This window comes from Thamnophis elegans, chromosome 1, assembly GCF_009769535.1.
Source record: "Thamnophis elegans isolate rThaEle1 chromosome 1, rThaEle1.pri, whole genome shotgun sequence".
NCBI classification, from domain to species: domain Eukaryota; kingdom Metazoa; phylum Chordata; class Lepidosauria; order Squamata; family Colubridae; genus Thamnophis; species Thamnophis elegans.
The window spans coordinates 80,465,065-80,753,422 of NC_045541.1; the positions used below are offsets into that span (position 1 = coordinate 80,465,065).

Consider the following 288,358-nt stretch of genomic DNA (forward strand, 5'->3'; position numbering starts at 1 on the left):
CCAGAAATTGGAATTCTCTGGATTTGGATGATACCCCCTCTGAAACTCCAGCTTTGACATATGGGTTATGACCCACATTTGACCTTGACCTGGGAAGCCGAACCCAATCCAACCTCTGGCCCGGACATATTAAAAAATAGTTCCATCTGAATAACTGTTCCATTTAATCCAACTTGTACTTCTGAAACAGTGGTGGGTTGTGGCTCCTGCTGCAACAGGAGCTGGGCATGCACCATGGGTACACACGCTGTGCACGCATGCGCATCCACCATCTGCAAAGCTCCAGCTGATCGGTGGAGCGTCGCACAGGCACCGTACACTGCACGCACGTGCACAGATAGCCGTTTCCTTCAAATACGGGTAAGAAACGAGGGCGGGCGAGCAGGCCCTCCAAAGCACCGTTCCAGTACAGTAGCTGCTGCTTCCAGCAGGCACCAGTACACGCGTACCAGGGTGTACTGCCTGCAACCCACCACTGTTCTGGAACCTACACCTCACACATGTTTTATTTGAATTAAGACCCACTACTGCTCACTTCAGTGACATACCCAGGTTGTTTTCATTCCAATAATATAAAGCTAGTTAACAAGTGTCCTCTTCTGAAATGCTATAGTTTTCACTTCCACAATAAAAGTCAAATTATCCTCATCAGCACTTAACTCCTATAATGACCAACCTGGACAAGATTAAAAAAAAACATGTTTTATGGAGAATTAGATGCCTTACTAACAGGCTGATCAAGCAATTTTAATGCAAGAGTAGAGTGCGACTCTGCAGCCAGGCCAGGAGTTGTTGGAAGACATGGATGGGAAAGTGTAACAGTAACAGCCTACTCTTACTTTAACCCGTGTGGAGAACACTTCCTTCTCATCACCAACACAACTTTCTGCCTGCCTATCTGTAATAAGACTTCCTGTATGCACCTTTGCTCTAAGCATCTTATGGACTATGTCACTAGCAGGAGAAAAGACATGTAGGATGTCAAAGTGACCAAGACCAAGTGTGGTGTTGACTGTTGGACAGATCACAGGCTCATATAATCCCCAAAAGGAAATTCTGCATTACATCCAAGAGGCAACTACAATATAGCAAGGCCAAAGAAAGAATCGGTGTGGCAGCCTGAAACACAGTAGCATAACTTCAGTACTGGCTGATGACTGTGGCTTGAATGCTTGCTCAGAGCCAGAGATGCAAATCAGTATGGATAAATTCTCCACAGCTTGTGACAACTTACTATAAACATACAAAGACTGAAGTCATCACAAAGAACATTAACTACAGCCAATGGACCAATTTAATTACCTTGGCAGTGCCCTCTCCTGAGCTTGTAACGATTGTTGTAGAAGTTAACTGTAGAGTAGCAAAGACAATCAGTAGATTGTCCTGCATTGTGTGGGAACATCAGGGAATCAGCTCAGTGACAAAGCTGAAAACCTACAAGCTCTTGTACTTACTGTTCTTCTCTGAATTCTTCCACATGACTTGACTTTGCCATTAGATGGCAAGTGAAAGTACCAGATGCTGAAGTTTTATCTAGAGTGGATATCCAAGCAGCTCTTTTAGAATGGGACTCTGCTAGAAGTCACTCTCATGAAGAGCAGAAGAAACATTTCAAAGACTCAAGAAAGGTCTCCATATCTATATCAAGTCACTTGATATAGACATGACCAACTGGGAAATTCTGGCACAAAACTGCCCAACTGAAATGGCTTCATCTACAAGGGCTGTCAAGCTTATGAAGCAAGGCGCACTGATAAAACACAACATAAGCTTGAGCTGCATAAGACCAGAGCCACTAGCACAACAATTGCAGTGCCTACACATGTCTAACATGAGTGAGAACATTTTATGCCCGAATTGGCCTGATCAGTCATCCTTTGATACACCATATCTAGTCCTTACCTGATTTTAAAAAACACATGGTGTCAAGGTCTTCATCGACAACAATGGACGAACAACAACAATAACATGGAATTAAAAAAGAACTACGCCTCTACTTTTCCCCCGAAGGACAGGGAGGCTCAAGAAAATGACAATACATAAAAACCTTTCTTTATCCTATAATCCCCTTTCTGTTGGCTAAAGGCATTTTCTCTGCAATTTTTTTTTCTCCCTGTCAGTTATAATAAGACAGTAAAAGTAACAGCAGTATTAATGAGTTGTTGCTGTTTGCTTTCAGCAAAGGCTGTGTTGTAAGACAACTTCCTGAGCAGGATAGTAGTAATTTTACTGGCACCGCTCAAAGCTGTCTCCTCCTCCATCCTTTAGGTCTGAACATTGTCCACTCTCTGTAATGACTGGGTTCACACTTTCCATTGAATATACTGTAATTTGTTTGGTTGATTGAGCTTTAGTCAAGTGTATTATGACTGATGGAGTCATGTTTCGGGTGAATCCACTTTAACAAAATTCTATACTGAAGTTTAATTTTAAATCGGTTAAACCACGACTTAGTATGACTGAAACTAGTCCATAAATTGTATGGGGTGCAAATAACAACCACTTGAAGAACAGGCATACCAGAGGTTGTATTCAGCCAGTTCTCTCCGGTTCGGTTGAACCGGTAGCGGTGGCTACAGGCTCTGCCCATTTGTCCAGCCGTAATGTGCAAGGACTGTGCACGCACAGGTGATGTGCATGTGCAGATGTGCCGCATGCAAAAGAAGTGTGCATGCACGTGTGCTCACATTTGCAAAACGGTAAGCAAGGTAAGTGAATCCCACTGCTGAGGCATACCATTAATCCATACATTCTTAGATAAATTTCACTTGAAGAGGGATGTCACAGGCCTGACTCTTGCTAATATGGGTATAAGGTTAGTTCTGATTTCCAAAGCTTCCAAACTATATGCTGATGAGAGAGAAGCCCCATTGTCTCTTTCTGTCTTGTAGATATTTTTCTTTTTTATTGTATATTTGACCCATGGAATAATGAATTAGAGCTTTTCCCATTCCTATCAGCAAAACTGATCAATGTCTGTCTTCTGTTTTATAGTAAAGATACTTTACAAGTATTTTAAAAAAAAGCTTTTTGGACAGATGAACCAGTGAACCAAATAAATGTTTTCATTCAGGACACAAGACATGTAGATTGGATTCACACACATTGCACACTAACAAAACAACCCAGTATTACAATTTGAATACAGGTTCAGCACAGTATATTTTTTTTTAAAAAAGCATTCCCTACTCTTCACATAATACACCACTGTATTATTTTTTATAAACCTGAACCATCTGTATTTAAATTAAAGTGAAGCTCAGCTACTTAGGAAGATTCACTAATACCTTACTGAGTATCCTTAAGCCCATGGGACATTTCCACAACTATTCTAATTTACAAACAACTTAGATTAGTAAAATGTTGGTGGCTAGAAAGGGGAGCATTGATTTATTTTTTTTGAAAAAGCAAAAATCTATGCTATTCTCATTCTGCAACACATGACTCAGAATTTTGTTTCCAAACAGATGCATTTGCAGGATCAAAGACTTTCACCAAAACAACAAAGTCAGCATCATACTGATATGATACAAACTCCACCCCTTTCATACATTACAATGTCACAAACCATAGAGTATAGCTTTATCATAATGATACTGTTAGTTTCCTCCTACCCTGGGGTGGGACACCTGCATTTCCAAACAAAAATTTATCTGTTAAAATGATTTAGCAAACTCTCTTTTCCCACCAGGATTTCTTTTCTTTCCTTAAGAGAAATTTTATAAATGGAGAAGAAATTTTGAAATACTCAAAAGGAGCCCAAAAGAAAATACTTGTCACACTGGGAATCCAGGGACATCTTTGAAATAGTTCTAAATAACCTAAGAACATACATGGAATGGATATTGATCGGTCCTTTATGCTTTCCTCTTTAATAATGAAGAAAATTCTGACATCCGTGATTAACCAATTTTAATAGAACTTAACCTGAGCATACCACAGCAGCAAAATAGCATCTTACACAACTTGAAGTGATCGCACCAGTCTTTATTGCCACCCAAAACCACAAGTATTATTTTGGCTGTTCCCTGTGGTTTAGTTCAAAATGAGGAAAGATTATCTCATTCAGTTACAAACTGGATTCCGTTGTACCAAATGTTGATCACACAAATTACTCCAAATTATTTTTGGTTAACCCAATGGCTTTGTTATTTAATTTTTAATCCCTTTATTTTTCTATAAATAACTCAAGGGGATGAACCTATCTAGTACTGTACTCTTTCTTATTTTCCCACAACAAAAACCCTGTGAGGTGAGTTGGGCTGAGAGAGTGTAAGGCAATGCATAATGGCCTGTTTTGCCTATTCTAAGCCATAAATCATGATTCACAAAGTGCAGGAACCTAATCCACATGTAACCCTTAAACCCAAACCAAACAAATTATGATTTAGTGTAATATCACTACTAGTAGTTTAAAGGATGTGTTGAGAAATGAAAAATCCATTCCACTGATAACATGAGGGTAGATCTTTAAATCTTAGATGGTGAAAAAGCTGTCATTTTCAAAAGTTTTATTTTGTCGCTTCTGTATGTGAATACTTTGCCTTCTCAGCACTGAAAACAATATAAACAGTCTAGTTACCCATTCAGCAATTATATTAGTAACTGAAATGTAGAAAGTATTTCTCTATGGCCTTACCTTTCTCAAAAACCTTGAAAACAGAAGATGACATTTATGGAAACATAGGCTATTATAAATAGATTTTATTTATAAAGTTGATTTACATAAAATAAGATACTCTTTAAAAACTGCATATATGCAAGTCAATAAATCTAGCAAGTGCATACAAAAATACCTTCAATACATTAAAAATAAAACTTCAGTTTGTTTTTTAGATAAATGAACCTTCACACCAGACCCAAAATAAACAAGCAAACAACATCCTCAAGACATTTAACAAATCTATGCTTCCTTAGTACAAAAGGTTAAGAAATTTGTCTAGGTTGGGTAAGTTCTCAAACTTTCTAGCTGATAGGGTTAATAAGCAATTTTCTATAAATCTTTCCTCCTGCATTAAGAAAACTTGCACAAAAATAAGTCTTCATATTTGTTCCCATAGGCAGCTCGAGTTACACAAATAAAGTCTACTTCTGACGTTTTAATAGTACCCTTCCCACTCAGAATAAGGAAGCATCAAGTTTTAATTATTTCATCCCTGCCCTTATAAAAAGTTGACAGACATTACGTTGGAAGCCCAACAGATCTCCAGCTGCCACTAGATTCAGAGAAGCTTTTTCATTGGTTGTTCAAGAGTCAGAGGGGGGGTACCATAAACTGCTGTACAACAGCAGATAAAAACTATGGCCCCCTAGAATATATTTACATAATTGCACTTTTTTTAAAAAGAATCAAAACCACCATTCTTCTGTTTCATAAACAAACACCCAGAGAAGGTATTTAGAAAAATCCGACTGTCCAACATCCTTTGCAATGAGGCTTGAAGAGAGTTAGGTGCATGTTAAAATAGGATGATCCTGGTGCTCTTCTGCTGCATCGGAGCCTGGGACAATGAGGTACTGAGGTTCTACACAGTGTTGCTTTCAGTATTGCTATAAAAGAAAACAGAAAAGCCATTAGGAGCATGTGACTGACAGAAAAGATCCAAAGAGCTTCCCAAGGCTTCCTCCCTGATCCCAAAGCCAGCCTAATATGGGGGGGGGGGGGGGGCATTGTACCAAACTCTGCTACGAAGAAGTGTATTGTCTTGCATGCCTACACATTCCATATACTGTTTTGTCCATATGTTATAACAATATCTACTACCACCACCCAATTTCTATAGGGAGGACTCTAAATCTTCCTCCTCCTGCTTTCTTTCAGAAGAGGGGGATGGGTGGTTGATAGAAAGGGGAAACATACCAGCATTTTGATGAAAATTTCCATTTGGGGAAGTTGCAACCAAATGAACAAAATTCCAAAGAAATTCATGGGCCTCCATTGCTTAATTCCTTACTCTACGTTCTATGCAAGGGTTGGTTTGTAAATATTAAGTGCTGATTCTTATCCATGTTGTTTTTTCCAATCAGGAAACATCAGTGCACAAAAAAAAACCCCTTTGCAACTGGAAATTCAGAATGCAAAACTATTTCAACACTGTGCAATATCTTACTTGAGATCACTATGAACTAAACGTATGCCATCGGTTAGGTACGTCAAAGCCACTAACGCACTGTGGCCTCCCCTTCCACCCTCAGAAACAGAAGAGCACTCCTCCAAGGTAACAAAACCACTAGCTTCCCTGTTCTCAAAGCCCGCTGACCCAGTAACCTTTTTTTGCATTCGAAAGGACTTTCGGTTTTGCAAAGTTGGGACAAGAGGTGCTAGCAGGAGAGACAAGTCACTGCAGCCTTCAAGGGGCATGTTAGCAACTCTTGTCTGGGACTAGCCGGGTGCTATCCCTAAATCTTCGCCCAGCGGAATTCTCACCAGCTTTTGTGGTTTTCAATCGGCGACGCTCCCTTTCAATTGCATCTGCCTGGTGGGTGGGGAGCCAGTGTAGCGCGCAACCATCCCCAAAACCCACCCCAAAGGAGGATTAAGATCACCTTGGCTATCATTTTTTTAAAATCAATCCGAATGCCTTAAGTGCGACTGTGGAATCCGCCGCTCTGCCCCCTCCCCCCGCCACAAAAAACGTTTTGCAGTGGGATATGTAAAAAAAATTGTAATGCTGGGAAGGTCAGAAAAAGCGCGCAATCCTAGAGCGCTTCATCAGAAATCAGCTGGCCGGCCTCTTACCGTTTCCAGCTCAGCAGCTCCCGAACCAACTGGTGAAATCGAGCAGCTCCTGTTCCTCTGGGCTGAGCGCCCCCTCGTAGCCACTCTCGTCCGACGAATAAGCCGAGTGCGGGGAACCCGGCACGGAACTGCCCTCGTGGCCGTCAAAAGAGGGCGAGGCGGAGGAATACGAGCTGCTGCCGCTGCCAGCGCAAGCAACCGAGGCAGCGTCACGGCTAGCCGGCAGGAGACCGTCCTGGAAGGCGGCGCTGACGGCGTCGTGCTCGTCCAACAATTGTTGCAAGGCTCGGATATATTCCACGGCGGAGCGGAGGGTCTCCACTTTGCTCATCTTCTTGGCGGCGGCGCCGTTGGGCACGTGCTGGCGCAAGGTCTGGAAGCCCAGGTTCACCAGTTTGACGCGGTTCCTCTCCCGCTCGTTGCGTCGAGCCACGGCCGCCGCGCCGCCGCCTTGCTGCGCTGTCAAACCCGGGAAGGCTAAGCGCCTCTTGCAGCGCAGCAGCTCCGGAGAGCTCGAGCGCCGCTTGGAGCCTTTGCAGCGCGTGGCTGCGTTGGACGGCTGAACCTGGCTGGGACATCCCGTGGCGGCACACCACGGTTGGGGCATCCCGGACGACGAAGAACCTGCGTTCTGTCCTGCTTGTACCTTGATCCCCAAAGAGCCGCCGCTGCTATTGTAACCGTGCAGCGAGTAACTTTTGCAAACTGCGTGGGCTGTGGGTTGCATGGTTGTTCCTAGAGCCCCGCTGTTCATCGTGGGGCATTTACCCCGGTGTTGGTCTTCGTGTAGATGCAGTTTGCGAAAAGCCCGAGTTTGTTGCCCAAAATCAATGGACTAAAAAAAAAAAAAGATTGAAAAATGGGCAATCCGCTTCTTAAGATGTCAAAAGTTGGGCGCGCAACCTGTGCAAGGACTCCTAGCTGCGCTTGGGAGGAACGCGGGTTCCTTTTTCCTTTCTTGCAGGCTTGCTCCTTGTGCTCTGTCAAGACGCCTCTGCTGCTCGGTCCTCGCTGCTCGGCCCCTTATCTACACGCGCTGCTGCTGCCGCCGCTTGCGAGCCCCTGGGAGCAGCACGCGACGCGCCGTGCGCCACACACACACAATCCCCGCCGCCCGCTTGGCTCTCCAGCCGCCTCCCACCCAATGGGAAGCGCGCTTGGCAACTTCGTACGCCCGGCGCGTGGCTCTGGCGGAGATTCCATAAACAATCCTTCTTCCTTGCGAGGAGCACGCGCTCCGGCTCATTTGCATCCCAATGCAACCTGGTCGGGGTCTGGGCGTGCTTCTTGCTTGCATTCTAGCACCTGAAAAGTTGTGCGCTGGGGAAGGAAGCAATCTCTTGCTCTGTCCTAACCGTGGCTTTTTGCCACAAGAACTTTAAACATTATTCCCTATACTCTTAAATTAGGCTCTTCGGATTGCATTTTAAAGAGAGAATCATAGAATGATCCTGTCTGCGGATCCGGAAAGATGCCTTGTTTGAAAAAGACTGAGTCGTTTAACCCCGTTGTCCACCTTGAGTGATAGAAACCCAGGGCTCTCAATGCTTGTCAAGTAGGTGCCATTATTCAAGAGCTAAGATTACACACACTGTCCCTTTTCCAGACCTTCATATACTCAGTGCAATGGACTGGAGGACTCTGGATATATGAGGGGGGGGGCTCTTTTTGCAGCTGGGGGGGGGGGGTTCTTGTAGATGCCCAAATTGTTCAGATATAATTTGATATGCTCAGCTGAATGCACAAAAACTGTTAAGGACATCAGAGAGAACTACATACTCATAAACCCATAGCCTTGGAAAGGGAATTTAGGCCACCAAAGTCAACCTCCTGCTCAGTATGGAAATGTAAATTAAAGTATCTTTGATAGGTGAATACTTGTTGAGAGAGGCAGGTTATAATCCTGAGTTTTAGCACACTAGTCCTCTTCATGTCTGCAACAGTAACGTGCGGTGAAGTTTATGGCTGGTGAGGCAAGCGGACAAAAGCCGCCCTATGTCGGACATAGTGGCAGGGCGTTCAGACGGCCCGCCGCTGTGTCCAACATAGAGGCGTCCCGCATCTATGGTGGACACAGCACCGGGGCTTTCGGACAGCCGCCGCTGTGTCCGACATAGAGGTGTCCCGCATCCATGGCGGACACAGCGGTGGGGCGTCCGAAAGCCCCGGCGCTGTGTCCACCATAGATGCGGGATGCCTCTATGTTGGACACAGCGGCAGAGCTTTCGGAAGGGCTCTACCACACTGAGGGAGAACCATCTTTCTCCCCTCTCCTGCAAAACAGCATCAGAAGGAGAAAGGGGCAGATTATATTAATGAAGACAGCCCATACTTAAAGTGGTTCCCTTTAGACAGGAAACGGAAAATGATTATAAACATGCCTGCTGAATGGTCAGCCTCCTCGCTTTAACAGTTTTGGGTTTGCCAAATTCAACTTAGACACTTCCCAGCTGAGGGATTTCCTCCTGCCCAATAAATGCGTTTATTTATGGGAATGGTTCCAAAACATTAAAAAAAGTGCCAGCCCGCGCGCCAGCAGAGGCGGGTAAAACACACACACACAAACACAAATTACTTACAATTATACAATTACTTACAAATTACATTAATTTTGAATTCCTCCCCCTCCCTCCGACCCACATACCTTTTCCAGCTGTTTCACAGAGGATTTCAACTCTGCTCTTGTCTGCCATGATGAAAATGTAAAAATGTAAAATGAAAAAGGCAAGAGCTGCTGAGGTCAGGCTGGGTTAGCTGCTGCCAAAGTCTCCAATGGATGACTCTGCTTAACTGTTTAAAAAAAGCCTCTAAAAAATGTGCCCTCTACAGGAGGAGCGAGAGAACCACCTGCCTCATCTACATAAGGAATTTTTCGGCTTTTAATCCTTCCTTAACTCTGCTCAAGTGATCATAAAGATAGACTAAATGAGGCACATGGTTCTCCTCCTCCTCCTGTAGAGGGCACTTTTTTAGAGGCTTTTTTAAACAGTTAAGCACTATGTAGAGTCATCCACTGTGACTCTGGCAGCAACTACCTCAGCCTTTTTCCTTTTACATTTTTTTTTCTTTTCATGATGACAGTGGTGAGGCCCTGCCTCCCCTGACTGCAGGTCCCTGGTCTGCAAATATCTGACTCTCAAGAGTTCTCCAAATACACTTGAAATGGCTGAACTTGAAAACGAATATTCATAAGAAAAAGTTTCATACACACTCCAAGAAAGGTAAGGAGGTTAATAAAGGTAAAGGTTTCCCTCGCACATGTGTGCTAATCGTTTCCGACTCTAGGGGGCAGTGGTCACCTCCATTTCAAAGCCGAAGAGCTAGCGCTGTCCGAAGACATCTCTGTGGTCATTTGGCTGGCATGACTAAAAGCGGAAGGCGCATGAAACACTGTTACCTTCCCACCAAAGGTGATTCCTATTTTTCTACTTGCATTTTTACATGCTTTCAAACTGCTGGGTTGGCAGAAGGTGGGACAAGTAATGGGAGCTCACTCTGTTACGCAGCACTAGGGATTGGAACACTGAACTGCTGGCCGACAAGCTCAGTGTCTTAGCCACTGAGCCACTGCGTCTCTCAGGAGGTTATTGGGAAAAATAAAAAGTATTGGGACCGAAACTTGTGAACTTTCAAACTCAAGCAAATGAGGGAAGAAATTATCTGGGGACAACAAAATTATTTTGCACCTGCAACCACACCCATCTCTGCATCACAATATTGAGAGAATACATGCAGGTTCTCAATTGGACCACTTCATCTACCATCTAATCCGTTGGGACTGCAGATTTGCAACCTGAGATCCTTTCTGTAACATTATAAGAATTTGGAAAGCCCATATGCATGCAGGAAGAATGATCTGCCACTGAGATATAAAGCCACTGCAGCCTTTAGCATTTTCATCCTATACATAGATTAATTGCAAGTGAAGTAATTTTAAGAAACCCCTTTCTAAGTCTCAGCCCCTTCCTTTAGTTCAGCCCCAGCAATGATTTGGTGTTCTGTCTGAGGTGTGCTAATCAAGGGCTCCAGTTGGCGAATGCTTTTTTTTTTCTTTGTGCCAAAAAACCCGAAAAAACGAACCAGTCGCTTTCCTCCCAGTGGGCAGGTTGAGGAAATGGACAGAAATTTTCTATTATTTTTATTTCCCTCTTTTTGTGTAGCTTAGAACAGAGGAAAAGAAAAATAATTATTTCAGCATTGTCCTGTCATTTGGTTAGAGAGACAAAGAGGTAGACATCCTGTTAACTTCACAAGAAGGAAGGGAGGGAGGTCTATTTTCCCCATCTGCCAATGAAACTTTTTTTAAAAAAAAAAATTATATCCGCTTGGTCTGGAGGGGGAAATTGGCAGAAATCTTGTCAATTTCACACTTTTAAAAAAAATGTTAAAAAACCCCTTTTAGAACCGTTTTTGATTTTTAAAGTTTTAAACATTTTCCTTAAAATAAAAAGACAAGCATTGCATTGATCCACTTATGTAATGAAGAGGAAAATAAGCCCAGGTTAAGCAATTCAGACCTCTTAAGGGGGCAAATAGATCAGCAGCTCAGTACAAAATGATCAGAACAAGGTTAAAGGTCAATGTGACCTTTACAAGCTAATTCCATCACTTGGGACCAATGTATTTGATACAGTTGTAGGGAAAAAAACTATTATTTAAACAATATTTGTATTACATTGAGTTTTAGGATAGGTGAGTATAATTTAATGTCCTTCCCTTCTAAAAGTTTTTATATTGCCTTGTTCATTTATATTACATTGCCAACTCCTATTGGCACAAGTCCTCTTTTGAAACAGAAGATGGATATAAATTGAGTATATAATTTAATAATGCAATTGATACGCTTGTACTCTGCCATTGAAACAAACTAGGCTTGACTTCTCAGATTGCTCTAACATTTAATACCACTTTCAAGAAATCGTACTTTCTTGATTGGATCCATTGCAACTCGAAAGATACGTTGGCCATTGGTTTTTTGAGAAATGGTGGGGGAGAGAGACAGAGGAAGGAAGAGAAGAATTGTGACACATATTTTCTATATAACATAATTATAATATAGGTAGTCCTCGATTTACAACAGTTCATTTAGTGAATGTTTAAAGTTACAACAGCACTGGAAAAAGTGTCTCTTGACTATTTTTCACACGGCCATTGCAGCATTCCCCTGGTCATATGATCAAAATTCTGACATTTGGCAGCTGACTCACGTTTACGACAGTTGTAGGGGGTGGGGGTCATGTGATCGCCTTTTGCGACCATCTGACAAGCAAAGTCAATAGGCAAGTCAGATTCACTTAACAACCGTGTCATTAACTTAAAAACTGCAGGGATTACTTAACAAGTGTGGCAAGAAATATCATAATATGGTGCAAAAATGCATTTAACAGCCGTCTCACTTTAACATAATTTGGGAGTCAATTGTGGTTGCAAGGCAAGGGCTACTTATATAGAAAAAGAAACAAAAGGTGGATACCATGTTAAAAACACTGCTGACTGTATCAACAACCTTCTCAAATATATCCCACCCCTCTTCTCTTCTGTTTTAAATGAAAGATAGGCATGAAAAAGAGGAGTCGCCTGTTCTCTTGGGCTGGTTTTCTCTTTACAAGAGAAAACACAGTGGAACCTTGTCTACTTGTTCTTTGCAAACATTGTAAATTCTCAGTGTTACTTACTGCAATGGTCTAGATTTGTTTATACCATAACAAACCCTCCGTGCAACATTTATTTAATTGCATACTCAGCTCTTTCATCAACTTAGGGCCGAGTTACAGTTTTAAAGGAATAATCAAAAGAATGTTTAAATACCATTTGTTGCCAAAATAGACTGCTTTGTGTTGTAGAGTTTAAGTAAATGTTCGAGATCAGGCTAAAGGAAGAAAGGGGAAAAATACCTCCACAGTTTTGGTTATGGCTTCACTTGTTTAATCTGGATTGGAATTGATACTGTGCCAAACTCAATTTTCCAATCACCTGATTTCCCCCTCACCCACATAGAGACATAGGTTTTTCTATGTCATCCTTAAATGGTTTGACCATGTTGTTTTTAAAGGATTTTTACTTGATATTTTTGAATTTATTCCTGCAGGTTGAATGAGGGTACTGTACAGAGGTGGTATTCAGCAGGTTCTGACCAGTTCTGGAGAACCGGTAGCGGAAATTTTGAGTAGTTTGGAGAACCGGTAAATACCACCTCTGACTGGCCCCAACCCCATCTATTCTCTGCCTCCCGAGTCCCAGCTGATTGGCAGGGAATGGGGATTTTGCAGTAACCTTCCCCTGGAGTGGGGAAGAAATGGAGATTTTCCCCTGCCACGCCCACTAAGCCATGCCATGCCCATCAAGCCACGCCCACAGAACTGGTAGTAAAAAAAATTAACCCCACCACTGGTACTGTAGTTGTTACCATATTCTGGGCCTTTAAATCCCTTTTTATTCTGTATGGTTGCTCTCACTTCTTGATCTCAAAAATCCCACAGATGAAGCTCCCCTATCATCTTCCTTTGGGATGTAATTGATGTGGGAGAAGCCCAGGAAGCATTGTGGCCTTTATAGGTAGCCCTCAATTTACAACCACAATTGAGCTCTTTCTTTTTGTTGCTAAGTGACACATTTGTTAAGTGAATTTTGCCCCATTTTACAACATTTCTTGTCACTGTTGTTAAGTAAATCACTGCAGCTGTTAAGGTAGTAACCCGGTTGTTAAGTGCATCTGGCTTCCCCATTGATTTTGCTTGTCAAAAGGTCTCAAAAGGTGATCACATGACCCTGGGACACTGCAACCATTATAAATATGAGTCAGTTGTTGCAAAGTATCTGAATTTTGATCATATGACCATGGGGATGCTACAACAGTCATAAGTGTGAGCCTAAGTCGCTTTTTTCAAAGTTCTTGTAACTTTGAACTGTCACTAAATGAACATTTCCAGGTTGAGGACTACCTGTATAGACATGTATTAATCTAAATAAAAGTTTGCACGCCACCTACTTCAACCAACTCAAGGGTGGTTTACAGGAATACAGTTCTTAAAAATTAAAAACAATACCCCATTTTAAACATCACATTAAAAGTAGTTCTGTGACAGCAATAGCACTTAAACTTATATTCCGCTTTACAGTGCTTTACAGTCCACGCTGTAAGCGGTTTACAGTGTCAGCATATTGCCCCCAACAATCTGGGTCCTCATTTTACCCACCTCTGAAGGATGGAAGGCTGAGTCAAATTTGAGCCTGGTGAGATTTGAACTGCCAAATTGCAGGCAGCTGGCTGCCAGCAGAAGTAGCCTGCAGTACTGCACTCTAACCACTGCACCAGCACAGCTCATGATCAACCCAAATGCTCTGTGAAATAAACAGGTTTTAAAAACCTCATACTGTGTTAAGTTGTTGTAAGAAGCAGTTGTTCCAGAGTATTGGGGCAGCCCCAGATGAATATCCTTGGGTCCTGATCACTTAACTCCCATTGGCAGGACACCTTCAGCACCGCTTTCATTCAGAACAATCAAAGCTTGCCGAGAGAAATTATTGTGTCTGGCAAGTACCTGGCAGTTGAATCATGTATGGCTATATTGGTGATAGATAGCACTTTGATCCAGAAGCAAATTGATAACTAGGGTAACAACCAGAGTACCTGTGCAACATTTCCCATAGTTACTAGACAGCCTGCTACATCTTGGACTATGAGTAGCTGTCAGTCTCAAATTTGAAATAACCATGTAGTATTTTCTGATCAGGTACTCTTTTTCAACATCAGTTGGTATCATCAATGGAAGCAGTGGTGAAATTCAATTTTTTTTACTACTGGTTTCTCTGGGCGTAGCTTAGTGGTGGTGTGGCTTGGTGGATGTGGTTTGATGGGCGTGGCAGGGTAAGGATACTGCAAAATCTCAATTCCCACCCCATTCCAGGGGAAGGATACTGCAACATGTCCATTCCCACCCTATTCCAGGGGAAGAATACTGCAAAATGTCCATTCCCACCCCATTCCAGGGGAAGAATACTGCAAAATCTCCATTCCCACCCCATTCCAGGGAAAGGATACTGCAAAATCTCCATTCCCACCCCACTCTGGAGTAGCCAGAGGCGGTATTTGCTGGTTCTCCGAACTACTCAAAATTTCCACTACCAGTTTCTCCAGAACCTGCTGGATTTCACCCCTGAAATACCTATATAAACTGAAAGCATTATAGAGATGCTTGCTACAGAAAGGAAAGAAGGAAAGATTTTGTGGCCTTGAAGCTTTATTTATAAAGTGATGCTTTAAAATGCCGATGAGCCGATCAGTTATTTTTTAATAGAACTGCATAACTTTTGCTAAAGAATAGTAGAATACCAGAATAAAATAGTTTCTGATTTCTTTCTAAGTTCTTCAGCTGCCAACCAAAGAATTATAAATCTTAGATGCAGCTTTTCCTCTATTTTTTTTTTTACAACCCAGTGTTCAACTTCTATACAGCCTTTCAGCCGGTTTTGTAAAGGAAGGGAGGGGCAAAGAAGGAGAGGAAAAAATAAAAGAGAATAAAAGGGTAGAAATAGGGGCAGGTGCATTGAGAAAGAATTTAGGATGTGGACTCTTACTTGTTTCAGCTTCACTTCACCAATGACACCAACCCCCAAGTAGACTGCACCTTGGAGAATACCACCCTCTGCAAAATAATGGTTTATTTCACTTGAAACTCATTTATTTTTACTGCTAGGAGATGATAAATAATAGAGTTCTAAGAGCCAATAAAAGATATAAATAAATAGTCATTGTTTTGTTTGCATTAACAACAACTTTGTGCTGGCCTTCCTTTACAGATACAGGCTCTGTGCCACAGTGCCAGCCATAGTTGCACAATAGATTGACATTCACAAAATTCATCTTTAACCAATGCTAATTGACAAAAAAAAAAAACTGCTGCTACTAAATTTCTGCCTATCGTACTCTCATTGGTCAGTTCTGGAAGAAGAAAGGGAACCGGAGCAGAAGATTAGAATGTCATAGTCCCCACCTGAATTTATAAGCAATTAAATGTATTTTATTCCGTACAAATGTCACAGAAGAAAGTGTGACTGGCATGTGGCAAGAAGTGGCAGTCGTACATCTCACCCCTGTAGTTTCTTACAGAGGAGTCTTGTATCCTATGATACATTTCAAATTTTCCTTATTCTTCTTCGATATGATTCTACATATTAAGTTCAGACTCATAATTATATTCCCATATTATAGGCATTAAATTTTGTAAATTTACAAAATGTAACAGTATGCAAGGAACATTTCTATAGAATAGGGTACTAGTTTGGGAGTTTGTATATCCATAATATCATTAGACAGTGCAGAGTGAAAGTCCGTCCCTCCTCCCCCTCTCTCTCATTTCATTGATTGATTGATTGATTACTAAATGCCATTTTTTTCTCCAAGTTCAGGACAGCCCATATTATTTTCTTTCCTTCACTTCCATTTTGTCTTCAAAACATCACGTGAAATAATCTAACAGTGTTATGATTTGAACCCAAATCTAATGAATAAATGTTATATAAATAAAAAGTGAAATAAAAAGTGAAATGAAAAATGAACTCAACATATTTTTTTTAAAAAAGCAGATTCCATTATATTTCCATTTAAAATGTCTCTAAACTTTTGCTTGCTAAGCTCTCTTTTTAATTATTCATCAGCATTAAGTAGAAATGAATGCTGATAAGTCTGTCTTCGTTTATGTGAGTTCCAAATGCAAATTTGGGAGAGGGAAGGAGGTTATGGCTACTTCTGCACTCCTTACTTTGCAAGAGAAATGAATTGTTTTAATTAAAAATTTAAATTTATTATTACCATGCTGTGGAATAAGGAAACTATAAATCCCAACATGGACTGAGTAAGTCATTGGCAGAGATACATATGCAGAGGTAGAGAAGCACACTCATTTTTTTTAAAAATGAACTTAAATTCATTTCTTACATTTCTACTTCAAATCCATTTTGTTTACAAAATTCCTTCAGCAATTCTACCTTTGTAATGCTGATGATCTGTAAGTAAAACTAACCCCCTCCCCCCATCTCCAACAATCTGGAGAGAATAGAACAGGACCGGCAAAAAGATATGGCAAATCAGCATTTACTGATGATGTATGTTTTTATTTCTTAAGTTTAATTGCTTGAATTTTCTTTAGCGTCTATTTTTTTTCCCTACCAGATATATGTATATCAGTGGCTCAGTGGTTAAGACGTTGAGCTTGTCGATCAGAAAGGTCGGCAGTTTGGCGGTTCGAATCCCTAGAACTGTGTAACAGAGTGAAGCTTCCGTTACTTGTCCCAGCTTCTGCCAACCTAGAAGTTCGAAAGTATGTAAAAATGCAAGTAGAAAAATAGGAACCACCTTTGGTGGGAAGGCAACAGCTTTCTGTGCTCCTTCCGCATTTAGTCATGCCAGCCACATTACCACGGATAGGTCTTCGGATAGCACTGGCTCTTCACCTTTAAAACAGAGATGAGCACCACCCCCTAGAGTCGGGAATGACTAACAGATATGTGCGAAGGGAACCTTTACCTTTATATGTATATCTGTTGAAAAATTTTTAAAAAATAGAAGGAGGGAACTGAAGACTTTGGTGCGACATTTTCAAAAGATTTTTCAAGCCATTCTCCTTGGCATTCCATTCACTTCCTTCAAACTAGTTTGAAACTGTCTGGATACATTCTGAAAACCTTTATACTACCAACCTCACCTCTTAGCCTCCCTCCCTGCTTTGTGGGAGATGTGTCTGTATGTGTGCAGAGGGATACTTCTCTTAGCTTGCTCCCTTTTAAGCAAGCCACAGTCAAACTTTGCTCCCATTCATGGTGGAGTCCCATCATGAATGTTAATCCTGGCAACCTCTAACAGTCTTCCTCCCTCCCTCCCTCCCTCCCTCCCTCCACAACCCCTTCCGCTTTTTCCCTTCTTGCAGAAAGAGCCGGGCCTGGGTTTAAAAGTTTATTTTAGCGTTGATTGTGCGAAGCTGCTAATGCATGTTAATCAGCTTTCACAATGCATCCTTGTGAGGCACCAGAGAATGCAGGCTTGAGTTGTAGGGGCTTTTTGTCCTCAAGTAATTGTGATTGTGAAGGGGAGCTTAGGCTAATTAATTTAGTTAGTGTGTGTTCTGCGGAGGAAAAAGGAACTTGATGATTTATAGCGAATCACTTTTATTCTTTTTAGCAGGCAAACTCTAAAGCACATATAACCATATTATAGCCAGTAGGTGAAAGACTCAATGCCAAGGAGCCAGAGAAACACCCCCTGCAATGTTCTGCTCTGTTCGGAGACTGGTTTCTGCAGGAAAAGAGGAGGTTTTTTTTCAACCCTTGACTTCCTTCGCTGTCTACAATGAATGTCTGGCGTGAAATTATTTTTTCTTTTCGTTTCATCTCCATTTCAGAAGAATTCCCCAAAGATTCAAGCCCTTGGTAATGTTGCCACAAGAAATGCAAGCTGCCCTCAAATAGAAGAGGACATGTTCTCCAGAAAAAAAATCTTTACTCAGCTATCCGGTTTCCCCGAAAATAAAACCTCCCCAGATAATAAAGCCAATTGGGCTTTTGAGCGCATGTGCTAAAATAAGCCCTCCTGTGAAAATAAGCCCTCCCTGAAAATATTGCAACACAGCAGCAGCCATGAGGTGACCACGTTCACCGCCTCCTGCACCTCAATAATAATAATAAGGCCAAGTGCTTATTTTGGGGGTCAAAAGAAAATAAGACCCTGTCTTATTTTGGGGAAAACATGGTATGGTTTTCTTCAAAAGTTAAAAGCCAAGACTTTAATACAAAGGAGAGTATTGTATCAGGTATAACTTTGACAACAAGAAATAGAACATTTTTTGGCAGGAAAGAATTAAGAGATGTGGAGAGCTTTTTTTCTCCTCAGAAAGGCCTAAATCTTTATAGAAAGTGATTTTGATTTCTAGGTACAATGGAAAGCATAAATCTTATTGTATTCCTATTCTGACATAGAAAAATGATTTTCTATGAGATTGACCCCTACCTCAGGATGACCTACTTTAAAACTAAGTACTATAAATAGCCTTTTCTATAAAAGCCTTTTCTGAAAGACTATCTTAGGAACAGATCATCCTGGAAAAATCTAACTATAGTCACCAGGAGTCAAAAGTGAGTTGATGGCATATAATCAGTTAATTTCTAAAAACACTTTAAAATAGAATACGCACAATTTGTTTGTCAATAATTTGCTATCTAACCTTGCTACAGTAGTAAGAATCTTAGCAGTTCAGAGAAATTATAAGCAAAAATGAAAAGATCAATGGTAAGAACAAAAATATAAAACATTCTAAAATTCTAAAAATCAAAACATAATTTCTAACATCAAACTCGGTATCATACAACACATCATAAGTTTTCCAGACTATCTAATTTTTCAGGAGTTTTTTGAAAGCCGGAATAGTGGGGGGCAAAATTTATTTCTTAGGCGAATTAAGAGGATATTAGTCCCTTTTCCCTTCAGTTTTAACAGAATAATAAAGAAGAGAACTTTGATTGAATATATTAAAGTTGTTTGGTGTAACTTCACAGGGTTTTTTCCTCTTTTTTAAATTTAAAGTCACCTCACGTTGCTTAGACTGTTGTAAGGATATAGAGGTTTTGCTAGTTGGTTTGATGCAATAAAATATCAGGTAGCAAGTATTCCTGAAGAAGCATCTTGGAAACGTTTCAGTCAACTTTCAGCAAGACTTCAGATGTTGATCAGCTCAAGCTAAGCCTAGAAAGAGGGATAATGATTCTCCTGGTCCTGCTCAGATACTTTTGGCACTATTGGCCATGATATGTCTTTTAGATAATTTGCAAGGATTTGTGTATAGTGGGAGTTGCCATTTTATTGTAGTTAAAGACTTTTCCGAGTAGACGATTCTCCCAAGTGAATGGGAAAGAAGGACTCTTAGACTACCCCAGTCTAAGGTATCCATCCCACAGTCTCAACCCTCTCCTTATCTTATTTAACATCAATAAGAAGCTGACGGTATTTAATTATACAAGTCTTTCACTTAGACCAGTCAGGGGATACACTTGAATCCTTGACTTGGTATCTGGGGGTTGTAAAGATCTAGAAAAGAAGAAACAACCTGACCGTCATTTCCTGAGTCTTCACACTGTCATTACCGGGTCGATGTTCGGGGCTCAGGACCCCAGACAGTGCCCCAAGGCTTCGGGGAGCTGGGTTGAAGTTTTCAAAGGGATTCTAGTCAAGGTTCCAAATAGCATCCTCCATAAAATAAAAGTCTGAGGCTAGAATTTCCTCAACGTCCCAATTTATTAGATGTGCCATGTTGGCACATCTGGGAAAACCTGAATCTGAAAGCTTCCAGGTTTTTCCCATCCAGTTGAAAGTTCAAGATCCTGCCTCAACACCCACATGTCCATCACATGCTCCAATCAGCCACTGTCACGAAGGAAGATTCCTCCCATCCAGGTCAGTCCAGGTACAGGGACAAAGTGACCTTAACTCTCTGAGAAAGAATGTTATTTTGGCTGCACATCTCCCATTCTCCATACAATCCTCCTTCCCAGTTTCCCACAGTAAAATATGTTTGTATACGTGGCAGGCTTTAGGCCCACTGTAAACGATGGCTCCCAAGCCTGACACTGACATTCAACCTCAGCAAGATAGAATGATTGATAGTTCAGATGTCAACTGACTCTGCGACAATGTCAATTTTAGCCCTTGATGGTTTTGTTCTTCCCACACCCTTGTCCAAAAATGAACTGGTATACAATTTGGGGATTCTTGTGTGGTCACGGCTCTTACTCAAAAAGCAGGTTCTTCCCAGTCATAATAGGCATATCAGTTATGGCCATTGTTAGAAAAAGAGATGCTGGCAATGTTTGTGAAGGAGGAAAAATCCCTATTGAGCTACTTCAGGCAACAGCCTATTTGTTTCTAAACGTTTGGCTCCCCTTCCTTATAGCACAAAAGAAAAGAAGAGGATAAGGGAACACAGCCAGAAGGCAAGGTCTCTTGTAGGTTATGATAATACTTGATCATCTCACCCCAAGAAACCTCCCATTTCATGCCCCCAAGGTTTATTCTTAAAGTTCTGCAGCTGTGCCTTCTTTATTGTCTTAAGAAAGTTATTTACTCCAAGGTACTAGCGTCTCACCCAGCCTGATACAGGACCTGTGTTTAGCTGTAGGAGCATAATAGGGTCTGGAGCAGAGACCAAGAGAATGCTGGAGATTATCCTTCATTTTTTTCTAATAGAAGTCACAATTAGAGACTTTTAATTTAGATATCTTTTCAGGTTACATAATATCTTAGGAGTCTGGATTGATTGGCATCCCTCAAAGCAAAAGATGGCTCTTTGATTTGGGTTTAAATCAGAAGTAGGCAAAGCATGACCCATTGATACACAGAATGACCCATTCTTTTGACCTGAAAAACCATCAAGATTATGCTGCTGAAATTTTTTGGCAGAAGTGACAAAGGGTGATGGGGGAGGTGGGTGTAGAAGAAACAAAATAAACCGAGGCATGTTTGAATGTTAAAAATAACTGTTTAAAAAGCAAGTTTCTGCTATCTCTAGTGAGGTCACCAGGCTGTCGTCTTATTTTCTATATCCACCCGTCAGAAGCCTAAAGGAAAAAAGAATAATAAAGGAAAATACAGTGCCCTATTTTTTAAAAAAAAATCTTAAAGCATTAGCTTCGTCTTTTTTTCATTCATTCTCTTTTTCTTTCTCTCCATCTGGGTGGGCAATTGAATCTATAACGAAGAGAAAATATTTACATTGGGAGAGCATATTTAAAATGTAATCAAAAGACACATTTCTTGATAATATTTTTAAAATGTTCACATAGCATAGGATAGAATAGTGAATAGAGGAGTATTACATGGCCTAGACACAGTATAGGAGGGTTATCCGTCTCTGTCAGAATATTTTGGAACTTCTAAAACCCCTGCAGCATAATGTCATGGCAATCCCCTTTATTCATATATGTACCACAAACAAGACATGTTTCACAATTTACTATTTTTTACAGAGTTGAACTGAGTATCAAAGACCTTCTGCATCTATTCTAAAAAAAATATTTGCTTCTTTAAATCTGTGAGGACCTCTAGTGGAAATATTCTGAAGTTTCCCTTGTTTGATTACTGGAAGATAAAACAGAGAGATTCATCTATTTATATTCGCTCAGTAACAGTAATTTAGTAAAATTTAATATTAGTGTTAATACCTGGCTGGTTCATTAAGAAAATCTAAGAGGTTAAGGAGTAAAATTTTGTAATTGGTATCTTGGTGAGAAGGGGGCAAATTCATTTCGTACTGAGATTTGATTTTATAGATTTACATTCAAATATAATTGTTAAAGATAGGGAATGCAACAGTGTAAATTCTGAAACCAGTTTTTCATATTGGGGGCTGTGTTAAGGGTTCAGTCACTTTTCAGTTTATACCATGCAATGCACCTTCCTCCCTCCCTCCCTCCCTCTTTCCCTTCCCTCCAGTGGTGGGTTACAAATATTTTTACCACTGGTTTGAGCGCGCTCACACATGCATTACTTGTCTGAGCAGGTCAGCGGGGCCTCCTCCACCGCTACTACCAGTTCGGCGGAACCGGACCAAACCGGGAGCAACCCACCACTGCTTCCCTCCTTCCCTCCCTCACTAATTTCTTTCAAATAACTCTTTACTTCATTATCATAAGCTCTCAATACTGTCAATGTTTATGCCTAAATAGATATTAGAATCATTATTACTTCACCTTCTTTTACATAGCATTGGATTGGGATTGCCTATTGCTATTAACTTAAAGGAAATCTACCTATAATATCTGCCTGCCTGCCTGCCTGCCTGCCTGCCTGCCTGCCTACTTACTAGTATCTATCTACTTACCAATTATCTGTCTGTCTGTCTGTCTGTCTGTCTATATCTATCTATCTATCTATCTATCTATCTATCTATCTATCTATCTATCTATCTATCTCTATCTCTATCTCTATCTCTATCTCTATCTCTATCTCTATCTCTATCTATCTATCTATCTATCTATCTATCTATCTATCTATCTATCTATATCTATATCTATATCTATATCTATATCTATATCTATATCTATATCTATCTATCTATCTATCTATCTATCTATCTATATATATATATATATATATATATATATAGTGTCTCTCTCCTTCAAAGTGGCTTCTTTTACCTTCAACATGTGATTCCTTAAATTTTCCTCATTTCCAGGCATTATCATCATATTCATTGTTAATGTTTCTCCCACCACTTTTCATTCTAATTCCTGTCTCATTTGTTTTAATATTCTTTTGTAGGCTCAGGTGACCTAGGAAGGAGACCTAAATAGGCTTATTGTATTCAGGCACAATAAAGTAGCAGCAGTGATGTATTGGAATATCTGCAAGAAATACCACTTGCTTGCAAGCAAGAATTGGTGGGACCATAAAACAGACACGGTAATAGAATATGACGCTGAAGTGCTCCGGGACTTATGAATTCAAACAGATAAGCACCTGTCACTTCAGACTTAACTATTGTTGATAAGAAAGATGAAAAAGTCTGGATAGTGAACATGGCAGTAAGGCTGTGATCTCTGATAAATTAGACAAGCTCCTTCAGACTGCAAAAATGATCCCCCGCAACTATTGGATTCATGTCCTTCCTGGCTTGTTAATGCCACTTGGGAAATGACATGTGGTTGAGTCCAGTAGTGAGATCCTGCTGGTTTAACAACCGGTTTGGTGATCATATGTTGCGCATGCGTGTGTGCATGCACAGTTTTACCAAAACTTCCCTTACACATTACTTCTTGGTGAGTAACACAGCTGAGGTGCCACACTAATCAGCTGAGAGGATATAGGTAAGTAAAGCACAAGGGCGGGCGGGCCCACCTGATCATCAGAGTGAACCTGTTTGCTCTCAGTTGATTGTCAGAGCTACTGGTTCATCCTAACCAGTCCAAACAGGCTGAATCCCACCCCTGGTTGAGTCCAAACAGTAGTGTTGGATTCTTTGAGGAAGAAGATGGCTCTATCAGGCATAATGAGGAAGTGATGCATCCTTCTTTAACAAATCATCACTAGACCCAACAATTCTGGACAATTTCTTTCCCAGGGTCCAACTTTCCTTTTTTAGGGAAGGTTATTGAGAAGGTGGTCAGGTTATAGCTCTAAATAATTCTGTGGAATGGTTTATCTGGACCTATTTTAGTCAGTTTTCAGATCAGGGCACAGCACAGAGACAATACTGTGCTTATGATCACTTTATGATCTTTAATAGAGCTGAAATGGGAGTCATGCATCCATCCTGATTCTGCTTTATTTTCTCAACGAGATACCTTATCATCAATCATGGTTCTGGACGTTGGAAGGAACATGGTTGGAAGGAACACAAGAGTGCAATCTGATTCCCTTCCTAACAAGTTGTGGCAAGGCACAAGCCACACCACAGATGAAAGCAGTAATCAATTAACTTATTAGGGTTAAGCAGACAGCTTATTAGTACGTAACAGGCAGCAGCATGTGGGGCGCAAGTGGCTTCGGAGGTGAAAGTAGTAACCAATTAACTTATTAAGGTCAGAGCAAGGAACTTGTTAGCTTGTGGTTTGTGCTTGTTAAGCAAGCAGCACACCGTGGAAGAAGGGCCACTCAGGAAGAGATAGCTTGCTTAAGCAATCTCTCTCCCAGGATTAAGGAAAAGAATGGGTCAATCACAGGGCAGGGAGGGATTCCTTCTTGTATTGGTGATAGCTATGGCCAAGATTCATCTTGTGCATCAATCACGCTCATTCCAACATTTAAGAGGTTCTTCAGACAACCACTCATTCTCCAGGGACTTCACAGCAGAGGTGATATTCAGCCAGTTCTCTCCGATTCAGGCAAATCGGTAGCGGGGGCTATGGGAGGCTCTGCCCACCTGTCCCAGCGTAATGTGTGAGCACTGCGCATGTGCAGATGGCAGTGCGCATGCACAGACATGCCCGTTAGCAATAGCAGTTAGCAGTTAGACTTATATACCGCTTCACAGGGCTTTCAGCCCTCTCTAAGCGGTTTTACAGAGTCAGCATATCGCCCCCACAGTCTGGGTCCTCATTTCACCCACCTCGGAAGGATGGAAGGCTAAGTCAACCTTGAGCCGGTGAGATTAGAACCGCTGAACTGCAGATAACAGTTAGCTGAAGTGGCCTGCAGTACTGCACCTTAACCACTGCGCCACTTTGGCTCTATTTGTGAACTGGTAGGGAAAGTAAGTGAATCCCACTGCTGCCTCACAGATGGATTACTACAATATGTTGTATGTAGGACTGCCTTGAAGACTAAATATATTACATATATTATATATTAAGCAGTAAATACATGCTGATGTTGATACCACAGTAGTAAGTTGTTTTTATATTTTGCAGTCTCTGGGATACAACTGGCACTGAATTATCATTAATGAGATACATCTCAAGTAATTAAGTGTGTATAGATGCTTGTGGAAATGAATGATCTGGGGACTATATTGTGTTTTTGCAGTTTATCGAATGATGATGATGTCATAGAACTCACATTGTTTACCTATTGAATTAAATAGATACATCTCAAGTGAAGACAAACTTACTAAAGGATGCACATATGGCAGGGAGGAGTAGAGGTGGGATGCTGCTGGTTCAGACCAGTTCGGGCAAACCGGTAGTTCCAACCAGCAGATGGGCCCACCCCAAGCCTTGCCCCGGCGCTATCCTGTCCTGTATAACCATGTTTTTGCAGCCACCTGCATGCACGGAAGGCACACACTCACATTTTTGGTTCTGGGCAAACCAGTTGTTACATTATGTAACACCCACCTCTGGGGAAGAGGGTATTTGTACTTTATCTACCATGATGCTGATGCCACAACTCTCATGTGTGTCCCCTTCCCATCTGGCTGTTCATGTCACAAGCATGCATGCTCTGAATGGACCTTTCATGCAGATTAGTGACACAGCCATATTTTATATTTAAGCCCCACACCACACGTACACAAGTGTTGTTGTTGTTGTTGTTATATTATATTATTATTATTTCATTTATAATAGGTTCCTTTTCAGCTGTAGGTATATTTGCTGACTTACTGTGAGTTTATGCGACATCCCTGTCAGATTTCCCTCTCTGTTAATTTCTTTCCTGCCTTTTAACACTAGACCAGAAGAATTGTGGAAAAAAAGGACATGCTTAAACATTAAAAATAGGCTCTTTTCTTCACTTTTTAATTGTTGGTAAAATACAATTGCTGTCCATTTATCCTGTCCCTCTCCATACATCCTCACACCCTCAAAAATTGCAGTCTTTACTGGTGCTTCACCATCTCCAATTAATGTTCCCCTGGAGTCACCTCTCTCTCTCTCTCACACACACACACACAAACACACACACACAAACACACACACACAAACACACACACACACACACACGAACCAGTGCAATCCCCCATATGAGTGCAACTCTCCCCAGAGTACAAGTCCATCAGGCTCTCCCCGTGAAATTCCAGGTCCATTGATAAGTCCACATTCCAAACACAAATCACCAAGCCAAAATCCAGGTACAAGGTTCCAGAAAGCCAAATCTAAAATCCAAAAGAGCAGAGTCAATCCAGTTCCAGAGTCAAGCCATGGATTCATGAAAGCTGACCAAATACACACACAAAACAGCCAAGTTGTTTGCAGCGTCACTCTGCTCCAGGTACTGTGTTAAATAGTGGCTAGCCAGTGTAGCTCATCAGGATGAGCGAGGCCACCCCCCTTGCGTTCATATTTTTGCTGAGCCTGCCTCCTTTCTGCCTTCCATGCCTGTGGATCAAGTGAACAAGGCAATTCCTCCTCATCTGCATTGGCCAGCTACAGCTGTACATCTGTCTAAGCCTCTGGTGCTTCCAGTGGGGCCTTATGGGTCTCCAGCTGTAGCTGCCCATCTCATGTTCTTGCTTTAGCTGACCCTTCATCCGGTTGCCCCTTTGATTGCCCCTCCAGCGATCTCTGTGTTTGGCCCTGGCTCAGAGTCTTCAGCAGCTTTGTGGTGTTCCTCCTCATCTCCATCCGAAGTCCCTGGAGCTGGCTCTTCCTCCTCTTCTGAGCTGGCACCTGGGAAACTATCACATTATTCTGTGTAAACCACCTAGATAAAGAAGTGAGCAAGCCCCACATTTCTTGCATTGCAATAAAAAAGGCATCAGTACTGTATAGCAATAGCAATAGCAGTTAGACTTATATACCGCTTCATAGGGCTTTCAGCCCTCTCTAAGCGGTTTACAGAGTCAGCATATTGCCCCCACAGTCTGGGTCCTCATTTCACCCACCTCGGAAGGATGGAAGGCTGAGTCAACCTTGAGCTGGTGAGATTTGAACCGCCGAGCTGCAGATAGCAGTCAGCTGAAGTGGCCTGCAGTACTGCACTCTAACCACTGCACCACCTCGGCTCTCTGTATGTTTGGTGAAAGCTGCAAATGTCTCATGGACTTTTCTAAATACTTTTCAAATGACAAATATTTATTCACTAATTTATTCTTTTATTGCCCCCACACCTCACCACACTAATGAAAACTTACATAATGTGGGATGGAGAAAACTACTTAAAGCATCCACAGCATGATTAAAATGACTAATTTGAATAACAGTTATAAGCCACAGAAAAACTGCAAGCCTCTGGTCAAAAGAAATCGGATGTTGTTGAATACCAATAATCACTATAAACATTCTCAGTGGTGGGATTCAATTTTTTTTCACTACCGGTTCTGTGGGTGTGACATGGTGGGCATGGCTTGGTGGATATGGCAGGGAAGGACACTGTAAATTCTCCATTCTCATCCCACTCCAGGGGAAGGATAATGCAAAATCTCCATTTCCTCCCAATCAGCTGGGACTCGGGAGGCAGGGAATAGCAATAGCAATAGCAGTTAGACTTATATACCGCTTCATGGGGCTTTCAGCCCTCTCTAAGCGGTTTACAGAGTCAGCATATTGCCCCCAACAACAATTCGGGTCCTCATTTTACCCACCTCGGAAGGATGGAAGGCTGTGTCAACCCTGAGCTGGTGAGATTTGAACAGCCAAACTGCAGAACTGCAGTCAGCTGAAGTAGCCTGCAGTGCTGCATTTAACCATTGCGCCACCTCGGCTCTTACATGGGGGAATACATGGGGGCAGGGCCAATCAGAGGTGGTATTTACCGGTTTTCCAAGCTACTCAAAATTTCCACTATCAGTTCTCCAGAACTGGTCAGAACCTGCTGAATACCACCTCTGATTCAGCTCCATTAATCTCTGTGGGTGGATGTTAATATAGTAGAGAACCAGATAGACACTGCTTGATATAGCAGTATGAATATATGCTGTTCTTTACATAAATAACAGGCTAAACAGCCTTTTTAAAATATGCTTAGAGACCATGCCAATTAATCGTCCAGATAACTGTTATTCAACCAATGTCTCTAGAGCATTTATGCATTGATCAGATATCTATGCTACTAAAACTCTCCAAGTGTCTATTGTACCCTCAGATTAGCCCAAATGGTGCAAAATACTGCAATAATTTTTGAATCAAGGTATGCGCTAACTTAAAGAATGTGGAAAAATAATCCATTATTTCTGTGGAATTAAGGTTTCCACAATGTTTAAACCAGCTTCCCCTGTGATCTCGGACTTCTGATACAGGCAAAGCTGGCAGGAAATTGGAAGTTGCTCCTGCTTCCACTGTTGTTGTTGTTTTGTTTGTTTGTTTTGTTTTGCTCAACCATGGTAATTTTTTCCTCTGTTTAGGTAAGAAAATATTGACTTCTTATTGAAGTTTATTTGCCAACACAAATGTTTTTCTATCTATGATACATTCTTTTCTTAAATGATCGTGGGACTGACCAGCTTTGGGGTTTAAAAAAATATATGGTCAGCCTAAAATGTAATGTTCATTCTGGTCACATCAGACTGCACCACCTTCCTTTCAAAGAACGATCCAGCAGCTCAGGATCATCTAACTTACCTCTGGATATCCCAGTCGTTTTTATGGTGAAATGGACGATATGCACACAATAATTGGGGCTGGATGTGCCACTGGCAACTTTTTTTCTAGGCTGTCAAAATAAAACAGTCACATGAAAGTGAACCAAAATGAAACACACACGAAACCACAAATGCAGTTCGTCATTATGACTACATTTCCCAAGATGCAATGATGCAACTTTTTCTGGCAGTCTCTTTAGCAACTTCTCTAATAGTTAGTGATAAGAAATGGAAGGCATGGGAAAGAGATCCTGGGTCCGAGCTATGAAATGCCAGCTGCTGGTGACCAGCCTCTTCATTATGGTAATAAAATGGGAAACGTAGCCCTTGCAGGTTGTACCACGTTGACTGCTGAAATTTTAATAAGGGGGGTAATTTCATTATGAACATTATTAATGGTGCTGAATGTTTAAATAGTTTTAGGGAGTCTGAACTTAAACTGAAGGATTCTACAGTGCTGGAGGTCTTATCAGGACTGCACAGCACTACATTGTTTTAACCAGTGGCTTGTGGTTTCTCTTTGTCAGTTGTACTTGGAAATGTAGCCTTGAAAGTTAGAAAGATCTTAACATTGCAGTATTTGTGCAGAGGCAGATAAGTACATTCTCCTTTGCCCAGAAAGCATTATATTATTATTATTATTTGTGAGAAACATGAATTTAAAGGCTTTTAAAAATGGAAAGTGATGTAGCACCAGGTTTTAAAACGATTTTAAATCTTGGGAGATGCAGCTTTGGATGACTTTTACAATAACTTAAACAGGGGAAGCAAATGGTAGCTTCTGAAATTCCTCCCAAGCCCCTTTTCATCAACGGCCAAAGAAGGGATCTATTCTATGTAAAAAAAAGTAAGCTGTGTTATTTGTGTATGAGCATGTGCTCTTTCTTCCTGATCTAGAGGTGTGCGTGTAAATTGTGCATGTGACTTTGGGCACTCCACCTGTGTTGCACCCATTATGTTTTTGTTATTTTATTTTATTTGGTTTGTCAAGCATGTATGAAAAAACAAGTATGAATATGAATATAACTCATAAACATCTAAATATAAGCAGGTGTAAGTATATACATAAGAAATGAGTACAAATAAATGGGAACAGTAGGATAGGGACGATAGGCACGCTGGTACGCTTATGCATACCCCCTTACCCCCCCCCCCCTTAGGAATGGGGTGAGGTCAACAGTAGACAGTCTAAAGTTAAAGTTGTGGAGGTTTGAGGATGTAACAGCAGAGTCGGGTAGAGCATTCCAGCCATTGACCACTCTGTTGCTGAAGTCATATTTTCTGCAATCAAGTTTGGAGCGGTTTACTATGAGTTTGTATCTATTGTTTGCTTGTGCATTATTGTGGTTGAAGCTGAAGTAGTCGTTGACAGACAGAACATTGTAGCAGACAATTTTGTGTACTCAGCTTAGGTCAGATCGTAGGCCGTAGGTTGTCCAGGTCCAAATATTTCAATTCTAGTGGCCTAAGGTGTATGAGTTCTCTCTTGATCATGTGACCAGGAGGGAGGGAGCCTTAGAATGGAGCAATTGACAACTTTCTAAGCACTTCTTAAACCCTCCCCCATAAGGATTCATTGAGAGTATTTCTTCAGCAATATTTGTCTCTGCAGTCCTGCTTGGATCAAGCTTATGAGTCCAAGCTAAGCTTCAGCCGTCGTCTGTAATGCATGTGACAGTCTTGATGAGATCCCCAGCTTGGAGCCCATTACACTTATGGGCATCTCCTCCAACCTCCTGCTCAGTTTGCTGATGCATCAGACCCTTTTAAGGAACCCTTAATGTTTTTTTTTGGGAGGGGAAACATTGGATGCTAGCACATTGTGGAAGAAGCTCAAAGGCATTCTTAGAAAATGAGAATAAAAGGTGGCAAAGCCCAATGCTTTGTTTCCAAGGGTCTCTACATGCCAGAACTGAAAGGGACTGGCTTTTGTCCTGGAAATTTCCCCCTTGGAATAATTAGTCTTAGTAACTTCTTTCTCTAAAGATTTCATCTCCTTGTGGTAATCTTGCTTTTCTATATATTCCTTCCCATACTGTGAAGTGCAAAAAAAAAAAAGTTGGAAACTTCTGGATTCAGTCCTGGAAGCAGACTGGGAAGTTCTTTACAGCCCCATTAACCACCCCCCCCCTCAAATATTCCCCAAGGCAAGTTTCTCCCAGTCCACAATCCTGAATATCCCATGAAATAAAAGTAAGCACATTCCCTTCTCATCAGAATATTTCAGAAGCAACAGCAGTCCTGCAAGCCAAACTGAATTATCTATTTTATTGGAATCAAAAAATAGCAGCAGACTCTAAGCACCTGGAACCAATTCACACTTTATCAGTTCAGCTTTGGTACCAATGTGTTACAGGTAGCCCCTGTTAACAATCATTTATTTAGTAACCATTCAAACTTGGGACGATGCTGAACAAGTGATATGACTAATCCTTGGAGTTTGTCTGTTGCAGTGTCCCTAAGTCATATGTACATGATCCAAGTACTTGGCTTCCAGCCTGCAATTATGACATTCGAGCATCCTACAATCATGTGGGTGCCATTTACAACTTTTTTTGCTGGTCAAAAGTCAATGGGGGAGCCACAGGAGGTCACAAATGATGATCATGTGAGGTCCTGTTTAACAACCTGTCATGATTTGCTCAACCACTGCAATCAGGAGTAACAGAGTGCTAAGTAATGAGGCCGTGCATTATGATCATGTTACTTAGCAATGGCAGATCTGAACCCAATTGCCATGGTTAATTGAAGACTGGCTGTAGATTATTGAGCTGGGGCAAAGGACTGTTAACTTTCTGAATTGTGTGTTGATTCCCCCCCCCCCATCATGTTCTACTACTTTGTTAGGGAGAGAGATAAACTCTGCTCATCCTTATTATCTTTTAAGTGGAGAGTGGGAGTAGGGAAATACTTGTGAATGACAGTGAATAACTTTTTTTGCCAAGTTCCATTGTGACAGACTAAGAAAGAGGCAAGTAGCCAAACTCATATTCTGAATTAGCTATAAGTAAGGAAGCTGTATGTTGCTTGAGAATTGATAAGCCAATGCCGAACTGGCACTTTTTATATTTCCTGGATTTGGCTTGGCTTGGTTTGGTTTGGCTTGGCTTGGTTTGTTGTGTTGTTTTGTTTTTGACTAGGATCAATAGGGGAAGATTTGCTAAAATTCTCTAGAATTCTATAGCTCAGGACTACATACTTGCAAATGACCACTAGATGGCAGCAATGAACTTTCTGAATCTCTTTGGTGCTCTATAGTGGTTATCTGAAGTTCTGTACCTTTGATATGCTGATCCCAACTTAATCTTACTTGCCTCTTCCCACCAGCCTATATAGTAATAAAACCCAAACAGTTCTATCCATGTTTTTAATGACTTAATTAACTATGTCATGATAAATATTGACTTGAGACTGGCTTTTTCTAGTCCTCATTCCAACTTTGTAAACATGCTTCTTTTCTCTTCTTAGCTACTTGGAGTATCAGTTGGCGTACTGGCAATTATCACCCACAGTGGGAAACATTTCATTGTTATAAATTCTGCCTCTTCAGAGACGAACTCCTATTACAGAAATTTCCATACTATTGGTAAGTATTGGGAAATTCAAGATTCAGTCTCTAATACTCGAGTACAAAATTAAAAGTAATTTATTTCACTGATGAGATAGGAATTTTGTTCTATTTGGCATTTGTTTATTTTAAAGCTTGATCATGATCTAAATTTCTATGATTTACATTCCTTATATGGAAAAAATATATAATTTATTTCAACTTTTTATTAGGTTCTGTCTTCAATTGGTTGAATCCTATACTGATCAGCTAATAAATTTCTTGATTAATGAACATATGATAAATTTAATTGGTGGAGTTAAGATGTTAACTTTGACTGGGGAGCCCACATTCCAAATACTCCCTCAACTTCAAAACACAATTTGTTCCTCTGGGCTCACTATACTCTCTCAATCCAAACTTAGTTTATAGATAAGTTATTGTAGGATATAAAATTAAGTTGATCTTCTCAACTTAAAGCAAGATATGAATTCAGTAAATACATGTGGTAAGAATTCTTAAAATACATGACAGTTCTAATAAAAGATCATTTTCAAAATGGGATACTTGTATGTAACTGAATTTTAAAACGGGAGTTAAATAATTAAAATATCAATAGGCAATTGTAATGATTTAGCCAGAGCATAGAACTATGATGGCGAACCTATGGCAAACATGCCAGAGGTGGCATGCAATGCGCTCTCTGTGGGCACACAAGCTGTCACCCCAGTTCAGCTCCACTGCACATGCGTGCATGCCTCCCAGCAGCCAGGTACTCTTTGGATCTCTGCCGTGCATGCACAGGGGGTGGGCACATGCAGGGGGCACATGTACATGTGCAGGGGGCAGGCAGGGGGCGTGCATGCATGGGAGGTGGGAGCATGCGGGGATTGCATTTTGGGGGTTTGGGCACCACTGGCAAAGAAGTAGTGCAAGATCAGAAGACATTGAGAAACCTGGCCCACAGAATTGCCAAGAGTTAGGCAGGACTGAATGAATCATCATCATCTGTCTACAGAATCATATTGAGTCAGGAAGGCCCTCTTCCCCATCCAGTCCAACCTCCTAATTATAGTAACAAGGACACTAAGAAGCAGAAAATAAAACAAAATAGAATGTAGACCTGAGAACTCAATCACCCACCTGCAGAGAGAATGGAGAAAAGAGAGAATCCCAAAACCCCAAAATGAAGATCAGGTGTTCCATGTATCTTGGTGGATTTTCAGTTTTCAGGATTCTCCTCTGTTAAAGAATGGATTGCATAACACCAGTTTTCCACAACTTCACTAGAAAAATCAATCTAATTTTTTTTAATTAGTAGCCTTTTTTCTCACATCCTGGAACTTTATTGTGAGAGCCACTGAATGTCCTAGCTTGGAAAGAAAAGCAAGATTTATCCATGTAATACTATTTACTAGTAGAATTGAACTCGGTAGAAATTATCTTGGGAATTTATGTGTGAAACAAAGATACAAATGGTTGCAAATTAGCATTGGTGATTACAAAGATATTTAAACAAATATGAATTTGGCGGAACTTGGTTGATCTCAAAAACACAGATTTGCTTAGTCCCTCCGTGTTTCCCCGAAAATACAACCTGTCCTGAAACTAAGACCTTGCCATATTTTTCGTGTGGGCAAAAATAGAAAATAAACCCCCTGGACAACCTACCTTCCAGCCAGGCAGAGCACCTTTCACCGACCTAGCAGTATCCCAAAGGCGCCAAGCCGCGGGAGCCGAAGGGAAAGGCACTATGTTGCTTGCTCCCTTCGGGATACCGCTAAGTTGGGGAGTGGCGTTCTTCCTGGCCAGAGGAGGAAGTTGCCGGGCGGCTGCTCCCTTGCGAGCAGGCTTCCAAAGAGCCGGGCACAGCCTCAGAGGTGAAGCAGCCATGAGGTGACTCACAAGCAACTGCCCGGCAAACCCCCTCTCCAGCCGGGCAGAGCACCATTCACTGACCTAGGGGGTATCCCTAAGGTGCCAAGCCATGTGGCGCTCTGCCCGCTCCCCAGCTCCCTTGGTCACCTCATGGTTGCTTCACCCCTGAGGCTGTGCCCAGCTCTTCGGGAGCCCACTCGCAAGGGAGCAGCCGCCTGGCAACCCCATAACAATAAGCCCTCCCCTGGTAATAAGGCCCAAGCCATATTTTGTGGGTCAAAAGAAAATAACACCCTGTCTTAAACACGGTAGAATGGGAGACACTGGTATCAGAAAGTTCTAGGTCTGTAGATTAGGCTAGAAAGTAGAAGAAAAAGGCAGTGGCAAATCTCCCGCATTTCTGCAACTTAAAGTAGGACCCAGATCAGAGATATAGCTGTTACAAAGACATACTATCATCATTCAGTGTCAAGGCTACCAAATGCCACTTAAAAACCCATGAACTCAGAAAGGAAGAAGGCAATAATTTCATTCCCAAGTTTATGAAAGTCATTTACATCCTTTCACTACCAACAGTCAATCACCCCTTGGATATGTCTTCATTCTTGGCTAGCATAAAGATTCTAATCTGGCCAATCCATATCTCTGAGTGTTTTACCAAGTCCAGCTAAGCTACGAAATGTCAGGAGATCAATGATCTGTTACCAAGTACCAGTCAGAGGATCCTAACAACATTCTATCCAAGAAAAACAAAATCACGGGCATGTCCATATTGTTTTACTTTACTTACTCTGATGCTGCCTGATAGTTATCAGAAGGGACCTTACTATACTGAGTATTGTATACTTTTTCTGTATTACTATAGTTTCCTACATCGGGATGTGTCTGAGTATCATTCTGGCTATGGCTGCTCTGATGAGCATTGTTGCCACAATAAAAGAACTGGAAGGTCCTATGGCAGCTGTAAGTAGGCTCTGTTGTTGAATAATATAAACATCAATTAGATTTTTCTAAAAACTATTTTTGAAATATGCCTGTATTTAAGTGTGAATGACTTTCAAGCAAGATCCTAAGTGATTCCATCTTGGGATACTTTCTTGAAATTATTATAGATATCTCTATTTTAAATTTTTTGTATTTTTTAGAATTGTTGTATGTAAGCCGCCCGGAGTCCCTCGGGATTGGACGGCATACAAATTTATTAAATCTTGAATCTTGAAATATCAAGATATGTTGGAAAGTGCCTGTGTGGGATATCTTGTACAATCTATACTGCATAGAAAATAATATACTGTACATGAAAATATATGTTAAAACCAATGTCAACTGAAAGACATAACAAAATCAACACGAAAAGGATATTTTTCCCCTCAATCTAAATTACTTCAAACAAAATCTTATTTAATTTCGTATGTTATTATAAATTTACATACTGTGTACTAAAAATGGCTTCCTATTAGCTTATGTTTTGCTTACAATAATGTTTTCCAGTATGGGATAAACTTGAGATGATAAATTATATTTCTGAGACTTGCCTGAATGTAAAGATGGTTCTTCAATAACAATAGCACTTATATACTGCTTCATACTGCTGTGCAGCCCTCCCTAATCAGTTTACAGAGTCAGCATAGTGCCACTCCAAACAATCTGGGTCCTCATTTTATCAACCTCGGAATTTCAGAAGGATGGAAGGCTGAGTCGACCTTGAACCAATCAGAATCTAACTCCTGGAGTGAGCAGTGAGTTAGTCTGTAGTACTGCATTCTAATCACTGCACCACCACAGCTCATTCATTCAAGTTAAATGAATAATCTCCAATTCTCTTTCAGAATTGGTTTTAGAATTTGCTTGGATTTTCTGAAGCAAATTCTTCAGTTTCTCTAATCGTATCCACATACATATTATTATTATTGTTGTTGTTGTTGTTGTTATTATTTTGCATTACACTCTAAACCAGTGGTTCCCAAAGTGGATGCTACTTCCCCCTGGGGCGGATGACTTACGGGGGCGCTAAGAGGCAAGGAGGGTGGCAGGGGGGCGCTAAGAGGCAAGGGGACAGCAGGGGGTGCTAAGAGGCAAGGGAAGTGGCAGAGGAGTGCTTAAGGTGGCCCCTATGCAGGGCACAATTCTGCCTGGGGCTCTGTTGGCCACCAGTCAGCTGAGCATTTCTGGCAGGGGTGAAATTCAGTCTAACGTCCCAAAGACTGGAAGGATTTTTTGCTTGCTCACTCGCTCAGGAGGCATACAAGCATGTCAGGCCAGGGGGGGGGGGGCAAAAGGGAACAGAGAAAGAAGAGAAGAGCCTTTTGCCTGTATTTCTCCTCTGATACAACTCTGTGTGCTGTGCACCAAGAAGAGATGCGGGACTGAACGGGGCTGTCCTTGGGCCTGCATTTCAGGGATTGGGAATTGGTGCTGCATTATGCAGAGAGTCCGATATCACTGCACAAGAGCACTCACCTGCCCGCCTGCCTGTCGCGCTTTTATAAATGGCTTTATTTCTGACTCCCTTTCCGGGGGTGTGCTGCGAGCTGCCGCCGCGAGGATTGCACCTGTGCAACGGAGCCACCTCCCCCCCCCCATCCCTCTTGCACCCACTCCACACGGACATGCCACTCTTGCCTGCCTCTACCCCTTCCATCTTAGAAATGCAAGCCAGGTAAACATCAGCGGGGGGGGGAGAGAGAGAGGCTACCCTCCGTCTGCCTCCTCGCTCCATTCGTAGAGGTGGCCTTCAAAAGCAAAGAGTGGGAGGAAGGGCACGTGGGGTGGTTTCTCAAATTTCCTACGTAGCTGGCATTCTCTCTGCCATGAGCTGCAAAGTAATCTCATTGAAGGCTGAAATATAGGGGAGGTTGTGGAAAAGGGATAAGCATTTCCAACATATACTGTTTTTTAAAAAGTAAATAAAAAAGTGGTCTAATTACTGTCTAAAGTTGGATGTTGTCACATACAGGAAAAAGCAAAGCAAAACAAAATTATGATAGAACAACGTCCCATATTAGAAGAAAATGCTGTCTAAATGTTCCCAGTATGCCAAACAAGATGTTTTATAACCAAATGGAGTCAAAACTGCAATTTTTTTTTAATAAAGTGCCCTTCCTATCTTGATATTTATGCACAGTGAGACCTTTGTCACAGATAAACCTGGATAATAGCATCACTCTTATGTTGTGTGAGTATACATGAGCTGCAAGGCTTGCATTTTGCCATAGTATCATCTACAGCTCCATAAGTACTACTAGGGTTTTGACCAGCTGCTGGGCACCAATATATTGAGGAATGCGGAAAGACTGATCACGTGGAGCAGTCTAATGAGCATTTCTGAAATGGCAGATACCACAGAGCAAAGTCTTCTTCCTTATCTACCCCCACCCCACCCTGTTTTTTTTGGGGGGGGGGGAAGGCAGCAGTGTGTGTGTGAATGATCAGGCATGTACTGTATTACACAGAATTTACTGAACAGTGAAGTAGTTACTAAATTGTACTGAGTTTACTAAGATACTAGTTACTAAGGTTCTTGATAAATGACTATCAGACTTTGAAAACCTGGTATCACTGGATCATGTTCAACAATTTTGTTGAATTAACATTAACTAAAAATGTTTTTAAATTAGATTTTGAATAAATTTCCAAATAATTGTTACAGTTTTGAATTTTACTGTTACTATCTTCTTTCCGTCATGCAACCCACTCAGTCACATGACCCCCACCAGCCACACCCACCAAGAACCAGTAGTAAAAAAAATTGAATGCCACCACTGGGTGGGGGGCACTGAGGATCAGTTTGTAGCACCAAGTGGGTGGTGGACTGAAAAGGTTTGGGAACCACTGCTCTAAACTAACCATGCCCTTTATAAGTATAGCATTATCACAAGCAATGTGTCTTGATAGTTGTGTTATCAGTGACATTAGATAACACAAGAAATGTTTGCTATGCATTTTCACACAATGCTAACCTGATACCAGCTTTATATTCAGGATCAATTAGGCCATGCTACTGGCCCATGAATGGCCTTCTTGGACAGCACATAAATTTGAATCTCTGCACTATTATTTTAGTTCCCTATGAATAATTCACACAAGCATGTGCCACAGGCCAGAGACGATTTAATACATCTCAAGAATTTTTAGTATCTCTGTGGTCCCAAACATCTCATTCCCTGTTGTTACTAGTCTTATTGTCTAGACTTGCCATGACATTGATATATGGTTCTGGGCCACACCAAATTACAAGGTGAAACAATCCTTTTGAGAAGATGATCTATGTTGAGGGAAGATTTCCCCTCCATGTACTGCATTGGATTTGGTCACGGACTCAGAGGTATATAATAATGAAGGAATTCATGCTGATGTTGATTATTTTTGTTTTATTTTTTAGTATGTGTGTGTGTTAGAGAGTGAGGGGTGAGGGTTGCTTGTCCAAGTCATAACCATGCCACATCTAGTTAGCTTTGGCACATTTTTTTCCATATGCCATCAGCACAACTAAGTAAATGTACCCCAAACACGATTACTTTATTCTGTCCAAGTTAAAATCTCTGATTTTGCAAGTTGATATATATGCTTGCCTGCATCCCACCAGCTGGAAAGTATATGCAGTGTACAGTACTGACACATTCACACTTAGGTTGCTAGAAGTTAACCTTTTCTTAAATCTAGAGGAAACACATTGGCAAACTTCCTCTAGCAATTCATGTTGGAATCCTTAAGGTTTGAGAGAACACTTCCAGTTCCTCCTAATAGCTTCATTCTAAAAAGCATCTATTATGAATATGTTTAGGATAACCAAAGAATGAATCATTCCCTTGCATTACTACAGTGTCAAAGAATCAGAATTCACGGTTATGACCTTGGATTTATGAAAGGCCTCTTGCGAGTAAGCAGCTAATTACTACTATTTTTAAGACTATTTTTAATTAAGACTATTAGTACTTCTGAACAATTCTAAACAAGTCTAACTCTGCTGGGAACTTATCTGGAGGTTATCGACAGGGCAAGATTATCTTGTATTTGGAAGGACAACAAAATAACAGCTGCTCTGTGAAAGCTGTCATTTGGGAAACGATTGAATCATATGGATTTGCAATGTGTTCAATTTTGTCCTTTAAATAACAATTTCTATTTTTTTTAAATAGAAGAGACTTCTCCCATCTTTTGCTTCTAATCCTTCTGTGCCAGAGGTGGGTTGCTTCCGGTTCAGCCCGGTTTGGCTGAACCAGTAGGGGCATTCAGGCCTGGGTTGCAAAACCGGCTGCAACCCAGGTCTGCCACACCCCCAAACCAGTTCTCTCGCTGCCGCTGGGCTGCCACCATTTTGGTTTTAGTGACTGCATGTGCACAGCTCACTGTAAATTGTTCTGCGCATGCATGAAGAACAATTTACATTGAACAATGCATGCAGGCACAGTGTGCACGTCTGGCGCACACGTGTTGCAAACCAGTAGTAAAACTGGCAGCAACCTACCCCTGTTCTGTGCCTTCTCTGTTATTGTCTGACTACTCGTAAGAACTGTAGAGCCTGATTTTCCGGTTCTGGGGAAACTGACTGAATTTCTATGAAACATTCAAGTAACAGCTAAACAATAATTTTTATGAAATGCTTTAATGTGGATTCTTACATTGAGCAGATGGTTCAGCTTGATGACTAAAATGGCCTTTTCCAATTCTATGATTCTTTACTTATACTAATATTTAATCCGTATTTTTCTGCAAGTCATCTTAGATATTGGACTGTATATATATAGTTGTTGTGTATCTGTTTTTGAAAATGGCTACCCACATAATTCAAAAGGAAACATCAAAGCCCATGTAATAAAGACTGAGTTGCAAATAAATGTAGATGTTAGTAATGTCACTTTTTATATGTCAGCTTTATACAGGAATCAGTGGACTAATTTATTTCAAGGAAGTGAATGGAAGAATATTACATATATTTCAGTTATTATGAAAAAGTAAAGAAGAACATACTGGCCAGGGGTGGGTTTCTCGCCCCGTTCCAACCGGTTCGCTTGGAACGGGGCCGGCGGCGTCCTCGTGCACACGTGCGGCACGCGTGTGCGTGTGCATGTGCGCGGCGCACGCATGCATACTAGTGTCTGTGCGATGTGCGGGTGGGCGGGCGGCTGGGCCCTTCGCCGTTCCCGGAGGTTACTTACTTCCGGGTTCGCCGACCAACCGGTTCGCAGGGACCGCCGCGAACCGGTTGAAACCCACCCCTGATACTGGCCTAATGAGCTGCAGTATAGGTAGAACCAAACTGTGCTTGGGACTTATTTTTTCCTGTCAAGGGATTAATTAGTGGATTTTGTAACCAGCCTAAGGATCAGTAATTATGACAAGTAAAAGCTTCTTGCAAAAGAAAAGGTAAACATCTCGATTTAGCTGACTTAGTATGCATGCTGAAAGTGTTTGCTTTATGTTGCAAAAGAAAATTAATCACCTGCAAAAGATCCATATACTGAATGATTATTTTATATGGTTCAGGTGAGATTAATATCCATGTACAGTACCTAGAATTGATAGTTTTCCTAGCAGCATCAACAATTTTATGTCACTAGAGTAGTGATCAGCAGCAATGATAATAATAATTACATGATATTTGGTTTGGAAATCCATTTCTGAGTTTTGAAGCTGACTCAGTTTGGCTCAGTCCAATTGAAAGTGAGTGGTACAAAACTGAGTGGGTGGCTGTATAAATTTGTTTACTAAATATAGCAATCAACTCTTTTGTGCAGTGATACAATGAATCCAAACAAAACAGAATTAAAACTGGCAGAGGTCAGGGAACACAGGTCATGAACTCTAATGAGTTAAACATGCAGTTAAAGATGGTTTGAGGCCATGCCAGGCAGACTGTGTATATATTTAAGATGAATAAATCATGTCCAGGACTGATGGATTAATGTATTTACTTACTAACTTTATGTCAATGTACTTCCAAAAGACTCATGGCAGTGTCTATGTGTGTGTTTATGTGTGTGTTCCAGCATAACTCTGGAATGCCTCGAGCAATTACAACCAAACTTGATACATAGATAACTTACTCTCTGGAAAGACATCCCTAACACCCCTCATGGGTGTGTGCTTTGTTAAAATATAGCCTGCTGTGCCTTAAAATGGCTTCTACTGTACAATGGAGTTGCCATGGTAACAGCTTCATAGTACTCCACATGGGGGCTCCCTCTGGTAAGGGAGAAGAGAATACAATAGTCTCTATTCGCTATTACCAGGGGGAGGGCCTTCTCTGTGGCAGCTCCGGCCCTCTGGAATGAACTCCCCCGTAGGGATTCGGACCCTCACCTCTCTCCAGGCCTTCTGAAAAGCCGTCAAAACCTGGCTTTGCCGGCAGGCCTGGGGGTGATGAGTTCCCTCCCCTCTCGACATGTATGGTTGTGCGATTGTTGTTGACTTTTATTATTTGTATTTTGTCTTTTATGTTCCCCCTTATCCCCTTTGAATTGTTCGCCGCCCTGAGTCCTCCCGGAGAAGGGTGGCATACAAATAATAAAATACAAATACAAATACAAATACAATACAATACAATACAATACAATAGCAGAGTTGGAAGGGACCTTGGAGGTCTTCTAGTCCAGTGTTTTTCAACCACTGTGCCGCGGCACACTAGTGTGCCGTGACATAGTGTAAGGTGTGCCATGGGAAAAACACCCGCCGGCATTGCATCCCAGCTGGCGGGCAGAGGCTGAGTCGGCGGGCAGAGGCTGAGCAATGGAGGAGAGCGAAGAGCTGCTCCAAGGAAGGGCGCAAAAGGCGAGGTTTTTGAGGAGGCTTTTCCCGTGGGATTCCCGTCGCAGGAGGAAAGCGCGGAGCCCAACCAAGCCAACTCGGGCTCCGCCTCCCTTTTTGTATGTCCTCCTCCTCCACCACCACCGGGGGAGAAAAGTGCCAGCGCTGTCCCGGAACAGGCTGCGCCAAACGGCCGCGCGCCCAGGCTCAGCGGGAGGCCAAGTCCGCGCGCCCCACCTCACCTGCGCCAGTCGGGGAGGGGGGAGGGAGGGGGCGAGCGCCGCACCTGGCTGGCCTCGGGGAGGACATCGCCGCGCCGCCCCTCACGCTCCCTTCGCCGGTAGGATGTGATATTTGAACGGGCTGCGGAAGGGGGGGCGCGTAGTCACACCTCTCCCCCATCACCTGAATCTCCACCCGCTTCCCTTTCCCCGGGCCGCTCCAAAGGCGCATCCTTTCCTCCTCCCCCCCCCCCCGTGGATCCTCCGCGCGCGTGGCTGGTGAGATGAGCTTGCTGGTATGGAGGGATCCAAAAAGTAACATTTTTTTTTTACCCTTTGCTTTAAAAGAAATGAAAACTTTTATCCAGCAAAGGAGAAGTTCAGAAAGGTGAGGAGGACTTAAATTCGAAGCTTTTATTCCGTGCGAGGGTTGTTTTGCTTTACTTAATATGTGAGCTTGGGTGGAAGGGGATGCTGGGCAGGGGTCTGAGCTGGGCCTGCATACAGAGGCCAAGAGACCCTCCCAGCCAGCCCCTGCCCTCACACCACACCACACACACACACACACACAAGCAGACAGTTCACCAGACCAAGAATCAGCCCCTGCTGCTGGGCAAGAGCAGAGGTCAGCTGGGGCCGCATTAGCAAACGATGGCTGGACAGAGTCTTGCTTCCCAACCTTGGTTGACTGAAATAACACACACACACACAAACACACACACACACACACACACACACCACTGAGCTGGCCTTCCACTGTGGCCTGGCAGGGAGGCTCCTTACTCAGTGTTGACCAGGGTGCACCATTTTCTAATGGTGGTGTGCCTCGTGATTTTTTTCATGAAAAAAGTGTGCCTTTGCACAAAAAAGGTTGAAAAACACTGTTCTAGTCCAACCCCCTGCCTAGGCAGGAAACCCTATACCGTTTCAGACAAATGGCTATCCAACATCTTCTTAAAGACTTCCAGTGTTGAGGCATTCACAACTTCTGGAGGCAAGCTGTTCCATTGATTTATTGTTCTGTCAGGAAATTTCTCCTCAGTTCTAAGTTGCTTTTCTCCTTAATTAGTTTCCACCCATTGCTTCTTGTTCTACACTCAGATGCCCTGGAGAATAGTTTGGCTCCCTCTTCTTTGTGGCAACCCCTGAGATATTGGAACACTGCTATCATGTCCTTCTTCTCATTAAACTAGACATAGTTTTTGTTGCCTAAATGTAGAACCTTACTCTTTTCACCATTGAATTTCATTTTATTAGATAGTGCCCAATGTTCAAGTTTGTCAAGATCCTTCTGTATCTTAAGCCTATCTGCTGGAGTGTTGGCTATTCCTGCCAGCTTGGTGTCATCTGCAAATTTGATGAGTTCCCCATTTATTCCCTCATCCAAATCATTGATGAAGATGTTGAAGATACTGGGCCTAAAACAGAGCCTTGGGGTACTCCACTGCATACTTCCCTCCATGTAGATGCAGTTCCATTGAGGACTACATGTTGAGTGCCGTTGGTCAGCCAGTTACGAATCCATTTGGTGGTGATGCTGTCTAATCCACATTCTTCTACTTTATCTAGTAGTAGGTTATGATCTACCTTGTCAAATGCCTTACTGGAGTCCAAGTAAACTATATCAACAGCATTCCTCTGGTCCACTAATTTTGTCACTTTGTCAAAGAATGCAATAAGATTAGTCTGGCATGATCTGTTTCTGACAATCCCATGTTAGCTTTTGGCCAACATCTAACATTAGAAATTACATTTGGTCCTGACATTTTCCCCCTATAAATAAATACCTGGGCAACACCAGGTTATCAGCTAGTAAAAATCAAAACATGTCACTACAAGTCAAATAAATCAACATAATTAATCAACGAATAAAGGCAAATATATGTATCCCAGGATCTAATCTGGATTGGTCACCCGGGAAGCATGCTGTGTCACATTCAGTTGAAAGAGAAGTTTCCTGAGGATGGACTCCAGATTGAGTCTGAAAGCTTGGAGGATCAAACCTCTGGTCCCAGTGATCAACCCAGATTAGATCCTACGTAACTAATCAAACCCAATAGATTTACACATCGGTAATAAAATTAATATAAATAGGCACCCAATGACAGCAGCTGTATGTGTTTCTGAGTAGCCCTAATATCAAAGTCTTCTTGAAGTTCAGGAGAAAAGGTGTTTTCTTGATTTTTGATAAGAGATTGTCCAAAGTATATCGGGGGGGGGGTATTTTTCACATAGCCCCAAATCTCCTAAAGGGGTACCTGCAATGTCCACCCAAGGCTGTAATGAGTATTTATTCAGAAAAATTCAAAGTCAGATTTGCAGGTCACCATCTGATTTTATATTTTAAATAAGAAAACTACAAATCACAAACGGTTTCCATTTTCGTTTTTTGTGATGCTTATGTTGCTTTAACAAAGATATTGCTGAAAAACGGATTTTGAAATGTATTCTGGCAATGTAATGCTCGTAATTTTGTTGAATAGGAGATTGCTTCATCTCTGTGATCTCACAATTCATGACTCCAGCTGGTTATCATGGAAATTTAAATCAGACTTTTTTTTTTTAAAGGCATTTCCTTTTTTGCATGCATGGACTTGATTGTATAAACAAAATCTGGTCTGAACAAGCTGGCCAAGTTCTGAAAAGGAGTTTTAAGAGCTTGGCAGTCTGCAGGATTTTGCTCTGTTGGGTTTCCTACATAGAGATAATATTTATTCAATAAACTGCCCTGCTTTTCCTTCAATCGATCCCACCATTTTGTTCATTTTTATTTTGCCAATCTATTATACCAACCAAGTATATCATAAGAAACTAAAGTTATTGCTTTCTTTTATTCAGAAAACCATGACCTAACCCATTGAAATGGAGTCCTGTACAAAAACACTGAACGAAAAAATGAAGATTGTTTTGAAGAAGAAATATATAGGAAAACACCTAGGAAGAACATTGTTGGAAATGATTTCTGGGACCAAAAGCTATAACTGCTGCACTTCATTTAACTGAAAGCATTAGCTGATTAAAACTTGAACTCAGTGTCACTTTTACTGCCACTTTTGTCATTTTTGTTCAAATACATGAACCTCTAAGGAAAAAAAATATTTAAAAAGTAATATATGTCCTTCTAATCATATGTTGCTCACATTCCTTTTATGTTATCAGATTTTTGTTTGCTTTAATGTATAAAAATGGAGAGAGAAAAAACCTGAAAGCCTGTGCAAAGTTTTGACTTTTAGACTGACACCAAGGAAGATCCAGATTCAAGTTCTTCTCCAGCCATGGAGGTTTTCTGGGTGACTGAGCTAGTCACTCTCTTTCGGCCCAATCTACCAAAAGAACAAGGGAAACCTCAAGCCAAAACAATACTTATTTCCAATAGACATCCACTCACTCAGAGGCAGGGAGAAAAATCCATTTGCTCTCAGAGGAAAACTTACATCTCTGTGTCTTTCAATTTAAATCAATTAAGTACTCTGGGTTTGAAATTAATTGAAGGAAATAGAATAAATACTGTCTTTTATTTAGGGACACAGTGGCTTAGTGGCTAAAACACTAAGCTTGTCGATCAGAAAGGTCGGCAGTTTGACAGTTCAAATCCCTAGTGCCACATAGCAGAGTAAAAATGCAAGTAGAAAAATAGAGACCACTTTGGTCATGCCAGCCACATAACCATGGAGACATCTTCGGACAGCCCTGGCTCTTCGGCTTTGAAATGGAGATGAGCACTGCCCTCTAGAGTTGGGAACAATTAGCACATATGTTCGAGGGGTACCTTTACCTTTACCTTATATTTTTGTTCTGTTATGGGTGTGAAGAACAACCTTTCTATTTCTTAAAGTTTGTATGTTCAAATAATTAAGGTACTGGAAGTAGCAATGGCAGCACTTACTAAGGATATTTTGATCTCTTTTTTTATTGTAGTGTTTCTTCTGTTTTACTGTGATTTTCTGTGCTTCGGGAATGGCCACTTATTGGACTGTCACCAACAGTATTGTGGTAAGTGAACAAAGTGAAAAGATATATAGTTAAATATTGCACTGCACATCAACTGCCAAAATTGTTCTGCACTTTCAGATAGACTAATTACAACAATCTCATTCATGTAAACTTAGAGCCATAAAACGTTTCAAACGTCTCAAGTGTCTTCAAGCCCTTTTTGTTTGTTTCCAAAGTCTACAAACTCGATAATTCTCAAATAAACATGCTTCTGAGATCTGTTGCATGGTATTATCCCATAGGAATATTTCACTGGAGCATATAGGATAATTGTAAGGCGGATTTTTGGAATTGTGCATGGCTTCAGTAGGATTGTGATGTGGAAAGGCAGAATATAGATCATAGGAATGAAGAGAAAGGGCAATTATTCAGCAATTCTGCTCAGATTTTATTATGCTGCTCCTGATTTGGCTAGTTGAGGGAGTGCTAGTCACCTCAGGAAAGGTTCTCTGAATTGTGAGGCCAAAAGTGATAAGAATACTCTCAGGATAGCTCAAAAATGTTTCCAAGTTTTAGGGAGTGAAAAATCATACTTCTGTTTCTACAGGGAGAGTGTTCTAGAATTGGAAAGATTTGGAGCAAAGCCGGAAACGACAGAAACTACAAGTAGTCCTTGACTTATGACCATAATTGGGTCCCAAATTTTTGTTGCTAAGCAAGACATTTTTAAAGCAAGTTTTGCCCCATTTTACAACTTGTCTTGCCACAGTTGTTAAGTGAATCACTGGAGTTGTTGAGTGAATTACATGATTGTTAAGTGAAGCTGGCTTCCTTGTTGACTTTGCTTGTCAGAAGGTCACAAAGGGGGATCCTGACCCTGCAACCATCATAAATATGAGTCAGTTGCCAATTGTCTGAATGTTGATCATGTGACCATAAAGATGCTGCAATTGTCCTAAGTGTAAAAAAATGGTCTTAAGTCACTTTTTGCAACCCTGTTGTAACTTCAAATGGTCCTTATATGAACTGTTGTAAATCAAGGATTGCTTGTATATTACTCCTGATAATGTACTTCAAGAAATAGCTGTGATGTTTGTGAGAATGGTTCAAGCCCATATATATATATATTTATCTAGGCTTTATCTAAGCTTATTGCTGTCATTTCTTTGTACAAAATATCACCTGTGAAAAAGACAATTGCATGAGTCTTCTCTTCTCCTCTCCTTCTTCCTAAGCATATTCATACATAAATACCTGTCTTGTGTGAATTGGGTTACTGAGTTCAATGGGATGAAGTACGTACAGTTTACTTCTATTACAAAAATTATGTTTGGAACTGCAATTCTAACTTGAGAAAGTATCTCATTGACAAGAAACAGCATTGGAAACATGCAGAAGCTATTGATCATGCCTTGGTAGAATTTGTTATGGCATATCATAAACTGGGAGTATGGGTGTCTTTAAATGCACGTGATTTCTGTTTAAACACAGTTGCTTCCAAGTTGGTAATATATTATTTACCAACAAATGCATAGAGTTATGCAATCCTTGACACTCAGTTTTATATGCCCAGCAATATATTAAAATATTATTTCAAAATATAATCCCAAGAATTATTTCATTAATCTGGACTTGCTTGCACTATTAGGTTGTTAAACTCCATGAGAAAAAGAGCTACATTTATTTGACATGTAATAAGAAGGAAGTTGGAATGTGTTCAGATGATTGTTCTACCTCCTGGATTCTCAAAATCTTAAAAAGACTGTGATTCAGAATCAGTATTGACAAGGAATTTAAATTTCATAATTGAACATCTATCCAGGGCTTAAGGAGGTGGTCTTATCAATATTCTGCTTACATGGATCCGATGCCATTTATCTATGATGCCATCGGGTTAATTTCCAATATACTGAATTTGTTGGAATGAGGAAAACCAACAAGCAAGAAGTTGAACAAAAATTAAACATAGGTGTAGCTCAGAGTTGAAATGAGGAGTCCTTGGTGCTCTCTGAGCTTGTTTCCTTGCAGATGTTGCATTGTCCAAGCTAAGTATCAATATCATCATCAACAACTTTAACCAGACCAATAATCAAACAATACCCCAATTTATCAAAGGGATAGCTACATACAAATACAACAATTCTTGAGAAAAGCCGTGCTACAGCTGTAAAGGAAAGAATATCTCAGTCTGGACTTTCACTCCACCACCCAATCCTCTGGACCAGTGTTTCTCAACCTTGGCCACTTGAGGTTGTGTGGTCTTCAACTCCCAGAATTTCCCAGTCAGCCATACTTGGCCAAGATTGAGACACACAGCTTTCCCTACTATCCAGACTAGAAATTATGAGTGAGATATGCATATATGTATATGGGAAACCCCCACAGTTAATTTAGATTACTTTGCTTAGGGAAGTGAGCCATGTGGCATGAGATTCTTCAGAGGCTGTTCTTTTCATGCATCAGCATAGTAATGATGACAAAAGAATACTGTGTGAGCTGTCTTGGCCTGCAGTATTTTGATTAGAGAGCAGAGCTGATATAAACCCATCCAGTTTGCTATGTTGAAAGACCCAGAGATTTTAGTTTTCTGTGTCTGACTGGCACCAGGTTAGAGAAATTGGACAGTATAATGTTCTTCAGAGGATTGTCTGCTCATTTGTTATAAGACTTCTGGAAGACTTGCACTGTGAAACAATTGGATTTGATTCCAATGACAGTCCAGACTAAAAACACACGGAGCTGCTGTATTTTAAAAACACATGGCATTGCTTTTTTAAAGCCAAGAAACAGGCAATCTGCCATTCTAGTTAATAACCATCTTTCATAGATGTTAATGTGTGGTGTTCTTTTGGAACTCTTAGTTGAGGTTATAATTACATGTATTAATATAAAAGTGTCTCTTGTCATCACCTACATAAGGGATACAAAAAGTATTGCATCCCATGCTTCCCCCTAAATCCAGCCTTCAAAATCAGAAAGGCTTTTTTTAAAAAAAAATTGTTTGGGAGAAAATAGATGCTAGCTCCACCAATTTATAGAATATGGCTCTTTATGCACAGTGCAAGGTTTGCCAGTGATCCTTGAGCAACCAAGTTGTAGCGTCTTTATTTCAGTACATTGTAGAGTGGAATAGATTATATTATGTAGCATCTTTCATTCTCAAACAGCACGTATTGGTGATAACAAAAAAAAATTATTAACAAAACAAACCAACACCCCAGTTGGCTAAAGAAATTTTTTACAAACATTATGTTAACTTAAGCAGCCCTGATGAATTAAGCTATAGGCTACAGGTAGTCTTTAACCTATGACCACAACTGAGCAAATTTACTGTTGCTAAGTGCGACATTTGTTAAGTGTGTTTTGCCCCCTTTTACAACTTTTCTTGCCACAATTGTTAAGCGAATCACTGCAGTTGTTAAATCACTTCACAGTTGGAAGTGGATCTGGGTTTCCCCATTGACTTTGATTGTCAGAAGGTTGCAAAAGGTGTTCACATGACCCCAGGACATTGCAACCATCATAAATGTGAGTCAGCATCCAAAGGTAAATCACATGATCATGGGGATGCTGCAACAGTCATAAATGTGAAAAATAGTCATAAGTCACTTTTTTCAGTGTTGTAAATTCAAATGGTCATTAAGTAAGCTGCCTGCCTGTATATAGCTGTATGGCCTAGCACATATTTTTAAACCTTAATAATTGTTGTGGCACAGTGGATAGAAATGCAGTACTGGCAGGCTGCTGACTGCTATCTGCAGTTTGGCAGATTCTCACTGGCGCCAGGTTGACTCAGCTTTCCATACTTCCGAGGTCAGTAAAATCAGGACCCAGTTTGTTGGGGAAATATGCTGACTCTGTGAACCACTTAGTGAGGACTGTAAAGCACTGTGAAGTCTAAGTGCTATTGTTTAGCAACTTTAAGGTGTGAGGACATCGATGCTGGCTGCTGAATTCTGGGAGTTGAAGTCCACATATCTTAAGGTTGAAAAACACTGGTCTTGCATTTCATGGAAAAGAACCAAGGTCTTTGACTTTGTCAACTAGAGCCAGATAAAGCTCTGCTGAAAGATTGGAGAATTATTGCTAGTCAGTGCTGGCAATGCAGCACTAGAGAAATGAATGGTCTGATTCAATTTGAACCAATTTCCTATATTCTTAATCTGTGTTCCTTTGCTAAGGAAGGCATATAATCATGGTACCCCATTGAATTCAGAGTATAGGACTGCACTTTTGGTCCATGGAATGAAAATAAGTAGCAAAGGAATAGTTGTGTAAATATAACAATAGATGGAAGCTTTTTAAATCACTGTGTCTACAATATACATTTAATAGAACTGCAGAAAAGAATAAGGAAAGAGTATGTGTATATGTACAGTATGTGCGAGAGAGTAATTTTGTTTACTATTAATTTTTCTTTTAAAATTCTGATAAATACATTTTCTGAAAACTAATTAATTACTTTAATGGAACCAAAGACTTACTTTCCAAGCAATCCCATGCGTATTTTCATAAAATCAAGAGGCATTCTACTGAGTGTTGATTCAGGAAATGGCGCTAAAAGGAAAACTTTATTTTAAATTAATTATGAACACTTAACTTTTAAATTATCTATGAAAAGCAGGGAAACTGTCATATAATATCCTTAAGGATAAAAGTATTCTAAAAGAATTTCCAGGACAATTATGGTATTAATTTGCTGCAACAAAACAAAGCAACCTTTGCCATTTTAGCAAATGTATTACTGCACAAACCTTTTTGGTCCAGAGTTTTGCTCTATACACCGTTGAATCCATTCTGCCTTTGGGCTGTTACTTCAGAGAAATCAAAGAAATATAAATAATGCAGACTACATAATAAATAATGTACCAAAATCGCAGATGTAATTGAAAGCATTTGAATTTAAAGGAGAACTTTCTGTCTTTCACTTCTCAGCCTTGTAGTCAAGGGGGATTTAGATTTGTGTACTTCTCATTTGGCTAGCTTAGAAATTAAGTACTTCCTTTATGCCACACGACATATAACTTAGAAGACAGTAGTTTTGAAATTATATTCGGCTAAAACAGAACAGAACAAAACTATTTTAGGCTAACAGGATTTGCATTGTTTTTCAGAGAAACCTGAAAGTCCTCCAACAGGTGTTCACTGTGAATTAGCACTCAAGAATACATTTATTTATTCAACTTGTACTGTATAGTGCCCATGTTCCCCAGAAGTGACACTAGGCAGCTTAAAATCATTAAACCATTAAAAAACTTTAAATAATAGCATTAATTTAAAATTGACAAAGATTGTAAGAACGGGAACAAGTTGCACATGGGAAGGAGGTTGGGTCTTATCTAATCCATTAATCACCTCCAGAATGATGCGACTCCATTGCGACCCCAGGCCGGTTGGAAGAGCCAAATCTTCAGGTCCTTTTGGAGGGCCAAAATATATGAACTGGCGTACCTTCAAAGGACTCCTTAGTTCATCCCAATTGTGTCCTTTTCTGGACTGGGAAGACATTTGGATTACTGCAGTGCACTCCCTTTAAGTGGTCTTTGAAGTCACTCAAAAGTTATACTGGTCCAGAATGTGCCATGTTGGACATTCCTAGGTTCCCCTTTATTATACCCTGTTGCATGAACTAAACTGGCTCAGTTTCTTTTGGGGTACAATTCCAGGTTTATCGCCTTTAAAGTCCTACATGGCATAGGACCAGATTATCTGTGGAAGTGGTCCTACCTGAGGCTATCTGCCCATCCCACTAGAGCAGATAGGACAGACATGATCCAGGTCCCTTCCCTTAAACATTGCTACAACATGGGTCCTTGGAAATGTTCCTTTCTTGTTGCAGCCCGTCTCATGCATCACATTCCCCCTTGATATCTCATAAGCCCACACCCACCCACTCTTTTATGCTACTGAAGAGCACTTAAAACTTGCTATTCCCCTAAGTACTGAGATAGTATGAGTTCACAGCAAAATAAGAATGCTGTGGGTTCATGAAGGAATGGTGGTTGGGGTGCTGGGTTTTGTTGTCCTTTTTGCATTTATAGCTGTAGATATTGTTTTCATTGGTTGCAAATTTGGTTTTAAGATGGTCAGCTGTACAAGTGTAATAGATAGATAGATAGATAGATAGATAGATAGATAGATAGATAGATAGATAGATAGATAGATAGATAGATGGATGGATGGATGGATGGATGGATGGATGGATGGATGGATGGATGGATGGATAGAAAGAAAGAAAGAAAGAGAAAGAAAGAAAGAAAGAAAGAAAGAAAGAAAGAAAGAAAGAAAGAAAGAAAGAAAGAAAAGTTATACAATTTGCTACTAACATTTGTTGCATATTGAGTTATAATGTCCTAGGGGGCGAGAGGGGAGGTTGTTGTCAGCTTAAATGTAGATGTTAAACTTGATTCCATGATAATCATCTTACTTCCATAATTTAAAAAAACAACTTTTTTATTTCCTATCAGCCACTCCAATAATTATTTAGTTACATTTTCATTGTTACCACTATACTGTTATATTTTATTGAATCTGAAAATATTTTTAAGTAAATCACTGTTACTTTTTTTTGAATGAAATGTGGTACATAATTAAATATAATTTTAATATCTGCAGAAAACAACTTACAAACTAAACTATTGAACACATTTGCACAACATTTAGATATTCATTTTGAAAGGTACTCCACAAGTCCTTTTATAGGGATACTTTAACAATTCCTGCAAATAGAGAGAGAGGATAATACAGGGATATGAAGTGATAAACTAGGTGATAGAATCTTACACAGAGTTTTATCCACACGTTTTAGTTACTCAGTTTTGTGCAAGAAAAAGAATGGGCTTATTGCTATTGGTTTGTATAAAGTACATACAGTAAATATAAACAGTAAAATACTAGTCTCTCCTATATTTTTAAACTCTTTTTTGAGTGATGTCACGCACAGCTCCACAAAATGGTTTTGCTTTAAAACAAACATATTTAAATCTCACTGAAGTCAATAAAGATACATTTATTTTAATGCCCTTTGCTTAGTCCTTTATTGGACCTTTCCTCAGTTTTAATGCACTTTTTATTGAATAATTTTCAACCAATCAGCCATCCCCAGCTAACATCAAGCTCATAAAATATTCTAAACTTCCCATATTCTAGTCTGTTTTAGCAAAATGTGCATGTGCTTTTTTATTAGTTGGCTTTTGTATATTTAAAAGGCAATAATCTTGAAAATAAGCACTGGGTGGGTGATCATAAATAATACCACCTCCCTCCAAAAAATTTCATCAAACGGTCAGAATTGCTAGTTATATAATTGTCCACTGAATCCCATATTCATTAAATCTGAGAAAACAAACAAGGTATGAATTGCCTAAAACTGAGAAATAAACTACATTGGGATGCACGTAAGGCCATGCAAACATCCGGTGCACAAATTGTGTTGAGCACAGTACCACTGCTTTCATATTTATGTAGAATTTGAAATGGATATTTCTCAATGGAAAAAGTTGGAAAGTATTTCAGAGTACCGAGAGCAGGAAAAAGACAAAGCCAACAGCAGCAATGCTTGGTGGATAAGAGGAAGTTCAAGAAGACAAATCCTGGAAAAATCAAGGGTAGGGTTGGATTTGCTGCTCTTAAATTCAAGGGGAGCAGTGGCAGGTGGCAACCTAAGGTAGATGAAAAAAGGAAGATGTTGCAAAGGTCAGAGGAAAAGTGGGTGAACTTCCTTGGATTTGAGAATAGTGTATCCAGTCCAGTGATGAAATTCAATTTTTTTTACTACCGGTTCTGTGGGCGTGTCTTGGTAGGCATGGTGTAGCTTGGTGGGCGTGGCAGGGGAAGGATACTGCAAAATTTCCATTTCCACCCAATTCCAAGGGAAAGTACTGCAAAATCTCCATTTCCACCTCACTCTGGGGCCAGCCGGAGGTGGCATTTGCCGGTTCTTCGAACTACTCAGTTTCTACTAGCAGTTCTTCAGAACCTGCTGGATTTCACCCCGATCCATTCCCTATGCACAAAAACATGTAAATGCATACCAACCACATTTTATTTTACCCAATTATTGACATTCACACATTGTAATGGTAATATCATCTATGTAGGTGGAAAATGCCATGATTGATGTATATGATGTTGTTTATGAAGATGTGAGAAACAACATTTCCAGCACCAGAAGAGAGGAGCTATATTCCATTCACAAGATGGTAAGTTGCTGATGGTTTTGGAATAGGTTAGCTTTGTCCCAGCTTAGTTAATTTTTTACTCTTTCGTCCCAGAATTGCCAGTTGAGATAGCCAATGAGCAACTTATCAGTGGCAGTTCAATGTAGGAGATCTCTGGCTGAGGCATTTTGAAAAAAAAACCCAGTTCCCAATGGCCATATCCAATATTTTATTTCAGCAGAATTTCTTTCACATTTTCAATAAAATGAAACTAATCATGCTTTGGGAATAATCTGATGCAAGATAAGTGCATTTCTACCACTAATTTAAATGGAGAACGTTGAATTGTTTTCTGTAAGAGACTTGAAGAGATCTGAAAATATTAATTCCTTTTATTTCCCTTCATTTATTTCAGAGAATGGAGGGGGGAAGGGGGAACCCCATACAAATAAATATAAAATATAGTGTCATGTATAAAAAGAAAATAATAGTCCAGAAGCTTGGGAGAATACAATGCCATTCTTGGCATTGGCATAGGCAAATCTCTATTTGAATTTGAATTGAATTGAAATGAATTTATTATATTTCTATGCCGCCCTTTTCCCCGAAGAGGACTCAGGGCGGCTCACAACCCAAGTCAAGGGGGGGGGGTACAAATAAGGAATAAAAAAGACGAACAAAACAATACCTCAATTTAAAAGCACACAACAACCATACCATTCGAGGGGGGGACAAAAACTCATTAGCCCCAGGCCTGTCGGAACAGCCAGGTTTTAAGGGCTATGCGGAAGGCCTGGAGGGTGGTGAGGGTTCAAATCTCCACGGGGAGCTCGTTCCAGAGGGCCGGAGGAGCCACAGAGAAGGCCCTCCTCCGGGTGGTCGCCAGTCAGCATTGGCCAGCGGATGGAATTCAGAGGAGGCCTAATCTGTGGGATCTAATCGGTCTATTGGAGGTAATTGGCAGCAGGCGGTCTCTCAAGTACCCAGGTCCAATACCATGAATGACATTTCAACGTGATCAGCTTTGGCATAAACATGCCGCTTTTTGTAACAGTGGCAAGTCTTTTACTCTTCTCAATGGCTTGCTAGGGAAAATAGTTTAGCAGCTGGAACAATAATTAGTACAGCAAACATCAATAATTCCACTGAACTCTTTTGTTTCCTACACAATCAATTCAAATTTATATTGGCCTTTCTCTGGTACTTCATTTGGAGTTGCTTTCACCTCTTCAGAGCTTTGACAAAAGAATTATTTTGCTTAATCATTAATATACAAATTCCTACTTTTCCCATACTGTTACATGTGCAGCATATTTCTAAACGAGAAAAAAGTTTACCCTATCAAGGAATCTACAATAGAAGCTAACTAACAAAGCAAAGTGGAAATAAGATGTAGCATTGTAACTGAATGACATCTGCAACTCAGCGTAGTAATTCTGAATGGGAGGCTAGCTAATGAATAAGGCATGAAAAATAGCAGTATTCTGAATATATGAAAAATACTGCAAGATAAAGGGAGGGAGGAGTCACATACAAGTCCTCTCCAAAAGGTGACTAAATGAAATATTTTCCTGTCAGATTGTTTTTAAAAATATCTAACAAGGGCCGTAAGAAATATCTGTTTCTCATACTTAACAGTTCTTGCCTCCTTTCTGTACAAAATTCACTTTTTTTAGAACTCAAAATTCATAGCTATATTTTATGTTTATAATTGCATAGTTATTGTTGTATTCAAAAATAACTGCAAATCCCAGATTCTGTTATGAATCTTTGGCAACACATTGCTAAAACAGTGACTTACAAAAAAAGGAACTTACAAAATATAAAAGGAGTTTGTTTCCAAGCTTGTTGGGAACCAGAAAATATAGTTTTATGATGGCCCTTCTATGCTGCCTTTAATCACTGTGAAATCTGGGAACAATCTAGAAGCAATTATCAGACCACTGGGCTAATTAATGAAATGCAATCATAGAAAATTATCACATGTGTCACTCAGAGTCCTTCTAAAGTCTGTAAGGGCTAAGAAATGCAGCCCTGAACTAAAAATAAGATAAATCTCGTTCTTTTCTTCCGTGAAAAGTGAAAGAAGGTTTATTGAATTAAATAAATTAAAAATTAAAAGGTTACATTAAATAATCATAATGACCCAAATACAGTTAATTTGTTTCTATCAGAAGTCTTACTGGGCTTCTATGTGTGCGTGTCTGGAGATAAAGCATGTAGTCTTTTTGTGGGGAAATGAGGGGGAGCTTTTGTAAATACTTCCTACTGTCCTGCAACTAACAAGATTTGCATAACATGCTAAGGCCAAATATCAGCCCAATATGTCTATTAGAGATCTATATTTCCACATAACTAAGGTACTGATTTTACCTTCAAAGCCTTTCATGCCACAGGACCAGAACTTTGATTTTTCCACAAGATATGACAAGGTTAGGTGCTGCACGTCTCTTCGGTTAAACAATGTCACATGATGGGACCCAGAAGACAACCCTTCTCTATTATGGTCCCAACTCTATGGAACAACGTCAGAATATTCATGAACTGGAATAGGACATAACAACAGGTCAGCCATTGGGGACTGGCTGGAATAGGACATAGTACCAAAGTCAACCAATGAGGGCAGCAAGGAGCCTGGGCGTGGCTTAGGTTTAGCTTAACTGCCCTGTATAGAGGAGGTTCTCTTTGTCTGTATTAAGCTCTGAAACGAAACGAAACTGGTCTGATGCTCTGATCTGAAGCTGAAGAACCACTCTTGCTATTGTATATATTACTGCATGTGTTATTATGTATATAAAGAGAAGTTAATGAATCCTGCCGAATCAGTTGTGCTTTCTGGATTTGATTTCTGCAACATACTCTGACACAGCATATATCTCTGATACAGATTGTCTTGTTTGCTGGCCTTTCATCAGGTTTTCTCCTTTGGCACTGCGCCAGAAATAAAGTGAATCCATTTGAGAAGTTTACATGTGTGGATATAAATGAGTTGCCCTGGGTTCAGTGTGTTTTTATTAATGTTGTGTGAATTTGAGGTTTTTAATTTGATATTAGCACTCCAGAATCATATGACCAGTGGGCAATTATAGAAATTAAATAAATAAATAATCTCATGAGTAACCAACTGGAATCAAGATTTTACCAACCACAAGAAAGAACAAATCAGAATAACCAAAGAGTATCAAGTAAAAGAATAATAAAGAAGGAACAAAATCAAAAGTGGGCAGATTCCTTCTCAAAAGCTTGTAACAACTCCAATCTAGTTTTTTTTCCTACATAAATAATAATATGTTTAAAATTCTATTTTAGTTTCTATGTTGTGGGAAGAAGTCAGCCTTTGCCGAAAGAAACAGCATAGAAGATGAAATGTGTACATCAGAAATTCTGGAAATAGAAGAAGAGGTAATAAAACACTGGACTGTGAGGCCATTCCTTTCTCTTCAGGCACCCAGGGATACTTTCCATACAGTATGGGAGTAACATCAGAATCCCCCCTCACCCAGGGGTAGACTTCAAAAATTTCAGCGAGTTCTCTGCCTGGTTGCTGGGTGGGTGTGGCAATGGTGGGCGTGGCCTGGTTGGCCTTCTGCACCATAGCAAAAGGTGACATTTTCACCTTCCTTAGGCTCCGGAAGCTTTCCTCAAGCCTCTGGGAGAGCGAAAATTGCCTTCCCCAGACTCTGGCAGCCTTCCAGGAGGCCCATTTTCCCCCTCCTCATGCCTCCATGTGGGCCCTGCACTTACCTTGCATACAAAACGGGCCATGTGGATACTCTTGGGAGGGGCAGGGAGAGGTGGGATCAGCCAGGGGTGGGATTTGGAGGTTCTACAAACGGTCATAACGTTAGCTATGGATTCTCCCAAACCCGGGCAAACCCATAGCAGCCGACCCCTGCCCCCCCTCCAGCTTCTGAGCAGCTGTCATGAGGTTAGAATACAGTGATAAAGATTGTCACTTTCATCGTGGCATTGAGCTTTCTCTATAGGGTGAAGCAGAGTTCCAAAAAAATATAGTAGACCTAGGAACAGCACTATAGAAAAAATGGCATCCTTGGCACTTTTGAAGCATATAATGCTTGGGTGTGCAAATCATCTTGCAGCCCTAGGGTGCAGGACTTAAAATTATTGCTTTCATGGTACCATGATAGGAAGGTTGATTATACATTATCATCACTGAATTATCAACTTCTTTTACTGCCTTTTGAGAAGGCTTATGGGAATTTAAGAAACAAACAAACCTTCGTAGCTTTATTAAGCCTACTGGAAAGGAACAGCTGAAATGAACAAAATGTAAAGTATGTCAGTTTTTTCTCCATTAAAACAAAAGTAGGATTTCCTCTGCTCCAGTGTTCACCCTGACATTTTATTTAAAACGTGAATAAAATTCAATCAAATTCCAGTAATTTGCGGTCTTACTTCCAGAACTTACACATATTTAGTCAGAGAATAAGGACATTGTACTTTGTAGGCTCTCTTCTTGTTTTGTGAGCTTAGAGAAGCCCTGGGAGAGATGAAAGGACTTGCTTTGCAAAACACAAAATGACTCTGCAATCCAAAGTAAGTGATCTGCTCTTTCAGCAGTTAATTAAAAAGATGCAGCAGTGAGAAAACACAGGGCCATTACAAATGAATTATGAGGGCATCTGGATCCTCCATAAAACTCAGTGGTTGAGCCAGAGGGAGATTGTACTGAAAAAGCTTTTTTAAAGAACATTTATTTGTTCTTCCCTTCTGAGAGGAGATTCGTGGAAAGAATATGCTAGAAGTTTCATTCCCTGAAATTAGATGCCTGCCTTTTGTTTTGGTTTCTCCTATTGCTGGATCTGGAGACATGCTACCATTCTTGTTTTATCGGCTTTCTACTTATGGATAATTGTAGCCCAAAGATGAAACATGCTGATTTGTTGATTAAAAAGAGATGTTCACTCTTAGCTCCAGATTATGATGTGTCAGAGTCACCATGAGATAATATTATCCTGTAAGCCAGAATGAGATACAGCATCATAGTTAATTATAATTAATTATAATTATTAGCCATTGCAAAAGTAATTATATTGCACTTCCTGTTTTACCCTCTTCCGGTTAAGATGGTCAGCATAGCAAACTATACAACCTGGCTTCTTTTTGTTGTTAGCTTTCTTGCATGGAACCGAGACAGAAAGCCCAAACTATAGTAAGATGACATCATGATTAATTCTGAATTACCTAACAGGCCTTTCTACTATAGGAAGGCATTTGAGGTAATGCAAAAATACTTAATAACTGCACAGCATCTTTCACCTAAATTAAGTGAAACTTCATTTTTATTCTGAAGATCATTTGTATTCTAAATTGTGAAATTTAAAATGCAAATTTAGCCAGCAATACAGATATAATAATATGAACATTACAGACCTCAGTGGTAGCTTTTCCAAATGTTTGATTTCAAAAAATAACTGAAAATGTTTTTGGTCGGAGTCTGCTGATCTGTTATCTGTGCTGCTCCCTATTTATTTTTTTAAATTTATTTTATTTGATAGGTTGTCAAGGAGCCAAATATCTGGGCCTGGCAATTGCTTTTATTAACTTCCTTTCCTAAATCTTTCAATTTCATTTTAAGTGGTGTTTCACTTAAGAATATAATTTCCAATTTGTAACAGACAGGCAACACATCATGCTAAATGTTAATCTTACCATAAAATCTGAATTCTACCTTAATTTCAAGCATACATCAGAATTGAAATGAGCATCATAGTGCATGAAATTGAGTGGAAATCCACCTTACTATCCAGACAAAAATCTCTTTCTTTCCACTCCACAAAGTAGCAATAAAACTTAGGGAAAAAATAACCTGAATCCTAATTAACAAGTATGTGACTAAGAATATAAGTATGGAATATAACGTAGAGATGAAACCTATCAATGAAGGCTGATAGAACTGTAAAGTCCAATGTGTTTCAATAAGAGTTTACTCCCATGTGAGTGGATATTAATTCTATTTTTTTAAAACTGCAGGATTGTCTCCAACAAATCAAATACTTCCTGAAAAAACATATGGACATTGTCTGTGTACTGATGACCATCACAATTTTCTTCATGGTAATTCTTTGTGTTCCAGTATCTCTCCCTCCCTCCCTCCCTCCCTCTGCCTCTGGTTGAAGTAGCATTGCAAACTGAGCAAGGAGATGGAACTAAAGTTCTGCAAAAACTGAGTAAAATTAAAGTTTTGGTTAAACCAAAAGAACTGGCAAAGATAAATTATTTGTTTGGAATTCAGATTTGTTCCCTATGGCCATCTAAGACACCAAGAGTTACCTCTGGATAAGAGGGACGGCACATCAATCAATCCAATAAACAAACAAACAAACAAACAAACAAATAAATCCTCATTGAAGGTCAAATTCAGAGCCCCATAAAACACTCAATATGCTCTGAATTGTTCTTGGGCTAGTCTTTGCCCTTCTTATCCAAACCAGAAAGTCATCTTCTTCCTAGCATTCCACTTATCCCAACCAGAGAGGAAGGAGAAATAATTTTGGTTGTCATGGTTATTATCCATTACAGTTTTTCTTTTTGAAAAGAAGAAATTCCGGCTCTATTATTGGTAAATACAGTATCTTCAGACATTTCTAGATTAACCTTCCCTGATCCCTATCAGTGAATTACTGTCTTAGATCTAGCAGAAGTGTTTTCAAATTGGTGCTCTCTGATCTTTCCGACGCTTCATAGTGAGATCTACCCCATCATTTTAAACCAAAATGTGATTTATTTAATTTTGGTTTAGCACTAAATTTAGCCCAGAAGTCTGCCTTGTGAACCAAGGTTTATGGCTTAATGTAATGTGTGAACCCAATCAATTAATGATCAATTAGAACTCCATAGTATTAGCTTATAATAATTAAAGTATAATAATAAAAGTATCATTCAGCCATGATTTTAGATGATTTAAATATAACTCTTTGTTTTCTAATGGTCCATTATTAGTCCACTGCATTTATAAATACAAATCTACATAATCAGACCTGAATAAATTTGCATAGATGTAAACATATTTTTTATAAAATAATATTTTTATGTACACAAGTATGAATCAATGTTTTAAAACTTGCATTATTTTCTGCTTATGTAAGGAAGTGCAAACACCTGCTCTCTAATTGTCAATAGTTACTTTTAAGCTAATGAATTAAAAACAGCATTAGATTGTCCAGTAACTAAATATGGCATATTAAATGATCAAGAACTTCTTCTAATGGATTAATTTAATCAATCAGCTGAGAAGCATTGCTGTTCCATGCACCTGAATGCAAAATGAAACCTCAGTAAATTCAGTGGGATTTAGTTAGATCTGTATTGGATTAGACTGCAAATTTTATATGCCAATATTGTATGCATTCACTATATCATATCTCCCCCTAATAAGTTGGGGTATAATTTCTAATTCTCAGTCTGACATAGATATTTCTTTTCCAAGCTTGAATGTCAAGACAAGTCAGGTCTTATAATTAAATAATTAGAAATGAATTAATAAGTAATATTTTTTAAAATCTACTTGAATTTTGGCACTGAGATCAGGTAAAATGTTTCCCACTGCAGTTTCTTAAGATAAACTCCACTGTATTTTAGTGCCTTGCTTTTTTCTCCCCAAATCATGATGATTGGATCAAAGTCTGTGTCACATATTCTATTTTGCGGCTGATTTAGGATTAATATCATGACAGAAAATGCACATACACACATAATTGCATTGTCTGCATCTGCTTTATCCTGTTTTGTTGCTCCCTTCTCTTTTAGACTTTTATTGCATTTTATTATTGGTTTCTTTAATTGCTGGTAGCTGCATTAGGGTATAAAAGAAATGGATTTCTTGGAAATTGCTTTGAGGAGAAAGAAGGAATAGCAGTGTAAGAATTAAGATGAAAGATTACAACATTTCCTAATTATGTTTTAAGAACATAAAGTATTGATCCTCCCCTTTGGAAAGAACATTTGCCTCCTTCCTTGCATTAATCTTTCCATTTTACGTGGAATTATTGAGGGCGTAACAAGGCTTTGCAAGTCACTCCTTTTTGCTAATGGTATGCAATGTCAATTTATTGAACAGCATTTTTTCTATTCATAACGACTACCTCTTCCCACTGGAATGGCCATTCCAGCTGAGATCTAGTCAGCAGATATTCTATCGGACAATTTAAAGCTGGTTTGAATAGCAGTGGTTGGTTCTCCAATTGCTTAGATTAGAAGGATTTTTGGCCATACATTCCAGGAGTATGGAGACTTGACCTGGAAGAAGTAAAAATTATCTTTTAGTTTATTTTTCTGAAAGACTTTTGTTTTCTCAGTCATTTCAAGCCCAATCCATTCTGTTTGACCTTATACAATGAATTCAGCATTTTTATATATTGATGAAGAAAAGGAGATAAAATGCATTGTGTCTGGAGAAGGATGCATGGATAGATGTTGTGTGTGGTATGGATATGGTGGGTGACACACGCTTCTGGCTTTGATATGCATCCTCCAACAAATTATCTATCCATGAGAAAATATGGACTTTGGTCTAAAAAAAGTACTCTATTCCTAGTTCAAAAGATTGATTTTGTTGTAATTGCATTTTGTTACTGCTGTTCTCATAGCTTGAAAGAGCAGTGCAGAAATGTTCTATTTAACTTATATATTTTCAAATGTTTGTTTCCTTTTCATTTATTTATTTTGTCTAGATTTATGGGATGATACTAACTTCGTTCCTTTGGTACTCTATCCATTGTAAGAACAATTTGGATCGAAAGGGCAAATATGTCCTGGCAAAGCTATCCGAAACTGGCTTCTGATCTGCACAGAAGAAGGACCAGGACTTTCCATAGATGTGAGTGAACAATATGGGAAGCTTATTCTCGTTGTCACCTGTTTTCTCCCCACAAATGACCTGTTCCAAATATACTTGAGCAAATAGGCAAGTAAGAGGCCTGCACTATTTGTTGATAGGCTATTTAAAATGATGCTCATCCAGGACCTCAGAAGCACACAGTATTGACTGTAAACACAAAGCCATGACATAAACCCAGCAGCAAGAATTGTTCAACCACAAACATACTCTGCCACTGAAAGCCATAATTTGGGGCCCCCAAAATAGCAAGTCAAAACAGAACAACTCTGAACTCATTAACTAGCAAACATCTTTTTAAAACTCTGCTGAATGAATGAGCAAAAGTGCTCTGCTTTTATTTATTTTTTGTCCCATCAATTTTCAGCATAGTCAGTTCTGCTGCAATACCTGAATTTAAACCCTACTGACACTTTTGTATGCTTTCTTGATTTAAGTAAACCTCTGGAGATAACTTACAGTATCTGTCTAATGTAAACACTAGTGTTGCTTCTATGACAGAAATTGAGTTTTGGTTTGATCCATCATCATTGGATTTCATTCCAATCAACTAAAGTTCGTAGTTATTTAAGCTGGACTATTAAAGAAATTTATGGAATTGAGTGTGACTTCCCATGCATTCAGCTTTGCTCTGTGTCTAGTGAAGGCAATGAAAAACAATCACAGTCTTTTCTTCCAAGACAAGTATTGATTGAGTAATTTCAGCACAGTAACCTAAATTCTTAACTTTCTATGGGAAGTGAAAACCTGTTAGCTCCGAGGATATACTGTATATCAAGTTTTCTTTAATAGGTGTCATGAAAAATATTAGACTTGTCATTTGTAACTGGTCAATTGATAGGGTAGTCCTGTGTCCCTTTAGATTCACAGAGAAGAAGGTACTTTGGTGATAGCATGGGCACTCACAGAGCATCCATCACCAAATGTTTCTTTTCCAACACTATGCTGCAGCCCTAGAAGGCACCCATGCAATCCTGGGAAGACATATTTGTTTCAAGGGACTGCCAACAGGGGCCATGTGCTGCAAAAGTACCTTTTCCCCATTGAATCCAAAGTAGTGCTCAGCTATCAGCTCATGATACAGATGCTTACAAAAAGTCAATGTATGAATAAATGCTGGGGAAAAAACTCCAAGCAAAGCAAGAAAGAGGAAACCAAACCTGAAAGTTTCCAAAATCATGAACAGGCAACTGTTTTCTAATAATGTACCCAAAAGTTTGGAGATTCCTACAATTCTAGTAAAAATCACACGTAGTATTACACCAGGAGTCCATCAGTTTTAAAAGGGGAAGAGAAGTCATAGCATTTTTTTTTTAGTTAATCAGACTTGCCTAGGCAAAGCGAGAGCATTATAAAAATGTCCCAATGAAGGAGAATATTTGTAGCTCAGGGTTGAAATGAGGGGTCCGTGTTGCTCTCTGAGCTTGGTTGTAAACTTGCAGATGTTTTATTATCCAAAGTAGGTGACACCATCAATGCTAATTATTAGCACTGATAGTTTTTACCTAGTTTGGGTAATGAATTTTTTGTAACAAAACAACCAAGCTCAGAGATCACTAAGGACCCCTCATCCAAATGTACTCCTGCCTTGCCAATGCAAGCACATATCAGGCTTACATGGCAAAGCCCAGCATGAGTTTTGAGAGATAGTTAAAATATAGGATCTAGTCTTTTGTCATAGCTATGTAATACTGAGAATAGTGATTTCTGATGTAGCATGTAACAGTATATCTATACCCTATAGATTTCAGAGGAAGGTATTAGTAAAATTAATGACTAATCAACTGGTAATGTTAAGCTAAATCAAGAAAGTATAATGAAAGTTCTGCATCTTAGAGGAAGTAGTGTGATGGTTTCCTGAAATCCTTAATCCAAATGATGTCATTCATTTTATCAACAATTTGTGGGCATGCAAGTTCATTTATCATTTTGGAAATTTTTGCTATTACAAAAAATGAGAACTCCTACGTAAAGCTATTATGGTATTTAATCTACATATGACTTTTAAATGTGTTTCCATAATCAGCCAAGAACCCAACTAAGATACATAAATTCATCTATTTGCTTTCCTTTTTCTTCACTTGTCGCTCCCTTTTCTTTGCCAAATTTACCCAGCGGTCTTTGATATGTCTTTGATATGAATTTTCAGATTAGGATTCCACATTGCATTATATAATTTATTCACTTTTCACTGAAAATTATTTGAGTTCTCAGCTAGCAACACAGTATCAACTGCGTACACCTACATTCACATCCCCACAAATACTACTCTGTTGCTAGCACAAGCATTCCACATAAATTTATCCATAAATATATTAAATCATCAGAGAACACACAATCCTTGACTTACTGTCTGTTCAGTATTGGACCACCTCTAATAATTCAATTTATGTTTTGTTATTCAACCACTACATAATGGAATCATTCATCAACCACAATTCAATTTCATTCTCTTGAAAAATACTATATAATTCAAGTCTATTCACTTTATTAAATGGCTTTACTATACCTATTATGCAATAATTTTTTACATATTTGTCAGTTTATCTGCTGCAAATAAAAAATCTGTTTGAAAACCTTCTGCCTGATACTCCCCAAATGTTGCTCATTGTCACTTCTCATACTATTTCAGTCAAAATTCTGTCACACTTAACAGCCACACTTAAAAAATAAAATCTCCTTTAGTTTTTGTGTGCATTCTCCCTACTTATATATTAGCAGAGTGCAACAATACTCCTTGGGTCACCCTGGCAATTGAGACAATAATTCCATTTCTTTCATTTTTAACAACATTCACACTCCTTGATTAATCTGTCTTATTTACTTCAGATACTAACAATTTCTTGGTCTCTTTGACTATATCAGCCACACTGAGTCTGACTGGACACAAGGAAGAGTCTATATTGGGATGCTTTTTTTCCAACCATGCCCATTTCTTACAGAGTGCCTGAACAAGCCCTGCAGTTTTCTTGTCAAGGTTTTTCAAAGGAGGTTTGCCATTGCCTCCTTCCTTGAGACAAAGTGTGTGGCTTTGTACCTAAGACAGGACTAGAACTCATGGTCTCCCAGTTTCGAGCCTGATGCCTTAGGCTCAGGCTAGCCATAGAAACTACCCCAAATTGGATCTCATATTAGAAATTAACTCATGACAATAAGGCAACAAATTGTAAATGTTTTCTTACCCTTACTGCATTCCCTGATAGCTGGCCAGCACTCCTACTTAGGATGAACCAGTCCCTATTGGATAAGGAGAGCCCCCTTACTGGGCCATTGTGAAGATTATTCAGGCTGTCTGACAGATATAGTCACTCAGATTTATTCCACCTTGGACTCTGACTGGGCAGGTAGGCTGAATTGCTTGGGGCCTGGTCTGGTGTGTTCTGGGATGCGTTTGAGCCATTGACTCCTGAGGAACTAGCTCTCCATTCTGTCATGCTGTCAAGTAGCCAAGAAAGTGAGCTGTTATTGAGTCTGCTACAGCATTAGCTTCCTTGATGGTGGGGGTGGTGCCCGCAGCCTTGAAAGAAGCAGTGGTGCCCCCTAAAGAGGCCATCTCTGGGCCCAATGGCCTTTGATAACTATCAACTATTCCAATCCTTTTTTGGTATAGTTTGCTGAGTGGTTTGATCTGCAGCTGATGAGAACTCTGGAGGATATGGACTATCTAAACTACTTTTAGTCAAGTTTTATGCTGGAATTTAGTACTGATACAACTTTGGTTATGCTAAATAAATAAAATAGTAGAACTTTTCATAATTTAGCAATAGCAATAGCAATAGCAGAGACTTATATACCGCTTCATAGGACTTTCAGCCCTCTCTAAGTGGTTTACAGAGTCAGCATATTGCCCTCAACAATCCAGGTCCTCATTTTACCCACCTCGGAAGGATGGAAGGCTGAGTCAACCTTGAGCCGGTGAGATTTGAACAGCCGAACTGCAGAACTGCAGTCAGCTGAAGTAGCCTGCAGTGCTGCATTTAACCACTGCGCCACCTCGGCTCTCTAATTTTCATTAAATATTTTGATTAATTTGGTATTAAATAATTTAACGGTAAAAGCAAATACAGATTAAACTCAGGGGACAAAAAGAAAGAATGAAAAAAAAGTGCAAAGAAAGAAAAAGAAGTATGATAAAGAAAAAGATAAAAATGATAGTAGTGACTTCCAAAAATGTCTTTTACTTCATAACAAGTAAAAACAAAATTGCTAACTCTTCACCCCTTATAAACGTACAAGCAAATCTCTTCTTCCCATAACCCATCTATAGGTAAATCATTAAATCAATATACAAATAATTTTATAGAGATAAGTTTCACTTTTCTTGATCTGTGTTGAAGTTCTAATCAATTAATTTCTAAAGCAGAATAAGCTAAAGAGAAACTTAAAATTAAACTTTGAAAGGGAAGAAGAGTTTCAACAACAGAGATTGGACACTCCGGTCAATACAGCTGTACACTGTATCCTGTGCAGCAACCTAATCTTTGTTTTTCTCATGCTGCTTGAAAGACTGCAAAGCAAAGCAAACGATATGCTATTGATGGGGACCTGCTGAAATCAGGAAATAGAGACATGGTAGACATGACCTACGGGGATGATCTTGCAAAAAAATTGAATAGATACTAATGTCAAGTGACACTCTTCATACATATATTCATGATATATCAAAAGATATTAAATAACAAATGGCTGAAGTAATGCTCACTTGAAAACAAGTGAGCAGTTTGATTTGCAGCTGAATGAAACAAGTGATGGGAGTTACATTATTAATTCAGAACTAAATTAGGCCAAAAAAATGTCCATGTCCTTTTTGCTACTCTGTATAAAAGCAATCTCTATCTCTGGAAACAATTGCATTCAAGCAGAAATCATATTTTTGTTCACTAAACAGTAAGAGTTTCTTTTTAAGTAAGGTCAAAATAAAAACAGTGTCCTGCATATTTTTGCACAGGAAGAAAAAGACCAGGAATGGTGAAAAGGAACCATCTATGGTGTTTAGTTTATACAACTGGTTCCAGTCTTTCACTGCTATTGTTTTCAATGGGTTGTGTCTGCTCATCTGTTAAAAGCAGACCTTTTCCTCTTTGTTGCAGTAGACCAAGGCAAAAGCTGGTTATTGGTGATTTCTCCCCTCTTCCAGCGCACTATTATTCAGATACAAGGAATTTCAGGGGAATTTTCCCCAAATCTACCTTCCCCACTCACTCGCAACATCCCAATAGCTGCAGCCACTTATTTGTCTATACAGAAGGTTAAACAAACCTTCTCTTGGCTGTCACTGCAGTCACAATGGGCAGGCAGCAGGATATAGAACTTTTGCCTGTTTCAAGGAAAATTAAATTAAAAGGCTTTGCTTCTCCTCTTTTATGGATCCATAAAGCATCCATAAGAGTTGTCAAGTTGTTTAATGGGTACTAGGGAGTAAATCTTCTCACACGGAGAAGACATATGGACAGCTAGCAGTGATTCTGACAGGGACATAAAAGGCAAAAAAAACCCCAGTGTTAAACTGATAGGTAACCCAATTTGGCTCAGATGGGAGGTATTTTCCTAGATTCTGACCTTGGCTTCTCCTTTTTCACCTCATCTCCTACTATATCTATTAAATCATTGAGCATTAAGAGAAAAAAAACGGAATGGGATCCTATGTCCCTTTAAATTCTCCTGAACTGCACCGCTCACACTAATGCTCAGGGTGGGTTATTCACCAATTGATGGGAAAATCAGGATATATATCCTGAACAGTCTCTTCATCCTTGAGAGAAATGGGCAAAGGGAAGCATCACCATAATCCCATTTGACATCAATTTCAGAATAGAGAGTTGGCATATAAATTGATTTCCAGCAGTACAGGATGTGAAGTTCAACTTGTCCAAATACTGAAAGAATTGTTTTGTAACTGAGGATTGTTTCCGTATTTGCATGTTGGAAAATACAGCTCCCTTTTTTGATACTTTGACACAAACTCACCCTCATCAACACTAGGCTGTCTAACTTCCTACACTTATATTAGCCTACCAGAAATGGATGGTGTTGTTTTTAATTGTCTATTTTTGTTCAAGCTGAATATTCATGTCACACATACAATTGCTCACTGCACTTTTGAAAAAGAGATAAGAAGTATGTACTGTAGAATCCAATGGAGATCAGAATATAAGAAGAGAGACAGGAGGGGAGAAATGGCATTTGTTGGTATCAATAAAGGAGAATATTTGTAGCTCGGGATTGAAATGGGAAGTCCTTGGATGTCTCTGAGCTTGATTGTGTTCTTGCAGATGTTTCATTATTCAATTCATTGTTTGTTTCATTGGGTAATGAAATGTCTGCAAGAAAACAACCAAGTTCAGAGACCCCCAAGGACCCCTAACTTGTTATGGAAGGAAGTTTATCTGCCTATGTCAACAGCAAATAGCAGAACTCTAACCAATATAGGTGAGGGGTGGCAAAGGGTTAAAGCCAACCAAATTAATATTCTGATCTCAGTAAGGCTGTCCAGGTTTGTTATATATTTTCAAAAGGACATTCTATTCTTAATTATGTGAATGGCATCTCACAGTTTGGTTCTGGTGTTTTCATTTTATAATAGAGCAGGATAGAGTGAAAGAGAAATTCATCTCATTTGAATGCCAAACTGGCTTCTGAGCAACTCTAATGCAATCCATTTGCTTTAGATATTGTGTCCCCATTTTCCAATGCAGGAAGAAGATGCTTTTTGCAACCAACATAAAATTTGGAGCCAAACAAGGAATTCTTTTAAAATACTTTCCTGACCGAAAAATAAAAATAAACAACAACAGCGACCAATTCCATATGTTATGGTCAATCAGAGTCCTATTCAGATTCTGAAGTATATTTAGCTCATTGCTGTAACAGGCTGTTTGTTTATTTGATTTCAGGAACTGATGGTCTGTGGCTAACTTTGTCTGGGTTTAGGAGCTAAGCAGTATTGGGTCTGGTTAATATGTGGAGGATTGTAAACTATACTGAGAAGTTAAAAAAAACAATCTCAGAAGATGGTAATACTAAATCATTTCTGTATTGTGGTCAAGAATACAAGAATAATATGTATGGATATATTGGTGCAGTCACCAGGAGTTAAACTCAAATTGAGGGTGTCTTCACTTCTCTTGTTTGTTTAGAACAAGTTTGACGGGAGGAATACTAGAACCATATAACATAAACAGTGTCTGCCTTCATCTGGGAGAAATATAAAACATTTGCTTGGTCTGAGTTCTTCCTATGTTAATGGAATGCTTTAAAATGAAGCCTGAACTATCCAGCCAGAAATCTTCTATTATACTGAAGAAGAGTTTCAAGAACTACAGCCAAACTCAGGCCTGGAAATAATTTGCAAAGCTAGAAACAAATCTGGAATCTGTCTTTTTTTCCTCCTCAGACACAGAAGCAGCCAGAAGTGGAGGCCATGGGGAACAGGAGAAAGAGGATCAGATTCCAAACTCTTTTTTCCAAGATGAGAACCCAGAGAGGAAAATATTCCTGTCAGTATTGGCATGCAATGGAGAGGCCTAAGGATTGTGCCCTAAATAATCTCAGGCTAAAATGCTTCGGCCTTCCCACCACCACCCCAAACCTTTGATCATAACAAATAATTTGTAATCTAGGGCTTGGTTGTGTATTTTGGGGGACAAATAATTGATCCTTCACATGTCAAACTGTTTGATTACACTACAGGCTTAAATCAAGAGCAGGGGGGGGGAGATTGGTCTAGTTCTGCATCACAGGAAGGAGAAACTCCATCTAGCATTTGCTTCTTCTATTCTTGAAAATAGACCTGAATTTCTTAGAATTACACAAAAGCTAATGGTTGGAAGAGACCCATGTTAGTCTATGATAGCAAAACACCAAAAGAAGCCAGGTAGTGCTGTTTCCAGTTAACATGTGTTATTAAAAGACATACACTTTCATTAATAACAGTTGGCTTCATCTGATGCATAGAGGAGCTGTATTGATGGTTTTTTTTTACAAGAGTTATTTAAACTGAGAGTATAGCAAACATTGGAATGAGAAGAACCATGGTAACTGGGTAAGTATGCAAAATATTTGGAGTCTTTAGCAAAGCTGAGATGTTGGATTCCTCCCTCCTCCCCCCAAAGTTTGGGTTAGGGAGTGTGTGTAGAGGTAAAATTACCCACATTTTAAAAGCTAAACGTCTGTAGAGATTCTCAGTCATCCAGGTCATGGTTGTCCCAAAGCAGGGGTGGGTTCCTGCCAGTTCTAACCTCTTCTGTAGAAGAGGTTCCACATATCTACCATGCCATTTAGAACCAGTTCCAACTCCCTCCCCCCACCCATCTGCACCATGCTTGCCTCGCCTGCCGCTCACTGATTGGCTGGTTCACAAATCACCCCGACCGCCCCTAAGAGTCCTATCTAAACCTTAAAGTCTTAAAGCTGTCAAGTTTGAACACCCCTGGGGTTTTTTTCTAAAGGGTTAGGGGTGCAACGGTCTTGTAACTTGAGAGCTTTAAGACTTGCGTGCTTCAAATGCCAGAGTTTCTGAGCCAACATTTTGGTTGCTAAGCAAGAGCGTTGTTAAGTGAGTTTCACCACATTTTACAAGTTGGCCACACCCACCCAGTCACATGACTGCCAAGCCTCTCCCATTCAGTCACGATTGGCAAGCCACTCCCACCTGGTCACATGGCCGGCAAGCCACTCCCACAAAGCAGGCCACACCCGCAGAAGAGGTTCTAAAAAATATGAAACCCATCACTGGTCCCAAAGGTACTTTTTCAGGAGGCAACTAAACTTTGTTTTTTTCTTTGAAGACATTTCACTTCTCATCCAAGAAGCTTCTTCAGCTTTTGACAGGATGGTGGCAATGGAATGATTTATATTCCTTGGAGACAGCTGGCAATCTGCATCCTTTTAGAGGGTCCTTGAAGCACTTGGAAGTTTATCTGTGTCCTTAGGGTTACCTGAGTAGTGTTCCTGGTTCCTGTAGTCTGCCATTTTTTCCTCTGGAAATCCATTCCTACTCCCATTCAAAGGGTGTTCATCCCAAATTGTATAGCCAAAAGTCTGAAGAGATTCTCAGTCATCCAGGTCATGGTTAAATAAATAAAATAAAATTTAAAAATAAATTTAATTTAATTTAAAAATAAAATTATTATGGTTGGCCACACAGTCGGTCAGATGTTTACACTGAATTTGGTATCTTTATCTATCTATTAAGTCCTGTGCAAGGCGAGATAGAGGAAGTTGTTGTTTGTGGGTGTTAAAATCATGGTCACAAGATGTAAGTTGTTCCAAATAAAGCTGCTTTTTGCAGCCAACAGCACATTTTGCAAATGCCGATGGTGTTCAAGTGATGCTTCAAATACCGTATTTCAGGATTGCACCCAAGACGCCTAACTTTTACTTTCTTTTGTCACAGTCTTTCTACTTCTTTTTGCAGATCTTTGTATTATCTTTATATCTTCCTCTTCTATTCTGCTAAATCCAGCTACTGCAATGTCCACTATTCAGACTTGTTTTGATTATTAGTCATTATTAAATTTGAGTATCATGTGTCATCAGTGGTGGGTTCCGGATCCCGTTGCAACCGATAGTTACAACGGGGCCCGGCGTCCATCACATGAACATGCGCAGCGCGCACATGCGTCCTTACTTCTTGCGCTGCCTCTGTGAGCCTTCATGACGCTCCAGCTGCTCGGCGGAGCATCACGCAGGCACCGTGCGCTCTGTGCACATGCACGGAAGCACCAAAGAGCTCAAATACAGGTAAGGAGCTTGGGCAGGTGGATGGATCCTCTGGAGCACCATACTGGAACGGTGCTCCGAGCAGGCACCGTTACATCCGTACCGGGGTGCACTGCCTACAACCCACCACTGTGTGTCAGGTGCTTATCTATTTTAATTCTAAAGCCCCAAGGCACTTTAGCTTCTTCATTTTCTATTACCTTGTCTATTTTGTGGTCTTACTATTCTTGCTTGCAGGCAAATAGCATTTGTTATTGTCATTGATAGATTATAAATATTATGTCAAGTTCCTGAGTGCCCTCTCCCTAAACATTTGCAATGGACAAGCAGAATCAATTTGTGGGAGATGATGCCTAAGATGCCTAACAGCCAAACCATAAACGAATTTATAGGTTAAACCAAATATTTTGAACTGGACTTAAGGTCTATTGGCAAAAGGCTGCAATTGCAAAATTAGTAGTACCTTGCAAACTGATTTTCATATTTTGTTCCAACTGCAAAGTCTAAGTCATCTTCAAAAGTAGTCCCACACAGATCACAGCATTAATCACTGTCACCATGGCCTCTCAGTCCAGGAAGCGCTGCAATTGGGGCATCCAATAACTCCATCTTTCTGGGATTGAATTTAGGCTTGTTTTGTCCAATTTAGTCCCTCCCAGCCTCAAAGCATTAGCAAAAGGCGAGAGCTTCAACAACATTTCTGTCCTGGGTGATAATCTATATCAGTATTATCAGCATACTGATAACTCCCCTCAGATTGACAGGGGGTCTTTCCCAATGGCTTCATATAGACCAGCGGTTCTCAACCTGTGGATTGGGACCCCTTTGGGGGTCGAATAACCCTTTCACAGGGGTCACCTAAGACCTTCGGAAAACACATATTTTTGAAAAAATACGGAAAACATAAAATAATTTTAAGGTTGGGGGTCACCACAACATGAGGAACTGTATTAAAGGGCCGCGGCATTAGGAAGGTTGAGACCCACTGATATAGAGAAAAGAGAGCCAAACCCTAGCATTCAATACTGAAGCAGATCCTTGAAGGTTCTTTCCTCACTACCTTTAATTGGAACTACTCACAAAAGGAGAGGATCACCATTAAAAAAGTGCTCCTTACTCCCAAACCTTATAGGCAGTCCAGCAGGATACATTGGTCAATATTACAGAATGCTGCCAAGAGATCAAACGACCAAGAGGTATAAGAAGAAAACAAAGAGATTTATCTCCTTCATTGCCAATAAGCTACAACACAATGTTAAATATAGGTTAAATAAAGCCTTTCAAGGAGGTTCCTTTTCTTAGCCCATATTTTGTTAATCCATGAGAATGGTAAGCACATTACATTAAATTCAAATATTCAGAAAGCTATGTGGAATTTATTTAACTTGTGTGTTAACTTTAACTTTTGTGTGCTCTTTTTTTATCCCTTGCTTTTTTGCTGTTATTTGTAGGTACTCTTCTTATTTTTTTTTTTTTTTTGGGGGGGGGGGAAGTTCCCCATGCTGATTGTGACAGTAATCAGGGTTCTAATATAATCATCCTCTTTGTTCTCCATCATTCCTATATAAAACATGTCATATTGGATTCGGGTGGCCTATACATTTAATAATATAAATAAACAAAAAACATAAATAAAAAATCTGGCTCATCCTTCTTAACAATAAATCTTTAAGTCTGACACAACCCATATTGTATACATGAAAATATTCCTAAATTGGTTTTTAAAAAGTAAGGAAACAAGCAGTAAATTCTAGATCAGTGTTTCTCCTACTTGTCACAGAACATATCCCTGGCAAAATTAAGAACTTTTATATCCCAAAGATTTTGAGAGAAAACTTAAAAACTATTCTATTAAAACAATGCGGTTTTAAACTGCTTGATTTTTAAAGGGTAACACAAAGATTAAATATTGAGTGTATTCATCTAAAAGAATAGATGAATACGTATGTAGAAAATTGGCTAAATTCTAAGAAATTCAGAACTATGTGTGACAGATAAATGTAACTTCTATGTCTGCTTTTTACTTCACAAAAAGGAAATAAATGTTCCCAGTGGACTAAACACAAACTTCAGAAATGTTTCTGAATCAGACATGAAAAATTGTTTCCACTCTAAAGAGAGCTGCCAGCTATAATTAACATATGACACATTCTGTTAACTCTGTAATGCTCTTTTCAATGAATGTCTTAGTCCAGCCTTTTCCTAAATGCCCTGTGTAAGATCCCACTATAATTCTGAGTGGGAAATTTTTCCATGGGTAGTCATCTGCCAAGCCAAATAAGCAAGTCTTGTTTAGTTATCCCCTAGGTTTTTGTTTCATTTCATCATGAATTCCTTACTTACAACTCCCTGAAACAAGAGGCTGACCTTGTATGAGCTCCTTTAGAAAGGTGCAAGGATTTTCACATATCCAAGCCTTTTGTTGAAGCTCCTCTCCCCTACAACCCTGATGTTTTATACTGAAAAGCCATGGGTTACTATCACTACAAAATAAATTAAAGGTGAACAGGACTCTATTGACAAAAATATCAAAATCTGGTTTCATTTCCCCCCCCCCAGCACTTTTGTGAAAATAATTTAAATTTGCCTCACAGCTCCATTCTTGTATGTAGTTGTGTCACCATAAAGCCAAACCTGTTTCATGACTCCACTCGCTGTAAAATTCCTAACTGGAGAGATTCACACATGTAATTAATTCAGGAAGAAAAAAAATGTAGAGAAGCCTAACAATGATACCCAGTTTGGGGACAGCTGTCCTAGACAAATATTATAGAGGCACAGAAATTACAAGGTAATCCAGATCCAAGATTAAAGGCAAAGGATCCTAGTTTTACTTTTTGTTTAAGATTAGACCCTTCCAAACCACTGAATTTCGAATCCCAATTTTTTCACCAGATAGTTTGGAGCCAGCCTGGGATCATTTTCACATGAGTTCATTTCAAACTGCAAAAAACAGGCAGGGAACATCATGAGACAATCTGTGTTTTTCCTTCCAAAGACAAATAGGAGAATAACAACAACAAAAACCAACAAGTGTTCTGCAAATAGCTTGACCAATTGCACAGACAGATCCTGGGCTTTGGAAGTAGCCAATTCATTTCCCATCAACCTAGGGCTTCTTTACTTTAAATTATGCAAGTTCAGCAGCATGAATTTGGAAGAAGTGACATTTCACCTGCATCAAGAACTTTACAAAATAATCACATATCCCAGGCAGGATATCCATTCTTCCCTCTCTGTTCCCCATTCCTTGCAAAGATATTTCAGAATTTTTCAAAAGTGGCAAAGTTGTGATGGTTGGAGGTCACATTTAATGCATATGTGTGCATGCATCTGCGTGTGTGTGCGCGCGCACACACGCACATGAGACAATGGACAAAATGGGTGAATAAATGGTCAGTGCCACCATATTTCAAAATGGGACCTTTGAGTATCAGGAGAATTTGGAACTTTTTTGTTTGTTTTGTTTAAATTATGCAAAGTCTATTTTAGAGGGTTTATTCTATATTTTTCAGCCAACTCCCAGCTCACAAACAAAGGGCTCATGACAGACTGTGTTTATGAGTCCTAGGCTGTTCACTTTTAAAACATTTCAGAAACAGATAAGTTTAGGCCAGGACTTCTTTTATAAACCACCTTCACTACATAGTTAGGGAGTCATAATAGCCCAAGCGCCTGCACAGAAAAGGAAGTTGCTGTTTGCATATTGTAGAAAGAACAGGGTAAAGCCAACCCAGACCACAAAATAGTCTGAATTCAGCATAAGCCGTCACGGGTCCTATGTTTTTGCTGCTTACACAGGAATTTGAAATTAAGCAATTGCTTGCTCAGATCAGTCTTGGATCTCTTGGAATTGAGAAATCTCAGAAATCCTTGGGAAATAAATTTAACTCTAAGATGCCCTGTCCTTGACTGATCTTCACTCTGTTCAATCATGGTCCAGCCAGGGCGAGGGGATTTTGATTTTACGGCAATCTTATCAATGTAAGATTTCAACATGTTTTATTTGAGTTCCTTAATTCTTTGGCACACTTGCTGTAGATTGCTGTATATGCCATCCCTTGCAGTGCTGGGGAAGCATTCCCAATCTTTCAATGGAGCTTTGCAGAATGGTCTAGGAGCATTGTTTCTCATGGAGGAATAGTTCTATTTGTATGTGTGTATGTATATATATGTATATATTTAGTGTCACAACCCCTGGTATGCCACAATTATGGGAGGAAGCTAACTGCCTAAGATGTAATACAGCACAGGTTCGAATCCCAGTAAGGGTATGGCTAGCTGATGAGAGCTAAATAGCTTGAAATAGATCTATACTAGTCTCCCTTTATTTATTTATCAGCACAAATACAACATATATATGTATATGTGTATACACACACACACACACACACACACACACATATGGAAATAAAGTGAAGAAGAAAAACAAAACCAAGATACGAAGACCTTCCTTGCTTTTTGTTCCATATAAAAGGCCAATATTTGCTGCATTTCTGAACAAACAAACTTGTTGCTTGAATCCTGGAGGGTTCTGTTCTCCGGGATGGAAAAGTCATGCTTTCTGTGTGGAAAAACGGAGGCTGAAAGGAATCACAGATAATTTTATTGCATCAGCGATCAATCCTTTTGATCGGTTCACCCCTCTAGCAACCTTTTCGTCATTGATACTACCACCAGGACGACGGGCAGCAGATCGCTTATTAATGAAAAATCTTTAGATGGATTTAAAAAACAAACAAACGCGATGACCAGATAGCAAGTCTGTTTCCCTCCTTTTGGAGGAAGAAAAGGGAAGGGAACTCTTTCCTCTATGGTTCCATTTCAATGCAAAACCAGCCCTGCGGTTCGATTTCACACAAAGCCGCATCGGGGAGACTGCATCCCACGGCAGGGACTGGTTTCTCTCCTTTTACTGCCCCCCCCCTCAAGCTTCAGGCCCCCCCGGCCCCCTCCCATTGAGACAGTGGCGGCCGGAGCCATGGCCTCTAGGAGGCAGTGTGATTTCCCCCCCCCCCCCCGTTTTGCCTTTCCACAGCCAGTGGGAGGAGCTACTTGGCTAGGGTCCAGGGACAAGAGGGAGGGTGTCTGCAATCCCAAGCAAGGGAGGGGAAATAACGGAAAAGAGAAGGGGTGGCTTGGTTGTCTGTGTGCCTGAAGGGAGACGGGGGAAAAAAACATCTCTCCGACCTCGCAGCTACAAGACGCGCAGCTCCTCCTTTCCAAAAGAAGAGACTAAATCCTCGCCGCAGCGATGGGAGTGGAAGGCTGTACCAAGTGCATCAAATACCTGCTGTTTGTCTTCAATTTTGTCTTCTGGGTGAGTGGCGTCTTCCTGGGCCTTCGCTTGCTCCGTCCCGGGTTGGAGCGGATTGAAGGTGGTGGTGGGGGGGGGAGATGTCACCGTGATTAACGTCGTGGTTGCTTTTCTCCTCGCTCCACCAAAACAAAGAAGCGAGTTCCGAGAGGAAGGTGCAGGCTGGCATCTCCTGCTACCTTGATGCACGAAGAAGCCCGGGCCGGGCGAGCCTTTTTCCTCCCCGATTTCCCCCACCCCACCCCCCGGCGTGAGGTTGAAGGGATGGCTGCCTCATCCAGGCAGCCAGGCACGTTTCTCCTGCAAAAGCGCTCTGCTGCATCGCCCGAAAAGGGACGTCGCGTGGAGGGAGACAGCAGAGCTCAGGACCTGGGTTTGCCCCAAAGCAATCTGAGTACGGGGTGGAAAAGTAGGAAGAGCCGAGCAGGCACAGATTCGCAAAAAAAAAAAAAATCCCTCCAAAACCGGTTTTCTTTCTTACGTCTCCCCCTTAACCTGTTTTTTAAAAAAAATACAAAGTAGAGACGCCTCCTTTGGTTTTGATGCCCTGTGGATCTTTCGTGCAACCGTGTACTTGTAGCATCTTTAAACTTCAACTTAGCCAACTTTCATGTTATTCTTTGTGATAACTCCCCAACCGACGGCAGATTTGTAATAAGAGACTCTTGTGAGAGCTTTGTTGCGTGGAGCAGATTTGGATCTCCCAAGAGACTTATTGTCCCTTGCAGTTTGTGCCAACTCCTCTCTATAAATCTAGTGGAAAGCATGAGTTAGTTTCCTGTTTGTTAAACCGCTTTTTTTTTTTTACAGGGAGCTTGTATTCCGTAGATTTTTGGGAGGTTGTTTTGGAACACTAGCTAAGTGGCTATGTCTAAGGGGGTTTCGTTTATTTATTTTTTGAAGTAACACGTCGGAGGGGGGAAAATCTAGCATTCATTTTGCTTCTTTCTATTTAATGAATTATGGAAATTATTGTATATGTATCGGCCTGAGAATTGAAGTGATTGGGAAGAAGAACGTTCGTGTCTATAAGAAGAAATTGAATATTCATGTGAATGTTGGTTTAAAATGGATGACTTACAGCATTTTTTTAGACTGCCTTTCATGATCTCATCTTTCCCTCCTTGGTTGTTGCACCAACCACACCCCGAATCTCATAAGGTCTTGAGTTTCTCCAAGTTCCCATGGTTTTAAGTAGAAAAGAAATTCAGGCTTTCACAGATTATTTAAAATTCATATGGGGAAGAAATTAAGTTTTCACCTTCAGATATTGAGGCTTGCTCTTGGCTAAAAATAAAAAAAAATTGTGGGAATGTAGTGTGAGAATGTTTGTAAATCTAATTACTTTCCAACGCTAGCAATGTTGAGTACTTGTTGAGGAAGAGGGCTAAGATATCTTGTATATGTTAAATGCTTCTCTGAAACTGTCCGAATTAAGCCATTTCAATGAGAAGCTGTATAGAAATGTTTTACATGCCATCATCTCAGATAAGGAAGGGTTTAGAAGTAAACAGCAAGATATGTCTGTTTCTGGAATGTTCTCTATAAATACTGATTAACTTCTGAATATATATATACACACACACATACATACATACAATGCTAAAACGTATTGATAGAAATTCTTATAGACATTTGGAAACTCATAAACAATCTTAAATAAAACAAATTCCTGTGTTTTCTTTTATCCCATTCGTGCTAGAGTTACCCTGTTTCCAAACTGCGTCAATTTGTGATGTTCCTTAAATCTGTGCCCTGTACTTTTCATTAAACTCTGGAGAGAGAAAGGGATTAAGAAGAGGTAGTAGATTACAACTGAGTTCATATATTACATTAGTGCCAGTGTGATTAACACTTTTTGAATAAGTAAACTGTAAGTTTATGTGTTGTGGTTTGTTTCATCCTTGTACACCAACCAGAGTCACTGTTGTGAGATATGTAGCATTATAGAATAATTTTGTAGTTTAGAAACCAACAGTGGCTGGTTTCACACACAGCCCTGTTTCCCAAATCAAACATCCAGTGTTTTAACTTGCTACAGGATATAAACACCTGAACACGGTAGATCAGATTTTCCCAATCAGTATTTATAACTAATGGGATTCATAGAATTCCCAGGGTTCTGGGAATTCTGGAAAAGAGCTGGACAATTTGTAAGACATCTGGTTTGGAGTCTCTGGGAATTCTTTATAAGCAACTTCTAAGCAGCTTGGTCAATCAAGATTATTTCTCAAAATTTTATCTATTGTGTGTTTTTGTGTGTATAGATATTGTGTGAACATATTCATACATGCACATTCACCTAGAGTGGCAATGGGTGCTCCATTGGAAGACCTGAAAGCCAAGTAGGGAGAATTTGGAGAATATATGTGTGGTCTTTAAGAGTCGTCAACAACCTGATCACAGAATACATATATATCATTCATTTAATATGCTTGAAAAAATTGAAGTGATCTTGGAATTTCCTTTTTAAATAATTTTTTTATGATTAGTTACATAAATACTGGCTAGAGTACATTCATGTACTCTTGATATGGTTAATCTGTTCCTAGAATCTTAAATTTGAAGACAAAAGCAGAGTGTGGAGAAAGGCACTCAGATTAGCCTTCATGCATGCACCAGCTGCAGTTCATTAATTATCCTTTTGCTTTGCTCATGGAGGCTAACTGTGACAATGTTTTAAAGCTCTGTTTCTCAGACTGTCAACATTCAATTTGAATTTGGGATTCTGAGAATTATAAGGGTCCTGATTTAAAAGGATTCTGATCAGGTACCAGGAAAGAGTTGAGGGACAGAAGAAAGGGATAGCTGCAAATGAAATGATAGTTGTTATTATTATAATTGATATTGAACAGATGGAGAGAGAATTATGAATAAATATGCATAAGGGATTTGTAGTATGTTGAAAACCAGAGAATGAGTCCCCGAATGTGTTCCAAAACAATTGTATTGACTAAAGCAAAATGGATAAAATTGGTGTAATCTCAAGTCGTTCCATTCTTCCTTCCAAAATAGGGGAGGGGAGAAAAAATAACATCTGTATCTCTCTCCACTTTCTCCTTATCTAGAATTCTTTCTTATCTTTAGGTAGTGTTTGACAGTATGTTGACGTAGTATTTATAGTGGTAAAATCTGAAAAGGCTGAAACTTTAAAAGAAGGTTATATAAGATTTATTGTGCAAACTAATCCAGATTTTTCTTCTGCTGTGTCACCAGACATTTGTTTTCAACTTCTTGTAATGAAGGTTAAAATTAAACTTTCCTCACTGTTTTGTCCATTCAGTTCCACATTTCCTTGTGATCGATTGCTTAATAATAAGAGAATTTTCTACAGTATAACTGCCCTTATTATTGCCATTTCTCTCGGCCTCCATTAGTCCACTTCCAAATACTTTAAAAAGATAAATATGAAAACCTTGTATTAAGAGAAGATCTAATTAAGATATATTTATGGGGATTTCGTGCATTGGGTGCAAGAAGGCATAATCTTTCCTGCCTCATTTATAAAAAATGATTTAGTTTCTTCAAATTTCTTAGGAAAAAATGATAATGTCATTAAAGACTTCTCAAATTTAGTTTCTTGGCCACAATTCGGAAATTGTTCCTCTTTGCCTTTTTCTGGATTGTATTTTGTTCTTCTCAGACAAGAGTGGAGTTTCCTGAGGGTCCCAACAGCAGAATCATATAGAGTCAAATGGAAGTGAGGAGCTTTTGGTGAAACTTAGAGCATTTCATGCTAAATGTTTCCTCAGAATAAGAAAAATAAAGCTCATGTTCAACAATAGAAGCAAGGACATTGGGCTGATATGAGATCATTTCTTATAGCATTTTTATGAGTTGTACAAACTTTAAGGTCATTCCACGAGAAACAAAACATACTGTAGCCTGTCATAAAATACCGTATTTTCACGCATATACCCCGCCCATGCAAATAACCCGCCCACGCAAATAACCCGCAGGTTTTCAAGATTTATGCAAAAAAGTTTTTATACACCCCGCCTTCTTATATAACCCGCAGCGGCGGTCTGGCCGGCTAGCGAGGAACGACGACCATCTGCTGGAGGCGAAGCGAAGGGAGCCTGCTCTGACCCGAGCTGCGTCCCTCCCCCTCCTCTAGCTCTGCCATTGCTGCAAACTGCACAGCGGCCCCCGTTTTCTCGCCGCTCCCGCCCGCCCAAGGAGGAGGAGGAGAAGCGGCGCGAAGGGAGCGTTGCTTCGAGATGATCTCAAGCGGAACCCGAGGCGCGCCGGCCGTGTGCAGCCCTTTTACACGGCCGGTGCAGTTCCAGGAAAAACAACACTGCGCCGTGGAGAAGAAACCATTTTGCGCCGCCCCCGCCCCCCCCCCCCCCACCGATGAGAAAAAGGACCCCGGTGATGAGCGGAATGAGCTCGCCCACACAAGGGAGGAGGAGGGGAAGTTCCATTCATGAAGACGGGTTTCTAAGCACGCACAACAGTTGGACAACGTTTTATATTGATGTGAAAATATTCGTGTAAAATATTTTCCGTATACCCTGCCCACTTTTATACCCCGCGGGGGGGGCATGCGGGGTAGGTAAAAACGTACATTGCCTGCGGGTTATATGCGTGAAAATACGGTAGTTGTGGATGGGAAGAAAAATCTCCCTTGTGAAACTTGTGGGGTGGTGGTCCTTAAAATTTCAAGCTTAAAATTAGCTTGAAATGTAAAGAAGCAGCACATGGGAAAGGCAATGTAGTGAGATAATTTTTGCATTTCTCTAAAGTAAACAATTATGGAAAATGATCCTATTAATATTAGCACACATATCTTCTTATATTTCCATAAAGTTTGCATAAATGCAGAGCCTCTGTGATTGGTATTGGGAACAATGAGTTAGCAAATTCTTATAAACAACCACTTGCTAAAACATGCTTATAAATTGAAGAGAAGCAGGAAGAAATAAATTATATTTCCAGCTGCAAATGGCTTTGCCAATAACATTTCAATGACGCCCGTTCCTTGGTGTTTTTATGCCAGTTGAGATTTAAATCTAGATGAACATTTACTTCTATTCTTCCTATAATAGGACTTTCATAGTAAACAGCAGTCCCCAGGATCTATCCTAGGTGTGCAGTTCACTAAATTCACAGTTGGAAGAATCACAAAATCTAAGAATTTGTATCCTTACCAGTAATTGAAAAGTGATTATACTGGGGACAAAGAGGGCATAGAAATTAACCTTTGTTGCAAATCATGTTAATTATGATTAAGAACTTAATCATGATTCTTGTTTGAACATGTCCCCAGATATGGCAGGGCTGTCAAACTCCCCGTCCATGGGCCAGATGTGTCACGTGCTGGCCACACCCATGCCCGGTTTAGCAAAGGGGAAAAAAATTCCCGATATATCACATGACGCCACTGTGACGATGTGAGTTGGACAGCCCTGCTCTATGGTGTCCAGGCAAACAAAAGTATAAAAGAATCAGAAGAGCCCCTTAAGAGTGTCCTCAAACCCAATCATCATAAGGCAAATTTGTTCTCTCATATTCCTTTCTTAGTGTTAATTGACTTATCTGTGTATGGGCACTGAAGGCAACAAGATTTATGAAGCTGAACAACAAATTGGCTGCTTTGTGAAGTCTATGAGAAATCTTGTTTGGAGGTTATAGAAAAACAGTATGAATGTTGATTGTACAATCATGCAACAAGTTGCCCTATTTTTCATTTTAATCTTGTATTAAGCTTTAGTATAAATAACCAAGTGAGATGAAGGATGCAGCATTGTTTAAATGCATATGGTTCTTTTAGCTGTAGAAATCAAGAATTAGAACTTGAGCACTTTTTGGGCAAAGTAAGTCAGCTGTCTCATGGCAGCTCCTGGTGATCTGAAAACAATGATAAGATGTTACAGAGCATTTGGATGTCCCACCTGTATTCTTGCAGTTAATCTATTATTTTCAGGTGAGTTGAAAACTTTTCCCATCAGCAAAGTTGAAATAAACTTCAGCTACAGGTATGGTCAACACCTGAGTATGAAATTAACAGAAGTTGCTTTTATTCCTTTTGTTTATCACACTCGTCTAGCTGTCTGTCTCACTCTTTTACTTAGCTCTGGAGGACAGCACAATGTTTTGATGATGTCATACAATACTGCTCCTGCTTTTCCTCTATTTCTGGATTGCGTTTACAGCTGTTTGCTGTTAAGTCCAAACTGGATAAACTGTTTAGTGCCAGTCTCAAGACAGCTGAAGAGAGTTTGTAAAACTATGGCTTGTAAATCAATTTGTTTAGCAGCTTATGGGTTTACATAAGGATAAAGGAGACAATTGAAGAAGATAAGGGAGAGAAGCATGTATATAGGCTCATGATACATTCCTAATTCTCAAACCATGGTTGAAGCAGCATCTGAATTGAGGTTTCATCTCCTACTGTTATGCCACTTCATTCTTTGTTTTTGAGAACTCTGGAACTGTCTCTTAAATCTCATGAACATTGGAGGTAGTATAGAAGGAAAAGTGTTGGTTGTTCCATTTGAGATTTTATCATGTCATTCACAAGGTACTTCATAATATAGTATTTATAATAAATAATTTAAGGCAGGCTCTATTATGCTTGTTTCCATAGAAGTTGAATTGATGCAACTGCATTTGTCCTTTAATCTCAAATGCTACACGTTTACCACTATACGTGTACTTTTAGACAGTGTTTGAAGAAATGTAGGCAGAATTCCTGCAGTTCCAGTTCCCTCCAGTTCTTTTTTTAAAATAACTGGGCTATATCTGATGATCAAGCTACAGGAAGCATCCCCCATTGTGCAATCCTTTTCTGGTAAACATAAAGTTGCATTTCTAAAGTATATCTGGCAAACAGTGGTCAAAGTATTTATTGAAGAATCAGAGAGAGGTGACCTTTCTTGATGGTTTGCTCTAAGTACTCAGCTGCTGTTTAGTAAATATTTACTCAGCTGTGGCTTCCTATTTAGTGTAAATCTGTTTCCCTATTACCATTGTTAACTTGGAGTGAATACCTAATGCTGTTAATAACTTAAAACTGTTACAGCCATTTCCTCTCTAAACTAAGTAATGGATCTTAATCTTGTTGGATTGCTTTATATTTTATTAGTCTCCTTTGAATATTGGAATATAAACTTGGATGTTGCTCCTAATGTGGCTACATTGTCTTTCTCTATTTCCTCCTCCCTACTTTCAGGATAAAAATCCTCTCCCAACAGCTTGTAAATAAACAATTAAAGCTTGTAGAAACAATTAAAATGAAAACTACAATAGATAGAATTTTAAAAGAAATGTTCAAGGGTTAGTGATCCAGCAGATTTCCCATTCATGGAAAGGGACCTACAAGATTTGTTTGCTGAATTCTTGTTACATTCCAAGCAGATAATAGAAGAGGGAAGGTTGACTGAAAGAACCTCCAGTCACTTTCCAGTGACTGGAGGTTCTTTAAACACTATTAACTCTATACTTAATTATTTGTGAGCATCAAGTTGTGCACATTCTAACACCCAAAGTTTTCTTAATAAGCTATACAAGGCATGGTTTTTACCAATATATTGAGGAATGGATGCTGTACAATGTAAGGAACTAAGTATTTTTTTTTTTCATTTTAGATGTATAATTTATCTAAGCCCAAGTTTCTTAGATATGGTTTTAAGGGGATATGAAGATGTTCTTATGTTTGAGTTCTTATGTATGAGCTAATTTGACTTTTGTTCACAAAGAATTCTGAACAACAAAGAGCATCCTATATCATTTGTGTACATCATCTGACTCTTTGGGTGGAGCCCTTTGAGTTTTTAAAACCCTTTTAATGGTTTTAAGTATCATGTCAGGATCCAGGCCATATAAATGTATAGAGGGGGGATTCTATCCAGACAGCAGGTATTGTGACAGAAAATCCCACTTCCAGGTTCCCATAATGTGACATTATTTGGACTAGCACTGATGATGTTACCTTGTTTGGATAATTGAAACGTCTGCAAGAAAACAAGCTCATGGAACACCAAGGCCTTATTATTATTTTGGACTTACCTGGACCATGTGCGCTCTCTCCAATCACATAGTCTTCTTTACATCTTCTTTTACGAATTCTGGGATTGAGAAAAATCATATAGTAACTACTTAAAAACAGACAATTCTTCAGATAGCCAGGTTCTATCATATGAAGAGCTTTATAGGTGGCAACCAGCATCTTCAGAGCCGTGGTGGCGCAATGTTTAGAATGCAGTATTGCAGGCTAACTCTGCCCACTGCCAGGAGTTTGATCTTGACTGGCTCAAGTTTGACTCAGCCTTCCATCTTTCCGAGGCCAGTAAAATGAGAACCCAGATTGGTGGGGGCAATATGCTGACTCTGTAAACCACTTAGAGGGAGCTGTAAAGCACTCTGAAGCAGTATATAAGTTTAAGTGCTATTGCTATTTACATTCACCCAGAAACCACTGTTCTGAAGCAACAGTGTAACTTGGCCATCTCACTGCAATTTCTGAGTGGTCTTCAAAGGCAGCGTCAGTAGACCACATTACAGACATAAGGTAACTAGGGCATGAGTATCTGAAGGATTTCCTAATCCACAAACAGGCACAACCTGTGCAACAGATGGATCTGTACAAAGGCTGTCTTGGCCACTTTTATCATCTGCTTTTTAAGCAGGAGCTATGAATTTAGGAAAATTCCTAGGTTGCATCCCAGTTCTGAATAGGATGTCATACTCCATCATGGACAAAAAAAGAGAGAAAAATCTCTGGTCTTGGGTGACCCAAATATCATCTTTGTTGTGTAAAAATGAGCTTGACTCTCACTTCTCCTAGGCGCTGCTTGGAGCGGCTGCTGGCAAGCTCTGGGGGCAGGTAGGCAGGTAGGGATCCCTCCGAGTTTGCTGTCGGTGGTCTAAATTTAGAATGGAGGCTCTACTGAGCTCTCCAAACTGTCGGCAACTCCCCAGTGCACTCCGTAGGTTGCAGTGGCCATTTTGGACAGAAAAAAAGTGGCACGCTTTATTCTCAAGCCATTTGCTTTGCCGCAACCTGGTTTCAACAGCAGATCGCTGCTGGGGAGGGCTTCTTAATTTGGGATCTCGCTCAGGGTCTCCAGGCACATCTCTCCTTCCCCAGGAAGACTATTGAGAGCGTCTGCAAGGAGTATGGCTCTCTCGGGCCATTCCTTGCTTTATCACTGCACAGTTCTGCAGCACCTTGGGACTTCCATTTTTGGCACCAAAATATTGCTGACTGTTACTGATCCCAACAAGGCCCTGTTTTTCTCAGAACTTGGACTGAATTAAAGGGGCATACTTCCAGAACTATTGCATTACTGGGATTATCACATCTAAAGCTCTGACTGAGAAAGAAGTGTGCCATGACCAGCAGGAACGTGTCTGAAGCCAGGGATCAAGCTGAACCTCCTGCTAACAAACGTAGCAGGTCCAACCCTGCTGCCAAGGGGGACAGTGCAGGCTGCCCTGCAAAAGGGAAACAGCCCCAAGCCAAAAAAGTCTCAAAAGCTGCAGAAAGGTTGGTTGAAAGGAGACAGAAGGCCCTGGAGAGACAGTTTCAAAATGCAGTTAGTGCCCAGGCACAAACTCTGCAAGCCAGACAACCACCTCCACCACCAGTTTCTTCAGACATTCCCTTGGTGGAGACTCCACGGGAGGGCTCTCCATCTCTGGCATATGAAGGGGACTTTGGATTTTCTCCCAACCCTTCCCCCAGGTCTGTGATTGACTCCAGAGCCTGTAGGGTGTTCCTCACACAGGAGCGAAGGGACAACATCACATCCCTCGTACACCAGATCAGGAAATCTCCCTCTGCCAGGGGGCCATTCCTCACCCGGACCCTCGATAGCTTCAATTGGCCATGTGGCACTTGAGGGAGAGCTTCTGAGGCAGGACAACTTCTCTAACAAGGTCATCCACACTATCCAGGCGTCCAGGAGACCTTCTACTGTGCAGATCTATGATGCGACATGGATCAGTTTCTCTTCCTGGTGTCACTCCCATCATATCATTGCCACGGCTGCGACAATTCCGTAAATCCTGGATTTTCTACAGGAGGGCTTGGACAAGGGCCTTGCCCCCAACACACTTCGGGGCAGACAACAGCCCTGGCCACCATCTTGTCCAGAGACGATTCTCAACCGCTCAGCAGACACCCAAGGGTTCACAGATTCCTGAAGGGGGCCACCAACTTACGCCCTCCGACGGTGCATCATTACCTAACTTGGGACTTGTCAATTGTCTTGCAGACCCTAACATCACCGCCATTCGAACCTATTCACTCGGCTAGTCTACGACATTTGTCACTCAAAACTGCCTTCCTCATAGGCATTACCTCGGTGCACAGAATCTCAGAGCTGGCTGCGCTCTCTGTTAGGGAGGACCTTTGTATCATTCATTTGGACAGGGTCATTCTGAGATTAGACCCAGCCTTTTTACCAAAAATTAACCATTTATTCCACAAAACGCAGGAGGTGATCCTCCCCGACTTTTGCCCGCACCCTAGCCATCCCAGGGAGAGGGTCTGGCACAAGCTGGATATGTGCCGCCTTGTGCAGGTGTACAAAAAGAGGACGGCCTCCTTTCACAAGTCAGAATCGTTCTTTATTTCATTCCAACCTACTTCAATGGGCAGGAAAGTGTCATCTTCCACCATAGGTCGCTGGCTATGTGCATGCATAAAGTTGGCCTACAAACAACAAGCCAGGCCTGTTCCTCCTCGTATAACAGTGCACTCCATGAGGAGCGCTGCAATGACGGCCGCCTGGGCCACTCAAGCACCCATTGAGGAGATATGTTGGGCAGCCACTTGGTCCTCGCCATCTCAGTTCATTCGAAATTACAGCCTGGACACCTTTGCCTTGGCTGAGGCTTCGTTTGGAAGGAGGGTCTTACAGCGGGTCCTTACAACCCCTGTTACCCAGGACATTCCTTCTTCCCACCCTGGGACCACATAGCTTGGGTATGTCCCATGCTTGGACACTCCAAGCAGCGCCTAGGAGAATGACCGTTGGCTTACCTGACTGATCGTTCTCTAGGCACTGCAGGAGTGTCCAACCCCGCCCTGGGGTTTTCTTGTATGGGTGCAGGACTTAGCACCTATAAGACACAGATTTTTCCATACAGCAACCTTTGGATCGTATACCTTTGTTTTTAAAACTGAGCCTCTGTGAGGAACAGGAGGCATGGCTACAGAAAGATTTGAACTCAGTCCTTGGGCAGCAAGCTGAAGTTAACCCATGCTTGGACACTCCTGCAGTGCCTAGAGAACGACCATTCAGGTAAGCCAATGGTCACTCCCATCAAGTCCTTGGGTATTGAACAAGACAAACTGCATCATTTGATTGATATGAGGTCAAGAAGTTTAGCTGGTGACACTTGATCCAAAACCAATGGATGTCCTTACCTAGTGGGCTCATGTAAATGCTAAACAAAAGAGGCAAGAGTGTCAATCTCTGGGGCACCCCACCTCCCTAAATTAGAGTTTCAGATTTAATTTCTCCCCCTAATAACATAGACTCAGCCTTCTCAGCAGGATTTGCCTAATCAGAGTTCAGTTCCAAAGGAATCCAAGCAACTTTATCTATTAGATAACTAAAATATTCCTCATACATCTCTGTCTCTAATTCAAACTGGGGCAGGTCAAGAACATGCATTTAACACTGCAAACTGGGTTATATAATTACAAGTAGTAACTGTTCGTGCATTTCCGTTGTAAACTTCTAAACTTCACACACACACATTTCTGTTTCTTGTGGTCGCAGTAAACATGATATAGACCTAAAATAAGATATTTGAGTCACGCATGTTGCCATTTTTATTTCATGGAGATTACCGTATATACTCGAGTATAGGCCGACCCGAATATAAGCCGAGGCACCTAATTTTACCACAAAAAACTGGAAAAGTTATTGACTCGAGTATAAGCCTAGGGTGGGAAATGCAGCAGCTACCGGTAAATTTCAAAAATAAAAATAGATACCAATAATGTTTTTGAATATTTATTTCAAAGAAAAACAGTAAACTAGCGGTGTATTCAATGAAATACTTCACTCACCTCATGATGCTGATGTCCCGCTGTGATGATGATGTCCCGTGCAGCTGCGGGAGCGATGTCCCGCCTCCTATGACACACGGCACAGTGATTCCTATCATTGGATCACTGTACCAGAGGAGGTGGGACATCGCTATGTGGCTGCTTGCCATAACAAGGAGGAGGTGGGACATCGTTGCAGAGCGGCAGGAGGGGGAGGAAGGGGAATCGTAAGACAGCCCTGCATTACATTAGAACGTGAGGAGGGGGGATGGTGCGGTGCGCGCTGCGCGGCAAACTGACACAGAGGGAGGGGAAACTCACAGGGGCACTGGGCCATTCACGAGTGTCACCCAGCGGCATGGCCCCGCCCCTTTTTCTCCTCCATTTCGGGCAAATTTTTCACTGACTCGAGTATAAGCCGAGGCGGCTTTTTTCAGCCCAAAAAGTGGGCTGAAAAACTAGGCTTATACTCGAGTATATACAGTATATACATTCTAATTAGCTGTTGGCTATTTCCTGAGCAAGGGCTGTGATTAGAATCCTCATTCGTGATTTTTATAGTTGTCAATTTTAAAACAGAAGATCTATTACTATGTTGTTTTAATTGCTTATCTTCAGTATAGTTACATGGATTGTACGTTACTACATTTTTCAAGTTCTAATCTACTTTATTTAGCTGGCTTTTATAGCTTTGTTTCGCATACAAGGATTTTGGAAGATTTGGATGTTATCTTTTGTAGTACAAAATTCTTGGCCATTGGGTAAAAAGCTGCTGTGGAAGTTAAAATCACCAGTGTGGGATTGAGGGAGTATTGGATAGAGACTCAAGTGCTGCGAAGATGGATTCTTGATCATAGCCTCTTAACTGCCTCTAACTCTCCCAGGGGAGGGGGTGGGGTTAGATCCTTTCAGAAATTTAGTGGGCACTAAGAATTCTAGTACTTTTTGAAAAATATTGTTTATTGATGATTTTCAACAAAATTTAAAACAGTTCAAAATTTGAATTAAAGAAAAGTAATAAAGTGAAAAAGAAATATAGAAAAGATGAATTCTGAAGAAGTGAGTTGAGATCTCCTTGATAGTGGTTATAGATACATTTATATTTGCGCTCTTGAGAATTCTAGCATTTTGATGTTGAGGTAGGACCCATGAATGCCTACCCCTGCCATTGAAAAGCATCACACTATCTTTATTTAAATATTTAAAGCTACAAAAATAAAAGCACATGTTCTCACTGATGGAAAAAACTACTTTAATCACGGCACAAATGCAGTGTTTCCAAGAATGATTGCAATGGTGAAACAAACTTTAAACTTGTCCTGGTTGTCTTCATTCATTGGACTGTTCTGTGAAACTAATTTCATCATGTGAGAAAACAAAATCAGGAGGTCACAATTTATGAGGATTCCAAATTTGAGGTTCTAATTTGTGGCTCCAAAATAAGGCTGGAATGTGAAAGATAGGAACTAACCAAGATTAGAAAACATGTTAAAGACAAGGAATACTGTTTGCATGAAGGGAGGAGGGGAATAATAAAAGCATGGTACTCTTTCTTAATAAGCTAGAATGCATATAAAATATAAAAATAATCACCCATGATGTTTATTTTTATATTAAAAAATTGGCTTTAGTGAGTGTTTAAACAAGTGATGACTTAATGCATTGTATAGTCAAATTGTGTTATCTTGTACTCTCTTAAAGCTCTCTGCATATGCATTTTAGGATGTCCAGTTAGATATATAGGAGTTTTAGGGTGGATTTTTTCTTCTTCATTTCTCTCTGGAACTACTGGCTTTGTTTGGCTATTGCAAATCTGTTTTTTTTAAAAAAACCATCACAGCCAAATACATCTCAAAACTACAATTTGAAATCTAGTTTGATTATATTTGGTTATGCTGACAATGTACTGGCAGCACATATTATGATAGTGTTTGAGGGATACGTATTTATGTTTGCTAATTTCCAAACATAACATTCTTTTCTGACAATTGTAGATTTTTTTTCTTTTAAGAATAACTTGGATTTGCTTATCTTAGATGCTTTATCCAAGAATAATACAGGTCTTCTCTTCAGACAATTTGAGTGAACACAGCTTGCAACACGGCTTGTTTTCAAGGTTCATTTCAAGTTCAGTTTATAGTAATTCATAACAACCGGAGTGAGAGATTATACTCCATAATATATTTTGTCACTGAATATTTCATATATGGCTGTAAAACATAAAATGACTTTAGTGACTGTAGCTCAGCAGTGAATCATTTTGACTTACAGAAAATCTCTGTCCAAGACCTTCTTTAAGAACTTTTTTGTCTATCAGTCACAATGTAGGGCTAGATGAATAAAATAGCCTGATCTTAAAACAGCTCAATCAAATAAAATATTAATATTTGGTGAATCAGGTTTGACTCATAGGGACAATGTGGACCTATCAGAGTTGTTTTGTGAGAGATGGACGGCTCTATAAATGATTAATAAATGTTTTTCAACAGCAATACAGACATGGTATTTACCAATGTCTACTCCCAGAATACTCTTTCAATTTACTAATCTAATTTATAGCCCTGAGATATATATGGTGTCTGTCATCAAAGTGATACTATGTCTGGTCTTGTTTAACTCTTTGAGATTAGCCAAAGTTAGCTGGGTGTGGCAACTTGATGGGATTATATACATGTCTTGAAGTAGATCTTGATCCTTGGTGACTTCATAGACCGAAATTAATTTTTGCGAAGTAAGACAAAAGTGGTACAAACTTCAGTACATATGCTCTAAAATAGGAATCTGCCAGATGAAGCAGTTGTGTTTTCAAGTCACCTGCAGTTTGATTACAAACAAGTAACCAAATCATAATTTTAAATAAACAATATTAGTTTATATTTTATTTATATGCCTTAATAAGCAAAAGTAACAACATGTCTTTCTGGATTTCTGGTGAATGAATTGCCTTCTTCCAAGGGACAAGCTTGCCTCTGTGTATTTGATAGAATTTTTCCTGTATAAATCTCTCACAGATGTCCCAGGGAAATGTTGGAAACAGCCAGGTCAGTTTGCAGTTTTGGCCATGAGCCTAACTGCTTTAATGTGGAAGGTCAAATTATTTCAATAGAATGATTTCTACGTAATGTGTGTTTATCACTATGGCTTCTCCTGGTTTTCTTTGCTGCTGTAATGATTTCTGGTTTGTATTAAGGGATTTTTTTTTTTAGTCCAGGGAGTCACCCATTTGAAAGGATTAAAATTCACATCTATTTTTGGATCGTATTGCATGCTGTTCTTTGCCAGTGTTGGCGGTGGCCAACTGGTCTGTTCGTAGATAAATATTCCATTCTCCTCAGAGGCATCAATAATGGGAGCTGTTACTTCTCTCCTACCCTCCATGCACGTTCTTTACTCTATAAATAACAATATCCACATATTCCTAATGTACTCAGCATAGTTTCTTACATTCGTATTATGATAACTTATTTATTTGAAAACCCCATAAGGTTTAATGATATTTATGTTCATGATGCTACTATTTCATGCATATCATTATTGTGATTAATCTACAATTAGACTCACAGTCGTTGAATAATTGATGGGAGGTGGTGATTCCATATATAATAGCTCCTTAAAAGAGTTTTATTTAATGGGAGTAAAGAATCCAGATCACTGAAGCTAATTACCCTATTGCCTGATCAAGGTTTCAATTGGAATACCATGCCTGCAGTCGGACCTAAGCATAGTACACAAAATTGTCTGCTACAATGTCCTACCTGTAAACGACTACTTCAGGTTCAACCACAATAATACAAGGGGAAATAATCGATACGAACTCAAAGTAAACCACTCCAAACTCGATTGCAGAAAATACAACTTCAGCATAAGAGTGGTCAACGCCTGGAATGCTCTACCCAACTCCGTTGTTACATCCTCAAACCCTCACAGCTTCAACCTTAAACTGTCTACCGTGGACCTCTCCCCATTCCTAAGAGGTACTTAAAGGGGGCATGCATAAGCGTCCTAGCTTGCCTTCCCTCCCTGTCTTACTGTCCTCATTTATCTGTATCTATTTCCTTTGTTCATATTTATGTTCATAATTATACCTGTTACCTTGAACATGTTTGACAAACAAATAAATAAAAATAAAATAAATAAAAATGTTCAGTTCTCTATAACAAAATTCAAAAATAATTTCCACGAATTGGAGCAAATTCATTGATAATGAAGGATTTGAAAACCAAGCCCTATGAGGAATAAGAAAAATCTCTGAGTATGTTAACTTATAGACGAGATGAATGAAGGGTGACATGAAGATTTGTCACACTGAAGAAAAAGTGGACTTACTGCCTTAGAGGGCAGCACCAAAACTGTGGGTTGACTCTACCAGAAAGAAGTATCTGACTAAAAGGAACTTCCTTAGCTGAGCCTGGGGAAATTCCTTTCTCCTCCCCCAAAGGTACTTAAATAATGAGCTGCAATGTCTTCTCTTGCTAAATTGAAATGAGGAGGAGGAATCTGGAGGTACCAAGCAGAGCTTTATAATGCTGTATTTGTTTTTAGCAACACTGATATCTCTTCTGGTAGATGAGGTCAGCCTTTGTGAGACCCTTGTTCTGTGTCCAGAATGTGGAATGATGTAGAGACGGGCCCAAGGAATAATGCCAAAGGCTGAGACCATGGTGCCTAACCATCTAGACCATGTGGCTAAAGGCACCCTGTCTCCCTTGATTACCTGGATGACTAGTCATCTTAGCGAGCACTGTCTTTCGGGTGACAGGAATACCTTACCTGCCACTGAGTCTATCAGAGCCCCTAGGTGAATGAGCCTAGTGGAAGAGTAGAGTTGGCTTTTAACCGGATTCCCCGAGAACCCGTGCTCCCTCAGGAATGGCAAGGTGATATCTAGATCCCCTAATGCCCCCTTCAAAGGAGGATGACTGTATGAGCAGGTCATCTAGGTGGCCTAGAATCCTAACTGGAATCTGCCTCCAGCTCGCTGCTAAGGCAGCCATTACCTTGGTAAATTCTTGTGGGGAGGAATACCGGCCGAAGGGCAAGGCCTGGTTGTGGAAGTGCTGCCCCAGGTAGCAGAACCTAAGAAACCTCCTGTGATCCCTAATGATAGGAATGTGTAAATAGGCCTCTGAGGGGGTCTATAAAAGTGAGGAAGTCTCCCTGTCTGATTCCCTCCAAGATGGAGTGGAGGGAATGCATTTTGAACCTCTTGTAACGATTGAAGCGGTCCTGCCGCTTCAGATCCAGAATTGCCCTCCAACCCCCTGATGCCTTGGGGATTACAAAAGGGATGGTGTAATGCCATTGGCCCTGCTGTCTAGAGGCACTGGCTGGATGGCTCCATGTCCAGCAGGAGTTGTATAGCCTCCTGCATCAGTAATCTCCATGCCGGGTTATTTGAAACCGGGCAGCTCCGGAAAACCCCGGGGATTTAGACAGGAATGCCAGAGCCAGGCTGTGCCTCATGGTGTTCTGAACCTATTTATCTGATGAGGCACGGTTGCAGCAGTCGGCAAAGAATGCCAACCGCCCCCCTATGGGGGGGGTGACTCGGTTCTGGCCTTAGTTTTTGCGGGAGGGGCATCCCCCCTGCCACATCCTCCGCCCCCTCGGAAGGGCCGCTTCTGCTGCCTGCCCTTCTACTGCCTATCTTGGCATCTCTGCCTGCTGGAAGAGCCTCCTGGTAATGCCTGGACCTGTGTACCCCGCCTCTGAACCCCTGAAGGGATCCTGATCTCAGAAGGAGGACCCGAAGTCTTGTCCCCGGGAACAGGGCCGTCTGGAGTAAGGCACCATCCTGAACTGCCCCTCTTAGAGGCTGTGGGGAGCCCCTTTCTCTAGTCCTTATTCTCGACCAGATAGGGGTCCAGAGCGGGTCCAAAAAGGACATCTCCTGTGAAAGGAGTGGATGCCAGGCGCCACCTGTGGTGAACCTCCGCCTGCCACTGTCTCAGCCACAGCAGCCTGCCAGATGCAACGATGGAGCAATTGCCCTGGAGGCAAACCTGGCTGCAGACAATGAGGCATCTGCCACAGAATGGATGACCGCCCCCAGCTTATTGATGTCCTGGTGCGCACTGACCTCGGTAATGGGGATCCGTTGTTGCAGCTCCTGCAGCCAGAGCAGAGGAGACCTGTTGAACAATGAGGCGGTGGTGGCGGCCTTCACCACCCAGGCGGCTGCCTGATGCCTCTTCGGAGGGTGAGGTCTGCCTTCCTGTCTTCCAACGTCAGAGCCTGCTCAGGTTCCCCTGGCAAAATCGGGGGTGTATGCAGTGCCAATGCTGGGGAGCCCCGGTGGGTGGGATAGCACCACCTCCATGTCTTGGTCCACCTTGAAGAAGGCCTTGTCTGTGGATGTGAGCATGGGCCCCGACATGGGAGTGGCCCCTTGGCACTTGACCGATTCAAGGAAGGCCCTGGGAGTTGTCACTGTGTCGGTCTCAATGGCCTGCTCCTCAAACCTGGTTTCCGCAGAAAACCCCTGCTGCTGAGGTGATGCCTCTGCTGCTCTGTTCCCAAGCCTGGCGGCTGCTTAACCCTTAAAAAGGAGTGATTTATATAACAAAGCCTGTAACAACCCGGCGAAGGTCAGCTTAGGCGGGGGCAAGCCTATGTCATCGGATAGTTCATCCTCCCTGACTTCCCCCTCCTCACAATCCAGCTCACTCTCCTCCCGTGATAAGGCTGAGGAGGTAAAGCAGTCCTCCCCCTGGGTTTCCAGCCCTTCTGGTATCCTAGGTGAGGATGCCACTGAGGCAGCATTTTTGGCTGCTGCAGCAATGTCAGGCGTTGCTGGAATGCCTGCATCATTATGTCTGAAAATTGGGGGCCCCTGGGGAGCTTGCTGGCTGGGTGCCCCTGCCTGCCTTGGGGGGGGCAGAGGCTGATCTCAGGGAGGCAGCATGGGGGAGGGGGATTGCAACCTCTGAGGGAGACCCCAAGGACTAGGGGTGTCAAAGGGGATTCTTGCCTGCAAATGGTTGTCTCCCCTGCAGTCCCACCTGCTGTAGGGCCTCCAGGAGCCTTTCTTTTCTTTCCCTGGCGTGGGATGGATTTGAGGCCAATTGCCCTCTTGCAAATCTGTTCCAGTCTTTAATGCCTCCTCCTTTCCTATTTAGATGGCTTGGGAGGCTTGTGACCCCCCCCCCCGCTTCCAGCTCTGCCCTGGGGAGAGGTGCTTCTTTTTGTCTCTGCCTTTCCTCCTCTCCCCCTGCTTCCAGCTCTGCCCTGGGGAGAGGTGCTTCTTTTTGTCTCTGCCTTTCCTCCCCCCCTTCTCTGGGCTGCCTGAGGGGTGGTCACTAACCTGGTGGGATTGCCGGCTGTTGTTGCCAGTACCTGTGTCCTGCCAGTCTCCTGTTGCCTCTGGGCGCCGCCATCTTGGAACATGTGGTCCCTTATGGCTTCAAGATGGCGCCTTTGCCAGGAGATGAAGGCGCCCCTTTTGAATCTTCTGGCTGGGCGGCTTGTACTCCGAAGAGCTGCGCGCGTCTCCGCTGCCGTTTTCTTCACTTCCCATGCTGCTGGAGTCCTTGCTCCGCTCATGAGCCCCCTCCAATGAGGTGGGTCACGAACCAATGGGGTGGGCACTCCACGTTTGCAGGGGGGCTCCGCGCCGTCCTCGCCTGTCCCTTCTCTCGATCCGCGGCTCTTGGGGAAGTCTCCGGCGCCACTGGCGTCCTTGCAGCCAGGCGTGCCTGCCAGAGGCTTCTGCCCTCCGTCTCCTGCTCGCCCGGCAAATTCCTTTCTGAGTGTTGCTTGTCTCACTCAGAAGCCTGGGCGGCGGGCCGCCCCCTGGAGGGCTTTTGGCTGATCCTTACAGTCCAGGGAGTTGCCAACTCTCCTGGGATGCTGTAGGAGGGAGACACTGGAATTTTCCTTCCTTCTCTTTCTTGAATATCTTCGACCTGTTGGAGATCCAGGATGGTCAACCGTTCATTTGAGTGAACTGAGTCTAAAACTGGGTGGAGCCTGGTGGGCCAGAGGCTTATACCAAGAGCTGTGATGACTCAGTCCAATCAACGAGAGGATAAAGTTAACCCATCCTGGATACTCCTCCCCCCTCACTATGGAGAACAGCATTATTTTGTGTTCGAAAAATCTTGCCTTTATTTGTGTTTCTGCAGGCCAGATTATACTTGTGTACTGAAACACTTTACTGTGGGAAACCATTAATTAGAATATGAATTTTGTTAGCATCTTAGTATAGTAGTTATAAATTGCTAAGCTTAACGTTTCCTTCTACAACCCAGTGTCCTCCAGAATTGCTGATCTAAAAGATACAGAATCCTCAACCCAGCATGTTGAGGAACATAAGGACGGCAAATAACATAATTATTATGGATCAATTAACTTGTGTGATCCAGTGTTACTTTCCATTAGACAAATATAAAGCATTGAATGTAATAGCTTATATTCTAGTATCAAGAATATAATATTTCATATTTTTAATTATAATGTAATTTTAGTTATTGGATTTGTGTGCTATTATTATCATGTCCAAAGTCAGTCCAATGTAAATTGAAATTATAGGGGTGACATACACCAGGCACTGTTGCCAGATTTTGCTTGTTACTGCAATAACTAATATTTTTGTGTTATTGCAAGGAAAGCTTTTGTTTTTATTTTACTGCTATGGTAACACAGACCTTGTGCTGTAGAATCATTCTACATATATACATTGTTCAAATCTTTCTGATGAGTAATGTGGCTATGGTGCTGCTTAGAAAAATCAGATTATTTATCTCTTGTTCCATTCCTATGATTATCTGCAGTTTAGGACAATTAAAACAAAAAAGCAGTTGCTGAAAAACAGATACTTGTTATTAGCGTAAAATATATAAAAAAACATCTCCGTGTGATAAATATAAGAGGCGCCCTTGAATCATCAAGCGGACATAGTTAAGATTTGTTGTAAGGTATTCTAGACCCACAACACGCTGTTGAGCCTTTTGAAATCAATGACAATGACATTCTATCAATTATTTTTCTACTCTGGACTTTTGTTTTAATTTTTTGGTGCCTTCCAGTCAGTACAGTATTGCAGAGATTTTGGAAGTGGTTTACCGTTGCCTCCTTCCTAGGGCTGAAAAAGAATGCTGTAGTGTCTACTGGGTTTGTGCCTAAAACGGAACTGTAATTCAGAGTCTCTTGGTTTTTAGCCTGGAGCCTTAATCACTATGCCAAACTGGCTCTACTTGAATTAATCTTCAACATATTGTATTTTTTGGAGTATAAGATGGACATTTTTCCCTCAAAAAAAGAGGCTGAAATCTGGGTGCGTCTTATACACTGAACACAACATTTTTGCCTCCCAAAACCCCACCCCCTTCACCAGCTAGTGTGTTAGCTAGTGGGAAGCAGGAAGCATCCCTTTTATTGTTATATTTTTTTCTAAAATTACACATGCATTTTTGTGTGTATTCTTGTTAGTCATTTAAATTGCATTGGTAAGATGGTCAGCCATATAAATTGATATAAACAAACAAACCAGATACACTTTTAACCTTGTACATAAATCCTGATATTTCTTTCTGAATAGTTGAATCAATTTAACTCTCAAATATGTGGATTGTTAAATCACCTATTTAGATGGGAAGAAAAGGTAGGGTGTGGTAGCCATACTATTTCCAAGTGGTTTCCTCAGTTCAAATGAGTCATGGTGCTGTTTAAAGATAGTTGTTTAAAGATTGTTGCGGATAGAGTTTGTCTATTCCTCCTTTCCACTCTCCTTCAACTACAGTTTCTAAATACAAAGGCAAGTGGCTACAAATAAGGATCCTGTCAGGGTTCCAAGCAACACCCCCAATAAAAGAAGACTCAGAGACTAAGCATTCCTCAAAGATCCATTTTATTAGAAATGTCATATTGGAATCTGAAAGCTTTCAGTTTTTCCCCACCCAAAAGAAAGTCCAAGTCCCTGTCCCATCACCCACAGGTTCATCACATGGTCCAATCAATGCACTGTCCTAACTAGCAAATACTCCCCAGTCACACCCCTCCAGGTGCAGGGCAGCATGGCCTTGACTCTGGGAGAAAGGAATGTTATTTTGATTATCTCCCCAGCTTCATGTAATCCCCCCTCCCAGTTTCCCACAGCACTAAATGTGGCAGGCCTGAAGATCTAAGGCCCAAGATGGCTTCCAGGCCTGACAGATCCTAGATAAGAGACTCTTTAACAGTACTGACAGAAGTAAACTTTTTTGTGATACTAAATGATTTGGATCTATTGCAGAGAGATAAGGATGTCACCATTCAAAACCAAAAGTTAGTTTCCAGCTTTGTTTTCAATAGCCTCCTAAACCTCCTTTTCATAGTTCTTCAGATGGGAAGTACCTTGTCACAATTTAGTCCAAGTATATTTTAGCTGGGCTACTTTGTGTAATATTTCCCAGTCAAATTTCTTCTCAGCTCCTGTCCAATTACTCCATGAGAAGGTAAAGCGCAGGGTGGGGGGGGGGGTGAGTAGAAGCAAATTTGAGAATGCCAGTATTTCTTCCTTGAAACAGTATCTCTGTGGCTGGAGGAAAAGGAAGAAAGGAAAGGATTCCAGAGGCTGTGTCTGTGATCTTGTGTATACAGGAATTTGTATGCATTCAGGAATGCTTTCCTTCCAAGGTCAAAGCCTTTTTTACAGCCCCCCTGAGGCTATGCCATCTGAACACTGCGAATTTGGTTTCCTTCCTCCATTTTCCTGTCTGACTTCCCTGCAGGATTTCATCACAGAATTGGCCAAACCTTTACGTCATTTCTTGATTCTGTATCCCAAGACCATTTTCAAGGGATTATTATCTCTGATAAATGTCTAGTGAGTTTTCAAAAAGGAAATCCCATAGCCTCCCTAGAGTAGGGCTAAAGAGATGATAAATTATGGTCTATAAATATATATCTAAGTATTGATCTGTAATAAAATTGACCAGGATGTCAAGCTTCCATTGCTTTAGCCACAGCAGCAGTAAAATGGCACTTCCCCAGATTAATTCAGTATTGCTTCTTGCTCCATTTTAGTGATATACAGTGTTTTTGAGTCACCAAGGGAACATCAGTTATAGAGCTGCTGTGTTACAGGAATGCAACAACAAATAAATCAGTCGAAACACAGAAAGCTTGAGGTTAGCAGGAAGAATATTTGTGTGAAATGACTAGTTTAAATTATTATAAACTTTACACCTGACTTTGTTTGGCAAATGAGTTCTAGTTAAAAAAGATTCCACAGACTTGTAGTTTCCCCCCCTCTCTGAGGACCTGATTGTAGTACATATAAGATGTTTGATTATATACAGTACTTTCCCAATTTGAAAGTAACTTTTGTCATCACTGGTGAATGACATCTTTTGAAATATTTGAAGAGAGACCACATTATCTAAGCCTTTTTAAAACGGTTTGCTCTTGTAAAATCTTTTCTTTTGGTGGGGCCCTTAAACTCTTGAAATTGATTGAAATAATATAGTTTCACCTCTGAAGTTAATTGTGCAGCCAGTGGTTACAGCTTACAGTATATCTTTAAAAAAAATTACAGGGATTTCTTGATAGGAGATGACCCAGGAAAGGATTCCCCACAACAAAGAGATCAAAGGGAGGAATAATCTGCATGGTGATACTGTCAGTTAGGGGATGCAGTTGCTAAGATGCTGAGCTTGTCGATCAGAAAGGTCGGCAGTTTGGCGGTTCGAATCCTTAGCGCCATGTAATGGAGTGAGCTCCCATTACTTGTCCCAGTTTCTGCAAACCTAGCATTTCAAAAGCATGTAAAAGTGCAAGTAGAAAAATAGGAACCACCTTTGGTGGGAAGGTTCCATGTGCCTTTGGCATTTAGTCATGCTGGCCACATGATGAACGAAGACGTCTTTGGACACCGCTGGCTCTTCAACTTTGAAACGGAGATGGACACTGCCCCCTAGAGTCGGGAACGATTAGCATATATGTGCGAGGGGAACCTTTACCTTAACTTACTGTCAATCAGAAGTAAGAGATGTAGAAAGTACTAGAAAACCCAAGACTCAGAGATATTTTCTTACCTAAACAGATAAACAGAATGACCACAGGCAAGCAAACATGCAGTGGGAGTGAGGACAATTTTCAACTTCCTCCTGGTTTCCCTATTAACTTTGCTTGTGGGAGGCTGGCAGGGAGCATTGGAAATTGTGACCACGTGACTGTGGCTGTTACAACTGATGTGAAGATCCTTAAAATATCAATTGCATGGGAGTAATGGAATTTTGTACACATTCTTTAACGAATTTGAGGTTCCTTGAGTCAGAAAAAATTGTTCTGTGATGAACCATTTGGGCTAATTGAAGGTTACAAACTGACAAGATGCTTTTAGTAATACATAGATTTTTCAGTGCTGGGAATCAACTAGCTTCCAGATTCTTGCACACCAAACAAGTTCTGAAGTTTTGGAAAAGAAACAGAGATCATTCTGAGCAGGAAAAAAGAGCCTTTAAGAGAAGAGATACAGTTGTTTCTTCAAGAGGACAAAGAGAATAACTGTAGTAGTTGGCAATTCTTCTATAAAGAACCCAAAAAAATACATACAAACCCAGTGTCTTGTGAAATGCGCTATCTCCTAGAACAGTGGTCTCCAACCTTGGCAACTTTAAGACCTGTGGACTTCAACTCCTAGATGGCTGAGGAACTTTGGGAGTTGAAGTTCACAAGTCTTAAAGTTGCCAAGGTTGGAGACCACTGTCCTAGAAGATGGGATCTTCTATTCAACCCTCTGCTCAAGCAGGAAACCCTCTAACATTTCAAACAAATGGTTGTCCAACCTCTTCCTAAAAATCTCCAGTGATGAACTTCTGTAGACAAGTTGTTCCAGTTGAAGATGTATGTACTTTCTTAACAATGGAAGATGTACTTTTTTACAAAACAAGAAAGAAAAACAGGTGAGATCCCCAAGCAAAATCTAGGGATGGGTTAAATTCAGCTTGTCTTCTGGTAAATCAGTGGTTTGTAACTGCAGTTTATCGCAGTTGTGTGGTGAATAGGCAAGTACAACAGCAACAATGATTTCTCAGAATTCAGATTTGTCCACTAGCCCATTAAAATGTTTCCTCTTACAGGAAATAAAATTATGTCAAACTCTTTAATATGGGGGTGGGGAACTGTGCATTAATAAACATAAGTAGAATTATTAGCATACACTGCTTGCTATAATGTGCTCATATAAAAAGAAATGAAGATTGATAACAGATGATATAAAAATCCATGGGAATGAATTTGGTGGCCCTATTGCAAGCATCTGGAACAAAATAAGGCGATTAAAAGGAAACAATACTATTGACTGTGTTCACTTCCAGCCAAGCACATTACTATTACTTGCCGTACTGAAAGATTTGCAAAGATGGCAGATTAATTATCCTGACATCCTGACAAATTCTACCAAGCACGTCTTCTCCAGGAAATTCCTGACTTGCCTGGATGATGTTTCTCCTAAAGAATCTTAGATGAGGATTCAAGGGGATCAGCTGTTTTTGATTTTATCCTAACCAAGAGGTTTAGGAGAAAAAATAGAAACTATTCTAATGGAGAGGAAGTGCAATAGAACATAGTAAAAGAAACAAATGTAACTTAAAAAAAAACCCTAATAAAAAAAAGGAGGATATATATTGGAAATAGAGGCCAAATAGTGAAGATTACATACACAGCTGGCCTGGAATTGTCATGGAATTCAATTTATTATTGTAATAGCCTTCAATTTTAACAAACAGATTTTAATAAACAGACAATAGTAAGTTCAATTCCATGGCAGTGGAAACTAATAGAAATATAAAAGATAGAGAGAGATTGGAAATTATTCAATAAGGAGGAAATAAAATAGAATAAGTAGAGGAAATAAAGGTAACTGAAAAAAAATCTTAAAATTGATACACATTGGAAATGGAGTGGCAGTCTAGGGAGAGGCCTTTCTGAGACTTTTACTCAACTTACTTTTTTGGCCTGAGCTTATTCCCCTTATATCTGACCTTTGTCTTGGTAGTGGTTCTTCCTTCTGTCCTTCCAGGCCATTCCTTCTGTCCTCTACAAGAGTGTAAATGTTCCATGAGCAATTGAGAAGAGTAGATTGAAGGACTATAATTAAAGCTACAGCTTGATAGAGACATAAACAGGATTGCCTACATATATTGAAGAATATTAAACCTCCAGTGATAGAATAAATGTGTCCTAGGATACTAAAGGGATTTGATAATTTGGTTGCATCTTTATGTATTGAGAAATTTGGGGGAATGAAGATGCCTGGAGGACAGCAAATGTTCCTATCTTTAAAGTATGAGAAAGGAAATTTGAGAAAAAAGAAAAATATTCAGTTGATGACTGAATGTTGGAAATAAATTGTCTTTTTCTGTAAATAGTAGAGAGACAGTTTGGTGCAATGGTCAAGACACCAGATTAGAAATGATGAGATGGTGAGTTCTAGTCCTGTCTTAGACACAAAGCCAATTTTGAGACCTTGGTAGTCACTGTCATCACTATGGCAAATGACAAATCAATTATGAAAACGATGCTTACAAAACTGCAGGGATTCAAACAACCTCCACTAATCAATACTAACTTGTAGGCACCTCCCCTTCCAAACATATGTAGAATATAATTGGGCAATACATTTTGGTTGTATCTAAATCCTGAGAATAGTATGTGTGCCTATTTTTGAAGGAAAGGTTTGATGTAACAAATCTAAAAAATAAATATATAGTGTGGACAATTGTTTCCTGTTGAAGCTTTTTGTGCTTTATCAGTCCAGAAGACATTAAAGGATTTCCCTTTTGTGTTTCAATATTAATTAAGTAAATTTCAAAAGAATAGAAAGGCCTTTATACTGTACATAGTAAGGAAAACAATTTACCAGTCTGATTCCAAATCAAAGGGCAGCTGGAGGAAATACATGTTGTCTTTACGACCTCATATATACTTCCTTCTCTCAGCATGGTTTAACAGTCATACGGAACACTTAATAAAAGTTATATTTTTATTAAGTAAAAGATCAGGAAGGCCCTTCATAATCCTAGTAGGAGTGGAACTTCAGTCTTAATTATAACAAGCAGATTGATATGAATTATATTCCCAGCAGCTGTTTGAATTTACTGTTTATATACTCTATTACAAATAACTTGAGGACCATTTTTGGATTAAGAGGATAGAAGTGGAAAAAAAGAAATTGATCCAGTCTCCCTAACACCTCACTTGGAGGCCTAATGGAGTACTGGCTTCATCTGGGAATCTGATGTAAGAAGAGCCTAATTAGCTTTCCCAATAGAAATTTGGCATGCTATAGCACTTAAAGATTAAAAACACATCTTGGAGCCTAGATGCAATGCAATTTGCTGGAGACTGAATCTGTTTGACATTTATATCCAACAAAACATTCTTTTTCCCAAAACCAAGCTTTTGATTTAGTGCACAAAAATTCACTTCTAAAACCATCATGGCAATCATTGAAAACAGATATACCAACTAATTTGTTTTCTTCCTTATAGGTACTTATCTTTTGTTATCTCTGCAGGGTAAAAAGTAATTTTGAAAACTCTAATAATGTTGTAATGTTTAAGTTTTACAGATTTTTAACATGGAATATATAGAGAACAAATGCTCTTTCAAAAAGAAAAAAGATTTCATTATTTGACAAAAATTGAAACAAGATATATAATATATTTTTGTTTACAAGAAACACATATAAGGGGAAAAGATGTGAAGTGTTTCATTTATAGGACTTTGGGTGAATAATTTATATTAGCAAGTTTGAAAAAGATTAAGTGAATAGTTTGTATATTAATCCACAATTAAAATCAGAACTATTTTACATGGCATTGATTTCCTTATCATATTTCCCTATCATAATTCAAGAAGAATTATAAATTTGAAAAGGATAAAACTAATTTTGTTTTGGAATTGTGAGGTATAAACGTTTATTGAAAATTGAAACAAGTTAAAGAGCGAGTTAAATATTGTATGATAAAATGGACAAAAAATCTGGATATATAAATTTGGGACCAATTGGAGAGTATGTGGAAGTAAAGATTGAAATTTACATTGAATTACATTCTTAAAAGAGAATTATGTAAAATTATGTATTGCAGGTAAATGACAAAATTGTACAAAAAACACACACATTTGTGTTTGCATGTCAGCTTAAGTCCACCTTTAACCTAGTAAAGCATGTTGCATGAATGTTGTTTCAAAAAAGATCTGTTGACAAGTAGAGATACCGGTAGATATATAACAAATGGGTTATATGTGTACTTTTTATTGCTTCATACTGAATCTATAAAAAGAGGTTAATGAACACATTTTTACTTTATGATTAATTTTTAACAATTGCATTAGTGCACACACACACATACACATATCCCTACCAGAATCCTATTAACACTTATTAAAACCAGAATGTTTAATTATTCTGTTAGCATGGGAAATAAAGGCTGTTCTTGACTCAAAATAGAGAATGCTGCTGCTTGGTTATGTCATGCCATATTTCTCAAATTTTCAAACTTTCCTTAAAGAGACAGACAGATTCTGAGTTTTTCTGTTCTTGTGGCAGAAGCTGTTTAGAAGCTTCTATCTCTACTCCAGCATGTGTTGCTTTCTTGCTAAAAGAGTCAGTGTTATCTGCCATTGGTGAGCACATCTGGAGAAACTGGCCTTCAACAAGAAACATCTTAATTAATGCAAAGGAGTTGCTACATCAGAGTTCTTTATAACATTTTAAATGCTGATGAATTAAATGTCCTAGGTTTTGTGAACTCTGTTTGGATAATTTTGAACTTCCATAGGGATCTGGTCAATCATGGACCCATCAGTTACAAATGACAAATTAATGCAGTGATGCTAACACCAGCCCATCCTATTAACATTATTTTCTAAAGTTGCAGAAACTGCATGAGCATGTAGTGTACTCTTGCGTGGTCTCCAGATCTTCGGAAAATTGCATGAGAGCACACACACACAGACAGCAGGGGTGGGTTTCAGCTGGTATTTACTGGTATGGGTGTACCGGTTAGTGAAATTTAGCGTGGCTTCCCATACTCGTTCTTCTGGAGGTCCCGTACCTGAACACTCCCTCCCCTGGCCTGCTCCCCCTGCTCACTCTCCCTGCCCATCCAGTCACCACTTGCTCCCCCTGCCCCCCAGTTGCCACTCGCGCTCTCTCCCCGCCTGTCCGCACCAGGTTTCCCATCCACTTCCCACTTCCTTTGCTCCGTTCTGTTTGACAACCTCCTCGTTTCCAATGAAGGGGGTGGGAAATCCATGCAAAGGAAGGAAATCGCATGGATTTCCCATCCCCTTCATTGGAAATGAGACAGCTGTCAAAGAGAAGGGAACAGCGCATGCCATGTGGGCTTGTCCAACAGCTGAATCCATGCCTCCTGTTCCTTCTTCGGCTGTTGGACAAGCCCATGTGGCGTGCGCTCCTCTCTTCTCTGGCAGCCGCCTCATTTCCAATAAAGGGGGTGGGGAATCCATGCAGACAGAGGAAATTGCATGGATTCCCCACCCCCTTCATTGGAAATGAGTCTGTCTGTCTCACCCTTCGCACTGCCGCTTTCCTGGCGGCAGCCAGGCAGGGCTGTACCCACCAGGCCTCAATAAATGAGAGCGCCAGCCAGCATCCCTGCCTCCTTCCTTTGCGCTCCCCCCTCACTGCTTTCCCGGCCAGCTACCCAGTCAGGCAGGGCTGCAGCCGGCAAGCTGCGGTAAATGAAGAGAGCACCGGCCAGCATCCCCGCCTCCTTCCTTTGCGAGCCGTGAGCTGAGAAACACAGGTAACAAAGAAAACAGAGACAACAAATAGAGGAGGTGGGGATGCTGAAATTAGCCCTCTCTGCCGCTCTGCTAAAAAGGCAGGAACCAAGGTTAAGAGATAACAGGACAACTAGCCATATTCAGTGAACTCCCAGAGCGGTAAGAGACTGAATTGGGAGCTCTGTGAATTGGCTTATAGGACACAGAATGCCGTGATCATAGGATTTATTGGGCACCGGTTTTAGTTCATAGAATATATCTACGAATATAATTGTAAGGGATGTGTGTGAGAGAGAGGGAGGGAGAGAGAAAGAGAGTAAGACAAAAAGGAAGGAAGTGGGAGAGATACACACAAGGAAGGAAGGAAGGAAGGAAGGAAGGAAGGAAGGAAGGGAGAGTGAGAGAAAAAAGAGAGAAAGATAGAAAGAGAAAGAAAGAAAGAAAGAGAAAGGAAGAAAGAAAGAAAGAAAAAGGAAGTGGGAGAGAGAGATGAAAGAGAAAGAAAGAGAAAGAAAGAAACAGGGAGAAAGATGAAAGAAAGAAAGAAAAAGATAACTTATGACCACAATTGAACCCAAAATGTTGGTTGCTAAGCAAGAGTGTTACTAAGTGAGTTTCACCACATTTTCCAAGTTGGCCATGCCCACCTGGTCACATGATCGCTGAGCCACTCCCACAAAATAGGCCACACCTACAAAATAAGTTCTAAATTTTTTTGAAACCCACCACTGACAGACACCATTTTTATGCAGCCTCTGCAGCTCCAAAAAGCACAGGAAAGCATTACCCCACCCCTTTTCTCAAGATTTTCAGAGGCTGCGAATGCAAAAGCATTCTCCGAAATTATTTCCATGGTGAAAGTCTCACACAATTTGGAGCTGCCTCTGAATTTTCCTGACAGATCTGGGACTGGGCAGAATAATTATTTTTTGGTAGAATTTCATGTTGTTACAAAAAGCAATTTTACTTTAACAGTTCATACTAAAGTATCTTGGTTATCACAGGTTTTTTGCAGTGAAAGGAAGCATTTGGGAATTTAAACTTGGCAAATATGTGACAGTGGCAAATTTAACAGTATATATTCACAAAGAAGCTAACTAAACTTTAAAAAGGCATGCAACATGCAGCATGGAAAATAAAAATATTTGCACTCTGGATTTTTAAAAGGTTCCTAATGTTTATCAAAATGTAAAATTAGCAGCAGCACAAAAAGGAGAAAGTCAGACAATGGATAGTCTTTTTTTCCTTTCTTTACTTTTTGGTATTTTAATTGCCAAAATTGCTCTATCTTCCCTTTTCCCTTTTCAGTATGCACAAAACATTAAGTAACTGTACAGTGAAGATTATATTACTATATAATCAGCTCAAGACCAAAACCTTTATTGTACAATAAATACTTTGATATAATCTTCAGCCTTTTTCAGTGTTACAGTCAATTCTGGATGAAAAAGCCAAATAATGTTACACTCATTAATATTGACAATAAAAAACTAACATTAGGTTTTAAAAAGCACTGTAAGACATAGGGCATATCATGACCCTTTGGATTCGGATAATGATTTCATCTTTTTAATAGCTGTGTTTTCCTAAAATTGAACACAAAGAATATTCATAATATGAAGAATAATTCCAGTTACATTTCCTTCTGAAAGAGAACCAGAGATTGAACATGGAAAGTTTCTTTTAAAAAAAACCTTTGACATCTGTAAAATCAGTTTGGCTAAAGTTTTAGAACTTAGCAATTAGTTCAAGTATCTTTAAATGATATGCTAAATGTAGCCCATTGCTTTAGCTGTGTGTTGTAATTGCAGAAAATTGTAATCTTCTGAAGGGCATTTAGAACAATTTGCTTGGGAAGATGGACATAGATGAATTTTCCATTTGTCATTTTTCTTTTATTTTGAATGGAAAAACAATTTTGGAATTTCTGAGAGTCTTTCATTTTCTTATTCCTGTTTATGAACAGCAATGCAATTTCTTTTATCTGGTGGTACAATATAAATCAGGGATTACTGTGCCAACACTAAATAGTTTCTTTAGTTCCAAGAAGGAGCCAAATAAAATCCAGGTAGACTTTAACATTTTGGCTGATAGTTTGACATACTTGCCTGCTGAACATATGCAGCCTGCAAATGAAGTTGCTGATTTGATTAATTCTCTTTTTGAGTCCATGAGTTTCAGCTTTTATTTTTCATCTTATACTATGATTTGACATTAAAATTCTAATGTTATCGGTCTTCCAGTTTTACTATTGTGTTAGTGCCTTTAAATCTTGTACCTTTGTAATCCTTAATATTTGTTTAGTCTACCACATAGAGGACTTCAGTTGTTGTGTAGTGTAATGATGTGATGAATATTCCTTTTTTTGAGGATGGGGGGAGAGTTTAGAAGTTCATTTTTGATACACTTCGTCTTTGGCCAAATTTCTCAAAGCAAGAATAGGTGGAAATAATTGTGTGTGTGTGTGTAAAAATATTTTATAGATTACCTAGTTCAATATAAGTAACATTTGCTAATGGAGTGGTTAAAATTTCTATTTGATGCTTGGATATTTTTTCTTGCATATTTACAACATTACTTTTATTTTACTGTTCTAGTGCTTAGACTCTTAATTTGCACATCCTTTATGCTGGCAATTTGTCAGGTAGAATTGGAATTATTATAAGCAGCCTTTAAAAATACCAACTCATTTCCTATTATACAGTACTAATTCTACAGATTATGAAAAGTTGTACAGCGCTCTGAGGATGGTATCTTGATGCCTTCTGAATTTTCTGTAAAGAAGTAAAAGTTCTTGAGGAAAACATTTTTGGGAAATCTTAGATTTTCTATCCTTGTTTGGTCCTTGCTGTTACAATATGCATTATTTATTATTGGGTAGTTTTTAATCTTCTGTTTTTTCTATGTATGCCTATCTAAGTGTCACAGAAATGTTAGTAATAAAAAGTAATAAAGTGCCATTGCTGTTTAATCACCTTTCATATTTTCCTATTTAAATCTGTCATTGAAACCGTTAGTATTTTAATTTGCATTCTTGTCTAATGACCCAGTTTGTCTATGCTTTCTCTGCATTTCAGTTCTTTCCATGGTCTTATTCAGGTCCTGTAACTGGGGCTAATTATTGCAACTGCCAAGCTAGCAAGATGAATTCACACATACATATTCATTACTTGATAATCTCTGTACAAAAGACCCTTCATAGGTCAAAAATACCCAGATGGGACTATCTATCTATCCTCATATTGTCAGTAAACTGACTGGGTATTTCAAGATATGTTTTTTTTTTAATTGCATCTACAGTATTTAAAACTCTATTTAAAATACCAATATACAAAAAATTGTATATTGCCCTAGCCCAGGACCGAAAACAGTGGTGTCAAATTTCCATGGAAGTCGCCTATACCCACGATGGGTGAAGAGGCGTCAAGTACAAGTACAAGTATACAAAAAAAAGTCTATGTCGCCAACTCAAAAAATAAAGTAAATAATGATTATATTGTGGGGGGAAAGCCAGAAACTAAATATAGTGATTAAAATAAACTTAACAAAATTACCTGTAATTAACAGGGAAAATAGCTATATAATAACTATAAATAGCCATATACCAGTAAATTAATTCAGTTGTGAAACTTAACATTACATCAAGACCATAAACAACATGTTATATCATTTTCTCACTTTTATAATGTAGAGACTTTTCCAAAGTAAATCAACAAATTAATATCATGGATCTATTCCTTAATATTTGGAGGACAGCCTTTTTCCAGTTACCTAAAATAATCCTCTTTTGCCATATTCCAAAGTTCTTCTTCATGAGATGACAATGCCGTGTTTGGAAATATAATTCAACATCATATTGGGTTTGTTAATTTCCAATTTTTCATTTCACGTTTAAATAAATAACAAATGTGACTTTCATGTTTTATAAAAGTAGATTGTTGGTTTCTATTCAAACACTCTTAACCATTGGAAGTAAGTCAAATTAAAAACCTAATTTCTTAAAATCTTTGAAATAGCCATCCATAACCAGCTGATTTAAAGTATTAATCATTTATTAAGTTCAGCTATTCCAATAAAACAGCTTTCCTGGTTTTTTTATATATTTTAAGTTGCACCACAGCATCAGTTTCTGATGTAATTTTGATTAAAATGTAAAAAGTTATTAATAAATATATCTAGCAGCTTTCAAAGCAGAAGATGAAAATCTTGTTTCAGTGTATATGTCAAAATTTCAAATATGTACATTTGCTTCCCAAGTGGCCCAAAAGAGGAAAAGTCTTAATCCCAAAGCAAATGGATATTAAAATAAGAATCTACTGATATAGCTGAACATCTGATTAACATCACCACCAATCAAGCAGAATGGGCAATTTAGTCAACAATAATCCAGAGGCTTTAAACCGGTCATAAAAAATGTTTCCATTGAATTGGTGTTTCAGATAGACCCTTAAGCATTTTGCATTTTATGTACGTGTGTATGTGTGTGTTTCTGTGTGTATACACATAGTATATACACACAGATTATAGACTCACAACCATAGATCTACAATATCTATATATTTGATCGTTAAAAAGCTGTGTAAAAATAGCGTACTATACAAACAATTTTTGGGCACAGAAATCAATTTCTTGTCTGTTCTACATGTTTCTTCAAAAATAATGCTTTGACTTTAATATTAAAAAAATGAACTTGAAAATCTGCATTGTGCCTGGTGGAATTTCAGCAGAATTCCACCAGGCACTATGATGGTGGAATTCAGCAGAATTTCAGCAGACATTTAATCTCTGTATTAACACCTATTTAGTCGATTTCTTTGCCCTTGTCTAAGTTTAGGGACTAGAGTATTTCCTGAGACAAGGAACATCAGCAGTCCCTGTTCAAGACTTGGAATCTGGAATTAGGCACTGAGTGCAAAATAGAAATTAGAACTGTCTCTTCAATTCTAGTACCCTATAATAGTAATAGTTAAATATTAGCTAAATGATTAAACTGATTTGATTGTTAAATATGTTAGTAGAGCTTTGTGTAACCTGTAGGCATAGGCATTGACCTCGGTTCAAAAACTGTTGAGGCTCTTTCTATAAAAAGGTGTATTTGTAATTCACAAATAATTGATTAAAAAGAATTGTGGTTTTTTATTTATTTTACAGTTTCCTGTGCAAAATCCTCTGAAAGAAAAGTATACAATAAAATCAATATATTAAAAACAATATAAACATATGCATATATAAGAACAGGAAAGGAAAATAAATATGGAACATAGTCCCATCCATCCAGCATCCATATATAATACTATATATGGTACCATATATAATACCATATATAATACTATCCATATTTAATAATAAGTAAGATAGAGCAAATGCTATTCAGAGGTGGGGAAATAAACCCTATTTGCCCTGCAAGTTTTATTCTGCTGCGTAGTTTATTGCTGATGGAATTGGCTTCACAGAAATCTGGACGGCACAGCAATTTCTGCCAAATAAATGCTTGAAAAAATTATGCCAAAAGGCCTGTAGAGCCTCTTTTGCCAAATGTCTATACCACTTTAATCTCTCTATTAGTTGCTTAAAGCAAGCATAATGGTAATGTATTTACGTCAAGCTTTATTCCTCCGCCTGCATAAAAATCATTGATGTATGTTGTGAAGATGATGGAAGTGGTTTGCCACTGCCCTCTTTCAGGATGACTTTTCAACTTCTTATAATTGCTTGGTAGTCTCCTATTCAAGGAATGATCAGGTCCAAGCTTGCTTAGCCTTTCTGAAGTCATATGGGTGCGGTTGTTCTCTGTCATCCATAAGTAAATTGAAACTGGTGAAGGATACTTAAATGTCTCCTGACAATTGGATTAATGTTCACTAATACAAAAGCAAGAAGACATTAAGATAGATTTCTATCAAAAGATTTCTTCATAATTATATTAGAACCAGTTTTGTCCAGTGGTTAAGGTACCAGGCTAGAAACCAGGAGGCTGTGAATTCTACAGTAGAGATAATCCTCGACTTAACCAACGACTTAAGTTCATTTAAGAATGAACTTAAAATGTTCTGGTGCTAAATAAGACAGTTAAATGAATTTTGCCTCATTTTCCTGCCACAATTAAATGAATCACCGCAGTTGTTAAATTAGTAACACAATTGTTAAGTGAATCTGCCTTCCCCATTGACTCTGCTTGGCTGGGTGACTTCAGAGATGGTATTCAGCAGGTTCTGACCAGTTCTGGAGAAACAGTAGCTCAAATTTTGAGTAGTTCAGAAAACTGGTAAATACCATCTCTGACTGGCCCCACCTCCATCTATTCTCTGCCTCCCAAGCCAGCTGATCGGGAGGGAATGGGGATTTTGCAGTAACCTTCCCCTAGAGTGGGAGGAAATGGAGATTTTACAGTATCCTTCCCCTGCCACGCCCATCAAGCCACACCACGCCCACCAAGCCACGCCCACAGAACCGGTAGTAAAAAAAAATTGAATCCCACCACTGCTTTCGATAGTCACTCTCTTATCTGAATTTATCTCATAAGTTTGTTGTTGTGGGGAAAATAGGAGAAGGAAAGAGTATTAGTTATGCTCACTGATTTGAGTTATTTATAAAAAAAATCAAGTTTGAAAGTATAAGTAAGTATAAAATGATGTGTAGATAGCGGGATTTCTTTTAATCTTAATTTTGTAAATCAGCTGTTTTTATGGATATGATGATTGGTTATTTTTTCAAAATGTAGATTTCTATATAAGCTATTTGTCGTATTTTAATGAAGTGTTTATAGTATGAGCACTTCTTCCATTTATTTAATGGGATCCCTGAAGTATTGATCTGTTTTCTTCCTCTCCCTCCCCCATTTCTTTTCAGCTGGCAGGAGGGATCATTCTTGGTGTGGGATTATGGATTCGTCATGATTCACAAACCTCACTCATCTTGCAGTCATCACTAGAAGACCAGCCCGCTCCAAACACATTCTACATTGGTAAGATAAAAAGCGATGTAACTAAGCGATCTAACATAATGGGAGGGAAATGAACCCCAAATTGTTTGGGGTTATGTTTTTTTTTCTTTGCATCTATGGAGCCTCTGCAATTGACCATCACTGGGTTTTGGGAGAGAAAAATTGTGCCTTCTTGCTTAACACCTATTTATTTATGATATATTTTATAGTTGCCCATTTCACACAAGTGATTCTGTGTGGCTCATTAGATTAAAACACAAACCATCATCTAATAGCAACACATACGCATAGATACATATCTATGTTTAGAGACAAACAATTGATCCCACTCACCATCATCAATGCCACCTGGCCCAAATGACTAGGAAAATGGATAGAACTCCAGTGCTTTGTCAAAGGGTAACAAGAATTGGAGCCCTCTGAATCTCCAGTTATCTCCATTGTGGGTTAACACATTTCATACTGGCATAAGAAGAGTAAAAGAATAGGATGTCTCTTTCTGGTCCCCTATCTTCCTCCCATCCTACCCTGAAAGTCAGCCACAGCATAAAATATAAGAGCAAACCAACAATTCATAACTGGGTAGATTCTCAGAGAGTCATCCATTTAAACCCATGACATCATTATTGCAAATCTGATAGGTGTTCATCCTACCTTTTTTTTTTTTTACAACCCTGTGACCTCTTAATTCGGGGTAGGGCGACTAAATGGAGCTGAGTGTTTATTGACTGGATGCCCTTCTTGACGCTTACGTGGATATTTTCTCTTAGCACCCTGAGAGAGAAACATCTGTCTCTACCTAGGATAGAACTCTTAACCTTCGGAGAGGGAGGCAAGCATCTTCACTGCTAAGCCATCACACCTCTCTGCAACTCATCCTACTGCAGCTTAAAAATACTTACGAAAAGAGATTCCACATTTCAAGGCAGCCTGTTCCCCAGTGTAGATGCTTATATTATCACGTGACCCATTCTTAATGTTTAACTTTTTATTGTTCTTATTGCTGTTTACTTTTATCCATTGCTCCAAGTTTTCTTTTCCCCAAACAAAGAGGATAACAATAGAAAATGACCTCCTGAGTCTCAGTGTTTCACTGACATTTCAGTGTCAGAAGTAGTTATGTGCAAGACAGAATGTTTTGTTGCCAGAATGTTCTGTTTCCTTCTAGAATGTAAGGTTTCAGCCCAAAAACTGGCATAACTGAAAATCTCAGAGAAATATATGTCTTTTGAGACTAAATTGTAACTGGACCAAATGAACCACTTCCCTGTTCTAATAGGAGTTTTCCAGTGAGATCAAAAAGAGAAAAAGATAATAGAAGTGAGAGATCAAGAAAGAGCTGTACACTAGTGATAAGAAAGTAGGAAAAGGAGGATTTAAAAAGATATATAAGAAGGGTAACAATGACTGTCTGATACAAATGACCAAACATTGATTACTAAGTAAAGGAGTAAGAAATAAAGGAACCATATGTATAAAGGGGGAAACGATATTTGTAAAGATGCACCGATAGATATCTGCTGTAAGAAGGAATATGCAGTTCCAGTGTTGTATGTAAGTTTTATGTATGTTTTTGACAATGTGCTTAAGTGTTTAAACAATTTTTTTTAAAGCTGTATGTGGGGAATTGTGTGCTGATCTGCATGATACAAGGAGTTTGTCCCGACAGATATTGATTATTCATGTGAAATGCTGGGGCTCATTCACACAGACACCTTTCCTCAGCTGTAAAAGCCCCTCTTATCCCAGGTTGATGACCTTTTCTCACAGGAGGACCTCTGTCTCATTGTCATCCTGCTGCTGAGCTAGGCTGAAAACATTCCTCCAAGATGATCTAAGACAAAAGTAGTATTTTCCTTGGCAGATAAAAGATTGTCTTTGAAAACAATATTTGTCACTTGGAGGAGGAAGGTTGGCAACACCAATTGCCACACTGAAAGACAGGCCACTCTCCTTTAGCAGAAGAGTTCTGTGCTGCCATGGCCATTTTTGCTGTGGCTCCTTGGAGAGCTTGTATAGCAAACCAGGTTTTAATAAAAGAATAAGCAAGACTTTTGGCAAGAGAAATTAGTAGAAAAGGAGTCCAAGTTGAGTGGCAGTTCCTAAAAATGAGCTACCAAAGTTGATGTATTGCGGGGGACCCTTAGTGCTCTCTGAGCTTGGCTGTTTTCTTGCAGACATTTCCTTACCCATACTAGGTAACCTCATTAGTTAATCAATCAGGACTAGCACGGATGATGTTACCTGTAATGAAACATCTGTAAGAAAATAACCAAGTTCAGAGACCACCACGGATCTCTCATTCCAACCCCGACCTACACATATTCTCCTTCATTAGTGATGTACTTATCGCAAGAGTTGGTGCTAACATTTAAGGTAGCCAGCCTGCACTTCTCTGGACCTGAGGAGGAAGAGCAGGAGGAAGAAGATCTGAATCTGAGATCATGGCACGTGACAGTAGTAAATGACACATATTCATGAGCAAGTCACTCAGCATAATCAAAATAGGACACAGAGGTGAGGGCGTAGTAAGTGAACATAGCAGAGCTATTTCTGAAAACTCATGCCTTACTGTGTGGGTGTTCCATGCGTCTCAGTATATAGTCATGTTGGCCACATAACCATGGAAATGTCTTTGGAAAAACACTGGCTCCCTTGGCTAAGAAACAGAGATGAATGTAACTCCCTAGAGTCAGACACAACTGGAAAGGGGAAACTTTTACTTTTTATCTTTTGAGAAAAAGGAAGTCTCGTAAGAAAAATCAAACCATTCTGAATCTGAGCATGTTTAGAATGTAAGTTATGCTGTGACCTTCTTAGTAGGTTACTTAGATATTTCTGCCAATTTCTCTGGGGAGGAGCAAGCACCCAGGTAACACCCAGCATTATTAAAACTAATACAGAACTTACAACTATTCGTTTAATAACTGCTGAAAGTTGAAATGGCACTGAAAAAAAATGACTTCATCCCCATGGTCACATAATCAGAATTTGGGTGCTTAGCACCCGGCATATATTTTATGACAGCTTCATTGTTCCGGAGTCATGTGATCACCACTTGTAACCTTCCCAGCCAATTTCTGATGACAAAGTTAATGCGGGAAGCCAGATTTGCTTAATGACCACATTCACCTAAACTGCTGTGATTTACTTAACCACTGTGGCAAAAAAGGTCATAAAATAGGGTGCAACTCACTTAACCATCTTGCTTAACAACGGGAATTTGGGGTTCAAGTGTGACGATAAGTTGAGGACTACCTGTATATCCCTCTTCCTGAATTCTGAAAAATAAAAATTTCAAAGTAGCAGTAAAACTGCTCCAAAGCCTAGAGACTATACCAGACTATACCAGTTTGGTATAGTGGTTAAGACACCAGACTAGAAACTGGAAGGCCATGAGTTCTACTCCTGCCTTGGGCACATAGCCTTCTGGATGATCTTGGGCCAGTTACTTCCTCCCAGCCATAGGAAAAAGGCAATGGCAAGCCACTTCTGAAAACCACTTGCCAAAAAGATTGCAGGAACTAGTCCAGGAGTCAACATGACTTGAAGGCACCTTATTAAATGGTAAAGCTAGACATCTGGAAAACCTATCTTTTTTTTCTTTTGAAATAGTCTATATTTGGTTGTCTAAGCGATATTTTTAGAAGGCTCTACTTAGTTTCATTAAGATATTTGTCATTTCCTTTTAATAACAATGCCTTTTCTACATCTGCTCCAAAGCCATTTTCCCAGATCTTTCATGATATACAACTGGGATTTTTGCTACACCTGGCTTGCTCCAAATTCTTCTTCTCATTGTATTTTCCTGCTTCCTGGAGGGAAAAAAAGGCTACCCCTTGAGCACATGTTGCTGCATTAGTCACTTCTGCCCCCTATTCTTTACAAGATATCTCTCAGATGTTCTAATGTTTTTCAGTCACATTGGAAAGTAAAGCTGCCTTATCCAAGAAACATCCTAGTGATAGGAACTCGTTTTAGAAAAATACATAGATTTCTTTTACACTGCTGTGCTTTATGCCAAATTTTTAACAGTTTCTCTATTTAATTTGTAAGGAGAAAGTTTCCAATATATAACATATGGTGTTTGATTTCCTTGGGAGATGAGGAATGAGGAAATATGTGTCCAAAGTATAAATGATATGGCACGAACAGTAGCCATTTAAAATATCTCTGATAATTATGCTAAAGTTCTTTTCCTCATACCACATTCTTATTGCACATCTCTAGAGACTTCCTTTGTTTATTTTGTAGACGCTGTCAACTAACATATGATCCTCCATTCCCCTCCCGCCCTAAAAAACCATCTTAAAATAAAAGTTGAAATTTCCAAGATTGTATTCACTCTGCTGAATTCATCCAAATGTTCTCACAGAGTCTTTTTAGTTAGATAACTCTTAGAATTTGCACCCAGAAAGTGCTCAAAGCCAGAAATAACGAGGCAGTTTTCTTAGAAGCCACTTGGTTATTTCATCAAAGACTAGAAGGTGATTTATTATTTTATTGTACTTTTGATGCCTATGTGAGAGGCTCGGGTGCCAAAGTAACTTAAGGAACTTAGGTCTTTCTACTCCAGAACAACTGTGGCATGTCCTTGGCCACTCAAAAAAACTTGATGGTAGAATGTGTAGAAATGTGTCCCAAGGTTTTGGGAAGAGCAGAACACGGCAAGGAGCCAATCACCGAAAAAGAATTGCTTGTTGCAGTCACATTTACCAAAGCTTAGACTACAGGCAGCACTTGTGGGTGCACTGCCTGAGGAGTAGGAAGCAACAGGTAACCACAAAGGACCTCAGAAAGTAGGCCTCTTGGGTGTAAACTCTTGGCTGGGTTTGGGCCTGGATTATTTCATCTCCCTTCTCTGAACTGGAGTTCCTTGCTTCCTAGAAGAGATGTGAAGAGATTTCTTCCTCTCCATGCTCTTTTTCTCTGTTTCTTCTCCATCAGCTTTCATTCCACCTTGGGAAGACAAGTGAAGCAGCTGTATATTTCTTTCCATGTTAGGAAAGGGAGGAGGGAGGGTTCACTCTGTGTTCCATCTCTGGCTGGGCCTCCAGGCTGTAAAGCCTGGTTACTGTCAGTGAAAAGAAAATAAAGAGCTCTTGGAAGTGAGGCAGAGGCAAACATTCAGCGATAAGAAATGGAGGAACAGCGAGAGAGGGAGGGGGGAGAGAGAGAAGAGAAGCATCTCCCTTGTGACAATGCTAGGATCCAAATATCAAACAATCTGCAACCTGAAATTATGAGCTATCTAGAGCAGGACAACTCAAAAGGCAACTGGAGTTTCTGGTTTTTCTTTGCTTCTCATCCAACTGAAGAAGCTTCTTGGATGAGAAGAGAAATGTCTTCAAAGAAAAACCAGAAAGTCCAGTTGCCTCTTGAAAAAGCAGCTTTGGGACAACCCTGATCTGGATGGCTGAGTATCCCCATAGATATAGAGCAGTTTTGTGTACCCTGCAGTGGTACAGTACAAACCATTCTATCTTAATGTTTCATTTTTTTCCTGCTAGCTTTATCGTCTTTTTTTGTTAATTAGTGACCTTGTGAGACAGAAGAAAGAACTGTAGCCTACATAATGATCTGATAAACAAAATCTGAGTCTAAAGAGGGTTGGGGATGGAAGGAGTGTCTCAGAAATAACCCTTCCTACTTTTGGGAAGAGTAAAAATGAGGGAGGGGAGAGCTACTTCCAGACTTGGAAGACTGCTACTGCAATCTTACAATAAGCAATTTTAGTATTCATGGTTGCCGCTTCTTGTCTGGGCTGCTTCAAAGGACTGGCACAGCCCTAGAGTAATGTATCAAATGCAAAATAAGGTTTTCTATTTAATAACTTTAAACTAATTTCTGTAATTGAATTTGCCTTGCTATAAATAAAGTAAATATGCATGTTTTCCATTTAATTTGAAAGCAAATGAATGCCTCAGTGTTAAGTATCTTGTCCAGTATTTTTTTTTTCATTTTTTGATCAAATATATGTGGCATTTGATTCTTGGAACAGAATACAAATTCTGTTAATTTTTCTTGATGTCTGTTTCCTTCCTGCCTTGATGTAGTTGTGAGATATTAAAACCTCAACCTTGACTACATCAACCTCTCTCAATCTTTTCTCCCTTGTAGCAAACCATGTTACTTGCAGCCTAATATATTATGGTCTTCTCATAGGTCTGACTTTTAGGTTTAACATTTCATCTTAGCCAGGTTATATTCATTCATTCATTCATTCTCTCTCTCTCTCTCTCTCTCTCTCTCTCCCTCCCTCCCTCCCTCCCTCCCTCCCTCCCTCCCTCCCTCCCTCCGCGTGTGTGTGTGAGAAGTTATGATCATTATTATTTCTTGGTGTCTAGCCTTTCTTCTGAAACTTGTATATCCTCACATCCAGTTTCCCTTGCCTTTTGTTTTATACTACTTTTTACTTTTGTTTTTTTTGCCTTTTTAAAAAATATTATTTTACCCCTTGCTTGTAAAGAATTTAATAGAAATCTATCCCATAAACATTTTAACCTTAGAACCAATAAAAAGAGAGGGATGTTTCAGGGAGTTAAGCTGATGAGAAAAGCAGCAGAATCAACCCACTGCAAAATTAAATAAAAGCAAAGAAAAATAGAAGTCCTTAAACAATATTGTATTTTGATATTATGTATTTGCTTATTTTTCATCTGCCTTGGAAATTTATCAATATGAAACCAAGCAGATCTACAGCACAGACAGCAAATAACCACGAATTCCAGAGATGTTTCCAATCCATGGAAAGTTTTTGCTCCCTTCCAGATGGATAGGAATGGCCTCTAGTCATAGCCACATCTGAATAACTCTGTTCCAACTCTAGACTTGTGCTTAGCGCATCTGCTAATAATTGCCAGGTTTAGTTGTGTGGCACACACTTGCTACTGGTGAAGGTGATCAAGAGTTTCAAGAAAGCAGAGGAGCAGTCCTCTCCAGAAGGTGGACTGGAGAGCAGAGCTAAGTAGCAAAGCAGAAGAATGAAAATGCCTATCCTCTACTCACAGGTGATGTGTGATATGAGAATTGTTATCTCTCTCTAATGCTTTTTTATTGGCAACTATGAGTCTTGTACATGAAATGTGCAAAGAAACTCTATGAAAGAACTCATAGTTATTAGAAGAACTACCCTTAGATCTCCTGTTCTTACTTATTTTATTAAATTTATATGCTACGCATCTACCTAATAAAGGTGAATCTTGCATGTGATGCTTTGTATCTTGCAAAAGTCTGGGCATTCGCAAAGAAGGGACAGCTACAAAACTTCCAAGGTGCTTTCCTTCTAAACAATTTAGAAACAGGTGTCCGATGCAAGAGTGAAAAGTCTGTGGCTTACCTCTAGAACAAAATTTCCCAAACTGAGATGTACAGTGACTCAATGTTATCTCCCTTGTGAATCTGCAGACAGAGTCCAGAGGGTGTGAAAAACTTTTCATGGCACATTATTAACAATAAATCCACATTTTCCAAAGTTGCATTGCATTGTTCACTTCTGTTCATTTTTGTGAATTTGAATTTTTAGGGGAGGTGTGTACATTAAAGATTACACTAAAGGCATGTGATGACACAAAGAAAATCAATTTGGTTTAGTAATTAAGGCATCAGGCCAGAAAGCGGGAGATCATAAGTTCTAGTTTCAGACCTTTGCCATGAATGCCATCTAAGTGACCTTGGGCTAGTCTTTCTTTCTCAGCCCAACCCACCTCACAGGATTGTTGTTGTGTGGAAAATAGGAGGAAGAAATGTTGGATATGTTCTTTATATTGAGTTCTTTATAAAAAAAATAATAAAGGTGAGATACAAATCGTTGTTAGTTGTGAAGTCGTGTCCGACCCATCGCGACCCCCATGGACAATGTTCCTCCAGGCCTGCCTGTCCACTACCATCCTACCTACCAGTCCATTCAATGACTCCATCCAGCCACCTCATTAGCTTTTGTCCCCTTCTTCTTTTGCCCTCAATCTTTTCTGGCATTAGGCTCTTCTCCAGTGAGTCCTTCCTTCTCATTAGGTCGCCAAAGTATTTGAGTTTCATCTTCATGATCTGGTACAAATACATAAATACAATAAAGTTTGGGACTTCCTGATATAGAACAGGGGGTGTCAAACTCGATTTCATTGAGGGTTGCTTCCATTTTTGGCTGTGAAGGCTTTCTGCAGCCCTCTGCCAGTGAAAATGGAGCTCAGGAGAGCCAAGCTCTATTTTCGCTGGCAGAGGCACCGCAGGCCATTCCTTCACTGTTTCCAGGACTGCCTCATGGGCCAGATCTAAGCACCCCATGGTCCAAATCCGGCCTACGGGCCTTGAGGTTGACACCCCTCACCTAGGTTGACACCCCTGACCTAGAAGGAATAGGAGAGCCTAAAGGCAGGATGAGGCAAAGGTTCCTAACAATGGGATAATGTCATCACCACAGAGCCTCAATGTTAAAAAGAATTAGCTAATTCTATAATTCCTGGCACACTGTAGCTAGCTGGGGAGCAGCAAGATCTGGAGCCAGCCCAGGAGGGACAACTTCTGCCATGGAGAGGTACCCTTTGCCTTAGTTATCTTTCTCTGTGAACTTGATACATTATCTGAACTCTGTTACTATGACTAAATTTAAGGAAGTGAAGCTGTTTACTTGGTATATAAAATATTTTTAGATATCCTGTATGTGGAGGTGGAGGGGTACAGTTGCGTTTGGCCTGCAGGTACGATATGTGTTTAAAACGTCTGTGACCCATAACAAAATATTTTGAACTGACGTGAACTGAATAAGATCATTTACCATTCACACACTAGATTCTATAGTTACAGTGTTAGCTGCTGATGTTCCATTTCATTTCTTACTCTTTCCAAATGAAGGAGGAGAGCCAAGGATGGGGTTTCCATTCCTGGCATTCAAAGCATTTTTTTTCCCTAAGCTGTGCTGTATATTTAGACAACCTTCAGAAGCAAAATTTAGTTTGGAAATTCTAGCCAAAGGTGGGGAATTTATGCTTGGCTGTCATTGCTCAAGAGGCCTTTTCTCTGTTCCTTTGCTCAACATTTTGTAAAAGCTTAACTTAAACCACAGAAAACAGCAATACCACAAGAGAATTCTGGCATTTCTCTAGGCCTGTGATGGTGAACCCAGCGTGCTGGAAGTGGCACACAGAGCTATCTCTCCAGGCACACCAGCCATCACCAGTTGCTCTCCTAGGTTCCGGAGTGCACATGCACCCTGGGCAGCTGGTCTTTGCCTGTGCAGGAGCAACAGAAACTGGAAGAGCAGTTCCCTGGTGCGCATCAGGAAGCTGAGCTTCCGGTTTCTGAATGCGCGGCAGAAACCAGAAGACCAGGTCACCGGCACACATGTGGAAACTGGAACCTCAGCTTCCCAGCACATGCATGCACATGGAAGAATTGCTCTTCTGGTTTCCGGCACTCCCACATGGGTGCAGGCTCCCATTTTTGCACTCGGTGCCGAAAAGGCTCACCAACACTGCTCTAGGCATTTCCTACTTTGATTGGGAATTGCCTGAGAGTTGCAATGCTTTTCCATGCTCCTACATTATGGAACACCCTCCTACCACCATTAATGTGGCAAACCCACCCATCCCTTTAGGCTTTCAGAAGGCCATCAAGACATAGCTTTTTACCCAAACACTGGGGCTGTTATGCAGAAAAGTACAACCAGGAACAAAATTATGATTTCTACTGTAAGGATACATTAAACAGAATCTTGTATTTCTCCTATCTTTTTTAGTTTCTGGAAAACTAGGGAGGATCTCTTGTGAAAATCCTTCTTTTTCCCCACCTGCAGAATGAGCTGCTTTTTATCACACCATTGCCAAGGCTGTGGGTCTTCCTCCTTTTTCTTGAGGTCATTCCCACATACCATTAAGGGTTAGAGTGAGGAAGTTTGGGCTTGGTTGTTGGGGCATCCAGCTGTTGAGGTGCTGGGTTTTTGGTTGGGTTTTACTGTTTTATGGTTTTTATAGTTCAGGATTCTTATTGTTGCTGTGAGTTGTGTTTTAAAATAGACAGACATATATTTTAAATACATAAACAAATTTTTGCACTCATCCTGCTAAATTACTAAATAAGTTAGTAACTCACAATTATACCCATGACCACAGTTTGAATGTCTTTAGATATCTGTTTTCAGTTTGATGATGACATCCAAAAACGTAACGGTAACTGGATGTGCTGTTGATAACAGCTCTAGTTTGCCTACAGAAAAGGCTTATGTCTGATCAGGGCATTTCTTAGTCATTCACTGCTAGTGACCCTAAAACCACAAGATAATTTTCTTATTGGTGGATTGGTTTGGGCTGCAGCAGCTGTATCATGAGTTCGTTGATGACTAAGAAATACGTTCTTGGGAAGAGAAAACATTAGGGGCTTTCCACCACTTTTTTTTGCCAGCCACTAATTCACATGGCAAGAGTTGACATAATAGCAATGTGAGCAAAAAGATTAGATGGCAGTCCCCATTGCCACATGAACTGATTTCTTGATAGATGTATTCTTTTAGATACCAGAAAAATTCCCTTTCACACCTTTAAGTCCTTTCTCCATAGTGAGGGGGAGGAGTATCCAGGATGGGTTGACTTTATCCTCTCGTTGATTGGACTGAGTCATCAGAGCTCTTGGTATAAGCCTCTGGTCCACCAGGCTCCGCCCAGTTTGTAGACTCAGTCCACTCAAATGGACGGTTGACCATCCTAGATCTCCAACAGGTCGAAGATATTCAAGAAAGAAAAGGAAGGAAAATTCCAGTGTCTCCCTCCTACAGCATCCCAGGCGAGCTGGCAACTCCCGGGACTGTAAGGATCGGCCAAAAGCCCCTCAGGGGGCGGCCCGCCGCCCAGGCTTCTGAGTGAGACACTCAGACAGGAATTTGCCGGGTGAGCAGGAGACAGAGGGCAGAAGCCTCTGGCAGGCACGCCCGGCTGCAAGGACGCCAGCAGCGCCGGAGACTTCCCCAAGAGCCGCGGATCGTGAGAAGGGACAGGCTAGGACGGCGCGGAGCCCCCCCGCCCCCTGGAAGGGAGCCTTGCAAACGCGGAGCGCCCGCCCCATTGGTACGTGACCCATCTCATTGGAGGGGGCTCACGGGCAAAGCAAGGACTCCAGCGGCATGGGAAGTGAAGAAAACGGCAGCAGCGCAGCTCTTCGGAGCACAAGCCGCCCAGCCAGAAGATTCAAAAGGGGCGCCTTCATCTCCTGGCAAAGGCGCCATCTTGAAGCCATAAGGGACCATGTGTTCCAAGATGGCGGCGCCCAGAGGCAACAGGAGGCTGGCAGGACACAGGTACTGGCAACAACAGCCGGCAGTCCCACCAGGTTAGTGACCACCCCTCAGGCGGCCCAGAGAAGGGGGGGAGGAAAGGCAGAGACAAAAAGAAGCACCTCTCCCCCAGGGCAGAGCTGGAAACAGGCCGGGGGGGGGAGGAAAGGCAGAGACAAAAAAAAAAAAAAAAAGCACCTCTCCCCCAGGGCAGAGCTGAAAGCAGGGGGGGGGGGTCACAAGCCTCCCAAGCCATCTAAATAAGAAAGGAGGAGGCATTAAAGACTGGAACAGATTTGCAAGAGGGCAAGTGGCCTCAAATCCATCCCATGCCAGGGAAAGAAAAGAAAGGCTCCTGGAGGCCCCACAGCAGGTGGAACTGCAGGGGGGACAACCATTTGCAGGCAAGAATCCCCTTTGACACCCCTAGTCCTTGGGGTCTCCCTCAGAGGTGGCAATCCCCCTCCCCCATGCTGCCTCCCTGAGATCAGCCTCTGCCACCCCCCCCCCAGACAGGCAGGGGCCCCCAGCCAGCAAGCACCACAGGGGCCCCCAATTTTCAGACATAATGATGAAGGGCTTCCAGCAATGCCTGACATTGCTGCAGCAGCCTCAAATGCTGCCTCAGTGGCATCCTCTCCTAGGATACCTGAAGGGCTGGAAACCCAGGGGGAGGACAGCTTAGCTCCTCAGCCTTATCATGGGAGGAGAGTGAGCTGGATTGTGAGGAGGGGGAAGTCAGGGAGGATGACCTATCCGATGACATAGGCTTCCCCCCCCCCCCCCCCAAGCTGACCTTTACCGGGTTGTTCCAGCCTTTGTTATATAAATTACTCCTTTTTAAGGGTTAAGCAGCCGCCAGGCTTGGGAACAGAGCAGCAGAGGCACCGCCTCAGCAGCAGGGGTTTTCTGCAGAAACCAGGTTTGAGGAGCAGGCCATTGAGACCGACACAGTGCCAACTCCCAGGGCCTTTCTTGAATTGGTCAAGTGCCAAGGGGCCATTCCCATGCTCACATCCACAGACAAGGCCTTTTCAATGTGGATCAAGACATGGAGGGGGTGCTATCCCACCCACCAGGGGCGCCTTGGCTTTGGCTCTGCAACACCCCTGATTCTGCCAGGGGAACCTGAGCAGGCTCTGATGTGGGAAGACAGGAAGGCGGGCCTCACCCTCCGAAGAGGCATCAGGCAGCCGCCTGGGCGGTGAAGGCCGCCATCACCGCCTCATTGTTCAACAGGTCCCCTCTGCTCTGGCTGCAGGAGCTGCAACAACGCATCCCCATTACCGAGGTCAGAGCGCACCAGGACATCAATAAGCTGGGGGCGGTCATCCAATCTGTGGCAGATGCCTCATTGTCTGCAACCAGGCTTGCCTCCAGGGCAATTGTTCCACTGTTGCATCTCGCAGGCTGCTGTGGCTGAGACAGTGGCAGGCAGAGGTTCACCACAGGTGGCGCCTGGCATCCACTCCTTTCACAGGAGATGTCCTTTTTGGACCCGCTCTGGACCCCTATCTGGTCGAGAATAAGAACTAGAGGAAGGATCTCCCCACAGCCCCTAAGAGGGGACAGTTCAGGACGGTGCCTTACTCCAGACGGCCCTGTTCCCGGGGACAAGACTTCGGGTCCTCCTTCTGGGGTTAGGACCCCTTCAGGGGTTCAGGGGCGGGGTACTCAGGTGCCAGGCATTACGAGGAGGCTCTTCCGGCAGGCAGAGATGCCAAGATAGGCAGCAGAAGGGCAGGCAGCAGAAGCGGCCCTTCCGAGGGAGCGGAGGATGTGGCGGGGGGGATGCCCCTCCCGCAAAAACTAAGGCCAGAACCGAGTCACCCCCCCCCCTAGGGGGGCGGTTGGCATACTTCACCGACTGCTGCGACCGTGCCTCATCAGATAAATAGGTTCAGAACACCATGAGGCACAGTCCGGCTCTGGAACTCCTGTCTAAACCCCTGGGGTTTTTCCAGAGCTGCCTGGTTTCAAATAACCCGGCACGGAGATTACTGATGCAGCTATACAACTCCTGCTGGACATGGAGCCATCCAGCCAGTGCCTCTAGACAGCAGGGCCAAGGGCATTACACCATCCCTTTCGTAATCCCCAAAACATCGGGGATGGAGGGCAATTCTGGATCTGAAGTGGCGGGACCGCTTCAATCGTTACAGGAGGTTCAAAATACATTCCCTCCACTCCATCTTGGAGGGAATCAGACAGGGAGACTTCCGCACTTTTATAGACCCCACAGAGGCCTATTTACACATTCCCATCATTAGGGATTACAGGAGGTTTCTCACGTTCAGCTACCTGGGGCAGCACTCCCATAACCAGCCTTGCCCTTCGGCCAGTATCCCTCCCCGCAAGACTTCACCAAGGTAATGGCTGCCTTAGCAGCGAGCTGGAGGCAGATTCCAGTTAGGATTCTAGGCCACCTAGATGACCTCCTCATACAGTCATCCTCCTTTGAAGGGGCATTAGGGGATCTAGATATCACCTTGCCATTCCTGAGGGAGCACGGGTTCTCGGGGAATCCAGTTAAAAGCCAACTCTACCCTTCCACTAGGCTCATTCACCTAGGGGCTCTGATAGACTCAGTGGCAGGTAAGATATTCCTGTCACCCAAAAGACAGTGCTCACTAAGACGACTAGTCATCCAGGTAATCAAGGGAGACAGGGTGCCTTTAGCCACATGGTCTAGATGGTTAGGCATCAGGGTCTCAGCCTTTGGCATTATTCCTTGGGCCCGTCTCTACATCAGAGACCTACAAGGGTTCCCTTGCCGTTCCAGCAAAGGCACAGGAGCTACTCCCAGGCCAGGGTTCTTCTCCCGGCAATAGTCCCACGCTCACTGATATGGTGGACGTCCCCGGCGATAACCAAGGGCGAATTCTTCAGAACGCCAGACCGGGTGACGGTAGCCACGGATGCCAACCTGTTCGGAGGGTGGGGGGCGCCCACCTACAAGACCAGATAGTGCAGGGACAGTGAACCAGACAGAACTGACTCACAATATCAACTGGTTGGAACGCAGGGCAGTTCGCTTGACCCTAGAAAAATTTCACCACTCTGTCAAGGACAGACACATTCCAGCCCCCCACAGACAATATTGCACCCAAGGCCCACTTAAACAGATGGGGGGACCAAGTCGAAGGCCCTCATGCGGGAGGCCAAAAGGCCGGGTCAGTGGGCCGTAAAGAATGTTCTCTCCTTAAGGGCAGAACATATAGCGGGGGTGGACAACATCAGAGCCACTTGGCTCAGCCGGGCAGAAGTGGACAACTCGGAGTGGAGATTGCACCCGGTGATTTTCAGAGAGGCGATGGACCACCTCAGCCACCCGGAAGTCGAGCTATTTGCCACCCCCCCAACACCCAGCTCCCAAGGTTTACGCCAGGTACCAAAGCCTGGGGTCAGAAGGGGCGGACGCCCTCCTAGGCCCCTGGCCTCGGGGACTGCTCTACGCTTACTCACCCTTGCCCCGGATTCCCAGGGTCATCCAAAAATTCTTTGGGAGGGGGCGGAGCTGGTACTGGTTGCCCCCTATTGGCCCAGGAGGCCATGGTTGGCAGACCTTCAGTCGCTATTGGGGGACAGAGCGCAGAGGATTCCTCAGGATAGGCTCTCCCTCAGGCAGGGGTCACTGGAACACCCGGAACCCCAATGGCTCCAATTGACCACTTGGCGGTTGAGCGGAGCATCCTGAAGGAGGAAAGACTTTCCATCAAGGGGATAGAGCCCTTAGTGCTCAGATTTCTTCAGGCAGGCCTGGACAAGGGGTTAGACCCTAACACGTTTAGGAGACAAGTCTCGGCCATTTCTCAGCGCTTCTATGCGGTAGAGCCCAGGCACTCAGTCAACAACCTTTGGCAAGGCAGTTTCTGAAGTGGGCATCCAACCTCACACCACTCACGATACACAGGTGCCCCTCCTGGGTCTTGCATAAAGGGCTGGATGCTTTAAGGGGGCCCATTTGAACCATTGCGAACAATGTCTCTAAGGTTTTTAACCCTTAAGGTGGTGTTCCTAGTGGCCATCAAATCTGCCAGGCGGACATCACAGCTGCAGGGCCTGTCCATGGAGGACGACCTCTGCATCTTTCACCAGGACAGAGAGGTGCCGCGGCTGGATCCTTCCTTCATTCCTAAGGTGGGTTCATGTTTCCACAAATTACAGGACCTGGGTGTGCCCAATTTCTGTCTGGACCCTGCTCACCCCCTAGAGAAGAAGTGGCACACCCTAGACAGAACCTGCCCAAAGAGAAAGTCCGACGCCCGGTTGGTCTCCTACCATCTGTGGTCTCTGGGAAAAAGGTGACTTCCACCACAATAGGCAGGTGGTGAGGACCTGCATTGCTACAGCCTACCAATCCCAGGGCATGCAGGCACCAAGCCCCATCACAGCACATTCCACATGAAGTGCAGCCACCTTGGCATCCTGGGCTACACAGGCCTCATTGGCGGAGACATGTAGGGCAGCCGCAGGGTCTTCTTCCTCACCCTTCGTGAGGAACTACAAGCTGGACACCTTTGCCTCGGTGGAGGCTTTGTTTGAGCGCAGGGTACTACAGGCTGTCCACAGGGCAAGGGAGACATCTCACCAGGCTTAGTTTGGCCAGGGGTCTTCAACTTATTACCCACCCTAGGGACGTTTGGCTTTGGTACGTCCCATCCTGGATACTCCTCCCCCTCACTATGGAGAAAGGGCGTTGGTACTTACCTGATACGCCTCTTCTCATAGTGGGGGGGGGGGAGTATCCAGACCCCCCCTGTCATGGTAAGGTAACATTTACTAGGTTGTAGGTTGTAATAACATGACCAAAGTAGGATTCAATAAAAAGTAGAAACCTTAACAAGGTCTGGAGTGGATGGTTCAACGAGTCGGATAGAGTTCTTTGTCTACAAACTGGGCGGAGCCTGGTGGACCAGAGGCTTATACCAAGAGCTCTGATGACTCAGTCCAATCAACGAGAGGATAAAGTCAACCCGTCCTGGATACTCCCCCCCCCACTATGAGAAGAGGCGTATCAGGTAAGTACCAACGCCCTTTTTAATACTTGAACACAAGACTTACATGTATATGTTTATATTTGATGGTTTAAATGTGTTTTTGTTAATGTTGTAAGCCGCCCAGAGTTGCTTTGATATGAGTTGGGCAGCAAATACATTTCAAACTAACTATCTATCATCCATCTATCTATCTATCTATCTATCTATCTATCTATCTATCTATCTATCTATCTATCTGAGGTTTAATGGCAGCTACCTTATACGGTTTCTAAATAAATCATTTAGTGATAGCTAGAGATCAGAACCCTATGCTGAATTGGCCACATAGGTTTCACAATTTTAACAAGAAATCAGATGCACATTATACTTGCTCTCTTGTAACTTTAACTTTTCTATTTTTTGGAAATAAAAGTCTTACGAATGTTGCATGAGAATAAGAAAAATATTTTCCCAAACTTCCCCTTATGATAGCTCTTTCTTTTTTGACAAGATTAAGGAGATGAAAGGGCAGTCAGAGAAAGGCTATGCCTCTCACACATTTCTAATGAGGCATCTGTTGCCTACTTACCAGCTTCTGTTTTGTTTTTTTCCATTTTATTGTTTTGGCTGTAGTTCTGAATTGTTTCAGCATTCTCCAGCTTAATGATTTCCAAATAACTCTGTCTAGATCATTTGATTCATAACTATGTGGTGTTTTAGTCCAATATAGCTGAAGAGTACCAGGCTTTGGGAAGTGGGTTTGAGCTAATTCAAATGCTTCATGCTTACTAATAAAATGTTAAATAATTATACAATACAGATTTCAGGGAATTGGTGCCTCAGAAAGGACTGTCTGGTTTCTTCTACAGAGATGACTCCTGCCACAGGAGGAGTCATTGTGGATTATTATTGTATGATGGTTTTTTTAAATTTTGTAAGCCATCCTTAGTCAGCTATGTGAGAGTTGGGTGGATATATACATTTGGATGGATGGATGGATGGATGGATAAATGATAGATAGATATGATTGAATGCCAAGAAAAACTTGAACATATATTTGGAAGCTAAGAAAATATAATACTATTAAAAATCTATGACACTCTCTTTTGATTTGCTCAAATAATGTCTCATGTAGATGGTCACTGTATGCTTGGGTGTTTGCTATTTGTTTGCATTTTAAATTAAATTGCACAAAATAGTCTCATTTTATTAGTCTCCAGTTGTCTGCTTGGCTCTGCTGTTAGGGACAACTCAATGAAGGCTATTTGTCTGTATTTCAGAGAAATTCTGGCTGTACTCCCAATAGCTTCTCAATTATTTTATTACTTCCTGACTGCCATTAAGTGATCAAATCTCTCTTTCTCTCTTCCCATTGTGTTTCATCCTACCCATTTCTCCCCCTTTTTGCTTTTTGTTTTTTTTGCAAGCTGTGCTGAAAATTTGGCAGAATTGTTGTGCTGATGTCTTCCAGTGAGAAAACTTTAATTCATCCTAATGCTCCTCATATTTCTGGGAACGTAAATACTGTCACATCCACCCCAAATAATAAAAGGTGTTAGATGAAGATGAAATAAAATGTAATACATGAGATTTTTAAAACAAATGAAATGTTGCAGCCTCTGATTGATTTTTCTTTGCTCGTGAGTAAAGGTAAAGGACTCCCTCTGGATTTTACTCCGCTAGTCGTTGCCCACTATAGGGGGCATTGCTCATCTGTGTTTCAAGAGATATTGAGTGGTACCTATTAATCTACTTGCATTTGCATTCCTTCAAACTGCTAGATGGGTAGGAGCTTGGGCAAAGTAACAGGAGCTCACCCAGTTGTGTGGAGCTTGGATCTCAAGTCAAATCAAGTTTTATTGTCATTTCAACAATATACAGTACAGTACACAAGTGAAACGAAATGTCGTTTCCCCAGGACCAAGGACCAGTTTCCCCAGGACCAAGGATCAGGACTGTCTTTAACCACTGAGCCATTGTTCCCTTTTAGAAAAAGCAAAGGATGCTTTTTTTAAAAAAATGCACCTTCAAGTAAGTTGACTTGACAACTGCTTGGCAAGTCTCTGCAGTTTTTTTGGCAAAATTTCATAAGCTGTTGGCCATTTCCCCCTTCCTAGGGCTGAGAGGGTGTGACCGGCCTAAGGTCACTCAGGTGCCTTTGTGCCTAAGGTGAGATCAGAACTCACTTAATAACTACAGCAAACTGGCTCTTTTTAAAAAGTGACTAATAGAACCAAATAAATGAATGGGCAAGTCATATGTCATAAACCAAAGAGAATACATCAAGCTGTGTCTTTATCCACTTCTATTCCTTGAAAGTATTGTTAGCTTTCAAACAAGTGGATCCAAATGAGCCTGAAATGGAAAATACGGGTAATCCTCAACTTACAGCAGTTCATTTAGTGACCATTTGACATTACAATAGCACTGAAAAAAAGTGATTTATAACCATTTTTCACACTTGCACCATTTCAGCATCTTCATAGTCACCTGTTGTGGCCCAGAGAAGCCATTGGAGCTGCCACCAGACTCTGACAGCGAGGGGCCCTATGAGTCGGATGTGGAGGACCCTGGACAGGGTTCTGACTCCGAACAGGGCACAGAGAGGCTGGTTGGCCACCAGAAGGCGCCTGAGCCTTGGAGCAGTGAGGAGGAGACAAGGGAGTGTGATCCCGACGTCATGCATTGGAGCAGTGGGGAGGGGACAAAGAGAGTTGGTCCTGGATGCCCGACAACGGAGAGCTAATAGGTGTAAAGAACACCTAGCAGTTACAGGAGATAATTGAATTCAGCTGGTAGTACTTAGGCGTGGCACGACAAAACCGTGCTCGTCAAAATAGCGGTGATAAAACCGCATCGCTAAAGCCGCGACGTCATCACCGCGTGTCATCACCGCCGCGACAACAGCGTGGCGACAGAAGGGCGCTTTAAAACAGCGCGGCGGCAGAAAGCCGATTTAAATTAAGGTAAGGGTTAGGATTAGGTTTAGGGGTTTGCTTTAGGGTTAGGTTTAGGGTGCTTCGGAAGGCGCGGATTTGCCCTCCGCGATTATGTCATCGCGGTAGGGTCGCGTTTTTCCTTAGCGCTTCAAACGGCACGGATTAGTCCTTCACGCTTATGTCTCCGCGGATAAGGGCTTCGCGGTATTGTGGTGGAACCGTACTTAGGTTCCTCTCAAGACTATAAAGGGAATGACTTTCCGCACGCTCATTGCAGGAGTCAATGTATTTACTAGAGCTGGAGACGCTATTGTGGCTAGCTTGGCAGGCTGGATTGCTGCTGGATTGCTGCTGGATTGCTGCCAACATCTAATCTGCTGGATTGCTGCCAAGGTCTAGTCTGTGTGTTAATAAATCCTTGAAGTATCTTTGTCTCAGCGTACTTTGGTGTAGGAAGAGGGGGGGTCAGAACAGTCGCCTGACCAAAATTCATATGCCTGATAACTGACTCCTATTTATGCTGGTTGTAGGGTCACAGGACCATGTAATCACTTTTTGTCGCCTTCTGATAAGCAAAGTCAATGGGGAAGCCAGATTCACTAAACAACCTAACTACTAACTTAACAACTACAGTGATTCACTTAATAACTGTGGCAAAATTCACTTAACAGCAGGAACAACACTCGCCTAGCAGCAGACATTTTGGGCTCAAGTCCAATTGTGGCCATAAGTCAAGGACTATCTATAGTCGGAGTCCTCCTTGGTTTCACCATAGCTTGACATAGGATAGGATATGTCTGTTACCAGAGGTCGGCTGAAAGATGAGTCTGTTCCTTCAGTTCAAAGAACTTGGGAGAAGCCCCTCTTCTTTTGAATCCCTTCATCTCTCCCAGCCCAGTGCACTAAAATGAAGTCTTTGCAAATGGTTTCTTGCTGCTCTTCTGGCCTCCAGCCAGTCTACTAAACACATCGTATTCATGGCAGCAACTCCCACTCTTTTTACTTTATGGGCATCACAATATACTCAACAAAAGCTTTTGTGGGCCACAAGGCGCCACGATCCACCTAATACTGCACTGGGTGCCTGTGGGATTCAAACTTAAATGAAAAAAATTGTTTTTAGGGGCTAAAAATCTTGATAGATTTTTGAACAGGAGTGGCAGTATTTTATTATCTCTGTTCTTTGTCCATATCAAGCATTTTCCTCTGTAGTTATTGTCTGCTTGAGAAATGTTATTTTAATAACTTTCCAATGAAAGGACATCTGCGTAAGATTTCAGCCAGTGATGGCTAACCTTTTTATCATGTGCCAAAAGCACTTGTGCCTGCAACACCGTGTGTCCACGCATGCCCACACCTGTAATGAAATGATGTGTGACACACTCCCTGCGCACCCTACTCCCTGCGCACGTGCACGCAACCCGCCTACCCACCAACGCATGAGCTTGCGACACACAACCCCACACCCTGTTTTGGGCCTAGCAAGCCTCCCTGCAGCCTCCTGGAACCAAAAACAGGCCCCGCCCCCACACATGCGCAGTGGAGACCCCAAATCAGTTGGTCATCGGAAGGCACGTGCACATGCACAGTGGAGCTGAGCTGGGGGATGGCTCGTGTGCCCAAAGAGAGGGCTCTGCAGGCCACAGGTTCGCCATCACGGATTTAGGCTATATTTTGCTACAAAGCTGTGCATTTGCATCACTGAATATCAACTCTGCTTCTACATTTTTACCAGTTTTGAGAAACATTTTGTAGTGTTTCTGTTTTAAAAAAAAACTTCTATATATCTCTTCTTGGTGTTTTGTGGAAATAAGATAAATCTAACTGCAGTGCTGTCAGCAGTTTTCAAGTTGTTATTTTCCCCCCTTCATATTCCAGCAGTACTATATATGTTCAATACTGTCAAAATATAAACACCATCACCATTATCCTCCCATAGTCATGCTTATTGATTTAATTACTGGTTGGTCGTCTTCTGACACGGCTCCTAGACACAGCTCCTAAAGAAACTTTGTCATAACAACCACTTGTGTAGTGACCGTTTAAAGTTACAACAGCAGTGAAAAAAAGTGAATTATGACTGGTCCTTGCACAATTATCGCGTATTCCCAGGGTCATGTGATCAAAATGTGGGTGCTTGGCAACCGGCATGTATTCACAATGATTGCATTGTCCTGTGGCCATGCCATCACCATTTGCAATTTTCCCAGTCAGCTTCCAACAAGCAGGCTCAATGCGGGAAATCAGATTTTGTTAACAAAATCTTAACCACCACAGATTCACTTACCAAACATGGCAAAAAGGTCACTTCAGGCAGGAATGCCTTAATAACCACCTTGCTTAGCAAAGGAAATTCTGGTTCCTATTTTTATCATATTCTGAGGACTATCTGTATGGAACAAAATTTCCAATTATCATTAACTTGGCCATGCTCCCTCAATTTGAATAAGAAGTGCTGGAAAGCTCCCTTCATTCACGACTTTGTGAGATACTCTGAAACGTCTGATTCACTACTTGTTAGAAAGTTGTTCAAAACACAGCTTTTGTTTCATCCAATCTGATTCATATTTATGAGGTGGATTGTTGTCCTCCTGCCGCTGTCTAATTCTGTAATCCAACTTTCACAGAATATCCATGCCCATTAATCATATAATAAGATATGTTCCTCCTGAGTTAATTAACGTACCTTTCTTTTATCTTCCCCTGCAGGAATCTACATTTTGATTGCTGTTGGAGCAGTGATGATGTTTGTGGGTTTCCTAGGATGCTATGGAGCAATCCAGGAATCGCAGTGCCTTCTGGGAACAGTAAGAGACCATTTACACTCTTGTTTACATTTTCCAGAATTTCCTGTGAGACTTTCATTGAGTTTAATGATTACTATTACGATAACAAACAGTAAAGAGAGTTAATGATCATAAGGCACTCTTATTGTTCCATAGTAAAAACTACCTGTATCTATAATGATGATTTACTTTATTATTTTACTACATCCAATAAGTCAAAATTAAATCTGACGTTATGGAGGTGCTACCGGTATTGTAAGTAGACAATTGAATTTGGGACCTGAGGTTCAGATTATTTTGAAAAAGTTTATACTGTACTTCTGAAAGAAAAGGTTGGGAGTGTTCTTTGATGCTTAGCTATCACTTGATTTACAATTACGGCAGTTGTGATTAGAAGTGCCATCTCAACTACATCCTGTCTGCCAGTCTTGTCTCTTCCTAAACTGGTCACATTTCAACAATCATTACTCATAACTTGCTTACAGTCTGTCTTGACTTTATTAGGAGCTGCTTTTGAAACATGACCAGAAACTGCAGTTAATGTAAAATGCTGTTGTTAGGTCAATTAATTCAAAGTGCAGGGATCATCATCCAGAGCGTGCATATTAGATATAATTTGGGAAAGGACGGAGATCAGAAATGAGAAGGAATAATTATGACTGTCCTTTGTTTTTTTTAAAAAAGTATAGGTGTTTGGAATAGCTTACGTGCTACTTTCATTAACTATAATGACATTTGCATTGAAGAGGATCTTTGCCTGTCACACATCTGATTATTTTAAATTTAAAATATGCCAGTGCAAATATGTGAAATAAGTGCAAATATCTGCTAAAGAAAGAACAGTCTGAAGAAGGAAGGCAAACATGGCTGAGCTCCAGAGAATTAGCAAGTAACAGATTTCAAGAAAATAGTGACAATGATTTTCCTCCTTTGTTCATTTAAAATAGAGTTGTCTGAAGTGAGTTGCATATAGTCCTCAGAAACATATTCCTCATTGACAAAGTGAAAGTTAGTTCCCTATATAGAGTAGCTTGTTCCATTTCATTCACATTGTTTTGTTAATGGTTCCTCTGTCTTTCCTTTCCATTGTGGCTTCCTGTATTCTGTCACTATGCACCAGAGCCTGGAAATAATTGTTTTCATTTTTAATGACTTGTTACAGTAAAGGGGCTTCTAGATCATAATGTACCTAATATCTATCTTCATTCTACTTGCTGTTCTGTTCCTTTCCACAATCCAGGTCTCCAACCCATTTTCTTTGATTTCCCCTTTGCAATTTGTTTTCATTAGCCTGGCATATAATTTTGTTAAAAAATTAATCCTCTCATCAAAATGATAATTTAATTGTATTTAACACAATTAAAATGTTGATGTCCTTGTACTCTACCTAGGAACTTTGTTAATGGGTTGTCTGAAATCAATTGGGTGGGAGAGTGAGAGAGAGAGAGATTCTTTTTATTCCAGTCCTCCTATATACAGTGTGAATATGAAACAAACAAGTAGCAGTCTTGAATGAAAGGCTAAACAAAATGTATGACTTATTAACTGAGGGCTAAAACCAATAACGGTTTTAGTATTGTAAAAACAATGTTTCATCATTTGGTGCTCTGTTTATCAACAGTTGCGTCTATCACTGCAAAATATATGGATGAACCAAATACCTTTTCTTTGGTGGAAATACCTCTAGACAGGGGTGGTATTCACTTACCTTCCCTACCAGTTCGCAAATGTGAGCATGCTCAGTCTTCCACGCATGCACTTTTGGCTAAAAAAAGGACCTAAATGGGATGCTAGAGCCCGGGTGGGCGGGGCCACCCGCAATTTCTGCTACCGGTTCAGGTGAAGCAGTAGAATACCACCACTGCCTCTAGATTTCCTTAATCTGATATTTATCTTTTTTATTTCAGTTTTTTACATGCCTCGTCATCTTATTTGCTTGTGAAGTGGCTGCTGGCATCTGGGGATTCGTTAATAAGGATCAGGTAAACATTTTATTATGATGATTTATTTTATGCATTTGCGCATAGCTTTTATGTTTATGATGCATCTGAGAGCCTTACAACTACTTGAGGGCAGGATGTTTAATGTTTATTGTGGCATAGGTTTTCCAGGTATTCAAAGCTACTTTATTTTCATCTTCCCACTCTTCCAACCTCCCAGTAGGTTGGCTTGATTGACAGCTGGATTAAACATTTATAAAAGATAAGGTTGTCCTGCTGTTCCTTTACTTTTCTAGTATCAATTGTTTCACGAGACATCGTCCTTCTCAATGCCTCTCTGCTCTGTCCTAGCCAACCTGCTGCAGCAGAAAGTGTATTGCCATAATTTGTAATTAATGGAGTACAAGAAAATAATGGCATTTGATATATTACAACGAAAGGCGAGAAAGATGGGATAGGCAAGGGCTCTAAATCCTAACTTCTCAAAGAAAGCTGCTGGTAATAAAAGCTTTCCAGTGAGCTTCCTGATTAATAGGAATTGAGTCTTGGATTTATTCCCTTTGAAACCAATCTTGAGGTCATGTCATTTCAGCAGCTATGAATGGTGTCAGTTTTTATATGTGGAGGATGACCAGTCCCTGGGGAACAGCACGATGCCCCACCGGGTAGTGCCATAATAAACTATTTGTATTTGTATTTATTATACTTGTATGCCGCCCTATTCCCGGAGGGACTCAGGGTGGCGAACAAACACATGAGGAAGGGGGCAATACAAAAAACGAACGAGACAAAACAGAATACAAAGACAAATTAAAAACTACACAACAATCAGCAATTCGAGTGGGGCTAGGAACTCATCAGCCCCAGGCCTGCCGGAATAGCCAGATCTTAACGGCTTTGCGGAAAGCCTGAAGGGTGGTAAGGGTTCGAATCTCCACGGGGAGATCGTTCCAGAGGGCCGGAGCAGCCACAGAAAAGGCCCTCCCCCGGGGCGTCGACAGTTGATATTGGCTAGCTGATGGCATCCGGAGGAGGCCTAATCTGTGGGATCTAATTGGTCGAAGGGAGGTAATTGGCAGGAGGCGGTCTCTCAAGTACCCAGGTCCGATACCATGTAGGGCTTTAAAAGTAACGACTAGCACCTTGAAACGCGTCCGGAGTCCAATAGGCAGCCAGTGCAGCTCGCGGAGGATAGGTGTAACGTGGGTGTACCGAGGTGCACCCACAATCGCTCTGCTGTCCTCATTTCTTTTCCATTTGTTGTGGAAAGCAGGCACCAAGTCTGGAAGCTTAATAAAAACACTGCAACTATCTAGCTGTCACCAGAGCTACTATGATGCATACATAAATGGTGCTTTTACAAGCTTTTACAAGACAGGAAGAAGACAAATATTTGTCCCCAAGTGTTTTAACAATCCTGATTTCAAGGTAGAATGAGAAAAAAGACTGTTGAAGAGGTGGGCCTTAGAATGTAAGGTTGCCGTGTAGTGCAGAGATCCCCAACCTTTTCGCTTTTGCAGACTGCCGGTGGTGGAGAAGAGTGATTCCACACGTGTGGTGGGCAAGTGTGCGCGAACACAGTTCCATTTGCACAAGCATGCTGTTCTGACCTAGGCTTCCTGATACTGTAAAACGCACAAAATTAAGTCCAAAAACCCTTTAAAAATTTTATTTCAAAGGCTGTGAATTTATTCCAGTCCTTCCAGATCTATTTAATCTTTCTTTTAACTTTTGTAATATGTGTTTTTTATGTTGTATACTGCCCTGAGTCCTTTGGGAGAAGGGTGGCATATGTCCAATAAACCTGAACCTGAAACCTGTGAATTATATTCATTCACAGCCTGTAAAGAGTCCCAAATAGTTTGTAAAGAGTCCGACAGTAGGCTGCCAAAGTCCTTCAGGATAAGGCTGATAAGCACCCACCTTTATCTTCTTTGAAAATGCTGCCAAAGACTTAATTGGCAATTAGCTTGGCAAGGCCACACAGAGCAAAGCGTCCAAACATATTTTCAGAAAGTAAACTGACCAGCATGAACCAAGTTGCTTTCTTTGCTCCTCCTTTATGTCCTATGGGAGGGGCCAATCACCTCCAAACCTTACTCCCGAGTTGTTCCTTCTGTTTTTAACAGTTCTTGCCTTCTGGCAGCTCTGCGTATGTGCGCACCGAGAACAGGGGGAGCCTGTTCCTCTGCCTCACTGCTGTCTGACTCTGGAGGTTCCAGAGACGGCATATAACTCCCAGATGGCCCTGGCCCCCTCTCTGCCTCCGACGCAGAGCCCTTGTCCGAGCCTTCCCCATACTCCAGGACTGGCCCATATTCCTCCCCAACCTCCTTGCTGTATGACTCTAAGCGTATTCTTTAATTTGACATGATCAACCCAATCATATTCTCCCAGATATATTATTGCTTATTTGTAGAAATTGGTAGCAATCACATTAATTCAATGAATCACTGAATTAAATGTATCCTTTTTTGGAGTGCATATTTGGATTATAATAAATGTCTTTCTTGTTGCTCTCTGGCTGAATCTCTCCTCTCTTGGTTTCTTCACCTCACTCACTGCTCCAAAATGATTACACCAGTGAAGAGACAATAATAAGATTCTGATATATTACTCCATGTTCCATTTATCCTGCTTCCAGAGGTGTAGTTTCAGCTTTGATTATGCACAAAGGAATGAAATTATAGTGCACAAGAATAATTTAAATAATCCACATCCACTTTTCAGTATTGAATGGCCACTTTGTTTTCATTACTACTGCTGACTTATGAAATCCTAAGTGTACAAATGGGTGAAAATTGTATTGTGCTTTTTTCCAATAGTCCATTCCAGGAAACACATGGGCATTATGTTACACTTAAAACTCCTCCCCAGGGCAAATTATTCCATAAAGGAAGTCTTCATTTTCTGTTTTTAAATTAAATCAGACATCCAACTTCTCAGCTGCTCAGGTTTCAAGGGAGAATTTAGAATGGATTTTTTTTTACTGTAGCATGTTAGTGAACAGCTGGCTCAGACTTCTAGTAGTCCAGTATAATTGCTTATTGTTGACATTTTGGCCAAAGCAAGAGAACTGGATGGTTTAAAAAAAAATAGAAATAGCATTTTAGGCTTATATACCATCCCATAGTGCTTTACATGCACTGTCTGGGCAGTTTACAGTGTAAGCATTATTTGCATATTGCTCCCAACAATCTGGATCCTCATTTTACCAACTTCATACGGATGGAAGGCTTGAGCTGGTCAGGATCGAACTTAAGGCTGTGGGAAGAGTTAGCCTGCAGTACTACACTTAGACTACTATGCTACCACTTCAGTACACTATCTTATTCCTTCTGCAGTATTATCATGAACTACTATATAAAATGATTGCTTTGGAATTGTGGACTGCAACATTCAGGATGATTGATTTACCACTCTCTTTCTTTTTTTAAAATCACAAGGGGGAATTCAATCTTTTGTTTGCATATTTTAGCCTGGATATGTAAAATTAAGAAATCAAAGCAATCTCACAGATGCAAAGGGAGAGAGCAGGACTTTTCTGTTCGTATCTTTTCCTTTGCATTTTTATTTTTCATTGATGTTTTGTTTATTTACCCTCTTTTCTAATACAATTTTGCTCTACTGTTAAACAATTTTACACAACTTAGTGTACTCTTTCTTTATTGATGCTGTCTCGATATATTAGACTATAATACTGTTTCCAGACATTAAGGTGCCAAGTTGTAGAAGCCTGAAAACAAATATTTATAGTATCTATAACTTGCTTTTTTTTGTTTCAAACTGAATTCATAGCAGAGCTAAGATGAAACAAGATAAAACATTTAAAATAGTTCTTCTGGAATAATTTGTATTCTGTAATCACATCCTGAAAAGCTTTCAAGATCTATCCAAATGGACTAACAAAGTCTACATGTTGTGTTTGAGATGAAAACCTGTTTTCATAGTTTTCATAGATTTTAGAAAAATCTCTAAAAAGACACTGTTACTCTTAGCACTTAGCTCTTACTCTTCTCTTTTAATGAAAGAATCGTTTGCTTGCAAAGGCTGATCTCTACTGATCTCTACTCAAAGCATTTTCATAGTTTAAAGATGAAAAATGACACACCAGAGTTTCTCTAGAAATAGTAATAGGCAGAGAAAGCAGTACTAGTATATAACATTCCACATGGCTGTTTTTTAATACAAGTAATGCTATAGAATACTGTAGCAATTAAAACTCTTCAGGGATTTCCAGACTCATCCTCATAATCAAGTCAACGGTCTTCAGCATATACACAACAGGGACAATACTGCATCTTTTTCTCCACTTGTTGCCTTTCCCAAACATTTTCTGAAATCATTGTATACAACTACAGCAGCCTTTAGAATCTAAGATACTTCAAAAACACTACATCTTTTCTTTTAAAGGAAATATGACTCAATTCACCCTCTGTCCAGGTACTCACCAGGCCACCTACCTTAAGTGTATTTTGTCCAAATTGAGCTTCATTTATTTTTTTTATCTTGCTCACTGGTTCTCAAAACAGTAGCTATCCATGACAATGTATTGGTTTAAAAAAAAACCCTCACTCTTGGTGACATTACCCAGACTCTAGGAAGCAGCACACAAGCCATATGCACTGTGTAACGTTTCCTATGTTAAGGTTTACATATTACTTCTACAGGTCAACTGAATATTGCCCTAAGTTATTTTATCATGCATCAGTATAGTTGATACCATGATTCATATCGTGAAATTTTCTCATCACTGCTAAACATTTCCTGAGAGTTTCCACAATCCTTCAATGGTTAGTAGGCTGTTTTACACCACAGTTTAGGACGTTTAACAGTATTTTTTTCACACTCACTGGAAGCAGAGTATAAAAAAAAGTTTTGATACTGCCCCAGTGACAGAGTTATATCACCTCTCTAATTTTAGAATAACAAGCCAGAATAGAAAAAAAAGACCTTCACAATATGTCCAGTATACTATTTTGTGGATATTCTGTTCTATATTGTCAACTAGCTTCAACTATGTGGTGATTGTGGATTTGCAAATTTAATTCAGCTTTGTTGTTTGATTATCTGGTTGTTAAGATTATTGGAATCAGCAAGATCAAGCAGCTGAATAGATCAATGGTAAAGAGTGCCTGAGAGTATATTGTCCCCTGTTCTCTTTTGCAGATTGCCAAAGATCTCAAACAGTTTTATGATCAAGCATTGGTTCAATCAAAAGACAAGGATGAGAACAAAGCAAAAAAGGCACATGCTGTTGTGAAAACTTTCCAAGAAACAGTAAGTTATACAGTACACTTCTGTTGGGAATCAAATGTAATCTTCACAGGTTTTTACTTGCTCAGTTAGTTGGTTAAATACCTGCTTGAAGTAACAATAGATTAGAGGTAGTCCTTGTTCAGCAATCACAATTGAGACCAGCAACTGGATCATTAAGCAAAATGGCCGCTAAGTGTAACTGTATTTCTAATCTAAACTTTAGCTGTTCTTTGCTTTCCAGACAGGTCCTAAATAGGAGGATTGGTCACAAAATTATTTTTTTCATCACCATCACAACTGCGACTGGTTGCTAAGCAAGGGTTACCTGTATATCTGTTGAAGCCCACCTCTGTATGCTGTTAAAAATGGTCTTACTACAAAGGATCTATCCCCCATTATTTATGGCTTAAGTATTTGTAGTTTTCTGAGGAGAAATCTTTAAGGAGTATTTTTTTAAAAAAAAAAAATTCATTGATTTTGCAAGTGTAATCAAACAAAAATGAAAAGAATAAAAAAGATTTACATTATAAAATGAAGCTTTAAAAAGCACAAAAAGACAATTATATCAATTTGAAACCATATATTTGTATTAAAGGTCAATATTACACTATTATGCAATAGTTAGCAACTAAAACCAGTATAACTCAGATTGTAAACGAAGATAAAGAAATTGCAATAATTGCAATACTGCTTAATCTATAAAATTTAACAGATTTATCAAATCATAATCTCAAAGAAAACCTAAACTTTGTGAGATGAACCCGTTTATAAGATTATAATTCAAAAATTGTTTTCACATTAATTTCTAATACAGATTTATTTTTTAGTTGGGAGTTTAATTTTGATTTTGAAGCATCTTCCATAAATTTGTTTGTCTTTATTCTACAGAAGGAATTGATTATAATTTCCAGGGAGAAACATAAAGAATTCTTACATGTATTACCATATGCAAAGCCAGTTCAACATACTTTATAGGAATATTTTATTTTATTTATTCATTCATTCAATTTCTATAGCCACCTATCTCTGTTAATAACTCTAGCAGCTTACAATTCACAAATGTATTAAAATTAAGACACTAAAACATTTTAAAGGAATAAACCATCCAAAATAAATATATATTTGTGTATCATACAAATATATTTATATATTATATATTTAAATGTATATTTATATGTTTGATTTAGTAATATGTAACTCAAAAATGGTAGTCAGCCATTAAAGTAGCACAATAGTATGTAAAAGTATTATTTGATTAACTTATATCTCACATGTATTGTACAACCTAAAGTAACATACAATTGTCCTTTCTTTAAAAAATAGAAAAATACTTTAAAATACCGTATTTTTTGGAGTATAAGACATACCTTTTTCCCTCAAAAAAGAGGCTGAAAATCTGGGTGCGTCTTATACACTGAATACAGGATTTTTTTGCCTCTGAAACCCCGCCCCTTCACCAAAATGGCCATGCATAATCTTTAGGAGGCTTCCAGAGTGCTCTGGGGGCTGGGGAGGGCAGAAATGAGCAAAAAAACAGGCCGTTTTTTGTTCAATTTCCCCCCCCCCACTGCCCCCAGGAGCACTCCTAACGGCTATGCATGCCCTTTTTTGACAAACAACAGGCCTGTTTTTGCTAAAACAAGCTGTTTTTTGCTTGTTTTCGGCCTCCCAGGAGCACTCTACAAGGGCTGTTTTGGGAGGTCTACAGAGTGCAAAAACTTTTTTTTTAAAATTTGCCTCTTCAAAACCTTGGTGCATCTTATACTCCACTGTGTCTTATACTCGAAAAATACGGTACTTATTAAAATAGCTATTTAAAAAATCAGAATTACAAAATGGCATTCAGCTACAAATTAAAATACAACCTAAACTACAGTTACTGTAATTTACAGTAAATGTGTGCTAAACTTAAGATGGCCTCACACACGTTTTTTTTTCATGCCAGTAGTTGTAATAAAAAAATTGTAGGACACGTACATAGAAAGGTCCTTCCTTGCTAATGATAGGGTGGTAAAGCAATTTAACTTAATTTATAGCTTACATGGACAAAACTTGCAGTCACATGTCCAGAAGGAACCAAAATGCAAGAAAGACAAGTGGTGCAATGAATCCAAAGGAGAAAATACCCACTGTGTGGCTTTTGGGTATCTTTTCTAGGCCATTGCCATGGAAAGTTCATTTTTGAAACAACTGAACAAGAATAGTTATTATTCAATTTTATACATACATTCATTCATTCATTCATTCATTCATTCATTCATTCATTCATTCATTTATAAATTAATCTACACAAAGTATAGCTGCCCCGTATCTATTTTCCTATTATGTGTGTCATTTAAGGACTATCTGAATTTTCAAAATATATTACGTTTCCAAGCTGCAATGCAGCCTTCCAAATGTATCTTGGCAGTCCTCGGGTAAAGAACAAGTCCAGTTCCTAACTTTGTATTTAACTCGAATTAGCATTTAAATCAGAATTTCTCAAATATAAAAGACCACACATGAAGGATCAATTAAACAAATGTATCATTAAAAGCCTCTACATTGGAATCTTCTTAACTAACAGTAAGATAAGAATCAACATCACTGGTGGGGGGGAGCTTGTAAGAGGATTCTAGGCTGAGTCCCTTTTCACTCCATCCCCAGGTTCTGCCATCCCTTTTCCTACAAAAGTCGTGCTTCTCCTACAAAAGTTGTGCTTAGCATATTCCTAAAAATGGCAAATGGCATCTTCTTCAAACAAGAAACCCACCAAGTCATGCAGTGCTTTCAGGAACCAATGAAAACAGGCTGGATATTGAAAATGTGCGGCTTCAGTGGTTCTTGCAAGCATCGCATGGCTTCAATAATTAATTGGCTCAGTGCCATCTACCATTTTTCATAATAGGCAATCTGTTTTTATTTAGGAGTTATCCTTAGGTTGTCCCCGAAAAGGAGCCTGTTTCGAGAAAAAGGGCCTGTTTTATGTCAAAAAAATTGCATGCATAGCCTTATGGAGGCTTATAGAGTGCTGCTGGAGGCTGCGGGGGGCAAAAAACGGCCCATTTTTTACTCATTTCTGCCCTCCCCAGCCCCCAGGAGCTCTCCGAAAGCCTCCATAAGGTTATGCACAGCCATTTTGGTGAAGGGGGCGGGGCTTCAGGAGGCAAAAAATGCTGTATTCGATGTATAAGACGCACCCAGATTTTCAGCCTCTTTTTTTGAGGAAAAAAAGTGTGTCTTATACTTTGAAAAATACGGTACTCTTGGAGAGGAGTCCGGTGACAGAGCCATGTCAGTTTAACATTCTTAACCCATGAACTGCCGGAACCCATGTGATGCACATGAGAAACATAGTTGGCAACAGACTTGTGTCATTGCTTCCATGTGTTGGTGAACTTCTACTGAGAACAGACTGTATTTTGAAGTAAAAAAAATGAGTGACAGATTTCTTTGGCATACTTGGCCCTAGTTCTTTTTCTTCCCTTAAAAAGTCTTCTGCAAAGAAGAAATGGATCATATGGAACAAGGGTGATTAAAATGAAATGACAAAGAGGAAAACAGTAATTGTAACTAAAAGAAATGTAAATATTAAAAACCTTCACATGTTAATAGATCTAAGAATAAAGCTAAAAGGATTAAAATAAATGACCGGGAGTAAATAAAACACATAGTTTTTGATTAAAAGAAAAAGGTTCACTTACAATATGAGTAGTTTGGACTAATACAAAGTTGGCAAGTCCTGAATTTAAGGACCATACCTAATAGGCCATATTCAAGCAGGTTCTATGGCTTTAAGTTGGTGTATGCATTATTTTACATGCACCCATGCAGAGCCAGGTTACAGGTAATCCTTGACTTACAACCGTTCATTTAGTGATTGTTCCAAGTTGCAACAGCAGTAGAAAAAAATCACTTATTACAGTTTTCAAACTTCTGACCGTTGCAGCATCCCCATAGTCATGTCATCAAAATTTGGTGTTTATGGCGGCTGATGTGTCTTGAAGTCACGTAATCACCTTTTGTGATCGTCTGACAAGCAAAATCAAAGGGGAAATCACATTCACTTAACAATGTGTTAATAACTTAACAACTGCAATGATTCACTTAACAACTATGGTTAGAAAGATCCTAAAACGGGGCAAAGCTGACTTAACAAATTTCTCACTTAGCAACAGAGGTTTGGGGCTCAATTGTGGTCATAAGCCAAGGACTACCTGTAATCAAAAATCTTCCACTTTATTAGACAGCCTCTAACGGCATGGTGAGCTGTTTATAAAAAAGGAAGAAAAGGGAAATAATTCTGCTTTTCTTCTTTATGGAGTATAACTCTTCATTGAGATCTTAGCTTCTACATAATTTCACTTAAAAATTATTTTCCAGGAAAGGATTGCCTGTTTTTGAGATTCTGCCTTTTGAGAGTTTTGAAAAATCAAGTGATTTGGTTTTCTTTCTGGTTGAAAGTTCTTTTATAATTATTCTGATACACAACCTCCCCTTTATCCATGCATGATATTGTTGTGGTTCACTGGCGGCCTGTGGAGCTGGCAGCAGAGTCAGACAGTGAGGAGGTTGGGGAGAAACATGGGCCAGTCCTAGAGTCTGGGGAAGGCTCGGACAAGAGCTGTGCATCGGAGGCAGAGAGGGAGACAAGGCCATCTGGTAATTATTTGCTGCCTCTGGAGTCTGACATCAGTGAGGCAGAAGAACAGCGGGAGCCTGTTCCCAGTTTGCGCAAGTGCAGAGCTGCCAGAAGGCAAGAACAATTAAGAAAACAGGGGCGACTTGGGAGTAAGGCTTGCAGATGGTTGGCCCTTTCCATAAGACATAAAAGAGGAGTAAACGGATGGTGAGCCTTTGCAGGAAGCAATTAATTCATCTGGCCAGTTTATGCTTTGAAAAGATCTGCTTGACTCTGTGCTAAGTTTGGCCTTGCTCTGCATTTGGCAATTAGGTCTCTGGCAGCATTTCAAGGAAGATAAGGTAGGTGTTTATCAACACTCTCCTGAAAGGTTTTGGCAACTCAAGCAGACATCTGTTAGAACCTTCACAGACGTGAATGAATGACCATAATTCATGGCTGTATAAATAAAAGAGGGTTTTTGGGACTAAGATTGTGATTTATGTTTCTCAGGAAGCCTAGATCAGAACAGATATGATACAAATTCACTGCAGATGATGAGTAAGTAATAGGAGGAAAGTTCAGGTATCAAGCACCGTAGGATGAAAACTGGGATCTTTGGGGGTGGGGGTATAATTTAAAGTATTTGTAGAAAATACCTACACTTAATTTTTCTTTTTCTCTCTGTTCTCTCATCCCCACCCTCTTAGCTAAATTGCTGTGGCAGAGATTCAATTACAGCTGTGTTCAACAGTGACTGCACTATAGAAGAAGCACTGCGAGTAAGAAAACCATCAATATATTTTATGTATAATATAATAGATAATACATATAATACATTTAATGTAATATATATTAAAGGTAACTTCCTACTCCTATCAAAAGATAAAGATACATCCATTTTCTTCAATACGGCAAATTGATTGGGACAAGTGGGCAAGTGTGCCACTAGACAAGGGATGTCCACCGCACGTCATCACAGCATCATCACGTGACGTATCAGGACTTTTTCCCCTTTTGCTAAACCGGGCGAGGGGCGGAACCAGCCCGTGACGCATCTGGCCCATGGGCACCAAGCTTGACACCCCTGCACTAGACCATTTTATTTTTTCCAACTCAGCAAAATGCTGGAAAGAAATCATGGACAGGGGCTTAGCATTCTTGTCTAATTGGCTGCCCATCAGGAAGATAGCTCTCTGACATTTGAGCTGAATGAGACCAAATTTATATGATGGGAGAAGCTGACAGTAATGAGATTGACTTTGAAAATGGTCTGATCCAATCACTCAGCACATCCCATGGGGAAAGCATTTGGGGAGCTGCTTGGAATTTTTTGACTCTTCCTTTCTAAATCCTCCCCCTTCCAAATTATGTGAGCCAGAGCATCTGCATTCAGATGCAGAAAGCCACAAAGATTGAATAGACATGCCACATTTTGCTGTGTTATACAGAAGAAATTACAGATGCCTTCTGTAGCCATTGTTTGTAAAGGGATTAAGAAAAATTCCCAAAGCCGCCTTCTGTGTGATTTCTCTGCTTATATTGTTCATTTTGTAGCACTAGCTGTTGTGGGAGGACTCCTGCTTTAATGTCTTCCATTCCCACAGTTAGACTTTTCAGTGAGTCTAAAGTCACACAGTTCTATGAGGTTCCAGATTAAAGTTGTAGTGATGCAAAGTAGGGATAATTTGCAGAATGGGTCAGATTTAAATTTTAAAGGCGGTTCCAATTCAGAGCAAGATACACATGGGTTTTTTCCCATGAATTTGGTTCAGATATGGAGCAAAACACATTCATTTCATGTGGAATCATTTTGAGTGTTCCATGCTATTTTAGGTAGTGTGATTTATCATGCTGCAAAAGTGGATCAGGGTGAGGGGTGGGGGAAGAACAGTAAGCTTCATAAACTTTTAAATACCAAGATGGAAAGAAATAGTCTGTGTACATGGTTGTCTGTAAGTTTATGCATATACGGGTAATTGATTTGAATTGTTCTACAGGCAGGGAGGGGAGGGAAGGAGCCATGCTTCATATTCCTTTCAATTAGCTTGCCCCATGGCAATAGAAGAAGAATATAGTTAGATCTGAATTCAAAGAAGGCAGACTCAGAGGAGGATGAAACAAAAGCTTCCATAATACAAGTTTTCAAAACAGTTTTCAAAACAGTTTACGGTTTCTCTTTCATGGCTATTTTTTCTGTAATCTGGCTTGCTGTTAGCACTCAGCTTGAACTACTACCCTATTCTTGTGACCCTGGGGTGGGTGGAAATAAAAAGGAGAGTTCTGTCTCCTTCTTTTTAATATGGAGTTAATACAGAACAGGTATGGTGACCAAAGAATGCATAAAAACATTAAGTGTGGTCATCTGACAATTCAAGGTTCAATATCAATAGGTTGATGATACCCATTTTTATCTCTTGGATCCAGGTTAGTCAAGTGATGCTGTTAAAATTCTTGTCCCAGCATCTAGAGACTAAACCAGCTCCAACTTAATCCTACCAAGAATGAGTAGCTGTGGATATTATGCAGGGACATGCAGTCACTAGAGGCAGGGGAGGCAGGGCCTCACCAGTCTCCTCAGGAAAAGGAAAGAATTTTAAAGATTTTTAAAAAAATAATTAAAGCCAAGGTATTGCTACCAGACTCCAAGTCACAGTGGCTTGGAGTCTGCTTAGTGTTAACTATAGGAGGAGGCAAGAGAACTAGGGGCCTTCTTTGCATAAGGAATTTTTCGCCTTTTAAAAGTTAAGCAAGGGTTAAAAAGCGAAAAATTTCATATGCAAAGGAGGCACTGATTCTCCCGCCTTCTGATCTGGGAGGAGCGAATCATGCCTTGTTGCAGTTGAGCGCGCTTACGTTGGGCGGGTTATTTCAGAGGGCACGCTTCAGAGAAGAGAGGAGTGGGGGAGAAGGAGGAGGCTTGCTCTTCACCCCTCCCCAACCTTTCTGGGGTCCAGATTCCCTTCGCTGCAAGCCTTGCCATCTCTTGCATCCCAAAGGTGGGTGGGTGTGGGAGCTTTGGTGGCCCCAATTCTTCTCTCGGGAGGGTGTCTTCTGGGGCTGCTGGCTAGATAGACTCCCGAGGAGCGACCCCTTCCCTCCTAGTCCCTCTCCCATCTCCACTTTACCTGGAGAAGAGAGGGAAGGGGCAGCGGCAGGGACGTTCTTGCCGCTGTGTCCCAACAGGCCAGGCATCTCGCATTTATGTCCGCCATAAACGTGAGACGCCTGGCCTGTTGGACACAGCGGTGGCAGGGGGAGGAATGGGCTGGCTGGCTGGGGAGGAGGGAGCCCTTTAAAGCCCTGCTGCTGCGTTTGGAGAAAGCCCCAGCGCTAGGGAGGCTTCCAACAGTCCAGCGAGGGTGACTACAACTCCCAGCGTTCCTCGCAGGGCGTTTGTCCCGCTCAGAGCGCTAGCTGTTCACCTTTCCAAAGCCGTCTTGGCAGGCAGGCAGTGGGTGTTTAGCTAGCCAAGCGACCAACTGGAGCTCCATCGGACGAGGAAGAAGCGTTGCTGCTACTTGCTTACCCCTTGCTTGGCAACTTTGGGTTCCCTTGGACAAGAGCTTTGGAAACAAACTGCCAAGGGAAGGCAGAAGACTGGAAACGAGGCGAAGGAAGAAGTGGGGGAAAGAAGCAGCAAGTAGAGAGGGGAAGTGGCCCAAGGGAGATGAGGCATCTCTGGAGGGTGGGATCCTGCCTCTTGCGGTCCTCAGAGGCGACTGAAAATCTGGATCTCCGGGTCAGTTCTTCTGGTGGATTCGAGCCATGGAGATCCAGCAGATCGCCCCGAAGGGTGGCGACGACCCTCCAGGGATAGAACGGAATGGATCTTAATCCTTAGAGCTCAGTCTGGTTAGGCGGCCACCGGGAGAAGTCTGGGGGAGATCTTTCTGAAGCAGGGAAAGGAAATCAGCTGTGTAGGTTTGGGGAGCCTCCGAGGAAAAGCCCCGCAACTTGTATAGCTGGCGGTGGGAGACCAGCTGAGAGAGGAGCGCCTAGCATCGGTGGAGGGGGAGGTGACTGAGGTGGGAAGGCAGATAGGGAGAAGGGGGTTTCTCCTAACGTGCCGAGCATTTGGCTCTCCAGCAGTGACGTGCGGTGAGCTTCATGGCCGGTGAGGGTCCCGCTCTATGGTGGACGGTGCCGGGACTTTAAAGCCCTGCTGCCACTTTAGAGCCCTGCCGCCGCATTCCGGCGCCATCTGCCATAGAGTGGGTACCGGTCCTGCTCTATGGCGTATGTGGTGCCGGGGCTTCGGCGGGGCTTTTGCGCTTGCCTCACCAGCCATGAAGCTCACCGCATGTCACTGATATTATGGTTACCCAAGATCTGTGGATTCTCCAGCTTCAATATTGTGTTTAGCTCAAAATTAGTGGCCAATCTCAGATCACCTTCAACTCATATCTCCTGCTTGAAGAATAGGTGGCAGCTGTGCCCAAGAAGTATTTGCATAGCTTGAGGGCCACATGCTCCTTCCTGATCAAGAAAATCAGACAATCACTCATGCATTTTGCAACAGTTTGATTGCTGCAATGTACACTACATGACGCTGACGTTGAAGTCTCCTGATCCAGAATGCAGTGGCATGGGCAGTCATGGGCATGCCTCATTGTGTCCATGTGTTATCATTGCCTTGGGAGTTATACCAGGATGCTTCCAGGTTCAATTCAAGATGCATATGTAAAGTTCTAGATGACAGCAGGGCCAGGATATCTGAGGAACTCTATATCTCTCATAGTTTCTGCCTAGCAGGCAAAAACTAGCAGAGTTTTCCCTTTGATTAAACAATGTCCTCTTATCAAGAACCATGTTGTGTTCTCTACTGTAAAGCCTGCTCTCTGGAAATCACCCTAGAGATTCATGTAGGTCTTCAAATATTCATGATGTCTTTGAAAACCTGGTTGCTCTCCAAAGTCTTGGGGACAAGATGGGTATTGTCCCCTTGCTAGATGTATTTCTGTCTATATAGTTTATTTTTCAGAAATAAGGTTTTTTTTACTTGTATTGTTTTTTCTTATTGTTGCATGTCTTATATTGTGAATTGCGCAGAGCAATACTGAGAATTTAATTAATAAATCTATCCTCTTTTACTTCAGACAGGCTCTTGTCACTCTAAAATCGATGAGCTGTTCTCTGGAAAGCTGTACTTGATTGGCATTGCTGCCATAGTAGTGGCTATAATCATGGTAAGTGCTGGCTGTGTTGTGCACAGTGGAATGTTCCCAAAGAGCAAAATACATTGCCACACTTTCAGGAACTGTGTGTAGCTGGACATTGGGAGCTTTAAAAAAAAAAGGTGGGGGGAGGAAGCTTGACCTTCCAAACATGTATTATCCTGTCCGTCAAGTTTGTGGCTTTGGATGGGAGAAGGGAGTTTATTAGCAAGATGAAAAAAAGCAAAGAGCTCTTTCCATCTCATTGAATAATATTCAGCCTTGCTAAGAAGAAATAGCAGATGTGCCACTCCCCTCTTCTAGTGTGATTGCTGTGAATAGAATAGAAGTAGAATGGAATGGAATTCTTTATTGGCCAAGTGTGATTGGATATGCTAGGAATTTGTCTTTGGTGCATATGCTCTCAGTGTGCATAAAAAGACAAGATACATTCATCAAGAATCATAAGATTCTTATAATACCTTACATTCTACATCTATCAAGGGATCTTTTTCCCTGGGGAAGCTGATGTGCATTATCCCAAAGAGAAAAGAAGCCCTGCCACTTCTGCCAATATTCCTTAATTTGCTCCTTCTCTAGCAGAAAAAGCTGCAGGTTGACCATGCAAAAGTCTTCTTCTTGGGCCTCCAGGCAGCAAGGCTGAAAAAGGGAACCTTTCAGGCCAGCCTTTTCCAGGTGGGATGCACTTCAGTATGGGGAGATCAACTCCAGAATTTCCTAAATAGGACAATTCATGCTGAGAATGGATCTGGAAGGGACAAAAGTTGAGGAAAGACTATTCTAGGCAAGCAACTCACACAGACAATTTGGACTCACCTTCCTTAAATATTCCTTTCTGCCTTTTCAATGAAGATAGTGGATTTTGTTATCATGTCGGTTTCCTTCTAGAGGTGGTTTCCTTTACAGTAGTCTTGAGTTTGTGACAGGGAGTGAGACTGGGATTGCTGGTGCTAAGTGACATAAAGGCAACACCACCCAACCACCCCAGGAGTCCTACTTGTCATAATCCCAACATGCACAGGTCAGAAAGCAGGAAGTCCCAAGTAAGAAATAAAAGAATGCTGTGGGGATGCTTGTATTTGTTCTCTCCCCCCCCCCCTTGGCTTTTGTTCAGCCGCCCTGAGTTCCTTTGGGAATAGGGCGGCATACAAGTCGAATAAATCCAATCCAATCCAATGTGTGTATATGGGGCAGAGAAGCCCAGCACAATATATGCACAACTTGGAGGAAACCAGGACAGGGGGGTGCTGTGGCACATTAGTGCAGGAGGGCCAGAGTGTCATAATGGAGCAATTTGTGATCTTCCCTGCTGGCTTCTCCAATGACTTTACTAGTGAGAAGCTGGCAGGGAAGGTTGCACATGGTGATGCCATAACTGCAGAAATGATGCTTTCTGACCAGAGCTTCAAGAATTGGTCATATGTCCGTTTTTTCTGTCCTGCCCTAACTTTGGTTGCTGAACGAATTGACTTAAGTTGAAGATTATCAGTTTTCATTTGATCCAATTAAAATTAAGTGTGACAGCATTTAGTTTCCAGCACTATTAATTTTGCTGCATTTGCAATGCAAGGCAATTTGGAAGTTCTGTAACATTTCCAACATTAACAAAATCCCATCTATCAAGTTCATGTTTGTTCTTTACTGTTTAGTATTTAAAATAATTAGATAAAGATATGATTAGAATTAATTTTTGCTTATATGATTTCAAATATTTTTGTTAAGTCACCAATAAATTCCATTTGCATTAAAGCCCATTTCAGATTTGCTGCCTAGAACTTATTTATGCTCGAAAGAGAATAAAATGATGGATTGCCTGCAGTTATACAGATGGTCCTCGACTTATGACCACAATTAAGCCCAAAATTTGCTTAAGTGAGACATTTGTTACGTGAGTTTTGCCCCATTTTTGATAAGATGGTAAACTGATTGTTAAATGAACCTGGTTTCCCCGTTGACTTTGCATGTCAGAAGGTGACAAAAGGGCATGACATGAGTGCAGGACATGGACACATAGACAAAGGCATCTGGATTTTAATCACATGATCAGGGGGATGCTGCAAAGATCGTCACTGTGAAAAACAGTAATGAGTCACATTTTTCAGTGCCGTTGTAACTTTGAATGGTCACTAAACAAACCGTTGCAAGTCAGGGACTATCTGCAATGTGGCTGGAGTCTCAGTCCTCATTTTTGTTTTTTTCTCGGCCTGCAGATCTTTGAGATGATCCTGAGCATGGTGCTGTGCTGTGGCATTAGGAATAGTTCTGTCTATTGAGAAGAGGAAGAAGAGCGCAAAGTGGTGGTGCCACTGTGACCCGAAGTGCCACTGCCTGATCAGGAGACACTTGTAACAAAAAAGAAAAAGAAAATTATGTATATAACTTTTCAGATATTATCCTACAGAGCGTATCATTCTTACTTGGAAGTCTTGTTCATTTTAAAGGATGGGGGAAAGGGGAGTTTTCTGTATATTTGTGGCAAAATTAGTTACACACCGGTTTATGGTTTTTTTTAAAAAAAGGCTATCCTGTTGGTGGTTCCTGGCTTTTATCAAAAAATAGCCTTTCTCTCCTTCTTCTCAGCCGTTGCTCCCATTTTATCAAGAGGGAATTTATGAATTTATTCTTCAAGGGGTTTCTCTTTCTGAGGAATGTGGAAAGTGTTTTGCTTTTTTTGTCCTCTGGTGGAAATAAAGTAAAATCTTTCTGTTCCAACTTTTTTGGAACTCTTGGATTCTTGGACTAAATGTGTGAACATAAGTGTACAAGAGTCCCTGAGTAGAATTAAACTGTTTTGCTATTCTGTTACTAAACATGCACATTTGTCAGTATTTTTTATAATAACAACCCCACCTTCATTAAAAAGATTTTTAACCAATTTGCATAAATCTATTACCTTGATGTCCATTATGTTTCCTGGAGACAAAGCAAGGATCCAAGTCACAAATCTTCACAAAATACTAATTTACAGAAAGGAAAAGTTAGCCCCCCAACCTCGTTTCTTAATTTTGATATAATTCTCTTTTTTTTTTTAGATGTAGGTCTAATAATGGAATATACATTCTTTCAATATCTTAACACCCACATTGCTTACATTACTACTTCCGCTGCAAATATTGCCTAACGTTTGCTTGATAAATGTGTAGTATTCTAATGCCAAAAATAATTATTGGGGGAAACCAATTGAATAATTCTTGGAAGCCTGTTTATTAAATGTAATTTGTTGTTTTTTAAGGAAGCAACTATTCTGTGTCATTGAAAAGACTTGAATAAAGCTAGATAATGTCCCTCAAGATACCATAAATAGGGGTATAACCCCAAAAGTAAAACTTTGAACCTGTTCTCCAGTATCATCACGACGAATAAATATTTTTTTTAAACCTAAGCCTTTCATACTTGTTTTCTGGCATCAGACACAAGTACCCAAATAACCAGGTTTTTGCATCATGGCATGCATTTCATTGTTTGTCCCATCTCCTGCAGAGTCCTGTGTTTCCTCATCTCCACACACCAGAAATAAAACAAGAAAACTATAAGCTGGGCAATTTTCCAGAACTTCTAACCTCATCTATCATGTTTCCAGATAGATACCTCTTTCATATCAATCCAGCTGAGAGTTCACAAAATGATCTCTTTAATTTTCTGACCATTCTTTTCCACTTATCCATCCTTAGTGCAAAACTGGAAATTGTCTTCTCCTCTCCCCAGTTCTGCTAACTGTATTTTCTGTTAGCCTCCAGATGTTTGAAAATCATCTGGGACAATTGGTATTGTTGTCCAATACATCTGGAAGTTCCCAAATCGGGGAATATTCATTGTGCCATAGAATGTCCATAAGTGTAGAGTTCCATTTTTGAAATTCAGAATTCACTAATACAAATATAAGCTTATCCTGTTCACCACCTCTTAGTTCCTCAAATTTATCTTCCACGCTGTTTTCATGCTGTTCTTGAAGAAATCATTTTAATCTTGGTTTCTTCTGCTGTCCCACATCAGGTGCAGTAGATTCAGCGTCCTTTAAAATAGTAGTTGGAACAAATGAGCTGGATGTGAGCTGAATCAATCCACATTTAACTAAAAGGAAGACAATTCTAAAGTTAAAATATTAGTCTCTTCCCATTGAAAGAAGTGGGGGGGAGACTTAACTGCCTCCTTGACTGTATTCTTGTCTCTTTTTAAAGTAAATTATTTGAAGTAAAAACTTCCTTTCAGGCAGGCAAAGAAAATATAACAATCTGGGTAAATTAGAATCTCAGGGTACATAAGACAGATCAGAAAATGTTGATTAGACATTTATTTCTCTCTCAGTCCCACCACACTGCCTCTTGTTCTCACTTTCTGGTGTAGGCAGCAACCAGATTCGATTCCTCCATAGGGACTCTTTAAATATCTGTCCCAAATCAAAAACATTTTGTTTCTGGCATCCTTAGGAAACTATGTCTCAAGAGTCTTGCTGATTATGCTTGCAGGAAATAAGGAAGGCATCTTTTAGCCTTAGAAATAGCCTTAAAGCAACACTGCCCTGAATGTCAAGTTTGCATGCACTAAAAACAAAAGTGATGCTACCAGTTTTCAAAGGCTTTGGGGTTACATGGTCCAATATAATAGACTACACTATACGTACAAATCCTAGGTATCAGTTGTGCATGTACATTTTGTCTACATACATATATTGTGTGTGCATGTGCATTGGGATCACCAGAGTACAGAATGGATATATGTAACTCACAGCCTTTTATTGGGTGTCCATGAGAAATGTGTATAAATGTACAACTAAATAGTCTCTGTCTTGTTTTTCCTATATCGTATTTGAATATTGTTCAGTGTTCAGTTGGTGATATGTAAGCAGCCAGAGTTCTCTTTTGAAAATTAAATACTCTGTCCTCTAGCAACTGAAATGGATCAAGTGCACTATTAGGACAAAAAGTTAGCTTTGAGCAAATAATGCTTTTTAAATAGAAAGTATGGTATAGGCCAGTGTTTCCAAATTTAGCAGCTTTTAAGATGGGTGGACTTCAACTCCTGAATTCCCCAGCCAGCATGCTTGAGGTCTCTAAAAGTTGTTGAGGTTGATAAATATTGGCATGAAGATTGGATGTCCTGGCTCAATATAAATTTTAATAGGCGAAAAGAAAATTAAGGAAATTTTTCTCCAGGTTGTTAGCAAAACCTGCCTATTTGGATGAAAAACAGAGTTTGAAATGGCAAAAAGAAGAGAATGCTTAAAAAGATACCTGCCCTTTTAGAAGTTTTTATTAGGAACAAAATGTTTTTTGAGCAATAGATTGAATGTGTACCTCTCTAAATCAAGTAAAGTGGAGACTGCTAGATTTTTTTATTTATACTTTTTTATTTATTTTTTAATGGCAAGTATGTTGCTTTTGTTCCTGGGACTAGAAAAGCAAAAGTGTTCACAAGCATGAAGTCTTGATTCATAGAATCAAATTCCCATTCTAAAAACCAAGAAAATTGAGTAGCAAATGAGCCAATTTGGTTGACTTGAGCAGTGTAACTATACCCAATGTTTCCAAAACAAAGAGTTTGTAATGTTAGTCAACAACAAAGATAGGTAAGAAGCATCTTCCAGCTGATGAATGTCTACTCCCAAGATTCTTTGCTTTTGTGCTGGGTCTAATGGGAGTTGCAGTACAAAACATCAGATTGATTATATGGTCTAGAGAAATTTAGAAAATTAAATCTAGAGAAGATCCCATTGGAAAACAAGTTATCCACTCTTACTTCAAGCTGCAGCTGACAAATGATTTACAGAAATGAAATTCATGTATTGAAAGCAAGGTGGTGGAGATCTTCCTGTTATATTGGGGGGGGGGGTTCCCCTGTATGTAGATTCCCCCCTCCTGTCTAGCTGAGCATGCACATGCATGCTGTCTGAAATGATGCAGTCTCTGATCAGTCATATTGTGTGAACTGCTGTTTGTGTAAATGTGCCTAAGTCCCTTTTCAGTACCAGTAATGACAGGATCTGTTTCTTTAATCTGTCTACAAAGAGCTGAGGGATTAGCAAAAGAGACACAGATGCCTTCCAGATTCAAAAACTGGCTGATAAATTGGCTAATGAAGTATCCCATGTGCGGTACCATCTGCCATAAAATCAAGCCATAAAAGTGCCTATGTTGAGATTGAAGGAATACAAAAAAATCCATTTCAATACAGCTCTTAATGTTTGGAGGAAAGCGGTGAATCAAAAATGTTCATTTCTAAAATGAGATGAAAGGCTTAGGTAGAATGAAGGCTTCATGCCAATTGGAGCCAAATTCAACAAAGTTTTATCTTCACAAGAATTTGTGTTAGATCTAAGAAAATTCATACTGGTTATGTGTCCCAGATGATATAAATTGGCAGACTTGGAATATGGATATGCCTCAGTCTTAATTTTTTTAAGATGCTTGGGGAAGGGTAGGAGGGAGAGAGAAATTGTGATAAAGAAAAAAAAATCTTATAAAAAGCCAGTGCAGAGTCAATGTGCCCTTTTAAGACTACTTATTTAAGGAGAGTAGGCTTTCTCAGTCCATTCTTCTCTGTAACGTTTGGGGAATTCTAAGAATTGAAATCCATTATTCTGGAGAGGACCAGATTGTGGAAGGTCAGTATACTGTACTGGGAGGCCAAACTGAGCTGCTGGCAACATGGAACTGAATGCTTTGTTTTGTTTTATATAAGAGAACCTGTCACAAGCTATGTTAACTTTTCTTCTTTGGCTTTTTTTTTTTTACTTTTAAATATTTCAATAAACATTTTCTCTAGCGTGTGTTTGTGCTAGGAAACTCTCTTTTTTACAACCAGTCAATCCTAACACCTGAGTACTTCAACTATCACATCTCTGTAGCAATAGCAGAGCCAGCCCTGGAACAAAGAACAAGGGAAGAAAGGCCAAAACACACAGGAAGGGCACCACAGCTGTTAGCCATTTCCATTTGAATCTTGCTTTTTTCTTAGAAAAGCCTAAAACTCCATTTATCCTCAAATTTGGTATGTTTAATTAGAGGGTAAATGCAGCATCTACTTTTCCAAAGTGGTCAATCTTTTACTTGTGTGGCAATTGTAGCTATTTGAAGAATTTTGTTATAGCTAGGTAAAAACACTAACAACAAACCTGCTTTCAAATCTAAGGGCAATACATGGAGTCAAGATCCTGCAAATGGAGTTTTTTCTCTTGCAAAAAATCTTACCGCTTATTTCCAATTCTGTCTAAAAAAGCAACTTCCCTTCCCACCTCACTCTTCTCATTGTTTGGTTAGTGTTGTGCCCTCAAATCACATCTATTTGCTGTTGTCCTGTTTGTTTATTGAATGTTAAAAGTATCTTTCAAAATAACTTTAAAAAAAAGATACATGCAAATAATTTAAGTAGCCAGAAAGATATATTGTCAAATTTACTCTTGGTCTAGTATGGATGTGCTAACACACTTTCTGGATGAAATCCAATTTCACTTTGCTTTTTAAATACTTTTTTCCTGTTTAAAAACAGTCTACTTCCTATTCCCCAAAATATATGTGAAAATTGAAATTACATTGAAACTCAAGAATGCTTCATCCTGGTATTGTGTAAGATGACTCCAGTATGTCCTGTATCAGAAAGCCCAGTTGTGTTAAATATCTCCAGAAGGATATCAAGAACAAAGTACCGTATTTTTCAGAGTATAAGAAAAAAAAAAGGCTGAAAATTTGGTGCATCTTATACACAGAATACAACACTTTTTGCCTCCGAAAACTCCACCCCTTTCACCAAAATGGCTGTGCATAGTTTTTAGGAGGCTTTCAAAATGCTCCTGGGGAGTCTTTTGCTCAATTTTGCCCCACCTCCCAGGAGCACTCTATAAGTCTCCTAAAGGCTATCCATGCCCTCTTTTTTGACAAAAAACAGTCCAGTTTTTTCAAAAAATGGGCCGTTTCTTGCTCATTCCCCAGGAGCACTAGAAGCTTTCTAAAGCCTATTCATGCCCCTTTTTTTGTAATAATAATAATAATAATAATGGGCCAGTTTTCATGAAAAATGGGCCTTTTGGGGAGGTTTGCAGAGTGCAAAAACTTTTTTTAATTTGCCTCTTTGAAACCTTGGTGCATCTTATACTCTGAAAAATATGGTAGATAGGCACTGCAGAAAGATATGAAGGCAATGTGAAGGAAGAATATTAAAACTAGTTTTCTATTAAGCTTCAGAAATCTGAATAATTTGAAAGGTGAGGAGAAGAAATTTAAACTGGACTTTTATACTCATTTGTTCAGCTAACTGGCATAAAAGTACTACCACATCTTATAGTTCTCAAATCTTGGTTCTGTTCAAGTAAGTGGCCCACTTAAAGTGAGAGAAGTTCAGCTTTATATTCACCACCTGATTGCAAAGTACAATAAATTGGTTTTATGCTCCACGTGGTAGTGTCCATTAAATCCAAATGTATATTATGCACATCAGTTTATTTGCAGCCGTTCATGGAATTACCTAGCAATAATGACATTTGGAATAATAGTGCCAGTTATGATTTAATACACAAGCCTTTTGTGAGAGTGAAGTCTGAACAAATATGTATCTAGTGAATCAAAAGTTTGCTGAACCAGTGTGTATTAAAAGGGGGGATAGTTTTGGAAAATTACAGCTAATTGTTCCAGTTGTAACCCCTTTATGTACATAACAGCAGCAGAATAGAGATATGGAGACTAAGACATCAGTGGTCCTTCTGTTCTGTACTATAAAGGGAACAATTTGGTGAGTGGGGATGATGTACCCAACAGAAACCGTGCTTCCCATCCACAAGTTCTTTGACTTGTTGAGATTCTAATGCTTCCTCTCAGGACTTCGACTTCCCTATCTCCTTTATAGTTCTGGTGTTTTTTTCCACTCAAAATCTATCAGCTTAACTCTTGACTGATTTAAGATGATTCTTGCTTAATATTTGGATCATGGATCAACCAAAGAAACTTCTTGGAGAATAAGTGAAACATTTTCAAAGGAAAAAAACCAAGAAAGTCCAGTTGCCTTTAGGAAAAAGCACTTTTGGGATAACCACGACCTGAGAATTTTCATGGACAACTAGTATTTATGGCAGAAGGGATTTAGGACTTTGCTTTTGCTTTCCTTATTGAAATGCCATTTGGAGGACATGGCTTCCCATTACTTTCTGTACATTCCTTGGGTGGTTATTAAACAAACCCCTGAATATTACCATGAATACTAAAAGCTAATGTTCTGTATTAATGTTTCTGTTCAAAGTTAAATGTCCTTATTACTCTTCATCCCTTAATTTTCTCTTCCTTGATAGAGGTCACTAAAAGGAAGAGAATTGCAAAAGTAACAAAATGAAGATTACGAAGTGTAGTGTGATTAATTCTCACATGCTACCAAACTGCTAAATTAGAGAAAGGACCAAGGGAACCTTGGTCACAACAGTTATGACACCCAGACAAGTCTTTGCTTAATGAAGTTATCCAGGGAGATTAACAACCCTGGAAGCAAAAGATCAAATGCCTTTTCGGGTAGTGAGTTTTCAACATCAAAATGGCACAGAGAAGTATCCAGGTCATTTAGTTGATTTCAAAATGGAAGAAATGACATCCCTCCATTTTAAACTAAATATTCAGATCAATTAAAAATGTACACTTGCTCCGCCCAGATACAGGAGCCTCTGAATCTAAACCTTTTAAAGAATATTAAAGTCTCTCTTACACGCTGCTTACACACTGTCTTTACCGTATCTTTAATAGCATATACTGTGATATAAATAAATTTATTTGTTGTCCATCTTGTTTCAAATGACTGGGTGGCTTACAGTATAATAAACATTAAAAGAAACATTCAAATCATTGGATATAAAATGACAGAGCTGATAAAATCATTAACACAAGATGGGGAAGGGAAGTGGATATACTGGTGGGGAGGAGTTAGGTTTAGCTTTTATTAAGTCAAGTACCTCCAGTGTGAAACTCCCCCATTGGTACCCCAAGCCATTTGGCAGAACCAAGTTCAGGGGAGAGGAAGCCAATCTCACTCAAGGGATAAGATATTCCAAAAAATAAGAGTCTTGGCAGAGAAGGCTGTTCTCTTTTCTATAATCAATAGGAATATCAAGAAGTGTAATGCAAAAAACCCTAGAAGATACCAGGTGACTCTTCTGTTCTACTATGTAGCTCCATTTCAATGGCAGTGAAATGTGATTATTTTGTGAATGGGCAAATGTACTGAGCACTGTATCCTCTGGAGAAAAAAAACTTTCAAGATTTCCACTTAAATTTTTCTTTCAAGAAAATCAGATGATTACTTTTCACTGTTGCTACTGAATGAATGTGAAAAATAGCTCATCTTACAAACAACAATCCTTCAAACAACACAGATTGAAATAGAGATGCAAGTTAAAAAAAGTTATTGATGTAAGAGATAGCCGATTAAGAAAAAAAATCAATTTGTAAGCAAAACCAATCAATTGCTTGCAATCTCAGTTGTACAACTTAATCTTCAAGACATATAGCCTGAGGAAGGACTTCAAGGGGAAAATGGCAGACTGGAAGACAGCTCTGGAGAAAAGCAGAGTTGACACTAGCAGTATTAACAATCCTATCTGGATCAGAGACGTAAAATCATCCAAACTATTTCTTACAGTTGTTCCTCTTCCTCATAAATAGACCATAAAACAGTGATTCCTGGTGTGCGGAAGGTAATTGTGACACAGAAGGGAGTGGATTCACCATTTTTACTTCAGCTGCAAACTGCTTTTTAAAGGGCACTAAGTTTGTGCACTTCTCTTGCTAACTATTTTCAGAAATTACCTAATAATGGCTTCAATGAAGTTTAGACACTCGAAAAGTGACAAGGTTGGAAATACCAGATGAGTGCCTTCAATCCTCAGTAAAAGTTATTTGAAATTTTATTTTTATAATCTTTTAAAAGTCAAAATGAACAGCAAAAAGCAAGACAAGGTTTTGGCCTCAAAATTTTGTAGGGTCAGAAAATATTGAGCTTTGGACTTTGAATATTAAAACTTTGAAACTATTTTTAAAAGATAAATCTATGCTTGTTGCGAGAAAGAAAAGTTGAGATTGGAGATAATGGCATTTTGAGACATCTTTGAGAACTGCACAGGGACCTGCCTCATGAATTTAATTCAATTATGTCAGATATTGTGTCTTCTTGAGAACAGTATATTCCCTGATGAAGATTTTACAGAACAATATATGCAGCAAAATTTACCCAAGAAAAATATGAACAAGTCTCTGAATAAAAATTCATCATCAGATATAAAGAGAAAACCTACTGAGGGTTTAAAAATTAAGAAGGAATTAAAAATTATAATGCCAGAGAACATTTTCAACAACTGTCTTTTATTGGATTTACAAGAGACTGCTTAAAAAGTGCTAAAGAAATCTGTAACAATGATCCAAAAACCCCAGAATGAATTACAGAAGACAGTTCTGTATCAAAGAAAAAATATGTCAACTGTTTCTTTTTATTAAAAGGAATTTTAGAAAACATTTTTAAGGATAAATTATTCTTTAATTTAAATTGTAATAGTTTGTTTATACAGAAGAACCATGATGGCGAACCTATGGCTTGCGTGCCCCAGGTGGCACGCAGAGCCCTCTCGACGAGCACACCATTCATTGCCCCAGCCTAGCTCTACTGCGCATGCGCCTCCTGCTGACCAGCTGGTCCTCGGATCTCTGCTGCGCATGCACGGGGGTGTTAGGTGCATGCGCAGATGAGTGCTCGCATTGTATTTTGGGGGCTCACAGTGCCCCCATGCCCCATTTTGGCTTCCAGGTTGGTGCAGGAGGCCTTCCAAGCCCAAAACAGGCTGCGGGGGAGGGGGGCGCACGTAGGGGGGCAGGGAGCACGGGTCGCATGTGCATTGCATTATGGTGTTTCGGCACACGACAACAAAAAGGTTAGCATCACTGCAGTACAACCTCTGCTCACAATCATAATTCATTCCATAACTTTGGTTGCAACCCGATTTGATTGTGACCTGAACCTAATTTTGGAAATTTGGCCCTCAAAAAAAAAAATAAAAAAAAATGGCGCAGAATGAAAAATTGCTGCAAAAAAAAATTGTGAATTTTTTGATCAGAACTTGATTTGGTCATGGTCAGAAGTGTTCGGGACCAGAGGTTCTATTGTATTAGGAATTTGATATTAGTGAAATGTGGATGTTTATATTTTAGAGCAGAGATAAGCAATGTATATAATTGGATAAGTTGGGGTGGGAGCTTTTTTTGGAATTGTTGATATTTGAAATGTGGAAAATGTATATTGGAACTTATCTTTTGTTAAGGAGAAATGGTATTTGTAATTAATATTAAAATTCTAGTATTCTGTTTGAACCTTTTGCATATACAGCATTAAGATGTGACTTACTTGATTTGCGAGTTATGAGATGAAGTATTAATTAGTAAAGAGGCGGTGAAGAGAACATAGACTTATTTACACTTGCCATGATGAGGGTTGCTTTTTTGAAGGGGGGGGGGGTTGTTTCTATATATTTTTTCTTTGCAGCTTTTTATTTTATTTTTTCACTTCTAGTTTGTATTAGTGTCTTTACCAGGACAATCTGAAGACCATGAAACCATTAATATTTTCAATCTTAAGAACTTTTCACTATTTAGTTGCCAAACAATTTTTTTAAAAAAAAAATCTTCCAGATGGTTTTTCATTTTCAAAGTCTAGTCTGTAATTGAATCTCTTGATCCAATTATTGAGGAGGTCCATTTTGACTTGGCTCTTTCAAATCAACAAGATATTACCATCTGCTGTATCCAAGAGTGACTTGTACAAAGCTATCCTTGAGTCCATCTACAGATGGACTTAAATTTGGGTGTCCCAGTGCTAATTTTGATCCCGATACCACAGTGGCTCTCTATTTTTCAGATCTGAGTCCTCGGTTGATAAAACGGATTGCTAAATTTCTGGACAAATGGAAACAGTCATCAAAAAACATTTTTGCAACTCTAAATCTAAATTAACTCTTCGAACTCTAGCATAAAAGGAAAGAAAATAAACTTTAGCAAACTGCATTTGTTGTACCCTTATATCGATAGCGAGGCTGTACAAAGCGTCCAAAACCTGCAACAGTTTTTTTCTCTGCACCGTTAACAGAAGTCGGATACGCGGGCTCGGGTGATAGTAAAAAATAATAATAATACTACAACTCCCAGAAGACATTGGGCGGAGGGGAACCGGAAGGAAGAGTTTTTGTCGTGTTTTGGTTTAGTTGCGAAATGACTTCTGGGATACGTCGTTCAAATGGTTCGATGGCGGCGTAAGTTCCAACAGACCTTTTCGGAGCAAGAAAACTACTCATCCCATCAAGCAACGGGAAAGCGACGCCAGGAACAGCGCGCCGAATCCGGAATCGAGCGGTGGGTGCTGCGTACGCAGATAGGAGCAACGGGCCCTTGCAGGTAAGGAGTTCTACGCAGTGTCTTGAAAAGGCAGCTGCTATACGCGGCCGTTGGTCCCGGAGGTCTGGGAGATAAGCGGGACGCGTGTGGGGAGAAGGGTATTCGAGAGTAAGATCTGTGGGGCTGGATCAGGCTGATAAGCAGCCGCCTGCGATATCTCCTGGTTTTTAATAGCCCCGCCCCCTTACGTTGTGGATCTAATCTATTTTTAAGCCCCTGGGTGACTCTTCATTTACTACATGAAATTGCTCTTGGGACAGTGAATTTTTCGAAGCAGGTGGATTCAGATTTTTTTTATTCATTTTTTTTAAGACTCGAGAGTGAACGCTCTTGCAGATTACCTGCTTGGGAATATATTGTTAGGTTCACAAGGGTGAGAAGCAATAATTTATAGGCGAAGAAACATAACATCCCTTCTCTCGTTGAATTGTGTAACAGGTATGGTGACAATTATGTGGCAGTGCTCACAAAAATAATAACTATTGCATAACAGCAGTAGTTGCGTAGTTTGCTTTTATTTATTTTATATTTTTCCCTTTGTTTTCCCCCTTTTTAAATAGGGAAAATGATATTGTCTCCTAGGTGATCCCGTGGGAGGAGTCATTGATGAGTTATTCTCAGACCCCATTTGCCTTGAGACTGAGGTTAAATTGAGGCCACTCCCCTCTGTCTCACTTCCTGGCTCCCAGTTAATTTCAGACTTTCCGCCTAATGGAAGACTTTTTTCTTGGCTCCTGACTTTATTCAATTTGGTGTAAGAATTTTCCATCCTTGCCTTCCCCACCTCCCTTGTCTTCCCTGAGTGATTGTGGCTGCACTGGGCAATAGCTGGATTTTGCAGGAGCGCCTCAGGCTCCAAGACTGCTTGCAGTTTCTGGGGAGCCTCCAAAGTCGGCCTCCAGGAGATCAGAAGAGGAACTGCATTTCCACCCCATTGGGGGCTGCTGGAGTTCCTCCAGGCCTCTGGGTGGTGCTGTTGAGGCAGAGCTCCTAAAGGAATCAGGCTGCATGGTTGGTGGCCGCCATCTTGGATCCCTGCCGGCATCCGGGAAGATGCAGGTGGCCAGGGCAGCCATTAGAGGTCTGCAGAGGCACTCTCCCCATGAATCGGGGAATCACCTCCAGCTGTTCCTTCCAGCGTTCCACAATCGAGCCACAGATCAGTGGCATGGGGGCTACATGCACGGAGGCACAGGGCCCTTCAGGATCGCTGGCAGCATTCTTTTTCTTCTGTGAGGAGTGGAGGAGGCTGCGGAGCTATCTGAGGAGCTGTGAGTACCTGAGGCTTTGGGGGAAGCTGTTCTTAATGGCAGATGCCACGAGGCGACAGGGGAGGCAGCACCAGATTTCCCTGTGGATCCTGAGCCTGGCAAGGGGACTTCCAGAGGCCCCTCCACATCCAGAGAGAGGGCCTCAGGCAAGAGGCCCACATCTAAGTCTGCCACAACAGGGGGCTCTCACAGTGGGCATGAGGGAGCTGCCACCAGGGCTTCCTCTCAAAGAGCCAGGCACTGCATTAGCCCTTCCCCCTCCAGGTCCCGTTTTCCCCTTAGGCTCACGCCTGTGGCTGAATCAGCCCTAGATCCTGGGGATCTTTCCATGTTCCCCCCATCAACTCTGAGCACCCTGGGCCCAGAGAGGGGATCTTTTCGGCAGGCCTGTTGCTGGGCTGGACAGACCTAGGCTAGCTCCCTTAATCTGCTGAGGCAGAGCTGGTTTTGGGGCCTCCCACTCTTTCCCCAGCATTTCCTGAGCTTCCAGAGAGGTTTCAGCAGATTATTGCCCAGGCAATATCTGAAGGTATTGCCATAGGCATGCAGAAAAAATCTAGATCCTCTAGGAGGAGGAGTTCTTGTGGGACACCGGGAGGTCATCCAAACCAACCTGCAACTTCTGCTCGTGAGCTAGGCAGAGCTGCCCCTCTAACAGCTAGTGAGGATTCTGTTAGATGAAGGGGGTCAGAAGGAGGTTGGTTTCTCTGATGATGAAGAACCTGTTCCGGATGCTTCCGTGTTCACTGGTTCATTTCCCCTCTTCTAACTTGGTTCCCTTCTGCGCAAGGCTAAGGCAATTGCGGATTTGGAGGTGGCTCCCGTTGCTGGGGTAACTCCGGCTACCCCAGCTCCAGGCACAAAAAAGGGGCCATTCCACAAGCCCCCAGTAGAAAAGAAGGAGATCCCTACTCCCTCTATGTTCATGGAGGTTCTCAAGTCCCAGTGGGCAAAGCCCACGGCCTTTGCTACCCCGGGCCTTACAGATTCCGACAGTGGAACTACCTGTGGTGGCTTTGGGTGTCCTCCTCTCTGGTGGCTGGCGACATCATCAACAACCTTAAGGCGGAAGATAGGAGAGCAGAACTGACTGTGCAAGAACTTCCAGGCGGCCATGTAGGCAATCAAGGCAGCGGCTGCGGCCTCCTTCAATAGGTCTACCCTTCTCTTGCTGATCCAGATGCAGGAGAATGGTTTGGCTATGGAGATACGTCTCTTGCAGGACACCGCAAAGCTCACTGTGGCTGCCCAGTTCTAAGCAGATGCCACACTTGATGCGGTCAAGTACGCATCCAAAGCACTCGCCATGTCGGTGGCGTCCAGGAGACTGCCTTGGCTCCGTAGTTGGCAGTGGGAGGCCCGGTCCAAGTGGACCTTAGTGGCAGCAGAGTATTCCAACGACAAGATATTGGACCCGCTGCTGGTGGAGGACAAGAATAAACGTAGGATACTTCCTCCTTCTTCCAAGCGGGCAGAGCAAAGGTCGACTCCCTACCAGAGGAGGCCTGCATATCGGCCTCCAGAGGAGGACTACCAGCAGCAGCAGAGGTACCCTCCCCCTAGGTACCCTCGCCAAAGGGATAGGCAATATTATAGAGACAGGAATCGATACCAACAGCACAATAAGCAGCCCTTTTGAGGGGGGTGGGCGTTTCTACCGCAGGAAGAAAGGATCTGGGCTCGGATATTCCTATTGGTCACCTCACTCACTTTGAGGACCGCTGGGACCTCATCACCACTGATGAATGGGTCCTCCACACTGTTCATTGTGGGTTGCATTTGGAGTTTCGTTCCCACCCCCCTTCTCGTTTCTGGATCTCCTCCTCTTGGAACCCGGTGAAGTGCAAGCTTATGCGCAAGGTCATCCAGCACCTGCTGGACAATCAGGCCATGGAACTGGTTCCGTAGGACCAGAGAGGTTCTGGTTTCTATTCCAACCTTTTTGTAGTTTCAAAGAGTTCAGGGAGCTGGAGAGCCATCCTAGATCTAAAGTTGCTTAACTCCAGGCTGGTTTTCTGGAAGTTTAAAATGGCTTCCTTGAAGTCTATCCTCGAAGGGATTAGGGTTGGGAATTTCCTGGTCTCCATTGATCTTATGGAGGCCTATCTCCATATCCTGATTGTACCGGACCATAGGAGGTTCCTTAGATTTTCATACCGGGGGGGGGGGTGTCTATTATCAGTACAGGGCCCTTCCCTTTGGTCTGGCTTTGGCACCCAGGACCTTCACTAAGGTGTTGGCAGTGGTCGCGGGTTACCTCTGGTCTGTCCCGTTTCGAATTCAAATTTATTTAGATGATGTCCTAGTTCAGGGGCACAGTCCTGTGACTGCGAAGAAGCACCTTCAGTTCACCAGTAGGGCCTTGCAGCCCTTGGGCTTCTCCGTAAATTTTGAGAAGAGCCATTTAGAGGCCTCTACACATTTGCAACACCTGGGGGTGGTCATTGACACGGTGGAGAGTAGGGTGTACCTCTCACAAGATCGTAGGGACAGTATCTGCCAACTGGTCCAGCAGATCCATAGGGCACACTCTGTCCCCATATGTTGCTCTCGCATCTCCTGGGGAAGTGCATCTCCTGCATAGCGATTGTCCTGTGGGCTCGACTTCACTCCAAAGAAGTGCAATGGCTGCTGCTTCCGTACCAGAGGGACGGTGACAGCAATGCGACGTTCCAGATTCCCGTTGCGCCCCAGGTCCGGCTGTCTCTGCGCTGGTGGACGTCTCCCGCCATGGACAAAGAGGCTCTATTTAGAGAGTCAGACGTTGACGACCGTCGCGAATCTCTTTGGTTGGGGGGGCCATCTCGACTCCCAGCTGGCCCAGGGATGTTGGTCGGTCTCCAACTTGCATCAAAACATCAACTGGCTGGAGCTCAGGGCGATCCACCTAGGCCTCTGTCATTTCAAGAAGGTCGAGGGGAAGCACCTGCTGGTGCTGACAGACAACATCGCCGCGAAAGCACACGTCAACAAGCAGGAGTGCACCCACTTGAATGCCCTTCGGCACGAGGCTGTGAAGTTGGGGAATTGGGCGGAACGTCATCTGTCGCTGAGGGCGGAGCACATCTTGGAGGTGGACAACCTGCAAGCCGACAGTGGACCACGGAGAATGGCAACTGCTTCCCGAGGTCTTCGACAGGATTTGCCAGAGGTTCGGCAGTCCAGTTATGGATCTGTTCACCACACCAGCCAACCCGCAAGTCCAGAGGTTTATCTTCTGGTACCCAGCTCGGGGTGCGGAGGATGTGGGCGCCCTGCGGTGTTGTTGGCCAGAGGGTCTCCTGTATGCCTTTCCCCCTCTTCCACTCATTCCCAGGGTCCCCCCGGGTAGCGGAGGGGGCAGAGGTCATTCTAGTGGCCCTTATTGGGCCCATCAGCCTTGATAGATCTGTCAGTGTCCCCCCACTGGAGGATTCCCTGGGGGGAGGTGGCTGTACGCCAAGGGATCCTGCGCCATCCGGAACCTCAGTGGCTCCAGTTGACCATTTGGCACTTGAGAGGGTACAGTTGAGGGAGACCCAGTTTTCGGCTAGAATCATTGCAACCATCGAGGCCTCCAGAAGAAAATCCACTACCCGCATCTACGATGCCACTTGGACTGCTTTTGTGGCCTGGTGCTCTTCCTCTCAGGTAGATCCAGCGCAAGCCTCGATACCTCAGGTGCTGGAGTTCCTGCAGAACGGGCTGGACAAGGGGGTTTCCTATAACACCCTCAAGAGGCAGGTTGCGGCATTGGCAACGGTTCTTGGGGGAGTTGGATTCCCATTCCCTAGCATAGGATCCGATCATTAAAAGGTTTCTCCAGGGGGCGGCCAACCTTAGGTCCCCTGTGATCCATCGTTTCCCCACTTGGGATCTTCCTCCAGGCGCTGATGGGGACTTCCTTCGAGCCATTAAGTACGGTGAGCCTGCAGTTCCTCACCCTGAAAGGTGGCCATCATGTGTGCCAGGCGCATTTGTGAGATCAATGCACTGTCCTCCAGGTAGGATCTGTCCACATTCCATGAGAACAGGGTGGTGTTAAGGATCGAAAAGTCCTCGACTTACTACTTAACGGCCAGCAACAAGCTGATTGGCTAAGGCACAGCTTGGCTGAGCGCGGGCCGCTAGGGGCGCGCTTATTGGTTTTCCCTGCTTGACAGCTCCGTATAAATAGCTGTCAAGCAGGTAAAGGTGCTGAATCGCTTTGTACATAGTTCTCGTTCTAAAATAAAGAAGCTGTTCTTACCGCAGCCTGCCTCGTCTTTTGCTGAAGCCTCAAAAGGTGGTCCTCAGACTGGACCCTTCATTCTTATCCAAGGTCAATTCCACAGGGCACAGGATATAGTCCTGCCGGATTTCTGTCTGGCACCATCCAGGGAGAGGGAACGCTCCTGGCATCGACTAGATGTGAGGAGGGTGTTGCGCATCTACCTTAAACGTACCTCTCCTCTCCGGAGGTCGGAGGCGTTGTTTGTCTCCTTCCAGCCTTCCACCCTTGGGGCTAGGATATCCTCAGCTACCATTGGTAGATGGATCAGGTCGGCTATTACTAGATCCTCCGAGGCTCACAGCCTTACAGTGCCGACTGGAGTTACAGCCAACCTCCACCAGGATCGCGGCCACATCAGCAGCCTGGTCAACCCAGGCACCCATAGAGGATATTTGCTGGGCAGCAGCCTGGGCTTCCCCTACGCCTTTCATCAGACATTACCGGGTGGACGCTTACGCTTTGGCGGAGGCTTCATTTGGTAGGCGGGTTCTGCATAGAGTGTTAGAACCTCAGGAGGCTCAGGCTTCCGATTCCCTCCCTGGGACATCGAGCGTTGGTATGTCCCATCAATGTCTCCTCCCACAGGATCACCTAGGAGACTGTCAGTTGGTCTTACCTGAACTGCAGGTCTCTAGGTTTCCGTGGGAGGAGTCACTTCCCATCCCAATTGGGCGCTGATGCAGGAAGTACCTGAGTGTTCTTGTTGTATTAGGTCGGTTCGGTTCTTGGCTGGTTTGGTGGTTGTTCTTGTGTTCCGTTTGCTGTTCCTTACCATTCCTACCAGATTCCTCTTATACCGTTGACCTTCGATTAAACTGGGAGCCAGGAAGTGAGGCAGAGGGGAGTGGCCTCAATTTAACCTCAGTCTCAAGGCAAATGGGGTCTGAGAATATCCCATCAATGACTCCTCCCACCGGAACCTAGAGACCTGCAGTTCAGGTAAGACCAACTGACATTTCCATTATAAATTGCTTTTTTTAATATAATTCTTAGTGTGATTGATATATTGATTATCAAATGCAAAGTCATATGTATCTAGCAAGCTAGCCTGCTTTCGTATTTTAGATATATATATTAATATCTCTGTAGTAGAGGGTAAAACTAATTTATGAACTCTTTGCCCTCCAAAAAAATTAACAAATAAGCATTCCTTGATAAGAAAGAAAAGCTTTCCCCCAATTAAGGTTTTTTCACTTCCTCTTACTTTTCCAAAATAACAAGAAAGCTGTGGACATGTTGCAATCATAGATTCAGGCCTATCAGATAAATATATCTGTTAGGTGTGTCTTAAAACAAGGATTAAAAAAAAAAGCAACAGCCAGTTTGGTCAAATGGTTAAGGTATCAGGCTAGAAAGTGGGAAATTGTTGGGTCCTGCCTTAGCTGTGAAAGTTAGCCGGGTAACTTTAGGCCACTCATTTTCTTTCAGTCCAATCTAACACACACATACACACAGACACACAAATACATATGGAGTTGTTGGGAAAATAGAAGGAGGAAAGGGTATTGGACATGTTTACTGCCTTAAGTTATTTGTAAAAATAATGCAAGCAGGATACAAGTAAAATAAAAAATTAAACTTAACTTATTTCAATAGCATAAGCTTGATGGGGAAGGAGAAGATAATGTGCTCTTTGGCTTTCCCACAGTTGAGATAGCAAGGATCAAGACTACTATGGAAGATTTTGATGGGGACTTCAGTCACAGAAAAACCATTATGTCTGAATTATGTTGCAATCAGATTGCTGCAAACATCCTGTGAGTCTTTTCTCTCTGGAACAATTTTATTGTTTACTGCCCAACCAGGGGGGAGGAGGTGAATAGATCAGAGAGAGAAACAAAAAAAAATCTATAATATGCACAACCTGTAATGTGCATTTCTTTAATCTACATTTCTTCGTCCTTGAAAAATAAATAACTTGAGTTTGATTCTTTTTCTGATCTCATCCAATTATATTCTTATGCTTGGTGATTTAACTGTATTGTATTAACATTTGGTTGTTAGTGATGGTTTAAACAGTCCTGGTGTGTAAGTCCCAACACTGAAGTACAGTACTTGCTGTCTCTGCCTAGTGTGCAATAATATGTTGCCCCAAAATTCTACTAGACATAATTTAGATTAATAAATAAAACAAATATCTTTGCTTTCCAATTTTAAAATAATTATTTGTAGATGCTAACATTGCAAACCTAGAGGGTTCATTTATCAAAGTGACAAGTACTATTGATATACTAGAAAATTGCAAGTCCACATTTTTTGATTGCGCTGATGATATGTCCAACCTCTTACTGCCAGGGTACAGGATCTCAGAACCTTGGTGGCTTTTACTGACCCAGAGGATGGAATACTGGTTCATACTCCAGATGGTGAGTGGCTAGAGGTTGTTCCATGCCTGTTTACCATCGCCATAAAGTACTTTGTTGGACAACTCTTGTCAAATACAGTTCTCCTGTGATGGGGAATCTGTCACTAAAGAATAAGAATACTAATACTGTTGGGCTACTAAACATGCTTAAATACCTAAAAAGGCCTTCCGACTTCAGAAATAGTGTGAAGTTGTGCCAACAAATCTCATGTTTGTCTACACAAATGTATTACAGAATTGTAATTAATTTAGAGCACCAAATATCTGGATGATATTGTAGAGAATTGTCAAAACAAAACAAAGTTGTTTTATGTTCCAGATTTGTACACAATCCTAAATGGTAATAGTTGCACATCAGCGCAAAGATATTACTATCACATTAGAAATACACAAAAGAGAACACAATTTATCAAAGAAGCCACTAATTTATGCTTAATATTATTTCTATCCTTAAATAAAAAGCAAAATGTGATGGTTATAGATTATTTAATGCTACCAAGTTTTTAATTCTCACAATTTTGGGTAATATTCTGCAGTAAATCATAGATTTCCTCAACTTGTATTTTACATTTCATTACTTATAAGCAAGAACTTTGCTTTAATTTAAGGTGACTATTTTTTAATATAAGTTCTTGGTAGGTTGGTACTGATAGATTACCCACTATTTTAATGAAATATTAATTAAAATGAAGTTGTATTCCCTGGACTAAAATCTAAAGGACTAAAAATTGACCAGTTGAGAGTTTCTCTACAAATATAATTATTAGATGTTTGCACTTGTAAAAGATGATGCACCAATGGCATTAAATCTGTAAAGCACAGCAGAAATAGGTTAGAATGTATACTCTTGTAAAATTATAAGTGTGTGGCAGGTTACAGAATTATAGATTTATTTAAAAATAAACAGGAAAAAAAATCACATATCACAAGAAATCTTGTAGTAGAATCTACTTAGAATCTATTTATACAATGTCAATATTGTTTATAAAAACAAAACTAATCCCAGGTGGGATAATAGATTAGATTAAAGTTTCTCACTTAATTTTTCTCTCTCTCTTCTTGTTTTAAAGTTTTGGTACTTTTGATTTTGTAATCTCCTTATGTAAACGAAGAAGCAGATATCAATAATATGTCCTTACATATTTGCATGTAACTCTTCCTTTTTGGTCTAGGAGGTGTTAAACATCCTCTAAGAAACAGCTGAAGAACATATTTGGCTGTAAAAAGGCCCAAATCAAAGTAGTATAAACAAGTGATCATCAAGAATGGGAGACGAAGGTGCAGGTGAACCCTTTGTGGGTATTGTGACTGATGCGGCCACAGATTACGAAGGGATCCTTCCCTCAGATACAATTTCCCTGAGTGATTCAGATTCAGAAGATTTTGAGTTTGCAGGCAGTGCTGAAGTTGATGCTGTATCCCCTGAGGAGCCGCTTCATTCAGATGACGTGGATTCTGAATCAAATAAGAGTGGGGACTCTTTGCACAACAGCCAAAAATCAGTTGTTCAGCCCTTTCATTTGAAAGGCATGAGCTCAAGCTTTTCACAACGCAGCCAAAACATTTTTGATTGTCTGGAAGGAGCAGCCAAGCAGGCAGTGCCCTTGACGGGTGAAGACAATGTCATTGATACAAGGTTTAAACGCCCTCTGCCACCACTCAGTATTTCAAACAAGACGCCTGCGGAAAGCTTTGGAAGACAACGTGAGCCAATTCAGTCTTATAAAAGTTCCCCGCCAGTACCTGATTATGTGGCCCATCCAGAACGCTGGACCAAGTACAGTTTGGAGAATGTTGCAGAATATAGTGATGATACCAACAAATCAGTTGCTATGGAGTTCTTGAGTGGCTTGAAGAAGGGTAGAAAGGAACAAAGCTCAACACGTCCTGAAAATTATATACCATCTTTCAACCAGGATGCTTCTAGCTCTGGTGCAGGAAGAATTATCTTTAGCAAACCAGTAAAGGCAGGCTTAGACAGATCAGGAAAAAAAAGAGGAGCTTCAGCAGAGGAAAAGTTGGAGGCCAACATTATTAATACAAACCAAGAGGCCAGTGGAAGGCCTCTTGGTAACTTGGATGCCCAGAATAAAAGTGATGTAGTTATACTAGATCCCTCAGAAAGCAAAGAGAAAAAAAAGGAAGATTGGGAGCCGCTGAAATTGGAAGAACGAGGTGCTCGAAGAGCCAACACAGGTTCTCCAGAGGTGCCTGAAGAGAATGTGACAACAACCGTAGGATTTCACGGTAGCCAGAAAAGGAGTAGGAAACATTTCCGACCGAAAGCTAATGATGATGATGAAGAAGAAGAAGAATCCTAAAAGCCAGGAACGTATTTGTCTTTTTCCAGTGATAGCTTACTGAAAATTTTATCTTCATCATTTGCATGAATTTGGGCAATTGTTTTCCTTAACATGCTTGTTGCTGTGAATAAGAATACTTGTAACTTTGCCCTTTCCAACAAAACCCCACTGTGTTTTGCAATAAATAGAAGACATTTTGCCTTGAGATAGTCCAACAATATATGTGTAGTTTCTGTTTATGAAGGGAGGTCTCTGCTATTCACATCAAAACTTTTGACAGTATACTGTATTGATATCTCAACCAATTCATAATTGACAAAACATATCTTGTGGATGAGGTACACGGTTTATCAGTTTATTGTAGCTGGGGTAAAGATTTAACCAATATTATTCCACAGTATAAATGAAAATAAAAGCATGAAATATGACAACTCGTATGTTATTTGGCTAGAGACCAGAAAATGAAAACATACCGTATGTTAAGATCATAGGAAAAGTGTTAACAAATTGGAAGCGATGTTTTCTAAAATTGAAATACAGCCAACCAAGCCATACTTAGACTTAGACTTAGATTGGTTGTTGAATTGCCACAACTTCCTTGAAAACTGAAATATTTTTTCTCCTCCATACTTGGAAGCTTCTTCTAAAGTACATGGATTTTTGTCTACTAAACTGTTTATGTAAGAATAAAGGAGCTTAAAATAGTATTTCTAGCAGAATATCCATTTGATATTTTTGGTGTCAATAAAACTTGGGAACAACTGCTTAATTAGGTTGAAAATTATGTATCTGCATGTTAGCAGCTAGCCCTTTGTGTCAAAAAGTAGTTTTTTCTCTATTCTTGTACCTCTTTTTACCCATTAGCCCTTTTCTACTTGTCACACTTTCTGCCTTTACATTTAAGTAAGCAAGATGCCATCTCATTCAGCTACAGTTCTCTTGTACACTATCCCAGCATTACTCTCACCTTGGCATGTTTGCTCATGAATAAATACATTGGTTGGAAAAAAATTGTTTTATTAACTGCTTATAGGTAATGCGCATTTAGCTATCACAATTGGAAATGGTAACTCAGTCATTAACAAAGCAATCACTAAGTGAAACTGCAGCAATGCTCATTATCTTACTTCACCTTTCTTTTGCTTTAAAGTCCTAAAAAATCATAAATGTGACCATTGGTCACAAAGTTACCTTTTTCAGTCTTAACTGCGGTTGCTTTCTTGGCAACTGCTAAATTTGGACTACCTATATATGTGAATGCCTAACAAGAGTCTAATTATTTTATACAAAAAAGACATTAAATATTTGGATTGAAACTAAATGTAATTGTACTCATGATTAGTGGAAAATAGCAAGATTGGAAACTACACTAGTAATATATAAGTTCAAGGGGAAAGGCACAAAATGAGGGAAGCAGATCAATGAATACTACGTACAACTATATCAAAGAAAGATAATTGAAAAGAACAGAAGATATATAAATGTTCCTTGGTTATAAAAAAATATTTAAAGGTTTGGTCTAAATCAGGCATGTCAAACAAGGCCCTTGGGCCGGATTCAGCCTGCAATGTGGTCCAATCTGGCTCACGGGGGTGTCCTGGAAGATATAAGGGGCAAGGCCGCATTGCTTCGGCCCGGTCTACCCAGTGCAAAGAGGAAACATTGGACCAGTGTGGTTTCGGCTTGGTCTACCCAGTGAGAAAACATGGCCAGCAGTTTGGGGAATGGTGTCAAGCTGGCCACCCCTACCCAGTTGGCCACGCATGGTGAGTGGCGTCAAGCTGGCCCTGCCACTCAGTTGACCACGCCCACCAGGCCCCTTGAGGTCAAACAGCCCTGATGGGGCCCACAATGAAATTGAGTTTGACACCCCTAGTCTAAATGAATTTACAGAGTCAGTGTAAAATTTATTTTAAAGGTGAAAATTAGAATAAAAAACAATATTTTTGAGATGTCATTAGATAATTTACTGGAAACACATTGGATATAATGTAAAAGGAAGGCATTATGTAGTTATTACAGTGGTGCTCTCACATTAAAAGAAAATATCCATTAGGTATTTGAATTGACAAAATTATACGGAGAAGTGATCTGTTACAATCAGTTATCGATACATATCACATCGTCAAACTGGCAGGTATCTACCCCATCTTCATTTTCTGGTACAACCATTTGATCGGTGCCTGCATTTATGAAACATAAAAATTTAAATGAAAATATTGGTTATATAAAGAATGAGCAGATATAGTGAGATTTGAACAAGTTACTTCTTGTAATGCCACTTGTCAAGACTAGCTTGTCTTTTAAAAAAAAACAAAAAAACCTTACATATTTTCTGTGTATTTCAGTAGAGATGTTCAAGAATGGGAAAATAACACACCTGCAATCTTTAAAGATTAATCTAGCAAATTATGGACCAAATTCCACTAGCTTGTGTATGGAGATTCAAAACATCCATTTTTATACTGACTGACTACATGTTTATTATTTTTTTGTTATAAGAAAGTACATTTCTGCTTACTTTTAACATATATTATCAAGTTGTTTATTTTTACCTGGCTTAAATGAGAAAGAGGTATGAGATCTTCCATATTCAAAAGAAGCTCTAATCCCCAAAATCTGGGAGCTCTTGGGCAACTCTATCTTAATGCTCATAATTGGTTAAGTGAGATTTTTGTTCTCATTAGCAGGTGTTAAATACATAATCAGCTATGTGAATAATTTATGCTGCTGTGTGTGGGGTATTCCCCCCCCCTGCCTATATGCAAATCTGCTGAGGGAGTATTGTGCTATCTTAAGGTTAATAATGATAAACATGTTCATTTTAGTGCAGAGAAACATATCTGTAAGAAATAGGTATGTTTGAAGATGCCACAAGACTGTTCCAAAGGGAGATAGGCTGTTTCGGTTTGGTACTTTCAGGTCAATTTTGACTCCTGGTAACTGCCTGGACAAGTCCCTGTGCAGTTTTCTTGGCAAGATTTTAAGAAGTGATTTGTCTTTGCCTTCCCCTTAGGGCTGAGAGAGTGTGACTGGCCCAAGTCACCCAGCTGGCCTCATGCTCAAAGAGAGACTAAAACTCGCAGTCTCTGTAGCCTGGTGTCTAACCACTATACTTCCAAAGTTACTATTGTGGAAATGAGTACACAGAAGCAGACTTGCTGAAGCTAAGTAGGTCCTAAATTAGGCTGTACATTCCTAGACTATAGGAACAGGCAGAAAGAATAACCATGGGAAACCAGAGGATGAGATGTAACCAAGTCAACTATCAACTAAAACCTGAATCTGGGGCAGAACTGTAACCTGAGAAAGTATCTCAGACAAGCTGCTCCCTAGTCCACACAAAGGGAGGGAGGGAAGAAGCAATTCATACTTGCAAGGTTCTGTTACTACTGTAACACCTTATGAAAGTAATACCTGCATTCATGACTTTGGTTTCCCAGTCTAGCTTGAAGGGCTGACAGCTACCGTGTTTCCCCCAAAACAAGACAGAGTCTTATTTTCTTTTGACCCCCCCAAAATAAACACTTGGCCTTATTTTCGGAGAGGTCTTGTTATTTTTGAGGTGCAGAAAGCAGCGAGCATGGTCACCCTCACGGCTGCTGCTGTGTTGCAATATTTGTGGGGAGACCTTATTTTCAGGGAAGGGCTTATTTTAGCGCATGCGCTCAAAAGCCTGATTGGATTTATTATCTGGGGACGTCTTATTTTCAGGGAAACAGAGTACCTTCAGATAAACTAAAAATATTGAAATTGTTTCAGTCTGAAAATGTGTTTTTAAAGGGCACTCAATGTTCAGTATGTAGTAAAATGAGTTTGGCTAAAGTGCCTGGCATTGAGAGGTCACTTTGTCTCCTATGTACCAGGCCAACATTTTCCTCATATTTTCACATTGGAGGTTAAGCTGGAATGCTATGAACGACCTAGCCAGTCAAAAACAGTGGCAAGATGTTAAATTCTTAACCATTATATCAGTGGTTCCCAAACTTGGCAACTTTAAGACTTTAAGAATTCTGGGAGTTGAAGTCCACAAGTCTTAAAGTTGCCAAGTTTGGGAACCACTGCATTATATCATTGTGTCTTTCTTTATAATCTAACGATTAAGAAAATAAGGTTTAAACATTCCTAAAGCCTATGGCTTGTTAATCATAGTTAATTGAATAAAGCATTATTTTATTGGCACAATTTGTTAAGCATTAATTAAAATGTCTGGATTCACAAAACCCAGCCCAAGCCAAAAAAAAAAAACCTTCATTATGACTGAATGCAATGTATGAAATCATAGCCATTATACTTAGCACAATTACAGATGCTTCTGCAGCAATTCTGGTGTGTATTATGCATTAGACTGTTTTTAATGGATTTTAGGTTTTTTTTTTAAAACTCTGTTTTGCATTCCCCCCCACTCTACCCAATTTTTATTAGCACATTACTCACATGTGTTGTTTGAAGTTGGCCCGCTGAAAAATAAACTGTTTTTCACTAAAGTATCTGCCATTGAAGAAAGCATAATTGTGCAATAGCTAATCTGCATAATAAAAACAAATTATTTGGATACCATTACTATTCAATAACATACTACAATTATAATACTAATTATAGCAAAGTTCTGTGAAATCAAAACTGATGGCATAGTGGTTTTGTTTTGTGATACAGTCCTAGAATCAGAATGTGATTGTAGACCAAACTTTGAAACCCTCTACCCATTTACTTAAGTAGTTTTACTTCTGGGTAGGCTTACTTCTAGGTAATTGCATATACAGTAGTTTCTTCTTAGTTCTTTTGTCCAATTGAGACCCTTGAATCTATGAATTGTTTATTAGGTTTAGAATCCAAAGTGTCCTTTGAATGTAACATATTTTGAAAGTAATTTATTATTGAAGTATCCTTCTGGAGAAGGCCATAGACTATTGTTTATCCATCTCACCTAAGCATGCCCCAAACAAACAAAAAATGATTGATGCATGAAATCCTATCATGATTTCTGAATGTTGGAAATATATGTATAAACAAATAAAAAATTGTGCAACTGAAGCATAAAGAAATTCTTACTTGTGATTCCAAAGATTTAAGCTGTTTCTCTTGCTCTTTTAGACCACTAAAATTCTTTAAAAGGCTGTCCACCCTGTTTTAAAATAAACCAAGAATAATAGATAGAGTCAGAAAAACATGGTCATAGAGAAGATCCTGAAGAACTCAGTAGAGCATCTATCCAAGACATATTTAGAATAGTTTCTACTGCAAATAATTTCTGTGAATTAACAATTATCCATCTAGGAAATGAACAGTAAGATTGAATCCATCCACCTACTATAGCAACTCATATCTTCTAGTTTGGATTTTGAGTGATTGCTACCTGCTACTCAAATTCCATGTACATAGATTCTACATGGAGGTATCTGTTGACATTTCTGTGTAATCCTGTTCTAGTTGGAATTCAGTTGGTGAACCTATAAGAACCACTGGATGTCTGAACTGGGTTCTAAACATCAGACTCTGCTGTTCATCTCTACATTTAGAATAAAGGTAAAGGTTTCCCTCGCACATATGTGCTAGTCGTTCCCGACTCTAGAGGTGGTGCTCCTCCCTGCTTCTAAGCCGAAGAGCCAGCGCTGTCTGAAGACTTCTCCATGGTCATGTGGCCAGCATAATTAAATGCTCACAGAACGTTGTTACCTTCCCACCAAAGCTGGTCCCTATTTTTCTACTTCATTTTTACCTGCTTTAGAACTGCTAGGCTGGCAGAAGCTGGGACAGGTAATGGAAGCTCACTCTGTTACACGGCACTAGGGGTTCGAACCGCCAAATATTTAGACAAAATCTTATCACAAAAAATGACTTCTATTAATGCCATTCCTGACATTTTCATTGCGAGGGCCATATAACGTGTGCATTTTTTAATGCTGGCGTTTCTCTCATCACCTATAGAAGGATCTGTTTGTACAGTGGACATTTGCAGTAGGTTGCCTTGAAGAACAATGATGTTGGATTATGTTGCATGTCGGAGGTAGGATATAAAGCTTCAAAAAGGGAAAGGGAAATGGAAACAGGAAAAGAATAAGAGAACGAAAATGAAGTAAATAAAGCCACCCATTATAAAATGTTTGCTGCTGACCTGATTATAAACATATAAACATGATCCTTGCTTTTTAATTACATCAAACTGCACTTTACTTGCTGATCCTTACTTGTCTGACATCTTCTTCAGTTTTTCCTCATTGCTTTCTTTTTTCTTTGTTTCCAAATTTGCCAGGTAATTTTCTTTTTGGAGCATCTCCCAGGTTATTAATTTTTGATCCAGTTCTTCTGGAATGTCTCTTTCTGAAGGAAGGGAGAATTAGATTGGGGTGAGGAAAAGGAAACAGTTGCCGAAGGAAGGGGCAGAAGTGTCACACACGCACGAGCGTAGTAGTAAAAAAATGGAAACCCACCACTGGTCTATGTCCAATGGCTGACTCATTGCTGTATCTTGAAAGAAGCCCACTAACCCAGTTCCCAAAAGCACAAGACACCACTCCTGCACCCCCAGCATAGGAAATGTTTCCCCATACAAATTTTCATCTCTATCCTGGAGGGTTTATGGGCAACATTAATTTCCATTCTGAATACTTCCTCAGAGGCCTCATGTTGACAAATGTCTTATTTTGATTTAAAATGTAGCAGTCTATTTTTAATTTACTTCTAATAGAATTTGAAAATCTCTTGGAGGGGGATGCCCCATAGTCGTCTGCATGTGTAACTTTGGATCTTACAGATATTCATCATTTGTTCTCTGTGCTACAGCAGTAATAGTTTCTACTGATATATATATTTTTAAGAAAGTGTGAGTTTTTATTTTTAATTAAAAATTAATGTTTAATGCCATTTTGCTTTTAACATTAATTTGTTTTTATATAATTACAGATAATACCATTTTAATGCAGACTTCTGCAAAATGTAAATGTAAAATGATCCAGATGTAAATGTAAAATGGATTACAAACCATTTGGAGGGCACCATACTGAGAAAGGTTATTCATCCTCTACATCATTTCAATTTTAAAAAATAATAATCCACAGCTAATTATATAGAAATGAACTTTACTATTGCCTAGACTGATAATCCAGTTTATGATTATACATTAATATATGTATTGTATGTATGTGTATGCGTATGTATAGATGTAATCCTCAGCTTGTTCTTAACCATTCTCCCCATAGCTTACCCAGGTGTTCTTTTTTGTGTTCGGTCTTCTTAAGGGCCCATCTAAGAAATAGTTTAATGTGGTCAATAATGATAAAAGGAGGAGCAAATGCAGGACGACCATGGTATTCAACAATCAAGTTGTATCGCTGAAATTTCCAGAAGATGTCTGCATTTCCTTGAACAACCTGAAAAGTGTAACTTAAAAAGAAGAAAGGTGGTATCAACAGATCTTATTCGCTAAAGAGAAGACTGTTTTCAAATGTGTAAAGTTCTTGATGTTTTTTCTAATTGAGGAAACAGACTGCCAGCTTTTTTTGGTGTGATTAACACTGATAGTAAACAAGCTTGGATTCTGCTGAGGTAAAATGAATTTCACAATTCCTTTTGTATGAAACATCATAATTGTTTCAAGTGATTTGGAGAGGCAGTTCTAGGCCTCGAGTTTGATCTGCAATAATACATTAATTAATGCAATTAATACATTGAACATGGTAAAATATTCCTGTGAATCTTCAAGCATTGGTGTACTTGATGCATAGAACAAATTAGACTAAACCTGAAACAATATCACCATTTTGCTAAATTTTCTTTCAATACTCTCTGCAAGCTGTCTGTTTCATCAGCTTGTTTTGTATTTCAATTGTCATTTAGGAGATACACAAGCATTTAATACCTACATCTGATATATTTATTTGCTAACTGAGAATGTTGCTGTTTCCACGGACTATAGAATATTTTAGGCTGTAATTGTTTTAGTGTTGTTATGTCCCTTGGTTTAAAATAGGCAAAGTTTTTGTTTCCGTTCTTATTTTTGTTCTGTGTCCCAAAGGTACATCACCCAAAACTGGAAGGAACATGAGCTATTTAGGACTTCCAGATCAGGAAGAGATAATATGATCACATGAATAGGTCACATCAGTAGTCCTGCCTATTTAAAGAAGGTTATCCAATTATATTGCCTTATATCTCCATATATCTCTGGGCTAGTTGAGAGCATAGTAAATATTTTCAGTGGGTTTTAAAAGGTCCCAAGATGTCAAATATGTTTCATAAAAAATATTATGAAGATAAATGTTTAGAACTCCATATAAACTATAAAAAGTTCTCCCTTATTAATTGCCAGAGAAAATAAAGTTAAATACGGTAGATTATTTCCAGAGATAGGACTATTTATTTAAATATCTGCACAAATTACCTATTGCACAACATGTGCAACTTTATTAAGAATTTAAACTTTGCAAAAGTAACATATTTAAACATATTAATAATATACTGAATAATATTACTGTAAGTCTTCATTTTAAATAGATTGAGAACCTTCCTGATTCTATCAGCAATTCTTTTTGTGACAAATCTGGAACAACCAAATTCCATAAAAATGGGTGCTAAGCAGACCAGTCCTTGACTTTCAATCGTTTAGTTAGTGACCACTTAAAGTTACAATAGCATTGAAAAAAGTGATACACTTATGACCATAGCACAGTCACATGTTCAAAATCTGGGCACTTGGCAACCAGCATATATTCAGGATGGTTGCAATGTCCCGGTGTCATGTGATGACCATTTATGACCTTCCCAATCAGCTGACAAGCAAAGTCAATGTGGGAAGCTGGATTCACTTAACAGCCATGTAATTTGCTTAAAAACCTGCATTGATTCTCTTAATAACCATTGCAAAAAAGATCGCAAGATTGGGAATGACTCACTTAACCACTGCCTTGCTTAACTATGGAAATCTTGGTTCCAACCATGGTTGTAAGTCAAGAACAAGTATGCAATATGTCAGTCTAACACAGTTATCAAGAAGTCAATCACATTACACTTACTCAACAGGATTTATTTCAGAATACATAGCTGTACTCTCAGTATGTTTATTTTGCTATTGCTTTTCTTTGCAAAACCTTTTGTGGATTCCATCTATTACACACACACACACACACACGATAAGTCCCGGAGCGATGGCATGCATATTATTCTATCTGCAGCTAGCAGATAGAAGGTTTCTTATATTTTCTTATAGACCCTCATTTTATACTTACCTGAACATGGCAATTAAGAGATTCATAAGCAGCACATTTGTAACCAGTAGGAAAATGACTAAGAGTATTATAACCACCCAATTAGCGTAGGCACTGGGACACGAGAAGTCACTCGCCGTCTGGTTCCTCTGTTGACCCAATGTGCAGTTTTCAGAATCCATGAGAGATACTGTTGTAGTGAAGTTTTAAAAAAGAGAATTGGAAGGGAGGGAGGGAGGGAGGGAGGGAGGGAGGGAGGAAGGAAGGAAGGAAGGAAGGAAGGAAGGAAGGAAGGAAGGAAGGAAAGAAAGATGGTTGAAACTGTTAGAGGTTCAGAATGATTTGCTAAAACAAGTTTCTACTACATTGAATCAGGTGAACTGATGCAGTTGACACTCAGCAGTAGCATCTATAAGGGACAGGCCTAGGAAACAGAGCCTCCAAGTAGAACATAATTTAACAGGGAAACAAGAAGACATAGCAAAAGAGGACAACTGGACTTTGCCATTTCTGTCAGAACTTCTGAAGGCCAAAGGACTTGGAAGAATCTGTCATAAACTTCATTGATATCACTGAATCTGACTTAAACCTAATATTTGCCTCATGCTGCTTCCTTTGTCAATTCTATCTTATGCAAAGGATGGCTTTACCCATGTACAACTAAATGTTTCTAGCTGATATGATTCAGTGATAGGACTTAAAGTTCTGTGCAAATCAGCACACTTAGTTAAGTTTTGACTTGCTCTAGTCTATGATTTTTATTATGGTGGATTATGCCATTCATCAGGGTGAATACAATAAAAGCGTTAGAGTACAGATGACTTCAGATACAGTGCAATAAGAATGCTGTGGACTGATTTATTATCATCCACCAATACCCCTTGGTAGAAAATTTAATTAAAGTACATTAAACTCACAATCTATTTTATCCAATGGAATTTGTCCAAATATTTGAAGGTAAGGACGATAAAGGACCCTCCTGAAAATCCACTCAGCACGACTGTCATTGGGATGAAGCAAAGCTTGGGTGGCTACACCATATGCAATAAGCCACACACTCAGGAAAAAGAGAAAGAAAAAAACATCCTTCATCTGTAAAAATAAATAAACAAATGCAAAATTAAAATCTGAAACTTTTCCCCAACGTTTTGCACCCTCCAGATGTGTTATAGTCCCACGACATCTGGAAAAGTCAAGTTGGGGGCTACTGAATTAGAAACATTCAAAGAGAATCACAATGGATTTCTTTTCTTTGTCACCATGTATTCTAAAAAAATCCTCTTTCATGCTGAATTAGGTCAAATTGAGCGTACACACACACACACACACACACACACACGTTGTAAAGAAAGGTTTCCTTCCTGCAGCTTTTGCAGGCGAAATCTCTTCTGCTATAGCCATGGTTTCCCCTTTCTTTTAACTTCTAGTACTTCCAACCTACGAGAAGTCCCTTCAAAAATATTGCATTTAGAAGAAAAATAATATAAGCATTTCCTAAGGGAAGAATTTCTTTTTATTTCTTCAACATTATGTTATACTGACTTTCTCCTCATAACAGTGTCCAAGATAGCTAATTAAGATTCAAATAGTTTTTAAAGTTGAGATAAAAAGTAAAAGGAAGCAACCAAGAAAATAAAAATAAAAAAGATTTGCAGGTTTCTAAACACTAAGGGGAATACATGGTGGGGAAAAGCCTTTTGTGTGTGCTGAGCAATTGGCACACTGACAGCAAGGAAATCTTCAACAGTGTCTGGTAGATGTCTTAGTAAATCAATACCTTAATAAAGGCATATACGTTGGTGGATGTAATGATACTTAGACATTTGAAATTAATAGCATAATTTCCCTTGAGCCTGCTGGATTGAAACCAGGTCCACTCCACCCCTTTTATTTTCATTTCTCTCTGCAATGCTGCACTTACCATTCTTTCCACTATGATAATCTTTGGGCCCAGTTGTTTATGAATGGCAAAAATATGAATCAGTCTCAAAGTGAACACCATAAAATCAATTGCGAGTACTGTTCGACCATCGTGAAAAGTTGACTTAAACATTCTGGAGGGTGAAGAAACATTCGTGCATTGATATTTAATTTATGCCTTCCCTTTCTATAAGAGGATGAAGGCAGTTATCATGAAAAAGATGCAAAAATAAAATAAAATAGGAACACAATAAGAAGGCATAATTAAAACACAAACACATAACTATTACCGTATATACTCGAGTATAGGCCGACCCGAATATAAGCCGAGGCACCTAATTTTACCACAAAAAACTGGAAAAGTTATTGACTCGAGTATAAGCCTAGGGTGGGAATTGCAGCAGCTACCGGTAAATTTCAAAAATAAAAATAGATACCAATAATGTTTTTGAATATTTATTTCAAAGAAAAACAGTAAACTAGCGGTGTATTCAATGAAATACTTCACTCACCTCATGATGCTGATGTCCCGCTGTGATGATGATGTCCTGTGCAGCCGCGGGAGCGATGTCCCGCCTCCTATGACACACGGCACAGTGATTCCTATCATTGGATCACTGTACCAGAGGAGGTGGGACATCGCTATGTGGCTGCTTGCCATAACAAGGAGGAGGTGGGACATCGTTGCAGAGCGGCAGGAGGGGGAGGAAGGGGAATCGTAAGACAGCCCTGCATTACATTAGAACGTGAGGAGGGGGGATGGTGCGGTGCGCGCTGCGCGGCAAACTGACACAGAGGGAGGGGAAACTCACAGGGACACTGGGCCATTCACAAGTGTCACCCAGCGGCATGGCCCCGCCCCTTTTTCTCCTCCATTTCGGGCAAATTTTTCACTGACTCGAGTATAAGCCGAGGCGGCTTTTTTCAGCCCAAAAAGTGGGCTGAAAAACTAGGCTTATACTCGAGTATATACAGTAATATCAGTCTAACAGCTCAAACTACATTCTTTTCTAAATACACATGTAAATTTATGTTTCCAAAAGTCTATGGGCCATAGCTTGCGCATAATTCTCTCTCCATATTCCCAAGGAATACTCTCTGAAATTAGGGTAATCCTCTCTTCAGCTATTCTGATCCAAGATCATGACAAATCACTAGTTGTCCAAAAAGCAATTAGCAACCAGTGCTGGTATTTCAGTCATGGTAAGATTTTTATTTTGCACTATTTAGATATTTATTTATTCCATTTACATGGCAGCTCATTTTGCACAACAGTGACTCTGGCTGGATTAAAAACTCAAATAAATAGAGTTAATTAATAACAAACAGCTTTGTTGCCCCTGGAAAAGAGTTGTGGCAACTATACCAATAAGAGTAGCAGTCATCTATCCTATTGAATCCTGTTGAATTATTGCTCTGTTGTTTACAGATTGCACATATTGAAATTTTCCAGATATCCTCTGATTCTTACAAGGACTGAATAGTTACTCCTTATTCCCTCCCCCCAAAATGTCATTTCTGATTCTGAACTAGTGATCTTTTCATAATTTCCACTTAAGGAGATTCTCAGTCATGCAGGTTCATGGTTGTCCTGAAGGTGCTTTTTCAAGAGGCAACTGGACTTTCTGGTTTTTCTTTGAAGACATTTCTTCTTCAGAGCGGAAGAAGTTTCTTGGATGAGAAGCAAAACACCTTCAAAGAAAAACCAAAAAATCCAGTTTCCTCTTGAAAAAGCACCTTTGGGTCCACTTATGGTAGTTATCTCCCATGCTTGACTACATAGTGCCTTTCAGGATTTTTTTTTTCAGCACAGTATCATCTCTTCTTTAGCTACCTGTAATATAATGTAATACTTTTTTAAAAGGGGGGGGAGAAATATATGAATCCACATACCTGCAAGTGATTCCAATGATAAACAAAGAAATAGCCAACATATCACACTTATTCCAATTATCTTCTACATAGAGCTTGAATTTTTTTATTAGATTCATATCTTCATCAGTAAAGAAACTCTGCAAGTTAATAGCTGTTATGTTAATGCTTTCATTTCTTCATCAATAGTTTCAACATTTCAAAATTGAGTATGAAATATATGACAATTGCAAATAAGGATCATTTTTTTCCTAGGCTTGAATAATTAAAAGGTCTTTCATTCCTGAGCATCCTACTGCTTGGAAAATTATTTTAATGGGCTTGGATGATCCAACCGACATAGCTATGTTGTTTATTCCCACCTTTACTTAGCATCCCAAGATCTATGGAATCTGAAAATTAATTCATTTATTCTGAACTATAACATTTTATCAGGCTTCGTGATTATAGGAGACTGTGACTTTTGTGGAAAAGTGGGATCCTACCTCTTTAATACTCTTGCATTCTGACAAAGTCTTCATACTCTAGTTTGACACATCATGGAAATACTTGTGAGTCTATATTTGTAGTAACAAACCCAGGAGCAATTCATCACTGAAGCTATCAGATTCCCGCAGTTGCGATGGAATAACTGCTGGATTTAAAACTCAGCATGGACTAAGCTAGGCATTTGCATGGGATTATACATGCTGATGTGTTTGCAGCAATGACCTAAATCCCATTCAGTTTTTCCTGTGCCAAAATTTAATGAATGCAATCAATATTGACTGTAGCTCAAGGCTTTTTGCATAGCTGTACCTGAAAAAAATACAGATATATACAGTTTCTCTTAAAAGGGGAGGAAGTGGAAAGGATATGAAATTGTTGAAGTAATGCAGTAATTTATTCTTATCAACCACTTTCAGATTTCTACTTCCTGAAGCCATTAATAATCTAGAAGGACCCATTCTTTCCTCTTGGCTGTATAAATCTTTCAGCACAGAAGCTCCAGGCTGGATCAGGATGCTACTGTCTATAGTAAAATGCTAGCATTTCTCCCCCTTGCGTTTCCTGCCATGTTCTGGTTTAGAGAGGTCCAGTGACCTGATAAATTTAGCAACATGGCAGACAGCACAGAGCAAATCACCAACCTGTCTGATTTCTTCCAAGACTAGTGTAAAGACCCAGAAGTAGAGTATGTTCTCCTCGATAGAGGGACCTTTAGGTGGAGGTTTAAAATCCACTAAGAGGACGTAGGCAAATAGAAAGAGAAAAGCAAAATACATAACAACATTCCCCATAAAGACTGTAACAGGAGCGGTCCAGAATTTCTTCCAGCGTGTAAACATAAATGTTGCATAGGCAATATTTCCAGAGGCAGGTTCTGCTTCTAGTCTGGCATCAGCCCTGCAAAAGTGAAAGAACAGTCCTCTAGCAATGCATTTCTAGACATGAATCTGCCAAGGGTTCAGACTGACTTTAGAGAGATGTTGATCATTCTCATTTTTCCCAAATTCTGCTTAAAAATTAAGCAACTTCATCCAATTATGTTTCCTCCCCAATTCAATTGTAACTGCTATATTTAAATAGATTTATTCTCCACCTTATCAAAATACAAGGATATTTCATGAATCTTTTTAGTAATGACAACCAATGAAATCTTCACTTCACTGATATGTCTTTGATTGCTCTTACTGATTCCAGTGGTAAGTTGATCAATAGATACCCAATCATTTTTTCCCTGAGATTTAGATCATATTGACACGAGTTCATAATGTTTCAGGGTCCATCTAATACCAAACAGCATCAAAAGAATTGATGAGTGAAAATCGCAATGCAAATCAAATTTACATACCTATGAATAGTGGTGGCATCACATTCTCTCTAAAGTGACCCTTAATGAATTGAAAAGAGGTTTACATCTAAACAGCATTTCTAATCTGAATTTGTGATCATTTATAAACAAGCATAGCTAGTTTATGATAACAAACATCTGAATATGTGAATAGATGTAATGATGTTTGAAATATTTGAAATGATCTTGGGAGGTGGAGAAAGGTGAAGAAAATTGCTCCATAGATCGGATAAGAGGGAGAAGAGCTGCATAATGGGTAGAGAAAGAAGCTCAGAATGCATCCTTCCTAAGCTATCACACTACAAAAAGAGACCAGAGGTGATTTGTACTTTCAGACTTGCAAAATTTTGTTAATGTAGACTTACAATGAATTAGAATTAGCTCAACTGGTTGCGTTTTCTGTCCATCTACCTACTGTAGGAAGGCTGTCAATAACTCATTTAATGAAAACTTAGGGAGAGGGGCACAATAGCATTTAACTCTGGAAATCAATTTAAAATACTCCAGAATAATGCTCCCTGAATGCAACATAGCTTACTTCTGAGTTGATAGGCACAGGGCAGAGATTGTGAAAGAGAGTCTCATCTGTTTGACTTTATTGACATTGGTACTCTGATGCCAGAGCATCCAGGGTTGTAGAAGGGAGTTATAGAAGCCTCTGTAGGTTGAATGAAGTTCCAAATAATACCAACAATGGAAAGTCAATGGACTTTGAAATGAATAGAGCTAGCTGACATAGCAGAATTGACTGCCTTGCTTAGAGACAATACTTCGACTAAATTTCTTGTGACTTGGAGACCACTGTTTTCTTCTTATCTTACAAGATAAGGAAATAACTTTTCACTTTGGAATTTGAAGACTAGTGAAATAGTATAGTTTTTCAAACATACAGTTATTCATATTTGATAATTTATTATGTGTTAAACTAAAATTAAGAGAGCATGAATATTGGTTTTTCAGAATGTTAATTAGTGTTTTATGGTATTTTATATATGTTTATATATTTGTTTGATGTATTATTTTTCTATCTTGTCCTCTTTTTAACTTTTCCTCTTATTTCCATTTGGCTTTCCCTTTTATGTTAGTCTAAATTTTAATTATGTTTTTTTTTTAAGATTAAAATTATACTCTGATTCATGGAATGCTCTCCAATGGACAAGCAACTTTAATGATAGCATATTTTGATTAAGACACCTTGTTATGAGGCTTCTGGTGAATTTCATCTGATATAACATCTCTTTTGGTTATTTTATATTTATATTGCTGTTTTGTAACAGCAATGGTAATGGATGGTAATGAACACTAGGAGCTGATTCTAAGGAGTAGGACATGTATAGAAAGAAAACTTTCGAATGAAGCTCAATGGAACTGACTCCTACTACAGTTCTTAAATTTCCCCTGGCACTTTTATTAAACATTAAATGTAGCCATTATAAAAATAGCAATTCCTTTGAGCTTTGGGTGAGCAAGTCTGCAGTGAGGTTATATATACATTTGATATGAGTGCTCATCCCAACCATTCCCATAGCAACAAACTAATATTAAAAAAAACGCAGTAATAATTTCACTGCAGGAAGATCAGAAGCAAAGGTGGTCGGGGTGGATATTGTATTAAAATTCATCATTAAAGAAACAGTGGAGGAAGCAGAATTCAAGCTGCCTAGTGACTAATAATGCTTGGGGGTTTTTTTCAGCATATTTTTAAAAGAACCACAAACCATCTTTTTGTACGTAATGGAACCAAGCTTCCCAACATAGTGGATTTACAGTAGATCTTGCTATTTATGTTTAATATTTAAATAACATAGCAAGAATTTATTTTAGCCTAAGTGACAATTATTTGGCATCCTAACTAGGGACTGAACTCAAACCATTTCATACATTACATATTTTTTTTGTCTCTACATATTCCATTCATTTCAGTAGAGCTTTGGGGCTTTATTTCATAAAGCAATGAAAGAGTTCTTGGGTTTGCATGTTCACTGTGAATTGGAGGTATAAAGATAATTATTCCGAATGATCAAGTGTCTATAGCCATAATTTTGCTATTGTTCTTTTTGGAGGAAAGCATTAATAGGACTGCTTCATTAAAAAAAAAAAATCTAGATCTCCGCAAATAGATTTCTGCTAAATGGCATTCAGTCAGAACTGAAGAAGATTCTTGGATGAGAAGTGAATCATCTTCAAGCAAAACAAAGAAACTCCTATTGTCTTTTGAAAAAGCATAGTTTTGGGTCAGCTATGACCAGGATGACTGAGAGTCTCCATAGACAAAAAGGCATACAGTTCTAACTTCTAAGACATAATGATAGAAAGTCCTACTGCCCCATGAAACATTTCAATATATGCGAAAGGAGAAGCCACACAGCCGTGACTTGTGGAAGGGTACCAACATGCTGCATTTTTCTCGCATTCTGCAGCATTTGTGCAGGTGGATTTTCATATTCATAAAAATAACTGTTAAACATGGCCGTTAAAAATAACAAATTGAGGGATTCAAATGTTTAGTAAAGTACAGCTTTGATATTGTAAAGAAAAGCACACCCTTCATCAATTTTAGATCACATTCTATATTTAACATGGTTGGATGGTCATAGCAATTACAGTTAATAAATGCATCTCTTAAAAAAATATTTCTAGAGCCATGTGTGTAACCTTACTCCGTTTTTGTGTAGAACAGCAAAGTCCTTTCTTTATCAAGGCTGTCAAGATCTTTGAATGATTCTGAGTCCTCCACTGACACTGACTCCTCACTGCAAAGAAATAGATTTAATGCTTAATGCTACTGAAAACAAATTTGTTTTTTCACAGTTGAAATGACAATACAATTTTCATTTTTGAGATTGCTACAGTAACAGATGCTCTTTGCACATTTTTGAGCCATGCTTTAAAAAAAATGCACACAAGAGTAATTATATTACAAAACATTACAAAAATGTATGAATTTTATCTTATTAAATTTTATCTCAGCATAAAATTAAAACCAAATTTACCTCAGCATAAAATTAAAACCAAATTTACCTCAGCATAAATGACAAATCCAAATTAAAATTAGAAGAATCATCCTTCTGAGATTTTTTTTATATGCAATTTAAATAAATCATAGATCATATTGCATCTGAATAACCTGGTGGAAAATATACACGTGGAGCTGGCAGTTATGGTACCACTTTTGCCAAGGAATTTAAGGATGGTGGGGAGAGCAGTTGTGAGGCTCTGGAAGTACAATTTAGGTTGTTAGGTATGGAAGCGCAAAGCAAGTATCTTAAGACAGGTTTTTTTTCCTTAAAGCAGTGGCATTAGCAAGGGCAAAAATGGCAAAATGCCAGACAGCAGGACAAAGAAACAAGGCTGGGATGGTAACACCACTTCTGCCATCTTGCCTATTTGGATGCCACTATCAGCACCCCTATGGATGCTCCCCTCTTGAGGTATATCTTTTCTATGCACAGGGTTAGTTAGCCCAAGAGAAGCTAAAAGTTCTCAAGATGTGAACAAAATGATACCCTGAGAAAATGAACCTGAGCCTCACAAGATGCAGGGAGATTTTTTTGGGACACACAGGTTTCTATACATGGGACACACATTCTTTCTGAGACAAGTTCAAATCAGTCTGCTGATACATCGCTTCAAATAGAATATATAAAAAGCTGTCTATCGGTGGTGCCTTTAGAAACAAAAGGGAAATGAATAGACATGTCCTCTGGTGCCCGTGGCATCTCTGAACTCTGAAGTCCAGCTACAAATTTGTCAGTACAGATTTGTAATAATGTTTCAAGTAAAAAAAAAAAATGAAGTATTAAGTGGCCACCCTGGAGCTCAAAAGGCATTACAGCAAGAGCAACACTGGAAGCAGCTCTCCATTTAAAGAAAAAGAAACAAAGGAAGACAGAAATAGCTTTGAGGTCCTAACAGAGGTGAAAGCTCTAGTTATTTAGGGAAAGAAGAAGAAACAACAAATTGAGCAAGAAAACCAAAGGTAAAATCTTGAAAGGCAGAGGGGATGCAGTTGTGGAATAGACACACACCCATATACACATAGACAACAAAATGTATTTGTTTTTCCTCTGTCGGAAACTGTAGCAAAATGGCAAAAATACTTCTCTATCATCAAGCTTTTAGCTATTGTTGTAATAGTATTTTATTCAAATTGATTTCTATTTTTCATTGCATTAATTTTATGAATGGTAAACTGCTTTGATTGCTCCTACAAATCAGGAAGACAGGGCATACATTCAACAATTGCATAAATACATCACAGCTGCACCCTGCAGGAAGAGAAGAGAAGAACCACTGTAGTTGACCTTTATACTACAAAGAGCAGAAATCGTTAGCCAGATCGGTGCATGAAATATTCTGGATGCTAGAAGCACAGATCAGAGTAACTTACCAAGTCCATTCCTACTTATCTTTGCAAATGATAATGCCAAAAGCAGCTAATACCATATTATCAATTAGAAATAGAAAAGCAGCATTTTCTGCTGCCTGATAGTTTGAATGCTCCTCTCTTCAATTCTACGGCCTACTTTGACTGCTCTGATTATATTCTAGCAAATGTTCTCGAACAAAACTTGGTGTAAGTTTTATTTAATTTGAACAAGATTAATATTCTTATATTCTTGATGCAAACTCTTTAAGAAGTAAGCCTACTTCAACTACTTCTGTCCCTGTTACATTTAGCCTTTCTAATTACTTCAAAATTTCCAGAAAGAAACCCATGGATTCTAATAATTCACTTGCAACTCTTCATTTGTTGCAAATTGTTGCAGAATCAAACATTAAGAATATTTTAGATTTTATGCTCCTTTCCTGAGCATAAACAGTCCACGCAATGCACTCTTAACATCTTTTTCAGTATTATAGCTGTAATGTTAGTAAATAGGGAATCATATTCAGGACTAGATGTCACAAGTTTTTTTTTCCATTTGCAAACTTTCATTCTTCTTACTATTTCCTAGTTTTTGTTTATCTTAGCTCTTCCAGTACATTTGCTACCCTTTTTCGTTCTAGGAACAACCTTCTACATCAACTTAATAGTCAGCTCTACTTGCTGAATGATAGGTAGCACTTCTGACTGCTTTCCTACCAATAAGTTCTCTACAACAGTAAGCCTTCTTTTAGATTTTTTTTAATTTTAATTCTCTATCTAATCTTTAAATCTCTTTCTGCACTGGGTCAAATAATTTTTGCTCAATAGCCAAAAATTTTATACAGAGACAAGAAAAGGATTGTTCAGTGAGAGAAATTACGAATACAGTCATTATTAGAGAGCATTCTTGAGGCTGGTTCTTTCATGAAAGCAAACTGGGTTTGATTTAAGAAAAAAACATTATGATAGGAAAGTCTAAGTTGCACAGATCTATCAGAACCGGTAGCATCTTCTCCATGATGGAAATAAAGTAAATTAAGTGAGAGCCTAAACTGCATGCCTCAGAAGAGAAAGAGACAACTAATCTGAGAGAGGATGGAAGTGATGAAAGTTTAAAGCTTGTTACATAGATAAATGCAAAATTGTAAGTTTTCTGGAAAAGAGAAGCAGATAAAAGCATGAAGTGACGCTACTAATTATCTTGACATGTATTGCTCCTAGTGGCCTTTAGGCTTACATACTCAGAAAAGTGATTCATGGAAACTTGATCCCTTGATTTTATCACTTCTGTAGCATAATAATTTCAAAATTGGCACATGGAAAAAGCAGAACTCAGACAGAATCCAACTTAGAATCACTTGGAACTGAAAGAAAGTGTACTTCTATGTCTATATTTATGCGCCATCCAAATGCAGAAGAGGGGAAATTGGCTGAAAAGACAGCTTAAAATACAATCACTAATTAAATATATTAAAAGGTCATTAGGGAGCATGTGTACCCCAGAGACATTTGCAAAGAAATGTCATGTATAAAAGTTAATAGGCTGCCCAAAATCACAATGAGTTGAGCAGCCTATAGGTTTGATTTATAGATTAATTTGTATCATAAAAAGCCAAATATGACAGTTGGAATGCTTAGTTTCAAAGGAGAATACAATACTGGCATAACGAAAGACCTTGTAAAATGCAACCACCTCTGAATATGGCTTTTATAATAGGGCTAAGGTGCAATGTCCTGGGAATAATATTGTTCAATGTAAACCTTGAAAGGACTTAACATTGTGCTGACTAGAATTCTGGAAATATGAACACTTGTTCATAGCATTATAATAGATAGCAATATGAAGAATCTCAAATGATTTAATAAAAGTGCATGATATTTTTCCCCTGATAAAAATAGTGAGAAGGGAATTTGAAGAGGAACATCACTTTGATTCCCTTTGCGCCAGGAACATAATTGCATGCTCCAGTCCCAGAGAAATAAGAAACTTGTCATTTGAACTATAACCACTTATCTTTGACCATTTGGTTCCTCCCTAGCAAAAAGTATAATACACAGCATAATACGCAGAAATTAAAACAAGAGCTTTCTGTCTGGTTGCCTCTGGAATGCTAGGAAGAAATTCACTACCCATTTCCATCTTTCATAAAGATCAAATAACCCGGATTCCTGCCAGTAAGGACATGACTCAGAGATAAAAGAGTTACTATATTTCCAAATGGGTAAAAAATAATGTTGTTTATTTCCAAGTAACCTGAATCTGGTATCCCTCACAGGTTTCTCCCACCCAGATCTTGATTCCCCAAGCTGTTTGCCTTCCAATGCCAATCAGATACAGTACCACTGGGCTGAATTCTTGCATTAGTTATTCACCTGAACAAAACGTTCTCATGATCTTTTGGAACTATTACTGCCCTGAAAGTTCTAACTTTTTTCACTGATGCCTTGGTCTTAATAAATCATCTTTAAAGGAAAAGCAGAAGTCAGGAAGAGAGGGCTAAAGATTGTGGGTGAAAAGAGAGTTTGCTTTCTCCGGTAACATGGTGTTTTTTTTTTTAAAAAAAATCTGGGTTGAGTATACTTTTTGAACTATATTCTAATTACAGATATAAAGATCAAAGTTGTCTCTATAAACATGTTTTAAATGGAGAAAGTAGAATATTTTATTTTCAGAATATAGAAGGAACATATTCTGTTGCCATTTCAGTATTTGCAGGTCACTGTTAAACCAGTGATATAGCTCTGATAAGAAACACAACCAGGAGCAACAGCTGTATCTTTATTGTATGGTTATGTTAACAATATTGCAAGTCTCTAGGAACCTCTCTTGTCTCACACTTTTACTCTCCTGAAAACTAAGGAGATCCTTTCTGAGACCCCTTTACCATCCTTCCTTCTTCAGGCTCAAATTTCATTTATCAGACCGTGGTCTAGGCTTTGGCACTTCCTCCTGTCTCTCAAGGCCATTCCAACACACCATTACAATCACTATGCTTGCATTCATTTTTTTTCTTCCTCTTGATGCAAAAGAATCTATGGTTCATACCTGAATGAAATCAAGTTAGTGTAAATCAGGAAAGGGCACCCAAATCCACAGATCAGATTCAAAATTGGGGTAGATGTTGACATGTCTCCCCACCAAATTTTTGTCAGAAATGCCTGAAATTTAGAGAAGATACATGTGAAAAATCAATGATATAATAATGCAATTAAAAAGCTAAGAAAGAAAGAAAAAAAAACACCAGAACATAGCCAATCATAGCAGTCAATACCAAAATTAGCAGGGATTACATCAGACAAACAATCAAGCAGAAAATAATACCCTGATTGAGAAATTACCAAGGAGGAAACAACACCATTTCAATAATGGCAGGGCATACTACTGTTTTCTTTCTTTTTTACAAAAACCACATTCACTAGCATGGATGATGCTACTTAGTTAGGTAATGAAATGTCTGCAAACAAGCAACCAATCTCAGAAAGTACCAAAGACATACAAATACATTTTACTTTGCCCAATAAAAATTATAATAAAAAAAACTTTAATGTGTATCATAATGCTTGGCTCTTTTCTTAAACTCAAGAGGCTAAAGTTATTCAATGTGAATGTGTTTTTCAACTTTTAACCTGTCTCTTCACCTGTTCCTCACCACAAGAGCTTCTGGAAATTCTGGAATGAGTGCAAATGGTTTTGAATGAAAACAAGGCATATATTTCATAGCCAGCTGTTTCCCCTAAAAACTAACTCATGAATCTAGTCAGTCCTGCATTATCTCTGTGAAGCTTTATAGTTGGGGGCTATCCTTTCTTTTTTTCAGCTTCTGAGGGTCTTTTTCATTTTTTTCTTTTATTTAAGAAAATGTATGGCTGTCTACTCACTCTCATTGATTCTGGGTGGCTTACAAAACATTTCTTATTTTTAGATATTCTTGTATATTTTATCAGTTATTCCTTTTAAAAAGGAAAAAAAATGAACTATTGTAACTTGCACCTTAATGCTAATTTTGGATGACACAATTGTGGAGGACACAATTGTGGAGGGAAAAAAGTACATAGATTCAGACATGACCTAAGGCTGCCTGTTTTTACTATACATCTGGCTGATTTGCTGAGTCACTTTAGGTAGATTTTTTTAAAGAAGTCACTGTGGTGAGATGGGTGGCTATATAAATTACTTTTAAAAATGAAATATCTAAAATAAAACAATGAAATAAAATAGTCCTTCTGTTGTTAGATTCTTGAAATGGCTTCTCTGTTGCTTTGTATCTATAGTTTTGTGATTTGTAAAATCTTCAGTATGTGGCATTTAAACATTTACTATATGTGTTTGTCAGCCCCGCCAGACCAAATTAGAAAATCAACTTCCCAAGAAGATCAAAACTCTACTGAGATAAGCCACCATAGAATCTTGCAATTCCAATTGTGCTTTCTTCCCTTCTCTTCTTTTACCCCAGCAAATTGGAGGAGGAGATGTTTGCCTGAGTTACTTCTGAATATTATCTTGCTTCCAGAACCTCAAGGATGTTTCAGCCTTCCTTATCCAAGGAATGGCTCTTACACATGTCCTCAAGAACATCTCCCTTAGTGTTAATGGTGTTTTAATTTCTTGCAGGCTACCTTACGATTCTTGACAACTCAGAATAATGCTCTTTTGTTTATTTATGGAACTTATTAACAAAGGACAATCTTCATTGTTAATGTAACGTCATTGTTAATATAACCGAGGAAGCAGTCAGTCATTGAATGAAGTTCTAGATCAGGGGTGTCATCCAGCAGGTCGGATGCATCATGTGAAGGCCACAGCCACTCCAGGTCCACAGAGGGAAAAATAATCACGAAATGTCATGTGATGACAATGTGATGCCATGAGTTTGACACCCGTGCTCTAGATATAAAATTAGCTCAGGTGCAGTAGCTACAGTTTTTCCACAATGCTGAATTACATTATATCTTACATTCCAATGTGAATATTTTCTCCTAGTGAGATTATCAATTATTGTTTTTATTCTTAGGTATTATAGGGTGGAAAGATTTTGTTCTTGCTTTAGGAAAACAGGGTGTCACAATGGTGTTGCTGTCATTTATGGGCTCGCTTCCTGCTGAGCATAATATATGATTTAATCCCAAAGTTCCTAAAAATGATCTGCAGGCCCATCTAATATCTGATTTCACTGTTCAGAGGAAGATATGTGAAAACATGAGAGTAGGTTGAAATGGCCATAATCTAAAAATAGAGGAGGCATGTGTAGAGAGAGGATGAAAGGAAAAGGTCCTTTCAGATGGTAGATATGAAAAAAAAATCAAGTTGTTAAGGATCAAAGGAAGAATGTCATCAGAAGATGGACAAAAGAAGTTGGGTGCTGAACCTCCTTCACCCTGACTCCCATTGATAGCTACCAGACTCGTGAATCATCAAAGCAAGGGCTTGGGGAGATAAAAGGGATCCTGAAGCCCATCCACTCTTTGAGTTGTTCTAAACCTGGCCTTGGTGGCTTCTATCCCTAACCTTGGATAGCCTAATTCAAAAGGAGGTAGATTAGTGGGGATGAGCAGTGAAAGAGAAAATGTACATTGTAACCAGTAAACATTTGAATTCATCAGGTCTCTGTATATTCCAGCAGATTTTACATGCCTTAATGCTCGATTGAAAGTGATTTGCCTGCATTTCTAATCAGTTTCCTGGCTATTGACCAGGTTTTATATTTCACCCTCTAACTGCATTTATTTGAAAAACCCAGGTAGAGGCAAGGGACGTTGTGAGGTTCCTGGGCCTCTGATCCATATGCACAAGTAAGTCCAATCTGGGTACAGATGTTAACAATGTTCTCTCCACTTTCTTCTTAATTGTGGATTATCCAACACCTTCAAGAAAGGGACACCTTGAAGGGTACTCACTTGGACCCCATCATGTGCAAAAAAGGACTTGGCATCTGCTTCTGTGGCCAAGTGGAGACAAGTCGTTTTGCTCCAATATCGATTCTTCCTCACCAGCAAAGCAAAAGCTCGCTCTTCACTGTCATGGTAGCATTCGCTGAACAATTCTGCCAAACCAAAAGTAAAGATGAAGATCAAATAAACAGAATGAGGAATGAGGACTGTGATTTTGAATCCAGCTACACATGTTTTAAGTAGAGATGTTGATTCAGACAAAATTACAGTCCATTTATGCCCTTTCATATACTCTCCTGGCACAGAAATCTTTCATTTCTACTATAAGTTCTACAGGTTCTAAAATACCAAGATACATTGCAAACCTCCTGTTCCTAATTATTTTAAGGCTTTCTCCCAAGAACACCCATGCTCAGATTACAGAATTATAAGTAAAAATGAAGCCCATGAAAAGTCGATCAGGGTAATCAAAGCACATTAGATTTATTTCCTCCTATTATCCCAATTAATATAAAGCAAGAAAAGTAAAACATAAATACACAGTGCATATATAAATATGTTCATAAATATCGTGTGTGTGTGTGTGTGTGTCTTTGTTTTACTGTATTACTGTATATGTTTTCCCTTTTTTTTCTTTACATTTATTGGGATAATAGGGCTGGGCAAATTAAATAATTGTGTTTCCCTTTGGAATAAAACTGCAAAACTGAAATACTGTTGTAAATACTGCATATAATTAATGGAGATCTTAATAGTCATCTAATCCAACCTCTATTTCTACTTCATTTAGACTAGTGGTCCCCAACCTTTCTGGCACCAGTTTTGCGGAAGACATTTTTTCCACTGGGGGGATGGTTTCACATGCAACCTAGATCCCACACATGCCAGATAAAGCTTTGCTCCACTTGCCCGCTGTTTATGCAGTCTGGTTCCCAACAGGCTGCAGACAGATATCCATCCAAAGCCCAGAGATTGGAGACCCCCTGATACCGACTATGCAGAAAGAGATGCTGTAGTTAAAAAATGAAGAAAACCATTCATAGAATTATTTTGGCCCATTTTCTCTATCCTTTTGAAAACACCAATGGCGCAGCTCAGTTTCACTGCAACATCTAGATTGGAATGGAACCAATTTTGGTCAACACTGGTGACTGTTGGAAACCAGCCGAAACTCCACAATTCCCCTTCTAGAATTCTTTCACTATCTGGAAGGTCCCATATGAATATCCCACTACAAGAAATAAAAGAAAGGTAATGGAATTTTTTCCATTTCATACTGGATTCGACACGCTTGTAAACATAGAAACTACTTGTAAAAAAGGGGGGTGGGGAGTCAATGATTTTTAAAATCCAAATTTCAGCTGCATCCTCCCTGGTCATTGCAAGAATTGTCTGTTTTTAAATATTACTTTCACACAATTCTTCTGGCTTATAAAGAAGGAAGTTCTCAAAATATTTGCATTCCAAACCTAGAATGAACAATAGGAGGAAACAGTGCTTATCTTAAAGAAGGTGGTTTTTTTACTTTCATTGAGGGGCAGAAAGATTGCAGAGGAAAGGACAGCAGCTAGTATAGAGGAAAGAGAAAGAAGTGTTTTTGTCTCTTATTTAGGAAAGTGGAAAGATCTTATTCAAGCCAAGATCCACAAAATACAAATGAACACATTGGAGGGTTTCACAAAAAAGGCATTAATGAAATAAATGAGTGTTGTGATGTGATGACATAAACTCTCTAATTCCACACAACTTTAAATGAAGTGTGTGGCAGGGTGGAATATCATCATTTTGATGTCTTCGTTGCTTAGGAAAGGATGCTTATGGTTGGAACTATTTTGACTTTGTGATATAATACTTATTATTCTGTTTTCATTTTCTGGATCTCCAACCACAGATAGAAACTCAAAGGAGCTTCAACTAAAGGTATACAATATAGGTAAAAGGTAAAGGTTTCCCTTGCACATATGTGCTAGTCGTTCCTGACCCTAGGGGGTGGTGCTCATCTCTGTTTCAAAGCCGAAGAGCCAGCACTGTCTGAAGATATCTCCGTGGTCATGTCGCCAGCATGACTGAACACCAAAGGCACACAGAATGCTGTTACCTTCCCACCAAAGGTGGTCCCTATTTTTCTACTTTCATTTTTTACATGCTTTCGAACTGCTAAGTTGGCAGAAGCTGGGACAAGTAATGGAAGCTCACTCCATTACGTGGCACTAGGGATTCGAATCACCGAAGTGCTGACCTTTCTGATCAACAAGCTCAGTGTCTTAGCCACTGAGCCACCGCATCCCTAATATACTCTCTTCCAAATTCTATGTCTCACCAGCTTATTTTTAGAAAGTTATTTTCTAGTTAAATAAATGTGGCTTCAATAAATAGAGGTAGTCATCAACTTACAAGAGTTCATTTAGTGACCATTCAAAGTTACAATGGCACTGAGGAGGCGGGGCTGATGTCGCAATGATATGGCATGTGATCTTGGAGCTCCAGGATTGCCATCGATATCTCTGTCACTGGATGGTCCTTTTGGACCTAAACCGTCCCGCAGAGATGGTGATAGAGAAGGGCACATCCTGTCGATCCCGGGGACATCGCAAAGTCGCTGGTAGATTCAGGAGAAGCCCTTTTTTCTGGCGACAAAGAAGTGTCCATTGAAGCTGCTGAAAGCTGGGACAGCTCCAGAAATTGAAGATAAGCAGGAGAGAAAGTGTGCTGAATTGGTGAGACAATTTATTACTCTTAGATGAGAGAACACCCCAAAGATTAAAAGTAAAGTTACAATTGAAGACAGAAGAGGTCAAGCGGCAAGATTAAGCCAGAGTCAAATTTTGTGTGTTATTTTTCTTTAATCCTTTTACTGCTGGAATTTCTACGAACACATATTTTTTAAATTGGACTGATTTTATCTTTCTCTTTTTCTTTTTAAGATTTTTATTCTTTTTCTCTTTTCTTGTTAATTTTTTTCTTTATTGGAAAACAAAGAATATAAAAAGAGAAGTGAAAATAGAGGGAAATAACACTGCCCCTTAGAGGCTTGGAGGCTTGGACATATTGTTTTTCTTCTCTACGTTTGAGCACTTGATAATTTTGTGCAAAGTAAGAGATATTGTTACATTTCAAGGACTTTGAGTTTGTTTACTGAAAATGATAGTGGGAAGAGCATGGATGTTTATACAGGTGCTTCTCTGCATACTATCAGAGTGAAAAGCTTGGAGTGGAAAAAAAATTGCACGGATAGGTTTGGAAAAGAGTCTTGGATTTTAAAGTGGCAGTGTGTACTATTGGAAGGAAGAGATTAATATAGATGATGTTGCAACAGGGAAAAGAAGAGGAAAGAAGTGACATTGCAGATGATTTTGCAAAAAATTCAAAAAATACAAGGAAGAACAAAGAACATTGAAAAGAGATGGGAGATTATTGAACAAAGAACAGATAAAATAGATGAAATGATGATGACATATGAGGATAGATCTCAAAAAAATGAAGGAGATGAACAAAGAGATAAGAAAATTGGAGATATTGATAGCAGAATGAGTGCTGTTGGAAAAGATAAGAGTGGAATATTGGATTGGGAGATTGATAGACTTGAACTTTACCTCAGATTCCAGAAGATAGAAGAAGAAAAGGGAGAAAACCTGGCAGAAGTAATGATAGAAATTCTGGCAGAAGCATGGGTGATAACTAAAGAGAAGAGGATGGAAGGAGCGGATAAGGGGCTTCGAGCCTTCACAAGATACACAGTGAAATACAAGTTGTCTAGAGATGTCCATACAAGATTTATTAAAAAAGCAATTAGAGTACAAATACCACAAATGTCAAGAAATAAAAGATTGTACCACTATTGGATGGACACAGGATGATGTAATGAAATGTTATAATAAAAAATTAATTTGAATTTATTTAAAGTTAGAATACTTTGTATAAAATGAAGTAATAATAGTTATAGCCAAATAAATTATTAATAATGATAATACTGTATACATATATATTGATAATATGAGATTTTATATAAACTGGAAGTGAGGACTATGGAGAGGATGCACAAAAGTTTGGTAACCAAAGATAAACAAATTTATAAAATATGGAATTTATCTTAACAATGGTTAGATAAAGAATTTTATAAGGATGTACTATTATTGGATGGATGTTGGATGATGTAATGAAATGTCATAATATAAATTTACTTTTAATGTAGAATATCTCACATAAAATTGAGTAATGATAATTTTAGTCAAATAAATGTATAATAATGATAATAATTGTTTACATATATCAGTTTGATAATATGAGATTTTATATAAAATGTAAGTGATGACTATAGTGAGGACCTACAAAAAGTTTTGTAATTCATCAACACACTGTACAGAGCTGGAAGATGTTTTTATGTTTTATGTGTGTCTGTATTTATTTAAAAATTAAAAAAATGTTTACAAAAAAAAGTTACAACGGCACTGAAAAAAAAGACAATTTTTTGCACACAATTGTTGTAGTATCCTCATGGTCCTGTGATGAAAATTCATCCGCTTGGTAACTGACTCATATTTACTATGGTTGTAGTATCCCAGGGTCATGTGATTACCTTTTGTGACTTTCTGATAAGCAAAGTCAACTGGGAAACTCAGATTTAGTTAACAACCATGTTAACCACTGCGCCACCTAAGAGCCAAGGTGGCGCAGTGGTTAAATGCAGCACTGCAGGCTACTGCTAGATCAGCAGGTCAGCGGTTCAAATCTCACCGGCTCAGGGTTGACTCAGCCTTCCATCCTTCCGAGGTGGGTAAAATGAGGACCCAGATTGTTGGGGGCAATATGCTGACTCTCTGTAAACCGCTTAGAGAGGCCTGAAAGGCCTATGAAGCGGTATATAAGTCTACTGCTATTGTTATTAAAAAAAAAAACCATGTTGCTAACGTAAACAATTGCAGTGATTCACTTAACAGCTATGGCAAGAAAGGGTAAAATTCACTTAACAAATGTCTCGCTTAACAACAGAAATTCTGGGCTTAGTTGCAGTCATAAGTTGAAGACTACCTGTGTTCTTTTCTTTAAAAAAAACTGATTGGGGACTATAACATGCTATTTTATTTAGCAACACTCTTACTAACCAATAAAGGTTATGAAAATATATAATCATGGCAGGATAGAGTGGAAGACAGGAAATAATCTCCCCAGATTGTCTTCTGAAAATTGTTTTTGGACTTGCCATCTCCACCATCTTAAAGTTATTTATTAAACAGAGAAGCACCACTTGGCAGCTTTGAAGAAGCATGATATGTTTCTTGTTTGACAATAAGGTATTCATTGACGTTCTTTTGTTGTAATCCTTAGCATCAGTCTAAAGAATTTTACCATTTGGAGCACTGATACAGTATACCAATCCTGATTGTAAGAAGGGAAATTGCCCAGACTGTGACCTCTACGGGCATGAATCTCTGGGCAGGCTACATCTACCTACCCACTGCAAGCTGTTCATATTTTGCTTCTTTCATTCTGCGCACCACCTCTGCCTCGGTTTCCAGGTGGGACATCTCTCGTACTATTTGACAAGCAGCTAGAGCTGCAGCAACTCCTTCTGGACCCTGAAGAAGAAAACATATAGAACTACTCAAATGCTGTATTTCCCAAATCCAGTCAAGCATATAAAATGTCTGGCCCAAGGCCACCAAGGTGATTTTGTGCCTAAGGCAGGACTGGAATTTAAGGTGTCCCAATTTGTAGCCTGATGCTTTAACCACTTCTAAAGGCTCCCATATAGCACATGCTTACATTCAGCAGAGTGAACTTGGTCGAGAGCTGGAAAGGGAAGGTGGGCCCCATAATGAAAATTTCATAAATGCTTTCAGCTTGAAATGATCATAATCAAAGACATTTCAGTTTGACAAAGTTGAATTTCGCATTTTTCAAAGGCTGCCTCCAAAGCACATCTTCCTTGTATGAGAAGAAGTAGAGTAAAAAGCATAAGGATTTGGGCCCAGTCAGCCTTGCGATATTAAACCCTCATGCTATACAAGACTCATGCCAAGGAGAAAAGTTACAGGAGGCTGTGGTTAAATCAGCCAAATAAAGAACAACGAGAAAAACATAAGCTCTGCTATATCAGGCCAAGATATACTATTCTACTTTAATTTTGCTTCTCATCATGGCCAACTAAACACTATTGGGATTTTTCTGGACAATTAATCAGGTTAAATGTTATTTAAACTGCTATAAGTGACTTAAGCCTCATGCACCTCCTCCTAAAATATTGAGGCAGAAAGAAAGAGGCCCTAAAATCATCTACTAGCATTTGTAGCTTTTAAAGGCTTTGCTACATGAAATAAATCCTGATAGTCAGAGCACATCTTCTCTCCCATTTAGCACTATGTAGAACATTGCTCAGTGTTTAGGATGCCTGAGATATAGTTTTGCTGGCATGGGGTTTTTAAAACCAGTTGCCACCAGAAAGAACTATTCTCAAATTGTTCTCAGTGGATTCTTTTTACTGCACTGTCCCATTATGATTCAAAAGTGCTATTTAGAAAGGCATTTAGTTTAATTATTTTCAACCACAATTTCAAAGACGAAATTACAAGAACATTCAACTTTTTGTTTCTTTTCAAAGACTCTCTCGGAGATTTATTCTTCTGCTGTAAATCTAAACTCTTGTTGGCTGTTGCTGAGACATGACAGAAGCCCCCAAGCTTTGCAAAAAAAAGAAAAAAACATGTCTGAAAAATACTGGCAGGATAGGACTTCTGTTTTTGGTTTTGTGTATGCTGTGTCTGGCTTTTTTGTTTTGTTTTTGACTAAAGGAAACAATGTGTTTAAACCTTTACCCTTAGCTGTGCAGAAACAGAAATACCACAAGATTTCCTGCTTGGCTGTGAAATCACCAAGAGGCATTCTCAGGTTATTTTTACAAAGAAGTGAAGTTTTTAATCTAGTTAGTTAAGTAGCCAGGTTGCTACACTATGGCCCTTGAGAGAAGACAGTATCTCAAGAATTGTGTGTGTGTGTGTGTGTGTGTGTGTGCGCGAGAGAGAGAGAGAGAGAGAGAGAGAGAGAGAGAGAGAGAGAGGGAAGGAGGGAGGGAGGGAGGGAGGGAGGAGGAGGAGGAGGAGGAGGAGGAGGAGGAAGATTTTGTGTCTTTCCTTAGTCTAAATAGGGCCATTCCACCATTTATTCATTTGTTTTATTGATTTCAAGTTTTTTTAAAAAAATTATTTATTTGTATCCTACCTTTATTATTTTTATTATTTATTATTTAATTTTTAATTAATTAACTAATTTTATTATTTATTTTACATTATTATTATTATTATGAATTGTATCACAGCGGCCAGTTGTTTCGCCGGATTTTGCATTGATTATTAATCGGGCCCCACCCAGGGGCCTAGGACGTCATAACGTATTTTCGTAACATGCGTGCGGATCCAAGCAGTGCGGCTTTTTGCATTTGACTGATGGTGATTTTGTCAATTTTTAACTGTTTTAAATGTAATTCCAGTGCTTTTGGAAGAGCACCCAATGTGCCAATTACTACTGGAATTACCACTGCTAGTTTGTACCATAGTCGTTGAATTTCGATTTTTAAGTCCTGGTATTTTGCAATTTTTTCATGTTCCTTCTCGGCGACCCTGCTATCACCTGGTATTGCTATGTCTATGATTGTGACCTTATTTTTCTCAACCAGTGTGATGTCTGGTGTATTATGCGTCAGTATTTTGTCCGTTTGTATACGGAAATCCCAAAAGATCTTGACCATCTGATTTTCGGTGACTTTTTCAGGCTGATGTTCCCACCAGTTTGTTGCTGTTTTAATATTATAATTTTTGCACAAATTCCAATGGATCATTTGTGCTACTGAATTGTGCCGCAATTTATAATCAGTCTGGGCGATTTTTTTTACAGCAGCTGAGTATGTGATCAACAGTTTCATCAGCTTCTTTGCAAAGTCTGCATTTGGCATCATCAGAGGATTTTTCGATTTTGGCCTTAATGGCATTTGTGCGGATAGCTTGTTCTTGCACAGCCAGGATTAGTGACTCTGTTTCTTTCTTTAATGTACCTGTTGTTAACCATAACCAAGTTTGTTCACTGTCCACTTTATCTTTTATTTTTCCCAGAAATTGGCCATGCAGTGCTTTGTTCTGCCAACTCTCCATTCTTGATTTTATCACATCTTTTCTGTATTCTTGTTTCGTCTGTTGGGCCTTCAGTAGATTTTTGTTCCTTACTTCGATTAATAGATGTTCTTGATTTTCTTTTAAATAGTCAGCCAGTGCATGTTTTTCTTCTTCAACTGTTTGCTTCACTTATAATAATCCTCTGCCACCTGATTTTTGGGGCAGGTATAATCTATCAGTATCATCACGTGGATCTAAACTGTAGTGCATTGTCATTAGTTTCCTGGTTTTTCGGTCCAAAATGTCCAAATCAGCTTGTGTCCAGTTAAATATACCAGCTGTGTATCTTATAACTGGTATTGCCCAGGTATTTATGGCCTTGATTGTATTTCCACCATTCAATTTAGATTTCAAAATTTTCCTAACTCTGTTGGTGTACTCTCGCCTGACAATAGTTTTTACTTCTCCATGCTTGATATTATCTAACTGCAGAATGCCTAAGTATTTGTAGGCTTCATTTTCATTGCATTTAATTAGTTGGCCATTGGGCATTTCAATTCCCTCACATGCAGTGATTTTGCCCCTTTTTATGGATACAGTGGCACATTTTTCCATGCCAAATTGCATTGAAATATCGGTGCTGAATACTCGGACTATGTATACAAGTGTATCACAGCAGCCAAGTTTTTTCACTGCCCACAATATTATTATTATTATTATTATTATTATTATTATTATGTTGTTGTTGTTATTTGATTAATCTTTGGTGAGATTCTCAGCCTTTGGGGCTGGTTGGTAGCTCAACAGCTCGAGTCCTAACCAAGGACCTAGGAACTGTTAAGGTAATGTTGTTGTTGTTGTTGTTGTTGTTATTGTTATCATCAAAATGTCAAACTAATCAACTTCCTACTTTTTTCCCCTTAATAACATCTATGTGAATTGGGTTGGGCTGAGAGAGAATGACTGGCCCAAACTCCCACAGCTGACTTTCATGGCTACAGTGGTACTTGATCTCATGGTCTCCTGCTTTCTGTCCTGGTGCCATAACTGCCACTTGGTCTGTGGCTTGCAGCAAAAACATCACCAACAATATACAAATAGGATAGAAAAATATCAATAAATGATTAAGTCCTTTAGAGATCCTCTGGCAGTCCCTGATCAAATTTGTGGTTAATCTATATTTTGGGTGGTGTTGATATCTTCTTTTCCATTGGTTCAAATAAAGCATAGTGATTGAAGTACATGTGTGGGTTTATCAAAAATACATTCACTGTAACAAATAATTGCATGACATTGTTCCCATACTGTTTATAAATTGTTTTTAGGCAGGATGACACAGAGTAAAATTGGTTCAGCCAGCCAAAGAACTTGAAAGAATTGTGTTTTGATTTTAAACATATTAAGGTTTTTCAACCATGACATTTTATATATTGCAATTTTACAACGTTCTTGTTTTTCATTTGCAGAGTTTGTAAAAGTTATGGACTGTCTTCTAAAAAGTTATCCCAAAAAGCAAGCTGTAAATCAATGTTTAGATTGAATGTTTACAAAGCAGTTATATGGTCTTCAAAGGAAAATATAGAGTGGAATATGTTCAAAGTCCACAGATAAGAAACAGAGCTGCATAATATTCTTTTGTGCTTATTTGGTTGTTCCCTCTAAAATTATTGCCTAACTGTAAATGTTGAAATATTTTCATGGACAGACATCACAATTGCCTTTTAAGTCAAATGCACACACAGAAACATATATACACACAGAGAGAAGGATGAATTATCTGCTTCTTGAAGCTTACCATGGCCCAGAAGAGGTGCGCCATCTCGTGCCGGTTTTGAAGTACTGCCCATAAAAATAAATCTCTCCAAGGATTTCCACTTTTCTGATGCATATCAAAGATGGTTGGGAACTTTCTGGCTTTTGTCTTGTCCTAAATAAATCAATAATTTACCACTTCAAAAACAATCTTTTTAATCTAAGATGCCACAGCTGGCTTGTTGTAAGCATGTAATTCTAATAGTAAATTAACTTTGGCTTTTACACAATTTTTCTAAACAGAAATTCTCTGTTCTTGAGCAATCCTTGATTAGAAACCAGGTATACAATAAACTTCTGTTATCCTTTTACCTGAATTTTTTGGCCATTCTCATTAAATAATTTCCCCCAAATGGGATGGGGGGGGACATTTTGGTAAAACGAGAATAGGTAACTTGACATATAACATGCCTCTCCAGATGCTATAGTTATAGAGACAAACCAGATGCCCCTGAATGTTTGATGATTCTTTACATTGCAATGGATTTCTAATATAATTGGGTATCGGTTACAAATCTCACACTGCATTTCTATCTGCACCAAAATTAACACATGCACACACATACACACATCTCCTGACTCTGTTAAAGTTGTTGTTGGCAGGATTGTGAGACAATTCATTCCATTAAACTAAGACAGTTGCTGTATCCTAAATGAATAGGAATTGGTATCGGAACATCCTGCATGGGATGGCAAATAGTGGAAATTAACTGCAAAACCTATCTTTTTGGAACATTGGATTCTATTTTGGGCTGGCAAAAACAAAAGCAGTTCCCACCAGGCATCAATTTATTACTTTTATTAAAATTCAAGCAAGCTTCCAGAAGCCTAAGCCTAAGTGAGAACAAACTATTCTTCCATCTCTTATTTCAGGCACACACACCCCAAATATTTCAGCACTGAAATTCAGAGGGATGATTCAAAGGTTATTGCTGTTCACTGATGATATGGTGGGCCCTCAGTAAAGGTGTTGTGATATGTATATATTTGCATAACTGAGAACAAGTCTTCCTGATGCATTCTCTTCTCTGTGTAGTATTTTCAGCTTCATCTCAGAAGCAATAGCTTGGGGAAAAAATGTCAAGAGACTATGAGCAAATAGTATGGAAGGCAAAACAGTCCTGTTAAGTAGAAGGGCACAGGTGGTGTTTTAATCTTTACTTCCGATGTAAATGTCTACGGGTGGGATTCTAACAGTTCAGACCAGTTCAGGCAAACTTGTAGCTCTGACTGTCAGCTGGGCCCACTCACCCATCCCTGCACTATACTCACCTAAATTCCCTTTTCTGAAGCCCAGCTAATCAGCGGGACAGAATGGATTGTCGTGCCTCAGCTGTCTTCCTTCCCATTAGTAATGCGGAAGGTGATTTCTTTTTATACTGTGCACATGTGCAAAGCACATGCTCGGCGAACCAGTTGTTAAACCAGTAGGATCCCACCCCTGGAAGTGTCACAGTACTTTTTGAAGCCTATTTAGGTTAAGATACATTTTATTAGTTCAGTTTTCCACTACCTGCCTGCTTATGGTATTCGGCCAAAGACATTGAGTTGGGTGGGGTGCAATATAGATCAATGCACCTGGGCATGTGACTGCCATGGCTCATTAGTCTACATATTCTGGCTGCTGGACCTCACAAGGATTTCCCAGCAAGAAGCAGCATCATGCATACAACTGCTCTTTTCAAAACCAATGCTGTATTGTGTTACGCCATACAGAATAAATTGAGTTGGGTAGCATACAAGTTCACTAAATTATTACTATAACTTCTCAGGGAACTTGGCACTAGAAGCTGGCCTTGAAAAAAGGATTTCAAGGTCTGTCTGGGACTGTATCTACTGAGGTTCCTTTGAATATGCCACTCTGCCATCACATCAGTGGTGGGTTCTAGATCCTGTTGCAACTGGTATGGTTGCAATGGGGCCCCACATCCTCCACATGAATGCATGCACCACACGCATGCATCCTACCTTCCAGCGATGCTTCAGCTAGCCTCTGTGACACTCGAACTGCTCAGCAGAGCATTGCACAGGTGCTGTACGCACCATGTGCTTAAGCACTGAAGAGTTTAAAGACAGGTAAGGACAATGGGCAGGCAGGTGGGCCCTCCAGAGCACCGTACCAGAATGGTACCCAGTGCTCCGGGCACCCACCGCTATGCCCGTACCGGGGTGTACCGCCTGCAACCCACCACTGCATCACATGCTTTTTGGTTCTGAAAGTATTGAAGTTATGCCTTGGAGTTCTAAGACCTCAAAAAGTAGTGTGTTCATCATTAAACACAACCTGTATTAAAAAACTCACCACTTTCTTCTTTCCTCCAGATTTTTGGTCATGGTAAAAGCCTTTGCAAGCATCGTGTAGAAAATCTTTCAGTACCCTGGAAACTTCATGAAGAGTGAAGAGAGGACACACATCCACCACTTCTTTGTGATGTTGTCCACTCATTCCAGCCAAAGTAAGTCTGTTTTCTTCATGTTTTTTAAGTAGAAGCATATAGAGGAGAGACTTTGGGGAAATGTTACAGTACAGGCTCTGAAGACGGCCGTATGTTAGGAAGTCATATATGTTGGCCCCATTATCAATGAACAATTTCACGAACTCTGGCTTATCATTCACCAGGGCATCCATCAACACTTCCTCTAAATCACATGACTAGAATAATAACAAATGCAAAAGAACCAACATTATAATATTGCTAGATATTACAATTAGGATATTATAATTATCATCCTTTCCAACATATTATGCTTCATGGAAACCAAAAGACTATAAGAAATTATTTTATGCAACAAATTATGCTCTCTGAACTACGAGCTATAACTGGACAGGTACAAGAATGCAAGAAAAATAATCCTCTGTCCAACTTTTCAATCTACCATGCAAGAAAAAATGTTCAGTGAAAAAGCTTATCAACTAGATATGTACTACCATACAAAAGTGTGTATTAATGATGTAACATGGAGAGAGAATTCCATATTACAGGTGACTACACAGTCCTCAAGGCAACGACTTATAATGCGTCTTGAACAGTGGTGGGTTGCAGGTGGTACGCCTCAGTAAGTACTGTAGCCAGCCCGGAGCACCGGATACCGTTCTGGTATAGTGTTCCGGGGGGCCCACCTGACCGACTGAGCACCTTACCAGAGTTTAAAGGCTTCTGTGCTTCCGCGCAGGTGCATGGCACATACAGTCCCTGCGTGATGCTCCACGGAGCAGCTGGAGCACCGCAGAGGTGCTTGAACGCATGCGTGCACTGTGCGCATCCATGAAGATGCTGCTGGCCCCATCCTAACTGTACCGGTTGGAATGGGATTTGCAACCCACCACTGGTCTTGAGAAACCTCACTACATGATTTATATATATACACATTCACCCACAGATGATTAAGTAGAGGATTTGAATCCTCATCTGATTACATTAACTATATGGAGTATCCTGTATCTCCTGGGTGAAATACTCCAATATGTATCAATTAGTACAGCAGCCCCCAACCTTTTGGGCACCAGGGACCGGTACCGTGGAGAGTGGATGGACTGAAGGGGTGTGGTTTCATGTGGTCACTGCATCCCACGGATGGGGCTTCGCTTGTTTGTGGGGCCTGGTTTTTGGCGTACTGTAGTCTGGTGCCGGTCCATGGACCATGGATTGGGGACCCCTGAATTAGTATATCTAGCAAAATGCCTTAGAGCCATTACAGAAAATTTCCCAATGGATATCAAAGACATTAAAACGTAGGTGGACTCATTATGCAGTCATTCCAGTTCATAGATTCCCAGTTCAAAATTTGGAAGCATACGATAGAAACTTTGCCGAAACTTCATAAAATAATTGAAAAGTATGTTTTTAAAAGAAGGATATACCGTCCACTCCACATCTCCATTGAATATTTCACTTTTAGCGATGTCCACTCTATTCCAAGCCACAGCCAGCTTGAGTTCATCCAGATATTCTTGGGCTTCCTGACTATGACTTTTACAAGCTGTCACAAACATAAAAGCAGAATAAAACAGTGGAGGCTTACTCAGATTTCATAAATTACTGCCAAATAAACATACACAACTTTGAAACCACAATCTTTCCAGGAAATAATGTACATTGTGTTATACATTTTTATCTAATTTGTTTTGGTTTGCGTACTGTTTCAGGTGTCCTTCATGGGGTAGGTGTTTAATTCTTTCAGAAAAAGTAGTGATTTAATTAAACCAGAGAAGCAATCTGTTAATATGTAAAGGTGTTCAGCTAATCTCAACCTTCTTGTTCTATGTGGATGATTTATATATTACAAAATGTGATTATACAGGGGGGAAAAGGTTACCCTTAAAAAAAACCAGAACCAGATGTGAGCATGTGCTTTTTCCCAATTCCAAGTATGAATTTGTAGCACACATTGTCCAACTTTACTTTTATGCTGCTGCAACATAAACACATGATATAACAGATAGTCATCTAATTAACCACTGCGTGGAAGCACGTAAAGACTTGATCAATACATAATCAATTAATCAATCATGGGAATGCTCATGGCTCTTTTTGAATATAAAAATGGTTATGTCACTTTCCGATCTCAGCAAACCTTTGATTTGCAATCGTTTTTAAAATAGTAGCTTAATATTTTTGAAGCTTAAATTGGAATTGGTTTGTGAAATTGATGGATTTCTTCCTGCGTGATTCGCTGTTCGGATTATGTTTAAGGTAAGAAATTTTGCACATCAAGCCAGTGAGATTTTCGTTTGTGTTTTAACAAACAAAGAACATTGATTAAAAGTATGTTACCTTTAACCAGGGCTTTCAAAATAACTGTATCCAATTCTTCTGAACCTTCTTGTTCAAAGTCATGTATAGTTAGAAGCTGCTCCTGGGTGATTATACTCTGGATCTAAAGGGTTAAAGCAGACAACTGGTTTCCAACAGTGAAAATTACGGATTATTCATGCTTTGATGATATTACATGCCAAGGGTTATGAGAGGCAAAATAAAGAAAGCCATGGTCTCTGGGGCCCACTTAAAAGAAGAATAAATACTAGCCTCCTCTGGAAATACTCAGGGCATGTAAATGAACCAAGCTCTTTGAAGTTTACTATAATTACTTCCAAAATTAAACTCTTTTAATATGTTCTGCTTAGAGCTGCCTTTAAATCTAGTTCAGAAAGCTGTTGCCCAGATGCTTGGGGAAAATAAGCAGTTAGTCTGCAGTCAGTTAGATGAGCAAGTTGATAATGGGCTAGGTCACCTGATGGACTGCCTACACAAGTAATGGTGAACTTAGGACATGTATGTCAAAGGTGACACACCAGAACATTTGGGTTGACATGCCAATGTTCACAAACACCTGACAACAACGATTCTCTAAAGTATGCCCCATTCTTATGTGATTAGGCAGCACCACAAAGGGATGGGCTTTCACAGGGTCCCCGGACCTTCCCCCATGCCATAGTGGAAGGTCATAGAGAGACCCCAATTTTTCTTTTTCGCTCATTTTCATATGTTGATACTGAGCAGCATTTTACCTTATGTTCTTTTAAGGCTGTTATATTTTACCTTTATAGGATGGTTTAATTGATATATTTTATAATCTGTATATTTCTTAAAATATAATGTCTTGGGCATGTTTGTTTGTTTTTCTTGAAAAGTCATATGTTTAGGGGAGAGGTGGTAGATTTGAGATAGACAGATAGACAGAAGGCATAGGTGAAATGGAGATGTTCCCAAAATATTTTGACAGTCCTTTAATGTATTTGATGCCCTAAGAAATTAACTTACCATTTCAGTCCAATGAACAATGTCATTCCAAGTGAAATGTTCTGTGGGGAACTTCTGTTTTAATTGCTTTTCTACTACCTGTGGCACAATTAAGTGTGGCTCACTCATCAGTGCAGCTAAGATATCGGCTATACCACCAGATCCAGCCAAAATAAGACAAGGGATAAAGTTTTTCAACCCCTTGAAAATTCGCTATTGAAACAAAAACAAATAGAGTCATATACTGCATTTTCAGACAAAAGAAAACCACGTAATTGTATACAGATCTATTCATTGAATTCAGTCAGTGGAACTTATATCAAACTCAGTCAGGTTGCAGCAGGGGCTGATCTGGTGAGGAATTTGGAAGGGAGACTAGGAAATTGCAGAGCTGCAGGCTAGACTGAAAGTTTTTCAAAATCCCACTGAAGACAATGGCAAACAATTTATGAAGATCAGATCAAACATTAAATGAAGTAAACTTTAAAAGAAAAAAAAAGGGATTCCAATGATAATCCCTGAAAAAACTTGGACACCTTGTGCTGATGCTCAGCCAAGACTAATATTATTAAGCCTATATAACATTTCCAGTACTCTGTATTTAAACAGCTTCTAGACAGCTATCTTGATCAACATAACCATCTTTATTTCTTCCTCTTCCCATTATTTCACCTAACTAAATAAGGAACTGAAAAATGTTCTGGTCTCTTGTTTTGTGAAATTCTAACTGGACTTTATCCAGGAATTGTGTCACTTTTAAACAGTCCACCCACTTAGGTCCCTGTGTTCAGAGTCCTCTGTTTCTTGCCAGCACTAGAATCTTTGCATAATTAGAATTCTTATGACAACAAAAATTTCATGTCTTACCTCAAGAATGTGAGGTCTTCCATTCACAAGTAAACAGAGAACTGGGATTTCAATGCTACCTGTTCCTGAGTTAATATATTATAAAATATGCAATAAATCTCTCACAAAATTCAAAATATATATATTTACTAATTCAGCTGATTATTTGTTTCTAATCAGTTTATGCCCAATATCATCTCTACTTGACCATGCTACAAAATAGCAGAAAGACCTAAAATATATTTGTAGGGATCACACATCACTTTAAGTTCTAATTGATTTTGTTGAGTTTGGTTTAGTAAGGGAGATAGATATGTGTGGGTGAGAGAGAGAGGAGGGGGAAGAGAGGGGGGAAGGAGGGAGGGAGGGAGAGGGGGAATATCCAAGCATGAGCAGTGATGGGCTCCTCTAAGATTCAATGCCCAAGGATAACATGTGCTGATGCTTAGCAAAGACCAAATTCATTAAGAAACTAATATTACTTTAAAAAACTATATTTTGAGACAAAATGGCATTTTATGAAATGTCTAATGCAAGCATTTGCTTTTTATGCTGCTACCACATACAATATATACAGTGGTGGGTTTCAATTTATTTTACTACCGGTTCACTTGTGCGCTCGCTCATGCGCTCGCACAAAAGCATCTGGGCAGGTGGGCGGAGCTTCTTGCTGCCACCACTACCGGTTTGACAGATCTGAAGCAAACTGGCAGAAACCCACCTCTGAGTATATATCTTCCCTTCTTGTGTCCCTTCTTATCTCTTTAACTTCTTCATACATATAAAACAGTTAAATTTTGCATGTGGATTACTGCATTCTCTGTTACGAGCAAACAATCATATAGACTTATATGTTTATGGAGCATATGAGCACACACTCACAGCGTTAATGAATATTTTTCTAAACCAAAGAAATTATACAGTATTAGCCGCCAAATTTGCATTATCTATGAATTTGTCTTATTGATTTCAATGATTACATTCTAATTAAAGTAAATCAGACTCTGTCCCATCATTAAGCAACAATAACCCCCTGGAAATGTCAGACATCCAAATGGTGCCCAAATGGCAAATAACAACCTTTCTTGACTACTTTTTTTTTTGAGAAGGGAACTTACCTCCGTAGCTAGTATGCTGCTCTGAAATATATTTCTCCAAGGCGAGTTGCAGTTTTGTTGTCCCATCTGGCTCACTCTCTTCCACCAAAATGAAATGGGAATGGTGATTGTCAAGGGAATACAAAGGCCCTTGGACGTTATTATCAGTTTTGTTGTTTATAAGAATGTCATTCTATGAAAAAGAAGACATCACTTACCACACAAAATCAAATGATTATTCTGGACCATGTCTGTTTAATATGATTAAATCATAGGTTGCATGTAATCATTTTTATCAAATGAAAGACTTCTTAGCAAGTTCCCAGAACATTACATGGTCTTAGGTATTCTCTATAAATGTTTTCCATTCTTTTGTCAATGAAAAGAGGGTACCTTGACATTTTCCAGAAGATCTCTGTGCTGTATTTTCTCCAGGGAAGTTATTCCTATTGCAACTACTTTCACTGTAGACGAAGAACTTGTCAACATATGATCTTGGACTGCTTGCCCAATGTGTTTTGTTATTCCAACATGCAAACCACTTGTAAAAATCCAGGCACCTGAAATGATTTATTTTTCAGCCTTGATATTAGATAAGAACTAAAGACATGGAGCAATGCCTAATCTGGGTTCAGGGATTAAATCTAGAGTTTGGGACAGAGCTTCATCTAATATGAATCATTCTAGGGATAGCCTAGTTTAATTCAAACCAAAGCCAGAGAAACAACTCTATTCTCCCATAGATTAACACTGGAAAATTGAAAATAGTTATGTAAGGAAAATGCTTCCAAATGACAATCAATCAAAATTAAACCTTACAACTTGGCTAAGATGTTGAGATTGTAAAGCCTGCGAACCTAAAAATGAGCTACTTGCTTCTAAGTATCCTACTCTGTCTCTGTCTCTGTCTCTCTGTCTCTCTCTGTGTCTTTTCTTGACTTTACTGTATATAACAAGCAATTTGAATCTTCAGGGAAGAATTTAGCCAATTACATATTTGTTAGCTACAAATAAGAGAAAATTCAATCTCACTCTTCCAGAATAACGATGCAAAAAACAGGTGTTTTTTGATAAATAATGATAGTAGCAGCAGCAGCAGAGGGTGCCATACAGATAGTGGTTTAGGGATCCCCATTTGATGGAGCCAGAGCGTCTGATCCACCATATTCCCATGTGTTTGCATGTACAAATACCCATTTCACTATAAGCTACGCACCATTTTTCTCTGGCAGAGAATGAATTTTCATGTGGGGATGAAGAGTACCAAATTTCATTGAAATTGATGCACAGGTCTTTGAATGAAGCTCTTTTTTAAAAGTACCTATAAACATGTAAATGCTCTGAGACAGAATGTGATCAAATATATTGCAATAGTAGCTGTTTTGCTGGGAAACAACTTTCATCAAGTTTCAGACCTATATGATCAAAGAGGCTGCATAAAAAGATGTGTAAAAGAAATGAAGATGTTACTTCCTGAATGTAGCAAAGCTGACTGTTGAGGATTGCAGCACAGATATAAGGGACATATTTGCCAGTTTAGACCAGGACAGCTAGGAGAGAGACAGCTAAGAAGTCATTATATGGCTTCTCTTATCAGAGACAGAATGAAGGAAGCAGAGTGAAATCATGGACAAAATGATAAAATAAGGTTGTTTACTTGTGTCCAAGGATTTCACTACTAACCAAGTGTCAGGCCTCCAGTCATATTCCTTTAGGATATTTTGCCTGCCACACTCTCTCTTATTTTATTATGCTGTTCCATTAGTCGGGTAATTGGGAGGGGGAATAGTAAGGAATAGAATTGTAGAATGTGTTGTCGTCAAAACAAAATATTCCTTTCTAGAAACCCAAAGTCATTCTTTGTCTCTGTACCTCTGCACCTGACTGGAACTAGATGGGAGGAAATGCCAGTGTGGCAATGGAAGATTGGACCATGTGATGGACTTGTGGGTGTAGGGGCAATATCATGAAATTTCAACTGCGTGGAAAACCCAGGAAGCTTTCAGATTCGGGTTTCCCACAGATGTGCCAACTCTCTTAATAAATTGGAACTTAGAGCAATGCTTTGCCTTGGACTCTGATTTAATTTTGGATGTTATTTGGAACGCTGACACCAAGATTATAAAGGTAACTCTGCTTGAATCTTTTCGTGCTCTTTAAAAAAGAAATTAAAAGACTTCTAAGTGAAATAATCCAATTTCTAATAGGTTTGAGTCTTCTCAGAAAATTTACCAAATTGAATCAACAAAAGCTGAAAAGTTTTAAGCTTCTCGATATATTTTAATATGTAAAGTCTTTTGGAAATTTGGTCCTTTAGAGTCTTATTGAACAAGGTGTTAAAGACAATGCTGTTTTTTTTTCAGGAACAAAACAAAACAAAACAAACCTGTGCTTTGGGCAGCCTTAACCAATCCTTTCCTCAATTTATCACGTAACCAAGGTTTCACCTGAAAGTGTTCTTCTTCTCCAACAAAAGAGACAACCAGATTGGGAGCAGGAAGGTTCCACTTGTTACTCATGAGGTCAAATATAACTCCAGGATGGATGGCACATGGAACCTTAAGAAACTATAATCAAGAAAAGGGCATTCAGACAAAACACATGAAAAAACAATAGGATTGTAGAAACCAGAAGCCAACTTCTGTCTCACATGTAAATGTAACTAGTGGATTATGGGCATTTTTAATGGGGTTAGCGTCTAATATTTTGTAATCATGACTGTGAGACTAGGAAAGAACACAAAGGACTATTTTAAATAAGAAGAACTTGGGAGCAACCGTGCTGTGTATCTACTTCATGCCTCTTCATTCTATCCCTTTGAAAAATGGCAGACTCTGTAGAAACCATTCTGATGGCTTCCAAGTAGGTATGTTGTCTTTTCAGTTCCCAGAATTCCCCAACTGCAAGGCTAAAGGCTGAGATCACACCAGCTGGGAATTCCAGGAGTTGATCCAGCACAAGCTGAATCACACACCAGATTAAAGAAGGCATTCAAGTAGATGTATATGGAAACACCAAGTAGCATATTATATTTTTAATCAGTATCCCCATAGATCCTTCATCAAAGATAATAATTGATTTGCAGTCTTCCACATCATGGTTGTCCCAAAGGTGCTTTTTCAAGAGACAACTGGATTTCCTGTTTGTCTTTGAAGACATTTCACTTCTCCTCCAAGAAGCTTATTTAACTCTTTAGAAAAGAACCAGAAAGTCCAGTTTTTCCTCTTGAAAAAGCACCTTTGGGATTCCCTTTGTTTTCTGAGATTGCTATTGAATGTCGGTCTCTTCCATGAACAAGAGCACCCTGAATGAGCTCAAATCATGAGCATTGACACAAAATATTGCTTAAGGATCTCTTTTAGAAAGATTCAGTGACAATATAGAATAGCAATAATATTCTACTGAATATTGATAATGCTTATAGGTTTTGTGGTACCTTTCCCTGTTTCTTTCCAGTAGCCAAGAAGTCAATTTCTCCAATACAATATGGTAATTCCATTCTACTTGCTTTTTCTTCATCACTGCACACTTTATTCTGTGTATTCTCCTTCCGGAATACTGCAGAAATATTGTCCTGACCCAATTCTCTGCAAAAAGAATGAGTTGAACCACTCAACTTTATACCAAATTGTAATTGGACATTTTTTTCAATACAGTACTATTTTTTAAAATAAATGTAATTGTAGGAACAATAGAAATGGTTTGCAAAGTTTCTAGATTATTGATCTAAGTGTACATAAGGATGCTTAGGGTAAAATTGAGCTTGGTTGAAATTTGGCAAAAATATATGATATTGATTTTATCACAAGTAGATAATGTTACATGTGACATAAGTTGTAGGCTAGTAACCTAGTGTACTTTCTTCTCCTCTTGCCAAGCATTGTGAGAAATTCTCAGTTAATCAAACCCATGATGAACAGCAGAGCTTGGTAGCTATTGATCCATCCGATGACAATAATTGTGTACAGAATATTGAAACTTGGAAAATAAGAAGAGTAAATTAAGTTAAAATGTATGTGAGAGAGATTTGTTTTCCAGCCATGTTGTTATGTGAGAACTGATTATTGCCAGAGAAAAACAACAATAAATTTAATATAATAGGGATGCGGTACCTGAAAAAGGTGCCAGGTAATACAAGAAGATATAGAGTCAAGAATGAATGGGTGTTCTTTATTACAGTTCTTCTATTATCCAAAATAAGAACATAACAACACCAAAGAAACATCATCAAGCTCTGGGGTCATTGAGGTCATCAGTAAACTAGTAATACCATTTGCAGACTCTATAAGCCACAGTGATAGTGGGTGGAAGAGGGATGTGACACAATGAAAGAAAAGTACCACAAGATAGTTAGTGAATTGTTCTGACCCCCTTCGTTCCCCACCAAAGCACACTCTGAGCCAGAGATAAATTACGACATTTAATTAACAAACAGGTCCTTAGCAGCAACCCAGCACAGACAAGCTTGGGCAGCAATAAACACAGATAAGGCTTGGCAGCAATCAGCCTTCCAAGCTCATACAAAGTTCTCCGACATTAGATTCTGTGTTGACTTCTGCAAAGAGGGGTGTGTGCGCAAGTAGCTTTTTATAGTCTGGAGAGGAGCTGATGCCTATTAGCTCTTCTATGGCGTGCATCCAGGAACAACTCACTACTGGCTTCCGGCTCACTCTCCCTTGTCTCCTCCCCACTGGTCCAAGGCTCAGGTGCCTCCTGGTGGCCAACCAGCCTCTCTGCACCCTGCTCAGACTCGGAACTCTGTCCAGGGTCCTCCACATCCTCCAGAGCCGATTCATAGGGCCCCTCACTGTTGGAGTCTGGTGGCAGCTCCAACGGCTCCTGCTGGGCCACAACAGTGAACTATACTGATGTAAACTTCATTTAGCTTTCCTTCCCCCCCCTCCTGCTACTCTACATTTAATTTCTTTCTTCCAGTACCTTACAGCCCCTTCTGTATTTTGTATACTGTAGTGTTTCTAAAAGGGAATTGCAAGAGAGATGATGTATACATATATGTATTGATGTGTACAGAACTATATCACTGTTGCTTTATTATTACTTTCTCTCAAATCATTTAAAAACACTTACACTTTATTCCCCAGGACCAACTGTTCATTTGAGATGCTTTCTCTTCTTTTAAGGGTTTGGAAAACAAACATCTAGGGAAAAGAGAAAAATCAAGTTGTAGCAGCTTAAAATGTTGGGACAATTATTATTCCACAGTATAAAAAGGATCTGGCTACCGGGGAAATGGACACCTGTAATAGAATAAGTTTTTTCTCTATGCAGCAAATTCAGTGGTGGGATTCAAATAATTTAACAACCGGTTCTCTGCCTTAATGATTTCTTCCAACAACCAGTTCACCAAACTGCTCAGAAAGTTAACAAACAGTTTTCCTGAAGTGCTGTGAACTGGCTGAGTCCCACCACTGAGCAAATTCCCTCTCCATGTAGGTTCTCATACCTTCCCACCACACCCAAAAAGTTTGGAGATCTAAGGTATATAGCTAATCTGATTCATGACGCTAAAGTAGAAAGAGAGAGAAAGCTTCCAATTATTTTATTGTAGCAAATTTTAATCCACTTTTTGTTAAATATATTCCCAAAGTGAAAATTACTATGTGCAGTCTTATGCACATGTAATTGAAAATTCCTAAATCTGTCTGTCAACTCCTAAATCTCTCTCCCTATCATTTATCTATACATACATACAGTGACGTGCGGTGAGGTTTATGGCTGGTGAGGCAAAAAGAAAGAAAGTGGCTTTTGCCCACCCTGCAGCTATGTCCAATATAGAGGTGGGACACCTCTATGTCAGACAGAAGCGGCGGGGCGCTTTCTTTTGGCTTTTGCCCTGCGGGGCAGGCAAAAGCCGAAAGAAAGCAACCCACCGCTTCTGTCTGACATAGAGGCATCCCGCGCCCTGCAGCTATGTCCGACCCAGCTGCAGGGCGTGGGACGACTCTATGTCAGACAGAAGCAGTGGGGCGCTTTCTTTCAGCTTTTGCCCTGTGGGGTGGGCAAAAGCCGAAAGAAAGCGCCCCGCCACTTCTGTCCTGCAGGGAGGGCAAAAGCCGAAAGAAAGCGCCCCGCCACTTCTGTCCTGTGGGGCAGGCAAAAGCTGAAAGAAAACTCCCTGCTGTTTCTGTCTGACATAGAGGGGCACGGGGCGCCTCTATGTCGGACATAGCGCCGGGGCATCCAAAAGCCCTGCCACTATGTCCAAAAGCCCTGCCGCTATGTCCAACATAAAAAAAGTGCCAGCCCACATGCCAGCAGAGGTGGGTAAAACAAACAAACACACACACACACACACACACACACCCAAATTACTTACAATAATACAATTACTTACAAATTACATTTACATTTTGAATTCCTCCCCCTCCCTCCGACCCACATACCTTTTCCAGCTGTTTCACAGAGGATTTCAACTCTACTCTTGTCTGCCATGATGAAAATGTGAAAATGTAAAAGGAAAAAGGCAAGAGATGCTGAGGTCAGGCTGGGTTAGCTGCTGCCAGAGTCTCCAATGGATGACTCTGCTTAACTGTTTAAAAAAGCCTCTTAAAAAGTGCCCTCTACAGGAGGAGGCAAGAGAACCAAGTGCCTCATCTACATAAGGAATTTTTCACCTTTCAAGCCTTGCTTAACTCTGCTCGAGTGATCATAAAGATAGACTAAATGAGGCACGTGGTTCTCCCGCCTCCTCCTGTAGAGGGCACTTTTTAGAGGCTTTTTTAAACAGTTAAGCACTAAGTAGAGTATCCATGTGACTCTGGCAGCAACTACCTCAGCCTTTTTCCTTTTACATTTTCTTTTCTTTTCAGGATGACAGTGGTGAGGCCCTGCCTCCCCTGCCTCCCCTGACTGCAAGTCACTGCATACATACATGCATGCATGCATGCATGTATACATACATACATACATACATACATACATACATGGCTGCATGCATGCAGGAATACATACATACATAATCATGTACTTTAAGTGTTTATGGAGATTCTTAGTCATTCAGGTTGTAGTTGTCCCAAAGGTGCTTTATCAAGAGGCAACTGGACTTTCTGGTTTTTCTTTGAAGATGTTTTGCTTCTCATGGATGAGAAACACAAAGAAAGTCCAGTTCCCTCGTGAAAAAAAAGCACCTTTGGGATGTACATCAAGTGTGGCACTTCAAAAATCACTGAACTATATCTCCAGTATTCACACTGGCATTCAATGATTGATGGCTCTGTAACTTCTGGAAGGTCATTGGCTTACTAATTTAGGTCTATGACAATTAAAACATTGAATTCTAACTCCCATCCTGTTCATGAGAACCCAAATACATTAATAAATTGGATCCTGGCTCAGTCATACTAAACCTACGGTAATACAAATGCCCTGAAATGAATGGAAAGCACTTTTAACACTGTTGTATCTTCTTTTAAGTCCCATTGATTTCATGGCTCTGTCTTATAAAAGACTGTTTGGATCCATGCTCTTGAGAAGGAGGAATCTGGCTGCTTTTTTAAAAACCCCACAATGTCAGTAACAAATGTTCAGCTGACAATCTATATGCATGAATGTTGCTCCATAAGCGTCAACTTAATGTCTGATTTAACTCTCAGGCTTTCTTCTCTTCATCTCCCACTACCCAACACCTCTTTATTTGGGCAACATATGCTTATAAAATGGTTAAGAATTACAATGTTATTTTGTAAAACTGAAGATCTGAACAGAAGAACGAAAAGGAAGTCAAAATTATGAGGACGACTCCCAGCCACATCGTTGTTTTAAGTAAATTGCAGATAAATTAACCAAGAAGGCTAGAAGAAGCCAAAGAAGATGACTAATTCTTATGATGAGGATTTATTATATAAACACATATAAATAGTGTGGCCATCTATTGAGACTCTGAAATTTCAACCCTGAGGCAATGGATTTTACTGTCTTCTGGAGAGCTTTTAAATTATGCCTTTGAATTATTTATGTGTCCAATAAACTAAACACCTTAAGATTCCAACGATTGCCTTCCAAATGAGTAAGCACCCTGGACTTTTTTATTGCTCTGAAAAGTAGAAAGGGTGGAACTGCATTTCAAGCCAGAGGTAGTTATATTCTAACATGTTTGGGTAGGGTAAGGTATTGTACTGGATTTTAATTAAAGGTAAAATAGGAATAACATGGCGTTCTGCACAAATGACAGACGGCACCAAATGATGGTGGATTTCAATCACAAGCTTTATTTAAACACATACCGGTGGTTCCTTATTTTTATTTTTGTAGATTGCATAAACGTTTTTCCTCTCTAGGGAGAAATAAATCAACAGTGTTTCTGATGTAGGGAACTAGAGACTACACAAATACAGAGATGGCCAAATAACTAGTTAAACATTTCTGAAAGATGTAAGTAAAGTGACACTAGCATTCTTGGCAGGCAGGTTTATAAGTTGGCCTTTGAAGGAGCTTTTTGTTGTTTTTGTCCTTGTGTTGCTTTTCTCCTAAACCGATAGCTGTTGAGAGCTTGCCATAATCCTTGCCTATATTTAACCCATGCTCTGACGAGCCTTTGGTGATAATCATATGATTCAAAATAAAGCAAATCACAAATGAATACTTAAGATACAAGCAAAATCAGGGCCAAAAAAGTGAAGCAAGATTTTCCACTAAGTCAATATGTTAACATTTACTAAGCAATGTTAATGTTAGCATGTTGACTTAAGAGAAAGGAAAAACCACTCCCCTCTGAACCTGAATCTATGTTGATTGATGTATCCGAAGCAAAGACTTTAGCCCTATAAATTATATGTATGGTACAGTTCACAATATAGAACTTATGTTTTTTCTACTAAAAAAAAAACAACCATAGCTTTGTGAGAAGATGTAGCTCACAGGAGCAATCTCAATATTAACATTGCTGTTTCCACTTTTCATTTGTGTACTGCATGGCAGCATTGAACAGCACCTGATCAGGTGCTGATAATGTTGATAAATGGAAAGTAAATTACTTTCTATTTAACTTATTTTTAAAAAATGTTTTTCCTGGTAGCTGCATTTATATTTATTTCCCCTTTCCTTGAGTCAGCAAGAAAACTATGGCAAAGTAAATTGTACTGCCTTGATTACTAAATCCTATTCTGCCTCAGTTAACAAGATAAGGGAATGTTGTTGTTCTTAACAGTTTTAATATAGAAGAAGTTAAAGAAAGTGATTGCTGTGTTCCAGGGGTGGGTTTCTGCCAGTTCTAACCTCTTCTATAGAAAAGGTTCCACAAATCTACAGTGCCGTTTAGAACCGGTTCCAGCTCCCCCCTCCCCCGCCCATCCCCACATCATCAAGATGAAGAGCGAGAGGAGGAACTCTGGGAGTTGAAGTCCACAAGTCTTAAAGCTGTCAAGTTTGAACAACCCAGAGTTTTTTTTCTAAAGGTTTAGGGGTGCGAGGGTCTTGTAACTTGATAGCTTTAAGACTTGCGTGCTTCAAATGCCAGAGTTTCTGAGCTAACATTTTGGTTGCTAAGCAAGAGCGTTGTTAAGTGAGTTTCACCACATTTTACAAGTTGGCCACACTCACCTAGTCACATGGCCAGCAAGCCACTCCCACCCATCACTTGGCTGGCAAGCAACTCCCACCCGGTCACATGGCCTGCAAGCTACTCCCACAAAGCAGGCCACACTTACAGAAGAGGTTCTAAAAATTTTTGAAACCCACCACTGCTGTGTTCCCATGGCTTTGAATGCCCTTCTACTACATCTTAGCAATAAGTGGGAAAATATCAACTCTCTTTAAAGTAGAATGCAGCAAGACTGGTAGAATATTGATGGATGGCTATGTAGGTGCCTATACAATTTGAATATCTGGAAGTTCTTGTTATCTAAAAATGTAGCTAGGGACAGGATGGCCACATTTTTTCTCTATCCTTCCACTTTGTTTCACTAACTTCTAACTATCATGCCTCAAAAAGTGTACTTGAAAACTGTAAAGCTTTCATATATTTTCAAAAATGTCTGCTGCCTAAGTCTATGAATTTCAGTTCCTAGGAAAGTATTGTATTTCAGTTGCAGATAAGACCTGAAAAGCTTTTTTGGGTGCCAGGTTGCTGGAAATTACTGTGGGCTCTTTCTTATTCTCACAATCGGAAGAACTTCAGATGAGCAACCTTTGATGAGGGTGGGTGAGTAGAATTAATGATTGTCTGAATATGTGCACAATTCAAACTTTAATATAGTTAACCTTTCCTAAGTTATCAGAGGTGACTACTTTAATAAATAATATGTCCGAAGAGCTTTCATTTTCATTGGATATGTGGAATCTTGTTGTGGATAGGCTGTTAAAGAAGCAAACTGGTAACCAAGTCAAGTGTGCAGAAAGTCAGAGATTCACAGAATTAGAAACTCATAGAAGGATACATCTTCCTGAGGAATGTTAAGTCTGAGTTTCCACAGCCAAATCTAGCAAGGTTGCATCATTATCTGGGCCATTTTGACTCGCCAACCACCTACGTGGGCATCATTGAGTCAAAGAATGGGCAGTCTACTGTTGGAAACTTCAAGCAGGGAGCTGGGAAACCTATGGCTGAAAACCTCCTGCAAGAGATAGATGAAGTTGGCTGATAGGACTTCTAACAATCAGCAACTCTCTGAGCTCATAGGGAAGTTTTAGGATTCCCCCCTCCTTCCAAGATTTGTTTCCTCTGCAGACCCATCTCACTTTTGAACCTGAGCTTTTTTGTTATTGTTACTGTTTGTTTCTCTTATCACAACAAATGTGGTTCTTTTCTGCTTTCAGAGACTTATCTTTCTGATGGCGAACAAAATTCTGAGCTCTTTTCCGTAATTACATTTTTGGGAGGTAAAGGTTCCCTTCGCACATATATGCTACTCATTCCTGACACTAGGGGGGTGCGCATCTCCATTACAAAGCCGAAGAGCCTGCGCTGTTCAAAAACATCTCCGTAGTTATGTGGCCGGTATGAATAAACGCCAAAGGCGCACGGAACACTCTGACCTTCCTACCAAAGGTGGTCCCTATTTTTCTACTTGCATTTTTACATGCTTTCAAACTGCTAGGTTGGCATATAGATAGAGAAGAATAAAAGGCTATATACAATTGAATAAAAACATCTAAAACTTCAGTCACCCTACATGCCACAAAAATCAATCAATCAAACGTGATTTGCGGTGTTTTCTACATTCTCCTGGATGGGGCCCTTAGCCTGGGAAAGATATTAACGGTGTCCCTCTGATCATGCCAATCAACCAAGCTGTGGCAATGAACTTCAGTTAGTGCAATGTCAATATATCTATATAATATAAATCTATAATATATCTTTTTCTACAGTATAGGTAATCAGCTTTTACTGTAAGCGGACTATAAAAGGACTCAGATTTCAATGATTTCCCCCCATTTTAAAAACAAAGCAGAGGAACAAGGTTTGTCATCTCAATGTGTGCAGTGTTTCTTCTTTATGCAAAAGAGTATTTCATTTGTATATATACTTCCTCTTCAGACTTGCTTATGAAATATTTCTCTATAGCACTCCAATGTCATTGTAGTTATCTCCCTCTTCCTGGTTCTCACATCCATTTTTCCAACATCCCAAGTGAAAGTATTTTTATGGAAGTTAATGACCTATAGGGAAAATACATGCTATCATTATTATTCATTAGTTAGGCCTTATAGCATGGGCTGTTGTTGTTTTTTATTCAAAAGAGTCAGTGTGTGCTTTAAAAAAAGCCTTCCTTGCAGAACTCACATGCACAATTAAAATATTATAAGGAAAGGCGTTCTTTCACATATTTGGGTCCCAGGTTCTTATTGGTTTTAAAACTAAAAATTAGCCTACTGAACTGGGTTGAGAGGCAAATGTATAAGAACAGGTAGTCCTTGGGTTACAGCCATTCATTTAATGACCATTCAAAGTTAAAACAACATTGAAAAGGTGACAGGAACATTTTTCACACTTATGATTACCAGGTCACGTGATCAAAATTTGGGTGCTTGGCAACTGGTTCACCTTTATGACCTTTGCAGGATGATCGGATCACCTTTTGAAACCTTCTACAAGCAAAATCAATGGGGAAGCCAGATTCACTTAACAGCTGTGTTACTACCTTAACAACTGCACCGATTCACTTAACGATTATGCCAAGAAAGTTTGTAAAATTGGGCAAAACTCCGTTAACAACTGTCTTGCTTGTCCACAGAAATTTGGGGCTCCACTGTGATCATACGTCAAGAACCACCTGTAGTATAACACTTTTTTTTTTTTTGCAATGCTATTTAGAAGCAGTCATTGTTGTGAAATCAGCCAAGACTATAAAGAGTTCTGCAAACCACAATATCTCCCTGGATCCACAATGACAAAGCAGTTCTTCCAGGAAACATTCAGCTTTGTGCTTGTTACCAGTAAGGCTCTCAATCTAAAGTTGAGTTTCCCTTGAACTGAGTCTGACTTGATGGACATGTTCTCTGCAGAGGTGGTATTCAGCAGGTTCTGACCAGTTCTGGAGAACTGGTAGTGGAAATTTTGAGTGGTTCGGAGAACCGGTAAATACCACCTCTGACTGGCCCAACCCCATCTATTCTCTGTCTGTCGAGTCCCAGCTGACCGGGAGGAAATGGGAATTTGCAGTAACCTTCCCCTGGACTGGGCAGGGAATGGAGATTTTACAGTATCCTTCCCCTGTGATGCCCACCAAGCCACACCCACCAAGCCACACCCACCAAGCCACGCCAAGCCCATCAAGCCACATCCACAGAACCAATAGTAAAAAAAATGTGACTCCCACCATCGTTTCCCTGGGTGACAATCTGTGATGAGCTTTTCTAAGGCATTTTCACAAACTCTTCAGTAACTGAATTACAAAGGAAAGGAATGCCGCAGCATTGGGGGCGCTCACAAAAATACAACCCCTGTGTATATAAAGCAAATGTTAAATCATCAAAAAGGAAAGGCTGGGCTAAGATCCAATAAGAGAAAAATGGGATGCTGCTGAGAAGAACAAGGAAGAAGGTGAGGGAAGGAACTTGAATAAGACCAAATGTGGAAGAATTTAAAAATTCAGAGGCTGCGGCTGATAACTGAAAAACTGGAACAAACAGGTCTGAGAAGGAAAAATATATGCAAGTGAAATCTGAAGGGAAGTATAATAGGGAAAAAAAAACTAGTACTTGAGAGGAAAAAAGAGGGAAAGATAATGTTAAAATCTCCAAACCAGGCATGTTTGCATAAGGCCACAGACATTAATTTTCACCGATTATATAAATGTCTCTAGTTCTGTATTCTGTAATTGTCCAACTTCTACATCCTCTCTATTTTCAGTTTCCTCACTCTTTTGACATTTAATCAGGTGACCTACACTTCCATATACTTCTTTTGTGCGGTAGAGTTCAGGATCTAAGGCACATTGTTGTGCTAAAGCAACAATAGTCAAATAGCAACCTTTTGTATAAGGCATTGAGTTGCTGCTCTTAGAAACGACGAGGCCAAGTGGGTTTACAGTATTTGCATTGGGATATTTTTACTCCACACCTAAGTAAGCAAACATAAAATATTTTTAAAAGAGAATCATGCCCACATTTTTCCCTAGTGAAATAGATAGCTAAGGCTATCTGTGAGGGCTTGGCTGGTCTTGATCCTTGCTCTCCTCAATTCTTCAGGAGCATCAGAAAATATTCTGCTTGTCCATCACCACCGAGGGAGCCCAGCCAAATGATGGCCCACTGATTGCTTGCAGAATTTTAAGTGAGAATGAATAGTCTTCTCTCAAGATCCAGAGTACAGAGTTTCCAAAAAAGGGCAAGGGAATGTAGTAAACATTAGTTTGGAAAATAGCTGCTCTTCACATGGAGCTTTTCAAATGTGATGGGAGAATGGAGTTCAGGCTTGGTACCTGTACTGGAATGCCAGAGGGATTCTTGTTTCATTTAGGGTTTAGGAGCTAACTGTCATTGACCTCCCATTCTGCAAGCTACAATCAAACAATTTGGGCCAAATTAATTCCTTCATGGACAACTAACAAAACATGGGATTGTTCAGGCTGAGAGTTCTGAAAAGGGCAACATTTAAGGCTGATTTCATTTTTCACCTATCTTGGATATTTGTTAGAAAGTTTGAAAAAACATTGAAAAAACAAGGTTGGCTAAATTTAAAATCCCATATTTTTCCAATTAGAAATTAGTTTTATATCCTGTGCCCAGAACAATTTGAAAGAGTAATTCTGTAATACTTCTCTGTTACTCTAATAAAGAGACCTAGCTGGTTTCAGCCCATATGAACTTTTGGTACTGATTTTCAAAAGCTAGTCCATTCAAAATGGAAGCCTTAAAGACCATAAAGAACATAGAATAAATTTAAAGGAACTAAATAAAACAAGGAAGCTTTGAGATAGGTTAAAGTAGTAGAATCGCTTAAAGCAGGAAGAAAAGTTAGGTCTCTCCTGAACGCCAGCTGGAAATTAAATGAAAATAATTGGCTTTATTAACATTTTTATTTACTATTTACCTGATTGGTACTGCCAAATGGCCTATTTCAAAATTATAATGAGCAAATCACATGAAGACTGATTGAGGTCATGGTTGGGTCTGCTTAGGTTGAGTCATGTTCTCACATGTAGGCTGTGTAAGTTGTTCTGTTTTCCAGTTGATGCCAGCTTGTTAGACTAGTTTACAACAGTTAGTAGGTTATTGCATTTAATTCCATGGCGCAATTACATTGCCCCATATTTATTGAGGTTATTTTTGTTTGCTTTCTATTCATTTGCATTATTTTCTATTAAATGAACTTTAACTATCCAGGACAATATAAACTACTGTGAACCACTTTTTAAAATAATCCAACTACAAATGTTCTTTCAAACAATTATCTAAATTGTGTACAAGTTCTTTTATTAAGAATGACAAATAGGAGAATAAAAAACAAGAGATTTTAAGTAGAAATTGCTTGTTATAATGCTTGTTGTTATGTCTTGTATTTAATCACATTATATTACCTTAATATTGAAAACTGGAAACTTAAATTTGACTTTCTTAAAGCATCTCAAACAATCTGAAGGCCTTAGTTTAAATTATATCTCATACCTCACTACCCATATATCTTACTTCATTTTCCAGTCACTGTTCCAACTTCGGTTTTTAATGTAGCTTATTAAAACATTAATATCTTATCTATCTGGTGTAGATACTTTACTCTGAATGTTGCATGACATTTGAACATTACAGCTTCATCAAAATTACAATGTAAACCCATTAAGGATTCTGGATAGTGGTTACCAAACAAGCAACAAAAAAAACCCCTGTTAATTATCTAGTATTTCTCATGATAGATTTGTTTCAGCACCATTGGTCTAAACCTTCTGTATTTTTAGGATTTTTCCTTGATACTAGAAAATATCAAAAGAGGAACAAACTGAGAGAATGTGGTTGTATTCTCATAATATTCTAAGCCAATGGGTTTAGTTAACATGACTATACACATGCTGCCATTTTATCCCTTGTCCTACATAATTTTTTAATCAGAATGGGTGGTTTTTCTAAGTCTGATGTCTACATCTGAGAGGCTACTATTTTTAGTTAGCATGTACCTATTTTTTCAGATAAACTTGTCATATAGGTGATTCACAATAGCAGGTTTGGAAATTGCAATCTCAAAGCCTGCTACAAAAACAAGATAGAAATGCTTACAGAAATGTGCCGAATAGATTTAGTAGCTGCCACTGCTATAAATGTTCACTAATTTTAAGATAGTTGACTGTTGTAGTAAACTTTAGTTGACTGATGTCCATAAAACATCAGCCTGATATTCAGACTGGATTTGACATTTTTATCCAGCTATTGAGTCCTTTCCAAAGACCTGGGATAGGCAGATGTTATTGTTGGATGGTATTAAACGTATCATCTCAGGATGTCAGCTGTCCCAGGTAAAGCAAAAGATCTTTGTTTTGAATTCAATTCAAAGTACTGCAGAACCATAAGAGGTGGTGTGTTGAAATCCAGATGTATCAACTAAGTATCCAAAGCATTTGGGGAGGACCCCAAATCAGAAATTAACAAATTTATTTCAGAAAAGCATTTGGAGACAAAACATGAATGGACATTAAGTAACTGGCCATATTTACTAGTCCAGGTCACTGTTTTTAGAGATTGGTCAAGTATCCACTGAGACTTCAGCATTATTATATAATGCCATTGGATAAGAATTAGGTATAAAATTTAATAAACAACAAACAAATAAATAAAATTAGTCCCTCACCATCACAGATAATACTGAAGTATAGGTCATGTATCATTTAGAGTAATGCCTGTGAGACTGCTGCTTTCATTACATAATTCCACACTTAAAGCGCTATCACAAAAGGTTGACTGTATTCCATGTCTAGTGTCTTTTATTACTTGTGACTGCACAATAGCATTAAATATTGCTACATTTGTGTATCAAAATGCAACAATTTAGTGATTGATTGATTATGTAGGATCAACTCATTTTAGGCTCTTAGCAAACACATAGCTAGAATAGAAATAGAGATGTTATAAATAGTTGTAAAAGGGTTAACTATGAAGCCAGGTTGATAAATTCATTAAAATTGTTAACATGATGAGATGTTCATCATGTTTCTTAAATATAAGAATAAGAATCTATATACATCTGCGAGGTTTTGTTACTTTTATTGTAATGATGAAAGCAGAGTCATGGCCTCACTATATGTTATGTGCCTTCAGGGTGTGCATGAAATGTTGTGATGCAAATAGAAAAAAATGCAACTTTTGTTGTGACCCACAATGCTGCTTTAGTCAGTCCTTGCCCAAAAGGCTATTGCTAAAAAAAAAAATCAAATTAAATTCTGTATATTTAAACTAGAGAGCCAGTAGTGGTTAAAGCATCAAGCTAGAAGCCAGGAGACCACCGGTTCTAGTCCTGCCTTAGAAACAGAGTCAGTGGGATGACCTTAAGTCGGTCACTTCCTCTCAGCCCTAGGAAGGAAGCAAAGGCAAAGCACTTCTGTAAAACCTTACTAAGAAAATTGCAGGAATGTGAATAGGCACTTGCCTGGAGTCAATACTAACTTGAAGACAGAAAAATATATTTAATTGTCTTACCTGATGACCCTCTTTTTCAGTAGCCATGATTTGCAATGCTGCAGTTGCACAGGATAATTAAACCATGATTGTTTTCTCCTTTTTCTCTTATGAAGGAGGCTGTTCTTGCTTCACTCAAATTTGCTTTGCTTCTGGATCTTGCAGCAGGGATGGTGATAGAAATAGCCAGCCCCTTGTCCCTATGGTAAAGGAATATAATCAAATAACTGGTTTCACAGAGAACAAATGAATGAACATGCAAAAAATAGGCAAATCTTTCTTTCTGGTAACCAAAAGCACTTATGGGGCAAACAACTATCAGTAGCTGTTTCACTGCCATTATCAAAAGCAGTTGAATTGTTAGTGCTTTGAAGAGCAATAACTTGAGTTCTTACAGCCATGGGCAACCCTCGAAGCTTTGAGTTCAACGCTCAAAATCCTCCAAAAGTTGCTTCTGAATTGTAATTTTAAATGCGACAAAAGGTAAAAGATATTTTATTCATGGTGAAATGTACTAAGGCAGTGATGGCTAACCTTTTTGTTGTTGGGTGCCAAAAATGTGAGCACACGCATGCGATAGCACACGTGTGTGCTGGCACCCATAATGCATAGCATGCCCCCACATGTGCATGTGCGCACAGACCCCCCACTCCCATCATGCGCCGCATTGTTCACCTCCAAGCTGAGCCTGGTATTTCCTCTGGAAGGTTGGGGGAGGCTATTTCCTCCCTCCCCAGACTCCAGGAGAGCCTCCGGAGCCTGGGGAGGGTGAAAATGGCCTCTCCTCCCCCCCCCACCCGGAGGCCTTCTAGAAGCCAGAAATGGATCTTTTCTGAATTTCCAGTAGGCCCATTGGCCCCGTGTTTTGCCCTCCTTTGGCTCCGGAGGCTTTCCTGAAGCCTGGAGAGGGCCAAAACAGCGTTCCCATGCCCTCTGGAAGGCCAAAAATCAGCTGACTGGCATGTTCCTGCTCATTGGAGCTGACGGCTCGCGTGCCAGCAGGTATGGCTCTGCGTGCCACCTGTGGCACGCGTGCCATAGGTTTGCCATCACTGGACTAAGGAGACTGATTTTCTAAGAAGCAGCAGGAGATCAAAAGAACAGGTTATGGAATTTGAGAGTTGTTTGCCCAAATAGCCAGATAGCTGAAACTCCAGTGCAGAGGTATATTGAATTGAATTGAATGGGTTTATTTATAGGCCGCCCTTTTCCCTGAGGGGACTCAGGGCGGCTAACAACTCATAGGGAGGGGGGTACAGACAATAACATATAACATTACATATAATTAAAAAGTAAACAACATTCATCCAACATTCGGGTGGGGGCAGATCAATCTCTACCCCCAGATTTAAGGGCCCAGATATGGGTCTCCCAGGCTGGTGCGGGTCGGGATCACACCTATACATACATGCCTCTCCCCTGATTTAGCTCCTTTCTTTATTCTTTCTGAAATAGAAACGTTGCCTACCCTGCTGCTAATACAGTGGTCCACAGGAGAAGATGCAGAAAATATAGTTTTCTACTGTACCTGCTTTGCTTATTTTTCCTTTCCATTGTCACTGTTTCTGAACCAATCTGGAATCACCATAGAAGCCATTCTCTGCAATCATATGGATATATGGAATATTGGTAGTCCTCATTTAGTGACCACAGTTGGAACCAGCAACGTGGTCATTGAGCACAGTGGTGGCTAAGTGAAATCATGACCGTTCTTATGATCTCACTTTAGCTTTCCTTTGATTTATAGATCTGTGAAGATGAGGAATGCGAGGAGTGTTTGCAAAGATATTTTTTCATTACCATTGTGGGTAGTCACTAAACAAGGCAGCTGCCAAACAAGGACTACCTGCACGACATCAATAGGATGATTGCTTCCACATCCATAAAAACTTCTTGACACTTCTATCATTTGGGCTAAACTATTATTTTCATCTCTTCTTTGCATTATGTTATTGAGCAAAAGTGTTCCTTCCTAGAGTTGGGAAAATGAAAGAAAGGAACAGATACACACTGAATTTGCCATTATAGACAGAAAAACAACATGAGACATGACATCCTTCGTTGCCAACAATCCTATATTCTTTGTAATGGAAATCTCACACTTGTTGCCAAACTGCCTTTTTTTTTGCAGGGAAAGTTCTGCCTAAATATGTATATACATTTTTTGTGTATGCAGAAGGGATTAATTTAATCATAACCAGCGTCAAACTGTATTCATACATCATATACAGCCAAAATATCTCTATTTTATCTTGAATTACCTTATATTGCCTAGGCCTTAAAGAAAAGCAGAGAGAAGGATATTTTTTTATAAAATTACATTATAGTTGTTTATGATATGATATATGTCCACTCCTTTTATACCTACAGCGATATGTTTATTTTGGCATGTTATGTTTTTAGTTGTGCCTATAAATATGAATATTTTACAAAAAATAATTCTTTTGTGCCTTTAGGTAAAAGATTTGTAGAAAAATAGATTTTTAGAAATATGAAAAACAGAACTTTTTAAACTGTTACAAACATTTGGGTATATGTGCTTGCAAGGCAGTGCTGACTCCTGGCAACTGCCTGGCCTGGTCCCTGCAGTTTTCCTGACAAGAATGTCAATAACCTTCTCAGTCACTAATATTTTTTTTTGTTATATAAGATATTAAACTTTTTCTATAGCTTCCCATTTTTCCCCGGGGAAAGAGTTTATTTATATATTTAGTATTTATTTATCAAATCTAGATAACCGTCTATCTTATTGTCTAGGTGAGTTCCTTTATGAGTCACTCTAGGGCAGGGATGTCCAACCTGTTAATATTTGTGCACTTCAACTTCTAACCATGCTGGCTGGAGAATTCTGAGAGTTGAAGTCCACAAGTTTTAAAGTTGCCAAGGTTGTGCATCCCTGGTCTAGGATATTTTATTCTACGCACCTCTTGGAATTGCAAAAGGTATAAATATAACCTCTTTATAGGTGGAGGGGTTTGGGGGGTGTTGGCTACTGTTGCAATATAATTCATTTCTTGCTGTGTTTTTGCATGTCTGTAGTAAAGATCTCTGTAAATTACCATTTCATCTCTCTACATATTCTGCATATATATATATATGGTTTCTGTGCATTTTACATGTAATAACCAAAATTAACAAATATGAAAGGCAGATGTTTCTGATTAGTAATTAATTCTAAACTTCATGCACAAACTAGCAAAACTATATATAAATTGTTAGGATAAAACTTTGTAAACATTCTCTGAAGCTAATGTCATAAATGAGTCAAGCATTTTGTTTACTTTTTATGTAAAACAATAGATTGTACTCTGTGAAACCACACATTTTTATCTTTCTACTTTAGCCACTAGAGGGATCCCCAAGAATGTTATTTAGCAACATAGGCAAAAAAAGCCCCCTATGTTCAAAATTCACCACTTGAACAATGATGAACCACTGCACATGATGAACTTCAAACCATTACAAAATTACGTATATCCTAACTGAGACAGTGAATTCTCCCTATTTCTTTAATGAAACTGTTAGGATAGGCACACACAGGCTACAGTAACAACAGCTCTTTATTGCAAATGGGAAACATCCAGCGAGGCTGAGTCGGACAGCAGCCCTTTTAAAGGGGGCTGTCAGATCTTTCAACCAATAGGATTCAACCTCTGTTCCCGCCGGAGCAGAGGACTTAGGTGGAAACCACTGTCCCTAGGGTGAATATCTAACAGAAACTATCTTTGAATATTAAAGATAGCAAAGGTATCCGTTTTTAATCAACACTAAATAGTTATTGCTTTCTCAAATGCAGAATGTTTTGGAATTAGAACAATATCATAAATCAATTTTTCATCTCTGTGTTGATTTATATTTCCTGTTTTGCCCTTCAGTATTGATAAAATCTTATATCCAAAATGGTTTTGCCTAATGAGAGATAAATTTACGCATGCAGTTTCTGCAAATTTGTATTAACCCACAAGTAATTTATTTGAATGTTGCATATTTTTGCACTGAATGCATCTTTATTGTAATTATAGAACTTACTGGTGGGCAAAAAGGAGAACAAGCTCTTTCTTTAAAAATGAAATCTAATTCACTAAATATAGCTGTGCTTATTAGATAAAAGGAACAACTAATACATGTTCATTAATATAAATATACTGTTTAAGGGCAGGATTTTAATTCCTATATATCTAACCTCTGATTCATGAGCACTGGTTGAAGCTTGTAATTTATATGACAGATATTTTGAGAGTACTAACTTTGGTTAGCAAATGATTTTGAAAAGGTTGCTGAATTATAGAACTTTATTTCATTTCATTTTTAGTGCCAACACTGCCTTCACTCCTGGAGACTGGCTGGATAACTCCCTCAAGTTTCCTTGGCAAGATTTCGGAAATGGTTCACCATTGTCTCTTTCCTAGGTCTGAGAGAGAGTGACTGGTTCCAAGTCACTCAGTTGGCTTTGTGTCCAAGGCAGGACTATTACTCATGGTCTTTCCAAATTTCTAGCTTGATGCCTTAACCACTACATGAAATTGGCTCTTTTATGCCTAACACTAAATATTGATACAGATATTCTTGGCTTATATATCAACATTTGTTGCTGTTAGTTGCAGAGTCATGTCCAAGCCATAATGACCCCATGTTTTCTACCTTCCTCTGGAGTCCATTTAAGCTCACGGCTTCTGCTTCGGTGACTCCATCCAGCCACCTCATTCTCTGTCGTCCCCTTCTTTTGCCCTCAATCTTTCCCAGCATTAGGCTCCAATGACTCCTTCCTTCTCACTAGGTGGCCAAAGTGTTTAAGTTTCATCTTCAGGATCTGGCCTTCTAAAGAGCAGTCAGGGTTGATCTCCTCTAGGACTCACCAGTTTGATCGTCTTGCAGTCCAAGGGACCTGCAGGAGTCTTCTTCAGCACCATAGTTCAAGGGCCTCAATTCCTTGGCACTCAGCCTTTAGGAAACCAATTATAGTTCAGTATCCTGGTCCTCAAACTGATAAAAAGTATTTGAGATTTCAATCAGGGGTGAAATATAGCAGGTTCTGACATGTTCTGGAGAACGGGTAGTGGAAATTTTGAGTAGTTCAGAGAACTGGCAAATACCACCTCTAGCTGGCCCCAGAGTGAGGTGGGAATGGACATTTTGCAATATCCTTCTCCCAGGAGTGGGGAGGGAATGGGGATTTTGCAGTATCCTTCCTCTGGAGTGGAGTGGGAATGGGGATTTTGCAGTATCCATCCATCATGTATGCCCACCAAGACATGCCCACAGAACCGGTAGTAAAAAAAATAATGAATTTCACCACTAATTTCAATCCATATTAAATGCTTGTGTTGCTTTTCTTCCAGGCATTCAAAGTTATCTATTGTTAATTTATACCATTCTAATAATGATTTGAGGTACTCTTCTTAAACAACATGTGTTATTAAAAGGAAGAAGTCATATCAAGTGTATTTTCCCAGGCCAGAAATTCTAAAAATTAAATGGCCAAAACTAATTATACTATTCTATAGTTTCATCCAGTGGTGCACTAACTCTGGCTAATGGTCTTCTAGGTAGTGGGGGAGCAAGGAGCTATTGAACTGATTGTATTTTACCTATTAATATATGATAAATTCTTGAGAGCCCATTCTGCTGAATTGGGATCCTGGACTTTTTTATACAGAAAAAGGATGGACATGGACCATGTTTTGATCTTTGAATTATAGCAAGTAATAATAGCAGTCAGTGCAGAATAAATTTGCCAGACAGCCAATTAGGCTACATGATATCTGTGTTGAGACTCTACATGTAAATGAACAAACACAGATCCTGTATTTACCAACATACTTAGACCCAAAGAAATACATCATAACTTATCGTAACAGGTTGGTTCACATGATGTGCTAGGACACTACCTGGATTCCCAAAATAGTCTAACCCAACATATTTTTGCTGAACTTAGAATGTAGCAGGTCATAGCTTCAATCATGCAGAGGACAAGTATAGTACAGCCCAGGATGCACAGTTTTCAGTCTGAGCCAGCACTTGAAGTAAGGCTAGCAAAGAAGTGGGAGCTTCTCTCTCTACAGGCTTCATATTGTTTTGTGAATATGAACAATGAATACCTGAAAACAATGGAACTAATTAATCTTAAAAGCCAAATATTTTCATCCAAGTGGGTTGCTAGTCTATTTATTCTTTCACGGGACTATTGGACAAATACTGACTCATTGAAAATATTGTATTTGCAAGCACAGAATTTGAGGGGCCTAGCTCTAATTTCAATCCTCCATTTGGATCTCCTTCACCCTCCCCTGCATCCCTTCTCCCTCTGATGGCTGCTGTTTCATCTGTACAGTCTTGCTATGCTTGTGTATTCAAGAACAGACATACCAGCAGTTGCAGCATGAAACTGTGGCAAAGGTGCAGGATTTGGCATGGTCTTGGCAAATGCCATACTCCTGATGCCAGCCCTGAAACACTATTCTGCGCAGAGGGCAAGCTGCAAGAGCAATACCACTTCCTGCAGCTTTAGAAGACAGAAATGAGAGCAAATAGTTCCTGCTTTTTTTTTTTTTTAAGGAAGGATCCTATTTCTGCCCAACTGCACTCGGGAGGTGGAACCTCTCCCTCCTTCCTTTCTAGACAAACGACTCCTTCTGTTTTCTCTGGAAGCAAATAACATCAAGCAGAGGACATGACTTTCCCACATCAAGCAGACCACTTGCATTAGAGAACGCAGGAAGCCGGACCATGAGATGGCCTGTCACCTTTTAGCACTCTTTCAGAGCAGATGGTGCTTCCCTTTCTGCAGTCCTCAAAGCCACCTTCTGATCATGACAGCTGAACTCCTGATAATACAGTTTCCCACCAGTTAGGCCACAGAGGAAACTTCAGCCATTAAATGGATATATCATAGGTTATGATAATGATGATGATGATGATGATGATGATGATGATGATGGTATCAGTCAAACCATCCATAAGTATGATGCAGTCCTTACCCACTTGCAGCTCCCAGCTTCCCAAATATTCCTAATGTTTCCTTGCCACTAAAATGTTTTCCACCCCATCTTACAATGAAGCTGGCTTCCTTCCAAGGTCATTATCTGAAGGTCATCTCTGAATCTCTTTCTGCTACCCATCATGATCCCACAGCAGATGCTTTTGCTGCCTAGAAGCAGAATTCAATTGTTATTTAACTTCTCATTGTTGTATTATGAGTGACGCTTCCTAAACTAACAGACTTAAGCTTCCTTGCTGGAGTCCCCATGTTGTTGGTATTTGTCTGATCCATAAAAACATGTATAATGTCATTAGATTAAAGCCAGTTGGATTTCTAGTTGAAGGTATTCAACTAGCAGAAGGTATACTTCTGCTCTATGTTTCTGCAGTTTTATCCCTTCCCTGGTCTGTTTGTTTTTCCCCTTATTCTGTTTGCATTGGGAGGTTCTGGTGGCACAATTTTTCATTTAGTTTTCTATTATCATTTTGATATTTCCTTTGTCCAAGTCTTTATTGATGTTAACAGATTTCATTTCTCATGATTTCTCTACCTACAAATAAATGTATAAACGCAAACATTCCTTACTGTGAAACCCAACAAAGAAACTCAATGCATGTGCTTTCAGGAAATCCTAGTGTTTTTGATGTACAACAGACAGCAGCAAAGAAATATACACTCTTACAGTGCATCTTGTATCATATATAAAAATCCATATAGATTATTACTGTCTGTCATATGTAATTTATCTCCTGATATGATTAAGTATCCTTACTAATCTTTGGCCCTCGGAATAATGGTGTCAGATTATATTAAAATTCTGCTGATTTGAAACTGCATTATTTCTGTGCAGGACAAAGATTATTTTCATTATTGGGGTCCATTTGTGTCAATGTCTTATAGAAAGACTTTGATGCACTTCTCTTTTCCAAATGAAAAGAAGATTATTTTTTTTTAAAAAGGGGGCAATGGCTAACCATTTCAACATCATGGCAAGAAAACTTTTCATGTCCGTGTAAATCGGCAGGAATTGTGCTCAACCTAAAAAGTGACGACTTCATTTTTTAAAATCACACTCATGTGGAAACTGTAGGTATAATTTATTGTGTTACTTGCTTGTTGATTTCATTGCCATTAGGAAGAATATGTCCTGGGACTTCCTAGAGTTGAGAGGCTTGAGATTGCAAAGAGTTATAGGAAATGCATGTTATGCCTAGCTATGTTGGAACCAACCTTATGAAATAGTACAAATTGTTATTTATTAAATAATAAATTATTTATTGGAGTAAGCCCAAATGGTGCTCCAAAATGAAGGCCGCGCCTTCGTGGGAGTTTCTGTAATTACTTCCTAACCCAAGAAGCTTAAATTGGCGTTGATTGTCTTTGAAGCAATATTGTGACAATCCAGATCCTATGCAGGTAGTTTGCTCCATATGTTCTTGCCTACTTTGGATTATGACTGGATGGTTCCTTGTAGTCTGTCTCTTTTATGACCCTACATTGATCCTACTTTGTGTCTTTCTCATATGATCCTGTTTCAATGTATTTCTCTATCCTTAGCTAGATTAGACTAGGCAACAATCCCCATATGGGTTGTCCTCAATTTACAATGGTTCATTTAGTGACCATTCAAAGTTACAACAGCACTGACAAAAAGTGACTTATGAACATTTTTCACAGTTATGACCATTGCAGCATCCCCATGGTCACATAATCAAAATTCAGACGCTTGGCAACTGACTCATAATTATGATACAATTATGTGCCCTAGGGTCCTGTGATTCTCTTTTGTGACCTTCTGATAAGCAGAGTCAACGGGGAAGCCAGATTCACTTAACAACTGGGTTACTAACTTAACACCTGCAATGACTCACTTAATAACTGAGGCTAAAAAAATCATAAAATGTGGAAACTTAACAATTGTTTCATTTAGCAACAGAAATTTTGTACTCAGTTGGTGATTGTAAGTTGAGGATTTCCTGTATTTATTGGTATTTATTAGTAGTTCTGTGCATTCTTTTGTTTACACTGAATCAGAAGGAAGCATATTCAGTGGGAAAGCACTGACCATGGAATAGCCATTTTGAGGAATTGGTTCTTGCTGCTCTTCAGTGCAATATCATTTCACAAGGAAGCATCCATAGAGTATTAGTGCCAAGTTAGGATTTCTTAGTTGTCCTCCTTATGCAACATCATATACAGTATCTCACTTTGCAAATGATTTCCAATAAAGCAAGCTGATTAGATAAAGCACCACCGGCCACTTTTGTCCTGCTTCCTTGACAAACCTAGGCCATAATTATAAAGTAGGTTACAAGGAAGGCTCTTACACCAAGTGTCTAATTCAGGTGACTCTGCATGCATCCTATTGCAATGAATGGTTTACTTCCAAGTCAATGTACCTAGGGCAGAGCGTTTAAGTTTAGTTGCAATTCAGCCATTGAAGCTTGCTGAAGTTGAAGCAATTCCTATTGTCTTATTAGCACATTTCAAGCAGAGTTAATAATTTTAAAAGTTTCTGAAGATCAAGTACATAGGTTTTATTTGACTTGTATGCCGCCCTATTCCCGGAAGACTCCGGGCGGCTAACAATCAGAAGGGGAGGGGGTACAAAAATAAAAACAGAAAACAGAAATTTAAAATACAACAACAGTCATAACCTCGAAGGGGGCTGGATAGTTCAACAGCCCCAGGCCTGCTGGAACAGCCAGGTCTTAGTTGCTTTGCGGAAGGCCAGAAGGGTGGTAAGGGTCTGGATCTCAATGGGGAGATCGTTCCAGAGGGCCGGAGCAGCCACAGAGAAGGCCCTCCCCCGGGGAGTCGCCAGCCAACATTGGCCGGCAGATGGAATTCGGAGGAGGCCTAGTCTGTGGGATCTAATAGGTCTTTGGGAGGTGACTGGCAGGAGGCGGTCTCTCAAGTAACCAGGTCCGATACCATGTAGGGCTTTAAAAGTAACGACTAGCACCTTGAAACATGTCCGGAGACCAATGGGCAGCCAGTGCAGCTTGCGGAGGATAGGTGTAATGTGGGTGTACCGAGGTGCACCCATAATTGCTCGCGCGGCTGCATTCTGGACAAGCTGAAGTCTTCGAACACTCTTCAAGAGCAGCCCCATGTAGAACGCATTACAATAGTCCAGTCTTGAGGTGACGAGGGTGTGAGTGACTATCCGAAGGGCCTCCCGGTCCAGATAGGGTCGCAATTGGTGCACCAGGCGAACCTGGGCAAAGGCCCCCCTGGTCACAGCCAACAGATGGTGTTCTAGAGTCAGCTGTAGATCCAGGAGGACTCCCAAATTGCGAACCCTCTCTGAGGGGCATATAATTTCACCCTCCAGGCTGAGAGATGGAATAGCTGGACCATCTTTGGGAGGGAGCATCAATAGCCACTCGGTCTTGTCGGGATTGAGTGCAAGCTTGTTCATTCCCATCCAGACCCTGACAGTCTCCAGGCACTGGCACATCACTTCTACCGCTTCACTGAGTTGGCATGGGGCGGACAGATACAATTGTGTATTGTCCGCATATTGATGATATTTAATCCTGTGCCGGCATATGATCTCACCCAGCGGCTTCATGTCGATGTGAAATAGGAAGGGGGACAGGACCGAACCCTGCGGCACCCCATAATTGAGGGGCCTAGGGGTCAATCTCTGCCCTCCGACCAACACCGACTGCGACCTGTCTGAGAGGTAGGAGGAGAACCACTGAAGGATGGTGCCTCCCACTCCCACCTCCCGCAACCGTCGCAGAAGGATACCATGGTCGATGGTATCGAAGGCCGCTGAGAGGTCAAGAAGCACAAGGATAGAGGAGTGACCCCTATCCCTGGCTCGCCAGAGATCATCAATCAGCGCAACCAAAGCAGTTTCCATGCTGTAGCCAGGCCTGAAACTGGACTGAAAGGAATCCAGATAATCGGTTTCATCCAAGGACTGTCGGAGTTGAAAGGCCACCACTTTCTCAACAACCTTCCCAACAAAGGGGAGGTTGGAGACTGGATGATAGTTACTCAAAATGGCTGGATCCAGAGAAGGTTTCTTTTTTTTTTTTATCAAAGATTCTTTTATTACATTTTCATTTTCCTTTATACAATCACTTAAATACTGTGCAGTTAAAAAAAAAGAAGCAATAAACAACTCATAACACTTCTATCCTACATACACCCTTCCTTCTACCCCTCCAACTTTCATTTCTCCCTTCCAACAATCCCCTCTTCTACTTCCCCTCCCCCTCAGCCATTCCTTTCTCCCCTTCCCACCATCTCACCCTCCTTACATTCCCTTCTCACTCCCTCTTAATTCCCCCCTCTTCTTTCCCTCTACACCTCGCTTCGGTGTATTTCTAGTATTCATTGGTCTATTTGTTTTGTACTAAAACAAAAGAAAAATAAAAGGAAAAGAAAGAAGAAAAGAAAAAAAAGAAAAAAAAGCAACAGTATCCAAGTGCATTCATTGTTCTGAAAATTGAGTCTATATTTCCACCCTCCCCCCCACCCACCCCCTGAACCCCCCTCCCTGACCCCCTTCCGACTTCCCAGATCCCATTCCCGGCATCGTTCTTTATCAAGCAAAGTCTGGAGTATATTGAAACCAAATAGATTAGAAGTTACAAAATAATAAAAAATAAAAAAAAATAAAGAACAAAAAAGAAAAGAATAATAAAAAGAAAAAAGGGGGGGAAATCCCCCCCCCAAGAAAGAGAAGTCAATATACTCTCTAACATTAAACTCAGCTTCTCATTATTTTTAAAATCTTAAACAATGTCTTTACCTGCTTCCGCATATAAATTCTATACCTCCCATCCTGCCTTTACCCGTGTCCGCATATATATTTTATCCTCATCCATTGCTCCTCTCATATTTACTCCACCCTCGTGTAGACTCTCCAGATAATCTTTCTTAACCTTGTATTCAAATAACAATTTATACAAAAATCAGCTTACATTCTGGATCAAGGTAATCTAATTGAACTTTCACTACCCTTCCATCTACCCCACGCCACCCGACTCCATTCATCCCAAACCACAATCCAAGAAAACTACAATCTCCGCTCTCCTCGCCCCAAAGAATAGATCATGCGCAGTTTAAATTAAGATTCAAACAAGTCTTATATAAGTCCCATACAATATATGTCCAAATTCAGCACCGCTTCTTTCAGTCTCAATATCTCTTCATCGGTATACAGCTTTGTCATTTTATACCAGACAGGAGTCCTGAAATTTTATTCAAATTAAAAATTTAAGAAGTATTTTAAAGGCATAGCTGGATCTTTATTCTTTACTCTTCTGCCCTTCCGGAAGGGGAAAGCAACACCCTCCGCCTTGTAGCCACGTGTCCCGCTGCTTATCTTCTCCTTCTCCTTGTCTTTCTCCAAGTCCGGGTGAATCAGGAAGTCCCGCCTTCAGAGTTTTGTAGTAAAAATCTCGGGCTTCGCAAACAGAATTGAGACGATATTTTTGGTTCTCAAATGTGACTGTGATACCAGATGGCACTTCCCATTTATATTGTATCTGAGAATCTCTGAGTTTTTCAGTTAAGAAAGTGTAGTCTCTCCTTGCTCTTAATATTTGAGATGGTATTTCTTTAAAAACAATCAAGTCCTGTCCATCGATTCGCAGCCTGTTATTGTAGAACTTCTGTATTATCGCATTTCTGGATTCTCTTGTGGTGAAATATATAATTATGTCCCTCGGAAGCTGTCGTTGTTTTGCTACACACGAGTTCTGGCGATAAATTTTTTGAATCTGCCAATCAAAGTTAAATCCCGGACTTCCCACCGAACGTCTGAAAGCCTCAAAAAAGGTCTGTTTCAAATTCTCCTGTTCCTTTTCACGCAATCCTCTGACTCTTATTGCAAACGCAGTCTTATTGTAATTTATCATAATGAGTTGTTTTTGAGCATTTTCAACTTCCTGTTGTAACGTTTGAATTTCAGATGTCAAATTAGAATTAGTTTTTTCCAAAAGTTCCAATTTGTCCTCCATTTCAGAAACATAGTCTGTCATAACAGTCATAACTCTGATCGTATCTTCCCTTGTTTGAGCAATCTTGGCGTCCAGTTTATCATATAAGTCCGATAAAAGTTGTTTAATTTCCTGTCTGAACTCTTTAAGGGTTTCAAAAAGAAATTCTTGCGTTAAGAGATCTCCAGTAGAGGGCGTGGGAGGCAAGGGCAGCGATTTTGTAACAATTTCTTGACATGTATTATTAAGGAAACGCTTAGACTGCTTCGATTTGGGAGCCATTATAAAAAACACACAAACAAACAAAGTCTCTGCTCCCCTCGGTTTTAAATGGGATACTATTTATAGACTTTTAACAGTTAATAAGGAGAAGTCTTCAGGAGAATAGAGCTGATTGAGTGTGTCATATATCAAACGCAGAAGCTATAAAATCGCCATCTTGTAACGCAGCTGGATAAGAAAGCCTTTTACAAAATTGAAGCTGGTATTTTGAATAGTAATAAGAAAAAAATTTACAACTTCAAGTTAATATTTGGTTTTGAAGCCATTTCAAAATTTATCTGCCTGCAGTTAATAAAACTCTATTGCCTGAATATGCAGCTTTAAGTAAAGAATTTGAATAGGTTTATTTGAATAATTTGAATAGGTTTATTTATAGGCCGCCCTTTTCCCTGAGGGGACTCAGGACGGCTAACAACTCATAGGGAGGGGGATACAGACAATAACATATAACATAACATATAATTAAAAAGTAAACAACATTCATCCAACATTCGGGTGGGGGCAGATCAAATCTCTACCCCCAGGCCTGGCAGGATAGCCAGTTCTTGAGGGCTGCGCGGAAGGTCTGAAGGGTGGTGAGGGTACGAATCCCCACGGGGAGCTCGTTCCAGAGGGTCGGAGCTGCCACTGAAAAGGCTCTCCTCCGCGTAGTAGCCAGCCGGCACTGGCTGGCAGATGGCACTCGGAGGAGGCCTAATCTATGAGATCTAATCGGTCTCGAGGAGGTAATCGGCAGGAGGCGGTCTCCCAAGTACCCAGATCCACTACCATGGAGGGCTTTATAGGTGGTAAGAAGCACCTTGAAGCGCACACGGAGATCAACAGGTAGCCAGTGCAGCTCGCGGAGGATAGGTGTTATGTGGGTGAACCGAGGTGCACCCACAATCACTCGCGCGGCCGCATTCTGGACTAGCTGAAGTCGCCGGATGCTCTTCAAGGGCAGCCCCATGTAGAGCACGTTGCAGTATTCCAGCCTAGAGGTCACGAGGGCGCGAGTGACTGTTGTGAGTGCCTCCCGATTCAGGTAGGGTCGCAACTGGCGCACCAGGCGAACCTGGGCGAATGCCCCCCTGGTCACAGCCGACAGGTGGTGATCAAAGGTCAGCTGTGGATCCAGGAGGACTCCCAAGTTGCGGACCCTGTCTGAGGGGTGTAAAATTTGGCCCCCCAGCCTGAGTGATGGAATGCTAGCCAAATTGTTGGCTGAGTTCCCCTTTTATTTTGAAGTTTAAGGCTTGGCAAAACTTTCAGTGAGTAAACATTGTAACAAGACTGTTCAGCAGATTCATCACCATTTAACTTCCAGATAAGCAAAGTTAATGAAGGAGTAAAATTCTTGTAGAAATGAAACTAATTAAAAAGCTTCTGCTGGCCTATTGTGAAACCAAAACATATGATAAGCAATCTCTTTTGTTTTGAATTCTTGTGAATTCTTGTGAGAATTAACAAAAAGTGTTCATTATTACCGGAGAAACCAGCCTGCTCGGCGCCATTTTAAAAGCCTCTAAGTAAATAATTTTTCGGAGGAGAAAAAGAAAAGAAGCTAAAATGTTGATAAACAATTATTGTCCACGGAAACGGATTCAGCTCGTGATAAGATTAAATCAAACAAAACTTTGAACTGAGTGGGGGAGACCTACTTTGTCCTGCACAAGGCAGTTGGAAATTCCCAGCACGGACAGCCGTTCTGCCTTGGGCTAGCCCCCCTTTCCCTGCAAGCACAAAAGCTGCAAAAATCGAAGAGCATTTGCCAGCAAAACAATTTCTTCTTTCCTTCTTGCCTGAAGGATAAGAAAACCTGATAAGACGTCATATGGAAGATCCTCTAAACAGGTACGTAGCCAGGAATTCGGAGGCAGCTGATTTTTTTGCTGCCACCACCAGCAGGCTCCTCCCAGGAAGCCCAGAGAAACTTTGGGAAACTCCTCCCAAGAAACCCAGAGAAGGTTTCTTCAGGAGGGGTCTCACCACCGCATCCTTTAGGAGGTGTGGGAAGGACCCCTCCCGGAGAGAGGTGTTAACTATCGTCTGGATCCAGCCATGTGTCACTTCCCTGCTGGTCGAGACCAACCAGGAGGGACACGGGTCCAGTATACAGGTGGAGGCATTCACCGCTCCCATGGCCTTGTCCACTTCCCCTAGGACGACAAGTTGAAACTCGCTCCATAAAATTCGCTCAAGACCTTCCCCCGGTACCTCGGCTGGTACCGTGCAATTGGAGTCCAGATCTGTCCGAATCCGAGCCATTACTTATCATGAAATTTACTGACTGATCCAGCTGCAGTTCAGTAGAAAACGTGCTAGCTATTTGTTAAGAGGGGTTCAAGACAGAAACAAGGCAATGATGTTAGACTTCTTTCTCTTCGCTTTCCAATCCATCTTTATTCATTACCCAGAACTAGGTCTCCTGTACAAGTCTTGACATTGCATTTCCAAATTCCATGCAATAATTTTAAGTCAAACCTGACCACATTTCTTTAACTTGTCACCTTACCTTGTTTTAAGAGATCTTTGTTGCTCTCCTTACTTCGCCCCACCCTTCCTAGTCTCTGGAATGCATCGCCTAGCCACTTCCTTCTCTTCTCTCATTAATGGAAATTATTATTCTGGCATGAGGTCCAGCAGCTGGGTGGATAATTTATTTGTGCTAACTGGAAATTTCTTCAATTGATCTCAGGGTTAGCTTGCCCTAAAATGTTATAGATAGCATGGGTGAGAAATTCAAGAAAATGAAACATTTATAGTGTAGATCCAAGAGGGTGAGGTTTCAGTGGTGTAGACTATAAACAATAAAGTAGCAATACAAGGTTAGGTACAGAACATGAATTGTTGGCAGCATGTCTTCCATTGTCATCACATTTGATGGTGTCATGAATCATTCTTATGTACAAGACAATAAAGGAATGAAACATCTGCAAGGTAATCTGGTCCAATTATAATAAAATAGACCACAGGCTGAATGACAAAGAAGAGGAGATAGACTTTTTGAACAGTTATTCTGTGTTGCGCAGTATGAATTATTTAATATTACTGAATTTAAATGTGTAAATGTATTGTTTTCATCAAGGGAGGTGGGAGCACTTGATCTCAGGTGAGTTCCTGATCTCAGTGATGGATAGCTAAGTGTGATCCTGGGAAATCTACCCAGACTTTGCCAAAGGGTCAGGATGTGCCAAGAGAACAGTGGTGGGTTGCAGGCGGTACACCCTGCTATGGGCGTACTGGAGCCTGCCCATTACAGTACGGTGCTCCGGAGGGCCCACCCATCCGCCCAAGCTCCTTACCTGTCCTTTAAGTCTTTGGCACTTCTGCGCATGTGCATGGCTTGTTCGGCGCGTGTGCGAAGCTCTGCCAAGCAGCTGGAGCATCATGGAGGCTTGCGGAGCCATCGCAGGCCGGTATTATGCATGCACACACCGCGCACATGTGCGTGTGCGCTGTATGCATCCATGTGGGTGGTGCCCGGCCTGTTTCAACTATACCAGTTGGAACGGGATCCGGAACCCGCCACTGCAAGAAAAAGGTTCATTTTTTCTGTTATCAGCAAAGCCATGGTGGCACAGTGGTTAGTGTGCAGTACTGCAGGCTACTTCTGCTGACTGTCAGCTGCCTGCAATTTGGCAGTTCAAATCTCACCAGGCTCAAGGTTGACTCAGCCTTCCATCCTTCCAAGGTCGGTAAAAGGAGGACCCAGATTGTTGGGGGCGATATGCTGACTCTGTAAATCGTTTAGAGAGGGCTGTAAAGCACTATAAAGCAGTATAAGTCTAAGTGCTATTGCTATCAATGGGAATTTTGTGAATGAATCAAGACTAGAACAGTAGTTCTAGGTAACTTTCTTATGACTGGAAAAGTTGTCGATGAGTTATTTCTGGATTCAATAACTTACATTAATTGTATTTGGCCCCCAATGCCTCCTGTGTTTTTGCAGCCCCCAGTAGCATATACAATTGCACAGCTGAATTTCAGTTTCCCACCATAATGAAGTGAGAAGAATGTGTACTTTTAAGTTAAAATAACAAGAAAGCTAAAAACAAGAAAATCTCCCCCGAATACCAGAAAAGAGCAGAACGGCTAATCTTTGCCCACATGACTGCAGCCTCACTTTCTATCATCAGCCCACCCACTGTAATTCCCACCTGCCCAAATAAGGCCTTCAAGCACCAAAACATTGTCTCACTCTAAACAAGGATAAGAGGGGACAGTTATTTATGTCAAATTAAAGGGAAATGTTCTTTGCTGAGGATTGAGACAGATCTTGGGCTAGTGGGGAGAAATTGCACAAAAGGAAGTTGAGGATGTCACCAGAGACCTTGTTGTTTTTATCTATCTAAATTTTTTGTTAGCAAAGAATCTTCTCTATCTAGATAAGGGGCTAACAAGGAGAATCTCCGTCTTTTATTGCTACATTATTTTAGAGCTGTGAACTCAAGGGTACTTAATCAAGCATAATATTTTCACCACTGTCTGTATCTACATGGGTGTGAAAACGATCTGCCATTGATTTTTGTAAAAGCACTCTAACATGACATGCCATTCATTTGTGAATTACATTCCGACCATCTCTAATTCCTAGGCCATCTAATGAAATTCCCAAACACCATGCATCCCCGGGAGAAGATTCCACCTCAAATTGCTTCATTTCTGGAACAAGTAAAGTGATAATTGCACTATAAATGTTCTCTCCTCCTAACTTTTTTTGAATTCTGTCTCTTTAGTTTTGTGCCTTGGGTCAGTTCCATGCCATCTACACTAAAATCTGCCTCCCTGTGTCTCTTTCAGTGTAAACCATTAAGGACAGGAACCTTCATTCAATGTCTGTACATTAACCAATGGGGATGTTCAAAGTCAACACTAGATTATCTTTTGGTTTTCTTCCCACCAGCTCAAGTTCTGAATGGAAATGGGAATTTCACAATAATATAGAATTGACTGTAAATACTCTCATTGGTGACACTGGTAATATATTTAGCAACAGTGCTTTGTGCATGAATCTTTTTCCTGCCCCGGTTCCAATTTAAAATGTACAGTGGATGGTTTGGTTAGAGCAGTGACTCAGCTATCAAAAGGATATTTCCATGTTGTAATGATTATATACAGAAGATTTGCTAGTCTCTTTAATTAGACAAAACAACAGTAACTATAAATTACTCCTTAGTTTTTCTAGGCAATTCCCTGTTTCAGTTAACCAGGTTCTTTTATAATATAAGTTATATTATAAAATAGAGATTTGAAAGTAAAGGAATATGAAAATGAAATGCAGATGGGAGCCTCAGAAATAAAATTGGACAGAACCGCCTGATCCAATGCAAATTTGTTAATGAGAAGTAATTCATAAATATTTATTTGGTTTTTAAACTGATTTTATTTAAGTCATTTTGAGTCAATGTTGACTCTTGCCAACTACTTGGACTATTCCCTGAAGTTAAAAAAAATTGGAAGTGGTTTAACTTTCATATATTTACTTAGCCATTTCTTATTATTTTGGATTATGCCCTGCCGTTTTAAAAAGCTAATGAGGCATTAAGCAATTAATAGGTAAAATCATTTTTTATGAAATTGTTATGGTAGCAACAATATAAAGCATGGAATCACTGGCATCTGGAGGCATTTCTCTGATGGTAAAAACAGAATAATATTGTAAAATTTTCTAGAAATGTGGAAGGGATGTTAAATGCCTCCACCCCAGGAAAAGGCATTTTGTACTTTAGAAAGCATTGCAAGAAAAGGATCCTTCCTTTATGCTTGGCTAGAACATGTCAGGAAATTAGAATGAGAATATAACTTTAAAGGTACCTTATGTTTTTACTACCCTCAAATTTTGTTGTGCTAATTTTGTAGTCAGGCACAATTTCTTTAATATTTCAAGTAGGCCAGAAAGAAGGAAAATATGGAGCCTACCAGTAAAAAAAAATTGTCCTATTTTAAAGAGGTTCAGATGTATAATGCAAACATACATATGTTTTATGCATAAAAGCAAGATGTCAGTACCTGACATCTCCTGACAAAATTTCATCTGGAGAGCTGCTATAAATCAATACATACCAGCCATCAAGCTTCTAATAGGTTTCAGTCTAATTTCAGAGTCCTGAGACTAATTTGAGACTGCAGAAAAAACAGTTATTGCCAACCTGCCTTCCATTGAGGACCTGTACACTGCACGAGTCAAAAAGAGGCCCGTGAAAGTATTTACAGACCCCACACATCCTGGACATAAATTGTTTCAACTCCTACCCTCAAAACAACCCAAGACAATTAGACACAAGAACAGTTTTTTCCCGAACGCCATCAGTCTGCTAAACAAATAATTCCCTCACCACTGTCAATCCATTCACTAAGGCTGCATTACTATTACTATTAGTCTTTTCATCGTTCCTATCACCCATCTCCCCCCTCCCCCCACTTATGACTGCAGGACTGTAACTTTGTTGCTTGAATCCTTATGATTTATATTGATATTGATTGTTTCCTGATTGCTTATTTGTACCTTATAACTATCATTAAGAGTTGTACCTTATGATTCTTGACGAATGTACACTATATTGCCAAAAGTATTTGCTCACCCATCCAAATAATCAGGTGTTCCAATCACTTCCATGGCCACAGGTATATAAAACCAAGTACCTAGGCATGCAGACTGTTTTTACAAACATTTGTGAAAAAATGGGTCGCTCTCAGGAGCTCAGTGAATTCCAGCGTGGAACTGTGACAGGATGCCCGCAGTGCAACAAATCCAGTCGTGAAATTTCCTCGCTCCTAAATATTCCACAGTCAACTGTCAGCTGTATTATAAGAACATGGAAGTGTTTGGGAATGACAGCAACTCAGCCACGAAGTGGTAGGCCATGTAAACTCATCCAGTGTGTGACCTCACAAATGCACTTCTGGAAGAATTGTCAAACACACTCCTAAACCTTGTGGACAGCCTTCCCAGAAGAGTTGAAGCTGTTATAGCTGCAAAGGGAAGTCCGACGTCATATTGAACCCTATGGATTAGGAATGGATGTCACTTACAGTAAGTTAATATGTGAGTAAAGGCAGGTGAACGAATACTTTTGGCAATATAGTGTATCTTTTCATGTCTTTTTATGTACGAGAGCATATGCACCAAAGACAAATTCTTTGTGTGTCCAGTCACACTTGCCCAATAAAGAATTATATAATATTCTATTTTCAAAACACATTGAAATTAATTAATTCATGTATCTGGGAAAGTCACTCTCTCTTTCCTATTGCAAATGGTGGGAAAGTGGCTAAAAGTGATTGTTTGAGAACAGTTTTTCTCAAACTTAGCAATTTTAATATCTATGGACTCCAAATCTCAGAATCCTTTATTTCTAAAGTTGAACTTGAGTTCTTGGAGTTGAATCTACATATCTTCAGGTTGCCAAGTTTGGGAAACTCCATTTTAGAGTGGGAATGAATCCCCCATGCATTTTTTTAAAATTCTGGCTACGTCCACCATTAACTTTAGCCCTTTCTGTCATTGCTAGGTGATGAGTCTCCCAACGAAGAGATTACTCCAGCAGCTCAACACCTTCTTTATCTTGCCGCTTCTTAGCTGACCCAAAGTATCTGGTTGTTGTGACATGTAGGCTGGAGAGAAGATTTATGCTGTAAGCTGTAAGCAGCCAGGATGATGGGAAAAATCCCAAGAAATGTATGATACCGATGTACAGATGATGGCAGGATAAAAAGTTTATTTAAGTTTAAAAGTAAAATGCTGTGAGGGACATTTGCTGGAGATGAAGCTTTTAAGGTACGTAATATATATCTGGCAAATATGGCAAATCGGTTATAGGCTAGTTTAGAAAATAACAACAAAATAGTGGTAACACACATCAACACACATTTAAAACAGGGGTGGAGAATGATTTTCCCCACGACAACAGCCGTATAAGTTTAAGAAAGAGAGAGTGACAGGCCCCAAGTCCCTCAGTCGTCTTCCATGTTTAAGAGACAAGCAGACTCATGGTCTCTAGTTTCCAATCCAGCACTTTAACCTTTGCACCAATTGAATCGGCTTTCCATTCTGGACTCAAAGCTGAAGTCCACAAGTCTTCACATTAAAGGGCCATCGTTCCTCACTTCTGCTTTAAAGAAAAAGCTGATTGGCTATAAAATTATGTTTTGCTCCATGCAAAATGTCCTAATTAGGACATTGACGAATACGGAGACAAAAATGGCTCCTGCATCTGGAATGGTGTCTACTAATGACAGGAAAGGCCCAAGGGAGAGCAAAGTGAGTTGGGATATGAGCCTGCCCATGTTCCCATGACTGCCAAATAATAAACTGGTGCTTATAAGAGATAATGCTCCTCTTCTCCTTAGGGAAGAGGATATCTATGTCCTCGTGGGCCGTAGATGAAGAAGGAAAGGTGAGAGATGAGTTGTGTATATTTTGGGACACGGTTTCAAAGACAACTACTGACTGATATGACCTATGGAAATTCTGCCGACTCTGAGATAGGGATTAAGTTCCCAAGATTTGGCTAGGAAAGAAATTGCTGTCTCCAGCTTCAATGCTAGAAAGAGACAATACAGATGGCAGAAGAGGCAGAGGATGAGGGAGGACGATAGCAGAAAAGGGAAAAAAAGCCCATCAGCTCCTTGGATTATGCAGAATGATAACAATTGTTCCTCGTGGTCTCCGAGTCTACTCTTGGACATTTCCACCCCCATCCCACCCCCATTCCAAATAGATGGAAGTAGTCTTCGACTTACAGCAGTTTGTTTAGTGACCTTTCAAAGTTACAGTGGTACTGAAAGATGTGACTTATGACTGTTTATCACAGTTATGGTCTTTGCAACTTCCCCCTGATCATGGGATCAAAATTCAGATGCTTGACAATTGGTTCATCTTCATGTTGTTGCGTCCCAAGGTCCTATGATCACCATTTGTGACCTTCTCTCAAGCAAAGTCAATGGGAGGGCCAGATTGACTTAACAAATGGCTTGCTAACTTATCAAACTGCAGAGATCCACTTAACAGCTGTGGCAGGAAAGGTCATAAAATGGGGCAAAACTGACTCAACACATTTCTTACTTAAAAACAGAAGTTTTGGGATCAATTGGAGTCGTAAGTCAAGTCAATTTTGTACTCTAAATATATATTTATGATGGAATTAAAGTTTCTTTTGTCAAACCCCTTATTGCTGCACCCAATCAATGTAACTCATTGCAATTCTGGGAACTTTTACAATTCTCTATCCTATTTCCCAGACCTCTCCCTCTGCACAGAGCTGCATTTTTCACAACTGCTTTATGGGATGAAAGGATTGGTCCTGCTGAAAAATTCATTATTTCCAGAGCATTCCCTGACAGTAATTTTACTATATAAACAGTTTTTATTTAATGTTTATGGATTGCATTGTTTGAGCAGTCTCAGTATTGGATGAAAGGCCAGTCATGGGGGCATTTAGAGTAAACCAATCCTCTTCCTTTACCTTTATTGTGTTGGTTTACAATAGCAAGTTGAGTAATGACTGTAAATTGTAAATGCACTGGTTGAGCAGAGAAACGGTAAACAGCTGACATCAAAATCATTTTGGTTAGTGACAACTTAAGGATTTTTTTTCCAAATGATTGAATGAACATTATCATGAAAAAACTGGTGCAAATGATTTTTGTACTGTAAATAAATGGGGGGGGGATTCCTAACCATGTACATTTACATTGAAGCTATAATTTTAAGCTATGATTTGCTGAGCAAGTCACAGTGTTCTGATTTGCACATAATTTTAAACCCAACTGGGTGTGCCTGCACACATTGCACAAGAAAATAAATAACTCTGTGCCTTGGCATTATGTAAGAGTAAGGACATAGACAGCGAAGTGTATAATAGTCACGAAAAAAGAAATGCTGTGCAGTAGAACTGAAAATGTTGCCACGCTCTCAAAGCTATTATACAAATCCATAAATCATTTAAAATTCTGTTACAATTCTGGAATCCCCACCTTAAAAGTTCAGAAAAATACTGCTACAGGCAGTATACTATATATCAGAAAATAACTTAGATAGAATTATGGAATCATGGTGCTCAAAGGGACCTCAGAGGCCTAAGGCAAGAGTCTTTAAACCATTCCAGACAAATTGATGCCCAATCTTTTTTTGCTCCTAATCTAATCCTTACTGGCCTGGGAATTCTGCAGCTGTAAAAATAAAAGGTAAAGGTTCCCCTCACACACATGTGCTAGTCTTAAGACGTCTCTGTGGTCATGTGGCCAGCATGACTAAATGCTGAAGGCACATGGAACACTGTTACCTTCCACCAAAGGTGGTTCCTATTTTTCTACTTGCTTTTTTACGTGCTTTTGAACTGCTAGGTTGGCAGAAGCTGGGACAAGTAACGGGAGTTCACTTCATTATGCGGCCCTAGGGATTCGAACCACCAAACTGCCGACCTTTGTGGTTGTAAGCCGCCCTGAGTCCCCTCAGGGAAAAGGGCGGCATATAAATCCCAATAAAACTCTAAAAACTCTAAAACTCTAAACTCTAATACACAGTCAAAATAGCTTTGAAAGGGAATTAGACAATTTTGAGAGGAAAGGTCTGTGAAAGGTTCTTACATGATCCCTTAAGTTTAAAGAAAATAGGATTATGGAGGTGCAAAAATAGGAATGAGAAGATTGTCACCATCAGATTCAACTCTCAGAGTCCCTAGAAGCATTTGTAAGCATTTGTGGCTTGCTCAGTTAGAAGGATTTAAATCTGCATGGCCTCTCTCTTTTTTTTGTAGCTAAGTTAAATTTTCCTATCATTTAGGGAGCATTCACCCAGTGTAATCATAAAACCACACCTCATTCAAACACTAACCTGGTCTCACCCTCTTAGCTTTTTAAGATTGGATAAAACAGATTAAATGTTGCTACCTGGTTAGTCTTACTCTTGAATAAATGTGTACCGTATATACTCGAGTATAGGCCGACCCGAATATAAGCCAAGGCACCTAATTTTACCACAAAAAACTGGAAAAGTTATTGACTCGAGTATAAGCCTAGGGTGGGAAATGCAGCAGCTACCGGTAAATTTCAAAAATAAAAATAGATACCAATAATGTTTTTGAATATTTATTTCAAAGAAAAACAGTAAACTAGCGGTGTATTCAATGAAATACTTCACTCACCTCATGATGCTGATGTCCCGCTGTGATGATGATGTCCCGTGTAGCCGCGGGAGCGATGTCCCGCCTCCTATGACACACGGCACAGTGATTCCTATCATTGGATCACTGTACCAGAGGAGGTGGGACATCGCTATGTGGCTGCTTGCCATAACAAGGAGGAGGTGGGACATCGTTGCAGAGCGGCAGGAGGGGGAGGAAGGGGAATCGTAAGACAGCCCTGCATTACATTAGAACGTGAGGAGGGGGGATGGTGCGGTGCGCGCTGCGCGGCAAACTGACACAGAGGGAGGGGAAACTCACAGGGGCACTGGGCCATTCACGAGTGTCACCCAGCGGCATGGCCCCGCCCCTTTTCCTCCTCCATTTCGGGCAAATTTTTCACTGACTCGAGTATAAGCCGAGGCGGCTTTTTTCAGCCCAAAAAGTGGGCTGAAAAACTAGGCTTATACTCGAGTATATACAGTATATAAAGTGCAGTCAAAACACATGATAATTTGTGTGTGTGCATTTGCCTTCTTTCATCTATGGCAAGTCATGTCCTCTTGCTTAATGTTCCTACATAGTCTCATGAGACAGAACAAACTATGTGTTAAATAATATAGGTGGGGAAATTTAGTGGTAGGAAAGAACTGAGACCAAGAGACACACCTATGAGAATGACTGGAGCACAGTAATGAAAATGTCTTTATAATGAAAAGATCCCAGGTTCAATCTTTGATGTCTTTAAATGTTCTGTTTCAAGACCTATAAAATCTCTGGCCATTAATGCTGACCATACATCAGGGAAAAGGGCGGCATACAAATAAAGGCAAAACCAAAACCAAAACCATACTAAGCTTCAGGATCAATGGGCAATTCAACATAAGGCAGTTTCATAATCTCCAAATTCTGAGTCATGACCAGCACTGTATTGATGCAAAACATGGAGATCTTAGGATAGGTGATTTCTCCCAAGGGGTGCATCATAGTGTTTGATGTCCCTTTATATCTTGAACATTCTTCACCGTTGCTATATTGGTTGGTAGCTTTCTCATCTCTGCACTTCTATGCCTTTTTGATAATAATTAATTTTCCTAATCTCTGCAACCATTGCAGCCATGATCGGGGCAGGCTGGGCTGGGCTTGGGTGGTAGAGACAAACTTTTGCAAATTGACGCATCTTCTGAAACAGTATAGGATAAAAATTCTTAGTCATCCAGGTAGCACTGTTTGCAAAATGAGTCATGGCAAATGGACCTCTTTTCCTTTTGGTTTGAAATGTTTTGTTGCGAATAGAATAGAAAAGAATGGAATGGAGTGGAGTGGAGTGGAGTAGAGTGGAGAGTAGAGTAAAATAGAGTAGAGTAGAATAGGGATTTGTCTTTGGTAAATATGCTCTCAATGTACATAAAAAGTCAAGATACATTAATCAAGAATCATGTAGCTTCTTTTCCAAACTTGGCAATATTAAAATTGTGGGGTTCTCAAGGTTGACGTTTGAACAACACTATTTAGGAAATGCCTAAAAAGATTATGGTAGGGAGTCATGGAAACTAAATGCCTCACATTGTTCTTCCACTTGCATAAACCTGACATTCCATGTTGTCAATGAAGATTCCCAGGCCAGCTAAGAGCTGAATTGTTTACATTCCAGTAGACTCTCTGCCTACTCACCTAATGAGCCTATCCAGATTAGGTGAGAAATGAAACCTCTCTGGAGGATGTATATGGAGTCCTCCTAACCAAAGTGTCCAAACTTGGGAACTTTAAGACTTGTGGACTTCAACTTGTGGGGAATTCTGGGAGTTGAAGTCCACAAGTCTTAAAGTTCCCAAGTTTGGACACCCTTGTCCTAACCCATTTGCTCAGTTTGAAGAAGCTACTTGGATAGGCAGGGAAACATTTCAAACGAAAAAGAAAAGAAGTCCAGTTGCCATGTCAAATTCCATGTTGTATACATTCACTTGAAATAAGTCTACTGTCTGACTGCAAGCTTTTTAATACTGCTGTAAATGTTTGCAGTCAGAACTTTCTCTAGCATATTTTTTTCCCTTTTGTTTTGGAGCTTAGTGTTCTCACTGTACCCTAGAAGCTAGAACACTATCTTCTGGAGGTTACATATAATAACTTATATACTCCCACACATTCTTGCCTTTGGTTGTTTTTGTTCTCGAAATGATTCTCATAATTGTAGGGAAAATCTTGGTCTGTAATTGCTGCTTGTAATGATTATTGCCCTGACCCCTGGCTAACTTCCTGAAGTTTCTAGTGTTTTCTCCTTCTTTGATGGTTTATTGACTAATAGGGTGAAGTATGAAGTATAGGTTACAATGACACACACAGAAATGATGTATGAGGTTAAATATCTATGAAGATTCTCAGTCATCCAGGCAATGGTTGTTCCAAAGGTGTTTTTCAAAAGATAACTGGACTTTCTTTGTTTTTTCTTTGAAGATGTTTTGCTTCTCATCCAAGAAGCTTCTTCAGTTCTGACTGAATGATGGGGAATGGAAGGATTCAGTCGGTATTGATGAAGTGCCTTGGATAAGAAGCAAAACATCTTCAATGAAAAAAACAAAAAGTCCAGTTGCCTTTTGAAAAGCACCTTTGGGATGGACGAAGTTCTGGATGCTTTCCAAGTGAAGATCAGAGAAAGAATAGTAATAATAATTATAAACAATGGTATTCAATCCCAAAACAACTGGAGCCCTACTTGAACACAATTGGCATTGAGAAATTCACCATCATCAATTGTAAAAGGCAGCTTTAGTCTGAACAGCTTACATCCTGTTACAATACCTCTAACACCATCAAACACCAAAATTTGCCTATCTCACATCCTTGGGAAGGACTCAGTAATTGGATAAAAATTGCCAAATGCAATCTGAACATCTGGCTGACTGTAAATCATAATATATATGTACAGTTTGAAAACAGAGAAGTTTGAAAGTAGAGAAATGCAAACTTGCATTTCACCAAATTTAGTTCACTAAATGCTTAAGTTGCTTAATACAACTTCATTTTCTGCTTATAAGAGAATTGTTGTGTTTATTGGTGAAAATAGATGGCTGGATTCACACCTTACCCAAAGTCATGATATGGTTTGTTTATGGTATACTGTGACATATGAATCTAGCCACTGTGGTTTATAAATTATTGTTGAATAGACTTATCCACAGAGTTTAAAACAATATCTATAACTTAAATGATATCTAAACCTATCTAGAATAGTTTCAAAAATGAAACTTCACCTGGACTAGAAGTAGCTCGCCCGTTATCCAGCAATGTTTAGTTTAGTTTAGTTTAGTTTAGTTTAGTTTAGTTTATTTGGATTTATAGGCCGCCCTTTTCCCTGAGGGGACTCAGGGCGGCTTACAATCATTGGGGGGGGGGGGGGGTGAAATTCAAAACAAACAATGTGTGCACAAAATAAATAAAATAATAAAAACACAACTTGCATTCAACATTCACACTCGGGTGGGGCAAATCGAAGACTTATCCCCAGGCCTGTTGGGATAGCCAGGTCTTAAGGGCTGCGCGGAAGGCCTGGACGGTGGTGAGGGTACGTATCTCGACGGGGAGATCGTTCCACAGGGTCGGAGCTGCAACAGAAAAGGCTTGCCAAACCCTATCCAATTGCTTCAAAATATTTAATATATACTTGCTAAACATCCCTTTAATGTGACTTTAAGACCAATCCAGTTTCTTGCCCTTTCAGATAACTGGGGGATGTCTTCATAGAAGTATTATTTTCAAACAATTGCTATTAAAGGGATGATTCCCCCACTGAATTTGGAGGATGTTTACAGCCATTGTTTTTTTGTAGTCATTGACAGACTTATCCTCCATGAATTTGTCCAAGCAATTGTCAATGCACAGCAAGCAGCCAGAGAGTAACTTGGGATTCCCAGATGCACTTGCTTAAGAATCTCACATTCACATTACATCGTTGTTTATGTAGCCATCCATTTATAGCTAAAAAGATGGTTGCATAAATAATAGAGAAGCTCAGAACTGTTTCCTGCTACAATTTAGATATTTATTGGCCAACATCCAGTGCTTTTGCTTTAATTAAACTTCCTGAGGCCTCCTTTAGTTGACCAATACAAATACTATTTTGCCTCTCAAACAAAGTAGAAATCTGATAGTATTACTTGAAACAGCTGCCTGTGGGAAAATCATTTGTACCATTTTATTTTTTACCTATTTTTTAAAATGTCTTATTAAGTCACGCAACATTTTTTTTTTTAAAAAAATGTGTGTTTAATTCTCGGTTTCTTGTCTTGCCTTGTCAATTTGGAAATACCTTTTTGACATTGTACATCAGTCATCAATATAGGTATTGTCTGAAATAAAAATAACATTCTAGGTAAAACATTCTTCTTAATTGCAGAAATTCTTTCCAACAATGACAGATGCAGTTTTCCCCAACTCAACATAATATTTTTTAATTTTGTTACATACCTTAACATAATTATTTTGAAACAACATACAATGCTCATTAGTCAAAAAAACCCTTAGATATTTAATCTTTTTTCAATATTAAAGCCAGATTTTTTTCCATTAGATTTTCTTGATCTTGTATGTTCATATTTTACCAACATCTTTCTTTTTGTTTATTGATATTAAAATCTGACAATGGGCCAAAATCCTTCAGATTTTTCATCAAAAACTCAATCCCTTTCAAAGGATCTTGTAAAATCAAGGCTAGGTTATCTATAAAACCTCTCAATTTATCTTTTAAAAAATTAAAAAAATTAATCCTAATATCTTTTCATCTTGTCTAATGTCCCTGCTTCACGCATTGACAACCAGAATAAAGAATAAAGGAGACAGAGAACAATCGTGTCCCCTTATGGATATCATGTGGTTTAGTTAGGTAACCATTAATCATAATTCAGCTTCTAAGATGTAACTAAGCTACCGTATTTCTGGAGTATAAGACGCACCAAGGTTTTGAAGAGGCAAATTTTAAAAAAAAGTAGGTAGGTAGATAGAGGGAGAGAGAGAGACAGAAAGAAAGAGAAATACAGTGGGTAGGTAGGGGGAGACAGACAGTAGTTAGTTAGTTAGTTAGTTAATTAGGTAGGTAGGTAGGTAGGTAGGTAGGTAGGTAGGTAGAGGGATAGAGAGAGAAATACAGTAGATAGGTAGGGAAAGAGAGAGTAGGCTGGTAGGCAGAGGGATAGAGAGAGAGAGAGAGAAATACAGTAGATAGGTAGGGGGGGAGAGAGAGAAGGTAGGTAGGTAGGTAGATAAAGGGATAGAGAGAGAGAAAGAGAGAAATACAGTAGGTAGCTAGGGGGAGAGAGTGTGTGTGTAGGTAGGTAGGTAGAGGGATAGAGAGAGAGAAATAGAGAGAGAGAAAAACAGTAGATAGGTAGGTGTTTCTGCTGGCACAGCACTTGATCAATGTAGTTCTCATCAATCAGTTAAAGAACTTTCCAAAAGGAAAAAAAAATAAATTTTGCACTCTGCAAACCTCCCCAAAACAGCCCGGTTTTTTAAATGCATGAATAGCCTGGGTGTGGGGGACTTGCGGAGGGCTGCTGGGGAGGGGGCGAAAACAAGCAAAAAATGGTCCATTTTTTGCATGCATAGCCTTATGGAGGCTCATAGAGTGCTGCTAGGGGGCAAAAAATGGCCTGTTTTTTGCTCATTTCTGCCCTCCCCAGCTCCCAGGAGCTCTCTGAAAGCCTCCATAAGGGTATGCATGGCCATTTTGGTGAAAGGGCAGGGCTTTGGGAGGGGAAAAATGCTGTATTTGGTGTATAAGATGCACCCAGATTTTCAGCCTCTTTTTTTGAGGAAAAAAGGTGCATCTTATACTCCAAAAAATACAGTAATAAAATACCCACCAAAGTTCATGTCTTCCAAAACTTTAAACAAGAAAGGACAATTCAAATTATCAAAGCTTTCTCATTGTCTAAGAAAATTAATATGGCTTGCTTACACTTTTTAAGATAGTCTTTGTATTTGTCTGAAACAATCCTCATATTATTTTTTAATTGTCTTTTAAGTAAAAGTTCACATTGATCACAAGAATGAACTCTTGCAAATCCATGCAAATTCAAACCTTTTGTCAATCATTTAAACATTTTATAATCATTGTTGAATAAAGAAATTGGTCTATAAGTCTTGCCCTTCCTTGGGTAATAAAACAAAATTCACCTCTTCCCAGGATTCTGCCATTGCATTTCCATGTAAAATACAATTTATCACTTTATGAAGTGTTTGCAGAAGTTGATCTTCAAAGCATTTATAATAAAAACCTGGTAGTCTTTCTGGTCCTGGTGCCTTCCCTATTTTGGTCTTCTTTTTTTTTCTTTGTAATTACCAATATCTCCACAATCACAATAGTTATAGAATTTGTCTCTGATATTTGTGAAACTTTTAGTGAATTCTGCTTTTTAAGATACTCTTCAATCTTTTTCAAAGAATATCTTCCCCCCTGCATGTGTGTATATACAATACACACAGTACTGTACACACAGAGAGAGAGAGAGAGAGAGACAGAGAGAGAGACAGAGACAGAGACAGAGACAGACAGAGACACACAGAGAGAGAGAGAGAGAGAGACAGAGAGAGAGACAGAGACAGAGACAGAGACAGAGACAGAGAGAGACAGAGAGAGAGAGGAAATACTCACATTACCCATTAATATAAGCCATCCATTTTCCTGGTTTATTTGTAAACTCAAAATTCTTATGTTTTGCATGGTTCAGTATAGTCTACATTTCTCTCACCATTACCATAAGTATTTTTTGTCATAAGATTGTATTCTGATATACAATTTAGATGAATTTTAAAAATTCATCTAAAATAGCCTGCATTTTTTCTTGAGACTTATTATTTCAAATCCTGATAGAATGGAATAGAATGGAATGGAATAGAATAGAATAGAATAGAATAGAATAGAATAGAATAGAATAGAATAGAATAGAATTCTTTACTGGCCAAGTGTGATTGGACACACAAGGAATTTGTGCTGAGTTGATTGTGATGGATAAAGTAGCCCCTTGTTACAGGCTTCACTTGTATCCTCAACAATCCTTAAATCAGTGTCTTTATCTAAGTTATCAAAATAATCAATTTATTTTATTTTTCACCACCCATTCCTTCTATAGTAGCCCTTCATTTAACCTCTATCTAAAAATTGTAGGTTTCCTCTTAAGAATCATATTAACAGAGTTATGGTTAGAAAAAGTGAAAAGATGGAAGGATGAAAGAATAGGTTACTCTGAGAAATAGGAGGTTACTTTTATTTGAAAAAACATGTTTTAAGATTTGGTTGGTATAACAGACAAATATATCCATTTATTTGGTTTTGAAATTAGCTATATTCTAATTTAGAGCATTATTTCATGTATAAGTTTGATGCCACAAAATTATTGTTAGCTTCTAAGTCTTCTTTTTCCTTGTTGCTACAATAAATTAAAGAAATTGTTCCTTTAATGCAACTTAAAATCATTTTAGGTAGTATCTTAAGAAAACTGCCTTGTCTATAGAATTGGCTGCCAGTCTTAGAATTACACAGTTAGGAGCTATATAGAGGTAAATGAATTTATGTTTGTGCATGCAAAGAGTATCATTAGGCATTTGCTACCTTGACTCATATGTTTAGGATTGTTACACAATAACCAAAACACAACAGATTATGAACCTGAGACTGAAAACCTGGGTCATGCATAAGGATGGTTTGCATTCTTGATGTCCTATTTAAAGAGGCCCTTTGCTATTTCTAACTTAAAACAATTTGAGTTTCCAGGCCACTCTTCTAAAAGTTGCTAACCGCATAGAGCAGACATGTCAAACACATGTCCCGGAGTCCAGGCACATTTACCTAATTGGCTGTGATCAGTAGGCCATGCCCATCCTGCCCTCCCAAGAACAAACAAAATCCTGATGTGGCCGGCAACGGGATTGAGTTTGACACCCAATAATGCTGAATAATATTCTAAAGTTGGTAAAATATTATGAACTCGATTTGAAAATATGAGAATGACTCCCCACAGCAAGGAGAAGCTAAGTTGGTTAAAATGATTCTTTTATCCAAATAAGAGATCATATTTAATTTTGCCTCTAATTTGATATGGGTTTCAGATTTTGTGTTTGCAATGAGAAAAAAAAATGAAACTTTGATTCTGTTTTTTGTAAACTAGACAGGCTTATCGTTATAGAAATGAGTTGTACATACTGTTGTGTAAAAGTAAAAAGTTGTGGTTGTAATGTTACCTTCGACTGCGCCAAAGAGAGTCAGAAATTGGTGCCTTTTTCTTTTTTTCACCTGTCACACTATACCCCCTCTTTTTCCTTCCTCTCTTCTTACTTTTCCATGTTTTTTTCTTTGTATTTTATAATTCTATAAACTAATAAAAAAGTTAAATTGTAACCCTTGCTAAACCTGATATAGAGGCTTAGCAAAGTTATATCCTTCTGTCTGCTGCCTAATACTAGAGTATCCATGATGGAAGATATCAAGCAGTAACTGAAGAAGAAGACTTCAGTATCTTTCCTTCTGACACATAGAATTTTAAGGACTCTTTTGATGTTTAACAACTAACTTTCAACTCCACTTTCATGTAAAACTTTTCAAAATCCAAGCCTTGTCATTGTATATAATGATTATAATTATATAATTACACTTATATAATTATAATTATTCTCTCTCTCTCTCTCTCTCTCTCTCTCTCTCTCTCTCTCTCTCTCTCCCTCCCTCCCTCCCTCTCTCTCTCTCTCTCTCTCTCTCTCTCTCTCTCTGTTTGTGTGTGTTCTTCACTTATACAGTACTGTGCAAAACTGCAAATGTACCTAGAAGAATTGATGCTGTTTTGAAGGCAAAAGGTATTCATATTAATTTGATTATTTTTAGTTATTTATTTTCTTTACTCTATTTACTTTACTTTCCATTTTGTTAATAGATAAAAATAAACTATTAACACTTCTATTTCTGAAAGAATTCTTAATTTACAGCATTTTTGCACAACTGCCTAACCCTTTGCACAGTACTGTATATACATATACAAATACAATATGCACATATATTGATACAAATTCTTTTTCTCATTTTGAATATTAGTACCTATCTTTCTCTTATATGCAGGGTTTTTTTTAGGCACAGCCTTCATTTACTTTATTCCACCAGATTCTTTTTCATATATCTCATTATCATCACTTCATATGGTTCTATAGAACTTAGGAACGTAAATAATTTCACTCTGTTCCAATAACTTCCATGTTCTCTGACAGCCATTTTAGCCTTCTCCTTTATAATAAAAACCTTCACCTTCATTTCTCTGCATGTATTCAATCACTTCCACATCTCAAGATAAGATCAACTCTATTCTTAATACTTCTTTGTTCAATTTCATTTAATGTCCTGCTGCCTACTTCTCTTACATTCCAATTGACAAATCTGCTGTTACCAAATCAGTCCATAGACAACCACTTCCACCATCTACCATCACATTCGTCAATTGATACCTTCAAGTAGGATAAAGAAGGTGTAGTTCAATTTATCCGTCTTAGTCATACCTGTGCTCATGCAGCACTTCCTGCTAGAGATAAAGACAATGCCAGTAAGTTTAGGAAATATGTTAATCATAAAACTGAAGCCCAGTTTCAGTTCAAGGATGGTCACATTATTCCAGGCAACCTGTCCTCTCTAAATTAGACATGGTTGCCACCCCACATATCATTGCCTATAGCAGTGATGGCGAACCTTTTCGGCATTTAGTGCCCAAACCAGAACGCATGTTCATGTGTGTAGACTGGAACACCGGAAACCCGAAGACCAGCTGACTAATGTGCCTAGTCATGTGATCCCATTTTGCAACCTTTTGACAAGCAAAATCAACAGGGAAGCCAGATTCACTTAACAACCAGGTCACTAACTTATCAATTGTAGTGATTCAGTTAACAACTGTGGTAAGAAAGATGGTAAAAGATGGGGGGGAACTCACTTAACAAATGTTTAACTTAACTACAGAAGTTTTGGGCTCAATTGTGGTCCTAGGTCGAGGACTACCTGTATTAGGTACTTTCAATGCCTTCAGTGAAGGGTTTCCGGCATGCACATATGCGTCGGCCGGCTGGTCTTTGTGTTTCCAACATGTGCATGTGCGCTGGCCAGCTGGTCTTTGGGTTTCCAGCATGTGCATGTGCACGGGCCAGCTGGTCTTTGGGTTTCCAGCATGTGCATGTGTGCTGGCCAGCTGGTCTTTGAATTTCCAGCATGTGCATGTGCGCTGGCCAGCTGGTCTTTGGGTTTCCAGCATGTGCATGTGCGCTGGCCAGATGGTCTTTGAGTTTCCAGCATGTGCATGTGCGCTGGCCAGCTGGTCTTTGGGTTTCCAGCATGTGCATGTGCGCTGGCCAGCTGGTCTTTGAGTTTCCAGCATGTGCATGTATGCTGGCCAGCTGGTCTTTGTGCATGCCGGAGCACTGGAAAACCAAAGACCAGCTGGCCTGCACATGCATGTCTGTTTTTTGGCCATTTGGGGGCTGTTTTTTTACTGTTTTCATGCTGCTTTCCGGCGCTCTCGTGCTCACAAAAATCAGCTGGCTGGCAGATGCATGCCAGAAACCAGAAGAACAGCTGGTGATGGTGCGGGTGCCCACAGAGAGGGCTCTGCATGCCACCTCTGGCATGCGTGCCAGAGGTTCGCTATCACAGGCCTATAGCCCATCAACTGGAATATACATACAAAAAACTGATACATTCTCAAGGTGCAATAATATAAGGAATAACATAAGGAATAAACACCAAAACAATGGCAAGTAAAAGCAGAAATAAAAATGTTAACAGTAAGAGCAGCGTCAAAACTGTTTTAAAAGGCCCCTGGAGAATAAAAATGTACTTGTTTGGTGTTGAAAAAATGATTTGTGACTCATGGGAATTACAAGAATTTATAGCTTGGTCCTACATGGCTACTCACTATAGCTCAACAGGCTCTTTGAAGAAGATATTAGCATATAAATATGGACACAAGTGATTTCAAACTATTAAGAGCATAAAATCATACCATATGAAACAAACCACAAGAATCATCTAATCCAAGAAGTTCAGAAAAAAACAATTAAACTATCGTCAAGAGATGGCCTCTTCTTAAAAACATCCTGAGATGGAATGTCCATGTCCTAAATAGAGTATTCTACATTTATATAGATCTTAATGATGGAAAGTTTCTCTTTATATTAAATCTAGGTATTTGCAAATATCTACTTTATTACTCCAAGTTTCTATGACAAAGGAATGCAGTTTCCAAACATCTTATCTATTACACACTTTTGTGTTTTTCAATACTAAATCATGTTTTCTTTTCTGTGCATGCCAGATTTCTTCAGGTCATTCCCAAATCCATGTTTGAACTTTGTCACCTTTCTTTGAATCAGTTCTAACCTATAAATATCATTCAGAATTGTAGACATTCTTTTCAGTGTTGTTTCACCAATACAAAGTAGACAGGACTTAGCACCACATCTGTTCTTCCTTCTGAAGCTGCTCAAAACTGTATTAGCTCTTCTTGCAAATGTATTATACTATACAGTTGTCTCATGTCCAGCTGGTTGTGATTACAATCAAGTTGTTCTCTGGTGCTACCAAGTCACCTTCTATGTGTGCCCTTTTTTTCATTCCAATCATCCAGTAAATAGTTTTATGTGGTAAAAGTGGGAAGCCATGAAGATGTTTCTGGATTGGCATGGTATATGTATGTTGCCCACTTGTAACCAGTATTCTTACCACAGCATTTTGTATTAATTGTTTGTCCAAAATTATCCTCAAGGACAACTCTACAAAGTTATTTATTTATTTATTTATTTATGTAAGTATATACCACATTTATACCCCATTATGATTGTATACAGATTCTTATTTTTTTTCTTATTTAGTTATATTTATTATAGATACTCAACTCCAATGGATAGCTAACAACATGGCAGCTAAGATATGAAAGATCAATAAGTAACAATTAAAACTAGAAAAGCCTACAGCCAAAAATAGCAGAACATAAATGCTAGACATCATTTGGCATTGGCCTCAAACACCCTCCAAAAAAAAAAAAGAGAGAACATTTTCAGATAAAAGCACAATTCTCACAGGAAGCCATTCCATTGAATTGGTCTTATGATGCAAAAGCAACACTTCAACTGCAGAATTGTAAAGTAGGTTATTGGGCAATGGATTGTCCTGATCCTGTTAGATTTTCATGGCCATAAATGTACAAATAGCCATAAAAGTACAAATACTTGGGATGGTGCTTGGCTAGAAATGTGAACATGAATTATACTGTTGATTTTGTCCCTTTTAATTTTACTTGTTATTTTTTTTTACATGATGTGTTCATCCTATTCTGTAAGACACCAAGAATTACTTTATTACTGAGAGCTCCATCCAGGTTGACAAATTAATACGTAGCCAAATGAATGTTTATGTTTTAACCTATTATATAACATGACATGCAATACTCTCTATTAGCATTTTTCTCTGTTGCAATAGGCCACTGCAGTCCTGAGATCACTTATCCTAACATAATCCCATTGCCCTCACTGACATGATTTCCAAAGGGTGATGCGCAGTACATTTTGTACTACTTAATAAATAACAAATGGTACTTTCAATGCTACATTAATTCATTATACTTTCTGTGCTTCTTAGTAGATACACATAGTTGCTAATTTGTGCAATATATTTATTGTTTGTATAATTAAAATAATTCCAGGAGATCACACCCATAACAACCTAGTATCAAATCTAATGCCAGTTAAAGAAAATAATAGTGTAATTATCTAATTTTCAATGTACTTCTCTAGACTAGATATATTGGATTGTAGTAATCTACTCTAGTAATTGAAAGAATACATTTTACATGTTGTTGCTACTTTACAACTTAAATATTGCATAATAAATAACAACACGCAGTAGAGATAGTACCTTATGTACAGTAGAAAATACAGCAATATGGCTACATTTATAATTATTGTAGCTTATGAAGCAACTTAAAGGCAAAATGACCCTCATTTTGTACTTTCAATGTAAATTGACAACTTTTGCTATTGGCCAGGGTTTTGTTTAGTGGTGTAAAATAGGCAAAGTATTAAGCGGTCAAATTTGTCACTGTAATCTGTCATTAAATGTGCAGTAGCTAAAATGTATGTTGCTGCAAAGAAAGAAACTGGTTAAAGACTTGTTTATCTTTATTTTAAATATTGCTTTTGGTTTGCTACATCTTAACTAATAAGGTGTGGTAGATATATAGTTTCTATTTTTATTTTATACCTATTAATATATCACCTGGGAAACAACCGTCTACCAGCCAATGCCATCTGGCTACGACCGGGAGAGGGCCTTCTCTGTTGCAGCTCCGGCCCTTTGGAACGAACTCCCCGCGGAGATTCGGACCCTCACCTCTCTCCTGGCCTTCTGAAAAGCCGTTAAAACCTGGCTGTGTCGGCAGGCCTGGGGTTGATGAGCTCCCTTCCCCTCTCGACAGGTGTGGTTGTTGGCTATTTTAAATGCTTGTTTTGTATTTGTATGTTCCCTTTCCCGCTTGAGTTGTTCGCCGCTCTGAGTATAATAAATAAAACAAACAAACCTCAACCTCAACTGTATTAAGATAGTAATAGAGAAGTGAATATTATATTATAATTTATTCTGCTAGTTGTTAGTATATTATTGCATTTATTTACTTCATTTTTTTGTCTTTTTAAATTTTGCTTATGATCGACCAAAAAAATATAATTATTATATTATAAATATTATTGACTGATTGATATTTCTAATATTTCTGATTAATACTGATAAATCTGTTAACCTTAGAGGTGACAAATTAATCAAGCAGAACAGGAATGAAATTAATTGTCAACTATAGAAACGAGGGTGGTTTTTGATCTATCAGAAAGGCAGCAATAAAACCGCAATCTTATTAGGATATCAGATGCCAAGAAATAAATTTAATGGTAAATATTTGAATAAGGTAGATCTTTCAAAAGTAGATTTTTTAAGGCAGTAGTTATGCTAATAGTTGACTGTTCTAAACATTCAGATCAATCTTTCATTATAACACTTTGCAAAGCATTTGCATATACAGTACACTTTATCTGTATAATTATTGCAACAGTTCTGTAAAATAAGTATGTGCTACTAACCCCATATTAACATTGAGCAAGTGTTGAAAATGAGAAAATAATGGCTTTGCTAAAGATATAGTACAGCAAGAAAAATGTATCAATGGACTATTGCTCAATATATGTTTTTTTCAGCCCCCAGATGACCTTAATATATGACAAAAAAATTAACCATAAATTGCCAAACAGCAATGGCACGATTATAGTTTATTTTTTTTCTTTTACAGAAGAGAAATCAGCTTTGCAAACATCTTAATCTTGATAATTATGCCTATAGAGGTGACCTCTATGGTCCTAATAATGCTCTTGGCCCAAAAAAACTTGCCTCAAAGAGTTATGAATATTAATATATTCATAATTATCAGTATGTTAATATATTTATAATATATTAGTAATTCATAAGGATTAATGAAGGTGACTCAAGAATTTCCAAATTAATGTCTCTTCTCTTATTGTCCTTCATCAAATATGTTCCATAATGCAGTTGACATGCTTATAGATAACTCCTGATTCTGCAACAGTATTTGGGAAACCAGAACTTTGCCCATCCATTTTCTACCACAGAATAAAACATAAAAGTTTAAAAATATTTATAACACTTTTATTTATTTTTTAATCATAGGAGGTCAAAATTTCCAGAAACAACAATCATGAAGGAATGAAGTCCACCCAATTTTGCAGAAACTGGTTTGAGGTTTGCTGAATAATACTATTTTACAATATGGATTGCTAAATTTTCTTTCTTTCTTTCTTTCTTTCTTTCTTTCTTTCTTTCTTTCTTTCTTTCCTTCCTTCCTTCCTTCCTTCCTTCCTAGAGTGGATAAAACTTATAGAAATCTAGATTATTTTGTGGGGATGAAGATAATAAACGTGATAAAAACCATTGTTAGGATTTTCAAGTTATAGATTCATTTACCCAAGCAACTATTTGCAGAACCTATTTTTGCATAATTCATAGCAATAACAATAGCACTTAGACTTATATAAAGCTTCATAGTGCTTTTATGGATCTCTCTAAGCCATTTAGAGAGTCAGCATATCTCTAAACTGGACCCAATAACCTCGGTCCTCATTTCACCAACCTTGAAAGGATGAAAGGTTGAATCAACCTTGACCTGGTCAGAATTGAAATCCTGGCAGTGAGCAATACTGGATTCTAACCACTGTGCCACCACTGACTCATATTAATCCTTTGCTAGTGACAGTTGACTGAGATAGCCGCCTGCCCTTCTTCTGTCTACAATAGCACTGCTTAATATTCTAACATGTATATACCCTCATGTATTTATCAACAGTGCCAAAATTAAATGAATAAAAGAGGGGAAGAAGACTAAACAAAATTAAAATGTAGAAGCCAATTATCTGTAACAAATTACTTACATGAGAAATGAATAAACAAGAGGAAAAAGCTAAGTGAAAATAAAGAACAACTGAACAGTGGTTTTTCAATGAAATGAAAGATTAAATTTTACAATGAAAGGGACATTGGTATGTCCAAGGGAGATCTTAAGCTCCTTAAATGAAAGAAGGTCAACTGAAAATAGAAATTAACTTGGGTTTTTAAAAATGCTATGAAGCAATGTTAAAAAAACCAACCAATTTGTTTCTTTATTCCCCCCCCCCGCCCCAATCCTACTGCTTTAAAAGAAAAGTTCTTCTAATTGATGGTGATCCAGTATAATTGTGAATAACCTGCTCTATGATTGTTTTCTACACAAAATTCAGATCCAAATTGGGGCGGGAGTAGTGGTATTTGCCTATACATATATCATTGTGTACCCCAATTGTTCATGTATCTGTTGCACAGAAATTGCTTGTACTTTTTCCAATTCATTTTCCAATACTTGAAGCCAAGAAATATATCTTGAGTAAAGGTGCTTTAGTTTCAATCATTGGTATGCACAAGAGGAAAACAGAAGCTCAGATCAATATCTGCATATTGATAGCCTGTTTAAAAAACAGTCTAATTACTTTTAGGGATTTCCTTTAAAGAGGATCTCTTCTGTTGGCAGAGTTTTGGCAGAGTTATTTCCCTGCAAATTTACTGTACATGAATAGAAAATGAGCCATCATGTTATCATACTATGCCCAGCAAGAGGGAACAAATATTGCCTGTCTATCTTAGATATTAAGAGGGAGAGAGCTGATTGTACGCTGTCTGAAAATAATTTCATAGTATTGGGAATTGTTTTCTTAAAAATCTGATGGGAGCATGAATTGGCTAATGCTGTGAAACGCTCCTCTTTTGCTTACTGTGGAAGGGGGGAAATACATCCTTGGAATATATATGAAAATAGTATTGCCTTACCTTGAAGGAATTCTATCCATTCCCAATAATTTCCAATATACTATAAATGTTCAGAGTTTCCACAGGAAAATACTGTAGGTTGCTCGTAGAATAGCTTTTGTAAAAAAATAAATTAATTAATTTTAACGTTTATACTTCCTCAAAAAAATTGAACCACTTCAATAGTTGTATTTCCCAAATTTCTTTGGAGAAAGACTTGGGAATAAAAATGCTATTTACACAAATTCAATTCCTAGTACAATTTATTTCTATTTCCGGGTCTCTTTCCATGCAGAGTTGTTATGAGGATAAGTGAGATTAGAATCAGGAACACTGGGTGTGAATAATTCCCTTAACATGCGTGCCTATGATGCCACTATTATGATGCTGTTGTAGTGATGCAATGCCATGTTTTGTGACATCTGCTCACAGATCACCTAGCCTAATTTGGCTCCTTTTGTGTACTCTTGGCAGGTTTGAAGAGCTACTGGTGAACTTATTGTCATGATAATAACAAAGTTATCTTCTCTGTTATAGTTTGCTTTTCTGAAGCAAACAAATGATACTTAAACAAAACATCTGAAGAAACACTGAGGCACCTTTGTCAGGAGCTGAAAATAACTGTGTGTGTGTGTCCCTCCCTGTGTGCTTAACTTTACATAGCAACTTATCTTGCCACCACATTTTTGTCTAAGCACCAGTGTAACCCTTGAACCTGAGCTCTGGGAAGAAGCTTGTGAACTAGCACTTTTCTATAATAAGCTCAAAGAGCAAAACAGAATCCCGATCAAGGGATAATTATATTCTTCAGCTTATTGTACTGAAGGCATGAAATTTTTTCATTTATTACAGAATATCGTGTTGGGTGTTACAGTCTCTTAAACTTGCACTAAGTCCTATAGTAGATAGCCTGGCATAGTAGCTTAATTAATTAAGCAAGACCTTCAATAGAAGCAAATAGACAGTGCATGAGGTCAATGTTTTGCAAAGCATGTCATATCAATTATTGAACAAAGCCTTTTCTTTTTTTAATCAAGCCAGCGATGTAGCACTTTTTTTGAGTGGCTACTTAAGCAAGCTTGTTTCAAGATAGATATTATTTGACAATTGCAGAGGTGGATTGCTGCTGGTTTGGCCCAGTTCGGCCGAACTGGTAGTGGCCCGGAGCAGCTGAGCGCAAATCTGCACTCTGTACCTGTTTTATGGCAAAAGGCAAATTGTGCACCCGTGCACAGCATGTGGCGCCTGCGTGAGCCCCGACAATCAGCTGGTTGTTGCAGGGGTGGTGGACTCGCAGCGCAAGTCAGGCGTGTATGTGAACAGAACATGTATGCATGCAATCAGCAAATTGCTAGTGAAGGTAAGTTCAACCCACCACTGGACAGTTGTCACATTTCTAAAACATTCCTGAGAGTTAAGAATCATAATTCTAAGCCAATATAAAAACAAATGTTTTTCACCTCAGATAATTTCAGATTGAAAGTTATAACTGCATAACTTCAAACATAATGCGTAATTTCCCGTTGTGCTTCAGTCGCCCCAACTCCACCCTGATAAAAGAAAAAAAAAACAGGTACAATCTTAGCAGGATGTATTGAATGTCCATTTTGGGGAGGGGGTAATGTGAGGAATTCATTTTGAGAGAAAAGATAAAGAAGAAAATGAAAGAGGTGCAATAAACAAGAGGCAAATAAAATAAGAGCGAGAAACAAAAGCATGAGTCTTATTTGGAAAAGTATGAGTCCAATGAGAAACATGTTGGAAGATAAATTAATCTCCTAAAAGAATGAATGGAGCATGAATATAAGGAAAGAGGTTGCAGAAGATGGTTGGAACAGAGTGGAAAAATGTACATTACAGAAGGCCACATAAGTGGCATTTTTATGCTCATGGAATGTATGGAAAAAGATGCTTGAGGGAACATAGTGAAGAGGAATGTATATGACAAAAATGCACATAAGGAATTACTTGCTGTAAAAATGAGGTCGAGGGAAAGTTGATATATACAGAGAGAAAAGATGTAATTAAAAATAAAAGAAATGAAATGATTTGGGATAGAACAAGATAAGGGAACATTGGAAATAATATTTTAAAGATCTGTATGGAAATGTGTTATATTAGAGAGGAATTGAGACAAATGTTGTAAAAGCTACCATCTCAGAAAAAAAATATGAAAAGGAAATGATAAATACTGTGGGAATGTTGCAGGTTTGTTTAGGTATCATTAGTATTGCTTTACACTGCTTTGGTAAAATCATACTTGAAATGTTGCATCCATGACGCAAAAAAGATGTGACTCTAGAAAGAAAGAAGAAAAGAGAAACAAAGATGATAGGAGGACTGGAGGCTACAACATACAATGAACGGTTGCAGGAACTACAGTAGATATGACTAATATCTGAGGGGCAGTCACAAAGAAAGGTCTAAAACACCTCAGAGTAGGACAAGAAGAAACAAATGGGAACGTATCAACAATAGGTTCAATTTAGGACTAAGGAGAAATTTCCTGACGAAGAACCATGATTCAGTGGAACGGCTTGCCTCCAGAAGTTGTCAGTGCTCCATCACTGAAGGTTTTAAAGAAGAGATTAGATGGTCATATGTCCAGAATGACATAGGATCTTCTTCTTGAGCAGGGCGTTGTACTAGAATACATCCAATATTCCTTCCATTGTTCGAGTGTTCTGTTAAAAGCTAAAATATAGGTGTGGTTTGCTTATTCAGTGCCTATGCAATTTGTTATTGTCTGCGTATATGAAGACTGCATCTATGCCTATTCCATTATTCTCTTCCATAATAGGAAAGACAACAAATGTGAATGCAAAAACTAAAGGGCAATTAACTTTGATAAGTCTGCTTGAGAAAATATTTTTCAAAATACCAATTGAAAGGGTAACAACAAGCAACATTTGGGAAGTGCAGCATGGGCTCTGCAGACAAGTCTATTACTCTTTAAGAGATCATTGAGAAATGTATGATGAGAAAGAAAGTTGACTGTACATTTGACGAATCAGAAAAATGATATAATAAAGTGAATAGGTCTAACTTGTTTCTATGAACATAGAAGTTGAAATCTGGATGCTGAATACAATATGAGCAGTATTTGATGAAAGGGAAACATATGTGAGACTAAATACAATGTATGGTTAATGGTTCAATATTAAGCCAGGAGTAAGGTTGTATAATATCCTCTTGGTTCTTTACTTATAGATTGCTGTAATGATGTCAAAATTAATTGGCTGCCAATATGAATATAGGTGTACTGCACATTTGTATGAAGATGATGACATGGAGTTGGCTAAGAACCTGAATGATTTCCAAGAAATGTTAAATATATTGTATGATGCAATGAAAACTGGAGCAAGTAAATTAATCTGCATAACTTGGTAGACATTTTATCAAAGATGTGAAAATGGATGAAGACATTTTAAAACATATAAATGTTCAGAGAAATGAACTGGGTCTATTGTGAGAAACAAATGGTTATTGACAGAAATGAAAATGATCTCCCAATAGCCAAATCATGCATTAAAGATTAATGTATTGTTAGAAGAGTTGTTTGTAAAACCACTGCTTCACTCCCATTATCTCAGATGCATCGAGATCATAAGGGACAGCAAGGCTGCAGTTACTAAAATGAAGCCTACTCAGGAAAAATCTAACCTGACCTTAAAGATAATGAAATAAATTTGAACTAAAGTTGTGAGACGCCAAGAACAAAGCTGAAGCACCAGCAGTGAGGGCCATCACTAAGAAAACCCTGCTGCATGTCCTTGCTAATTTAGCTGTTCTAACTGGCAGATGAGTGAGTGGAACTGCTGACTATTCAGTAGCATTCAAACAGGTTTGGGTAAGATAAAATAGGTAATCCCATTTCAAACTTTTTCATAGAAGACAGTTAGAAATTCTCCCAAAATCAATTTGATACCTAATGCTGCTGACATCAATGAGATGCAAGTACTGTTTTCTGTCCTGTATCAACCATCTGATGATTAAATGCTCACACCGTCTGGAATTTCTCATCAAACCTCAGAGAAGACTGACAGGAAGTATATTTCAATAATCCTGATTCAAAACAGGGCTGCAACATATTGCCCTAAAGTACTCACAGTCACTTTGCGACTTGGGTTTCCTAGATAACAGGACCAAGCGAACCCCCAAATTTCTTACCTAATCTATGGCGAATTATGCAGTTGCATTTGTTTTTAATCATCATCTAGAACAACCTGTGTTGCAAATGCACAATGGTGAATTAACATTTAAATTGTTTTCCTATCTGCTCCCAAAGAGTACCAAATTGTTTATTCAGGAGATCCACAACTTATCTCACATTCCTATGAGTGAAAGAAAAGCATATGATAGATGATAGATAGATAGATAGATAGATAGATAGATAGATAGATAGATGATAGATAGATAGATAGATAGATAGATAGATAGATAGATAGATAGATAGATAGATGATGGATGAGATAAAGATAGACAGACAGACATATAACTTATGTTTCAGCATGACTTGCAACAGTTAGGAAAAAAATATCCCAAAATTAAAACTCTCTGCATTCTGCAAATTAAAGGCTAAAGACTGAAAGAAGATTCTCCCAAAACGAATCTTTAAGACTGGCAAGTTACTACAGCAGTGGGTCTCCTAATTCTAAATCAGAGAATAGAGACAGAGAATATTATGGTCAGTAGTGTCAAAAGCTAAACAAAATCAACAAAACCCAGTGGGTTTCATTATTTAATCAGTCACTGGCAATTACTGAGTTTAGCTACTTTTTGCTTTCAAAACTGGTGAGAAGCTAAGAATGAAGTGTATTTAAACTAGTTTTTCAAACTACAACATAAGCGTAACTTGTTAGATCAAGTCAAGGCCCATCCTAGTCCAGCCTTTTGATTGTCACAGTGGCCAACATGAGGTTTCTGGAATGTTCATGAGCAGGAGGTGAAAACTTTCTGCCTCCCACTCAATTCCCTACATATAGTATTTGGGAGCATGCTGCTCTCAGTGTGGTAGTAACACTAAGTATACAAGTCTATTTGTTTTTGATCAATCTACCCTCCACAAATTTATTAAATCTCCAAGTTTATTTTGTCCATTTCTAATCTACTTCACTGGATAATTTTTAGTCCTAGACTATTGAGAAACTGATAAAATTTCCTTGTCCACTTCTACTCTTCAATCACACATGCCTTCTCAGCTGCCTTTTTTCTAAACTGAAATGGCATCAGCGTATTTGATTTTCCTTTATTGAGTTCCCTGATTATTTTAATGTCTGCTTTCTGCAATTTTCCCATTTTATTATTTTTCAGATAAATAATTGCCTATATTCAGTAATACTGTTGACATACACATAGAGATTTGTGTAGCACTGTGACAATATGGTCTTCTACCAAGACTACTTGAATTCTTCTTTTCAATATTACCTGGGGCTAGTGAGCCATCATCCACTGTAGAACTTTCCTTAAAAAGGATGGGAGATGAAATTATATTTGTACAAACTTATGGGTTATAAGATAGATATCTTTCAGGCAATTTCCTCCTAGAGAACAAAAAGGAACTTATAAATAGTCCTCAACTTACTGCCATAACTGGGACCAGAATTTCCATTGAGGAACAAGGAGGGCATTAAGTGAATCACGCTCAATTTTCAACCTTTTTGTCATGGTTTTTAAGTGAATCATTGCAATTATTAAGTGACTCGTGCAGTTGTTAAGTGACTCCTTTTCCCCCCATTGACATTGTTTGTCAGAAGCAAGTTGAGAAGGTTGCAAATGCTGACCACAGGACATGCAATCAATATAAATACATACTGGTTGTAAAGAGCCCGAATGTTGATCACATTACTGCGGGGATGCTATGCTGATCATAAGTGTGAGGACCAGCTATAAGTCACTTTTTCAGTGCTGTAGTAACTTCAACGAGTCGTTAAACTAATGAGGACTACTTGTACTGTCCTGCAGTGGCATTGATATTTTAGGACTAGATTATCAACATTTTTTCCCCTGGCAAGCTTCAACAACTATGAGACAAAATTCCATAGGGAAAATATTGCTTCTATATCCATATATCTCCAACTCCACTGATTCTTTTGATTGCATTATTGATAGCACTTAACACAGTCCAAAGAGGAGTGATTTATCCTACAGTGGGATGCAGACTGAGCTCAACAACCAACTAAATGATCCAAAATGAGTTGCTTTTGTGATTTGACGCAGGTTGAACTGAATTCTGAAAGCTTAGATGCCTGCAACTCTGCAGATACAATGCCTATGGAGAAATGTGTCCAGAATGTGGGTATGTGATTTTGTTGTGAACCCAGCTTTGTGGTTTGCTAAATATAACTCAGAGCTTCGTACATTGTGTAAATCCAGCCAATACCAGATTCCTCAACAAACCATGGCTAAGCAAACCTCAGCATAATGCAATGTGAGAATCCATTTGTTATCTCACTGGTGCTCATGTTCTTGCATGTTCTTTCTCCTGGTATGCCATCCATTTTTATTCTCTTCTTTCTGCTGTAAGTCTACGGCTTGTAAAAAGAACTGCTTGCAAGGCTTCAGCTGTCTATGGCTCAAGATTATGTAGTAATGTTTAGCTCCCTCTATCTTACTTGTCTAGCTATAGCTGGTGCTTGTAATACATTTGCTGATAGCCAGGGGCTTACGTAAACTGCAACCTGTTACGAACAGGTATTCATTTCAATTTAGAAGAGTGCAATATTTTATGTGATATTTCAACTGTTTTAGGGCTGCAGCACCTCTGTATCTCTATTTTCTTGGGATCAGTGCACACTAACTGACCATTTCTAATACTTGTTTTTTTATTTGCAGTGAGGCCAGTTCCTGTTCAGCTTGAAAACATTGCTTCAGCTTGCTTCCCAGCTCTACAGGGGTTGAAACTCTCTGGGCATCCAAACAAGCTTATTCAATGTGGGATTGAGTAGTGGTTACGTAAAAAAAGGGACAATGGGCAAGTTTGACGACAGTACAGCTGGGGAAAAAAAATCACAGTTGACTAATTTACTCTTTGGTGTGGTTTAAGAAAGAATCAACACTGCTGCCAAGATTTACCATACTTTTTATTGTCCTTTACAGAGTTCAAAGTGCTTCATGAACATTATCTTAGTAATCACCATTGCAGTTAAAGAAGTGGTGGTCATTCTACTACTTAGGTTGCAGGTATCATGTAAATACCAGCATTGCAAAGAAGATATAATTTCTACATGGAAATAAATATTCAATTCAAAGTAATTATTTTGTGGTTGTGGATTTCCTGTTTCACAAGTCACTGCTTTATCCGTCTTGCAGTAATGCTCAGAATAACTGTGCGCAGCCTGTGCTTTGAACGGACTTCAGTTATTAAAGGAGGGGATCACTGTCACAGAAAAATGTGGCATACATCTTCATTATGCATATATCTTCCATTATAACTTCTGCATGCACTCCTAATACATATGTTATGAGAAGTCCTGTCTTATGAGAGCACTTAGTAAAAATCCTCAAGCACCAAATTCGAAGTCATTCTTTCCAGAGGTGGTATTCAGCAGGTTCTGACTAGTTCTGGAGAATCGGTAGCAGAAATTTTGAGTAGTTCGGAGAACCGGTAAATACCATTTCTGACTGGCCCCATCTATTCTCTGCCTCCTGAGTCCCAGCTGATCGGGAGGGAAGGGATTTTACAGTATCCCTCCCCTGCCACACCCACCATGCCATGCCCACAGAACTGGTAGTAAAAAAATTTAAATCCCACCACTGATTCTTTCTCATTTTGGCTTAATGTTGTCCCTCTGAGTAGTCCTAAAACAAGAGTTAACCAAGCAATCTCCATAACTGGAATACTTCTAATGAACTTGTAGAGGGGGGGAAAACCCCTCCTTTGTGTATAGACCGGTAAGTTGAGTTTGACTTGTAGTGACTTCATGAATATGTTCATGTGTGTGTTTGTGATGGGGTGGGGGAAGCAGGTCATCAGAAGTTGTTTGCAAGGCTTTCTTCTTCTGATATGCTTCACTTCCTCAACTCAGGGAGTTGCTGGTGATCTCTCCATTCAAACACCAACCAAGTTTTTGACCCAGTTTTGCTGTCTCGAGGTCAGCCAAGGTCGACTGTCATCTGCTGTGGCCCTTCTGCCGGTCAAATCACCCCTGACTGGCCACTTAGGGGGTACTTGAGGAGTTGAGATGCAACTCGTTTCGATGTGGACGGTACGGAGCTACCAGGCGTGTACTCGCCGGTCGTTCGAATCAGAGAGTAACCGTACGCGTTGGATTCCTGAGCCCCGACTCCTTGGGCGGTTGCCGGCTGCGAACCGGAGAACTGGGACCTTTCCCGAGGAGCCTCCCCCTTTGTGGGCAGGGCCAAGGAGAAACTCTCCGCCGGGCACGGAGCGGGCGAGCCAGTGTTGAGAGCCAGTGCGCGTTTGTTGAGACTCTCCAGCTGCGCCTGCCTTCGCCCGCCGGGGAGCGCAGCGTTCTCGCTCGCCCCCTTCGCTCGCCCCCGGCTGGCTTCCCCGCAGCTTTCCAGGACGGGACGATGTCGTCTTCTTCTTCCTCCTCCAAGGCGTGGAGCTTGGGGCGCCTGTCTCTTTCCTCCAGGAAAGGCAGCCTGAAGCCCTCCGTCCTGGAGCTGGCCGAGAACGCCCCCAACACCCACTACGCGCCGTTTTCCGTCTCCTCGCCCGCGGGAGCCCTGGGCGCGAAAGAGCCGCCAAGCAGCGGCGAAGTAGCCGAGGCGGCCACGGTAGTGATGAGCGGCGATTTCCCGCGCCCGCCGATCAGCTTGGACCCGCGCGTCTCCATCTACAGCGTCCGCAAACCTCTGCTCAGCCGCAGCAACATCCAAGGCCGGGTTTACAACTTCTTGGAGAGACCCACCGGCTGGAAGTGCTTCGTCTATCATTTCACCGTGTGAGTCGAACAACTTTTGCTCTCACCTCGCGCCGGCCGGTCCTGCGTCTGCAGCTGCCGCCTCCGCCCCCTTCCTGCTCTGGGTGGCTGCTGCTGACCTCTAACGTCCGTCCCCCCCCCCCTTTCCCTTCCCCGGCGGCCTGGTTAAACCCCCGGAATCAAGGGGAGGAAATGGAGGGGAAGGCCAGCACTTCGTTCCTGGCGTAGGAAAGGCGTGAAGGCGCTGGGAGGGTGGGCTGGAGAGAGAGAGAGAGCGAGCCCAGCCCCCCTCCCCGCTCTCCAGGAGTTGGAGACTGGGATGCCTGAGGTTCCGTCGTAAGTGCGACGGCTCGCGTGTAGCCGGAGAGCTCTTCCTCCCGCGATTGACGTAGCCCCCGTGCCTGCAGGGCTGACTCGGAAAAGAGTCTCCCTCCCTCCCCTCGGCCCGGAACTAAGCGGGCAGCCTGTCGCAGGAGGCTGGCTACACACTGGGCTTGCTCCCCCTCCACTCCCCATCTCTGTTTCCTAACTGCACTCGGGCTGCCCAAGAATTCATACTTCAGCAGAGTGTAAAAATACTCCTCAGGCGGTTTTCAAAGAAACTCAGCCCGGCGCTTGTGTGTTTTCCTTGCAAGTCAATCCACTGGAGTTCAGCTCCTACCGAGGCCACTGGAAACAGGGTTTTTAAAGAGTAAACTTGTGCCCTAACTTCTATCCCAACTAAGTGCTCCAACACTGGAAGTTTTTAAGAAGATGTTGTTGGGTAATCGTTTGTCTGAAGTAGTGTAGGGTTTCCTGCCTAAGCAGTGGGGTTGGACTAGAAGACCTCCAAGGTCCCTTCCAACTCTGTTATTCTATTCTATTCTAAGTTGTAAAGCACTGGGGTAAGTGTTTGTAGGCAACTGCTTATAGTACCGAGGGCTCTTTCGGGACTCCGGTTGCACAAATTCTTCAAATCCTGTTTGTAGATATGCTCTCATGCAAAGTACGGGAAAGCACCGGGCAGATACTCTTGTTTTGTTCCAGTCATTCATAATCCATTTAGCAAAGCAAAAGTACAAGGTGCTAAGAAGCTATACTTGCTCTTGTACCAGAGCCAATACTTTGTTGCCCGTGGGAAGGAACTTTTAAGTCATCTGCCAGAATTGGTCAATTCATTATTTGGAGCTGAGGCCTTTAACTACACAGTGCACACATACTTCAATTTTAAAAAGCAATACAGAAAAACTGAGTTCAGTGAGTTAGAAGGATGGAATGAATGGAGGAAAGGATTAAATTACGTTTAATCCTTTCCTCCATCCTTTTTGTGCTCTAGATTGGCTTACCTGCAGCACACATGTATTTCCTATTTCATAGTGTTCCCCATAGTTTTTAAAGAAGAAAAACTTATTTTTTTTTTTAAACTTGCAGAATGAATAGTGCCTAATGCCTATTTTTCACTCACTTCTGTCTACCCTGATTTTCTCCGGATTTCCTCTGTAAAATTGCTAAACTTGTATTTCCCTTTTCAAATGTGCATGTGGAATGCCTGAAGTAGGAATCTGGAATGCACTGGAATAAAAAGGGGGCATGCCACCAGGAGAGCAAAAGGGTCAGGAAAATGGTAGTTCAGAATGGGTAACAGATGGTAAGAACTAGCAAAA

General features: G+C 39.8%; 6 protein-coding genes across 12 annotated transcripts in view; 4 read left to right on the forward strand and 2 right to left on the reverse strand.

Annotated features, from left to right (window-relative positions):
• Window positions 1–6,749: 6,749 nt before the first annotated feature.
• ASCL2 (achaete-scute family bHLH transcription factor 2) lies at window positions 6,750–7,493 on the reverse strand. The gene has a single exon (XM_032212822.1). It carries the CDS (start codon window positions 7,491–7,493, stop codon window positions 6,750–6,752), a length of 744 nt encoding a protein of 247 aa, XP_032068713.1.
• Window positions 7,494–28,966: 21,473 nt separating this feature from the next.
• Window positions 28,967–63,776, forward strand: TSPAN32 (tetraspanin 32). The gene is made up of 8 exons (XM_032210644.1): window positions 28,967–29,040; window positions 32,206–32,323; window positions 35,028–35,125; window positions 46,048–46,122; window positions 54,162–54,263; window positions 57,531–57,623; window positions 60,216–60,299; window positions 62,915–63,776. The coding sequence occupies exons 1-8, from the start codon at window positions 28,975–28,977 to the stop codon at window positions 63,023–63,025; spliced, it is 747 nt and encodes a 248-aa protein (XP_032066535.1). The 5' UTR covers window positions 28,967–28,974; the 3' UTR covers window positions 63,026–63,776.
• Window positions 63,777–77,898: 14,122 nt separating this feature from the next.
• On the forward strand, window positions 77,899–160,510 carry CD81 (CD81 molecule). Its single transcript, XM_032221979.1, has 8 exons — window positions 77,899–78,118; window positions 114,711–114,825; window positions 136,692–136,789; window positions 138,676–138,750; window positions 143,878–143,988; window positions 149,278–149,349; window positions 153,667–153,756; window positions 155,955–160,510. Exons 1-8 carry the CDS (start codon window positions 78,053–78,055, stop codon window positions 156,015–156,017), a joined length of 690 nt encoding a protein of 229 aa, XP_032077870.1. The 5' UTR covers window positions 77,899–78,052; the 3' UTR covers window positions 156,018–160,510.
• Window positions 160,511–166,977: 6,467 nt separating this feature from the next.
• On the forward strand, window positions 166,978–178,696 carry TSSC4 (tumor suppressing subtransferable candidate 4). 7 transcript variants are annotated; one of them, XR_004255773.1, is made up of 5 exons: window positions 166,978–167,147; window positions 168,286–173,609; window positions 174,319–174,427; window positions 174,966–175,036; window positions 176,208–176,275. XR_004255773.1 is itself a non-coding variant. In XM_032222024.1 (4 exons), the coding sequence occupies exon 4, from the start codon at window positions 176,301–176,303 to the stop codon at window positions 177,354–177,356; it is 1,056 nt and encodes a 351-aa protein (XP_032077915.1). In that variant the 5' UTR covers window positions 167,002–167,147; window positions 174,319–174,427; window positions 174,966–175,036; window positions 176,208–176,300; the 3' UTR covers window positions 177,357–178,696. The 7 variants fall into 7 exon arrangements, 5 of the variants coding, with proteins under 5 accessions (XP_032077915.1, XP_032077926.1, XP_032077943.1 ...); XR_004255774.1 differs by lacking the exon at window positions 174,966–175,036 and having other exon boundaries at window positions 176,208–176,300; XM_032222024.1 differs by lacking the exon at window positions 168,286–173,609 and having other exon boundaries at window positions 167,002–167,147; window positions 176,208–178,696.
• Window positions 178,697–181,057: 2,361 nt separating this feature from the next.
• On the reverse strand, window positions 181,058–233,468 carry TRPM5 (transient receptor potential cation channel subfamily M member 5). Its single transcript, XM_032212833.1, has 26 exons — window positions 233,370–233,468; window positions 231,589–231,639; window positions 225,112–225,182; window positions 223,460–223,610; window positions 222,410–222,590; window positions 220,417–220,583; window positions 220,045–220,216; window positions 218,948–219,012; window positions 218,102–218,293; window positions 217,115–217,217; window positions 216,202–216,320; window positions 214,642–214,992; window positions 212,323–212,454; window positions 207,878–208,001; window positions 202,432–202,577; window positions 199,583–199,695; window positions 194,828–194,920; window positions 191,464–191,719; window positions 190,355–190,473; window positions 188,463–188,595; window positions 187,459–187,633; window positions 186,563–186,731; window positions 184,543–184,721; window positions 183,527–183,659; window positions 182,391–182,463; window positions 181,058–181,866 (listed from the first exon to the last, which is right to left on the reverse strand). Exons 1-26 carry the CDS (start codon window positions 233,466–233,468, stop codon window positions 181,768–181,770), a joined length of 3,666 nt encoding a protein of 1,221 aa, XP_032068724.1. The 3' UTR covers window positions 181,058–181,767.
• A 52,894-nt stretch (window positions 233,469–286,362) lies between these two features.
• The window catches only part of KCNQ1 (potassium voltage-gated channel subfamily Q member 1), a 365,934-nt gene continuing 363,938 nt past the window's right edge, over window positions 286,363–288,358 (forward strand). The window contains exon 1 of the mRNA XM_032224810.1: window positions 286,363–286,736. Within this exon, the coding sequence (XP_032080701.1) occupies window positions 286,363–286,736 (374 nt within the window). The remainder of the gene's footprint in view (window positions 286,737–288,358) is intronic.

Excerpts from the sequence above, each read along its gene's own strand:
- ASCL2 (XM_032212822.1), bottom strand. The coding sequence starts at position 7,493 with ATGAACAGCGGGGCTCTAGGAACAACCATGCAACCCACAGCCCACGCA.
- TSPAN32 (XM_032210644.1), top strand. The coding sequence starts at position 28,975 with ATGGGAAAGAGATCCTGGGTCCGAGCTATGAAATGCCAGCTGCTGGTG. Across the intron at positions 54,264-57,530 it reads TATATTCCATTCACAAGATG|TTTCTATGTTGTGGGAAGAA; the intron begins GTAAGTTGCTGA and ends ATTCTATTTTAG. Across the intron at positions 60,300-62,914 it reads CCATCACAATTTTCTTCATG|ATTTATGGGATGATACTAAC; the intron begins GTAATTCTTTGT and ends TATTTTGTCTAG.
- CD81 (XM_032221979.1), top strand. The coding sequence starts at position 78,053 with ATGGGAGTGGAAGGCTGTACCAAGTGCATCAAATACCTGCTGTTTGTC. Across the intron at positions 136,790-138,675 it reads CGCAGTGCCTTCTGGGAACA|TTTTTTACATGCCTCGTCAT; the intron begins GTAAGAGACCAT and ends TTTTTATTTCAG. Across the intron at positions 153,757-155,954 it reads TAGTAGTGGCTATAATCATG|ATCTTTGAGATGATCCTGAG; the intron begins GTAAGTGCTGGC and ends CTCGGCCTGCAG.
- TSSC4 (XM_032222024.1), top strand. The coding sequence starts at position 176,301 with ATGGGAGACGAAGGTGCAGGTGAACCCTTTGTGGGTATTGTGACTGAT.
- TRPM5 (XM_032212833.1), bottom strand. The coding sequence starts at position 233,468 with ATGCCTTATACAAAAGGTTGCTATTTGACTATTGTTGCTTTAGCACAA. Across the intron at positions 199,696-202,431 it reads TTGCACATGATGGGGTCCAA|GCATTTCTGACAAAAATTTG; the intron begins GTGAGTACCCTT and ends TCTAAATTTCAG. Across the intron at positions 191,720-194,827 it reads CTGTTCTACACAAAAACGGA|GGCTGATGCCAGACTAGAAG; the intron begins GTAAGGTTACAC and ends TCACTTTTGCAG.